General features: G+C 34.9%; 2 protein-coding genes across 2 annotated transcripts; both read right to left on the minus strand.

The window, feature by feature from the left end:
- Positions 1-831: 831 nt before the first annotated feature.
- LOC148822605 (carboxypeptidase Q-like) lies at positions 832-147,099 on the minus strand. Its single transcript, XM_088928639.1, has 8 exons — positions 147,053-147,099; positions 141,375-141,846; positions 127,220-127,427; positions 117,564-117,771; positions 46,879-46,990; positions 34,121-34,212; positions 23,462-23,663; positions 832-5,555 (listed from the first exon to the last, which is right to left on the minus strand). Exons 2-8 carry the CDS (start codon positions 141,811-141,813, stop codon positions 5,395-5,397), a joined length of 1,422 nt encoding a protein of 473 aa, XP_088784765.1. The 5' UTR covers positions 141,814-141,846; positions 147,053-147,099; the 3' UTR covers positions 832-5,394.
- Positions 147,100-160,670: 13,571 nt separating this feature from the next.
- sdc2 (syndecan 2) lies at positions 160,671-214,726 on the minus strand. Its single transcript, XM_088928640.1, has 5 exons — positions 214,216-214,726; positions 170,814-170,931; positions 164,730-164,875; positions 164,149-164,302; positions 160,671-162,702 (listed from the first exon to the last, which is right to left on the minus strand). Exons 1-5 carry the CDS (start codon positions 214,273-214,275, stop codon positions 162,539-162,541), a joined length of 642 nt encoding a protein of 213 aa, XP_088784766.1. The 5' UTR covers positions 214,276-214,726; the 3' UTR covers positions 160,671-162,538.
- Positions 214,727-224,236: the final 9,510 nt, after the last annotated feature.

Here is a 224,236-nt window from a genome sequence, read left to right on the forward strand (position 1 = left end):
GTACTACATACTGTATGTAGTCCTTCTTTTCAATTGGTCCTTATTATTACTTAGAGTCCATATCTTTATCCAGCTTTTAAGGTATCCATTAAATCAGTAATTTCCAAAGACTTGGAACAGCATGTCTGTGATCAGTTAAACAGGCAAATTGTTAATCTAAGTGATTTAGAGATCGTGTTAATCAAAAAGCAGAATGTCCTTCAGCCTCCAAGCACCAATGTTCTCTTAAACCTGTTGAACAAACAACAGGTAGTCTAGGGTAATATACTATATACAGTAAGACTAACTGGACTGGATCTCTCTATTAATACAATTGGAGTCCCTTGATTTTGATAATTACACATAACAGTGCCTGAGTCTTGTAAATGCATTTTGTACCAAAATGTTTCTTTATATTTTCTGTAGAATTAGAAGGTGGAACATATAAATTCTGTGCAGTTTTATAAACAGAACACAAAATACAGTATATGACAATAGGCATATAGTATACAGTAATGTAAAAAAGGCATTTTGCTTAATTTTACTGCTTTCAGTTTTTTTTGTAAGAGAATGGCAATCTTCTACTTAGCTCTTAGCCATTTATAATCAAGCAATCCACAATCCTAATATATCTGGATTTCTGCAGTACAAAAAGTAGACTTTTAGTTTTATGGATTTGGTAGAGAAGGAATATTAATTATGAGGGATGCCTAGCAACAAGTCAATTCAATCTGTGCTGAGTTGGATTAGAAACTGCAACTCTTCATATTATGTATACTGTTTAGCATCCTTTGATTAAGAAGCTGTATTATTAACCTTTACAGTTATTATAATAATAGAAAACACCAGTGGGTACTTTAATTAGTTTATTGATGCATGCACACATAACATACAACGTACCTTCTGATTACAGTATGTCTCAGATGCCTAAGTCTTTTGCATACAGTAGCAATGTATTTATTTTCATAAAAAACACTAACTACATGGCCACTGTCACAGGTCGTCTTTAGCAAAAGCATCAAGGTACAAAAGGTTTGTGGTTTTTATTACAGCTTGAGAGCTTGATAAATGGTGAGACTAGATTAATTATTTTCATTACAAATTCATTTAGAAAGTTACTTAAATTATGTATTACCATATATACATTTGATAGCTCATAAAAAGCATGTTAGTAAACTTGAAAATTCTTTCACTTACATCTTTGCTGTGCATTTACAGTAGTTATATTTTTTTCTGCCTGTCTTGCAACTGTATTAAATCCAGATCAAATTTGGGTAATTCGTTAAACTTTCTTGTTATTTATTTTCTTGTAAATTAAGTATACAGTATTTTTCATGTAATTTACTTTACAAGGTTTGCAGAATAACTAAAAATAATACTTTTGTAAGTATCTACTGTATATGCAAAATTAGTAGATATCATGTTTTGCCACCTATTCACAGATTGAATTCTGTGTTTAATGTGTTGTATTAGTTAAGGTTTGGATCTGTTTGGGAATTAAAGTGATATAATCTTGTTTGATTGATATTGAAAGAACATTTGAAGAGACTGCTACCACCAAAATTACTTCTTGGAAAAGACTGTTCCTGCTTTCATAAGGATTTCAACAGGATGCTGTTACTAGGTTACCAATCAACAGTCTGCGAAATCCTTCTTGTAATCCGCAAGCATAAGTCACTTCCAAATGGGTCAGATAGCCATCACTATGATTGTTCAATAAAGAACAAATCTGTTTTTTTAATGTATTTATACCTCCCATAAATGAAGAAATGCTATTATATGACAGTCTGAAGGGGATGTACTGTATGTCAAGGTGCAATACCAAAGCATTCGAAATGACAAGAAAACATTTTACAGATCTTTAACATTAGATCACTTAATGTGACATCAGATGTTACATTTTTATCATTCATTTATAGAAACCATTTCCCTCCTTGTGTTATTTCCAAAATCTTTACAAATGTAATGAACGTACAGGTTCAATATACTTATAGTAGATATCTGAAAACATTTATAGGCAGACATGTTATGTACCATCAGTGGTTCTTTCTACTGACATAATCCCTATTGGACTGATTACAGATGTTAAGAATGTTTGTTCCGTTTGTATCTGAAAAACATGCACTACTGATTGAATTAACCTTTGTTAGAGATTAATAAAAGTTCAATACACTTAGAAATACCACCCTTACATCCAGTATACAGTATGTGCTTTTCCTGAATCTCCATTAAAAACAACATCACTTCTCATACAAAATTGTACTGTACAGCAAGGATACATTTTCCAGTGTCCCAAGACAGTAGTAGTACAACCATGCTTTACTACTCACAAGATAGTGCAAGCATAGTGTACTGCTCCAAGTTATTGCCTTATGGGGCAGTTTATCTAGTGACTCATTTGCTGTGCAATCTAGGAAATCATAGCAACTGTCCCACCATTTAAATGTGGAACATGAGCCCTTTGAAGACCATTTGAATGTCCCCAGCACTGAATTTCAACTGAGGGTCATGACGAATTGAGTTTATATCAGTAACAGAGCATATCATAAATTTACTGTAATAATTATTATATTTAACAGCAATTGTCTAAGACAATGTATTACTAAATATGAACATTCAGTGATAAAGCTAGCTGTGCTGTTTTTGCGACTATAAATATCATGTGCCCAGAATATTATGTATTGTACCTATGGGAATATGTCCAATGTTAAATGATTATTTTCCTAGGGATGTGTATTTTAGAATGTATTCAGTAGTATGATACCCATAAATAAACTATTTGAATAGTACAGAGATATTTTTTTGAAGCAGAGAAGCTTGACATGGTGCATTGCTGTTGAAATCCATAACAGCTTTTCACATAAGCCACCATTTTACCTTCATGTGTTCTGCAGTGGGATTTGTCTCTTCTGTATGTGGATTTTGATTTTGTTTTCTGTGGTACACAAGCTTCATTCATGAACAATTCCTGAAAAATCTTTTGGAAAATAGATAATGAAAATTAATAGCTTTTTTTCTTGAATACAACAAAGGTAGACATGTCATCTATAAATATAATCCTATCTGCACACTGTCTCACAAAGGATTCACTAGAACATGAACACAAAGTAATGTTTAATACCTTCAATGGAAGTACCAAACTTTCTTCTTTTCAGAGCTATGGGCAGTAACTTTTTTTTCCTCTCTCTCTTGTCCCAAGGTCACCTCTCAGAGCACTGCTCTAATGAGCATCCAAGTATAAGAGGTCAAACAAGAGGTCTCATATGTCCTTAATAATAAACTACTGCCCACAGTATATTAATCTGGGAATGAATTTGGTCCTTTTTTCTTCCCACATGACTTTCTGTGTTTTGCTACCCAATTAAGCTCCCAGTGTTCTGCACTTGAGTGGCACTGGTACATAGTATCCAAAAATAGACCAACCAGTGTCATCGGAATACTTACGGTGGTACAAGTGCTGGGATCTAATTGGTCCAAGTTGCCTCTAATGTCTCATCTGTTAGAAGCTCTGCAGCTGCAGACGTATTAGAATTGGTGTTTTACATGCTATTGCTATTTTTCATTACGACTTAGAAACAACAGAAAAATATACTTTCATAGTATTCTTTAGATCTGATGTGCCAAATCCTGATCCTGGAGACCAGTGTACCAATAATTTTTTGCTCCTAATAAGCTTACGTAAACATTTGAACCCTTATTTGACTCAAAAAGAGGATGAATTTCATCTGCTTGACTATAATCAGCTCTTAAACAAACTGGAGATTGCCCTTTAACTACTGTGTTTTCTAAATATAATACATTTCCAAACCTTTGAGAAGACAATACAGTATAAATTTGCAGATATTCCAAACAAGCATCTCATTAGGTCCAACTAAGGCTTCAGTTAGCTAATTAAGCCGAGCTGGAATGAAAATCTGCAAGTGTATTCAAGTGTGTCCTTCAGCACAGGCTTGGGAACCCCTGCTCTAGACCACATATTGTAGATGGACAACTCCAGCCCAGAAAGGCTGTAGGGCCTTTTCATTTTTTTTCATTCCTCATACAATTTTAAACATTTAATTGAATAAGAAGTCAAATCACCTGTTTTATCTTATTTTAATCAATTGCTAATTGAAAAGGACCTGTAAACTCTTTACTTTAGTTGCCCATTTCCAATCGAGCCAAATCTTTAGCCTACACTGCAGAGGCAGAAACTTGTCATGTTATCTTTACAAGAGCTTCCCCCTTGACAGATTTTTAAAACTGGCAAAACAGACACTTAACCAGACATTTTTTTCCCCGCTTACTTTCATAAGACAATTTAACAACTGAATTACTCTCAAAAAGGAAAGCTATTATCTTTTAGTGTTACTGTGGGTTTTTGCAAAAGGTTGGAAGCCATAAACATCTGACCTCTTTTACAAAAATTATCTTGTCAGAACTGTCTGTCAGAAGTCACTAAAATAAAGAATTGCTACTTCAGTCATACGCAGATGTTATAGCAGTTTACTGAGCAACTTAAAAAAAAATTTCGTTTAACTTCATTCGACTTGGGAACTATTTTTGTACCCAGCTGAATAACATGTATTCCATTTTCTTTCACGTCTGAAAGCCAGTTCCTTTCTCTAACAATGAAGGTATATATAACAGCACACAAGAGGCCAGAACAGGTTTAGAAAAAAAAAACACTTTGACATCCTTTAATAGATAAAACTTTTGTTTTGCATATATACCTTTGAGGTTTGAGTGGAAGATTCCGTTTGCAGACAACATGGAAATAACATTTTGTTCCTGTCCAATTAATATTACAGTAGCCTGAGGCTTCACTGCAACTGGGAATAACTGCCTAGGAAAAAAATTCCAGTAACCTACATAAAACTAGAAAAGGTGATATTTCGAGCTCATACAGATCCTACTGGCAGAGGCTGCTGTAGGGAGTGTCTAAGCCACGTCACAATGTTTTCAAGTCTCGTCACAATGTTTTTTAAAAACAAACATAGATAAAATGGTCACCCTCTACAATAAAACAGTATTTTAGTTTAGCACATGAAATACAACCCCGGTATGTACTTTGTTAGAGGACTCATCAAGACACCTTTCTTGCACTCATTTTCTAAACTACCGAATATTTTAAGAAATCTCATACTTCAAATTTTCAGAATATTGTGTATAAGTACTGCACTCAGGGCAAAAAATAAAAATTAACAGTATATTATTTAGTGTAAGTATAGAGCTTAAAGATGTGATACTGTAAATGTCTGCAATGAACAAAAGGCTGATGTAGATATTCTTGCAACAAAAAGAATGAACAGTGATTCAGGGATGGAACACAAGGTTAAACAAAGACAATCCACAGCTGCAGCTCTGATGCTTCACTGATGACACAACTGAAGGCAGGGCAGGGCAGGGCAGATGAAACAACCAATCCTCCTTTAACTACCTTGGCAACATCTCCTCAAGATCAGCAACAACATAGGAAACAACCGCCCACACAGCAGAGCATAGGTTCATCTGTATAGGGTTTTGGACTGTCACTGTGTCTCCATCAGTGTGGTGGAAATAAAAATATCTACTGCCGTCCACATGAAGACTGGCACCTGAAAAACAGAAAAGAATGATTTTTGAAGATTCAAAGATTTGTTCTTTAACTATGTGGAAATGAATGATTCTCATGAACAGAGTGAATGAGTCAGCGGTAATGGCTACTGGCTGGAAAATAAATGGTCATTCTGGGTAAATCTATTATAAAGCATTGGACTTTGAAATTTAAATGTTATCGATTGTGTTTGACAAAGAGCACAACAAAACTGTTTCAGTACTTTGTATGAGAAGAAAAATATCCCAAAACTTTAAGAAAGAAAAAAAAATCAATAAGTGAATGCTCCATTTGTATTTTGTATTCTCTTACAAGCAAGAGATATGTTGCCCCAACCAAAGCCATATCTTTTTAGTGATTATTTCCTTTGGTCCTTAATTGATATGACAAAAAAAAACATTTTTCTATGAAAGCATGTATATTTTTATCAAAATAAACTATGTAGATTTTGGATACTGAATAATGTTTTTGGTGTAATTTAGTTTAATAGATTATTATTGACTTACATGTAGTGTACTTTCTCATGTTAACTTGACTATTGTACAGGTATTAAACCACCACATTAGTGAGAGAGTTAATTGGACTCAACTGATAAAGGTGGGTTAACACATTGAATGCAAAGCAATATTAAAATAAATAAAAACACATAAAAGAAACAAGATGCCCTGCTGAACTATAGTACTTTATAGCATGGCAACATGTTTTAGCCAAATACATTAATCTTGATCAGACACTCAAAAGTCATCTATCCTGAGCAAACACCCCTAAAAAATAAGAACTGATTTTGAGTTTACAGCCTAATTCCACTAGTGTTGCATGCACAATTATGTTTTTGTTTAACCAAATAATATAGAATACCATTTACAGTACCCCCTTAGGTCAATTCTAAACTAGCTCATAACAAACAGTTTAATGTAGGATAGAGGTACAACAGCAATGTGGTTGCAAGCAAGATGATATATTTGTCCAAACAAGAGACAAAAATATTTGTTTCATAGTGAAGATATCAAAATTATATTGTCAGATCATGAACCATTGAATGGTGTGTAATTAAAGCTAGTCCAGGGTTGTATTTAAAAACAAATGAAAGTGGTTTTGCGAGAAATAAATTTGTAATATTTTTTTCCTTTTCTGCGCAAAGTTTTGTTATTCTTCATACTTCACTTTCCAACTGAGCATCTGCTTGCAGTTAAGGCTGTTCATTTGGCTCAATAAAATCAGCTATACTTCCAAAGCTAAACAACACATTCTAGTGGCCCATCCACTACCAACTATTTCTTTGGCTGAAAACAAAAATCTTGTAGACGTTATTGATTTACAACTTTTACATTTTACCGGAGGGAGTCCTTGGTTCTGTAACTTTAGCTAACTTTTGATTTCTTAGTTAATAATTAAAAATCTAAAGTGCTATTGATGATAGGCCTCTGGGAAACTGTTTCTGCAGTGCAGATGTATCAAAGATGTAATGGAACGAAATAACAACATGGTACTGTATATATCTTGAAGAAAAACTAACAACGCACAAATACCCCTCTTGGTGGCACGGTGGTGTAGTGGCTAGCATTTCTGCTAGGATCTTGAGTTCAATTCCTGGGATGCTATCTAGGTGTGTCTTATGCGAGTTTATGTCAACAGTATGTGTGTCCTGTGCTGGACTGGTTTCTTGTCCAGGGTGTATCCTGCCTTGTGTCACTTACTGGCCAGGATAGACTCCTGCACCCCTGTGACCCAGTTGGAAACTGGACAGATGGATGGAAATTCTCCCTTGGCTGAAATAGTCATTATGATCCCCCAGTTTTAAAAGTATACATGATGTTCTAACAGCAGGTTCGATGATTTAGTATTTCTTGTCCCCTGTTCTACCCTTTTGCAGTCATACATGTAACATTGTATAACCCATTTGTTCATCACAGATCAATGCAGTAAATTACACTTTGCATGATCAACAACATATGTTTTATTTTTTTACCAAGCATTGCACATGCAAGTGATCTCAATATCCTCCTAATCCAACCATTAAATTTGTTTTCACAGAAGTTTTCAAAAAACAAAAAATACAGTACAGCACTGACTGCAGGAATAAGAAGTCCTACTAGATGTTTCAATCAAATTTTAGCAGCAGAATGAAACAGGGCAACTATGTATTTCAAATTCCCTATCTGGCAATTTCATATGACCAGTTTTCCTGATGCTGTATAATGATATTCTACTGTACAGTATATCCAAGTACCACAGACTGCTAATTTGTCACAAAAATATAATGGCAAAAGTAAAAACCTGCCAAAAATATTAAAAAAAACTCAAACCCCTTACTGCCAAGCTGTGAAGGGATTTTCCAAATATATCCAAACTGGAAATAAATCCAAATTAGAACACAGGCCAAAGGAAGAGATACGGGGTCCTGATGCAAAATTCAAAAGAAACACCCAGCTTTTTGGTCTGAAATTTTCTGCTGTGTTTAGTGAAACTACCTGTCACTCAGTAAGAATTTGACCATTTAGAGATTTAGGGGAGGTTTATAGGTGTCCAGAGTGAACACCAGAGTTTTTTTCTTTTGTCTGTCTGCCTGTCAATCAAGTGAAGATCAAACACACTGTTACTGTATATGTTTGGCTCTTAAAGCCTAGAAAGGTTAGTTTTGCAGCCATAATATCATAAAGAATCTAGCATTGCCTATAAAACCTCATGCAGAATTTTTGTTCTACCATCAGTTTCAGATTTTTATCCAAAATAGTAGCCATACTGTAGAAGCACGAAGAAAAAGAAGCACTAGAAAGAGTTCTGGGTTTCTATTGTACTAAAACTTGACTTTTGAAGAAAGAAAATGAACTGCATGTTTTGTTTTGTTTTTAGATATTTCTTTCTAGTTTGAGTACTGAATAAGACATATAAAAGATCTGTTGTTTCAAACTTGATTCCCAAAGGGTAACTTTGAATTCAAGCCCTCAACCAGGCCTGTACTGTCTACATTTTCCAAGATAATGCAAGATGTTTAAGGCCACATACAGTACTGTACTTTTAGGTGAAAATGGCCTCTGGAGGGCTCAGTCCCTAAGAGCACAGGATCAAGCTTCAGATTTTGTTTGTATGTGTTTTTTGTTTTATTCTTTTTGCCTAAAATAAATTCCCAAAGTACAGTGTCAATGAAAACAATGCCATATTTAGATGTACAGGTAGTTCTGGTTAACACGCTCCGTGAAATGGGGCAATAATGACATCATGTCTTGTGTGTAAAGTACATTGTAGAATTTATTGGCATTGTCACAATTATGCATTAGGTGTCAAAAACCCACTAATAAAGACTATTCATTAAGCTATTTCAGATCGTACATCAGGGCACCACAAGGACATGCCATTGAAGATAATTCATTAAGGTATTTCAGACTATACAGGTGATTATTTTTATTACATCATGCTTTACATCAAGTTTGTGACATCAGATTGTAAATTCACATTTGGGTATTATTGAACCAAGATAATACATTAATTTTTAGTTCAATGGAGCCTGTAGTTAAAATGAACAATGGATATTCAATCAAGAGACCCCGCATAACTTTATTAGAAGTCAGTCATTCTGAACTTGAATCTTGCCCTTTGAATACTTAGAAATAGTTTTACAGGTCTGACACTTGAAATATTGGATTCAATCATTTGACCCATCTTGTTCATTTAGTAGTTATCAGTTTATTGATTTATACCAAGATTTTGATTATACCTCATTAAGAAGGTACTTACTTTTATTCTCAATATAATCAGACCACCAACTGTATTAAGTCTTTTATTTTTATTCTACATCTGGTAGCAGTGGCATTGAAATAATTGTTTTTTGGTTAAGAATTAAGCCCACCCATATCTCACACAGCCTTTATTTATTGATTTATATAAAGTGTTTATAAATATGTAACAGATAGCTTAAGCGAGGAAGTAAAAGGGGAAAGTTCTTTTTATCGTGTTACATTAAGAATATTGAGCCAAAATTCAATTTTGTCAATGAAATGTATTGAGTTACACGTTGTAAATATGTGCCCTATCAATTCTGTTAGTTTTAAAAATATGCTGTGAATATTTAGCCTTTGTTGTCTTGTAGCAATGTTAAGTTTGTAACATTGCACTTCTTTCAGGCTGCCGTTCAATTTAGAAAAGGTCACAGATTCATTGCAGAATTATTTTAGGAATTCATCACAAAGTAATTGCTCTAAAATGCAAAAGGTTTAATTAAGAACACCAATTACACATTCTAACAGAAAACACTCATTCTTATACTCACATGGCAAAAGTCTTCAAGAACTAAAGCAGTATAATATCAAAGCTTACAATTGAGATGATCATTTCGACCATCTAGCTTGTTTATGTGCTAGTAGTTACAGGAGTCATAATGAATTTAATTGAGATTTTTTACCATTGATAAACACAAAACACTATAATGTCAAACTGAAGGGAAAATTCTACAGATCCTCCTAAATTAGATAGAGATAGATAAGACTTTATTGATCCCAAAGGGAAAATGATGAAATTTCCCTATATTTATAATTAATTATAAATTAATTATACATATAAAACAGAAAATAAAGGATAACTGTAATTGCCAGGGTATCTACTTGGCTGAGTAGCTTCCAAACTCTCAAAACACTTTTGTGTAAAAAAGCATCTCACAGCACTCTATTCTCAAGATCTTAATTTTTAAATATTTGGCCTTCAAACAACTGTATCAAATTTTGTCAGACTATGACATTCATTTCTATATGTCTGAAATTACTGTCACAGCATTGGAATCAAGCACAAAAATGTTAAACCACACAATCTAATAATTGACCATGAACACTTCATCTGATAGAGTTTAACTATTCTGGCCAGGAGTACAATCTTAAAGTTATATCCATCACTTTCTGTCTGAGGAAAGTAAGTTTTGTTGCTCTTTTTTCATTTATACTTGTTCAGAATCTGTATGTATTATGTATTGTGATACACAGTACTGCTCCCTCTTTTTCATTCCTGAGTATCTGAGTACATATCCACTGTGTATTCATTATTGTTGTATTTTTCACCATCTCAGTTAGTCATGTTTCTGTGATTCAAAAGATGTCATATTTGTGTGGTAGTGTCATAGCTTCTATTGCATGTATTTTTTTCTTATACACTTTGCATTTAGGTATAAGGTTATTTACAGTACATGGTTGTGTTGTTCCCTTGGCTTTTCTTTTGCCTTTACTATCTACTGTATATCTTTCTTTCCTTTGAATTCCTCCCCTTTCATTCTAGTTTCAATGCTTTTGTATTTCTATATGAATCAATCTAGATATAATCCATCTTGTGTGTAAAGACAGCCTTTCCCATAGAAAGGTGAAAGGTGACAAAATGATACTTTTGTCTGCAGACTACAGTATGTGTCTGCAGGGATAGTGAAATCTAGTAACACTTAAAATGGGGTGCTCACTTTCAATTTTCAAAGCAGACTGACTAAAATGTATTTATCTTCCTTTATTCCCTCTTCACTGATTGATGGTTTTCCTCCACAGCAATCACACTACAGCTGCAACTTTCAACTCTCCACACTGCATCACATATAGTAGAACACATAAAATCCTAACTTTACTCTCACCCACTAGGTTGTTTATCTTTCCTAGTATTTAAAAGCATAAGAAGCACTAATTTTTATTCACTTAATTGGGACTATGGCTATCCAGTACTACTTCTCCTCTCTTGATAAATACGTCTTAATGCTTTGTCTTATTTTAACATCACTTATTCCATTTTACTGTAACTCTGCAAAAATAAAGATCTGTTTTCTCTCCTTAATTCATATAGTTAATTTTATTATGAGATGTCCTATTTTCCGCTCCTGCAAAGCACAAATACCAATTGAAATCGCCTCCAAAGTTTTTTTAGAGTTGCACTTCTTAAACCAAACATTTTTGACTAAGAGGTCTAGTTTAGATAGAAGACAGATTCTGATAGATGACCAAAGTCCAAAGGAATCTAAACATCCAAAAGACCTTTAGATTACAGAACGTCTCACAGCTTCCCACAGTAACCCCTATGTACTGTGTAAGATTACACACATTAATTTATATAAACCGTGTTTGAATCCAAAGTTCAAACTTTCCCAGCATTTTTTAAATGCATGTTGCCTTGAATCCTAGAAAACATTACATTTTATGTACAGCAACATCTTGCAGTAGCAGTGCCAGCATTACCAGAATTAGGGGATTGTTTCTTTGAGTGTTTCTCACTTTTTTAGAAACAGGGAAAGAATTATGGAAGCAGACATAATTCAGTGGAGGCATGTGCTACCCTTTGCTTTCCTTTGGCATTGCCACTGGCCTGTTCTCGTGTTTGAAATTTCTGTGAAAATTCAAAGATGCTGTATTTAAAAGTCTGTAAAGTATAAACCGAATGATTCATTCAACCAACAAAGATTCAATACTGAAATGATGACCAAGGACAGACTGGATAGCGGAACCTGCAGTGCCTGATCTCTGAAGACAGAATAGGACTTAATTATAACATTAACAACCTCAGCATATTTTGAAACATTTTAACAGTGGTTATTACAAAGGCATATTCATTGTATATTATATTATTCCTGTGTGCAATGAGTTTACATTCATTTAAAATTAAGATGCTTTTTGGGCTGATAGCTCATTTAGTGGTATTTCTGTTGCCTTAAACAGACATTGGCAGAAGGTGTAGAAATATTTGGACATTCAGACAGTACTGATTTTTCATTACTTTAAACTTTTCAAACACAAGGTAACAAAGTAAGCAAAACAGAATTAAAAACTGTAAAAGAAGGGATCTAAATAAATGCAGTCCACACAAAATGAGGAAATATACTGGGGCTAGAAAACATGACTGCATTTTCAAATAGCACCTGTGTGTTCAGACTACCAAACCAAATTATACACAAGAGGAATAAAACAGTCTCTTTTTTTAATATCTTCTGCCTTGCAAAATAATGCAACTGTCATAAAGAAATTTAAGTAGGATAAACATTTCAACTACTGTTTCTGAGCAGTACACCTGCAATTTCATATGGAGAAATCGTAGTGTAGTGCAAGAGAAAAACAATCTTTTAAAAAAGATACTTTATGTTCACACTCAATGTCAGACAATAGATATTCACTGCATTTTAGCAAAGGTTACTTGAAATAATTCCAACAGAATAGTTGAGACTAAAATTCCACACTGCTGAGAAAAAATACAGGTAGAAACTAAAAGAAATTTCAAATTTTTGAATATGAGTAACAATGAAATCACATTAACAGAGCACAAAGATAAAGGGAGGCATATAAGTCCTAAACTAGAACAAAATGAAAAGCAAATCTCCAAAAATATATTTCAAGCATCTGATCACTTTTTTGATATCTCCGCTGACTTGTATTGAATATTAAACACAGTGAAATATCTTTCTTTGAGCTTTGTAATATAACAGAGTTAGTAGCCTTGGTGAAGCCAAAAGCAGTGAAAACAACCAAAAATAAAAGGTGTTGCTATGTTGCTAAATAAACAGTCAAACTGGCAATCACATTTTTAAATACATATTTATACTGTACATATAATTAAATGCCATTAAATTGATTCATTCTTAATTCCGACCATTCACAATATCATAAAACAAGCATAACAGATGCAAAATGTTTTGCACTGAAATTCCCCCAGTTATAAAGTTACATAATATCTAAGCATAAAATGTATCTAGAATGCAAATTCACCATTACACGGAGCTTACAGATGTTTTTCTCCCCATTATGCTGTACACATAACAACCTGATTTCACAGCTAAAGGTCAGAAAACAGCAGAGCAATTTTTTTTTGCAATGGATCTACGTAAGTCTTCCTAAGTGTTAGAAAGTCAGGAAGTCAATATAAGAAACCTGATGAAATTTGGAAACCTGTGTATACCATCGTTACCAACATGCAGAGCACTCATACTGAGAACATCTTGCACTGAACTGTAGTTGGAAAAATACATTTTGGGAATGTGTGCATAGCATTTTGAGATACTGCTAGATAGACTGAAATGCCCAGCATAACTGACAAGTATCATCTTAAATACTCTATGTATTTAATCGTTTTTGATGAGAAAACAATAAATAAGCATACAAATTGAATTGAACTATTATTTGTGCATGTTGTAAAAAAAAAACACTGACCTTAAAACTCTACAAAACCTGTACTGCTGCTCATTACAAATCTTTCTGGATTAACTAGTATAGAGCTATGTGGTAATTTAAATGAAAGAAAGATCATATTTCTTCAAGTTATGAGCATTCCACTTGAACCATAATTGTCCACAAGTCTTACCTCACTTGCAACTGCAAAGAAAAATGCTTAATGTCTAAACCATCCCCAGTTTTCTCTTTTTTTCTATTTTAATATGACTAGCCTCTCAGTTAAATTGTGGACTGGACTTTTTCCTAATTTTCACCCTGCTATATATATGAAAACAGGTAATTTAAATTTCTAAACTCTGCCAGACACATTCCCTATATTTATATCTAGCTATGCACCAAGTCTGTACTCTTTTGCTTTAAGGAATTTACCAGATCCTGTGACAGATGTTGGTATTTCGATACTTTCTTCATTCAGAATGAGGCCTGTTTGAAAACCTCTTACAAAATGATTGAAATCAACACTTATGCTTTGTGGAAGGTTACAAATGCTTAGTTAGGGACTCTTGTAGTCTCTAAATTAAATAGAAAATGACAGACAGACTTAAGACAGTCAAGCTAAACATCTAACCACTCTCAAACATGTTTGGAGAATTAATACAACTAATATGTTCTTGTACTGGTCACTCTCAAATGCTTTACCAGTGCAAGAGTGAATTAGTTGTGTTAAGATTAAAACAAAACACATTCTTAGTTCATATTGAAAGAATTAAGCACAATAAGGCTTTGCTCTCTAATTCTGTGCAGGTCAATAAGTTATTTTAGGGCAATCATCTTTATATTTCTGAAGCCAGCAAAGATAAGATCAAAATCAAGGAATTTAGACCTATTGTTACTGCCTCAATTGACTTTTAAACATGGTAATAAATGAGAGGTCAAAGTTGAAAGGTTCAAATGATAGAAACTCCATTGACTTTATACAAACTGAAGACTGCTCCTTAATCCATGCAAAGATAGAAAAGCCCTAACCTAGATAACATGCTACAAGAGCTGTTGCTGACAGTCTGGAATCAAGTTAGCCTTAATTGTGCTTCTTCTTTAAAAAAAGTAAGAAGGTACTTTCAAATAAATGGAACTACTGTATAGGTCGGACACGACTATGAACACTATGGTCACAAAGTGACATCTTTTCGATACCTAAGACCAAGACCAAGCTCTACAACTGCTCTCCAGGTTAATTCTTTCTTAATTGCAGAAAAGCCTTCAAGTAGAACAGAACTCAGAATCTCAAGTCTGAAGAACATTTCAGCATTTTCAGAACATTTTTATACAATACTCCCAATAATATAAGAGTGTTCAGATCTAATCAGTGATGTCCCCTCACAGTGTAAATCTACTGTACCAATTGAAGATTCCTATTATTACTTCTGTTGCTTTGGTAGTTGTTAACATCATTAGTAAAGCATTAGAAAGCATGTCAGTATGGCTATCAGTATATAGGTTTTGAAACAACATACAGTACTGTACTAGTTCAGGTGGGTAGCTGCGTCAGCATGCGTAGGCTGCAAAGGAACAAGTAATAGGTTTATTCCATGCTGAAAAAAAGAAGAAAGAGAACACAACGTTTCGGCCGTGGAGCCTTCTTCAGGTGTTGTACTGTACATCTCTTTACATTGATAATATTTGTTGGTATAAGATCTTTCCAGTTCATTGATGAAAGTCATTCCTTATTCTTCTAAACCCTGCTGCCAGAAAAGTTTCTTTGCTCCCTTATATTCCAATACACTCACAAGCTACATGCTTCACCTATGACAGCATCTGATATCACTTCTAATTTCAAGCAAATTTGTATCGAGAATAGTTCTGAACAGAGGAAGTATTTACCTTGAAAAACTGTAGTTCAATGTTTAAGAATGATTCATTTATTTCTGACTACTAGCATTTTATAAAAGTTAAATAATAAAATAATAAACCTTCCTGTAAGGTTTGAGTTAGGTCACACAGCTTTATTTAATCTTTTAAAAAAATTGGTTTGTGAAGCCATTAACAGAAAATCCCTTAAAGATAAATATCCATTATTATAGATACACAAGATACAAAACACAATAACTATTATGTACAATAGGAGTACTTTGTAAAAGTCCATCACCTAAAAGCTAATTGGCTCTCACTAGATCCCTAAGTTTTGACTTCCTCAATTCACCCAGGTATGGCTATAAATCTTTATAAAGATAAATAGGACTGTTTTTACAAAACTAATTAAAGAATCCTACACAAGCAAACTACCCCCTAAATGGAAGGAACAAAACCACATCCAAATAAACAATGATAATGACAAATTATGACTTTGGGATTTACAGAAGGAAACTTCAAAAGATTCTCAAATATGAAACTACACCTCTGTTCTCTAAATGTAATCCAAGTTCCTTCAATACTCAAATAAATTATAATTTTCAGTCAATCAAAGAGGAATCTGGAAGTGAAGGTGGGTTGTAGACTGTAACCCACTTGCTCCTGTCTTTTCCTCTACCCATGTCTGTATTACTTATACAGAATAAGCATTTCTGTCGATCTCTTTTCAAGTATTCTAAGGATAAAAAAATCTATCACTTATTACTCAATTAGTTTTAGTATGTTTATTAATTGTTCATTTACAATTAAGTGTTTATGACTGTTGCATAAAGACTAAATTCCCCCATTAGTGACAGAGTTGATTGAGTACATCCACCATGTGGGATATCACAAGTCATGTCTTCCCGCCAAGACTGATGATCTTGCTCCATCTTGATGATTGCTTTGTAGTGCTAGTTCTATTGCATCAGACAAGCCAGGTTGTTATAAACCCATATATTAACATTTTAGATGTGAAGAGGCAGTTAAAAAGTCACCATTTATAAGCTAGAAGGCCACACCTAGCTAACAGAGGCCTATTTACCAATGTTCATTAATGCTACAAAATGAGATACAATAGTTTGAGGAATACCTTTATGTAGACCTCTCTGAGGGACATCAGCAAGCAAGGAGCAGGTATACACAACGATAAGCTAATAGTAGTGTCCTATAGACCAGCTGATGGTTAGAATCACGAGTTATGCACAAGAGTATCCAATCATGGTAGAACTCAACTTTTGGTTTCTGATAGTGCTACACCGACCAAATCCTGCGACCTTACTTTTTAGTTGGTTCATCCTAACATCTAGATGCGTAATTACCAGACTTGAGCCCCACTGAACTTTTGTGTGACAAGCTGAGACAACCAATGACATCTAGGGCTAGAGACTTAACACAGACAGATACTGTTCATATTCATAACAAAGGATTTGTAAACTGGTCTCCAAAGCATGCATTGCACAATCTACAGTTTGTACTACTTACAGCAAACACCACATACTGTGTGACTTTCAAAGTATACACACATTTTTAATCTGTATCTGAATGCAATTAATTTGCAGCTCAAAAAAATGTAATTTTCTATTAAAATGATAGACATTTTCCTGATTTCCTAAAGTTATTTATCACATGGTTACATAAACAGCTCAACATCTTCTCGAAAGTTCTAGTCTGAGACATGCTGTAGTCATCTAATTTCAGTTCAGGTTGATAACTTGATACCTACTGTACAGTAGATAGAACTACAGATGTGAAAAGACCACATTACTCATTTGTGATGCAGATAAAGTCTTTTGTTCGAGGAATTGCTCTTTCTAAAATAAGGGGTACTAAATAGTAAAATTAGAAAACAGAAATTAGAAAATTAAAGCAGGTTTTTTTAGATAGTGCTCTGTACAGGTTGTACAGTATTAGACAGAATAATATCCATTATTACAATTAACATACTGATTCATATAAATCTTTCATGGATTCCTTTTCATTATTTAAAACATATTTCTTCCATTACACCTATATATTGTGGAGCAAGTGGCCAAGCGGGTTAGCTGGAAAACTTACAAGGTCCAAAATCTACAGTGGAATAGCTTTGTCTAATTATAAATATTACTGCTGGGCTTTTCATTTGTACTGCTTAGTAATGTAGAACATGATTTAATACTAATGCATCTGCCTCATGAAGCCCAATTAACTAAACCAATTAGGCATTAGTTCCCATTAATTTTTGCCCAAAACCCAACATAGTCTTACTTCAAAATGGGCCCAATTATTACTAATTTGCAGGACATTTTGAAAAAATACCCCCAAATTTACAGAAATGTTCTCCTATAAGTGACCATTTTCTTTGTTTTACTGGCTGAAAAACTTTAACCTTTTACCTACCCACCTTTGTCCTAAAGAAATGTTTATACTTTGTTGAGGTTTTTGAATTATTGGACTATGGACATAGTAGCACTTAAAACTTATTCACTTCTTTATTTTATTTTAGCCTAGGCTCATACAATAAAATGTATGATCTACTGTATCTGCCCTTTTAGTGGGTAATTGTCTAGTGGGTTAATTGTCTCAACATCAGCTACTAGAGGACTACCAGAGGACTAATGTTGTCTAAGGTACCTAAGGTCTGTTTCCTTTCAATCAACCTTATATGAGACAAAAATCTAGAAAAGACAACATTGCTGTCATTTATTTAAAAAAAATAAATGATTAGCTCACCAGCTAATCTTTTATACTGTATATTGGCACACAGAATTTACATGGCACTATATATTGTAGATAATTTTAGCTGAAAATATGTCCAGATCAATTTTGCCACAAATGTACTCAGGCTGTCATTTACAGTACCTTCATCCCTGCTGAACAAATATAAATATTGTTGTGCTGGAATTATTACATTGAAATAATTTTCCCTTGAATAATCTCTGAAAATGTTTTAAATAAAAATGTATTCTAGTTTCCCAGAATAAATAAAGTATAATATGTAATTTGTTGCTTATTTCACATTTGTTATTTGTTATTTCACATTTAACATTTCAAAAATAAATAGTTTTGTGAGGTATTATACCAATGCAAACATTGCTGAATAGAAGGGTGGACAGACAAATCAATATTTTCCTATCAGGGCCAAAGCCTTTATTCATTATCCAACCGACTTGACCTACTTGTAACTCAAACATCAATAATATTACAACAGCAGTCTGGCAAAACCATTGTAAAATCAAAGTGATAGGTTGTCATTATTCCCATTTACTCATCACCTAAAAAACCTAAACATGCAATCACCTAATGCCCAGTCTCCCACTGTTAGCATTTTTGTTCGTTTCTTAGGCCTTGAACAATACCAGCTATCAGCTGGCATATCTGTAACTCTAGAATCAGTGCATTCAAAGCATAATCAGCTTCATACACTCTTTACTGCTGCAACAGGGTGGTCATGCAGAAAAGATTAAACACTTGCAAACACAGCATGTACAGACGTCTTTTTATCATGGGACCACATTCCTGAACTTTATAAATGGAATCATCCTCATTCACTATTTCCAGTGGCTAAAGCTCTCAGGCCCAGAAAGTATTTCATAAACAGATTAAAATTGTACTTATCAATAAGGAATTTATACTGATAGCTAGATATTTTCCAAATATATAATTTTTCATTATACGAAACTTAAAACAGTACGACTGTCATGTGGCATCAATCCCAACAATCTAAAGTTACTTTCATTCTATATCATTGGTCAGACCAAGAGTCAGATCCAGAGCTTTCAATGACAACCAGACAGACCACCTCCTGAGTCTTACAGGCATCTGAAAGCATTTCTGCAGTTTAAAGCTTTTATATTTTCCCTAAGGCCTAATTATAGTGCCTGGATAGTGACTTAATGTTTTTTCCATACATGACAGCTACTTCCTGTATTATGTTCCCTAAATCTCCCGAAGAAAACAAACTGTTGATTGTGCAAGGAAAGATCCTTTCTTTGAAGAGTTTCTGAAATAACAGAATGGCTGAAATAACATTTTTAAAGATTCCTATGTAATGAATTTTCACACTTTTAGAACTGTTGGTTGTTAAAGACAATTACAAAACAAAATATTACTGATTAATAAATGTACTGTAATATCCATGTATGATTTACTATCTGCCCAGAAATAGAATTCAGCATATCTGAAGAATATCAAATAATCCAATGGCTTTTAAGGATTCCTTACTGAATCACTTACTAACACGCAAATGCTCTAGTGGAATGCAAAATTAATCCCCACTGACGAAAAAGATTAAATATTAATACCTGGATGTTAGATTCCACATTTGTTTATACTGTACCTCTAATGATACTTTTAGAAAAGATGTGTTTTGGGTTGTACAGTACAGTACCTTTACATTTTACCAATAAAACAATATCTGGAAATGATTGTAGCCAGTTGAGGCATAAGAATACCATAGTCTGCACCAAATATTATACACTTTTCCTGATTGCCTCCTTTGAGGGCTGAGCTGCTGTATACTAAAGGGAATGGGTGAAATCCCAGGTTTAATAATATATATATAGAGAGAGAGTAGTAGGAGTGTTCTTAATGAAAATGCTGGTACTGCTATCACTTTTTCCAAAGTTGCCTTCTATTTCTAGAATTGATGATAAATGTTGGTATTATCAGTTAACACACAGGGCAGAAATAAAGAATTTGGTAGAAATGTGCTCCATGTAGATGGAGGAAAAATATTTTGTACAGTGTATTGCAAAATTCTTAACCATGTTAGAAATGACTACATAACTGATGAGTTTACTGATGTTAAACTATCTCTTTTGTTGTTTTGTATTTATAATTGGTACTTAAAAAGAGATTATAACACATTTTATGTTATGCTGTCTGCATTTTAAGTGAAGACTTTTTATTTACATTTCTGGTTCTTTAACTTTGCTTTACCCAAAGTAGTATGAATGGACCCTTTAAAGTATTTTAAATTGTCTTGAATAAAAGCATCAGCTAAATGGTGGAATGTGATAATTGCTAAAGTTATTCAATTGGAATGTGGATAATTAGGGATTTTATTTAATCATGAATATTTTTAAATGTACTGTTAAATGAAACATTTCTGAGTGTACCAAAATGCAAAGATCCATAAATGGCAATTCACACATTTATTGCCTCACCTGATAAAGAAACAGTGAAAGACAAAAGTTACTGTAATTCCTTAAAAAATAAACACTGAATTTATCCATTGTTGTGGTAAAAAAATAATTATCTATCCATCCATTTTCTAACTGCTTTATCCAACATAGGATCATGGGGGAGGCAGAGCCTATCCCCGCAAGCAACGGGCACACCATGGGATATGCACTGGACATGACGCCAGATCAATTGCAGAAAAAAAAAATGAAAAGCCTAATTATAAATTTCATTACAGTCTCCTCCTATAATCAGGATAAAAATTCTAAAAATTTAAGCCTTGAGAAATCCACATAGTGTAGAGGAAATATAGAGTGCCGAGTGACAAAAAGTATAAATTGATTCTATTACGTCTCACCATCACTAACAAAAACAAGTTTTAGTTGTTTACACAAATGATAATAATATAGGAACAAGTAAAGGTTAGTTCCACACTGAAAAGTAGGAAAAGTAAACACATTTCAGCTGTAGACCCTTCTTAATGTGTTAGGGAGAGAGGGAAAGGTAGCCAGGATATACTGTATTGTAAAGCACAATCAATAGTAGGTGAGCATGGACACAGAACAGGAGAGAAAGAGTGTCCAAATGAAGGAAAAGCTGGTAGAGACATGTAAAAAGCAGAGGTCTGTAAAAGAAAATCTAAAAAACTCCAGTCTGTTTTATTGAGTGTGCAAGAAAGCAAAATGGCCTTATAATGTTCATTTTGAAATCTTTGAAATAAATGACTGAATTGATTTAAAGAACATAGCCATAAAATACAAACTACTCCCTGAGAACGGAACATACAGTACAGTACAGATGCAGCCATTTAAAGTGTGCAAAGTGCCGCAGTATACCAAACACCGTTTGGTTTCACTTTCTCTGCAAGCAATTATAACATCAGTAATATTATTTATTGTTTATATACACTGTTACTGTTACTTTGGGTGTCACTTGAAGAAGGCCCCAGAGCCAAAATGTTGTGTTTTTTTTCTTCTCTTTTCTGAATGGAATAAAACTTTATTCACAATAGATGCACACTAGATTAAATAAAGCTACTGTTTCACTAACATTTAATACACCACAAGTGCCACCTACTGTATCAATCTTTGTTTAGTGAAAAATAAATTCAGCATGTTGAATTGTACCATGGTATGCCACAGATAGCTTGCTGTGGACAAGAGTTTTGACATGCATTCCGAATGGCTGCATCTGTATGTAATAGAATATCAGTAACCAACAGAGTTACTGCTTGACATTATTTGAGAGTATTCAGGATGAAATGTGATCAGATTCCAAAAGGCATAACAAACATGCTGAATTATCCAATAATCTGTGAACCCCCAACCATTTAAGTACATGTAAATTCAGTCAAATTCAGAATTCAAGAAGCATTAACAAAATTTTAAAACTATTTCCACAAAACTGACTAGCTGAGAGAAATACTGTGACCCTCACTGCTAGACCAATGGAAAAAAAAAACAAGATTCTGCAGTTTTGAACCACACCAATTGTGAATTCAAGAGAATGAATGTTCCCCAGAGTGGCAGAGATAGATACAACATGAGCAAAGAAATTGGTTTTCACAGAGAACCTGAGGCAACTCGCTATAAAATCCTACAGAGAGAACATTAAAGGCAGTTCACCTTATGGGTCATCACAAAAGTAGGGCGTCTACATTTGGGTCTTGTGATGTAAGCAACTTCTTTCTAGGTTTTATCACTCATGATCTTAGAGGATACTGTAGATGCCCCTATAGGATAAAGGGCACTATAACATTTACATATCTAAAGAACAGTGTGACCCGGATGTGGTAAGATGTTATCTTAGTTGCAAGCAACAGGAAGTCCCATAAGAAAGGATTACTTAACCCTTACATCTCAGATTACTGGATTATAATTGTTGTCTTTGATGTAGACACCTCTGGATGTTTTAATCTATTAAATAGACCTTGATGACTACAGTACATAAATATCATTTTCAAATACCCATTCATTCAGGGAGCTATTTATATCACAAGCAGCACATCCCTTCCACAGTTCCTGCTGTGGACCCTGGATCAATCTTTACGTCTGCATTTCCATTAGGATCAGATTTCACTCCTGGAGCTTCTTTTCCTTTCAAACTCACACTTCAAACCTCTGCCTCACAGCTGTCTCCAAAATTGACCCCAAACCTTCTGTTATTCATTATTGTGGAGTATTGTAAAAAATTAGCAGGTGATGCTGAATTAAATAATCATTCTTACTTCCAGACTTTCTAGAAGAGTTGATGTAACAGTTAACACAGTTAAGTATAAATAATGAACATACTACTATAGACTATGCTCCTTTAAAAATGATACAGCTCAAGTTGATTCTCCCTATATAATTCAGTGAAACTTAATTCGATGATGTTTTAAAGACAAACCACCTCATGTACCTTTGGATCTTTATTTAGTAGATCATATTGCATGCAGAATGTGTGCCAGTCTTGAGCATATGGACAGTGGAGAAGCATTCTGTGTTAAGGTGTGTATATATTCATGCTAAGTATGCCTTTTTGACTAACACAACTTTTGTGGTAACACAGGAGGCAGTTCATGAGGTATAAGAAGCATTACGAAATGCCTATTCTTTAGAGCTATGCTTTAAGGAAACAGAATTTGTCTTTACTTTGCTTGCCAATACGAGTTCAGCAAGACATTTTGTCATCTTCCTCATCGTCCTAGCGGATATGTGGAATAGTCTGAACAACACTTTTTTTTTTAGTTATTCTGTCCTACCTGGTACACCAGCTTCCATCCACATGTTAATGTCAGTTCCCTCCCCGTCGTCAGCTAGTTCAGTGACGTTAATGGGCTGGAGCAGTTTCATGACCTCCTTCATGATTGTCCTGGATTCACTGTTACCAGTAAACTCAATTCCAAGGGGAGTAAAGGTGCCAGTGTCAGATTCCATTACTAGGTCAAAATTTGAGATGTTCACCTGCATACAAAAAGAAACAGACAAAATGACATCAAATATGAAAAATTCAGAAGGGATCTGAGCACAAGACTTTGCACTCTTCAATGAACTGTCCATTAAAGACAGGGTTTAAGTCAACTGTGGGACGTTACAGAAACAAAATTAAATTTAATGAACCAACATCTATGGCAATGTTGACAATGATTTGCTCGTGGCTGTGATGGAACTAAATCTTTCTTTGTTAACTGCCACTTATGCCTGTCTTTCAAAAGTAGTTTCCACACAAACTTTTGGTTTCAAAAGAGTTAACTCTACCTACTGTTAACTCCTGACAGTGGGGGTTTAAGGATATTTTTTTGAAAATGCATCTGTGTATTCTTAACACTTAGTTACCTACTGTATATCCCATTGAGAATTAAACATACAGTATAAGCATTTTGAATACAGAGCCAGGAGATTTTCCTAGTGCTTCAGTTCAAAAATTCAATTCAGCAACCAGTTGAAAATAGACACATTATAATTCTCCCTTCTGGGGACATTAACTCTGGCTGAAGCTGGCCCTTTGTAATTTCTGGTTTTCAGTTCATCTCTGAAGAGAGCATGACAGTTTCTTTTAATTCTGTCTAGACAAATATGAGATTGGGTTTAATCCCAGAACAGTTAGTGCCAAAATAGTAATGTTGACTGCTCTTGTTTGCTATGCATGTACATGGCCAACTATTTTTAAAAAAACAGACTTTAGGGCAGGAAAGAAACAATGGGCAGAGAGAAGGAAAAATGTTTCTTACAGTTTTCTCATAAATCTCTAGGTCCATTTTTAGTTGTGCCCTGTCACCCCTCTACTAAGAGCCTCCTTATAAAGAGGAATTTCTATAATGCTGTAAACAGCATAGAGCTGAATTTAAGTCATGCATTTGGTGGTGAAAACAGAGATTAATCTGCACATTTTAAATAAGAGATGGATGGAAAAAGACAGGGCAAACAAATACAGAATGTGGTTGTTAGATACGTGTAATAGCAATCTAATGATATATGCACTCACACTTTTTTTTCTTAAAAAAAAGTATTCTGTGAGCCAGTCCTCATTTAGCATTTTTAAGAAACATTCATATGCAGTATCACATTATGATCAAATATATGCTCTTTAACTGATTATTTTCAGATACTGAAGAGTGGTATAATTATAACTACCTACATGTGCCTCCTGAAGAGCTACTGTATCTGTTTAGACTATTCCTTTCAACTATATTATTTTATATTAAAGTAGGAGAAGGTAATTCAAAACTGGGCAATTCTTCATTTAAAGAGTTGTGAGTGTTGTGGGTGTGTGGATCAACCTACCCAGGAATGTTGCTGAATGTGAAACCTCTGCATGTTTCAAGAAACAACTGAATGACAAACTTAAAGGATCAAATTCAACAATTGGCTACTCAGTACCAAATAGGATTCATGGGCTGAATGTCCTCTTCTCATTTGTAATTATTCCTATGTTCTTGTTATACTTATTAGTTATCCTGTCCTTTACTGTATATTACTCATTATAACATCTGTCCAATGCACAGTATTCCTGTTGTTACCGTTACTGTACATTATTCTTTTAGAGACAATGATTCAATTTAATACATTCTGAACATAATTATTTTAACTACATTCATTGTTTTTACACCAATTACATAATGCATTTTGTACTTTTATACAGTTCACTAGTATGCATTTTTTACATCTGCAAAAATTAATAGTAAACTATATATATTAAGTAGTTCAGGTGAGTATCTGCGTCAGCACGCGTAGTGTGTGTTGACACACCCGAAGAAGGCTCCACAGTCGAAACATTGTGGTTCCTTTCTTTTTTTTTCAGCATAGAATAAACCTATTACTTGTCCCTTATTATTTATTCATACTAACAGCTGTAAAATGACAGATGAAAATTCTAACCTCCCAACAAGAGACAACAAAGACTTGTGCAAGATACAGAATGATCATGTTTTGGCACAGGAATTGTTTGGTTTTATAAATATGACTGCACTTTTTAAGAAGGCATTCAACTACTGTAGTTATATTAGTTAAAATACAGGCCAATGAACCATTTTTTTTTCTTAAGAAACTGAAAATACTTTTTTCACCTTGTTAGTGTGAAATACATACACTAATTATTGTGTAAAAGAGACCAATTGATGCAGAGGTCCAAGTGTAATGATATGGACAACACTGTCTTGTCAGTTATCCTGACATCACAATAATAATAATAACAATAGACTTATATAGCACTTTTCTGGACACTCCACTCAAAGCACTTTACAGGTAATGGAGACTCCCCTCCACCACCACCAGTGTGCAGCCCCACCTGAATGATGTGACGGCAGCCATAGTGCACCAGTACAGTCACCACACATCAGCTATCAGTGGGGAGGAGAGCAGTGTCATGAAGCCAATTCACAGATGAGGATTATTAGAAGGCCATGATTGGTAAAGGCCAACTGGAGTTTTGGCCAGGATGCCGGGGTAACACCCTTACTCTTTTCGAAAAACACCCTGGGATTTTTAATGACCACAGAGAGTCAGGACCTTGGTTTTACAACTCATCCAAGGGACAGCGCCTTTTAGAGTATAGCGTCCCTGTCACTATACTGGAGCATTAGGATCTATACAGACCCCAGGGAAAGAGCTGAAAGTGTAGAATTCAAATCAAGGCACATTATTTTAAAATTATACAATGCATTAGTGATAATTCACTTAGAATACCATATACTGTATACTGTAAATATGAACACCAAGATGCAACAAAGATGGTGCTCCTCTGGATCTTTGAACATGAACTGCAGCAATTGAAAAATACATTTTAAAGCAGTAATCTTTTTGTTCAAACGTGTACTGTATACCTGAATGTTACAGGGACTAATTCGAATGTTAGCTTTCTCATCAGTTTAAATGTTAAATTTGAATATAGCTAGCTTCCTTTCACAGGGCACTTTATTCTCAAGATTTATATGTGTTATTATTTATCTTTTTGCTGGTGGAATCTCAAGGTTCCCATTTATTTGGCTGGATAGAGTTCTGAACAAAAAGAACCTCTCAAAATGATAAACTGACCATGAACATTAATAAGGCTAGTTTTTCCAAACCAAATTACCAGACTAGGAGACTATCCTTTTACTTTATTCCACACTGACATAAATGTAATCTATAAAGACAAATATGTTTCAGTACTGTCCTTAAAATGTAAAACAGCTCAACAGAGCAAAAGTCCACATTTCATTTTTAATCAGTTGCATATTAAAAGGAAAGCACTACACTAAGACCTTGGAAAATGAAAAGTGTTTACATCCTATCATTATATTTCATTCTTATTACACAGTACATATCAAATACTGCATGTTGACCTTTAGAAAAAAATATTGTAGTCATACAGAAGCCACATCTGCATTCATACTATTTAAAGAAAAGAAAACATGGAAGCCCAGTGCAACAAACCTCAAGAGTCATAGGCTGAAAATGCCTTTTATTTATTTGAAAATAGAGTTTCTCAGAGAAGATAACATCTTATAGATCCTGGTAAGGTACAGTATTTCTGAAATCTCATCAAATCTGTTCGAAATACTAACAACACTCATATTTTTGTTGACAAGCATGATACACCAATGGAAAATAATAAAAAACACTTTAATTGAACTGCAGCCGTTCAGTATTAAATAAGCCTTTAAACGTTTTAAACAATTTTATGTGGTTCAGAGATTTTAGTGTATTGTAATAGGATATCATGTCACTTGTCAATAAATATGACTTAAATACTGTATATTTGTAACTGTACATCAAATCATTTTGGAATAAAGGAGGTACACATATTAACTAACATTTGACACCAAGTGGAAGTTACATTACTATTACTTGTTCAATTAGCTGACTGCTGATAGAGAAAAGGTTAAAAAACATTTGAATTCCTGTCCCTGGGAATGACAGCTATGGCATAATGAGTCTCTTTGAATAGGGGTATAGATGCCATGTGGTTGTAATATACAGGAAGACCACCGAAAAGGCTGAATGATTTTTCAGGACTCTTAGCCAAATGGTTTCAACTGCATTCTCCACAGCAGTGCAATATGGGCAGGTACACCAGCTGCCATCAAAATGACATCATTTTGTCACCAAGAATTTCAATTCTTGCAATTTAGGAGTGTTTAAGATTTTAAGAAGTCTTTGTAAGCTTATGATATCAGTCAATGGAGATGGATCACACAATAGCACACACAACATATCAATTTTTGTATATTTGAAGTATATGTATATTTTACACAATAGAAATATACTATAAAACCGCACTAGTCACTTAAGACTGGCATTCAAATTGACCTGGATGTTTTTTGGGCACGAATGTAAAGGTTTTGTGTATTTATGGTCATAGAGGGTGCGAGGCGCTTCACATTAAACTGGAACGAAGAGAGGAGGTTTTTGTGTAAATAAGGCTATTGCAAGGTTAAAGAGAGCGTCGTTGCTAAGTAGTTTCTGTTTTTTTGAGACAATGCTGTTTCAGAATGAATCACTGGAGTCCACAGTATTTGCCTGAAATCTTGGCAAGCTATGCACATCTTGTTTTCATGCTGGCAAAGATTTATTTTCCTACAGAACGTTCTCAGTGGTAAGTCAGCATGATAGTAAAATTTGACATACTGTAGGTTTGTCAATCAATGTACAATTGCACTTCTGATAATAGCACACACTAATGAATATAGTACTACCTTCTGTAATATTTTTTTTGCAGGGGGTGACTTAATCACTGACAATGCACACTATTGACACTAGGTGATTCACAATGTCTCTCAATATCATGACACTTGATCGTTTTAAATAAAAAAACCTAAACCTAAACCTAAAAAACCACATAATTGTGGCCTTGAGCTCAATATTTTTGGAACACTCCACAGGTCTCCTATGCCTGCAGTACCTACAGTAGTTACTGATTATTATTTTGGGAATCTGAAGAAAATGTAAAAAATATGACATTGTCGTAGTAAGCAGAATAAAGTAAATGATAAAACATGCTTTTAATTAAGCTTCTCCTTAACTTACCGGGCACCAAGGCATTACGGAGAACAATAATACAAATCAGCAAGTATAATAATTATGGTGAAAGTTTCTCCCAGAATTAGGAATTAGAAGTCCTAATGAAATCAACTTAACATCCTTTTGGGTTTGTATGAATGATAACTTATCCTAACTGATCCATTACAAAAAATAACCTAGAGGTCCTAGAACAGAATAATTTAACTACTATGCATCATACAGATAGATTTTTCTTGCCAAAAGATTGGATTAGTTTCCTTATTTTAAAAAAATATATATCACAAGATCATAAATCACTAATGGTTTTAATCCATTTTTGAGTATTGTGATCATATAGGTTAACAAAGAAAAAGCATACAGACTCCAGAAGGCATGAGGAGCAAAGTCCACCCATCCATTTTCAAACCACTTATTCCAGTTCAGGATTGTAGGGAACTTGCCTAACCTGGCAAGCAAGGAGTGCAAGATGTGGTTCACCCTAGATGTGATGGCAGTCCAACACAGGGCCACACACAGACACAAATACAGAGTCACACCCAGGGCCAATTTTCCCAGAAGCCACCTAACCTACCAGTACATTTTTTGGAATGTGGAAAGAACCAGAGCGCCTGGAGGAAACCCATGCAAATTTGGGGAGAACATAGAAACTCCAGACAGACAGCACTCCGGGGTCAGAATTGAACCCAAGGCCCCAGAGCTGCAAGGCACCACTGCTAACCACTGTGCAACTATACCCCCATGCCATTGAGGTGCAAAGTAACCAGTCCGGTATTAAAGAGGCTTCTCTGGTGTACAATACATATCGCAAAGAGAAAATGTGTATTATGTAGTATTTAAATACATAAAACAGTTAAAGCATCAATATTTGTGTTTTTATTTAAATCATTACCAGAACATGACATGGACAGCTGAGTATGTTTTACACAGGATAACCAGTTACAGATTTCCTTCACTTTCCAAACTCTAATATATAAACTTTTTACATCGGGCAGCAATTTCACCTTTAAGACTGTACTTGAGGCATTTAAAAATGTACACCAACATATGTAAAGTTGCATTTGTAAACAATTTAAAAATTGAATGTTTCTAAGAAAAAAGCATTCTTTTGTATTTTTGGTATTCTTGTTTTTTGTGAAGTAATTAGGAATGTTGGATACTATTTAAAAAATGTTTCTATAAAAAAAAAATCTGTATATTTACAAGCATGGTGGTTTGGATTGGTTTAATTTCCAAACACATTTCATGTGGTTTGGTAGACTCAGAGCTTTTCAATTACTTATTTCAAGCTTTGCTTTAACTAGAATTTTATCACTTCAAGGCAAAAATCTTCAGATGATTGAAATACATCTATATTACCCATGGAAGAAATAAAATACAAATTCAAAACCATGATGCCATTTTGTTCTTGATTTGAGATGTTTTTGTTGTTAGCGTGTATGATTTCTAGTAATTTTGTTGTCAGGGTCATGTTTAGCGTTATGATAGACTGCTGTCACAAAGTATTAACTCTGTGGTCTGGAAAAATTCAAACTGATTTGAATTGAAATAACTTGTCTAAGCTTTCTTCTTGATGAAGTTAATATTTACCAAATTAAATAAAAAGACTTACAGTATGATATATATGCTGAATTTGTTTTCAGCAAACTTTCTGATTACAGAACACATTAAAAGGTATTTAATTACATTACCAATGTATTTCAAAAGGTTTCAATGATACCCATGCACATTATCTAGTGCGTTTACTGAGCATTAAAAAAAGGCATCTATTATCCACAGGAATCAATCCTATGCATAAAAGACTTTGTGAAATATCAAAACATTTTAGACTGTGTAAAGAAGTAAATTAAAGTTAAATTAAGTGTTGCTGTTTTAATTTTTTGTACATCATATAAGAATTGAAAATAATAAATGTATGTGTACTGTAGTTATAAAATTAAAATTCATATTTGCACAATTTAATTGGGCTCTTTTTGTATTTCAACAAAGATCCACATACTGTACAGTATGTGCCTATGCATCAGTTCAAAAAACTATTTAAAATGCTGCTGAATAAGGACCAAACTATGGCTGTTACTTTTTCACGAACATCTTGATTGTGTTGTCAAGATGCTATTGTGTAAGTGATTGTTTCCTATTACTCCTCCTAATATGTAGAATAAATTATTTTAATTAACTCTTGCTTTCCTAAGCTACAGTATATGAAAAAAGGTGCAATGTTACTACTGTGTAATGGAGATGTTTGTACAGTATATAACTAAAAGCAAAAAATGGAAATGGTCCATAGACATTAAAGTCTATTGCAGTAAGAGAGATACTGTAATGAAAGACACAATAAAACATAACATCTCTCATCCTATATAAGAAGAGTGTTAGTATAGTATTTAGGGAAAGTTATTTTTAATAGTAATTCATTGTAGTTACAATTTACTTCTATATAATTGCCTAAGAATGAATATGAAAACAGAAGGCTCACTGGCCCATCTAGCACCTTTGGTAGTTAGTAGCTAATTAAACAGAAGCCTTCATCCAACCATTAAAAGGAATCAGGATATCTGCTTCACTAGTATGTCCAGTATGGCGTCTTATATTCCAAGAATGCTTTATGTGAAGAAGTGCCTCAGTTTTTCAGCTTTAAATGCACTCCCACTGAGTTTTCACTTCTGCCCTCTGATTTATGTTTCACTGCTTATTTTGAAGACAGTATTTTATAGGGTCAACTTTGTCAATATCTTTGATGCCTTTGATTTTGAATATTTGAATCAAGTACCCTCAATCTTTGTCACTCAAGACTAAAAAAGATATTTTAGCCTGTCAGTGTGTAGGACATTCTATTAAGCCAGGCGATGTATTGAGGAGTTCTTCTATGGAGTCATTCCAAAAAAGCAATATCTTTTTTGTAATGTGAAAACCAAAAGTGTACACACTATTCTAAATGAGATTTTACCTTGTACAATATTTTGTAAGGGATTACCTTTTTAAATTTTTCTTTTTAAAGAATTATTGTTTTTAAGTGACAGAGCATTCATTTGTACTGTAAAGTAACTAAAAGAACTACTTAGGTATTTATAACAGATGGAATTTAAAAAATATCTTCCCTCAACGTTTTGTTAAATTGTAACTGTAAAAGAGTAACTTTCTAACTTGTATTGATATTATAAAATCAAATAATCTAGGAACATCAAATATATCTCATCCTGTCAATCAAGGAATGCTAAGGTAAAAACCCAAATATATTTACAAATATTTCTTCGTTCTTCTTTAAATTGTTGAGTTCAAGGTGCTTTTAGAGTGAAATACTTTATCACATAAACTTCATTATAAACACTAATATACTCTACAGTATATTAAACACTTCTGGCTACTCAATAGCTAAAGTCCTGAAGCTTGCACTTTAAACCTTTACACCAATTTAGCAGTTATTTATTTATTCAGCAGAATAATTTAACTGTGATTGACATGTCACCTACTAAGGTAATCACATTTAACTTCGCTTCAGACAGAAATTCAATTATTTTAATTTTCACATTAGAAAAATATGTTTTATAGATTCCCCAGTCTACAGTACTGTAGTAACACAACAGCCAGAATTCTGGGCAGTAAGTAAAATAAAATCTTCACCTTCTTTCAAAATAAAAATAAAAGATTAACAGGTTATCTTTAAGAGGGTTGTTGCATTTTTTTTTCAGAAGTACAGTATATGCTATGTGAATATGTTCTGAAATTGATTAATGCTGCTTTAATGAAAAAAGGCTAGGAGAAACAATGACTAATCCATTGAAGGTGACACGCATCAATGTGCAAAACTTTTAAAGTCTGTCAAAGTGAAGTCACCTAAAAAAATCAGTAGAAATTCTCTCTGATATCATGCCATCGAGTGCCACAAATGCTCTCAGGTGCTAGAAAACAATATGAACTTTAAATTGTGTTTATTTCTTAGTGGCAAACATAGAGTAATCAATCTTCCATTTTGCCTTCTTCCAGCTTGCACAGTGACAAAACCCATTATTTGGCTGAATCATGGCACATTTCTTCTATTTAATATACTGCATATAAAATATTGCCCTCATTTGTCTTTGAAATGGCTATTATCGAAGTGCAGCGTGTTGGTTTTTCATAATCCAATATCCAGACACAGTTTCAATAAATCACCTAAAAGGCTATATACAGTATGTGCTAGGATTGAACACAATCAATTTAGTTGGTTCAGGCTGGTTATGATGTGTAATGAGGCTTTCACAGAGAAATGTTATAGGCTTCAGGCAGACATGTTTCAGTCATCTTCAAAAGAGTATAAAGAATTCATATTTACAAACTTCTTCATCTCAGGTTATTGGGACTCACAGTACAAAGAGACAGACATCTGTGATCCAGAAAGATGGCATTTCTAGTGTATCTCTAACCAAATTCCTAAATTTACAGTATATATTCAAACATTATCTAATCTTAATTGCGTTCAAACAGTATGTATCTTGACATGTTCTAATTTCATATACAGTAACCACAATGCCTTTTAAAAGTACAGTATGAAGACCCTTTATTAGTTTTCACATTTTGTTGCTTTAAAGCTTGCAGTCGTGACTGATGTACCAATTAATATGTGTTAGAAACTCAACTTACTCCACACGAACAAAGCAAAACACAAAAAAAAGAAAGAAAAGTGTAAAAGTCATACTTGAATAAGTATTCAAAACTAACTGTGGCAACCCTAAATTAATTTACATAAATTTCCTGTAATGGGCTACACAAAAGTGTCCCCTGTCTGCATGCAGTATTATGTTCACATAACTTCAACATACATTCACCAATCTCTGTAAGGTCCCTCAGCCAGGTAGTGGATTTCAAACAAAGATTGAACCGTAAGACAAAGGAGCTTTCAAAACAACTCAGGGATAAGATTGGACAAAGGGATAGATCAGGTGAAGGGTATAACATTTCAAACACTCATGTTAAGTGTGTCGCTGAGAGTGGTGAGGTCAATCATTGAGAAGTGGAAGGCACCAAGACACTACCTAGAACAGGTTTTACATCACAGCTGAGCATCTGGGTAGGAATGGTTAGGGATACCATTGTGAGGCCAGGGGCTGGTTGCAAAAAGTTCCAAAACACGATGGATGAGATGGAAGGACAATTTCGTAGGTCAATAACATCCTGGTCACTTCACAGAGAGAGTTTGTACGGAACTGGAAAAAATAATTGGAAAACTAGAAAAGGGATTCGAACCTTGGTGCTCTAGATAAATTCTAACTTTTAATCAGACCTATGTAAATTTCACCCTATTATTTAACTGTTTAACCCCACAGTTCTACCTGTACATGCAGAATGGATATTAACGGTTTGAGCACTTGTCTCCCTCTGTAGTCCTCCTAAAACACTTGGGATGAAAACTGGTATGATGTAGGGCGATGTCAAAATGAACTTGCCTTGTGAAGGTTGTAGTACTGATTCGCTCCAATGCCTCCCTGCTCTTCCCCAGTCCACATTACCACCCGCAGAGTTCTTTTTGGGCGAAGGCCTGATTGGGATTTAAACAAAAAAAAAACAGCATTAGCTCTAATAAATAAAAAAAGTTCATATTTCAATTAATTTTTCAAATATGTTAATATTTAAATAGTTTTGAATTCAAACAGTATTCACAAAGGAATGCTAAATAAAACCATTTTAATTTTTAATACTAGAGAGGGCTTTAAGGAATTTACTCCACTTCAGATAGTTCAACTCAGTGAAGTGCAGTGTTTCTTTCACAGTTTATTGACACAATAGCATTTTTCAGGTAAATTTATGCTCATGTGTTGCCCTGTCCTTCAGATGTTAGAGGTACTGTATATGTTACGTCCCTAACCTGACCATGAATTTACTTGTGAATTACAGTGGATGTGAATGAAACAGCTGAACTAATGCCATCAGGCAAGACAAAGTGCCATCCACATTTGTCCTCACCCTTGACAAGGTGCTCTACAAGGTGAAGGCAACAGAGGTGGTGAGCCAAACAAATAAATTAGACATCGGTATGTACTAAAATATTTTCATAGAAATATACAGAATTGTTACAAATTTAGCTTGTGGTTCGATCTTCTTTCTGAAAATCAGTTTTCAAGAGTTATGCCTTTACAAAAAAAGTTAACCTCATGCCAAAGGAATGTTTTTATCAAGATGGTAAAATTCAGTTATTAACACTTTACTTTTTTAAGCGCAGATAATAATAAGAAGAAGAATCATAATAACATGCTTTATAAAATACAGTATTACAGGAGGGACAAGTTACTGTACATACACAGCTGGGTATTTTACTATCATAGATATCTAGTGAAGTACTGTATGTAGCTCAAAGGTACCAAAGCAGTGTCTCCTCTGGGATTTGAACCCACATGTTCCAGTCATAAGTGTGGAACCCCAATCACTGTCCCATGCTGTTGCCCAGAGCAGTACTGTGTGACAGAACTATACTGGATATACAGGAGAGGAAATTAAATAAATAGTGAAAGTAAGGCGGTTGTCTGCTTGCTTGTAGCATCTGTTTATTTCACCATTTATTACATTCTATTTAAAAAGTGTGAAATCTATTCACAAATGATTCAGAGGAATTAGCCTATTGGAGTTGGATCCATTAAATGCTGTGAAAGTACTGCAGACACTTAAACCCACACTTACAGTATGTCTTCAGCTATCATAAAATGAATTGACAATGCCTGAGCCTTAAATAATCAAAAATAATTTTAATTTAAAAAGACAAAGACTTTTTTTTTGTATTTCAGCTTCTATATTGTATATCAAGAAATTATATGATTTAGATAACTTACAGTATTAAAAGCTTCTTAAAATGTAAATGTATTTTAAACCAAATTATTTTTATTTTACATTATTATTTTTACTGTTCTAACCTAACAAGGTGATATATACAGACCAATAAAAATACTAATACATATAAAATAAACCAAATAAAAATACATTTCTTGCTTTCATATATGAGCTTATACATTTGAAATATATTTTAAAAATTAACTGATATATTTACAAACACTTGATTAGAGTATTTCAAGTACCTCTTACTAGAAATGTTTGATAAATATAGATGCATCACTGAAAAATTTACCTCAGAGTGCAAACTGACAGTGTGAAGTGCTGTACATAGAAGTACTGAGAAGATGAACAGCATCTTAAGAACTGAGGAACAGCAGCTGAGGAGGTGAAAATTATATGTGATTTGTTGATAAATAATTAAACTAGATTTAATGAGAATAGACAAGATGACATTCTAGAGTAGCACCTCTCGATACAGAAGACATTACTTATGGGGTAGCCTGGTCCTTGCATTGAGGGGGGCCTATAAAAATAAAAACTATGACTTTATTCTAAAATGAGAATGACACAATAGCTCTGGCAGCAGTATGGTAAAACAACAGTAGCAGTAACATTAGGCTCCTGCAGTCACAGAGGAGAAAGAAGGATGATCACCAACAAACCAAATTTGGAAAACAGAGAAAAGTCATAACACAAATTTATCAAAAGGGCAACACTGGGCCCTTTATTCTTGTTTGGAGTAGATTAATTGGGAATAACAGAGGAATAACTACTCTAAACTGCTTTTTCTTTCACATTATTTGACTAACAAGATACAAAACAAAACCCAAAATGATTGTATACCATTGAAGTAATAAAACTTCAATCATGTTTGTTTTTAAAGGAAAAACTAAAACATACTAAAATACTAAAGCATACAGTATATGACCAGTTATATTTTAAAGGAGACATACAGTACAATATAAACTGCATATGTAGAGTGCGTATATTGAATTAAAATTTGTTTTACGAGTTATACTATGCTAGGTTGCACTGACTTTAATATTTTTAGCTCTGAAAAAAGGGTAGTACTTTTACAGACTGGAAGACCTTAGATATGATGAAAATTCATTTCTGGTGAAATTGTAACAGGGTAGGAATTACTGACTAAAATCATTATGTTGCTGTTTTATTTCATGATCTGTTGCTTAAATCTAGCAAACATAGCAACAATACTCTTACATGTATGTAAACAAACTGAAGATAAAAAAACCCAACTGCATATTTTACTCATCAGTTTCAAGAGCAAGGCAACCACAGAATTGCACACAGCCTCCACTCATTCAAGCAGATGGGGAATGAGGTCATTTGTTAAGCTAAAGGAGTAATCAAGCTGAGGTGCCAGAGGATTGGGCCCCTGAATGACCCCAACTATTTGACCTGAACAGTAAAGCTCCTCTAATCTGGAAACACCACAACCGCAAAGGAGATTTTGCAAAAGCTTCTTGAGCTGTAGAAAAAATATTTAACTCTTATTTTTTCCAACACTATAATGGAGAAGTAAGAAAGACTTACTTCTGACCAGTGGCTTGGCAGTGAGGCAGTGAAGTCTCATTCTTCTGATCAGATACCACATTGACAACCAGTGAGCAAGCAGTGAGCAAAGCTCAACACCAATGTGAATATCTGCAGTTTCAGTTTTTAGATATCTAGTGCAGCAGGGAAGAGGGTGTTAGATTTGAGCATGATTCATGTTGGAATATTTTATACAAAATATCCCATCCTTTGTTATACTGTTTTTAGACAATTGACAAGTTGGGAAAGCATACAAAAGAATATGTTTCGAAGGTGTTTTATGACAACCCAAACCAATTATTATCCTTCAGATTACAATGCTCTTACATTGTAGTTTATCACATGTGCTACAGTATATTTTAATCAGCCATATTGCTCCACGATGACATTGTGAAACTGGGGCCATAGGTTCAATTCCAGACCTGGGGTTCATTCTGCATGGAGTTTGTATGTTCTCCCCGTGTTCTTGTGGGTTTACATGTCCTTTATAACATACAGTAAGAAGTAGTCAGTAGTAATTTAAAATTCAACATTCTAATCAGTTGTTGGGAAATAGTAGAAAGATTAGAAATGCAAGTTTTATTGAGACATGGGCAGTTAATACATAAAGTAACTGAAGTGCTGTTAAAATTACATGAATTTAAAATCTAAGTATCAAATATAATATGGCATTTAATTGGATTTTACATTCAGATAACCGAATAAAATGTGAGCAGAATTAAAGGTTTTGGACAATATTTTCATTAAGAAATATCCATAAATATTATCTATGGAAAGCATAATACTTCTCATAATATGAACAAGCCATGGAAAATATCCATCCTTCTATCCATTTTCTAACTGTTTCATCCAGTTCAGGGATGTGCGAGGAGATGGAGCCCATCCCAGTAAGTACTCAGCGCAAGGCAGAATACACACTGGATGGGACACAAGTCCATTGCAGGGCACACACAAACACAAACCAATTTAAAAAAAAATTAACCTACAGTGCGTCTTTGGACGGTGGGAAGAAACTGGAGCATCCTGTGAGAACCCATCTGAACACGGGAAGAACTACAAATTCAACGCAGTTAGCACCCCGGGTCCGGAATTTAACCCAGTGCCCCAGCTAACCACTGCACCATAGTGCTGCCCCTGACGGGCGGGTGGTCATACTGTATGTGCAACACATGTAGAAAAACAGGGAACGATAGTAGTGAAAGGAGGAAGTAAACAGTGTTCAGAATAAGGAAGTAATCAGCCTTTTGGAAAAGTGAGAGGAAGAATATACAGAACAGTGGTGTCCACTGCCAAGGGAGTTCGGATGTACTGTTAGCTAGCTTAGCTAGCCAATGTGAGGACAGTGAGAGGTAGTGTGTTTGACTTTTACCAGAGATTGGTTTCCTCTGGTTTGCACAATAGCAATATGGATTTACATGAATCTTTTGAAAACCCCTTACCATTGGGACACAATGTGAATCTCTTCTCCTCCTCTGTTTATTCATATTGTGTTTTTTGTCTCCTTTCTGTTTTGTATACAGATATATCATTTTCATTAGTGTGACTTTAGTTTTCCCTGTGTGACATTTTATATAATGTGTTTCTCTGAGAAAGTTTTAATTACAGAAACATGTGCTGAAGAGATTTGTCTCTAAAATCTCTAAAGACCCCCACAATTATTGAAACACCACAACATGCTTCAGATTGGGTTAGTGTTTTCTTTCTGCTAAGGGACTCTTAGGTTATAAAGGGGCAGAAGGAGAGACTGTAACAGTCTGCAATTACAGTTTAAAAATAATTGTACTCCTAGGGAAAAACAGTACGCAAGTGAATCCTTTGAACATTTGAACAAAATCAACAGATACAGGTAGTTTTGATTTACACTCTTCAATCTGCATATTTTTCTTTTAATGTGCCTATATAATATAAACTACTACTTAATTTAGGACAAATCTGTTCTCACTTTAGCATGCCTGGTCTAGCCACTAACATGCAACTCAACAGGGTTTTCAAGGCAAAATTATCAAGGAAGAATAGTGTTGCTTGCGTGTCACACAGTCTGCTGTGTGATCTATCTCATTCTACTCCAGCCATCATTCATTTCCCAATAGTCTCACACTTACTACATTATTCTAAAAAAAACAGTATGTTTTAACATTTTTTTAAATATGTTTTTGACACCATTTGTTTATAATTGAATATAATTGAAAATAATATCAAAAAGCTGTAAATGTGTTTAAAACGGTACTGTATGAAAATATCAAAAGCAAACATCAGTGCTAAAAATGTGTAATTAAAAGGTTGTTTAAATAATTTAAAGAAAATGATCAACAAAGTAGTAAACCTTAACATTCACCAAATAAAATGCTTAAACAAAGCAGTCGACAACCAATAATAGTAGAAAATAAGTCTAAAAACTGTAATAATATTTACGAGACTTTAAAACAAATGACATTTAAAGTGCTCACAGAAAGTAAAAGGACCAAAAATAGTTGAGCAATTTACTTGTGGCTTTGGGCACATGACTTGTATTTTCCACACTATTCAGCAACCACCGCCACTATCAACAGTCACTCCTTTACATTTTTACATGAAAATGATAACAACATTTATCTATACAGTGCCTTGCGAAAGTATTCGGCCCCCTTGAACTTTTCAACCTTTTGCCACATTTCAGGCTTCAAACATAAAGATATAAATTTTTTATTTTATGTGAAGAATCACCAACAAGTGGGACACAATTGTGAAGTGGAACGAAATCTATTGGATTTTTGAAACTTTTTTAACTAATAAAAAAAATGAAAAGTGGGGCGTGCAAAATTATTCGGCCCCCTTGCGTTAATACTTTGTAGAGCCACCTTTTGCTGCGATTACAGCTGCAAGTCGCTTGGGGTATGTCTCTATCAGTTTTGCACATCGAGAGACTGAAATTCTTGCCCATTCTTCCTTGCAAAACAGCTCGAGCTCAGTGAGGTTGGATGGAGAGCGTTTGTGAACAGCAGTTTTCAGCTCTTTCCACAGATTCTCGATTGGATTCAGGTCTGGACTTTGACTTGGCCATTCAAACACCTGGATACGTTTATTTGTGAACCATTCCTTTGTAGATTTTGCTGTATGTTTGGGATCATTGTCTTGTTGGAAGATAAATCTCCGTCCCAGTTTCAGGTCTTTTGCAGACTCCAACAGGTTTTCATCCAGAATGGTCCTGTATTTGGCTGCATCCATCTTCCCCTCAATTTTAACCATCTTCCCTGTCCCTGCTGAAGAAAAGCAGGCCCAAACCATGATGCTGCCACCACCATGTTTGACAGTGGGGATGGTGTGTTGAGGGTGATGAGCTGTGTTGCTTTTACACCAAACATATCGTTTTGCATTGTGGCCAAAAAGTTCGATTTTGGTTTCATCTGACCAGAGCACCTTCTTCCACATGTTTGGGGTGTCTCCCAGGTGGCTTGTGGCAAACTTTAGACGAGACTTTTTATGGATATCTTTGAGAAATGGCTTTCTTCTTGCCACTCTTCCATAAAGGCCAGATTTGTGCAGTGTAAGACTGATTGTTGTCCTATGGACAGACTCTCCCACCTCAGCTGTAGTTCTCTGCAGTTCATCCAGAGTGATCATGGGCCTCTTGGCTGCATCTCTGATCAGTCTTCTCCTTGTCTGAGCTGAAAGTTTAGAGGGACGGCCAGGTCTTGGTAGATTTGCAGTGGTCTGATACTCCTTCCATTTCAAGATGATCGCTTGCACAGTGCTCCTTGGGATGTTTGAAGCTTGGGAAATCTTTTTGTATCCAAATCCGGCTTTAAACTTCTCCACAACAGTATTACGGACCTGCCTGGTGTGTTCCTTGGTCTTCATGATGCTCTCTGCGCTTTCAACAGAACCTTGAGACTATCACAGAGCAGGTGCATTTATACAGAGACTTGATTACACACAGGTGGATTCTATTTATCACCATCAGTCATTTAGGACAACATTGGATCATTCAGAGATCCTCGCTGAACTTCTGGAGTGAGTTTGCTGCACTGAAAGTAAAGGGGCCGAATAATTTTGCACGCCCCACTTTTCATTTTTTTATTAGTTAAAAAAGTTTCAAAAATCCAATAGATTTCGTTCCACTTCACAATTGTGTCCCACTTGTTGGTGATTCTTCACATAAAATAAAAAATTTATATCTTTATGTTTGAAGCCTGAAATGTGGCAAAAGGTTGAAAAGTTCAAGGGGGCCGAATACTTTCGCAAGGCACTGTATATACAAGATACATTCATCTATATAAACAAGTTACATCAATAAAAATGTGCATTATTTTTTATTTGGACTTCAACCTCTGGTAGGGAGTGGAGATGTTATGTTCCACCACCATGTACTGCACACGCATTCTTGAGGGACAACAAGTGTAATCCACAAATGTATTCTACTTGTGTATTACTGTATATATAAAATTGTCAGATGAAACCAAAGACTTCATATCAGAAACAAGGACAGCTACTGTATGTTTGGAGACAATAATACTTAATGAACAGTCACTCATCAATAGACTATTACATTACTTTGGTGACAGAATGGCTACAGTAGGTGCATCTATGATTTTCAAGTGCAGAGGAAATAATTCAATCTGATTATTCCCTTCTTCTTTGTCTTGTTTCAGTAAGAATATATGAGCATCAGATTATGTTTTAGATCACTTCAGCTATATTTAAAGTCATTTCACTATTTATGGCCTAAGTCTAAGGCCTACAGTACACTTGGCACTGTAGCAATGATAAAGTAATGCATTCCTCTTCTGGTACTTTTTCATATACCTAACAGAAAAAAAATCAAATGACCTCACCAATATTTCCATTTTTAATTTTCTGAACTGAACATGGCATTGCAGTTTATTTTTTTCTAAAGAAAACCTCTAGCTATAGCACACTTGTCAATTTACTTTAACAAATTCTCCTCGGAGACACCAAAATCTATTAGCCTTAAGGGCCAGATTATCCTGTTAAACTGTTAATTGAATATTTTCATTTTCATGCAAAATCAGCAATTCACTGGATCATTGCTTTTGTGAAATGTCTCACAGGAAATCATCCACAGAACAGTAGATGTCATTCCCAGGTTTTGTTTAAGCAGAAACTGTTTCATTGATTAAAGGTATCACTCATGGGACTAGTCAATATTAATAACAAATCTTAAGATACTCCCTTAGAGTTCATGTGAACAAGACTACATCAGTGTATAATCACAGGGAAAAGAAATTTCACATATTTTCACAATTTCAGCTATTACATTTTTATAATACGTCTATTGTTTATAAACCATCAAAAATCAGAAAACAAAACAACAATTTGTTTTTTATTGAGGTGTTATTTTTCAAGGGTTTTATCATTAGTTATCATAAATATGAATAATATCAATTATATATGAGAAATAGTTGAACTGAAATGATAATATCTTCTATCATTTTTACAGTTTTAGTTCTTCATTCTGAAACTCATCTGAAATTCAATTTCCAATTCCAACACATGCGTTCCTTCCTTTGATTTGAGACTCCACCCAATATACTCATATCATCGGCTTGTTGCCCGTTTCTCTTTTGATGCTCAATTCTCACAACAAATGTTTGTTTATATGCACAATTTATTTTTAATAATTATATACAGTGAAAGAAAATTAATAGTCCAAAAAGGATATGCCTAGCTTATTCAGCCATCAATCTATTTATTTCCTAACTGTTTTATATAATAGAGTCATGGGGGAGCCTGAGCCTATTTCAGCAAAAAATGAGCACAAGTTGAGATACACCCTCACTGACAAAATGTACAGTATGTGTTGGAGTTCAGGATTTCTCCTACCTTGACAAGGGTTCAAATATCTATGTACGTACAGTAAAACACCCCCGAAACGTAATAATAAAACAAAAGTCCCACCTCACAATATACACGTTTCTTTCAATATCTTCATATTTATATGCCAAACAAAATTTTACAGTAGGCCTATTCAAAATGCTAATTTTACCAGAAGAAATAGTTTAAATTGTCATTGAAATGACTTCAGGCAAGTTTGAGTTTCAGGTGACTTTGAATTGTAGTTTTCAACAACTGTTGCCTTTGGATTTTGGATGCCTCACAAACCCCTTGTTTCACAGCCTATGATGTAATTAAATTTCTTAATAATGCATGCTATAGAAGAATGTGTTAGATTTAACAACTTGTGAAGGTTAATAACCATTTGCTTTGCAATTTTCAGGGAGCTCTCAGTCTTTAACCTACTACTAACTTTCCTGTGCATTACCTCCTTTCAACTGCAGGGAATTGGGGGGCTTCCATTGCAATTCAAAATAGCAGAATGTTATTGGCGATTTGCTTTTGTTAAATTTTATTTAAAGAAATAAAACCTCATTCTGTTTCGTGATGTTTTGTTCCTATTTTATCAGGGGTGTGAAAGAATCTGGAGGGAACTGTACATAGAATTCATCCCACACAGAAAGTCCTGAGTGACTCCAATCAGGTGAGCAAAAGAATTGTTGGCTTGAAATATGAAGGGACTGTATTAATGTAACAGAAGGTGGAGCAAAGGTCACAAATTGTTCTCAACAAAAAAAAAACTAATTTAGTGATGGTATCATCAACAGCTACAAGCCAGCTCCTAAGACTGCCATTATGCCACCCAAAACTATAGTATTATCACCACCGAATAAAACACAGCACTGGAATTTATCAAAATCCAAGAGGGTGCTGGGAAAGTTGGCTTCAGACTGCATTTACTGTATACAGAGTGGTGATGTTTAGCCAAGATGGTAGCAATGTAAATGTGCCTGCATTGGATACAAGCAGCTCTGTGTAATCTGATGACTATTTTCCATTACACAAAATAGTATTAGCAGCTGTGAAGTGTTATTGTCAGAAGCCAACTAGGGTGGTCACTTCTGGGTCACTACACATGATTGACAGGTAATGGTGGAGAGACAGGGGCAAAACCCCCTATCAGCTTCAAGTTGTGATGCTCCTACCGGTAACATTTCCGAAGTGCATTCCCTGTCTCATCTTCACTGAGATGTGGCATTGTTTCTGTGTGATTACAACTGGAGAACATGTGTGTCTTTTAATGCTTAAAAGCACTACTTTTTCAAGTGGAAACATCTAAGCAGACAATTTTTTTAACATGTGTCATTTCATTCTCAGGAGGTAATGAGGTGTGCAGAATAAGGGTAGGAACTCTTACAGTTTCAACTTGCCTATCACATTCTCTTATTATTCTCAAGCTAAAAGATTGCTTACATTATATACTGTATTAGTGAGTGAAGTGCTACAGAAGTATTATACATACATTGAATGTACTGTATGAAACCATTTTTGTGGTTCTGTTAATACATAATGTTTATTGATGTACTGTACAAGCCATTTTAGATAATAATAATAACAGTTCAATAATATTCAAGTTCTAGCACATACAGTAGTTGTAGTTCTTCAAATAGATGTATAGTATTTTGTCAGCGAACAGTACAGTATATCACATTACCAACGAAATACACACATATAAGCAGATAAATGAAATGTTACTATGAGGACAGTTTACTCGCCTCATATAATCATTAAAATGCTACAAGGTGCAACTCAGTTTTCAGCGTTAAAGAGCTTCTTGCTGTGCTTTTATTTATTGGATAACAGCTGTCTCATGCAGTGCCAATTAAATTAAATCGCTATAGAGAGAAAAAATAAGTTTCCACTTACTACTAAATTTGACATCATGGTATATTGGATTTTCAAACTTCCTTATACAGTATCTAGAATATAATTGTAATATTTATATATTTTATTATTTTTGTTAAATAAGTATATTAATAATATCTTCAACCTGAAGAATCCTAAATAATTTTACAGGTAGAGAGACCCATTACATTTGTATCATACACACTGGAGTGTTAAACAACAGCCCTTTTGCAACTACAGCTCACTATAATAGATACTTTATTACCCTTATTATACCAAATACTATATTCAGCTAAAGTACAGAATTATTTAAACTTCACAGAGAAATTAAACTGGACCAGACTGTGAAACTGTTATGAAATGAATCTGAATTGTAATGTTCCAGGACATTAAATAGTGTATACTCATTAAATAAGTGTAAAGTCATTTCAATGATGTGGAAATTCATGTTCTTCTTTCCAATATAGTAAAGACTAATATATCAAGAAGCTTTGAATCCCATTTCAAAACTTTACACAAAGGGATTCTTCATATAAAAATTACTCAGTGCCAACCAGAACTAAAGGACTATTCTTTAGAAGCAATAATGCCTCACTATATCATCTGGGAGAATACTGACAGTGTGTATTTTGAACATGATACTAAATAAGCATTTCAAACAATCTAAACTTGAATTTTCTCTGAAATGTTTATGCCGCCTTGGCCTGTTTTCAAAGCCAAGAGGGCCTGGCCTATTTGTATGTAAGACATAAGAGAACTGGCTCTGATTCTGAAGACAAATGGACTGCAACTAAATCTACATGACTACAAGGGTCTTCCCGTAGCACATATGGAAACCATCTATGAAACAAACTGACATGTTTATGTTCTACAAAACAGCAAAGCAAAAATGTTTTAGATGAATCTCTTCACAAGAGGAGTAATGGGGTTCTTTTCTATATTACAAAAATAGATGTTAAGATCTAGTGTGTTTAGTTTAGAATCTTCTAACTTGATCACCATGTTATCTCTCTGTATTGTTGTAAAATAAGTATTGCTGTCGGTAGCAAGTACTCCTTCCATTTTACACATTTCAATGTGAAACCCCATGAACTGCACAATGCAGGAAAAAATGGATTTCAAATATCATGTAAAAGAAGCCATGGTACAGTATATAGCCAAATGTGTCATTTATACCTTTGGTCATATTTCTATACTGTAGCATTTGCTGATGGCACTGCGGTTAAATCATTTACTTTAACCTTTAAGTATTTTTTATTCATTGAGATTAAAATGTTTTAGAAACATATACAAAAATGACATGATATGTATATATAAAATCTAATTTTAATAAACTGAATAAAGTACTGCATTAGAGAGTAAAAGTCTTAGTAAAGATGTTCAACACTTAGATTTTTTGTGAATCTGTGAAATGAAATGGTTTATTTTTAATTAACATTAGTACTGCTTACAGTAAAAGGCAGAAATAAGTGTACATACATGCAAGAATGTTAAGACCTATTAACTTTTTTTTTTTAATATGGACTTATCTAACCAGTTTTGATTAAAGATATGAACTTAAAAGTATGTAATGCATACATCTTTATACTGTAGTTCAGCAAATGTTAAATCATTTGAATGGGGTGAATACTTTTGCAGGGCCCTGATCATGTGTATCTCTGTGCACTGTATGAGTATAAAAATCCAATAATACAATAAAAAGAATATTAAGCTATAGTACAAAACATAAGTAACTTCTGTTGCTCTTTTTATACATGCAATGCCTACAATATAATGCTTTTACATCTGGCATAAATATACTGGAGCTACTGCATTTAAGCAAAATGATTTTGATTTACAGTATGCAGTGCCTCTTGGGTTATTAAAGCCTTTGTTAATCTAAACTTGAATTTTCAGTGGCCCCCTCCCCATGCTCTTCAAGCTCTGTTACCAAATGGGTTACCTGCAAATGTGCAGGGGCAGAAACATTTAGAAATTAATATGAGAAAATCCTAGTCCTGGAGGACCAGTGTGTTTTTCTTTACAACACTAGTATCCAAAGAGCTGGAAGACCTTGAGCTGATTTAGGTTGTTACCAGCTAACATTTCCGAGTTAAAATGAAAACCTGCAGACATGCTAGTCCTCCGGGATCAAGTGTGGTGTACTCACCCAGGTCTTTGATAAGAGAAAGTGCCTCCCAAGAAATTAAAGCTCCTCCCCCATCATCCATGGCTCCTTGCCCAACATCCCAGCTGTCCAGATGTCCACTGATTAGCACCACCTAAAAACAGGAGCAAAGTTGTCTAAAATGAGGGGACTTCAATAATGAACTCTGCTAACTTTGAATTTCCCATACCTCAGACACTGTACAGTAGGTACCCCACCAGCATAGGTAAACAGGGTTACTCCCTTCCAAAACTGAATCTTTTTTTATGGCTGGTATGAACTTGTCCTTCTATGTGGACAATTTATAATATGGTCAACAAAAACAAATACAGTAGATAACCACTTGAGTATGAATTTCTTGTAAAATCAAGGTACCACAAACCTATTACACATACCTTACCTTTACCTTTTAAATAATATCATCAATTTTACTTATAAAATAATAGTGCATAATATCGCACATAACAGACAACAGTGGCAAAAAGAAACACAGCAAATTGGTGGTACCTGGGAGTCTTTTCCAGATTTTTTTTTAATACAGGGGTGATAGCAGCAGACTTTAAGTCTACAGAAGCAAGACCAGATTTCAGTGGCACATTAATGAAGTTAGTAAAAAACTGAAATGACTGACTAAATGAAAAGACCTGACAAGGATTGTAAGAAATGGAGTTCAAGATGCAAGTACAGTAACAGTCCTACTTTAGCTGCCAGCTCAATCATTCAGGCAGCATCAAGCACAGCAAAATAAGTGCTGATAAACACTCCTAAAAACAGACTGACTGCATAATGAGCATAACTCTTTAAATAATCTAGCTTTGCAGTTATCTGCTCATTTCTAGCATTTATATAAAAAGGGAAATAACCTTACAATGAAAAAGGAGAAGGAGAGAATCTGTTATTTAAATTGATTGATTGATGTTTCATATGCTACATTTAATGTAATGATTAGGGCATAACTTTCATTTTTCCTCTTTATTTCAGCATCTTCCATATTGCATTTGCAACCCATATAATATACAGTACATGTAATGTTTCTTTTTTTCCTGCTATCTCTATCTCTATCTCTCAGTAGAATGCCTATAATTAGATAGTATATTTACATATAAATATCACATAATGAAACTCTAATTACACCACATACGCCAAAAGACAAAGTCTGTGTCTGGGAAAAAAAGAAAGGAAAATATCTTGCTGTTCTGATTTTCTACATTAACTGGAATACTGAAATGATTGGGTCATGGGTTAATAATAGGAATAATACCGCAATGGTATGAGTGCTTCTGTATGGAATGTTCCATACAGAATTGTCTGCATTAAGCGGTAAGAATGGAATCTTTTACTTGCTGAAGAAACAAAATCTCACATGAATGTTAAACACATTGATGACTGGGAAAACAAGTCTTGCCTCCTTTATTTGTATTACTATACAAATGGTTAAAATTCAAAGTTGAATTAACTTTCATTTTCCAGTTACAAAAAGAAACATATCTTCCAGCTCTAATGCCAAGTCGTTTAAAGCCACATGTCAATTATATTTCATTAATAATTTGGTACTAGTGCTATAAATGAATACTACCAATTTACATAAATACATAAATACATTTTCTAAATAACATGGGTTACAGTTACAGGAAGGATAATTACCTAATTGATGTAATCAATTACTTAAGTATACATTATCCTTCAGAGTGCAAAGTAAATTGTCATTAAACTATCCAATCATATAACATTCTACAGTATATCCATATATTACTATACTATATATGTTTACTAATTACTATATACTGTATATCTTTAAAGACAGTTTAATTTTTAAGCTTTGAGCAGTTAATGTGCATCAGAAATAGAATTCCTACTGAAACTGTGAAAGTGGTGAAGGTGAGTGGGGGCTCTATTTAACACAAATATCCTGACATATCACTGACAGGGAGCCTGCAGTGGTCAGGAGACAGGAGATTGAATGAAGTGCAGATGCAAGCAAGCACACAGGCGAAAGTGAACTGGTATCACAGATACAGTATACTGTATCTGAGATATATATTTGTAGATGTTTTCCACATATACAGATTCAGAAAAAAACATTTAAATAGACATGAAAATTACAAAACTAGAAAGCAAAAATTCACTATAGGATTTCTGTATGACTTGCTGTGAAAATGAAAACATTACAAGGTAAGTATCAGGTATAACTTCCATGAGAATTAATGCAATCTTGATGTTGCTGTGAGATACAGTATTATAATGCTATTAAAAAGGTCACAAAAGTAGTGTAATGTTCTCGGGATATGTGTAACCAAAGTGGTTTAACATGACTTCAGATTAAATACATCTGTCTCCTTAAGTATAGACAGTAGCTTTATACTTAAGACCTACTGTATAGACAGTAAGTCTCAATACTGTATGTGAACCCTCTCGTGTAACAACTCCACCCTTATACTGTACCATTGCATAATGTATTACAGTAGTATCATTAAAAGGCATAAGTAATCCTCCTTTTAAGATAATTAATTTACTAATGAATTTGCTTTAAGATAATTTAAATAACATTGATCGTCTAAAAGAAACAAAAGTAATTAAAACTTACAATCAGTTAAACAACATGAAAGTCATGCTTCCAGCCTAGTAATGAAAAGGGCAATAGATCTATCAGTAAGCCTGTAAAGTCGTCATTAGCCTTTCATCCCCATGCTGCTGACAGAACCTGGAGTACTCATTGCATACAATACAATACTGTATTGTACTGTACTGCAACCCATACTGTTTGGATAAGTGGCACATACTGTAAGGACCCTTTACAGAAGAAAAGACTTAATTCCTAATGTCTTTAGACTTTAGAACTTAAATCTCTATGAACAACACCGCTGATATGTGGCCATGTGGCACAAAAGTTTGATGATCAGAAAAGACAAAAATTAAATTCACTGGTCTAAAACCCTGATGAAAGTCCAACACAACACATCACCCAGTAAGTACAGCCCCAAATGTCAAGCAAGGATAATGGCAGCATCTTGTTATGGGAATGATTCTCATCAGAAAGGAATGGGCAGGCTGGGACTGACTGAAAAAATGGATAGCACGAAGTACAGGTAAACCTTAGATATAAACATGCATATAGTGTCTGCATAAAGTGGTAAGATTAAAAAGAATAGAGTGATTTCTCTTCAAGTCTTGAATCTATTAAAAATGGTCTGGCTTGATGATGGCAGACTATTAACTATTCTTAATTAACATGTCATAAGTGCAACACTTTTGTGAGAAAGAATAAACAAAATTATACCATCACACTATTCAAAGCTCGTAGATACAGTACTTATTAGAAAGTATTACTAGCAATAATTCCTGCTAAGGATGTTTCTGTTATGTAACGATTCAAGAATACTTCTGAAATTAGTCATTTTCACTGTGTCAATATAAATGTATGGCTATAATTCATACTCCTTGTAACAGTGTTTAGTTTGCTTATTATAGTTTTGTGTAATGATGTAAACAAAAATTAATTTCAATGTACATTGTCCATTTGAAAAAAAATATAATTACCTGTAATTTATCTAAATTAGATCCCAATTATTGGCAGGGGTTTTATGGAAAACACTTTATTTTATGGATATATTAAAACACTTGATCAGGAGGAAACAATATGAAACAAGCTCATTGATCTTGTATGAGCCTATTAAAGACCTCAACTCACAGTAGTTTTAAATCCAAGCACTAAGATAAATTCTGTAAAGTACTATATTGAAAAAAAATATACAGTAATACAGTCAGGAAGGAATCTACCAACATCATTTAGAGCTAGTGTAGCTCAACTGCTATACTGTAGGCACACTGAATCACTGACTTTACATTAAGAGTTCATACCACAAAATCAAAATGTTATATAAATGGTCTCAGGGAACCTCTGTTTGAATGTGCTCGGAAAATAAAAATAGAAATCTGCATCTGTTAACATGCAGAAATCATCAAGTAATGATGTAATAGCTACAGATAAATCAGAGGCTTTTCCATGGAGAAAAAAGAAAATGCTACCTACTGTATAATCCAGTAGAGGTTACTGTAAGGTAGCTTCCCCACTTCCTACAATAAACCGATTATGGAAGCTTGTCAATTACTGTCTTTTAGAAAGGTTTATTTTACACATTGCTGTTAATGGAGAGATTATTATTATTTGGTTAGCAAATTCGCTTATTCAGGATGACTTACCAAATATGCATAATCCATAAAGTCAAAAATAAATTATTCAAATACAGCAGAAAAATAAAAATAACTAGAAAAAAACAAAAAAAAGTAAGGTAGCACATGCTCTTTAATTTAAGTGTATTTATTTAAATTTAAGAATTTAAGTGTAAAAACAAATTGAAAAAAAATAATGTCCATAGAGCAGTAAACAACATGTGGATAGTAGGATTCACTGAATAACTGTAAAGGACAGTCAAAAAACCAGAGTGCAGTAACAGTTAGTGGTAAGAGTTCATAGCAGTGTGAGACACATCATAAGAGCTGCCTATACACAAGAGTCTTGAAGGAGATGCTGAAAGGTTGTATATGCAATTTTGATTTCAATGGATGGTTCATTGCACCACTGCATAGCCAGGGATGAAAATGAACAGGCCTTGGAACTGAAGAAGTAAAGAGGAGGAACAGACAGTCTGGTGGAGTAGGAGTGGGAAAAGTCAATGGTACACGGAGAGATAAAGGATTGGACATGGACTGGCGCATACTGGTTAAGACAGTGGTAAGCAAAAATGAGTGTTTTGAAATAGATATGTTCAGCAAAAATAAACCAATGGAAGAACTGGAGTAATGGTGTGGCATCAGAGTAACAACAGAAAAAATGTCAGGCCAGGGGGAGGGGAAGAACTAGGATGGATAAATGAAGGTCTTCTGAATGAAGACAATATTAAAAAATATTATATTCCGTACATGTTAAGATGGTAAAAGGCTTTTTTCACTAATACATTTGTTACCTACAGTATAAGAAGTAACCTTTGGTACTGAAACACGCTGACAGGAGGAAGGATTAAGAGAAAATCTCTGTGGAGTAGTTTGGCCTTTTTTTAATCAAAAGTCAAAAATGTTACCATTTTACACTTCTCTTCAGTTTTCATCAGCTCTGTACAGTATCTTTTGTTATTTTTGGAGGTTACTTACAGTAACAGAGATAGGATATTGAATGTGTGCACTGCACTTTTTTTGGTTTTGTGTATGATTTCAGTGATGGAAAAAGGAATGATTGCATCACCCTCATTTGGGCAGTTACTGACTGATAGCTCAAGGCTTTGCCAGATAGTGTGGTAATCCATTTCCAGGGGTAGCATGAGGAGTGGAATGTTTAGATTTTGTTTAGGGCACTAAAAATACTGCATGATGAATAATATCATTAGACAAAAGCAGGATAGACAGGACCATCTGAGATCAGAGTGGAAAAGAAGATAAATACAACTTCCAAGATGACTCTTACAGATAGTACAGGGGTAGAAAATGTTTAACAAGTCTTATGTTATGATTCCTTGTTGACACTGCTGAAGTTCCCTCAAAAAGTCAGCCTCAACCCACTATCTAATCACAGGATTAAATTAATATGTAAATGTATGCCAATAACTACCAGAACCACTAAATCAAACATCTTTTCAAACTATTATTTTGTAGCTGTATTTTTCAGTTGTAGGTGTTCAACAACCAACAACAATGAATGATCATTTCCATTCCTCAATTACTGACAATATGTAAAGATGTCCGATGTTTACATAGTGATATAAATCAGTATTGTACTAAGTTTTATAACAACTTTACAATTTTTTATTAAATTTATCTAGATGTTCCTTGTGATTTACAAATCAGATTAAAGGGGTCAATTAGAGACATAAAGTTGTTAATCTCAATTAATGTCACCAACATGTAAAAGAGATTTAGTTTAAAACACATCTCTGCACACTGGTAGTCCCATGACACTGTACAACACCAGAAAACAATGGGTATAATTCTTCACATCATATGTGAAAAGCAAATGAATCATTGCTATTGTCAGAGCTCAAGATTGTGTGTAATCACATACATTGCAATTAAAATATGTTTTTTTATTTTCTTATGTGTCACAAAACTGTAGTGATTTACCAGTGTAGTGATCTGATTGTCAATTAAATTAGTTTTCAGAATGTCTTACTTCAAGACTTTAAGTAGATAATTCTACTATGACTAAAAATATACAGTATATCATTGAGAGGAATATTCACTTGAAAGGCTCAAACAGACAATGGTAGGATTTGGGAAAACATGACGGCTTGTTAATCAATACCTCAAATCGACAATTTTCTCGTGTACAGTATTTTATGCACTGCTTCAATCAGAAGTCAAAGAGGTGATAACTTGGAAACACAAGATTTTAACACTGACATTGATAGCACAGCATTTAGAAATTATCAGTCAGTCAGTGGCTTGAACCTATCCACTTTGATCCCCAAATGTTGTCCAGTAAACCTTCCCAACTGCTTATTATGCTTATTGACCACAGGACGATTACTGCTTGTGTATAAAGAGGATCATTACAAAAGGATACCAGTATACTTGTCTGTGAGGAAGTGACACCAATTAACTCTAAGAAATCCAATGTTCCCAATAGGATTTAAAACCGTTGAAATGATAATATTCTGTTTTATTTTAACTGACACTTTTGGAAAGCTCAAAATCACTCAATTTAAGACGATATAAAGTTACAAAGAAATAATTGTTAGTATAAATCGGACATTGAGAAGGTTTAGGTTCTTTTCAATAATTAATGTACATATTTAACATATTCTGAATGAGATTATGCTTGTTATCTTTACCAAAATGAATGTCTGCCACCACATTTTCCAACCCATCAGACATATGTTTGTCACGAACACTTGGTTAATGAAGCTTTCAGTTGTAATTTTATTTGCTCTTATTTATGGACCTTATTTTCATCTGATGCTTGTGAAGTGGGCAAATCCCTCTTTCACATGATAATTTACATATGCAACAAAATTCCTTAAGCTTTGATAATTGCTTCCTGTCAGTCTGAGGAAAGAGGAATGGCATTCTTACTCAAAAACTTAAATCACCACTTGAAAGCCCCCAGAGTTGTTTTATTTTATATGCTTTCAGAAAAAAAAAGTTAAAGTACAAAAAAAAACATTAGATGGGCCAATTCAAATATTATTTCCAAGCACTTTCCAGTGCTTGTTTTTTTTATTGCCACAAAAATAAATTATTCCAAAAATGGGAAAAAAGACATACAGAGCTCAACATTTCTTCAAAAAGTGGCCTATCTCTTATAGCCATCTACTTACCACAAATAGGTCTATGCTAATACACGTCATGCTGGCTGGCACTGTAGCTTCCTATATTATAGACATGGTTTTTCTCTGTCACACAGGAAACCAGAGACGCTATTCAAAAAATATAGAGAAGAGAGCAGCAGAGAGATGCAGACTGACTGACTTTGACTTTGAATCTGACTTTGAAACAACTGACTTTGCAAAAAATATTAATACTAATTTTACAGTTTGTATGGTGTTTTTTTTTTACTTTATCTGCAGCACAATTGGTGTTGTCCATCATTTTAATGTTATCTATCTATTAACTGAAGAGTGAATGCTTTTCAGTTAATGGATATTATTTAAATGACAGACTTACAGACTTGCTTTCTATGTAAATATAGAATTTGAACAGCATACAGCAAGGTGTTTCTGTTTTACAAACTGTTTTCTGGTCCACCATGAAAATGAACAAAAACCTAGGGCTTACTCCGGGTATAAGACAAAGCAAATTTCAGTGGGTAACGTTGCATTTGTGAAAAGAACGTCATTCTCTTAGGATTCAATATAATGTCCCATCTTATTTTTCTTTCACTGATTTTTCTCTCTCCAATTCTGTCTTCAATAGCACAATTCAATTTTCAGTTGGCAACACTCTTGCAAGATTTATTATTACTACTACTACTATTGGGCTTTTTAGAATTTTAGAGAAATGTAATTTGTCTAGACAGTCATTGGCATGACTGCTGATGTCTCCCTCAGTACAATTTTTTGCTTTTCTTCTATTCTATACCTGTTTTACCTCTATACCTGTATTTGCCTCTACAAAATTTTACAGTTTCTGTGAAAAGCCATGCTTTGATGCTGATTTTTTATTTTAGTGTTTTTTTTTTAATATAACCTATTTAGTATGCCTCAATTCAACCTACAGTAACGTTCAAATATTCAGTAATTAAGAAATCTTACAAACTTTAAATGTGCAGCAATCACAAGAATATTGTTTATTCATTAGGTTCCTCACACACACCACCTTCATCTATTATAACTAAGTTGTATTTCCAAATAAGAGCATTTACAGTACATTTAGCAATATTTCAGTAATTGAACAAAACTAAAGCCACCCAGTTTTCCATTTGTGTCTGTCCATGTTTGTCATTTAAGAGTCTGAAAACTGTAAGAAGTAACACATTTCATGTTACTAAATTTTTTTGTAATTTCAAGAAGATATTTTGCCATGTGTCTTTGTCTAAATTTACTCCTAGTACTGATACAAAAAAAGATGACACAAACATGTTAGATTTTGTTTATTTAGAATTACGACATGCGTGCTTCGTCTGAAATATTAAGGCTTTTAAACTGACACAAGGAAAGCAGTAATCGCTTTTTATTTTAATATTTCCCAAGAAATAATGAATGGCACAGTATACATTTTCTTATGCCTAGTATTGAATGATGGCTGACTCAGAAACACAACACACAACTTAAAGGCAAACAGATGCAGGAGCCATGAGGTGGTAACTGGCAAACTCCATCTTATAAAATGGAAAAAAAAGCAAAAAACTTTTCCAAAGCCTCAAAACTAAGAGGCTGTGAAAACCCCCACCCCACTACCACCACCACTTCATCCCCTTTCACAAGCCCTACCTTTAATCGTGCCTACAAGGTTATTTCGTCCAGATCATAATCTTCTTTCAGCTCCTTCCTCTGGGATAACACTTTAAATCGATCTTTTCAAGAACCACCCGCTTCAACCTCATTTTCTTTCCCACTGCCATACGAACTTTCGACTCTCTGCCTTCAGCTACTGTATTTAGCCTCTCCTGAGCTTCTCTTTTACAATCCCGTTTGCCAAATGGAAGGTTAATGTTTGCATGCAGTATGCACGTGATTGTGTTTTGCCTGTCTCTTCATTTCAATTTGTATTTGCTTTTTAATTTAGTGTTGAATGTCTGCTTCTGCAGTCTGCTCTTGCTGTACCGAAAGCAAACTGCACCAACTATTGTTGTGTGGCAATAAAGAATAATCCAATTAAATTAAATAAAAATATTTTCTGAACAAGCAACAACATTAAAGGATATAAACAGAGTATATGATTCACCGTGTTTAAGAAATATTTTGGTCAAGTTCCTCATTACAGATTAATTATTAAACTGTGGGTGGCATAAATTCAAGGTAATGCATCTTCATAAAAATCAATACAAATAAGAGGTGAACTGTAATTTGTGGAGTACCACAGGATTGTGTATTACAATCTACCTATCAGTCAAATTTGCAGATAATACCAAAGAAGGAAGATTCCACTTTATAGATGCTGTGAAGGAAATTCAAAAACAGTTGCACAAAATTCAGACACCTGTAAGATGATGTGCATATTTATTACGTAGATATACTGTACATGCAGAGTGTTGTAAGAACACTGAGTTGCAAATGTAGAATTAAACAGGGATGCTATTTCAAAGCTATATAATGAACTATTAAGGTCTTACTTAGAATATTATGTAAAATATCGTTCATTTTGATCATCATTCTACAAATGAGATATTGCTGTTCTGGAATCACTTCAAAGAATGACCTGATACATAAATAAAGTAAAGTCCTACTCTGAGGAGAAAAGAAAGTGATAATTTGTTGTCTTGATTAGAGAAAGCTGCCATTGGATCTGATTCAAATATTTTAAAATTTGAAAGTTATTAACAAAGTAATTGGAGTACTTCAGGATAAAAAGAAAAACACTAACCAGAAGATACAAGGGTTAACTATGATTTTAAACTGCATTTAAAATAGAGTTCAGGAATCACATTCTCGCACAGAGCATTTTAGGCATCCTTAATTAGTTACCCAACCTCGTTGTCGACAAAACCTGGTTTTGTTCATGCAACAGCTGAATGAGATCCTTGGCAACAAATTACAACTAGCAATAGATGAGCTACCTGAACCAAATAGCTTCTGTACCTCTGTAGTCACATTTCTTATTATCATAACTTAGCATGGTACAAGAGCTTTTCTTCCCATGTTAATTAAAAAAATTATAATAAACATATTTTCATGTGAGAGAATTATGCTCATATTGCCATATCATCCTTGAAAACACTGAACATGTTTGGAAAGCAAGGGCTATAATTCTTGCATTTATGCCAAGGTTTTATCTGCAACACCACTGCAGAAAATCACGTTATACAGTAAACTATGCATGTCCTGCGTTGTGTGAAAGGTCATTTTTTGTTTTATTTCCCACACAATTCGTATAATCTTTTTTGGCTGGAGCGTTTTCCATTTTAAATGTGTTTTAATATTATTTATTTTCATTTTTCAGTGAACATGAAAGGTGAGGATTATTTGTAAGGGACACACATTCCCCAGATATGAAGGCCATATCTGTATTGTGCTTAGCTGAGCAGCGAACTGTAAAACCCAACGATCTGATGCAAAGACAGAAAAATATGGCTCAGGATGTACAGTACCTGAGCGCTTTGATGAGCTCAAAGGGTTCTACACTTTATGCAGTTACTGTCTCAATAAGAGTATGAAACTAAATATTGAATTTTACATTCTGAATGTAAAGGTGTCAATAGTTACTGTCACTTGAAATCACAGCTTTGATAAAAAAAAATAATAATTTTGTTCCAGTATGAATGTATGTAAAAAAGTATGTATTGAATTACCGAGAAATAAAATACTGTATGCTGTACATCGTATTGTACTAAACAGTGTGCACAAACTTAACTTAACAAGACACATAATTAGTTAAAAGACCTCTGCCTGTGTGATTTACGTGATTTCACAAAACATCCATGTACAGAACAGTATATCTGTAAGGTCCCTCAGTCAATTAATGAATTTCAAGCACAGCTTCAATCATGAAGACGAAGGAGGCTTTAAAACAATTCAGGTATAAAGTTGTATAAAGGCATAAGAGAAGTGTACTGTCTGTATACATTTCAGAGACCTTTAGTATCCTTTTGAGCACAGTGAAGTCACTCATTAAGAAGTGGAAGGACCCTGACACTACAGGCTGTCCCTCCAAACCAAAAAGCCGAGCAAGGAGGAAACTGGTTCAGGATGCCACCCCTAGTCAAAGGAAGAATTTTAAAGAATTAGAGTTCCATTAGAAGTGGCAAAGTACTGGCAAATCCTAGAGCAAAACCTGCTTCAGACCTAAAACCATGCTTTAAGGAGGACAATGATCCAAAGCACAAGGCCAAAGTTATACTGTAGTAGCTTTAGTATAGGAAAGTTAATGTCGTTGAGTGGCAGTCATAATCCTGACTTGAATCCCACTGAGAATCCGTGGAAACACTCACAAACTTCTGTCTATAAGCAATCCCCATCAATATATGAGATCTTGAGAAAGTACTCAAAAAAACAATGAGCGAAAAGTGCACCAAGCCAGTGTATAGCCAGAGACGTACCAAAAAACATTTGTGTCTGTAATTTCTCTCAAAGGTGCTTCCAACAATAATTCAACTCACAGATTTGAATACTTTCTATACACAATACAAACTGTATTCCTGTTTTTTTCTGTAAAATTTCTACTTACATTTTCTGTAACCAAACCAGCCCTTATAAGTCTTAAGTGTAAGTATTCAGGTTTGAAATGAAATATTACATTTAAAAAATGTTGGATGATTTTAAAGTTTCACAAAATGTGAAGGCACTGTATCAACTTCTAGTACAATCCAGGGATGGGACATTATCATAAAAACCACTGTGTCCATCAAGTCTCTGTTCCGTCTATTTTATCTAAGCAAGAGGAGGCAGCAATCCTCCTGAAGTTTTTCTTTTTTATTGTTCACCTTGACTGGAAGCCAGTCTGACATCACAATATGAATGTAAGTATTCTTGTGCATCTGTAGATTCATGATCAAGGTAATGAGTCTGTAGGTCCTGTAGAACAAAGAACAGCATTGATTCTTGCCACAAGGAGAGAATCACACCCCCTTTTATTTTTACTAGTATAGTTTTCTTTGCTTTTCACCTTAAAACTAAGGTTTTTAATGCTTTTTAGTACTACTAAGGATTCAAAGGATTTGCCTCAAAGGACTACAGATTGCTGGTGATATGCAATTTAAATTTATTTCCATCTATCTAAGCCTCTTTTAATGGCTGACTGACAACACCTCCAAAGCACCACACACCACACAGGACTTTTTTCCACAGTTTTGCTCACAGTTTTATATAGCTCTGTCAAGTGGAACACTTTAACACTCCTGATTATTTCCACTGTGTCTGATAACGCCTGCCAGAATTTCTTTCTGTACATAGTGCACGTGCATATTATGCAAAAAGTACATGTGCTTTCCTAATAAAGTCAATAGGCCGTCTGGCCTAAATATTTATTTGACTGCTGGATACATTAAACATCATTCTTAACTCTTAACATCTGGTTTTCCCAAAAAATGTTATTCCTTTTTTTGCATTTCAACAAATTTTGAAAAAAAAACACAAAATCAAGCTGAAGTTTTGGTGCAATACTCTGAAAACATTATTGTACTAAATCAGTTTTATGATTTTTTAGATCCAAAAACATTTAAAGGAGTGTTTTTACATAACATTTTCACTTATTACATTTATTCTATGTGACAACAGGATATTCTTTAATGTTTATATTACAATAGTTTGTATATATAATAAATGAAATGTATACATTTTTTATTTAACCAAGTTAAATACATTCATGTCCAATTTGTCATGAACAGAAATCTGTACACATTGTACTGTTTTGCACTGAAGTCTCCTTGCCTCCCACCACTGGGCATCAAATCATTCATACATAATCAAAAAGCTGCTTACTCCTGGATATGAGTCACAGTAACATGGAACTTATCTCAAACTCATAGGGAGTAAAGTAGGACTAAACTGTTAAAGTAACTGTTTGTGTTAAGGTATAGGTAATTTTGATGCACTACTGCTAGGTCATAAGAGAAAACCACTGTTTTCCAGACTAATCACAGGAAAAACCGCCACATCAAGGCACTGTTGATATTTATTTTCAACTACACATTTGTTGTTGTTGCATTAAGTACAATAGGTAGAAAACGAAGGAAACAGTATATTACACTGACAGATCAGGTCTATTATATTCAAAGAACTGCAGTGTACTGTATAAATTGTTCTTGTGAACAGCTCCTGGAAAGTGTAACTGATTTTTTACTTTATTTTCAACAGCATAATGTACAGGAACACAAATAAAGACAAGTACAAAATCACAGAAGCATAAATAATAATTATTCAAGAAAAGAAACATTTTAGATAATTATATATTGCAGAGCTTGGAAAATAATGTTTCTGGCTGCAAAATGTAAAGACAGCTTTTAACGCTGAGAGATGTACCCAAAGCTGTTTCAGACTGAATCAGTATCTAAACTTTTCATAAATTCCACAGTTACACATGCGCATGCTACTGTGGATGGGAATTCCAATGAAACAGTTGATTTGTTGAAGACTGATACAGTATGTAACAATTCCACTCACATGGCCTTAACAAGCATATACAGCTTCCCATTTTTCCCTACCACATGTTCCGGACTTTGCTTACCATACTCTTGTGGAGCCATATGTCTTATGCTCTCTGTTTATATAAGTGCATGAAAGCTCTCCCAGTGGCTATGCAGGTCTTATAGTGAAAGGCATTCAGAATTGTCAGTCACCACCAAAAAAAAGCACAGCATGTTTTATGTCATAAAGAGGTTTCATGAAAATCTAGAGAATAATGGTGTATTATTTCTAGGATATTATTTCAATGACACAATAATAACTCATTTGAAATATAAAAAGAGGATATGAAATATTCCAAAATGCTTGACAACATTCAAAACAATTTTACAGTAAACATACTTAACATCAATTCCTGTTGAAATAATTTAAGTAAGGCATCCCTCACAGCAGTTGTGTTCCATAATCATCTTATCCGTGGGTTCTAGTACGGCTGATCTACTGTACCAATCTACTGTAGCAGAGATGGGCTCTGCTGCAGTCTGAGCACGTGTACAGTACTGTATATGAGCATGCTGCAGTTTCAGCATGAGTATGTGCATAGCATGACTGGTTCTCAGTTGTTGAGCTGGTCTAGAACAATGCTGTTTCACCTGTTTCTTACCTCTAGATCTACTGCTGTCACTGTATACTGGATTTCTTTGTACAGTAAGTGCTGGGTTGCTTGCAGAAAGGTCTTCCTACATATAAGGAAGTCTTGGGCAATAGTCTCCCACAAGGTGGAGTCAATGTTTCACATCTTCACGTTCGCCTTTAAAATAGCTTTGATATGCTTTCTCTGCCCTTCTGAGCTCAGAGAAAAAGTATGGAGCTGAACATCTCAAGAAAGGAGTCGATTTCAGATGACCGTCGACTTAATGCCAATTGTGATGACTTGTAGAGGACACTATTATTAGTTTGTTTGTCTAATGGACTGGCATCTCATCCAGGGTGTACCCCTCCTCACAACCATTGCTTGTCAAGATAGGCTCCAGCTGCCCCATCACCCTGAATTGGATGAAGCACTTAGAAAATGGATGGATGTTTACACACCATTAGTAATTCAACAAGATGGGACATCATTGGAAGTGTCAATTGTTTTTGCAGGCGCTATATATGATCATATTTAATTTCTTCCCCCTGTACTCTCTGCCTCTGGTCTCTTGATGCTTGTTCAAAAGAACCAGCAGTGGACTGTGCTACCAATTAGCAACTGGCTCATCTCAGATTTTCATAAAACCTTTGTGTCTCAATTGAGTCTGAAAGCTATCCTTAGCCTTCCAAATGTACACACAATCCAACCTGTAGGTTCATTTGAGTAAATGAGGTAAATTAGAAGCATAACACCTATTATATTTTTCTGTACAAATGCACACTAATCTTTAGTATAAGTGAATGATTTAAAGTATTTTCTCCTCCTGTTAGGAGTTAGGTAAAATCTCCATAATTGGAGATGTGAATAGCCCCATAATTTTGAATACCAATTTAAATAAAGAAATACATTCCATGTCATTAGCGCTGGAAATGCAGATCAGCCTTTTCACTCTTTTTTCTTGTAACATAGTACATGGGAAATACAAATAATGAAGCTAATCACAGAAAAATGCCTATTAAATGCAATCAGCCTTTTAAAAATGGTATGCTTGTGGAACAGAGATTGTGAGATAGTGTAGCTATGGCTTCTGAACAGTCTAATGTGAACAAGATAATATATATATACTGCATGGAAATAAATGACAGCAAAAATACAGGACACTTGGGCTGCATTTTCCTAGTTTCTCTCTATATACTGTATGTACTTTACTGGATCTACAGGATTCAGACAGACTCTAGACGGTGTGGCTCTGTAGTTGCAGAGAATACCAGAAGAACAAAATAATATAAGCAAGGATAAGAAGAAGAGGATGACATTAGACACATAATGTGGTTGAGAAGAAGTTATTGATCCAAGCAGCTCATCAAAGATGTTCATAGAAAGATCCCAGGTAATTAACATCCACAACATGGATTTGTAGTTAACCAGTTATTAACGCAAGTGATTGTATTATCAATAGAATATTAATACCATTTAATTGTTTTCTTCCTTACTTCAAAGTTTAAAACATATTGTAAAGCAGATTATATTGTTTAATCCACATTGAAACGGGGAGAACATACAAACTCCACATAGATAGCACTCCAGGTCTGGAATTGGACCCAGGGCCCAAGCAATGCTAACCACTGCGCCACCATGCCACCCACGCTAGAAATGGAATTTTAAAATACTGTATGAAGAATGCAATTAGCAACGGTTCTGCTAAATTATCCAAACTATCAAAACACAAGGAAGTAATTTCCTTTTCCCCCAAAAAATCCATGCCTAGTTAACATTGTTGTATTCTTGATTGCCTGTTTATTGAAAATCTGATATAACCATCTGAAACTTTGATTTTTTCTATTATTTTAAGTGGATATAATGAATGGCTCAAATGAATTCAGTATGTTAGACTTTAATTTGCCACAGACTGTTTTACAGATAATATGCTGTAGTTTTGATATTTTTTTTAAAGACACTTGAGAAAAGTAACATTGAGGAGATGGTTTCACCTTTTAATATTTTGAAGTCTTTTTAGAAAAGCTGCTAGACAATAAATGAACTCATGACATATGTTTGGCTTAGATATGACTGCTGTTGTGGATAGATTTGAGAAGCTTAAGAGCTACAGAGCAATTGAGTAGAAAATTGCCTCCTCATCTGTCCATTCCTCCACCCACTAAGTTATCAAAGCAGTTAATGTTTCCAGTCTCATGACTGAAGATCATTCTTGCATCAGCTGGACAAAATGTCGTTTTATAATTAGAAGAAAAAAACTGTATCAAACTCGATTTACTTTACTGTATGTTTGTGTTTAGTTAAAAATAAAGGTTCCATTTACACTGGGATCTACTACTTTCCAATAATTAATCTCTAAGCATTGAGCTTAGTCCAGTAATTTTTTCAATTTTTGTATTCCACAAGAAATTAAGCTTGCGATGTTCAATAATGCCTATACTAAGATACTAATCTATTTGCTATCTTAGGAATGTCATGTACAGTATAAGTGATTAAATACTTGTCATCAAATGCCCATGAAAAGCAGTATCAGACTATGAAAGAAGAAAGTATACCTTTATATGAACAGATCATGAATAAGACATTCTCTGCACTTTGGATCCAGGAGAATTGGTTTTTAAATAAACAAACGTGACCCATAAGATTAATATCCCCATTCACAATAAACTTTCACACAAACTTATAAAATATTGTCAATAGCTTAAAAAATATTAAACAAAGAGATATGCTTTACTGTACACCCACATTATAGTTCTTCATAGATTTTTGCTTCATACAATACAAGTGAATTGCAGCACTTCAGATTTTTCTCAAGAAAAATTAAGAACAAATAAGGATTCTAACAGTTATATAACATCTCAAGCACAAAAGCACATCTCAATCAGGAAAATGAAGTCTAAAAAATATTTTATGAATTACTGTATACTCATAAAGCATTAAAGTATTGAAGATGTAGTTTAGGCTGTTTTTTGAAGGGGGCAGGTTACACGTGAAATACACAGCATGAATGATTTAACCTTTCTGGCTATTATACAGTAAATTCAATAACATTAAAAAAGCACCATATTTCCCCATATTCTTTTAAACGTTAACTTGTATGATTTGATGAAAGCTTATGATAAATCTGATGATGAAAAGGTAAGAAATCATGTCCCTTTGTTGCACACTGTCTTACGTCATGAGTAGGATTTTCATGATAAATAGTGAGACAGAAAATGTACTGTATAGTAAAAAAAAATGTACACTTGTAGGTTTGCAAGCACAAATAGCTCACCAGATTTAATAACAATTCATGCACAGCTCATTAAAGAGTACACTTGGAATCCTGATGCCAGGGTATGCTGGTTCCATTAATCCACCACTACTAGATTCCACCAAAAAACTACCAGTTGACAGGAGCTAAAAGTAGTAGCAACAAATGGACAACCAGAAGACTGTAAAACTCAATTACTGTTTATTCCAGGTACCCATATAATGGAAAAAATCAGAACTCAGTTTTAACTGGGCTGTTCAACAGCAGTGTAAACATCAACATCATATGATGACTGGATGTTGGAAAAGATTGTTTTCTGATAAATCCTAATTCTGTGTTGAATCTTGCGGTAGAAAATAATATTCACTGAGATCTCTGTAACAGAACTGTGTTGTTTTGGTGGAAGTAACATAAAACTATTGGAGGCTGTTAATGATAATCTTACTGTGCACCATTACACTGATAACATTTTTAGACTGGTGCTCTACAGTTTGCTACAGCTACACCAGTATCAGCATAACCACTTTTGAGCACAGCATAGCTCATTCCCACACAGCAAGAATTTTCACTCAAGGCTTTCGGTTTCAGTCCAGAATCAATGTCATGCTGTATCAATCAGAATCAATTTATAATGCTTTAGCGAGTACCTTGGTTGCAAAGAATGAATCAATGTCATAGCCAAAACCTACATTAAAAAGTTAATGTAACTCTATGCCACTTAATGTCTGTCTTGAATGGCTGTGTTTCTGAAGTATTTCAGCGTACAATAATTACAGGTTTGAATTTTGACACCTCAGAAAATGAAATTTACACAAAATATTATTGTTGTTTCATGATGACCATTTTTAAACCCCAAATCTCATAAAACCTCCTGATTTCACATCAATAAGTGCTGATAAGAGTCATCCATCATATGTTTCTACAGCCAAAAAAACATACTGTAGGCCCCTAGAATATACGGACCTCAGTAATTTTGTTTACAAGGTTTTACAACAAGTGCAAAGCTGTAGACCAAATATAATCACCCATTTGTTTTTTTGCCATGAGTCCTATTCAAAACTTTACCAGCTCCTCTTACAAAATGTGTACTGTAATCAAAAAGAATGAAGTTCCTTCCTCACAAATTATAAGTTGCAGAATTCAACTAAATGCATAGTTCAATGAAATGCCTGTTTGGCATCTTTTCATGGAAACTCCTGGTTTGCTTTTCAACTAAAAACAACTTGGTTGGTGGCAACGGTATAATTTCTCGCAGATGCTGGGTTTAAGTTGTAAATATTTTGATATTTACTGTACTTACCAGAGCCTTGGGAACAGAGGTGTTCTGATGAAAATGTAAAAATAACTTTAAGGCCAAGTTGTAAAACAGGTAGCTTCTATGTTGGTTACCACTTCAGATTATGAGAGAATCTATAAGGTAGCCATGAGTTAAGTGACTGTTTGTATGAAAGATAGAGAAGCTTTTTTCCCCTCACAGTAGCCTTTTAAATATTCATTCATAAACTCCTGGAACGGTTAACCGCATCAAACATAGCTTTCAGCAGAAAAACAGCACTTTACTTTTAATTTAGGCTCAGCAGCTGCTCCCATTGCCTTTTAAAAAGCACTATTCACAGCTAACATATAAATGCCATGTTTTATTTTGTTTATTTTTTAAGTGCTGACAATTGATATGAAAATATTATGAGGACATTAAACTGAAAAGCCTGGTATGCATTTGATCACAATTTACAAGAAAAAAAAACTTTGAAATAAAGAGAAAATAAAATTAAATGCTTAAGATGTTGAACTTTCTGCTCTTACAGGTTTGCGTGTACAGTACAAGTACAGATAAAAGTACCACATTAACAATGAAAGTGCATGAAAACGTCAGAATGCTACAATTGAAATGCTTTGTTTTAAAACTTGTTAAGATTTCTAAAAGAGATTTTTTATGGACCTCAGTGACTAAAACCTGAAATGGTCAAACACAAAAGTTGAAAAAATGTGTTCTGTATATAGAGCTTTGCAATTAATGATTACTCATTCTAATTGACATTTTGTTCCCTAAGGAGGTATGCAGACCTTATGTGTGAAACTGCATTGGCAATTGTTGCTGCAGCTTCATCTGCAAAGAGATTTAATAAATTGCTCAGAATCAGCAGAAGACCCAAGACATGAACTGTGAACCTGGTAATAGAAATGTCTTCCATTTAACTGGACCACCTAGCCCACTTTTAGCATTTAAAGATTAAACGAGTTAGTGATTTTCTTTATAAAACACCCCCTCAAATTTGTAACCTTAACAACTTGACTCATAACCACAACCCACATACCACTGAAAGTGAGACAAAGACATACTCTATATGCATTGTCTGAAATATGCACTGTCAAGCCATCTGCTGCTTTCTTCAAACTGAAAAACCATGGCACAAACGGTTGAAATACAGCATTAGAAAGAGGACTGACGTAGCCTTCACTATTGACAATATTGCAATTACAGAGGAACACACGCTACCCATATGTGTCACTATTCTCTAACATGAACATTCTGGCCAACTTCAAACTTCAGCCTGGACATTGGGTATGCCAACTCTTAAGAATGAAGCAAAGAAAGCTGAATAAAATGCTTCTGCTGTGGGTGTCGGGTTTGCATTGCTGTGCAGTGTCAGGGAACACCAGAGATTATGTTCTGGAATTACACTCAATGAGGCAATGCAAATCAGAAAAGAATTATTGCTGAGGATTCTAATGATGTTTCTCTATGGTGAACCTCATTGTACAGTAGTTCTCAAGACAGTTGCAAATCCTTCACAATCAGAAATTACAGAATGTTGAGAAAAAGCAATCCATAATGGGTTGCTAACTACAGAAATATATAATGTATACAGTATGTAGGATGAGAAGAAGATTAGGATCTAACCTTCCCCCTGAGTTTCTGTTTTAAACTGTGTATTTAAATAAATTCAAATGTTAAATAGGCAGATGTCTCCTGGTGACCAGGTAATTCTATTACTTTGCCCAAAATTGTAGACATTGTTGATGACAAAATCAGACACAGTACATAGTATAACAAACTATTCTGATAGTCATTTCAAGATTTTGACAGACGTTGTTTTAGCATGCTTGGACAGTTATCCTTCTTTAGATGTTAAAAAAACAGACCTGAAATCAAGGTTTAGAATTGCTAATTGCAGTCAAAAGGAGCCGTGGCAGCTCAGACGGCAAGGGCATCTAGCTTCTGACCAGAAGGTCTCGGGTTCAATCCTAGGTAGGGGCAAGTGATGGAGCTTGCTCTAATTCCTTCCAGATGGCTCCCAGGTCCACTCAGCCTGCTTTCCAAATGAGTACAGTACCAGTAGTTAATCCTTCCGGTGGTAATAGGCTGGCCGGAGCGTGATGCTGACCACATCACCTCCACTTCCAGTGTCAGTTGAGAAAAATGACTCATTAGAAAAGACTTCTGTGATAATTTACTATAAACTCTAATGTTAATATTTTATTTTTTTCTCTTGTTTTACTTTCTACATTTTTTTATGTTGAAATGCTGAAAATGTATACAGATCTCATGCATGACAGTGATTTACATAAAGGACCCCATTTTTAATAGCAAGATCTAGTGATGTGGAGAACTCTGGCAAAGCAACAAACACAGGCTCCAAGAGCTGTCTAAATAGATAATAGCTTATGGGTTTCAGCCAGGAAGCCTGCAAAAAATGAAATGCATCCACTGGCTGTGCCGAACACCATTAAGCTGAAATATTAACAACTTACTGTCAAAGCTTTCCGTAGAGTTGAATGACATCTGATAGTAACAAGTCCCACAAAACACAAGAGATTCACTGTTCATGTTTATTCAATGTGCCTCAACTGTGCTATTATTCATGAGTGATATTAAAAAATAAGAAGGTTAGAAAAAAAATGTGTGACAAAATGCATCCCTTCTGGAAAAAGGGATTAGGGATATCTTCACACAAATGACAGTGCAAGAAATCAAAAGGCAAGAGTGTATATCCCATATGACTAACAATTGAACTATTTTTTTCTGTTCCAGTGCTTTTCTTGTTTGAAAGCAAGACATTAAATATGCCATGATTTTGGATAAAAATTCCCTTCTAATGTATTTTCTGGAATTATGAATGATGACGCAACAAGGATGCGTCACCCTGTCCCATGCTCAATTTATTTCTTAAATCCACAAAATATTGACTGTGTGATTAAACATGATTTATGTGCGGAGTTCTATTGCATAGAAAACAACATAAACTTTGTCAGTCACTTACACCTGTACTTTGTGAATGTCTGTAGCGTCTAAGCTTCTGACCTGTTTTCTTTTCAAAGTATCCAAAGAATTATGAGAGAATTATTTCCCATTTTAAATCCTTTGAATCCTTATAAACCAGTATGAAAGCCAAATTCAAGGTTTATCATTTTCATCTCATGTTACCAAGAGTAATACAGACCATCAACTAGAGATCTATAAGGGAAACCCTTAACATTGAATATAAAGATGTTACTGTATGTACTGTTTTCATGCTTCTGGTTACCAGCTGCCAGTTTGTACTTATGGGTTGTTTGTCTGATATATAGTAGCACTTGCAATCACGGTGCTCCAATGTTGCCTTTTCTTTTTAGAGTTTACATGTTGCCTCTTGGTGAGATAATTCTTATTCATTGATGCTATGCTGATATCATTCAAATTTCCTTACAAAACAATCACACACTACTCTTGTAGTTTCTGCACATCATACAGTAGATGTCTGTCTCAAATTGAGATATGAATACAAGAAAACTTATGCTAACCTGTGAAAAGACTGAAGATATGCTTATAGGCTCCCAACATCATTTTTGCAAACTTAGCGACTTCAGTACTGAAATCAAATCCTTGGTGGAAGTTACTGTATAAAGCTGTTACTTTTGAACCGGTGTTATAGAAATATCACAAGAGTGTCCACCTGCGTAGATTTACTCATTTCAAATCCCTCTTATTGTATCTAATGCTGATATGGCTGATACATATGTACTTCATAGACTACTGTCAATGCTTTACTTACTAGGGTATCTTCGAAGGTACTAATTAAGCCTCAGTATGTCCAGAAGTCTGTGGCTCCTGTACTAACTAAAAGCACTCTGCATCAATCTATAACTTCTGTGCTCAGTCTCTCTACAACACTTAGAAACAGACTTTAAGGTTCTCTTGCTCATATTTTAAACACTTAATGGTCTACCTCCAGGATATACAGTATTAAGGACTTCTTCCATGATTACAGTCCAGCTCCCTATTTGAAATTATTGGCTTATTTAGGCCAAAGATAAGGGATACACAATGAAATACAGAAGTCTTGTGTATGTCTGTGGAACCTATTGGCCAAATCCAACTCTACTACTGTTGATATTTTTAAAAGTCACTTAAGGACCAATCTTTTCACTAAACATTTGTATAATTATAATTGTACTTGTTACTATGTAAAGATACAGTATAGTTTAATTTTCCCCTTTTGTTCAATGAGCTAAAATGCTTTTCCTTTTTTTTCTCTTTGCAAGATATTACAATTTTATTTATTTCATTTACCAATTGGAAATTACATTTTTTTAATGTCATTTGTATAATAAACATCATCTGCCATCCCATTTCAGTTTTTAGTATTGCAGAAACCGGTGAAGAATTGGTCTTTCTCCATGTTTACCATCTAAAGTACCTTTCTGGCAAAGGACTTTCACAGAAAAAAAAATACATATGAAGTCACACTGTTTCTGCTGGCAGTGGAAATGGAGAAATTGTCAGACAAAACAGCCAATTTAATGTTTTCAATTGCCAGTCAGTTGTTATCACTTTGCATCTGAATATTTTTAGAAACTTTATAGTTGTGAAATTCAGGGGAAAAAAAACATTTTATTAATATTGTTAATGTTGACATTTTATCATCTGATTTTTACTGTGTGCACAATATTTATTTTCAATCCATCATATTTCTGCACTCAGTCAAATTGTGGCATCTGTCCCGACAAGCTTATCTATGACCCCCTGAATTAGATTAGACAGCCTATGTCACTCCACAAACACTAATGGAGACGTACTGAAAGACATTCAAATCCATTATGCTCATCTTTTTAGCTTTATTCTGTTGAACCACTGAACAGAAAAAAATGTTTTTTTAATTCACTTGGTAGTGACCTAAGGGACTTTTGCTGAAACCATTCTAGCCTGATGGCCTGGAAAGGTGACATTAACTGATACACTGAAGCAGTTGCACATCCTGCAGGGACATCTGCACTGCCAATTTCCAAAGAGCTGCATTTGTGTAATCATTTTGACCCACCATAACAAGGGTAATAGTTTCTTTGTAGCTTTACCATTCTTGTGTGTACAGACCAAGGGAAGAAGTAATGACATGTTTTTTGGTGCCTTGTTGAAATCTGGTACTATTACATCTATTCTAGGCATCATAAATACTGTGAATTGCATAGATACTATTTGTAGTGGTATATTTTAGTATATTCACATACAGAATATAAATAAAGAATGATAATATTTTAGGTAAGGGATGAATTTTAATATCTACTAATAACTACAAGCCTAGCAAGAGACAATGAAGTTATAGGGGGAAAAAATCACTCATTTACAGTAGGACATTTTAGCAGAAGTTTGTTTTGAGTCAGAATAATTGAAGTACTTTTTTTTTCAATGAAGCCAAAAGGTATTGGGCTAATGTGACAAGTATGGCTAGCTTTTTCATCAAAACATTATTTATGATAACTTAAACTTTGTAAAACATTACAATTTTGTGCAGTACTTCAAGCATTTAAATTGCGAAACAATCAAGAACTAGAAACTAACCATTCTGTCGTGTGCCTGTTGCTTGCCAGGATAGGTTCTGGCTCTCCTGTGACACTGTATTGGATAAAGCACTTAGAAAATGAATAGATGAATGGATTTACAAAACATAAAGTAGGCTGTAAAGGCAATACATTTGATAAAGATATTTTTGGTCATTCTTAGCTAAGACACCAAGCACAAGAAGCAATATCACCACCTCCTAGTCTGATCTCAGAAGCTAAGCATTTTGTGGCTTGTAAATTACTGAGATACTATAGGAGATTAAAGAGAAAGTCTATCGTAAGTGGTGCTGCAATTCCAAACAATTTTCCCAGCATGATGACTAGGGAAACTGTGCTATAGGAGATGGGTCGCAATGGATTAGAGAATAAACCAAGGTCCTGATTACCTGTGGAAACTTAAGATCTATTAACCATTAACTTAAGAACCTCTGGAACTGTTTAAAAGAGCAGAGGTGTGGACTTCGCCTATATTTTCCTCTAATTTCAGTTGGTGGTATAATTTCTCAGTACTCCACCTGTTCTATTGTGTGGTAGGCTTGCATTTTCCAGGTGAGTGCTTCATCCACATTAAGAGGTAAATGAAGTGGGTGTCCTCCTACAGTACATACAGTGTGAAGTGATTTGTGATTATTCATGACGGAAAATACTATACAAATGCAGGGAATATCACTAAAAAAAGTGCACTGTCTTAGCAAATATTTTGTCAGTAGGTTCAACAATATCCAGGACCTAAACTCAACTAGAAGGTCAGCAGGTCGTGTGCAAATATCCATAGTATATAACTGCCTTTTATAATCGACTGTCTCTGAAAGACAAACAGAAAATTTAATCATTTTTGGACATACAGGACCAAATAATTACCATAGATTCACTCTTAGAAAATGCTATTTTTTTTCTGGTACTGCATTTTAAAACAACTAGACTGTATTACTCACTCAAAAACACTCCTGTGTTAAGGTCAGCTACAGTATGTGGATAAAAATATTGAATTTCATGTTTTAAACATTGCTATAATCTAGTGTCCTGTCTATGGTGTAATCCTTTGTTTCTGGAAGAGACTTAGAGATACAGTACTCTGTTGTTTTTTCTTGAGGTATTGTAAAATATATTTTAATTAATTTAACTTAATACAGAAATATAGCCCCCAATGCATGTTTTTTTAATATCCACTTTAACAGCCATATTACATATTCTGATAACATCTTTAAGATTAAGATAAGTGTAGAACAAACAACTTAAAATATTTAACCAGTTACTTTTACATTTTGCTCACTTTTGCTGCACCCATCAAAGTTCCCGTGTGTATACTGCAATTACCAAAGTAAACTGCCTTCAGTAGTAACCAGAATGAACAATAGGTTTTGAAGCTTCAAGCATGTCCTAATTGCTGGTAAATATGGACTAGGAGATGATCTTGTATCAGATCTATCATGGTAATTGGGTGTTCGAAGCTAATATCATTGACACTGATTAATTAAAGTGTTCAGAAATCACATTTTAATTGGTAATGCATTTCAATTTCTCACTTTACTGAACTGCTGTGTAATGAGGCTGCTGGCACATAATGGCTTCAAGGTGACACAGAGTTGGGTGCTTCACTTGTGTAAGGTAAATGAAGTTGGACCCTTGAACTCTATATGTTTTGAAATCCTTTGGGATGAAAAATGCAACATAAACACAAATACAACTACTACACATAAGTGTTGGTGTTGTTGTCGTTGTTGTTATACCATCATATGGAAAATGTGTTCTGTAATGTTAAAATGTACTGCTACTGCTATTAATATGATATTGTATGCCTTCAGATGACACCTAGAAAATAGTTGATATTAATGCAACACATAACAGCAAGCCTCAAAGGTTTTTTTTTAAATGAAGACTTAAACACAAAATAAGAAACCAATAGCATCAATGCAGTTTGTATCTTACATTTGTAACAGTAATACTAACATTATTTAGAGCTAGTGTGTTAGAAAGATCTCTACAGGATTGTCATCTACAGTATCAGACAAGATAAACGAGACACTCAGAGATAATCAAAGTCACTCTTCACCTTAATCATTCTCTTTCAGGTCATTACAATGACCTTGTTCTTTTATAGACTTTATTTAAATGTGGCACTTTGTGATTGCCTTCATGCAGCCAAAAGTAGTGTATTATTTCATTAGATGATTACCATTGTTAATTTTATTTTTGAATACCAAATGGAAAGCTATAGCATTACTTGCATTTCAAGCCAACTTTTCTGTGTTTTCTATTCCTGTTCATACTGTATATCCTATGATGTTAGTTGTAAAAATGTCATCTTAAATCTGGAATGACTGATCTTTTAAAAAGGATACATCAGAGCTACATGATTGTTTTACTGTATATTCGGGCTGACCAGGACTTTTACTACATTTGCCTTTGCACAGATTTAACAAAGAACATAATACAGGAATAAAGCAAGGATGTGAGTTTGCTAAACCATTACAAATAAAACTTCACATTCCTGCAGGCCAGTATTAAGGTAATTTATACATCTACAGTATCTAAGACAGAAACAAATACTCAGCACAGAAAATGTACAGTGAAAAATATTGTGGTTTTATCACACATTTACATATACGGATGCTTATAAAAAGTATGGATGCATCTGTATATAGCATATTTCAATAAAGTATGCATGTCGTGCTGTACATGCAAAAAAAGATTAAATGAATGCTACATATGCATCATGCATTAAGTATAATTTTCTAGTGCAAAGCTTGAGATAGATCTTAATATACAATTCCTTGCAAAAGTATTTACCCCCTCCCAATGATATCCCATTTTGTTGAATTACATTTTTTCAAGTAAATGTTTTTTAATCAACACTATAATACATTTTATTGATGACAGAAGTTAAATGTGAGCATCATTTGCACATAAAAATCAGAAAATATAATATTGATTGCTTAAGTATTCACCTCCTGAGTCAATAACTGGCAGTAATATGGTAATATTTGGCAGTAATTACATCTGCAAGACTTTTTTGATAAATCTCTGCCAGCGTTGGGATTACATCAGAATGCTGTAATTTTTGCAGACTTGCTCAAGATCTGTCAAGTTGCTGATGGTCAGCAATTTTCTTGTCATAGATTTGCTATTGGATTTAAGTCAGAACTTTGACTGGGCTGTTAAAATGAACACATAATGCATCATAATGACTCATCACTCAAATGATATTTTACAAAGGACAGCACTCTACGAAAGGGAAGTTTTTTTTTTTACTTTAACAGTATATCCAGACAAACTGGGAGCCTGGTACATAAGTAACAGTACTTAACGTTTTCTGTTTAGATGATCATAATGTTAGAAGATTTCTTCCAGGCACAAAAACCATTAACTGTCAGTTAAACATATGAAATATGTTTGTAAAGTATGTGCATTTTATTTCATTCAAACTGAACAAATAACTAACCCCACTTTGATTTCACATTTTTGCATAAATCAAATCAAAGAAACACCAACAAATGTAGTCAAATATTTCACTTGACAGATTTTTCAGTATCCTATAAATTTGGAAAATTATTATATCCAGGTATAAGGTTTCAGCACATTTAATGTAATCCTTTGAGATTGCCACAGAATTACAGTCTTCTAGCTTGGTTACTTTTCTCACCCCACAAGGCTAATTAAATTGTTTATAAGTCCAGATGGGAGAGACAAGGTTTCATTCTGTGTTAAGGCTCCAGTCTGGAAGAAGAGAGTGAGAGCTCTAGTGTGGGAGTCCTCATTAGTGATGAACTGGGCTGGCTACAGGCCTGAGGAATTCAGCGACTCAGAAAGGCTTAAGGAAGATACAACTTAGATGTACAGAGGGGTGTCACAGGTGGGCTGCAAGGTAGTCTGTTAGCCTGGACCAACGGGGATGAAGAGTCCTGCTAAGAGACAGGGTTGACCTTCTGAACCAGGGCTGATGAGAGGTTTTAACACCTGATGAGAGTCCTGACTACTCCCTGTACCTCAGTACAGTATCTGCCAATCAATGAGTAGTCTGAGAGAAAGTGTAAGGAAACAAAAAACTAAGAATTACAGAATCTAAAGTGGATCACTGGCACTATTCAGTGGGCTTTCTGTTCTAGTCAGAAACATTCAAGGAAACCACCTTCTTTCAGTTTGTGTTACTGTATTAGTCAAAGCTGTAAATGTGTTAGTCCCTGCTGAGGTACAACAAATACAGTGTATATTTATAGAAGCTGTAGTTATGGTTATACTACTAGAGGTTGCACAGCTCCATATGACATACAGTTAGTCCTATTTTTACCTGGTTTGTTTTTTTTATTGCAGATATTAATTTTCTTTGCTAAGAATAGTCAGAAACCTTTCATTATGATGTTATGACCATTCACTTGCAGTTTGTTAACATATTAAAATGTCCTCAGGATATACTGTACATTCCGAAGCATATTAGGTACCTTAAAAGTAAATTTTGAATCCTATTAATAAGCACTGTGATGAAAAATGCAATGATATACTGAGACAAAAAGAATAAAACAAGAACCTTTTCTGCGATTCTCTCACCCTTCAGCTGTAAATGAGCTACTGTATGTGGAGGCAGTGTGGCAAATGGTTGAAATCAGTGTAGTGGTTATTATCCTCACTCTTTCCACACCTCCATCAGTACCGCAGTACCGAACTCATATACAGGAGATTACAAACATCATTTCATCTACAAACTTCTGCAAGCCATTTATTTGTGGAGATTCCCACACATCTCAGTCAGATAAATGACTTCTGTAAAGGTAAGGGTGACTGCAGTTGCTCATTTCAAGAGGCACATCTGTGCCAAAACTTCGTAACAGAAAAAATATGTTTTTGTCTTCATTATTTGCTTTTTTTCAGTATTTAAAGAATTCTGATAATTGATTTATATATTGATATACAGTATGTATCTACATTTGTTTTATTAGAGTTTCCTTTTTGCCCAATAGTGCTGGTTTAATTATTAATCAATGCCAAGCGTCATTAATGCCAGTAATGGAGTTGAACAGTCTTACAGGTTATATACAGTCTCTTCTTTAAAAAACTGTGGCTGTTTTAGATCCAGGAAAGAGGCCAGTCTGGGTCAGTATAAGCTTTAAGCCAACCTAATTATTCGGAGACATAACTTGAATGACAAGGAGAAAATCTGTTGTGACCCTGAAGAACCAGAGCCGAAGACCCTTTTTTCACTAGACTTTGTGACTGCTGAAATTTGGTCCCACAGCTGAGGAAAAGTCTCCTTCCCTTCAGCCAGCTTTAGCTGTGACATGACTATACCACCCACCCTGTGATATTAATGCTTAGAGACTTGCTTTGCCAGAGGGAAAAAGAGAACTGGAGCACTTATTTTATTAGTTTGCTTTTTTCTCAGACTTTTTTCCATATGTCTTTTGTTTATAATGCTCAGAAAGTACATTTTCAAAACAAGAACAATGGGCCAGACATTTTAAAGACTTAAAGACAGTTGTAATGATACCCTTATAAATCTGTCTTGCATTTATCCATCCATTTTCTAACCGCTTTATCCAATACAGGGAAGCAAGAGAGCCAGATCCTATTCTGGCAATTAATTTGAGCAAGGCAGGATACACCCTGGATGGGATACCAGTCTATTGCAGGACACACACAGACACAAACACATACATTCACACCAGGGCTAATTTTCCCAGAAGACAATTAATTAACCAGTATGTCTGTGGATAGTGGAGGAAAACCGGAGCACCTGAAGGAAACCTACTCAACGGCACCCCAGGACGTGAACCCAAGGCCCCAGCACTGCAAGACAACAATGTTAACCACTGGCCACCATGCCTAACAAAATCAGAAATACAAATTATAAATTAGGAATAAGAAAATTAGGAACTAGAATATGGCATACAGACTATATAAGACATTAAGGACGATGATATTATTTTAATTTTCAGTTTTAAATGTTTAGAAATCATAATCACAAATCACATTTAACATCTAACATTGTATATCAGATCTCGTATGTTAAATGCAAATGAGCTGCATTGTGTATGTATGAGCTATTACAGCATAAACACTGCCCAAGTGTCCCAGCAAATCTACAAACATACAGTACAATATATGTAACAGGGCTCCGTGGGACAAAATACTCCGACCAATGACATCCCCCCCCCCTTTGATTACAGACCGTATAGAATACTTTCCTGCCAGAAGACCTAGTGTTTTAACATATCAGAGTTCACCACTGCCCAAGGAGTAGTGCTGTGTATTCTCAGAGCCTGGGAGCAGTCATGTTTAGATCCTGACACAGGCAGAGCCAAAGTGCTACTGTCACATCGGACGTGTGACCTGGGGATTTAATAGGTTGACGTCTATCACTCGCTAAGGTTGCTGTGGAGAAGAAGGAGATGTTTAGAGGTGTAGGGTCTAATATATATTAGTGGCACCAAACATGTCACAAAAGCAACGTCACCCCCTAGAAACCTAGGCAGTGTAGAATTCTCCCATGTAGGAGGATAGTCTTTTGGCACAGCAGAGTTCGCCACAGTCCTGGGCATAGCACTGAACTCATGAGTAAGTGCGAATCCCTTGAATCCCAGAAGGTCCAAGAGGACAGCTGCACCCATCACATTAACATGTTGACATCTAAGACACTCTTTATACTGAAAAACAAATAAGCCATCTGTTGCTTATTAAGAAAAGCTTAATAGTTTCTTCTTTTTTACAGCCAGCGTCAACTGTATTACTAACTTACAGCAGTGAAACAGCTGTATTTCACACACATTGACAGATATTCAAACATACGTAAAATTACAGGCCATTTACAGGAAATGTAAACTAATTTCGACAAAGTCTCCTCCTTTTCACCTGCATTCTTATTCATCTCTTTTACTGCCACTCTTTTTCCCCAAGATGTTCCTAGTACACAACTGCAAAAATAAAATACAGTACTGAAGACTTACAAAATGTGAAGAGTGAAAATATTGAACAATACGAAAAATTATGACTCATAAGAGTAAACATCTCATATGAGTGCCATTGAAGAAGGCACTGTATGCCTAAACAAAGGTGAACATCTGTAATATACAATATACAGTACATTATATAAAACATTTAGGTCACTGACAGGTTAAAGTAAGTTGAGAGGACAATAATATTGTTCTCCAACTGGCACAAGTTCATAACAGGTTCATAAAACATATTTGGAACACAAAGTAATACAAAGTGTGCTATTGGAAATAACTTTTTTAAAATAGTCTCTAAGGCAGACAAGTGCTTACAACCGGATTGTGACTTGTGTCAACAAGGCTTTGATTTATCTAACTTGACAAAAAGTATTCCTGGAAAAACTACATCCAATCCAGGAGGAAACCGCAAAAGAAAGGATACCCTGTGTAAGTTGTTGCTGGAAACAGCTGTTCATTTTCATTGATTCAATTCCTGCTGTAGTGACCCACACGGGTTTCATTTTTCATTAATAAATACAGCAGGGGAAAGACATTCCAAACATGTGACAACTTCAGCTTTTGAGAGCTTCTTTTAGACTAACTAAAGAGGAAGCAGGAGAGTGTGTGTGGTAGGGGAATGGGGGCAGGGAGGTAATTTGTGCACTCTTTTTCAAATACCTCACTGCCACACATCTTCAAATCCTTAGTCTGCCAATTGTTAGACTGAAAGATAGCTTATTAAAAAGCCACAGTGAAAAGACAGATGAACTCAAACATAGCTGCAACACGTGAGTAGTTGGTTTCCATTCAGAGAGCTTTCACTCCAATTAACGAGAGTGCTAGACATGTTTGCTGCAGAATTGACTGGGCCAAGTTTCGATTCCAGGATATTTCAAAAACAGTTTTGTTACTCATTAGTCCACCATACCCTTGCAATAAGTTAATGTTTTATACAGCTAAATCTGTAGGACAGTCATCTGCAAAAAAGTCATATAAAAGGAACTGTCAGTCTAATGGAAAAAGCCTGTGTTAAAATCTTATTTTAGAGAAAGAATTTAATTTAAAGTCCACAACACAGGCAAGCTTTGACAGTTTGCATTTAAAAAATGGGAATTTTTTAATTAATTATAATTTTTAATTATGAAAGCTGAAGATCACAGAACTAACTGTCCCACGAGAAATGCAAATTGTAGGAAAAGTTATCAAGTGACTGGTAGGGCAATAAGCTAAAGGATCTTTTAAATCACAATACTGTGATTCACCAAATTTAAGAGTACATGCCTGAATTACAACCCCATACTGTGTACAGAACTTCAGTTGGCTGCCAGTTCAGACACATTAAATAATCTGTAAGACTCCTTTGACTTTATAAGTCTGTCCAAATTATTTAGACCAGGAAATGTGTCACTAAACCTGTCAATTAAATGTTTAGCATCATTGCACAACACTGCTCACCTTCAAACTCAGGCATTTGCTGCTCACCAAAATTTCAAAACAGCTGTAAATGAAATGTCTATAAATACTGCAGCTGGGAGAAGCAGACACAGAGCTAGACAGAGTTCACAGAAGGAATCTGCTACAATAACTGAAAAATACAGCTATAAAAATACACACCAGCTTTCTCAAGACTGTGATGTGGTTCCATAAACCAGTTACGACCAGCACATATAAACTACTTGTTTAATCACTCTATTTTTTTTTTGGTTAACCAACCATTTTACTTTTGTTGATGCCAACATGCAGAATGACAGCTGATGTGCACATCCTGTAATCACAGAGGGTGACCACCTGTTAGGTACTAAAATAAGGATCAGATTTACCAGCTGTGTATGAGACTGTGTGTGTGGCAGTGGTCAGATCAAGGTTAAACACAAATAAATGGGAAAACACAGAGCAGATAATAGTGAAAAATAAAATAGCACAATAGAATATTAGTAATATTAGTGATCTCATGTCAACAACTAAAGAAAGAGCTGTTCCACTACATACTGTATAATATCTTATTTAACTTAAAAAAAAAGGAATCTCTAAAATTTAATCAGGAACTTTTCTTACCTTGTATAGGATTAATGACTCTGCAAACACAAACACTGATATTCACTATTGTTCTCAATTCAGGATTTTTGACCACTGCAAAATGGAGACCCTCATATTAAACGGTACCCACAACTGTGTCCCCCAACTATTACTTTATCATGGAGAGATTGAAAAGATTAACATATATCCCTAATGTATTCAAGAGACACTGTTCACAAAGAGTTAGTTTTTCAAGTAATACTACAGTCTAATTCTACCCAAACACTTGCTGTCTGCTAGTGCAGTCTGTTTCAGTTTTGTCATATGTGTAAAATAACCAAAACACATTTTTTTCATCATGTCATATTTTTCTACTCTACATTCCTTCAAAATTAAGGAATACAGTGAGTAAGTGTAACATCAGTTATCTTGGATTTCAGCACACTTGCCAATATACTGTATTTACCATACAGTCTATCAGTATTTCCATGTGAATATCACACCACATATTTTCGCAATGTGCTGTACATGCTGTACATGCATGATCTGCCCACAAAGACACATAACAACACCTTTGCAATAGCACAAAATCAGTATGAGATGGCATTCTAACAAAGTGTTACTGTAAAAGGTAACAAAGGCAATAAATGCAACTTAAGCACGGCAAGAGCAAAGCAGTCAGTATTTTTAGAAGACCATCAACTCTCAGATAGTAGCAGATGTTACGGTATATTCCATCAGCAATTAAGCTAATACATAAAATATTTTGAATGATGTTTGCAGAAAATGTTGACGTGCTCTCAAAACATATCTTGGTACTGTATGTATATAAAATATATTGTATATAAGTACACATATTGTGCTTTTTAGCACAAATATTAATATTGTATTCCAAATATTTAAGTTCTAGACTTCACTTGATCAAAATATTACCTCACCAATAATTAATCTTGAAGATTTATTCTGATTATCAATCTATAACAACCACTTATTAGCAGCAGTGTGTGATCTTAATGTGGCACTTTAATTAAAAAGTGTTAGAAATCTTCTGTGTGCTCATTACTCAGTAATTCTCTATGAGGGTACACATTCTTTTCAATAATTTTAACATATGTAACAGAAAAGCTGTTGTGAACTCTCTTGTTATGTATCTTTTTAGTTACTTCTACCAAACCTACATATCTCAACAATGAAGCCAGTTACACTAACATGCAACCAGACACTAAACAGCAAGATAGGATAACCTGACTCAAGTTGATCGTTTTTTTTTTTGACAATGAGGTCATCAAAGACACAACCTTCACATTACTGAAAAAATACATCACTGCATTTACCATCACCATTTACTCAGCTTTAAAAATAATGTATAGTATATTGAATTTCTGTAGACTTTTAAGCTCATAACTTAAAAAGTTTCAATACAGTAAGGCTATGTAACTCATGTAGGGTTTAAGTGTAAGAATTAAAAAATAACATTACTTTGCAGTACATTTTAATATACTGTATATGTATCAAATAACCATTATAATATTTTTGCTAGGTTAAAGTGGAATAGAGTGCCTCCTGTTCTCATTATCTTTGAGGAATCTGATTACTTGGATCAAGTCCCCTTGCTGTCTGTTTTGTTCAAAACTAAAGATATCCTGTTCTAGTCAGCTGGAGCTAAAATTGTAGTCCTTTTTTGGACCGAGTATTGTGAATAAATGTCCTTTTAGAACCCAAATTTGACAGAATTCTAAATTAAATCTTCCAAGTTTTGTATTTTTCACATAGCTTGCCTTGAAGTTTCCAAAAGATAATGTTTGCATTTCCTTGGATGTTTTCTAGCTTTGCCACATTATTAGGATGAGATCAAGGAGGAGTCCTTTTTGAGACTGCAATCCCAGTTTGAACTTTTTTTTTTTAACTGAGAGTCTACATCCTGTTGTTCAGAAATTAGAAAATGTTAGTCTACTGCTTTAAAAAATGGCTTTCATTGGCAGAATCCTCTCCAGTAGTTCACAACTGGAATTTGTTACAATTCTTGGAAACTTCCAACAGATGGTTTATAGTGTAATGTTTTTTTTCCAAATTTGTCATCAAACATGGCACAGGATGATCAGATGACATTTTATATCATAGCAGCATGACCATGTAATCACATATAACTGATTTTGCCAATTAGATTTAATTACAGACCTCTTGAAGCTCTCAATAAAACTATTGCCATACTAAAGTGGCTACCAAGGCTTAATACTGTAACAGTGTAACAGTCTGCTACTGTATTAATTTTATTGCACTGCTCAAATTATGATTCCATGGCAGGACACAGATCTTTATGCATAACATGTATGCTAAAATTAAACATGGGACAAGTATGGGACAAGAAAAAAAATTAAACCAATTGCCCACTGTCAATATTTGACTAATTTTTCTGATGTCTATAAAGCTACAGTACATGTTAGCAAATTTCAGTGTATATTCCCAAATGCTCTGTTCGCATGCCCAAACTATCCCCCATCAGCTGATCAGGTTTGAAATGATCTACTGTATTTACTTTTGCCTGTATTAATACACTTGATTGTCTTTCTGCTGTCGGATGTTGTGTTAATCTACTGCTGTGAATACCTAATAGTAGTAAAAACTGGTTTCAACAGCTACTTTGCTAATTGTATTAAAATTAAGGGGAAATTATAAAAAAATTCATAACCTTCATCTGTGCTACTTTTAAATCCAAGACATATCTAATTCGGTATAATAATGCTTTTTATAAATATCATATACTGTATTAATAACATTGTTTCAGAAAGTTAGATAACAATGGTGCCTTACACAGAAAACATAATACATTTACTCATGTGTTTCAAGGAGGCTCAGGCTAAAAGGACACTGCAAATGTAATTTACTGTAACATGTAATGTACAGTAACATTTACTGCATGATAAAATCACAATACTGTATGTCACTAGTGTAGTGTGTCACATCCAGTGCACCTCAATAAGAGCCATCAGTCTTAAATCACATTAAACTGGTGGTGTGTATAAATCGTATCGTTTAGCTTTTCTGTGAACATAAGATGCAATTGGCTTTAAAAATGAAAAGTGAGAGAACAAATATTGAAAAGAAGCAGAAAGAACTAAACTAATTAAAACTTTACTTTGCAGATGGAAATCTATCAAAGGCTCTCAAAACATCTGTAAATTAAACTCTGTCAGATAGTATTACAGATTCAGTCACAGTCACATCCTAAACACTTTAAAAGCTTAAATCTCCCCTGTACTGGGTCTTTTCCACCTGCTCCACATTCTGCCAGGCTAAAGATACAGTAAATGTATTGCCTCTGAAGGTATAAATTAATTTCAGATAATGCATTTATGAAACAACCGGCATATCATTTGTATTTTACCTAAGAATTATGCTGAGTTTTACCCGATTAAAACCACAAAGATTAAAGTCTTTTATTGCAATTAAAATTTGTAGTCAAAGAGCATGTATGAAGAATTGTTCTTTTATTGTATATATATGGAGACTTCACAATACCTATCGGAAACAGAACAGTATTACAGAAACACACATCATTATATACTGTATATATATCTTGTGGAACAGAGGCAATGAGAGAATGAGGCCAAGGAAAACACTAGTATTTTAATGTGTGCATTCTGGCAGTGATAAAACAAAAGGTGAACTTCTTCATTCCATGATTTAACCTATTTTGGAACTTACATTATAGTGTAACATTGAAACAGTAAATCAGTTTTATTTGATCATGGTTAGAATGAGAAATGTATTTTGCTGCATCATAATAATGTGCTACTAAAAACGTCTGATTTTTTCACTCACATTTTTAACTTGTGTACTGTATTTCCTTAAACAAAATGTAAAGATAGCCATCATTTCTATAATTCTACATTATATGGATAAAAAGATTATGAAGCCTTGATATTAACACCCTTATCACACATCGTAATTTTTTAAGCCATATGAAGATGACCAGTTGTGACCATCTCAGCACTGATCATGCCAAAGGTGATTTTTCTAATTTGCTTCAGACACGTTATCTGTCTTTTCCACAACCTCCTCTCTTAGAATAACAATTTATGAGTAGGAGAATTTCAGAATTTTTTTCCAGTTTGTATAATTAGAATTCTACCAGTCATACCCAGAGCACACTTTACTGTCTGCTCCCACTGTCAAACAAAGAGGTTCATTTGCATACTGAATTTTATAGGATGTTTGACACAAGCCAGTGATTTTCCATCACGTTCAGCCTGCCAATACAGCATAATACTTATTCTGATGGTGATTTTATAAATGAAGTTTAAAAGATGTCACAGAGTCTATTTTTCTGAATAATCTCCATTTTATTTTTCCTAGGTTCTTATTTCATAATCAAATGAAAATCTAACTGAAGTGTCCAGTGTGCTTTGCAACCAATTGATGCTTTGAAGTAGTAATTAACATTTGTTTTATATACAATATACTTCACAGACTCAAGGCAAAAAAAAAATGCACACTGGAATTAATATTCAAGAAAAATAAAAAAAAAAATACGATGACCTAAGTATTCAAAATTAATTTAGGTGCACAGAATTATGTTTAACTCCACAATAATAGTGGTTTACATAATTTCAGATCATTTTAATTCACTCAGTGTAGTAGTGAATTTCAACCAAAGCTTCAGCTGTGTAGGCCAAGGAGCTTTCAAAACAACTCAGGGATAAATTTGTATTTGTAAAGACACAGATCAGATAAGGTTATCACAACATTTCAAAGACCCTTATTATTATCTTGTCGAGCATGGTGAAGTCAATCATTAAGAAGTGGCCAGCAGACTTGGATGGAAACAGCTAAGAGCTCAGTTACTGTGATGGAAGAAAAGGTCCATGTGTCAGCAACATTCCAGTTCCTCCAAAACCTGGTTTGTGCGGCAGAGTGGAATAATTATCTCATATCCCACACACAGTTGGCAACAAAGCATTTAAGTAGTATTGCAAACCTATTGTGGTCAGATATGACAACATTGCATTTTTGCTCTAAATACAAAGTGTTACATTTGATGCAAGCTCATCATAGCGCTTCATGCTGTTAACAACATCCCTAATGACAAGCAGGGCTGAGGCAGAATTACAGTATGTTACAGATCTACTTCTCATCAGTGCGAACTACAAAGCTTGTCAAAACCAATGGGAACATATATAAAGCAAGGTAGAAGGACAAAACATTTATCTTTCAGTAAGATAATGAACCAAACCACAAACCCAAAGCTATATTGGAACAGCTTAAGAATAAAAAAAGGAATGTCCTTGAGTAGCTCAGTCAAATCCTGTCTTTAATCCGATTGTGAATCTCTAGAAAGATGTGAAAACTGCTGTCCATTAGTGATCCCCAAGCAACAGAGACCTCAAGCAAATCTGACAAGATGAATGGGCAAAAGCTGTACCAAGCCAGTTTGCAAAGAGAAATGGTAGAAACTTACCCAAAAACAGTTGAAGTTGTAATTGCTGTCAAAGGTGATTCCATGTTCACGGGTAAGAATACTTTTGCAGTCAGTATATTTCAGTGTTTTTCTGTAGCTTTTGGCATTTGCTAATTATTTTACACTTAGCAGTCCTTAGTACTTATTTGAACATTTAAAAAAAGGAAAATGTGTATGCATCATTTTCTAATTTCACAAAATGGGACTACATTTTATTTTAGAATACTTGTTCTTTACATTTAACATCATAAAGCTACTTTAAAAATGTCAACCTTAGTTACCCTTTAGCATCCCACTGGCTATCACACTTAAAAAGTTTCACAAACAGCAAGTATTAAATACAGCTTATGTTGATTATTCATCCTGTTTTCTTTTCAATTCTAATCTCTCTGCAAATTACCTGTCAAAAAGAGCCTAGTTCCTTCCTGTTCAAGTGCAAATTAGATTTAATTGCTCCGTCAGCTTTCAAAATGTTTCAAAATATTTTTTCAGCTTGCCTCATCACCTGTCAACAACAAACAGCTTCACACAAAAAACAAAAATGCTAACCCAATTCAACAAAATCTAAGACATATGAAATCAAATTAATGAAAGACTTGGTTACATAAGTATGCCATTTTAAAACCTTCTCTTAGGCAAAACCTACTTCTTAATCCAACAAAAAAAATAGAACTGTTAAATTTGTCTGACAAACCACACTCATTTTGCTTCCTAAAATGAACAAGACATTGTGTCTGTTGGCAGACAGTATACTGCAGAAAAAATATGGTAGGAAGATTTTCCCTTGGTAGTTTATTAGTAAATTGATAATCTAGCTGTGAATTATTTTAAATGATATGCTGTCATAACTGTCATTTCCTTCCTCGTGTGAAGAAATTATAGGTAATGGAGTTTAACAGAATATAAGTCTATAACTGTGTCTGTAACTTTTAACTTCCTAAGACAAAATACAATAATTGTATCATTACCAAACCTCCTCATTTATAGAGATTTTTAAAAGTAAAACAAAAGCAAATATTTGATCTATTCAACATAACTTTGAGCTTTTGGCCTAACCCCAGTAGTAAGGAATTAAGAGTGTGAGCAGTTGAGATATTGATTTGGTTATATTTGCACTTGATTTAAGGAAATCTGGCAATAAGAATTCCAGAAACACAAAGCAGGTCCCCGTCTCACTAATGAGGATGTTTATAAGTGTTATATAACTATATAACTAAATTAACTATTCTACATAGACACAAATTTCGGAATTTAATTGAGTATAGTTCATTCAGTCATTTGTATTGTTTAATTTAAAAAACAAAAAAAGAAAAGCACTCATTATTGGCTATGAAAAAAAATATATATTTAATCATACTCAGATTACAGACTCAGGTAATGCACCAATGACTATGGAATCAATCAAGACACCAACTGGAATAAGACGCCCGTGATTGGGTCCACTTTAGAACACCTGATGATGCTGTGGCCAAGTACTGTATGACTGGTAAAGAAGATAGTGGCCAAGAAAATTAGTTTTACAACAATGCACAGCATATACAGTATATTGCGAAATATCAATTAAAGATTATGGATCAGATTGTAAGGCTGGGTCAGGATGCCGATAGGAGGCCTATGCCCTCAAGCCACGGACGTAGGGCGACTTGGTGGTAGGCTGGCCTCTGGGTGTCCGTCTTCCAATGCAGAGCCGGCAATAGCATGAGCGCCCGCCTTAAATAAGGAGGGGCAGGATTGGCGGCAGGTGCACTTGAACTAAAATGTGAAAGAGCCGGAGCGCCCTTAAGAGGAGGGATTACGATCGTGACACAGATATTCCTGGACAGAAATCTGGATTGAATCACTGATGCCACTGATCTAGTTGAACTTTAGATTTTCTTCTCTGAGGAGCAGTAAAAGCATCTGGATTACACCAGGAGCTCACATCCATTTATTTTACATTTTATAGCTTTTAAGAAGGCTATTGAAGATTTATATTTGCATTGGGATATAGTATATTGGTGGAGGTCACAACCAATAAGGGTCCACGTGTGATTGTCAAAACTAATGGCTTCATGGGGAGTTTAAAGAAGTACACCATTGGGGATCTAAATGTACTGCTCAACCACTACCAGTGCATAATACATCTGAGTTACCATTTGCTAAACTGAACCTTAAGAAAATTATGGAAGTTTATTGGATCTAAGTTGACTTTATTGGAACACTGTATTAACACTGTATTATCACCGTATTATTACCATAAATTTCAGTCTTTTAGTGTGCACCAGTACCTGTCATGACACCTCTTCTTTCACACTGCAGTGAGATCGCTTATCTGTGGTAGTGTCTTTTGCACTGCAAAATTATATTAAAAGTCGTACGGTTTTCATTTGAAAGATTCCAACCTGAAGTTACAGGGAAGCCAGTATCTCTTTCTTTATTTGCATGAGGGAGTGAATACACAGTATTTTAAATGAAATTAGAGCTAATCACGAGCAATTCTGGGAAAGGGCATCTGAAATTTAACAGTAAATTTGAGCAGTTCACGAGTGAGCACACCTCTGTTACAACCCTTGTAGACTGCTTCTCCATTGATCCAGAAAATATACTTGATGATCTCCATTTTTCAGCTACTGAAATGCAATGTTCCACTTCACTGAGGAACAAATACACAATATGCATACTAGAATTCTATCAATCAATGCACCACAACCAGCTCAAATTTAGAGAAGTTTCAAATTAACCTGTTTGGAAGCATTTACATCTGTGAGAAAAGTGCTTTCCATTTTTGCAAAGCTAAACAAGTCACACCTGAGAACAATTTGTTAATAACCTGCATGGAGTTCTTCATTAGAATACTCTTCAGCTGGTGTGCGAGATGCCAAATGATATCCCCATTTCTTTTTTATTAGAATCTGTCCGACTGCAAATCATAGTTAAAACGGTGGTGTTGAATAATTGTATATTTAAATATACATGTATAGAGAGAGTTGTTTACATTCCCCATTGTCTGTTTTTTGCTTGGCTCACTAAGCAGAGTCCTCCCACACATCCACCTTCAAGCCATTTGTCTTTTAACATATTGGTGGCAACACAGCCTCGTTCTAGAGCTTCAGAGGAAGTTGGAAGGCTGGCGTGTCTCTTGCCATCAGTACCACAAGCCTACAAGCACTACGCAGGTTGTAGGGCCTTCTGTGTTCACCCTCCTCTTGGCAGGGCTCTTGCAATTGTGTGCCGGCACTTGGGAGAATCGTGGTCACACTCGGTTAGCAACTCGACTCAAACTCATGACTTCTGAATCATAAAGCTCAACCTGCACACGGGTGAGAGCCTCTATTGTTTTAGTCATTTGGGAGGTCCTCAACATACTACTTGAAACTCTCTAAGACAGGAAAACAAAGCCAGTATTCGCAAGTTACAATTCAAAGCAGTTTTACATACTGATCAATTTAATGGAAAAGCAATAGGCAGAAGAGGTAAATCAATACCAGATGTGGTGACAAGTGATGATACTGAAAGCAATGTAAATGTAAAGTCTTATAAAAAAAACTTAAATAATAAGCTCATCCCAGAAATTAATCGCACACTTTACTGTAATGACCAAATAGTAAGGAGATAATAGGGCAATTTGGCAAGTACAGGAACAGCATAATTCCACAAGGCTTTGCCCTTTGTTTCTCTGACCAAGTCCTAAAACTATTTAAAGCTGTTTTGTCTTTTGAGCTGAAGCCTTTGTTTTGTTTCATGATCAGAAACAATATAAATAATCATTTTGTATTTTATAGATATGTTCTGGTGACATTGAAGTGGAAGAGTGCTCATTCCCCTGACATAGGTAACTATCTCAGTCAAGTGGGTTTATTCCTCAGTTATCCAAAATGGGACACTGTTCTCAGTTTTTACTATCAATTTTTATTGACACAACAACACACTCATGCACTAAATTAACACTGATGAACAAAATTATTGCCAGACACTAATACATCAATCACATCAAAATGGAACAAAAACCATTAAAAACGTCCCATTAAGAGACCTGTAATGTTACCAGCAGTCGAATACTATATATTTCCATGCTGGAAAAAAAAATACAAAGGCATCCTATTCTTATTCATCTTTTTCAGTGTATGCAAATAATGGAAAAGGAGTGCTATGACAGCACTGACTTAAGAAAATGCACCTACCGTGCCAGTAAATCCTGTTTCTGAAATGGAAAAAAGTATGAAGACACCTTAAATAGCCTTTACTGCCATGGTACTCATACAGTGAAGTGTAGGTTTTATGAATAACCCCATTATTTTAATACATGTCTAAACATTTTTACTTACTAATATTAAAGTGGCTAATATTAATTAACCCTTCCAGTCTTGTTTTACTTGGCAGATTTGCTGCTTTTTGCTAAACTGTTATGATACTGTATGTCTGTCTTCTCAACTCCAAAAAAAAAATACAATGTCTCACAATACATGGATGGTCACAATGCTCCTTTTATTTATTCTTCAGATCAGGGTTTAAGACATTTACTTCACTAGTTAGTATTCACTAGCCAGAAGCAACGTGCGGATTTTCCTCCATTACACCCCCAAAAAAAGCATAAGAGAATGCATATATTATAATTAAATCAAATATATTTCAAAACCCTGCATATTATTACAATATTTAAATAAGACTATATTAAGACAATGTAGCCCACCACAAAACAAAAACAGACTTTTAGACATCATTTCTACCAGATATTCATGTGCATAGATTGTTTCCTGTAAGCAGCAGAACTTTTTGTCATCTACTGTGGCAGGCACAATCTGCTTTATTGTAGATTTTAAAACATCAAGTTTAATTTCTCTGACTAACTTCTCTCCCTAAATAAGCAGTATCTGAAAATCTAAGTCAACAAATTGCCCAAAACCACTCCTATTCAGTGTGACGTGGTAACAATAACATCACATTATCAAAGTTGGGAGGCACGGTGGTGCAATTTTTAGCATTGTTGCCTCACATCACTGGGACCCAGGTTTCAATCCCAGACCCGGGGTGCTACCTGGGTGGAGTTTACATGTTCTCCCTGTGTTTCTGTGGGTTTCCTCCCACAGTCCAAAATCTTACCAGTAGGTTAATTGAATACCCAGATTTCAGCAGTGTGTGGGTAGTACAGTACATTACACTTTCTATTGGTTAATAAGGAACATTCTCATGCTTAAAGGGATAATCTCTGTCTTTGAAAATTTCATATTCCCATCTAATCTGTACCTTCCTGTTCTTCATGGTTGAAACTTTGTTTGAAATTCAATACCTGACTAAGTGACCTTACAGACACAGATGTATGTAGTGTATTCTATTTATAGTTGAAACAATATTATTGCACACAGACAGAAGCCATTTTACTCATTTTAAATCTTGACTCATAAGTAATTTCAGGCACCTCCACAAGTATACAGTAATTTTGTCAGAGGGGGTGAATCAACATATTTTAGTTTTAAGTTTTCTTTGCAGTTTGTATTTAACTTCTTTCACTTAAAAGTGATGAGACTGAGCATTCAAGTGCTGATTAAAATATTAACTTTGAAAAATGTGCATACTGTACCTCATTTGTAACACAACAAAATGTGACATTCTTGGAAACTACTAATCTGCCAGTGAGTACAGAGCCACCTGACCCTTGGTGACTAATCTCCCAGTGAGTACAGAGCCACCTGACACCTGACTACTGATCTGCCAGTCAGTACACTGCCATCTGACCCTTGGATACAAGCCACAATTACTGTGCAAATGTAGGTTAACTGGAGATAAATGTAAATCCTACTTATAAAATTATGCACAAGTTTTGCAGCGCAGAATAAACTTTTAACAAGATATAATTGAACACAACCAACCAATAAAAACAATATAGTATACAGTCAATTAAATCCAAAGATTAAAGTGTTCAACGTGATAGTGTATTATACTAGCCACTAATTTAGGCAGAACTGCATACATTTATTCACCAGCCTCATTACTTTAATAGTTTTGATGCAAACTGTTAAATCAGAAACAAATTGGAAATTTTATGACTCCGTTATATATAATAACAGGCTCAATTTACTTACAACAGCTAGTTTGAGGGAGGAAACAGTTAAAGACAGAGTTTTACAGAAGTGTTGCATTCATAATGTTTAAACAATGGACTAAAACTAAAAACTACAGCATTTTATTCCACCTTTTTGTAGCACGCTGGAAAAATATGCCTGGTCAGAATTTCATTATCCAAGGAGATAAAGGAAAATCCATTCCCAAAAAACATCTATGGTCTTTTTTTTACAGAATAGCCCATTGTGATCATAAAGAGTGCATGTGTGTAATAACGACCATGTGCAAACACAATGGAATCCATTTAGACATACTGTAATATTGAACTTTCCAAAACTCAATATTAACATTTGTCTTGTTTACAAAAAATACAGATCTGTAGAAGAAGTCCTATTTACTTATTTATAACATTTCACCTTATTGCTTTATTACCATTCTTATGCACCAGCATATCTGAACAATAATCTGAACATACATATGTTCATACAGCACTTATTGAATGACCTTTCATACAGTTTAATTTTTTTTTAAGATGTAAGAAATTCTACTGACTGTGATACATGTAGTACTGTTGTAAATGCCAGGATTTTTATTTTGGTGCCCATTTAAAAAAGACTACCCTTTCAACTATCTTAATATACAGGACATGCATGGTCAAGACATCATACTCCATACTTCAGTTATTTCATATGCTTAATCAAATCAGCATTTCACAGGAAAGGTGTAAATTACTTAGTAATCTTTTGAATAAACTGGTATGAGACAGAGACATTTTTTGTGTTTCTGGCTAATTAAGTCATAACAATGTTTTGCTCATTTATGACATTTTACATTCCTAAGATTCCATGCAATTGTCACATTGACCCGGAAACAAAATATAATAATTAATACAAAAACAGTGTTAATCATTTAATAATAATAATAATAATAGAGAATTATACTTGAATGCTAATGAAGCTGTATTTCTTTAAGTTCATTCTTGTGTATTAAATTTAAAAACCAAGGCAACTAAACTTATTTAATGGGGAAGGTTTTATTTTTATTCATGACATCTCTTAAGCAAATTAAAACAGGTTGCAGAAGGTGTGAAAGCAAAGATTTAACTGCAAAAAGCCAGAACCTGGCTGGGCCAGGCTTTCAAACTGAATATGCAAGAAGGATACCGCTGTTCTGGAAAGAGTTCAGAGAGCACTAATCAGAATATATTTCTGTGGGTGTTTAAGAATTTTTAAATCCAAACATGAAGACAGGTTAAAAGAGTCTCTTTAGTCTGAGTAGAGTAGATTAGAAAAGGATTTCTTTCAAGTATTCAAAGCCTTGAAAGTGACAAAGTAAAAAAGTAAAACTTATATTGCTAGCAGTAACTCTAGAATTACAAAAAACTGAGAGCAAGAAAAGCACCCCTTTTCTATTTTTCACAAATTTAAAAAATGACAATTAGTTTTAATTTGTATCCTACCCATCAATTCAACGCTTCCACTCACATAGGATAGATTCACCATGGCAGCCCACTGTGCCCCCTGAGTTAGGTCATGAGAGGGTGAAAAGCTTCAGGTCTCATTGCTAATATTCAAAATCACACAATCATAAATACTACTCCTGAGCAGTGAGCTGAAGATATATTGGCTGCAATGAAACACACCCAACTGCACTGGTACTCACCATTCAGCTTGTGGTAATGTGTGTATAAAACATCACCATAAGAAAAAATGATATCTGGACAAAAGGACCAGATCTTTACACCCAACAGGCATCTTTACTGAGCAAAAACATCAGCAAAGGACTACTACAGTATATGTATGGGTTTGTGAAGTAAATTATGCAAGCTTTCATAATGGAACAATAAAAGAAACAAGACCGGCCAAAATACATATTCCTATAAAGTTTAGTGAAAAGAAATGTTTCTAAGGAATATTTTAAAATATCAATTGTGACAGAGTATCTAATGTATTCTTCCTTTGAGGTTCACAGGCACTGTGCAGTGTCCTGTGCAGACACTGAAAGAGACCAGAAGTCTGATACAATGCCTCTCAAAGATTACCTGGAACTAGAGCATTCAATGAGAGTATAATATGAGTAGGAGAACTTTATGATCCACTCTGAATTTTACACTGAGCAATTCACAGAGAACATGAGTTACAGTATGTGCTGATGGATATAACAAAAATGATATGATGCCATTCAACCCATGTAGCTTATTTGGGTGCTAATATATAATCATCTCATCCAGTTATTCTTTTTTAAAGAAACAGTGTCTCAACTTCAACAAGAAACAGTAGTGACAGATACTAAGTGACAATACAGATACTAATAATGGTTGACTGGACATATAGTGGTGATGTAATTAGTGGATTACAGGTACAGTATATGCCACGTTGTATGACCCTGCTGTGCATGGATTCATTATAGCTTAAATGTATTAATTAATTTTACAATTTTACAATTAATTTTACAAATACAATTTTAAAAATCATTACAATACCGTCAGTGAAATGTTAAAACCAAAACACAACATTCGCCTTGCTCAGATTGGTGCCATAGCAGTTTAAAAATATTCAATGATGTTCAGTAACAAAACAAATATCCACAGTGGATCAAAAATCAAACAAAGCAGGAAAGCTTTCCTAAAAAGCATTCCGATTCACACCCCGTCCCCAATGGTAGCTTCTGTTTAGATTCATTACCTTAGTTTTAATAATCATTCAATTAAAAAAAAAAAAAGTGTTTACATTACACTATGTTGCATGGTGTAATGGAATTGTTGACTGTTATGAAGAAAGTCTGTGTAACCATAAAAATCATATATTGAAATAGGAGGATTTGCAAACATTGTAGCATCTACTACATGTAGATGTGGAACATGCTCAAACTAAGAAACAATTCGCCACATTCAGTATGTTGGATAAAGTTAAAGAAGACACTTTAACGAAACCCATCTTCATAGATTGATCTGAACAAACATCCACCACAGCTATAGCTGCCTGCACAGCTTATAAAGACTTAAATGGCATAAACCCATTTATGGCTTTTAACACAAAATCAGAAGTGAGAAATTTAATGAGTTTGATATTTATTTTACATTCCAATGGTGCATACGTTAATCATTCAACAACACATTTCCTCAGAAATACAGTAGTACAATACACTCCTAAAAGCCTTGATCATGTTACACACCTGGTTGTACACCTGCTACAGCAGAATCCTGCACTGTCTATGTTTCAAAGGGTTGATGTCATTTCTGTCGAGGTACTGACCCCTCTGAAGTGTACAAACATAGCCATGCACACAGCTGGAAAGCCTGTTTATAAAAAAATATACTTCTTAAATAATGTGATTAAAGCATGTGACTGTATACTTTAGTTCTACATGTTCAGTCATAATAAATATAATGCCATATAATAATGCTGCTTAGCTAAAATACTGTATACATCTCTTGGAATCAAAATACCTTTAATACCTTATTGGCAAAAATGCAGTTTTTTCCATCAAGAAGCGATTTGCTCTGCTTACATAAAATTCATTTCAAAATATACTTGAACCACTCAAAGTCTCAGAGAAATCTATTTCATTATGTGAGTCATCAATCCAACAGATTAGTTGAGGTCTGGAAATCTGAAAAACAGCTCTGCACTTCAAAAGTGTACTTTTTTTAAAAAAAAGCTATTAAACAGTGTGTGCCTGAAGTATAGACACTTAAAGGAAAGCAAAATTGCATTTCCTCCTAGACATTTTTTGTGTCACAATAATGAATTTTGACACTATTCTTCATGATTAATGAGATCAAACTCATAATATAATTTTGCAGTTGAGTTAAGGTTGGTGAAATTTAATCCTGATAAATCCCTCTTGCCTTCACTTTTAAACATTTAAGCTACTTCCTGGAATGCTTATGCAATCCCTTTTTGCTCTAACAATATCCTCCACCCTAAAACAATACCAGTTTCTACCATTTTTACCATAATCCTAAAAATAACACACAGTTCTATTTGTGTTGCAAAAGAATATGCTTAGATCCAGACAAACTAAATCCTTCCTTGTGATTAAGTGGGATATTTTTTTCATTTTATACAGACAGATGCCCTATCTGGTTTCTCCAAAAATGTAAGCATGTAGTGTTTTCAGAATAAGATCAAAGCTATCTAGGGAAATCATTCTCAAACTACAGTACTTATCTGCGGGGGTTACTTACAGAAAAAATAAATAAATGTTCCGCACCTAGCATAAGGTCCAGAAGAACAACGTCATAATAAAACACTTATCTAAATTAATGGACAATGCAAAATCTTTTTCATAATCATTATTTTTTTATCAAATCTATTTACTATGCTCTTTTTAAATATAAAGCTTGTAAGTGCCTATCATGAACAATGAGCATGTTTTATTTCAAAACTATGAAGAGATGCATAGTAACAAACATGCAATATTAAGAAAATATTTTGACTGTGGAACTTTTTAATTTTTACTGTCCTCAGTTTCTTTTTGATTTCAAAGGTATTTTTTAACACACAAAACACTTCACAGATTGCCAACATCTACTTTTTTCTGAGAAACTTTACAGCCATGCCTTGTCTTCCATTCTCAGCACGCAAGACTTCAGAATATTCCTGAAAGCAGCCAATGGCAAGTGATTTACTTTTCAAACTCCCAGTAGAAACCAACTCCCTTGTTAAATTAGAGTACTTTTTTTTAAATTCCAGCTCAAGACTTTAAGGCATTCTGAGTTGTATGTCTGGCAATGGGCAACACCATGGCAAAGCTATGAGACACTGATTTTGATATTGGCCCCTTGAAAGTTCATGTCAGTGATCTTCAAAGGAACTGAAACATATACTGATGCGCAATGAAAAGGAAACACTCTACATCTGAGTTAAAATTGCCAGAAGTTAAAATTGACATATCGATTAAGAAACTGTAAGATCATTTCAATAAGACAGTACTTAATTAACTCAGGAAAAATACACTGCTTAATCACTTGACTGCTACCGGCATAATTAAAGGTGGAGCGTTTACGAGGGAAGTTGCCCAGAGAACAAGATGCTCTGCTTCAACAATCACATCACAACAAATCCAATTCATCTGCATACAGTAATTAGAGTCGCACCACGAAAACTTCAGGAAGAAATTACCATTACCTGTGCATCTGCAGAATGACTATTGTTCAACACTTGCATAAAAAATATCTGCATGCTCAGAAGCTGTTCAGGGGTAATATGTTGACAGATAATAGATCAAATCATCTTCTGTGCATCAGAGAACATCTGCATTAGAAATATATAACAGGGGTATTTTATCCATTAATGAATGCAATTTTGCCCAGGGAAGTCCTAAACAGAGACAATGTGTCTGGAGGTGGAGTGCCACACATTATGCTGACAGCAGCATTACTGAAGCTAATTGGTGAGGTGATGTTCCTTTGATTTGTATTTTGTTGACACGTTCTGTGATTTTACCCTGACATGTACAGTATGTACAAAATATTTGATAAAATCCTTTAGATCTGAGTATGGCATTTCCTACAGTATGTCTGCTGATGTGGTTTGAACTTCACATTTCTCCAAGAGAGACTAAGCTAACTTTGCTTTTAGGAAATATGGAGCTCCAACTAACAATTCTTATACAATATATAAAAGAAACTCTGCTTTATGTTGCTCCTACTTTTTAGTAGGACAGAAAAGCTGAAACACTGTGCAGAATTACTGATCTAACCACACAGTGTAAATGCACAGAGGAGTTGCATAACCCAGAGAGTGATATGACAAGGTACAGTATACTTCCACTCATAGATTGCCAATTCCTTATGTATAGTTCTGGGATAAACAAATGTTATTTCCAAACTTGATCATGTCTATTTTTAAATCTAGCATGTTTAAGATGACAAGACACTGAGAGACAAAGATACTCATTCAACTGCATATTTTTCCTTTTTTATAATTCCCGAGGGTATTGCAACACTGGACTCTATAAACCATCAAATATTTGAAATGATTTGAGATAGACAAATAATGTAATGTACTCTATAATGACTATAATTTCTATAATTGAATGAAATCATCCAAGACTTTATCCAAGTCTGCAGTGAAAAATGGTTGATATTAAAGTCTACTGTATGTTTTTTCATGGACCAGTCCAGCTACAAAGAAACAGTGTTGCATTAATAAAACAGAACTGAATGACTTGCTTGCCAGAATGACAATTTACTGCTATAATTTCAGATGCCATCTTAGCTTGCTTAAAGATAAAAGCACAGTTTTCACATTATCTAACATCTCCACTTTTCAATTGTAATATCTCTAAATGTAATAAAACAGTTCCTTGCTAGCAAATTCCCTTTACATTTGACAACAGTACAGCTCATCATTTTCTTCTAAATTAGGGCCCATGGAAAGCACAAGTGCATGCATGTCAAAATGAGAAAAATGTAGACAGACAGACAATTAGTTTCTTCACTTTAAGAACATAAATCAAGTTGTGACAGTAATACAGTCTATGGCCTCATTTAACTCAAGAGTCTGGCCTGCAGTAAAATACTGATTGAGACATTGTTCAGACACCACTTCAGTATCACTAGCTGCTTGACTTCCCCAAATGTAAAAAAAATGATTATTTATTGCAACACATGATGGTTAGCATAATTCATAAAGAAAAGAAAATGGGGTTGTACATATCAGGAAAATGAAGTATGATACCAATGAAGATATTTGTTAAAATCACTATTTGCGCTTTTATGAGACATCAAAGTGTAATCAGCTGGATGTGAAGGAGAACTGGGACTCATTACCTGTACCACTGCATGCAAGCATCTCACTTTGCAAAAAGGAAAACAAACTCTTAGGAACAGTTCACAAAGTGTGCATGTGGCACTGAATCTTTGAAGTAAAATGTGACCACCATTGCTTCAGAATATTTTTCTCAAACAGGTTTGTAGTGGTAAATTAGCACAAGGAGTGCTGCTGATGCTAATCAAATTCAACAAGATCAAATTTGAGCTAATCTCTTAAGAAAACAGATTAATTACATTTACAGTAGCATCTAGTGCTGCCAAGCGCTAACAAACATACAAATCATGCACACTACAATATGCCACAAAAGGGTTCTGTGTATGAGCATTAATAGTTGTGTCAATATTTTGAAGTGCAATACAATACAATCTGCCCTTTTCTATTTGCAAAATATGTTTATTGTAAAAGTTGTCTGTGTCAATAGCAACTACAGTATGTGGCCTGTGAATTAATTAGTAGGATGGAGACTAAAGTATGAGAGTGCTATATTAATCTAATAATTCAAATGTGACCAGCATCACCAAAACCCATCCTCAAAGTGTTTTAATTTATCATATTAAGAAATACAATAATATAAACTGTTTAAATGGATTTGTGATGCATGTATGATTTCAGTTTCCACTGTAGTAATATGAAAAGACTGCATCTAAAAACTGTATAAGTCCTATCAAAGCAGAATGGTAATGAATATTATTTTTTTAATTGAATAAACAATGCTTTATTTTCAGTTTTAATGGGAAAATAAATTACTTTGACTTACCTCTTTTCTTTATCCCTCTCTAAACCAAAACAGTCTTTAATTATAAATCGGATAAATAAAACCGCTGCAAACTAAAGTAGACTATTCTTACAGTATTTAATACATATGTATTGTATTTTTTTACAAATGCTGATTGCAAAATATTTATCAGACCAGGATTGTTGATGATAATGACATTTCACACGGAATAACATCATCCAAGAATCAAATACTTTGTGAATATTTATTGAGTATATAAGTATAATTAGAATTAATTTTGGCTTAACCCACTTGATTAAGGGGTATCCTCCTGGCTATAGGACAAGGAGCCTCAGAACCCCATTTCGAAAGAGACGTTAACCAAGGGGTTAACCAAAAGTGGAGATGGGGTGGAGATGGGATCCATGCATCGAAATGTGAAGAGGTTTTTATTAGATGTATATACTGTACAACTAAAGTTGGTAGTGATTGTGATTTAAAACAGCTGCGTGTAATTGACTTTGTGTGTCATTATCCTTTCTGAACTTCAGTTAAGAACTTAAGAAGTTAAGATAATACAAAAGGATTAAAAAGATTTTTGTTACTTCAACAGCAATAGCAAATACAGATATATACAGTACTCTATTATTCAGAACACTCTCAAAATCACAAATATAATCTATTATATTGAAACATTTTAGAATGAAAACATTCTAAAAATTACGAATATCCTACATTATAAAAAAGTATCTTATAACTTAAACAATAACTTAAATTGTATTTTCTCATACATTACCTCATATGACTGAATGCATTTGATGCCTCTTCTTAAAGTAGCCCAGTCATTTGTAATACTCTAATATAATTTCCCACAATCCATGACATTGTATAAAACTTGCTTCTAAAATATATGTACTAACCACAAATTGCTACTTTTTGAAGAGGCTGCAATAAACGGTGAACAGTTCTTTCAAACATGCCATTATACCGATTCACATAAGTATGGTATTATTACTGGATTTTGCCCAATTTACGTGGTATTCTTTTTTTGTGTAAAGACCAGACTCCACATAGATGTGTTTATAATAAGCTAGAAATAGGCTGTTTTTTAAAGTGATGGAAACTGCACAGAACCCAACACAGGAAATGTACTAGAAGTGGGCAGAATTCAGTCTGTGTGTGGCCATTCTAATATACTGTATATTTTACAGTCAGTAATAGATGCTATCAAAGAAGATGTTCCTTATCATGAGACTTAAATGAGCTCTTTGAGAAGAAGGTTTTCTTGACATCTTTGTTTGGTTAAGTGATAATGTGCCTTTTTGATTTCATCAGAGCTCTTTAGGCAATATCAGATACTCGCTTCTCGTTGCAGCTTCTCTACACTTCTTTAATATCCTGGGTATGTAATGTTGCCCTTTAGGCTTAATAATCCTACAGGATATAGAGATACCCTTAAGTCACCAAATTAAAAAAAAATGTTTAGTATGTCTAATAAATCAAATAATAAAGTCACTCCTGAAACTGAGAACTCAAGTTTAATAAAACTCTATAACCTTGTAAAAGCCCTTAGGACTGAACTTGGAAACCCCACTCTATGTAATACTTCATGCTGTGAAAGAAGAAGTCATGTATCATGATATCCACTTCTGGTTTAAAGAAATTAAATAGCATGTATGATGTAATATAAAAATGTGATTTATAGAGACGTAAAATGCTTGTCCACCATCTCTTGGTTTTGTATTTGTGTAAAAAGTATATGGTATACTGTCAAATGCAGTCATATTTAGTCATGGCATATTACCTTACATTATTTAATAAGCTAATAAGGAGACCTGTCATGTTTAGTGGAGTTACCTACTAGACCCTGAATGGAAAGGAGCAATAGATACTGTACTGTTAAAAAACAGACAAATTCCAGTGTGTGTACTAATGTACAAGTACACAATGCCTAAGGTTACCCAGACAATGAAATCAGGTCTATGAGTATAGTAAAATGCCACACGGGTTTTTTTTTAACTCTAAGTCTAACCCTAACCCTAGGGAAACAAAACTTACAGCAGCATGTATAATATTTTAAAAATGAATTTGCCCTGTAAGTGTGGAGTGGGTTAAATTCCATTTTCATTAGTGTGATGTTTTATTATATTTTTGATTTTCATATTTCCACTTGTTTAAGAGTGTTCTGAACAGAAATTGAATAATGCCACATTTAAATTACCCCTGGACACATTTTCATTTTAATATATTGTAACCTAATTACTTGCTCACCTCAGTACAAAAATAAGTACTCAAATTTGGTGTTACATTCAAAGAGGTGAGTGGTTATTCCTTTTGATGTCTACAGCATCTATCTTTTCAAGTTTCTTAAGTGGGGAATTGATTAATTTTTTAATAACATTTTTCCCTACTCCAATTTTGGATTTGCTAAAATGTTAAAAAGCTTGATTTTCCCAATAATACCCTCGTACCAGTATGCAAGGGGATGAATGCCATCAATGTTTCCCTCTGAAAAATGTACTGTCAGGGCCATATGGTTTGGCAATTTTCAGATAGTTAAGGCCCAGAGTACCCTCAACTACTTGAACATGGATTGGAAGAGTTATGCAGCTCTCATAGACAACACCACAAGCTTACAGGTACCTGGCAAGACACAGGGGTCACTGCTTTAAAGCAAAATGAGGTTAAGCTGGAAGACAAGCCTACGCAAACCACCTGCCACTTGGAAAATTGTGAATTGCTCCTTAAAGAATCTCAGTAATGGCAGAACCCTTGAAACCTGGAAAATAGAGCTCTAGACCTCCCTGAACAAGAGCCTAAAATGAACAGCTTACTAATCTGTTAACCTTTTTCGTGTATCTACTTTAATAGATGTCCCCAAATATACATTATAGTTGTATAGCAATTACTGTTACTTTATCTAAACTGGACAAATAATGTTGCAGTTATTAAACATATGTCATAAAACACATATCCACACAAAAGTACATAAAGGGAATTTGCAATTTGCAAAACAATTGTAGGTATAAAAGTGTTAACTAAAAGCAAAAAAAACTGTAAAGTTTACAGTGCACAAACACATCAGATATGTACTGACTGTAGGGCAAAATGCATAGCTAATGTGCTTCAGAGCACTCAGTAACATCACACTCCTTTGCAAGTAGCTTTGAAACGTCTCTTCAGAAGCTGATGTTTCAGACAAAAAGGTAGCTCATGTTCAAGAATCTGAGTAGAAATAACCTGAATGAATCATTAGGATGGCATACAATACAGAAGAAGTAACACACTTTATTAAAATATGGTACATTTCTGCTTTAAAATAATTGTATTTACGTATTCACTGTCTGTGTGCACAGCCGAACTGCTCATAAGCATTTGAAATTATAAAGAAAGCCCATTCTGGCAGGAATCACCTGAAATGCATGTAAATGCAAATGCATGTAGAGAAAGGGAGGATGGAAAGGGAAGGCCTTGCTTCAAAGTGAAGGTTTCTTTCTTGTTTAAGGAAATATCTGATGAACGTCTGTAGCAAAAAAATGAAATGTGTTGCTTTGATCTGTCTCCTGTTTTTCTTTCCCCTCCTCGTCTTTATCTTTTCCTTGTCTCTATTCAGTATCATTAACCTAGGTTACAGGATATCTTTGGGTTTGAATTAATGGAGCTACTTGTTCCCTGTGGGTGGTGTCCTGTCAGCTTCACATTTCAAATTCTAGTAACATGTTTCAAAATAATCAAGCTAAACGTTAGTAGTTTGGTTGTAGAGTCAAGCATGACCACTGCATAGATAAATCAATTGCAATTTGCCACCCTTAATTGCAGATTATATTACCACAAGTATGTTTTCTCACGCACTCCTTCCCCATAACTCTTTTTCTTCTAGAACAAAATTGAGATCAGTTTGATAAAGCTTTCTTTTGACCGGTGTTCTGCTGTTAGCTGACACCTACAGAAGCTCAACAGCCATAACATTATGTTTTTTTCTACTTCTTGCAATGGAAAACACACCTCTGCGTTTTTCAGTTCATGGAAAGTAATACATTCAGCTCATCAGTCAAATTTATGTAACATTTGTAAACCAAGACTCCCAAACCTAGCCCACATTAAGTCTACTCCGCCACAGCTCTTTGTAATATATCTGTTTTTAATTTTTTTCTCTTTTCCTGTCTTTTTGTGCCAGGTATGTTTGAATATATTTGAATATTATTTTTACTGACAGTCTCTAGGATCATTAGAAGAGCCACAGCAAACATTATTATATCATTAACTCTCTTGGTATGTATTTACAAAGTTAGAATTTTAGCAAGACGTAATTATGGGGAGCAATCATTTTGTTCATACTTCAGGTTACGTAAAAAAAAATTCAACCCACTTTGGACTTTTGGCTCTGCAGCCAAAATGTTGGGTTTTTTTCTTTTATCCCTCTCCGTATGGAATTAACCTCTACTTGTGCAAGCGACAAAGCTCCCACATTACCTACCTGGAATACCTCTAACCTGTCCATTATACAGTATGCTATCACCTACAGGTAGTCTATATTCAGCAGAGCCTTAACACATGAGGCCTGAATGAATATCCTTTCATTGTATTTCACACACTTTTTTATACCTCTGCAAAGAAATAAAACGTTACAAATTAGAGACTGCTGTTTTGCCCACATAATTGATTATGTTGCTTGTTGTGAATCGATTCCAGGATTTCATCCAGGATCCCAAAAAGTCAAATTCATCAACATGGGTCAGAAAAGCTTGACTCTCGGAACTCGCTAAACAATTTATTTCAATTGATTTCTTTAAAAGTTTGAGAAAGAAATAAAGTTTTTTTTTCTATTTTTGTTTACCACAGGGATAGGACTGAGATTCATCAGAAAGGTTTTGAACTTCTGAAATTTGCAAAAGCCCCTGAAAACTTACTCTGACATTAGTAAAGGACATTCCAATCCTCAAAATGGTTTTAAGTCAGGCACTGTGGAGTCTGCAATATGTCAAATGATGAATGGCTCTACAGGTGGACATGTCAAAGAAGCATGTCTGCATGCCTCATTCTCTCCAGTGGGTCCTGGAGATGTTGTCAGACATCGAGTCTTAATAAATAATTGGTGATTGAAAATTGGGCAGATATATAATACAGCATGATTGTCTGTTTTCATTTAACATTAATGTACAGAAAAAAATGTGAATGAATGTAGGCTCGGTTAAAAATTGAAAACTGGAAGTAAAGGGATAAGAAGGCACAGGACAGAAATTCACCAGAAGTCTGGTCTTCTGTCCAACAAAGAAGACAGCCTGACACTACACAATAGAAGTGGGAAACCGCATAACTTTGCCTGTCAGGTTTCTGGAACTAGTTTCTGCACAGCTGTCTAAGGCCGCCATACCAGATGTACAGTATGTCATGGATTCAAAGCTAAGGATGAGAATATAAACCTTTCAGCAGGTCAAACACTGTAATATTTTTAAATTATTATTTTTCTTGAGAAACTTTTAGTGATTTTTTTTGCCAGAAATGTCAAATAATAACGTCCAATTTTCCTCTACTTGTAATCAAAGTGATATTGATATTTTGGGGATTGGCCAGTCGTGGTTAAGTAACAGAGTATGGCAGTATAAAAAGTGCAGATGGTTAAAAGATTATACAGCTTGCAGTGGAATCAGATACAGTTTTTTTCTGAACTACAGCAAATTCTTAACTCACAGTAACCACACCCTGTGCTGTTTCACTCCAGAAAATAGCTCTTAGTGGTTCCTTTGCATTTCTTAATAGTTTTTTTTCTTGGACAGGGAAAGGCTTTGTTGTTTCCATAATGTGCAGACACTCATAATTGCTTTAAAGATATAGTTCCAACCCTGAAATGACTCATCTTTGACATGCAGCACATTGAACTCTTCCTATATCCTTATCCCTCTAAGGCTGCTTTACTTCACATACTGTACACATCTAACAGCAATAACAGCTATAGAAAGAGACTACCATTAAGAAATGGCATGCAGCTTTTTGTGATTTATTATTTTTTTACAAAGTGCTCCCTATTTTAATATGCAAAGGAGAAAATAAGAGGAGATTTTAAGATGTCATTAAACAACAGCTAAAAGAAACCAACAGAAACTTGTGTTGGTACTCTCTCATCCTAGCGTTAATCCCGCATCAGCAGGGTCCGCTTGTCGGCACGCCCGTCTCCATTTGGTGGTTTGAACCAAATCTTTGAGCTGACGTTGCCATTAAATGCGACCGAGAATACTCCAACCGGCGCGTCGCCCCGCCTGCCGTCGGAGTGGGGGGGGGGGAGGTGGTGGAGGAGAACAAAGTAATGTAGCCAATTCATAGTGGGGGATTATTAGGAGGCATAGGAAATTTGGCCAGGACGCCGGGGTTATACCGGGGTTATGTTACTCTTTTCGAGAAACACCCTGGGATTTTTAATGACCACAGAGAGTCAGGACCTCGGTTTTAAGTCTCATCCGAAAGACGGCGCTTTTTTACAGTACAGTGTCCCCGTCACTATACTGGGGCATTAGGACCCACATGGACCTCAGGGTGAGCGCCCCCTGCTGGCCTCAGAAACTTGCGTTTATACATAATTTAATATTTCCAATGTTACAAGGCTCAAGTAGCTTCACAGTTCATTGTCTTTTTTTCTCATGTCATATGCTGCAGAAATAATACATATATTTTGTGAGTGGCACATTGGAGCTTTATTCTTTGATATGTACTCCATGACTCCATGTTTTTGTAGTTTGTTTACATTTTGTATTTTTTTGTAAATTTGTACTTTGTACAATTTTACAAAAGCTTTTGTAATTTGTACAACAGCAATAAAACAACCCTTATGTACCCAATACAGATTTAATGGACAAAAGTACCGTTATGCTGTTACCCAATTTTGAAGCTTACCAGAGAAACTGACTTTCAAAGCACTGTAAAAGACACAAGAATATATGACTGACCTTTTCAGAACAGGATCGATTTCAACACTTTATAAATGCATAATTACGCAGGTCATAGTTATCATCCCAATATGTGTAGATGCGTAAAAGAATTTTGCAATCTACAAAGGTATTTCGTTTCAAGTTGATGATTTCACAGTAGTTGAAAAACAGTTCATTTTTGACACAACACTTATGGACTGGAAAGCACAACTACTGTATACACTAAGTCACATGTGTCATTTATAATGAGAGGCATTAAAATGCAACACATGAGTTTAGCAGAAAGTTTTACTACACAAGAACAAAAATAGACTTTTTATATTTTAAACAAAAAACAGCATGAATAATGCTGGGGCACAAATGACAGAATATTCAAACCGATTATGAATTCAGAGGCAGTCAATTATTAAAGGACGGTTAAATATTCCATGAATGAGTTCAATATCTTATACTGTATGTCCTACTTTTTCTGCTAAGATGCTCACACGAGACATCATATTGACATTAAAAGAGCATTAATTTACCTCACTGAAATCCTATTCAACTTGGCAAAAAGTACTGCACACAGCTTAACTAATGTACTGTACATGGTCATGGAACCTGACAATGCACATACAAATCTAGTGCATCCCAGAGGTGCTCTAATGAGTCCACTGAGTTGCTAGTCAATAAAATGTACATTGTTTCATGCCAGCACAGTCAAATGTCACAGCATATGGAGTGAGAACATTTTCTCTACAGCATTACTCAGTCAAAGCATCTTCAATAAACACTGTGAGCTCCATCTATACTGTAATGCAGTGCACACCATCACACTGCCACCTCCAAACCAGCCTGCTTGTGCAACACTAAGTGGATGGTACCTCTATGACACTGATATGGTACCTTAGAGGTCTATGGTACTGATGAAACTATGACATGTACTTGTAATGCAACATTGTGCTGAACTGTATTTGGCCACTTTACATTGGAATGTCTTTGTGCCCAAATGCGAAGCTCTAGGCAGTTTATTCAGTACAAAGGTAATGTGTATGGTACAGTAGATTCTGATGCTTTCATACTAGAGCCACCATCTTACTTTACAAGGAAAGAGCCAACTGCAGCACCATCGAGGTGTTGATATGACTGTTTAGGATGCACAATAATGTTGATCCCAGAGATACCTCAACCAAATGTGCTGATTTGGTACAGGTGTGGTGACACGTTTGCTGTCAGTCAAGAGTTGTACTGGTCTGAATTTCTTGTAACTGCAGCCATGATATTGTCAGCTGGTGCACACCAAAACCTATGAAGATCCTAAAATTTAAAATTACTGCTCTCAGCATCCTAACGCCCTCTTCACGTCTACCTGGTGCCAATCATGGTACATGTACTGTATGTTGGTTTAGCCATGATTAGTGAATGTATTCCCTGGCTTTTTTAGCTAGTCACAGATGCAATAAAACTTAAACATTGACATCATCAGATCAATACTGGCATATCTGCAAACCATTCTTTTGTATACTGTACATGTAAATGTGTCAGAAATCTATAGGTAACCAAGACTGGGATTTCACCTTATTTAATTAATCAGAAACTAAACTACTGTAATGATTTTCATTGATTCATTACATGATTTATAATTTACACTGATTCACATTGTGAATATGCAGTTCTTGATAAGTACAGGAACCAAAATCATTTGTTGCAAAAACAAAACCTGATTTTATATATACAAAGTATGAAACAGAATATTAGTACATAATATATCTAAACATAATTTAATAGGTGCATTATTCTAATATCAACTCATGGAAAATGTGAAGTACCAGAAAAGTAAGGTATTTCTACAGTATTGCAATTTTATTTAAAAGCACACTGTTCACAAAAGGATGAAAACAAATGTCCTAATGGTATTCCACAGGAGCTGTTTGAATTATCTGTCAAATCCTGAAGGTCTTTAATCTCCCAGTAAAATGATCTAATGTGAAGTGGACAGATTTTTGGCTGATGTGCTTTGGCCTTTATCCCAGTACTTCCCTCCTGGCAAATATACCTCCTAGCATTTGACATATATGCAAAAGATAAAATGGGGAAACATGTTTGAAACTATCCCAAAATATTCAGCTTGTTCTTGGTCACTAAAGGAAAAAAAAACATGTTTTAAATAGTTATAAAAGGCTCAGCTATCTGTTGAAATCTCAAATGTCTTGTTATGGTAATGCATGAGTATGATCTGTCACCTTTGGTCATCTACATTATGAAATTTAAATGTAAATTAATCTTGCAAGAAACTAAATATGATCCTGCCTCACAGATTCTAGTCTAACTCTGGCTATGGAAAGATGGCGTCAGAAGTTATCAATCATATCACTATACTTAATATATATGCACGTAGAATCAAACAAATCCCATCATTTTAAATATGTGGTGCAAACTGAAACATGAATTCAGGGCAATTAGCTGCCTGGTAGTTAGTTTCAGGTGGGTAACTGTCATACGTCTGAAGGCAGATCAGGATCACCAGGTGATTAAAATGAAATGGAAAACTGAATGCCTCATCAAGCATGTAAAATGAATTGACACTGATTTCATTCAATTTAAGCCTACAGATCAAATGTAAGTTGTACAGGCTTCAGAAAATGTCAGAGACCAAGAATCTCTCCTCTCCAACAATCAAATTAATGTTTAAAAGGACAATATGTGGGTTTGTAGTAAGAACATTACAGCCTTAATCACACAGAAGACAAGTCAATATGTACTAGTTTTCTGTTTTTGTTTCATGCAAGATTATGTGACAAAACACATTAAAACTCTTTTGTTTACCATCCTTTACTAATGTAAAGAATTATGAGCTTCTTCTATTTAAGATCTGAGCACGAGAACATAAACTAAGAATATCTTTTTGACAAAGCTGGGAGAAGATAAACCCACTACCATGAAAAAGCAGTTTGACAGCTGCTGGCCTGTGAGTAATGTCTTGGGGAATAGTTCAGATCTAAAGTTCTGTTCAGTATCACACCATCAGTGACAAAAGGCATTTTATGCCAAAACATCTAAACTATTTGCCAATAGTTTAGCTATTACAAAATCTGTGTGATTTGCTCAAGGCCAGCTGGTGATTGCAGTGTTTAATAAAACATTTCAGTAGTGGACTAGCTTTGGGGAAATTAGAATAATTAGAAGACTGTGCTACTGCACATTTCAAAGCTGTGCACTTTTGAAATCACCACATAAAAAATAATGTACAGGTACATGTATGTACTGTACATGTATCAGTATTTGATGGATCTACACTTATCGTGTTTTATTTAATTTTAACAGAGAAGGGTTTACACATCAAAAACATAAATGTATCTACAAGTATGTGTTAATCCTTTCTGTTTACTTTCATTGACAATAATGACATGATAAAATATTATTTTTTATTCACATTCCATAAAAATGACAAGACGTTATCCTACCAGGTTAGATCAGTTTAGAATAATCTTGCCATGTTTTGAATAATCAACTTCTGATCTCGATAAAACTGGAATTTTTTAGCCATTTACATAGAAATCTGCCAATCTTATGGTGTTACTGCATCAGCCAATAATAAACCAGACAAACAACTGTTCAATATGGCTTTAGTGCTGTTGTGCTTTGCCAGTCTGGGAGAAATGACATTTCACATGCTTATCCTCCAAGACAAGAGCAATATCACTCTGTGGCCCAAAAACACAAACAGTAGAATTACTATTTCAACAAGGGAAACATCTACAGCCTGTATTGATGACACTTAGTCCAGCAACTGCCCAGATAATGATCACAGTCACTGATGTAAAATAAACTGAGAATACCCTCAGTTAGCTCCACTCCCAGCATTTGCAATACAGAGCCAAGTGCCACTGAGTGTTTCTGGCCACAGCAGACAAATGTTGAATGATATGGCCTGAGAAATGCAGACTTCAGAAGGCTAGATTCAGTGAACCACAGGCTTGTGTGTGTTCATCTGCCAGAACAGAGGCCTCTCTGCTTTCTTGAGTGCCACAGCTACAAACTACAGTTTGTGAATTAAGACAGGACCAGCAACATCGAAGAAGGTCCCCCAAGTGTGGCAATCCATTTGTTCGACTGTTATTTCCATCTGTTGCTTCAGTTCCATCTGTGATTGTATGCAGTTACCATTCCAGTTCACAGGACATAAGTCTATCGCGTACCTGATGTTCATAACAGAGATCATAAGGAAACAATTTTCTGTCTCTCCTTCTTTCACTCTTTCCAAAACTAACATCTGAAAAGGGTGTGGTAAAGAAAAAAAAATGATGACATAATGTCCTTCTGCCAAATATTTAGGTCTACCAGACTACTATATTTATGTTTTCTCAGTTCTTTTCACTGGACAGCAGCTGGACAAGAACAGTTTCATTACACAAACATTATTGTATGTTGATAAAATCTATATACACTTAGATTCAACATTTCAACACTCTCCTATGGTCACACAGATGGGAAAGGGGTAAACAGTAATACTAACACATTAATTATCACATTTTCTCTTATATGCTGTGTTGTGGATTTTTAAAGGTAGTTTAAAGTTTCTAAACATGCAAGTACTGTATATATACTTTATATATTTAGGAAAACTAATGAAGCCTGTTACACTGCATCTTTTTTGCGAACAAATTTTACTTTTTCAGAAATGAAAAACAACACGATAAGGCAAGGCAAGAATTCCGTTCCTATTTTCCACTGCGTTCCCCCTCTGTCTCCCTATCCCATCATCCCTAAGTTGGATGAACAATGTTAAGAAAAGAAGGTGTGCACTGCTGCCAAGGAAAAGAATGCAGAGCCACCATGCTCATAGTGGTTGCAGTGCAAACCAGCTAAATCCACCGTATTTTGCGCAGATGAGGGTCAATAGAGAACAAGACTTTTTTTTCCCTCAGAATAGAAAAAAAGAACAATAAATATGCCACCATGTGAAAAAGTTGGCCTAAGGCCCAAGAATGAAAATGAGTACAATTCGGAGTCCCATCTATGTAAAAACTAAAATGGCTGATGTACAGGGCTTTTAGAAACCAACTTAGTATCCTAGGAAATGGTTTCATTTACAGTAGGTATGTTGCTGTGTTCCTAACAACACTGATTACTGGATGTTTACATGAGTATCTCAAAAAGTGAGTACAGAGCAATGATTATTATTATATTTTATGAAAACAGCTTTATATTTTCCCAAACAGAAGAATGGAAGGTTATATGTACAGTACTGTGTTGGGCTCTAGACTTTGTTTGGATTGTAAATATTAGTTTGTGTTTTGTTGAACATTTGTAAAAGAAATGTTTTTTTTTTTACTTCCCACCACCAAATAGTTTATATAATTTTAAATAAGCCATGAGGCACTGCTGGGTGTTCCATGCTCATTTGGGGTGTTTTATTATTAGTACATTTCTGAGTCACAAGCCATCTGTACATACATTACATGGGACAAAAGCACTTTTTTCCTTTACCCATAAGGCCTGGTTTCCAAAATTTTAATCCTCCCCCATATGCAAGTAAGTATATTTAAATAAAGTTACTGCGGTTTTAAAAACAAAACTGTAATACTGTATCAAGGTCTGCATTAGCTAGTTATAGTAGGTAATGCAATTAACCGCAGTGAGAAAAGAAGCTGGGTTTGAACCCCTGACTTCCAGCCCGGAAAGCACACACCTAAGCCATTACGCCACAGACGCAATCACATGGGAAGGAGTGAAATGGATGCAGACATTTCCAAAGAAAGTGTACTACTGTGATAATTTGAGCTACAGTTCAGTATATTAATATAATTATATCGTTATTAATTTATTTAGATATGTGATTCCATATTATATTCCCTATTAATCAAATTCTAAAAAGTGCGCTTTTATTTACTGCGATAACGGGCATATTCGCAGAAAAGGTTAAAACATTATACCTTTTTACAAAGTATATAAACTTAATATAGTCAGAAGGAGCATGTAAAAACTTTTCCAAAATAACCACATGTAACTGAATGGAAGACTTTGATGCTTAAAATGTTTAGGAAAAAAGTGGAATACTTTCTGTGTATTGGTGTGTATTTTTTATTTAAACTACCAATACCAGCCCTATATAGTTTACATAATATGTTTATGTTCCTAAATTAATATCGTTTATGACCTTCAGACGTGTTATGCTCCTCTTCTTTTTATGCTCAGCTACTAAAATTTCCCTTTAGTTGTAAAACTCCATATAATTATTCAATACTAAGTGGATAAAACATGCACAGTAAAGAGATGAAATGATTAGATCGTTTCACTAACAACCAATGCACCATGAGTGCCCCTGTCTGTCATTTTGGCCAGCCAAATCACGTACCGCGAATGATACAAAGTGAGAGAAGTATATATGCAGTAATATACTATCTGTTCAGCATGGAATAAACTTTTAAGAGTCTTTTAAGAGAGTAATGGTTCATCCCAACTATCCTCCAATAACAACCATTCCCATTCAATCCTTTCCTGATGGTTGAGGTATGAACACTGACATTAGCTGCATAAAAACAGGCCTGCGGATCCTTAGAAGTTACCCTGGGGTTCACTGTGACTTCCTACATGATTTTCCCTCTGCTCTTGAGAGGATCTTGCCAGGATGACCAGTCTTGATTACAATTACCATGGTCTTGAATATTTTTTATTTGTATGCTGTTTGACAGTGAATAGATGGAATATTTAGAAATGGTTTTGCAACCATCTCTTGACCTCAAGAACATAACCACCTCAACTACTAATATTCTGAGATTAATAAAAAGCAAAATACTGTTTTATATACTGTACATATATTAAATCAGCAGTGAAGAGAATCTCAGAAGACAAAAGGAATATTCCATTTCCTCTAGTGGAAATTAAATACAATTTATTTTTCTGCATGGTATTGACTTGAAGGAGGATGTTTTTATGTCTTTTTAAAATACTGTACCTAAATATCTTCAGGCACACAGATGAAATGAGTGGTGAGTATAATAATGAAGTGTTACCAAGTCATTTTTAGCAAACGTTTTAGCATTTTTTTTAGTCTGCAAAATTAAAATAAATAAAACTAAGTAATAAAACGGGAACATGAATAACACTAAGCAAGTGTTACATATGAAAGCTTCCAATTGCAATCAAAACATTTGTATTAATTAATATTATGAACTATGCAGATGCAGACAAGGCAAGCAGAGAAAGTGGAATTTATATAAAACTGACATCTACAGAAAACATTAACTTGAACAAAAAAAGACAAGCTAAATATTGTCTGATCACAACTGCATTTTTTGAAACACCTGGGATGGAAAGAATTGCATGGCATTATACACTATTATGGCTCTTCTTCTTCACATTCCAAAGACTGTGAAGCCATTTGATACTCAAATGGCATGTACTTTATAGAGGTCACACTCTCCTCAAAATTGAATTTTGCAATCCTATTTTGTGCTCACTCTGAACTTCAATTCACAGGGGAGTACAGTAACTGACATGATGCATTTAAGTCCTCTGTAATGATTTCCACTTTACTTACCCCATTATGTTATAAAATGATATTCATTGAATACCCTTATTTAACTGCAAAATACTATTAAAACTAGACAGTTTCAGACATAGTTGTTGCAAAATATATTTGGGATATGAAGAAAAGCCAGAAGTCTGCTGTGGCAATTTAAGGTCCACAGTACGGCACACACGCCTTACTTAAAACTTGGTATCATGTGTGTGATGTACCATTCTAAGACTTTGTAAATACATAGTTGCCATCAATCAGAATATTTAATTTCTGTATTTCATTTCATACTATATTGCCCAATCATAAGAATCTGGCAAATTCATTTATTCAGAGCACTACTGCACTGGATTGGCATGGCCACATCATTAAAAAGAATTGTCGCAATTCCAGACCCTTTTCTTTAGCATTTTTTCATATTGTTCTGTATCTCCTACACTCCAGAAAGGCTTTGAGGTCTAAACCAGGTATCCTGTTTACATGCTTAGTGGTTATGATTGCAATAACAAAAGTTGTGTTGGGTTATTTGTCACAACGATTACATTTTATTTATGAGTGCTTATCCAGCCTTTAAAAATGTTGAACCTTTGTATATTTACTATGATGTTAAAATAGTGGGCTTTGAATTGTACCGCCTATGATCTGCTGGCTCAAAAAATATTTTTTTCAGAGCACTGTCATCTGCTTGATATATCCTCCTGCTATTGCACTTGCACTGTGTCCCAACCATGAGAACAGCCTTTATAAAATAACGTTTGCGAAAATAAGAATGTTAAAATAAATAAGAGCAAATAAGTTTCCCATATTTTTCATGGGATACATAGAGAATGGTTTTGTTTAAGTGCATGTTTGGCCCTCCATTTGGGATGTTTGGTGGTCCCTCTTTTTAATAAAATTTATGCCAATGTCAATGTCTGTCCCACACTTGGTGGAATACTGAAAGAGAACTGTAGTTTTTTTTTATTTTATATTAATCTACATTTCCCTATTATTATTTTGAGATATACTGCCCACCCCTTAGAAATGTGTTTATAATGGAACACTACAATTTTTGTTCATGCTCTACACCACACACCCAGTTAAGACGATACTCCAAGAATAAAAATAAATAAACCTTGACCAAAATGGGGCAACACTGAGATATACAGTACATCATGGTAAAAATACAGCAATACATTTTTTCAGGTATATTGCCCACCCCTTTATACTGTATAATGTAAAACTTGAATTTTTCTAATTAATCCTGTATGTTGAAGTTTTTATACATGAACTGCTTGGGTTGAGTATGTGGTATTTTACTTTCACATGAAGCTTACGGTGAACATCAAAAATCTCTAACGGGTGACTAATTAGATCTTGCAAAATTGCTGTTCTTGCATGGTTTGATACACTTTTATATTTCAACATCTCAACTTAGTGAAGTCCTTCTAGCCCTGACATGAGTGTCATTGGTCTTCTCTGAACTCTGATCTAAAGGTTCAGTATGAAGTATAGTAGACCAAAACTGTGCTCTATAATTGCTCCTCGAGGGGTTTAGCACAGGCTTTGAATAATCTCCTGAGATATATACATATGTCAAGTAATTATAAAGTTGGCCTCTTCATATTTCTGTATGAACACAGGCAATTAACTGGAGATGCCTGGTGCAGCTGTTTGGAATATAATTCCTCACATTGGGATTTAAAGGTCTTAAGGCTATCCCCTCACTTCCCCAAAATTTAAATACCATTACATAGACCCATTTATACCAAAACTTCAATCCATCTGCCAGCTGTAGTTTACAAACCAGAGGCCAGAGGCTTCTTCTTCTAACCAATGAAAGGCCATCATCATATACCGGGTCTGTAACTGTTTTTGGCAGGTGATAAAAAGTTCTGATTTTACAGTATCTGGGCATTAGAGTGTTAGGCATCATACATCTGTTTTTCTTATATAATCACATAACCCATTTAACTTAAAAAAAAAACATTAATGTGTCTGTCTGTGTCTGTTTAAATGTCACCTGGGCAGTCCGAGTTAATATTACTTTTATATTTCCCCCACTTTACATCTGGAAAAGACAAGTTCTGAAGTGACTTAAAATAACCCAACTTCTGTACATCTTGAAAAGATAAGTTGTACGAGCCATTTGCACAGTGGCTCAATTTGCGTATTTATTTGCAAAAAACATTTAAAATGGCGTTGTCAAACAGATAAAAGTAAAGAAATGAAATGGGAAAAGTAAAAAGAGGAAAACTTAAATCTATTTCAGAGAAATTCATAGGATGTTTTTTGTTCCAAAGAGTCAGTTGAACCACTCATATGACCCTGCTCAGACAGTGTCTTTACAAATGTTTCGATTTTACGGTATTTTAATGAGCGTGTCTGGTGAATTACTGCAGCTATTCTATTGTCAAGTTTAAGGGAAGGAATTCTCTAGGCTAGGACATAGTTATTCCTTCTTTTTTTTCTTGGACATTTACACAAGGATATCAATATAGATTTTTTTTTCATTTCATTGTTTCACTATACATTCAAGAAACTGATCTTATAATGATTACAATATGGTACTTTACACCACATAAATGAAGGAATAAATCAGACGTATATGTATGATTTATGTTATATCAGACAAAGTGAAATGAGATTCACAGATCTAATTCTGTACTTGAACAAAAAAATATTGTGAAAATAAGTCACAACATTAAACTGAAGAAAACATGTCTCACAGCTGCTGACTGAAGAGACAATTCATCTGTTTAGAACAATGTTGAGAAGAATATAAAGGGTAATTAAATGTCTGTCTATAAAGATTAAAAATATTTACTTCACACCTTTTCATTTCCTCAAAACATAATATCGGGTTTACAAAGATTGCTTATTACAAGCTATAAGATAAAAGAATCATTAATATTGAGTTTGAATCTGAAAAGATGTAGTAATGCACACAATAAGAATGTCGTCTTCCCTCTTTTTTTTGAAGTCCAGAATGGCTCCCTGGATATTAATCTCAAGGACAGATAACATCAGAGCAGCAAGTTAACAGCACTCCTATGAAACAGTTATTCACAAGAGTTTATTATTCACTAAAAACAGTAGAAGTGTCGTAGACAATACACTATGAAGCTTCAGGAAGGAAGATTCTCCATATAAGATTGAGAGAAAGTATCTCAATATATACAGTACTTGTATACCAACACTATGACTCTTCACACTTTAAAAACAGAATACAGGAGCAAAGTGGATCTTTTGAAGTAACATAAAAAGAGAGGTTAATTAATGTGAGGAAGCAATTAAAAAGACCAACATAATGATAGGATATGTAGCTCAAAGCATATATTCTAAATAAAGAATTACTACAATTTTAGCAATATCTTATTTACAACATTGTGTGCAGTTTTTGTCACCATGTCATAGAAAAGATACTGTGGCTCTGGAATCAGTCCAGCCAGGAGCAACCAGATGCATTCTGGGGCTAAAGTGAATGTCTTACACTGGCAGGCTGAAGGAACTGAAACATTTTAGTCTTGAACAAAGCAGACTAGAAGGGGACCTGATGTAAGTATTCAATATCCTCAAAGGCACTGACATTGCCAATCTAATGGACTTCTTTAGTAAAGTGTAAGATAAGCCAGAGGGCACCAATCAATGTATAAATGCAAATTAAACCAAGAACTGGAGGAACTTCTTTACCCAAAGGGCTATGAGAGTACAGAATAAGCTACTGTATGTAGCCATGTTGTTAAAGCCAATAGTCTGACTTCTTTCAATAAGAATAATATATTTCATCCACCCTTAAATCTCATAGATTAATCACTAACTACCAGATGAGCTACCTGAGCTGTATGGTCTTTCACTTATAACATTTATTATGTTCTTATAAATACTATATATTCTTATCAATATTGAGGAGTTTACAAAAATCCTCAAAAAAACTGCCTACCTGTTCCGGGTATTTGCTTCCAATAATCTCCGCCACTGTGTTGAATGAGTCAGCATCTGGGAAGGTCTTGGCAGCCATCTCGAGATGGATCACTATTTTCTTCCCACGACGGGCCATTCGTGCCATCATCTCAGCGTCTTCAATCGTGATGCAGGCCGTGGGGATCTTAGGCACATTGGGCTGGTAATCTTGCCATCCTGTGTGCGGACTACAGAACAAAGCCACCAGCTATATTTCATTTCATAATGTACATAAATATAACATACCATTCAAGTATAATAAAATGCACTGTGAGGGGGTGGCTCGGTGGTGCAGCGGTTAGCATTACTGCCTCGCAGCACTGGGGCTCTGGGTCCAAGTTTCAGACCTTGGGGGCTATCTGCATGGAGTTTGTTCAGCCTAGATTCACGCGAGTTTCTTTCAGCTACTCCAATTTCCTCCTACAGTCCAAAAATATACTGGTAGGTTAATTGGTTTCTGGAAGATTTGGCCCTATGTGTGTTTGTGTCCGTGTGTGATGAACTGGTCTACCCTGTCTTGCACTCATTGCCTGCCAGCATAGACTCCGGCTCTCCCACAATCTGGTTTGGAAGAAGCAGTTCAAAAACTGGATGGATGGATGCATTCTGTTGTCAAACATTTGAAAATGTTAAGCGTCACCACAGCCTTCATTATGCGGAAAATAAGGAGTGAACAGTGGAAATACTGGCTCGAACTTACAGGAATTTCTGCTACTTTCACAAATTGTGTTTATCCTTTTGTGTTCTATCCTCTTCCATCTACACACACAAGCACAGGCCAGGTCTTATGCATGGTTACTTTCACAGGATTGTCATGATGCTTATGCCCATTTGGAAAATGTGTAATCTGTGACCAAAATAAACACCCGAAAGAACAGGGCAGATTGTTTTTACAGCATATGTAGAGTTTGAAGAGTCTGAATGTCAACCAGAAAATCAGTATCAATTTTCACAAAGAAAGACCAATTTAATGTGAAAATGTTAATCATCTTGTGCAATTTGCTTATGTCATAGTATGAAACAAGACAATTTAAATGTCCAGTAACATGTGCCTAAACTTCATCTTCGCTACTGTATTGTATATATTGACAATAGATCCTCAAAGAATGAGGATGAGGGGGAGGTCAAGGAGTTCAAGCTTATTTGCCAGGAGAAGTTTTCAGCTAATAACTCATATCAATGGAGTTTTTCTATTTTTGTTCTTTGAGTGAAGTGTTCAGAAAAGCACTATACAAGTGTAAGGAATTATTATTATTAGGAGCACATTACTTTGTCATGCTGAATAGCCCTGACAAGTACATAACTGCTATCCATGTTTGGCAAGATTAACTATATACTATAAATGCAGCCTATACAAAAGCCAGAATTAAACATTGTAAACGTATCCTGTTTCCAAAGTGTTATGATATGGAAAGAACAAATTAATATTAACACCTACAATTCAGAATGACTGCATGCTTTTAAAAAGCCACCATAACTCTTGAGAGTGCTCTTTATAAGTGTATTTGTGGCTGCAACATTTCTAACCACAATAAAACAAAGATGCCAAAACATTTAAGGAAAGAATGAAGTCAGAAATTAACTCCAAAATTCAAGTATCATTTTATTGCAAATATGCAAAGAGAAATTAAACACACCTCACCCAATATGCTTTACAATACTGTAAGTACACTAGTATGAAGCATCAAAGTGGCATATAATAAAGACTATGAATTGTTCACCTGATGATTTTTCAGATTAAAACAATAAGAACAATAAGAGCAGCGACAGCAAAAGATAAAGCAATAACACAAATTATGGTGAGGTATGAAGTGTCTAAAATAACATTATTTTTCTCTACTTTGACCTTAAATGAGTTCTAACTGGCTTTGAACCAAATAATCTAAAAATAATACAAGAAGACCTTCTCTCTATCACATAACATAACCCCTAAGGTTTATAATTTTACCTATTATTGGTTTATGTATAATTCTGATTAAACCATTTATCATTGAGCAACCGAGCCTTTCATCTCATATACATTTTTACTGAAAACTGTAAACAAAAGTCCCATTCTTTTACGTTAGTCTGCAGTGAGACTACACAAACATAACATTTTATATAAAGCATCATTATTGTTCCGAGCGAGACTATATAGTTAAATGGTCTTTAATTTACAGCACATCTTTTGAGCTTGAATTGTTATATACTGAAAAGCAGTCTTGGATTCATGTGGCTAAATGTGAATGAGAAAAGTTATTTCTGTGCTTTCACAGAAATCCAGTATTTCTTCCATGTATCTCTGAGTATCACTGGGTAACATTCCTTCAGGACTCTTTTAAGACTTTTATGGTTTTCAAGAAGACATAACTGTAGAATATCATTTTAATTAAAAAAATAACTATTATAGTAACTAGTTATTGTAGTAACTTTCTGAATACAGTTTAAACAATAAATAAGATACTTTAGGTCTGCAACGTTAATACAAAACTGTAAAAAAGACTGGATTCCAACAAATTCCATTCTAAATATGGTTTTGTTTAGTCTTTTTTCCTGTTAACAAAAGAGGTTAATTTTGTAATGTAAAACTAAATAGACTAATCACAATCCAGAATTTTCAATGTCATTTAAACCATCAGTTTTCAAGCATTTATTAAGAGAGGTGCCACATTTATTACATATCTATGATTACATATCTACTGTATGTCAAATTACAAATTCCAATGGACAAAAAAAGTCCAGGAGTGGACAACAGCTTTTCAATAAGTGTTGTTTTCCTGCCATGAAAAGATAAATATCCCACACTGAATTAAACCAGAAATGCACAATCGCATTGTGAATGAGAATAATACTATTTACGATTACGATTACGAATACGATTTCCCTTCGGGATTAATAGTCTTATCTATCTATTTTGGGTTTCAATCTAAAAAACTGACAGTCAGAAATTTATATTGTACATATTGCAATATTACCTATTATTTTCAAAATTCACAAGTATCCTTTTAAACCTTGCTTTATATCAAGTACACTTCATAAGCACATTTGTATCCTTTTTAAAAGTGATCTGAGAATCAGGTTGTCCATTACTCATGAAGTTTGATAGCCTTTGCTACTTATTATTACTTGTTTTCACTAGAGATCACCTTATTTAAAAGGAAAAGACTGCATTTCCATTTTGCGTCAGCAAAGCCACTAGTTTACATTTTAAAGTTCATCTGTGGTTTGATGTACTTAGTTTGAAAGCCACAATAATGCAGCTTTTCCTCTAACCACTCTATAGCCTTATCTGTTTCCGCTATTCTGGGTGACACATCATGTGCACTCATGCATTTAGTCAAGGAGAGAGATTTTTCATTTGTGATGAAGCAACTTATAATCCAGAGTTTTTAACATTCACAACTTTTTAATGGTTGATCCTATAGGTAAGAAGCAGGTTAGTAATACGATCTATACATTATGAAAAATGAATTACAAATTATTACAAAGTGCTTGAAAAGCTCAAATGAAAACACAAAAGGTTGGCTTAATGTCATTTTCATTGTAATGTGTTCCTTGACTAACTCTGTTTTATTTTGTATGCAAAAAAAAATTAAAAAGAAACAAAAACATGATCAACTAGCAGATTTCTAAAGGTCGTATTGCCACCAGCACCCCAAAAATGTTTCTCTAATATCATATTGTTACCAATGGCAGGGGTTATGGAAATAAAGAAAATAAGGAAATGACCAAGCAGATAAATCCATAAGTAAAATAAATCATAACCACCAACCTGTAAGAATGTTGCCAAATATATGCTGTACCTGAGTAGTTGGTATAGTTAGAAATAAATGGAAACTTGTCTCCCTATTCTAAAATGCACTCATTAGGCAGGAGAGGCTGTTTTTAACTAAGGGATTTTTCATCCAGGAAATCCAAGTTCCCTAAAAACTACAGAATAGTGCAACTGTCTTAGTAGGGTTCAAATACTCAGCTCCAGTCATGTCTTTTTGGATGATCTGGAACAAATACCTCTAGCCTGCAACCTGTTTCCTCTCTCTTGCGGTCTGTTCTTTTCCTTTTAGCTCTGTTCTGTCTTGATCTGAACTTATGTGGTGTCTTTATGGACTATCGATTGACATTTACTCATTTACCCAGAACTTAAACTTTGCTTTGATTAATGAATCTGGACCCCTTGCATCTCAGCAAACAGTTCCTTTGCTTTAAAGCTGGAAATGTTGGCACTAGCTAGGCATTACCCATTGTTTAAAGCTTTTTCTGAGACACATATTTTATTTTTTTATTACCCATGCAAATATGCATTGAAAAATACAATAATCTGTACATCATGAGAACTGCATACTGAGCAGTATCACTACTACAAGACATCAGATGGACTCTGTCACTTCTGCTGTGAATATCTGCTATTTAACTACTGTACATTGCTCATTTGACACACTGGCAAAGGCTGATATGATGCCAGGCCAGCAGTTCTAATAGCATCTCCCAGTGACACCATTATGCAGCTCCTGACTACTGTATTCAGACACATGTCTATTCATAATTCAGACAACAGTGCATCCCAAAAAAACTCAACTTTGCAAAAGCTGAACAATGAAAAAGAAAGTAATATTATTTATTTTATATGTCTGGGTTTGAGGGTTTGGCAGACATCACTTTCAGTATCAGTTTCTTAAGTATTACTTTCCTGGACACTGTTGCTTTTCTTCTACTTGTTACTGTTCTTTTATAAAATCAATTAGCAAATTGATTGGCTTATCCCTCTGGTGAGTAGTTAAAAAATCAGAAAGTACTAAGCCTTTTAGTAATCAAGCACTAATTTTACCACTACATTTTACAAAACAGCTAAATATGCCTATAATATCTACTTCTGTGTAGCCTTTGCTTTCTTATATTAGGCAAATTCTAATTCCCTTAGGTGTTAAATCTTTCTGTAAATCTCTATGGAATGGACATAGGAAAATGTACACTTGAGAGGAAGCCAATGGGTTCGTTTACTGTAGCTCTTTTGGTTGTTAATAGGTGATTCAAAACAAAATGAATGTGCTGCAGAGCAAAACCCAGCCGTCTTTAAGTAGTCATATTTAAAAGAAAAGAAAACTTCCAACCCTCAAGCACCATCACAACTCTTTGGAGATGAAATCGGGGCACACAAGACATAATGGCACTTTAAAAGAAATGTGTACATTCTTTATACATTCTATTCCCATGATTGTGAAAACTGCTTTAAACTCAATTTGCTCTGCTATGACCTATGCTTCATTGCGAAGGATTATTCCATGTAAATATTTCAATTACTGGCTCGAGGCCTCCCAATAGCTATTTCAAGCTTAACAGTGAACTGCAAAGGAGCAAAGCAATTACGCTTGAAATTAAGCAATTAAAGCTTAATTTCATATTCATAATTTCATAATATTTTCTTGAACAAACAGGCTATTATTTCTTAGTACACAGTTATTTATAAATGATAGTGTCACTAAGTTTACTGAATATGACTTCATCCTACTGTATAAAGCAGTTGTACAGACTACACTTGGATTTCATGGACCCAGACAGTGGTGCTGATTGTACCAACATCTGGAACTCCATAGATTTCTACAGATTTGGTCAACTGCATGTAAGCTCATAATGTTCTCTAAAGTCTGTTGGTTTTTCTTACAATCTTTTTTCATAGACTTTTGTCCTCTGTAGTAAATGTCTTTAAAGCTCAGTATACAACATATTTAATCTCAACTGATGTATGGAAATCTATAATAGTAATAGCTTCTGCTGATTCCGAGATGCTTCAGGCTAAAAAAATAAGCTTTGCCATGCCTTATTTACTTCATGACATTTCCAAGAACTAATTCAGCATTGATCTTTATGATTTTAAACCATTAGAGCAAAGCCTATATTGAAAACGCATAAAGTGCAGGAAACGGCAACATTGACAAATGAATTTGTATTAAACATAATCACTTTAAAATGCACTGTCAAGATTCATCCTTAGCAGTTGATAATCATCAAACCTGGTAAATCAACATTACAAATGAGAGTAGGCGATTTGGCCCATCTAACACGTTTAGTTGCAAGTACTGTATCTTATTGATCTGAGCATCTCATCCAGCTGTCTCTTAAAGGCAGCCAGGGTATGATCTTTAAGAATGTCTAGGTAGCTTGCTTAAGACTCCTACCACCCCTGTGTAAAAAATAAAAGTGCATCCTGTTTCAAATTAAAAGTTTTAAAAGCTTTTCATTCTAGTTTAAATGCTATCCACTGGTTTGCATTTCAATGTTGATCTTGAGGAAGTTCATTGAGATGACTTTTTCAGTCTTTGAATCAGATTCCTACATAGTCTTCTCTGTGCATAGACTAAAAGGTTTTAGTTTTTTGGTCTGTCACTATAAGACATTCCTGAGCTTAAAGGAATATATCAGGTTCTTCTTCTTTGGAAAGATTCCAGAGCAGCAATTCATTTTTGTAACTTTGACCAAAAAATGGTATATTACAGCAGGAGGGTGTGAGCTCCCCAGCAGGAATACCCTGTTCTGTAGGTTCAAAACAGTGGGTATTGCCTTGGTGTATACAGTACACGGAGCTGTGCTTGAACCTTGAAGGCAGTAAACATGGTAGAAGATACAGATGATCAAAACACTAATAGTTGACTCAGGTTAAACAAACTCACTGTTAAATCTTTACTTCAGCCATATTAGAACAGTGACATTGACAGGGCCATTTCTAGTGATTCCTAGTGAGATTGAAATGTGAGACAATTTCCCCTTTTCCATCAGATTTTAAATCAGATTCACTCCAGGTAATCCAAACAGTAGAAGAAAGCTGTACTCTCCATAAAAAGAGTCTTCTGTCTTCATATTTGTGGATTTTCTGATTTTCTATATTATGGAATACTTGGGTTAAAACGTCTTCCACTTTTATTTGTGAGCATTTAGAGAAGGAAAGAAGGAGATTTAGTCCTATGGAGCATCCTTTTTTTAAAGGATGAAGGGTTTCTCGTAATATAATAAATATACAGTATGTAAATACTCTGGAACCTGCAGAATTATAAATATCTGTATAATAATAGTAGTAATATAACCATTCTGTGCTGTGTATTTATCTTATTTATTGAAATAGATATTTATTTGTCCTGCCTTGCTGCCTGTTCATTACTCTGTTATCAAGTAGTGCTAGATAATAAGAAAATCAAGTGCTATGCAATACTCAGTATCCCCTTACTTCAGGAGGTAAATTCTCATTAATCTTTATAATTTACTTGGATAGCAAGGTGGTGTCAGGGCCTGATTTTTATTTGATCCAATAACTCTTTACTCTATAATTTTATACCCCCTTAACACATCACACAATATTTTAAATGAAGTTTTAATGGTGTGTTTTGATTACAATTCTACACTTAACCAAGTATCTTAACAGGCTGCTTGCTTTTTTTATTAAGTTGCCCACACAGTTTAGAAAACAAATTTGTCAGCAAACATCAACCCAAGTCAAGCATGTAACACCCTACCCTGGTCATCTGCCAGGTTCTTATTCCATTTTTTTATTCACTTTTTTTAATTTTTTCTAAAACTTTTAGAAATCTCATCTACAGACACGTCCACAGTATTTTCTAATCTTCTTATTTTGGTATCAGCTGTCAAGCTGATGAACAATTGCAGGGGTAATGGAAATTTCCACAGAAATATGTTCCACTGTACACGTGGTACTTTAAACTAGTACAGATAGTTCCCCTCTCTTTTCAGGTTCTCTGAAAAAAGATCATACCCAGTTCAAAGTTTGACTTGATATTCAACTAATTATCTACACCAAATAATAAATCACTATTTCAGTGACCTGGTAATTAAAGAGAACTTTAAGAGAAGACCTTGGCAGATCTACCCAACTTATGCCCTCAGAAAATGAAGAATACAACACTGTTCATGAACTAATTTGAATAAATTCACCTTCTTTTACCACAAGAATGTCTCTCAAAATCTCATGTTCAATTCCTATTCCATCCATCCAGCGTCTTTTATTAATAATAACAATAATACATTTACTGATAGCTTAAGGGGGAGCCTGAAAACTCAATCTGGAAACTGATTATTTACAGTAGGATGTTTACTCGACAGAGACAGTTCACAAGTACAAACAAATTATATAAGGCATAGAATCTTTTAGTAATGCAAGAAATAACACATGAAATCTACCATAAATTGCACTGCTAAGTTGCACCTGTCCATAACAGCTTTCTGTGGTGACAGTGATGCAGCTGTGCAGGAGATAAAGAGACCAGCTTCTCAACAAGTGACAACGCATCTACTAGCTATGCTGGGGGAATTCAGCATGAAGCAGGTTAAAGAATGACAGCAGTCTCATGGCATTTTTTCCATCAGAGTAGATTTTCCTCTTTCCAAAAAACAGGGTTACAGCTGTTTGAAATGGAATTAACTACTGCCTCCCAATCAGAAAAAAATCCAATTTGAGAGCCTGATTAATATTTTACTGACAGAAAATGTGACACTTTAGCCAACTCAAAAGCTCTATTGTTAGAGTCAGTAATATTAAATACTGATGAAGTATGACTTCATTAGTATTTAATGTACATCCAATGATTTCACATCCTTGAAATTAGGAAATCCAGAGCAGGGAATTTTCAATTGTATTTTTAACTTACTCAGATCTCAGAAATTATGATACTGTATATGAGTAATTGAGATTCTAAACAAATTACATTACTTCTCAAACACTATCTCACTGTGTGACATCTCTCCCAAGAAAGAATCCTCCTAATTTGGTATCATCTACAGACCGGTCTATTCCTACTATACCAGTTTATTACTATACCAGAATCTTGATCATTGACATCAATTAGAAAGAGCAGTGGACTCAATTCAGAGTATTTAGAAACTCTAGGGTTTCTAAATAACCAATTCTCAATCCAAGCTCACATTTCCTTGAATGCCTACAACTTGTAAATTGAGACTTAATCTTTTATCTTTTATAAGGAACACTACCAAAAGCCTTCTAAAAACCTAAAGACACATTACATGCACTGTGTTTATCCATTATTGTTGTCACTTGTTCAAAATACTGTAACAAGTTGTCAAGAACTACATTTTCAAATTCCAAGCTGACTATTCCCTAGAACTGGGTTTTCATAAAAGGTTATCCCTCTTATTTAGATCTAATAATTATTACATGCAGATGCAATCAGACTTATTGTTCTATAATTTCATGGGTGGGTTTTCTCAAACTAATTATGGGTGGTCACTATATTAGCAATTGTCCAGTCTCTGGGTATTACCCCTATCTTGAGTGACTGTTGAAAAAGTCACTTGTTTCCTTGAATACAATTGGTAAGATAACATTGGGCCCTGGGGATTTATTAATCTTCAGTACTTTTAGCACAGGACAAACTTCTGCCTCTTATTATGTACAGTATTAGTTTTAGTACATACGACTATGACATTGTGCTAAAACTAATTTAATGCACTATAATACAGTGCTAAACATACTGTACTTGGATCAAAGGCAATAATTACCCTTAGATTTCAAGGTTTTGCTGAAATATTCTTGGCATTTACCAAAGATAAATGGTAACTTGGTGTAAATATCATAACTTGTTTGTTATAAAGTATAACATGAATCTACAAATACTGTAACATTTGCGTCTGTTTTACCTGTTAATGGAAAAGGGAGTGATGGACCTTATGAGTGATGCCACAGCTCCAACCTTCGCTGCTTCAGAAGCACCAAGCTCTCTGTACTTGACTGTCTCGCCATAGCTGACAAATGGTTGGTTGAACACAACTATCTTCCCTTTAGCTTCTCTAGCTCTTTTGTGTAGCTCATCAAATGAATGTACAACAAGCACTCCTGCTGTGATACCTGCAGTAAAGAAGAGAGACAAGATCAATCAATCATTTACATACACGTCAACCAGACACAGTAGCTAGAGTATATTCTACAGGACTTCTTTATACCATATAAGAAAAACTATCAAAAACCTTAGGCAGTACAACTGGATGATTTTCATTTTCTACATTTTTTTCCATTCGATTAAGAATAAATAAAACAGACTTTTATTCTACATTGTAAATCTTCACAATATGCACCATTAAACTCTGAAGCACCTACAACACATGTATTGATTGTATCTTCGGTCTCCTTCTTTCAGATGGCAAAATAAAGATTTTGTATTGAGAGCTGCAATGAATGGGTACTGTTAATATATCTATGTACTGTAAACTGCAAAACAATTTGAAAGCTGCTTTAATGTTTTAAAGATTAAGCCAAAGTATATTTTCACATAAAGTTAGCTAGTTGGAAAAAAGATAACTCAGAATGCAATACTATATATTCATCAAAAATAAAAATGACATTCCCTTAAAAGGAAATGGAAAGGATATGTGATTTTTTTCTGAATCCAAGTACAGAATTAAAGAATTTTGATGTGACCATAGGCTACCTCTCATTGGAAGTTTAAACATCCAGTATATGTGTTAATATAGTATTGTCTGTATATATAGTTCTTATATGAACTGCAAAACAATCAAACTTTTGGTGAATTATAACAAGCTCACACTTTCACAAATATTTCAACAACAGTATCAAGACAATTCTTTGAGAGTCATGGTTGGTTTGGTTTTCTGGCTTATGCTGTTCAATTGAATGATTGTCTCCAATGTCTATCAACTAGTTCAGTTTAAAATATTCAGTTTAAAATAAGATCTTTTCAATCCACTTCAAACCTGATGACAGAGTGTCAAGGTTCCATTATCTCCGAAACATTAAGAGCCTAACAGTATTAAATCTATCAAATAATTTCTCCTTTTAGAAAAAGAAGTTAATGGACAGGGGTGATTTGAACTATAAAACACAACTTTTTTTTTCATTCTGTACTCACTTTATTTTTTGTAAAATTAAAACTGTTTAAATTTGCTCATAAAAAACAAAAATTAGTTTGTTGGAAAAACTAAAAAAAAAAGGAAAACTCTCTGGTCTGCAGGAACAATGATTTAAGCTAGCAGTTACAGTATACAGTACCTCCCTTCAAGGGATATAGTACTGCTACATCTTGCTTTATACCACTGAAATTATTACATGCAGCTCCATTCTTTTATGTTCATTCAGCATGAAATGTAACGACAAAGAATATTATTTCAGTTCTCTTGACTTAAATCTGCCCTGTAATAGAAGAAGTATCACAAAAAGTCTAGACATGCTCTAAATATTTGGAAGATAGTTATCTGAAAACCCAGCCAGAAAATAACAGGAAAAAAGATTGTAATGTTTCGGGTCATAACCATCAGTAGGAAGGCCTTGAGCATTATTATGACACCCTTGCTGAGACAGTCTTTGCATTAAAATTGCTTGGACAAATAAAGAGCTGACAAATGACTGCCTCCACAGGGAAAGCAAGAAATGCCTTAGATATTTGGTGAAGTAAGTATTGTTCTCATTCATTCAGCACCTTGAACCAGCAGGAGGGCTCTAACACTTTTGGAAACCAACTATAGGAAAGCTAGAAAGGGGATCTGTCTCTTCTTACATTTAAAAAATGAAGTAACACATACAGTACTTTAAATAGAAAACACAGGCAAATTATGTAGAAATATTATCAGTAGTATTGTCAGTTTAAACAATAGAACACCTCTTTTATAGGGTCCATCTGATACTTGTTATATCTGTTATGCAATAAATCTTTTCTTATTTGATGTTATCATAATAATAACCTACACTTATATAGCCCTTTTCTGGACACTCTACTCAAAGAGCTTTACAGGTAATGGGGACTCTACTCCACCACCACCGCCAATGTGCAACATCCATCTGGATGATGCGACGGCAGCCATAGTGCGCCAGATCGCTCACCACATATCAGCAGCTATCAGTGGGGCGGAGAGCAGAGTAATGAATCCAATTCATAGATGGGAATTATTAGGAGGCCATGAATGAAACATTAGCAAACTATTGATTTACCCTGTTTCTCCTTGATCTCCTTAATCAGTGTTCAGTGGGTAGTGAACTGATTATTTGACAGTTTTCAAATACTGATGAAGACTTCTTGTCAGGTAACAATTCATACATTCTATGCAGGATAAAAAGTCAGATTTTAAGAATCATTGACAAATTTTACAATGTATAATTTAATTGTTACAAAGAAAAAAAGAAGATAGTATATTTAAATTTATTCGGTTTACAGAATGCAGGATCAGAACATCTTTTCCTTACACAGTTATTGGAAATAGGTTGCTGAAAGTACCGAGTAATACACGTAAATCTGGAATAATATCACTAGTCGCACTTTTTTTGCAAAGATGTTAAAAAACCTGACATCATTTTCTATATTAAGCTCTTTGTTTTCTGTAATGATACATTATCTTGACCTAATATAGCAATATTTTGCATCACAGCACAAATTTCAGTCTATAAAAGTTAAAGAATGTTTGAAACAAACATTCGAGGTTTGTTAGTATTTGACGTTTCCTGTTTTATTTCGAGATGTTAACAAACGGTAGAGAAGGGCAAGGTGAAAATCATACACAAAATGCTGTCTAATCATATTTCTGTGTATATATCTTGGAGTAAATTGTTTCAAGACAAGGACAGCAAAAGCCCTTCTCAGCGTAAACACCTTTTAACACATTTTCTCTGAAGCTTTGCTTTAGTGAAGAATAGTTTTCTTCAGTGTGATTGACCTTTATGGCAATAATTTGTCACACTACTGTATCCATGCTGTAAAGCAGTACTTCATCAAGTTTTCCTCCCTGTTTTTTTTTTTTAATTATAGTTGCAACGTTCTGTAAGTGTTTCAACAGGCAAAGGCCTCATTTGGGTTCCCAAGCTAGTCACAGCAGTACTGTTAGTTTAGTTCTGGGTTATATAATTGGCTGACCATGACCAGGATTCCTTCTTAGATGGAATGCAATTGGCTGAACACTGCCAGGGTCTTTTCACCTAAGAACTACACTGGTTGTTCATCTGATGCCATAGTGCTGCTGCTGGTTCTGGTAGCCTTACAATGTGAAAATAAAGTACAGTAGGTGCCCAAGCAGTGTGCATACAGTATGAGGGCTGTAATGTTATATGAACTGTTAAAGAACTGGAGATTCCAGATTTAAGGGTGTAGGTTGAAAAAAATCAAACTTAAAACAAAAATATATAACGTATGAGAAAGAGAACTACTGTATACTTCCTTTGGTGAATAATGTCTATGTTTCTGAGTTAATGCCAAAAAAGAATATCAATAGTGGTACTCAGTTTTCATATACAGTACATTATCATCTACTATTCCTCTAGATTTTATATAAAAGTATCTGACAACTGAAAAACAGGAACTAATAAAAATATAAGAAAGGTAATAGTTATATGTACTGATAAAGTTATACAGTAAGCAGCTGTAGGAAAAAGAATGTTTATGAAGGGTAGCCATCAACCACAACAAACACTAGTCAAAAACAACCACCAGCATCTGTACCACTTGGTTCAATTCAAATGTATGCATGATAGTATACCTGTTGCTTTGAAAGAGTCCAGAACACAGAAGTTCAATGTTATATAAATTTATATACACATTGATTTTGTCATTCAAATTTCAGAAGCATGCATCTCTGCTACAGTATTCTACAAATATCATATATTATTTTTTGAAAATTTGTCTGGATTTCAGGACTAAACAGAAGCCACTTAATTGAAGAAAGACCTGCAGCTATTTTTTTTTAAACAAATTGTTTGAAAAAAAATTATGAAACACGATGGGTTTATCCAACATTTCCCTCCAATATTAGAAAACTACAGAATCAATTCATGTGCTACAGTAAGTATAATTGCTTTGCACAAAACCTCTGAGGTACTGCATTTTATTGCTGTAAGTGGACAACGGGATATTTTCCACTACATTAAATGAATGGACTTTATATTAAAATAAAAATAAGCAGTAAAGAAGCTGCAGAATACAGGTTCTCAACTAAAATAAATGTCATGAATTAAGAATAATAAGTGGGTAAAAGATTTTTGTATTTTGGAAAAGACACTGGGTACTTGTAACTTTCTTCAGAACATTATATTTTGTGAAAAAATGTATTATTTTATTTCTATTTATTTGTATAACTTAGCTTTTAGAAAACAGAATGAGCACATGTACTGTATAAAAGTGGGACGGAGTGCATCTTAATAAAGAAGAAAACAGGGTCATAGCAGTTCAAAGGGATACTCCATGTGGGTTTGATGATACACATTCCACAAGATTAAGAGAAGTTCAATACCTGAGTAGGAAAGAAGCAAAAAGAAATGCACAACCTTTCTTTTTGTATAAAGAGTGGAAAACTGACCTTGCCTTTTACTACTTTAAACTACAGTATAAGCACACAATACAATGTGCATGATGTTAAAGAGGGCAGCACAGTGATGCAGTGGTTACAATTTCTGCCTCGTTGTACTGGGGCCCTGGGTTTTCCACCAGATGCTCCGGTTTCCTCCCACAGTCCAAACCGTACTGGTAGGTTAATTGGTTTCTGGGAAAATGGCCCTGGTGTGAGTTTACAGTATGTGTGTCTGTGTTTGTGTCTGTGATGGATTGGTATCGCACCCAGGCTAACTGTCTCGTGCCCGTTGCTTGCTGGGATAGGTTTGTGCACTTCCCAGGCAACCCTGAATTCGGTGAAGAGCTTAGAAATTAGATAGATGGATGATGTTATAATTATCTTAATGATCTTGTTCCTCACTACAAACAAGCATTTCTGAAATCCTGGATTACCCATTTACTTTCATTATGGTAGAATTGTGCCTTATCCAGATTTTAAAAACCGTAAACTTTTAATTTCGTAAGAAAATCACTGAAATTAGTCTGCTTTAGCATCCTCAGTGACAGTGTATTGTGTTTCCTCATTCACAAAAACGAGTCCCACAGGTGAAACCGAACAAGAAATGGAGACATTTCTTAAAGGATAAAATGGCGACAAAATGGAAAATGCTCAGCAGCTGCAACAATCTAGACATGTGCTATACCCTCTCCTTATAGTGAAGCACTTCTTTCTAGGTTGAAGAAAAGATAAAAAAAATACGATATGCAAATTCGACCATTAAAGAACTACAAACAAATGCGTCACTACCGACAGACATCAAAACACTTAGCACCACTACTGATGTAGCTGTCAGTGCCTCAGTGACTAGATTACAGATAGTTCTGCACCACCCCTGGCTCAGGGAGAACACAGGCTTTCTGCTGATGTCTCTCAGTAGCAAAGTGTTTGACAGCACATTTGTTGTGAAAACAGATGCATTTGCATATCTATAAACCATTTAATCATGCAACACAGAACAAAATCCTCTGAAAAAGCAACAGGGAAAACAATACTGCACAGAGAATGATGTTTATTCATATTTACATTTTCTTGTGTAGCTGTTTGACCCTACTGTATACAGTAAGTAATTCTACAAGCCATCAAAAAATAGAACGAGTATTATCTACAGAAATGCCAAAGGACAGCTAACAGTAACTTTAGGATTTATGTTTAGCCCTAAAATCACTCATTTATAGACCTACAGTACATCATTATTTATTTATGATCAGTATAAGATCACTGATTATTTTCTGATATTTTCCAACTAACTGCTTTCTAGTTCTAACTTCTAACTGCTAGCTTCCCGTCTAGCGTGTTTCTTGTCCTGAACATTAAGATAAATACAGTACCATTTTCAGAACTAAACAGAATTGTCTTTGGGTTTTAAATTTTCAGATTTCAAAGAACATTTTCCAAGCCTAATATGTTGAAGCCTTTAAGGTTTACTAACAAACCTGCAGTTATAATGAAACTAACCTTCCTGGGGTCATTCTGTAATATTAAACCAATTCAGAAGGCTTCTACTCCAAGGGATGGCTACTAAGAAATGTTTACCAAGACTTATATATTTCAAAAGACTAAAAATCTTTTGGTGGTTACAAAATGTCTCTACTTCTATTTGCCTTTAACATCAGTTAAATTCAGATCATTAAGTGTATGTATCAGTATACACACATATAATTTTCATTTTCTCATATATTTTTAATAATTTTTATATTAAACACCTCAACATTTTTTCTTAAACGAGCACATCACTTTTAAGATTATTATTATTTATAAAAAGATGTTGATCTTCTTTCCAAGGCTAGCCAATATGATCATAAAACTTTTTCCTTCCATTTCCGTAGAATTGAGAACTTTTCTTCCTAATAAGATACAGTCAATGGGACCTTGAACGTCTGGTGAACTTCCTGTAACAGTAGACTAGTTTAGATCAGTTTTGACTCAAAGGGCAAGCTACTAAGAAATGTTTACCTAAAATATTGTACTTGAGAAGACTGATACTGTATACTTTTGTAACTAATAAAATGTCTACAGCATGTTTCACAATATTAATGGCTGTACATTTAAGCATATCAGCTGCCCTGCCCAGGAAGTTGTATCTTTTTATAAACATCAACACATCAATAGTTTTAAATATTATTTCACAGTCTCAATCATTTTCATGTTTAACGAAATATTATAAAACATAATGTACATTTAAAGCCTAGCATTAAGCAGTGTTTGTCAGACACTCTTACACCTTTATAATGTTATGCACCTAACCATTCAAAATGCACATATAACTTTGTCAGCAACATGAAAATATCATAGTAAATGAAAAATGCAGTACTTTGGTCTCAAATAATTTAAAATGTAGAGTCAAACAAAAAGAAATAAGATGTTATATAAACCACTTGCAATTAATTATTTTTGTTAGCTTATTTAACAGAGGACTTTTTGTCAAAATATATATAAAAATGTGAAAATCCTGTATATAACTTGGCATGAACAAAGAAATTAAAGAACCTGAAATAGTGTCTACAAGACCAAGCAAATATCACTCTAAACTCTGATGGTAAATAATACTGACCGTGGATACCAGAGCACAATTTAAAGAAACACAATGTGTCTTGTTTTGGAAAAAAGATCCCTTTTAAACGAACACTTTGACAGAGAAATCAATTTTAGGAACTTAATGTGAACATTCAAAATTCTATATCAATTCTTACTTAATGATGCCTGTGGTCCAACAGTACACTTGCTGTTGAACCTGCATTTCTAGAAACGACCAGCTTAAGAGACAAAAGTGGAAATGCCTGAAATTTAATATCTAAAGCTACAGCAAATCAAAAACAGCATACTGCAAGGATATAAGTTCACATATTTCTTTAAGTAAAAATAATATCAAATAATTCAGACAGCTACAGCAAAAAGGTTAGGGTATCTGTTTTAGAAAGAAACAAACATAGATACAAATGAGGGCTGCACTATAAGTTATGAACAGTGTCTTTTTGAGGTAATTAGATGAATTCCTACATTAACTGTGTACTTTTTTTGTTATTTACCTGAATTGTTAGTTGGTGATTCATCTGAATTTTAAATAATAAAAAAAACAATATGAACTCAGACACATTTTTTAATGATACTGTATATCCTTGATCTCCAGCTGGAAAACGTTAAATAGAAAAATATTGCTCTTTGAAAATAGCAGAAAACCAGGGGCTCCCCCAGATGTTATGCTTCTTCAAAGAAAGGCCGATATCCAGATCAAGCACTGCTCAGATTCTTGCCTAGCAAGTGAAAATATTTCTCCTCAAAGGGATGTTATAAAATTATTAATATTAAATACTAAAATTAAATAACTATACCCACTTGTCAAGATCCTCATATAATAGAATGTGTCAGTCATTGTCCATAAATGAGCATTTAAAAGGGGGAGCTGTAAGTGATGTACTGTATACTGTACATACAGTATAAGCATGTGCCTGTTGTTTTGAAGGCACAATGCACTGGCTTTGGCTATGGCAAGAAGTTGTACCATAGTAGTCCAACCCCCACAAGGGGGTCAGAATCTTGAGCCCAAAACAGTGACTGGAATCTCAGTTGCATTTTACATTAAGCTTTATTAAGGTTTAATATTCTATTAATCATCAATATAAACTGAGGTTATGCAGAAACCAAATAAAACTATATCTGAATGCTGATGGGTCTACTGTATGTTAAGATTAGAATGGACACTACTGTGCATCTATACATGAGTTATTAACATTCTACAGAACCTCAATTTATAGTAAATTGATTTATTCAACTCTAAATTGTACCCTTCAATCTAACGTATAAACCAAATACCTAATTTGACAATTTTAGATAACACAAAATAGTCATAATAGTACTCTATATTTCATATTATGATTGGGAAACTAATTCCCTCAAAAGACATAAAAGGCCAGCTCATTTTAAAGATGATATCCTGCACAAAAAGGAAAGTAAACAAGAGACAGACATAACACAGAGGCAACTGTCAACAGCATTCTCCAACTCTTCTGAAATGTGTTTTCTTGGAGTTGATGATGCAAAACTAACAAGGTGAGAGAAATTACAATCCAGAGATTCTAATTAAATATTTTTTTTTGCGCTAAGGCAATCAGTATTATAAATACAAATGGGTCAAAATATTTCAAAATTATGGCACACATAAATCGCTGTCCAGAAATATAATCATCTCGCCAGTGAACCTGGTCTTTGGATATTTTGAAAAGCTAGATTTACAGAACAGGGAGCCAGCAATTCAGCAAAGACTGCCTTTGTATAAGTACAGTAGGGTAAACAGTGTTCAGGCACAACTGGTAAAGGACCTGTTTAGATCACAGTTCAAAACCTGAGACCAGAAACTAGTAACATCAGTCTGTAAAAGTAATACGTCAATTGAATTGAGATGGGATTCTTCAAGTAGAGGTGTGACATTGGTTTCAGTTGGCTTGAGTCAACTTGAGTATCCATAGGTTTTAGCGCAACAACAAACCTGCCGACTTGCTGGGAACCTCTGAGTTTGAGCTGTTGCCAAGAGTTCCACAGTATGTCTAGAGCACAAGACTGTGGGCATATCATACTGACACCAGTTTGTAGTAGTCATCCTACAGTAGCTACTTGACAACTCCTGACTGCAAATTGGATGAGGGCTTGGAGAGCAGGGTACAGATCAAAACAGTGTGTTCACATTAAAAAAAAAATAAACAAAACTGTGTTGTATAAAAATTTACAATATAAGTGCTTATGTGCTTAAGACAAAGATTTCTGAATGACGTAGTAATCTGAAGTTTTAATAAAAATAACAAATTAGGAGGCGCAGTTTTAAGTAACAATCTTTAAAGTATGAGAAACTGGTCAGTTCCAACATATACTGAGTGGTGAGTGATCAGAGGATCACAAGTGACATTTCTTATGGGAAACAATAGCAGAGGTAACAAGTGAGTCATGGGTTTCTTTTGCCATATCTTTTTGCCAAAAGATGCCATATCTTTTGAGGTAAATGATCAGAATCTCTCCGATATGTTTAAAATTAATTCTTTTGATTTGTAATTCTGAACTTTAAAAGTAAACTATACTAACAAAGACTAGTACAGTATATTACTCATTCTGCCTAAACTAGACTTTTTAAGATTAAATATTTCTCAGTTTAAAACACCACATTGCTTTCCCAGGAACCATATGAAAATTCTGAGGCTGAGAATTAAAACTGTGAATTTTGTGCTAGCCCTTTAAAAGGTAAACACAGGTGCATTGTTCATTTTATTTTTAGAGGGTTGTTTTCAAGCTTTTCCACAGTATGGTCTGCAACTTAAAGCACATTAAATATACCAGTACTAAAACTTAACTTTTACCTAGCTTTCAATCCAAAAACAAAGTTACAAAGCAACTCTCAGCAGGAATACGATTAAGAAAAATAAATCAATAGTAGTCAGAGGACATTCTGCAAAATCAAAGTGCAGTGCACAGTTTAATTTCTTTAAAATGGGGCTTCATATTAAGTTATTAACCCTTGACAATTTTTTTCAAAGATTAGCTTTAGATGATTCAGAGCCAGTACTTTTACTTGTATTTCTTTTGCAGATATGGCCTTACACACTCAGGATATTTGCTGGAACTTCTCCAGAATCCAGATCTTGAGAATGGGTCTTAAGAGCTTTGTTTTGTGGAGAGGTGATCTCATAATATGCGTGCCAAGACCCTTTAATAAAAGTACAATCCATCATGAACAGATTGATTTACTGGTTTCAGAGATCCCAAAGATTATTTACCTCATTTCCTACAACAATGGATTTTAATATACTGGCAAAAGGAAACAATTAAATTAGTTCTGGGTCCCAAAGAGGACCCTTTTCTGCTTTGTTTTTTTTCCCCATCAAATACCAGGCAACATGGTGAGGTAGTGGTTAGCATTGCCTCAGAGCCCTGGGGTCCTGGATTCAATTGTGGACCAGGGCTTGGTGCTGAGGTGTTAGGAATTTGTGTAGTCTCTGTATTCACTTGGGTTTGGTCCAGGTACTCTGGTTTCCTTGCAAAGTCTAAACATTTAGGAATGTAATTGGCTTCTTGGAAAACTGGGCCTGGTGTGAGTGTGAGTGTCTGTGTGTACTCTGCAATGGACCATCCCGTTTGTCCACCCTTGTGCCTGATGCTTGCCAGGATAGGTTCTAGCTCCCCAACAACTGAATTTGATAAAACAGTTAGAAAATGGATGGATTATCAAGTACCCCACAGATTATTATAGAAGTGTATTAATCCATAAGATTAAATATAGTTATATTCCACTTCCTTTTAACGTGCAATTGGACACTGATTTGCTAAACCTATCAAAACATTCTATATGCACACTGAATTTAAGTAAAATGCTATCAATGACATTTAGTACTACCCAGGAGGCCAAGTCTGCTGTTAGTTCCTTCCCTGTAATATTTCCTTCTAACAGATGTCATTGTTATAAAGAGATTAGATGACTTCCTTAACTTTGCAGAAACCCATGATTCACACAACTCCAATGATGGTTTCTAAGTTTACATGAAATTAGCATCTAAGCAAACTGTCAGGAAGATTATAGCAAATATGCTGGTCTGGTCGAACATGATAAAATCAAAGGAGAGTTTTCTTTAGAGAAGAGAAAACCTTTTATTGAAAGCATGCAATTTGAAAAGTTAAAAGAAAAGTACTCACCAGAAAAACCTAAAACAGGTAAGGTTTGACATTTAAGAACCAAGCTTGCTTTAAGGTGGAAAGTAATAGTCTTCATCATAAAATAACTGTGTATATCATAACAGGACTAAGTGACAAAGAATAGGCCAAAGTCCAGCTAAAAAGTTATTATGTAATGTAAGAACTTGCACAGAAATGGGTCTGGGTCAAGGCTTCGTAGGGGAATGGCAGGCTAGAAACAGGCAAAAAAGTGCACACAGAAAGGCCAGAAGTTTGAAATGTTCAAAGTTACTTCAAAGTAACTAAGCCATGTTCATTGTACAAGTACAGGAAACATGTGCACACTGTGCATGCACACTCCAAAACAATGATGTAATCAAATTGTGAGTCACACAATACTTTACACAGTGTTAGTGCGTCTTGCATGAAATGGTGACAACATGACAACACAGGCATCCAGCATGCCTGAGAGAGTACCAGCTGCACTAAGCCAGTTTTGCACCATTGCTTTGATCCTAATCACAGTCAGCTGATACAGTGCAAGTGAAGTCAAGTAATTCCTGGATTAGAGGGACACATCTGTTATATTAGTGGTGTTTCTTCCTAGTTTAGCCACTTGGAAGCTCCTTGAACATTTTTTTAAGAACATATCTCTCTGAAGCAGCACAGTGCATCACTCTAACTCCAGCATGTACTGTATACCCTTCTGTCAGAGCAGAGGCTATAACACATATTAAACGATGAATAACCATCCTCCATTAAATACAGCATGGTATACAATACCTGTGGTGGTTTGATAAATGTTACCCTTATTTTAAGAAAACTAAAAATGTTCTTGAAAAGTAACTTAAAATCCTTTAAAGGGCTTTATGGCGACACACTTGATTTCAGCATTAACGAACACCACATCAATAACACTTTGTGCTAAATACTTAATAAATATGACATTTCAGGCTTACAAGTTACAAAACTCTATTTTTTTTGTTTATGATTCATGCATTAAAAAAGCGTTTCACTATTCAAGGAATGAAAGTAAAACGGAAAAAGAAACAGGTGATTTAATTTTCTCTCCAAGATGTCACCAATAATTGCCTTTGAGAAGAAAAAATACATTTAAAATTGTATGCAGCATCACCTGGGACTACATGGGGACAAACTTACAGAGCGTTTAATAGAATTGGTAATGCTTTACAAATGGGTTACAGCATTCTTACCTCAACAGAGCTCTTTCTTGATTTAGGATATGAAAGAACAGACAAAATGTCTGCCCTGCTATTCAATTTCTTAAAATTGAAGAATGTTAATCAAAATAAATACATAGAAAACACAGAACTGATTAAATTAAAATGAATACAAAAGTGTTTTACATGTAAAGAATGTAGAACTCACTTTACCTATCATTTTACCTGTTCTTCTCTTAAAAATGTCCATTTCTACTCGTTCATTTTACAACCAAATGATCAGACGTAAAAAAAATATCAAAATCTTTTAAATAAAACTATTAGGATTTTCTTCAACCTAAGGCACTCCATGAAACTATGTTGTGCAATCAGTCTGACCAGTTATTCAAGAATAACACAAGTCAGTAAGTAGATGAACTGCATTCCATCTAAAAATCTCCCTAACAATACTGCTGTAAATGTGTTTGAGCTAATTTCCTCCTTGAATGATCACTGTAGTAATTTTCATTTTAAGCATCCATTAATCTACTAATCATAAATTTGTTGTTGCGTCATGTCAGAAATCTTCAATGCACATGAAAGAACACTGATACTGATTGGTAATTCTTCATGCAGCAGAAAAAAAACAAGGATTCAGTCTCTATTTGCACATTCTCTAAGTTATAAAAGCTATTATAATTCATCATAAATATGTACTATCCACAACCTTGCCAAAACACAAAATTAAATAAATAAGTGATAATTAGTAGTTTATCAGTTATTAAATTATTTAAAAAAACAATTCACAAATTATCAGTTAACAATTAACAACAAAGAAATGTGATGTACTTGTACTTGGCCCAGTTTTCGTTCCTACAGTAGCTATAAGAGTACGTTTCACCTGATATTTTAATTTTTGGTACTTTTACCCAACACCCAAGAACAAACCTCTTCTAATTCATTACGGGTGGAGCGGTGGCACTGTGGCTAGGGATCCGCGCCTGTGGCTGGAAGGTTGCCGGTCAATATCCCGCGGCCGGAAGAGGAATCCTACTCTGTTGGGCCCCTGAGCAAGGCCCTTAACCCCCAACTGCTCCAGGGGTGCTGTATAAATGGCTGACCCTGCGCTCTGACCCCCAGCTTCTCTCCCTGTCTGTGAGCAAGCTTGGGTATGCGAAAAGAAATTCCTAATGCAAGAAATTGTATATGGCCAATTAAAGTGATCTGAAAAATCTTATCTCTTACAATCATTTTCTTTACTTTTTGTGTACACTTTACTTTAAATGTTTGCCCCATATTTGCAACCTTATTACTTTTTCAGATGTGTTCACACATTTCTCACATATAGTAATAGTAACTTATACAGTAAACACCAATCATTAAAAAAAAAACTGGCATTTGTGTTTACCGAGATCACTGTGACTTTTTAACAGAAGACATTTCAACTATTAAAAACTTTGTGAAATGAGTCTATCTAAAAAGGGAAACACAACGTAAATTGAGAACATTCTTGTGGCACACATTTTTCTAGTTACAGTATGTGCAATTTTTCCTTCATTTTAAATTACATTCATCCATTTATTTTCAGTCAGCTTGTCTTGGTGAAGGGTGGAGCAATTTTAAATTTGAGTAGAAAGAATAACAAACTATCATTTTACCTTCTTTTGGAGTCCCAATGCTACTCCCCAACCCAAGAATGGAGAGTGTGTGATTTCTTGGTTCCAGCATCATGGCAAACTCCTCTCCTCGAACCCAATGAGGTATTTTCACTGGTTCCAAATGAACATTCTCCAGACCATCTTGTTTTAAGGCATTGTACATGTATTGGATGGCTGAATCAAGATTTTTGGAGCCACTCAGGCGGTTTCCTACAGTATCTGTGAAATCTGTGAGTCTTTCGTAGGATCGATTTTGGGCTTTCCCATTGACTACCAGATCAATGATTTTCTGTGCAACATCCGAATACCCAGCTACCTCTTTTGCTATTTTCTCAAATGTATCCATATGGAAGTCTTGGAGACCATTGTTAATTGGACAGCCATTCAATGGAAAGCCACCAATAAAACAGATTAAAGCAAGGAGAACAATTACAGCCATTGTGATTCCTTCACTTGCTTCGTTTTGAGTCACCTGAAAAGAAACAGAATCATGTTAATGGTTAAAACATTTTGCTTGTGGCTATACCAAAGCAGATTGCAAAAAGATCTGAACCAAATGAAAAGTATTTAAAAGCACGGTGACCATATAGTTAGAAATACATTAGCCTTTTTGCTTTATAGTGAAGCAGTTTGTACTGTAAGTGTGATTATAATGAGTACAATATAATACACATTTTATTTGGGGGTAAATCAATGTACAGTATATTTGATATAACAAAAATACTACTGGTTCAACCTAGAGATTTCAAATGACTATAAGTATTGGGACACATTCACTTTAAGTAAATTTTCTAGGCATGAAGTCAAGAGCCCTGGACATTTAATGTGACTGAACTGTAACAGAACATTTGCAACCTGACTTTATATAGTATGTGAGATACTGTATATTGGTTGTTAAATTCTGACAATGCAAGACAACTTTTAATTGGCATCAATGGTTATTTATATGTACCACTTTATAAAAGCAAATATTGGGCACATTAGAAAATCTATAGGAATTTACAAACACAACCTAAGAAAAAAGAAAACGTTGACATGATTTTTTTTTTTTTTTAATCAGGTAATATGGTAATATAGTTCTGCTGCAGCCAAGTAGCCTTTCAAAGGCATAGCTATTGGAATTGCACCTACAGCCATCTTTCACCATTTTGGCTAGTCAATATATCAAACTCCTGTAGGTAATGAAATGGCACAGTTATCTGCTTGGGAACATGATCCAAACCCATAATGCAGAGCCCTTTTTCTTTCTGCACCTGGGAAGGACATGGCTGATGCACAATCAAAACTTGGTTCAAATAACATTCATTAAAACCTAGCCTGGAGACTAAATCCCATTACCCAACTGAGCACCACTCTGTAAAAAAAATAAGAAATGCCTAGATACAAGATCTCTGAAACTATCCGATAAGCACTGTTATTTACTTGGAACAAACCGTTTGCCATTGAGAATGGTGAAAAACGGAAACGACACCCTCACACTTTGATTTTGTGTTTGCTTTGACATGTTATTTATTAAGTAGTAAAATGAACTGTGGATCACTGAGAGTTAAGCACAGAAAATTAAACTGCAGAAAATGTAACACACAGTATCTGCTTTAAAGGCTCTGAAAGGGTAAGAGCTTACTCACCATGGACAATTCTCACTCTCACACCTACGGTTCACTCAATTTTTTAATAGCCCACACAGCAGATTGTGAGAAGTGTGAAATCATAAACCAGTGCCTGGTTAAACTTTTAAGAAACAGTCTGTGCAGCTAGGGACAAGCTATTATTTCAAATCACTTAATTTGCATAACAAAGAGGTGAGCTACGAAATACAGAAATGAATTCATACTATGAAGCATTCTCATAAAACCGCCAGATTATGTTTACACCTGTTCTTTTTTTTCTTCCAAGAAGAAAACAATACACAGAAACTATAAAACACTGAAGAAATCATCTGAAATGTTAGAAATGTTAACCACTGTAGCCGTATTGTTTTTTGTAGGTAACTCCAGCTGTGAAAAAAATAGCAGAATGTATATGAAAGCATGTGTTATTATGGAACATAATTCATGAATATGCCCCCTGTGAAATGCTGACCCTTAAACCTTTGTGAACAGGGTCAATTTTTGTTCTTCAACTAATTACATCACAATTGTAATGTAGAGCAGGGTGTGCCAATCTTTGCATTTTTTATACCTCTTTAAAATGCTGTGAGATAAAAGGTATTGCTTAAAGGATGCAAGAAAAGATTTCTCCTCTTTTCTCTCAACTACAGTCTTTGCATTTTTAGTACCAGCAATTGCTATTGAGGAATGATCTTTAATGTAATCCAAATTACACCCAATTCACTGTCATTTGTACAATTTTTTAACTCTGTAGTCTTAACCGCTATAGATAAAGCAATATGTTTTAATAAGGGAGATTAAAACATATTTAAAAATCAAATACAATTTCAGTAGTATTCATCCAGATTTTAGGTAGTTTATTGTAAGTAATGATATATTCAGACACTGAAAATAAAGAAAAAAAATTGAATCTTAATACAACGTTACTTTTAAGAGGTTCACTTCTGTTTTAAAGATACATGCTGGTTACCATTACTCACAAATGAAAGAGAAAAACCACTTTTTAGAACCTCTGCCACATCATATCATGATGCATGATTAGAGTCTACAACATCGGAACACCCCAAGAGTAGAGACTAGCAGGCAGCTGATTAGGGGAAAATTTATCATGTGCCGAGAAGAGATCTATCAGTATCACCCACAAAAGAAGTTTCAATTTCACAAAGGAAAACCATTGCTATTTAAATCTTTTCAAGTAAATTGAAACTATTCTTATTCTAATCTTAGGTGATACTACCACAATAAAGCAATCAAAGGTGCTTCCTGGTTCCATACAGAGAGTCAAAATGTTCAGAACTGTACACCAATGAATGATTCAAACATATTCTAAGATTTTGCATGAAAAAAAATTTAAGCCATTTATCATTTTATAAAATGGAAAGTAAAAAACTGTTCATACGCTAGAGAAATTGAATACTATTGTTTATTCTGTATCCATAATCAACTATTTCTGAGACAGCCACATTAGAGATAACTCAGTGAAGGGGATTAGGGTTAAACCTGTTATCTACTACATTCTTCACATTAGATTCTTGAAATTCAGATAAAATGTCTGTAAAATTCACACTTGTGGATGCTTCATTTAAAAGAGATGTACTATAATAGTGTTGTATTTATTTTATTCAAGCTTCATGAAATGTCTGATATGAAGATTCTTTTTCACTGTTGGTTTCATTTATTATTGATCAAACTTATTATCTTTCACAGATCTATATAAAGGTTGACAAAGCACAGCCAACTGCATCAAAGGACATGTTTTACAATTCCAGTAACATTTTCAATAAACCAACAACCTATGAATTAATCTCAAAATGCAATTAATCTGAATTGCACAATGGGACTTTAAATGTTCACAGTTATGGGTATATGACTATAACCTTGTTCACTGTTCATCTAAAGTATTCTCTTACATTGCTGTTTTTGTCCAAGCATCACAACTATCACAGAGGGCAAGTTCTGTAGAGGTCTGAGTGGAGAGCTGCAACAATGAATGTGATGCAAAAATTACTGTACTGTGAAACACCTGACTTTTTTCTTTTTGCTTTTCACCATGAACCAGTTGAATATCATGGAATCTGTTTATATCTGGCTTTTATGGCCTATTTGTCTGCAAATAACAAGATTTGATCATTCCTGTTGCTTCTGTTTTACTTGATAGCAAGCCTGCCTCACTCTGTAAGAGACCCTTCTTCTCTCACCAACTAAAAATCCACCAGTTTATGCCAAGAAAAGAAAAACAAAAACTCAAATCTGAGACTTCACTTCTTTTGTAGTTACGGGATTAGCACTGAGAAAGTAAGATTATGCAAATACCCTAAATTCTGGAAACATTTCACAGATGCAACACACACTAACCCCTGGTTTTGGATTACATTTAAAATGAAATCTGAAGCATTTATTTGCCTGTTTGAGAATGAGATTATGAGAGATTAAAGTTCTCAGAACCCTGTGGCATCAAACGCGTGTCTGTGAAATTTGCATAAGCAAAGGTGGCAGTCAAACACAAAATACAATCATATCTGTCAGGTTTATTATCAAACTAGGGCAGCACAGTGGCACGGTGGTTAGCATTACTGTCTTGCAGCACTGGAGTTCTGGGTTCAATTCTAGACCTGGAGTGCTATCTGTGTGGAGTGTCCTCAAATTCATGTTGGCTTGCTCCAGGTGCTCTGGTTTCCTCCCATAGCCCAAATACCTACTGGTAGAATAATTGGCTTCTGGGAAAACTGTCCCTAGTGTGAGTTTGTACTGTACGCGTTTGTGTCTGTGTGCGCCCTGCAATGTCTGACGTCCCATCCACGGTGTATCCTGCCATGCGCCTGTTGCTTGCTGGGATAGGCTCCAGCTCCCCCGCGACCCTTTGTAATGCACGTAGAAAATGAATGGATGGATTAGTCAAACTGCAATCATTTCCTGCTCAATGTAAACATTCTCTCAAAAATATGGACATAGTCCATCTCTTCGCCCATCCTAATACTACCAACAGTGTTACCAACTAAGAAGAAGCACCCATGAAAAGACACACCTAGCCTAGCATATGAAACACGATCTTTAGATCCGAAAGGTACCAAGTAAACATTTGCTTATAACAGAACGACAATTATAGCATCTAAAACAAACTGACAACATGGAACTTCCATAAATTTATCTACAGTCATGTGACTGGAGTAATGATCCTCTCATACTGGCAAACAATGTTTTGAGGAATTCTAGGGTTCTTTTTCATTTGGCCATGATAGAATATACAGGATTAATCATGAAATCTGTATGTTGTGGGTCCTTAGCTTAAATCAACTTTAGACATTTGGGACTGGAATTGTTAGTTACAGTGACCCCCTTTCTACCTAATCTTAAACTAATGTAGCACCAGTGAAACTAGTTCCACAGATGTCAATATCACCCCACAGCCACAGATGACAACTGCTTACCTGACAGTTGTGGCTTATGGTCCCTGTATAGTACACTCCATTTGCAGATCTTTGTGAAACGCTAATGGTGAACACACCAGGTATTGATCAGCAGCACAGAGTGGGATCCCTGACTCAAATACCTCTTGCCACACGATCTGCTGTGAGCTATCTTGGGACAAACATATTTACAAATGACAGAATTATTTTATGATCAATTTCTTTTGCTGTTTATGACTTGCTACTGATGAAGTTATAATGACGCCGTACCTTATCACTAGCACAGTATTTAGAAACAGAAACCATTCTTGTAACAAGAAACAACGTCCCCCGCGCTTCTCAGTTCGAAACCTTTTTATAGTATATATTAAATATTATGTTTTAAATACAATAAGGTGTTTTATTTATTGCCTAATACTTTACTTTGTATAGACTCGGTTACAGACTCCTTAACAGTATCTGTCATACATTTTGTTGGACCCTGTTTCAGCATTGTATTATTTAAAATGTGACTAGTGACATTTCACTTTATCCAACTTTCGATTTTTCAATCGACAAAACATGCCTTAAATGCAATTTGAGAAAGATCCAGATATCAACAATCACAAAGCAAACTTTCATTCGAAACGCATTGTTTAAAAAACAATAACAAATAACAAACCTTATTCTCGAAGTACTTGGTGTGACACCGTAACTTCTGACCGTCTACAATCAGTACATCGTGCTATATGGCAGAGCGTGAGGTTCCAACAGCACCAAATTCATACAGTAGTGTTTCGTCCTGTTCTCTGGGACATAAGATAAGTTGCTACCAGGATATAAAGCACAAGTTCAAAAAGAGAACGAACTATATGAAAACCAAACTAAATAAATACAATTTAGTGTGACAAATTAGTGTCCTACATTGATAGGTTCAAATTAATTTAACCCTTTAAATTAATAGTAATAGTAACAGTAATAGTAAGACGTTAAATCGTCAAAGGCATGGACAATCCGTCGTATTAACGACGTTTTTTACAATGCAAATGAAATATGAACCAGAGTGAATATTACGTGGACGTGCATTTAAAACAGAGTTGGTTAATTCTCATTATGTTACGTAATGTTTATGCCACTGTCAAAGTCACTTAAATCATGACCAGTCTTTAATGCTTAATGAATCAAAATGGCATCAGAAAGTACAATTAATATCAAGAATCCTTAGACTTTATTTAAAAATAATTATTTACATTAAGTAAGTGCTGCAGCGCATTGAAAAGGTATTCCAACACATGTACAGCTTTCACATTCTGTTACTTAAAATCTTGCAGTCATGACACTTCAAAGTAGCAATTAGTATTTTTATATACATGTATACACACACAATCTTCTCTATGGGTTGAAATAAAAAAACAAAACAAAAAGAAGTCATTAACTATAACATATGAAAGAAAAAGTAGTGACTGCATAAGCACTTAAGCCCTTTAATGTAATAAACCTAAATTAATTAAGATGCATAAAATTATCTTAACAAACCTGCAAATTAGTTGAGAAACCTCTGTGTGCAATAATAGTGCCCCACATGATTTCAGAAAAAAATACATCTCTTTATCAGATTGTGAATTTCAAGTGAATTTCAAGAAAACAATGAATACCAATACACTTTCAGGAGGATAAAACATTTCAACGACTTTTAATATTTCTTTTAGCATGCTGATGTCTATCATTAAGAAGTGTAAAGATCCAGAAACCATTTAGATCATGCTGTACTTTCAAACTGAACAGCAGTACAAGGAGGAAACTGGCTAGAGGCACCAAGAGCGATTTTGAAAGAGTTACAGAGCTCAGTGGCTAAGATGGGAAAAATGTTCATGGGACAAGGATCTTGTATGGAACTTAACTTCCAAAACGACAAAGCATCTAATTGAAAGACCGTAAATGGTTTTGTGGTCAGTCAAGACAAATTGGAACTTTCTTGTCTAAATGCAAAGCATTTTTCTAAGGCATTAAATCTAATGCAACCCCAGAATAGTGCATCACTCAGTCATCACTTATTTACAGTACATACTGTAGACTATCCCCACTATCAAGCCTGGTAGTGGCAGGGTTACTGTATGTTACAGTTTTGCTTCTCATCAGCATAGTGGGAAGCTTGTCAAGATTTGTGGGAACATAGATGGAGCAAAGTACCAAGTACTTTGAGGAAACTTTCACGCTCTCACATATTCAATTCGGATAAACGCCGGCGCATTCCCACGATCCCTGTCAATCAGACATCAGCCCGATCCAATTCCCGAAAATGACAACGCACAAGCTAATCATCCTATCATGTCTCTCGTTTCCCACCGCACCTGCTATTTAAACCTCCTAAACCTGCACTTCACTGCTTTGTATTAAATATTCTTCTGTTTTCCCAGCTCTTATCTTTAAAGTCTTTCGATTAACTTTTTTTTCTTCAAACCTCCTGGAAACGAAACTGATTGCATACCCGACTACGTCTTTGTCTCACCCTCTGGATTTGTCGCCCTCTCTTACTGCTTCTTGGATACGACCCGACTTCGTCTTCGCCTTGCCCTACAGGATTCGTTCGCTACCCGACCTGCATAGGGTTCTTCACACCGCTCATGACAGAAACGCGCTCCAGACCTAAAACTGGACAAAAAGGCACCTTTTAAGCAGCACAAGGACAAAGCTACACTGGAGTGTTTTAAGATTTTAAGAAAATGAATTTCCTTCAGTCGTCCAGTCAAAGTCGTGATCTGAATTCTACTGGGAATTAGTAGAAATATTTGGAGGCTGCTGCCCATAACTGAGCCTCCCAAACAACTTGAGAGAGCTTGAGCAAACTGTCCAAAAAGAATGGGCAAACATTTGCACCAAGCTGGTGTTCAGTTAGTTAAGATTTATCCAAAAGAATTGAGGCTGTAATTGCTGAGAAAAGTGCTTCCACCAAATTGTAGGCTCACAGGTCTACAACTGACATGCCATTGACATTTCTATTTTTTCTTTAGTATTTGCTGACATTTACTGTAATCTATCTTACCCTTAGAAGTCTTCAGTTTGAACATTCAGGTTTTGGGGGGGAAATATTTTGAAAAATGTGTGGATTGCAATTTCACAAAATGGAAGAGGAAGGGTCCCAATACCTTTACAAGGCACTATTTGTGCTCAACATAAATAATAAAACAATGCTTATACTGTATAACATCAGAGAACTACCTACAGTATACAGCATGTAGTGAAAATGAATCAGTACAAGTAGTCCAACAACTAAAGTGGAGTAAATATTTAAGTATTTTGAGCACTGACTATCCTTAATGCCATCATTTGGGAATAAGGGATGAAAATAGGCAGTTGCTGTAAAGAGTAAGGTTTAGTGAAACTGTGTGAGGCGACAGTCACTGTTGATCAAAGATACAGTACTGAAAAGAGAGAGTATGTAGTGCATATACTGTAAATTGCATATTATAAATTCCTATCTTTTTTGCAAACTTATTAAATGCAGTTTTATACTGATAAGAATTGGTCGATTGGTCATGGTACATGTAAAAGTACTATTGTGCACTATGAATTAGCTTTGATGAACTGTAGGAAGTGCTACAAGAGAACTTGGTAATTCTCTTCGTAATACACAATACATACTGTATGTGTTTAAACCTATTTCCATAGACACATTATTATTATGTACCTTCTGCTACATTTGTTTCCACAATTATTCATTGTGTAAATCTAATTGTGATAGTGGAAATCTATTTGTTCCAGTTTACTTTTAGTTCTCACATGGGGATATGCACCAAGGTTCCATCCACACAAAGGATATGAGAAGGTTCTAGTGCCCACTTCTGAGACAACAAATGATAATCCTAATTGTCTGGTCTACAGTAAATTTCTTCATCCACAAAAAATGTATCCTATGCCCTTTCAGAGCTATTTCTGTACCTGTTTATGCAGAATCAGAATCCCTGCTATATTCCATCTAAGAGGTTTGTAGGTGGTTTGTGTACATGAGTTGTGGTGACACAAATAACCTCTTAGTTGTTTTTCTTCTGCTTCAAAATTATATCCTTAAAAATGACAAAGGATATGTATTGTCCAAAGTACCTGCTTAGATTGAATGGAACAAATAATTGCCATTTCGCTGAATTTTCTAGACTACATAACAGCAAATAAGAGATTGATATCCACCAAAATTAGTTATTTCCAATACAAATAAAGCAAAAAAAAAAACACTTTAAAATAATCAGTGCAATACCTGGCTTGAACAAAATACATGCTGTAATTCCAAAGTCTAAGATCTTAAACCCACGTAATAACATATTGAATGGGTGCCTCTTAAAAATATAATGTGTGCCTTCTGAAATTATTAACCCCTTTGAACAATTGTGTGAAATGCAATTATTTCTATATTATAATCAAAGGCTTTAATGCATTAAGGATTAAGGATGCAACAATTAAATTATTTGGAACAAAAATATATTTAAAATGGAAATACCTTGTTTACAGAAGGTTTCACCCCTCTGATTCAACATACTTCGTAGAAACAGCTTTTATCTGTCAAATTGTATGAGGAGTGTCAGTGAACTGCAATCTTCAAGTCATTCCATAGAGTCTCAATGGGTTTCAAGTCTGGATTATGCTGAGCCACTCCAATGTCATTCACCTAAATGTTATGAAGCCACTCCAGTGTCATTTTGGCTGTATGTTTGTGGTCATTGTGTTCTTGTAACATGAATCTTTGCCCCAGTCTAAGGTATTATGCTGATTTAAGGTTCTCCTCAGGGATTTGCCTGTATTTAGGTCCATTCTTTGTGCACTCTATCCACACAAGTGTCCCAGTATCTGTGCCAAAAAGCATCCCCTTAAGATGATACTGCCACCACCACTGCCATGCTGCACAGTAGAGATTGTGTTATATGTGCTTTGTATTCAGGCCAAAGAATTCAGTTCTGGTTTCATCAGACTAGAGAATCCTTTATCATAAGGTCTCAAGGTTTGCCATGTACTATCTTGCAAACTCCAGACATGATATGGGCTTCTTTCTCTCTATCCGCTCTCCCATAGAGGCTAAATCTGTGTAGTGCAGCTGAAGTTATTGTCCTTGGATAGGTTCTCCAGTCCCAGCCAAGGAACTCTATCATTCTGTGATGGTGGTCATTGGATTCTTGATCATTTCTCTGACTAAGATCCTTCTTACCCAGTTGCTCAGTTTGGGAGAACAGCCTGTTGTAGGAAGATGCTACGTACCGTAGTTCCATATTCTTTCATTTCCTAATGATGGACTTGACCTTGCATCCCTGGGTACTTTCAACACAATATACTGTATATGGTTTTAAACTCCTTACCTGATCTGTGTCTCCTCTCAATTCTATCACAGAGGTGTACAGACATCTCCTTGGTCTTTATGGTAAAAATTCTGATGTCAGCTCTTATATAGACGGATGTATTTCTTCTGAAATCATATTAACCAAATGACCTGAGCATAGGTAGACTTCATTCACATTTTAGAGTGATGTCACGAGGAAATTAAATGCAATAGGGCTGAATTTTAGTGTCATAGCTAAGGGGTGTGGGTATTTATAAAATTCAGACATTTGTTCTGCTTTCATAAATTATAATTATAATTTATGTGGATATGTGGATAAATCCAACATAATAGATATATTTCTATGAGTTTTCAACAAAACAAATTGTAAAAAAAAATAGTTTCTGAAGGCAATGTATGCAGGAACCAGAAAGAATAGACCAAACTCTAAAAAACATAATCATTATTACAGTATATATCATTATTATTCTGGACATTATAAATAAGATCATTGTCTGTCCTGAAATTTTTTGTTAAGATGAGTTCTTTAACCTGCACAGTTAGCCAAGGGTCAGACTTGGGAAAACTAAGTTTTTAATAGTTTTTAATCATTTTAATTTAAGATTGATGACTGTTGAAATGTTGTTTGTACTTGTTCAAGGAAGTAAGGACTTCTGGAACCCACTTTACAGGGAACTGGCTTCTCAACTCATAAGAGAGACTCACCTTGAAAAGCCTCATAGATATAAAACCATGAAACTCTAAAGGAGGCTTTTCAATAGTGAGCATGGGTTGGTGCGTAAGGGAACTTTAAGTACTGAAGGGAAAGGGACGTGGTTGGATAATTGGTCCAGGAGTGAGAAGCTGTGGAATCTGGTGTCTGTGAGAATGTGATGGGTTCAGTTAGGAATGAGATCGTGAAACAGTGGGTTTGGGAATGTAAGGGCGTTTGCGAGGGAGAGTGCGGGGCATGACAGGAGGGGTGTTTGATGGGTATAACGAAACTATATTATACAAGTCTCTGGTTCCAACTATCATTGGGTCTGTCTGTTTTGTGCCTGTTGAGCTTACCTTTTCATTTTGTTTGCTGTGAAACAAAGCAGGCACCTTGCACTAACACTGTAACAATAACTTCATAAGTTAATAATTAAATCTCAGAATTTTCATCAAATGCTAATCTGTCTTACAGTTTTTATCATTATCATTATATTTTGACTCAAAACGTATATGCTGTGCGCAGCCTGCTGATAGTGGTTTCACTTGATAGAAGCAATTTCCTTTTACTAGTCTTTGAATATTTGTATATTTCTCTTAATCATTAACAAACTATCTCCAGAACACAGTACAGCAAAAATGATAGGATATGTATATTAATAAGGAAACTGACCTGTTTGTTTTAATATTGAAAGTTTTATGACACAGGGCTCATTGGTCTTGTGTTTCTGCACAGTTTGGGACTAAGGAAAGAATTCTCAACTTATACAGTATGTGGTTGGAATCCTTTCTTTTGCTCCTGTTAATAAAACATACTGCAACGATATTGAGATTTACTGAAAGTGTACATGAAAAAGACAGCCATTTTAATATGCTGAGCCCTGGCATAGACATTTTTAAGAGAAACAAAATTAAGGGGTCTTATACTTCGTGTTGTCAGATACTATAGCCAGCAGTCATATTGCCCTGCAACTCACAACAAGGAACCCACTGAAGCTAAGGAGGTGTGAGCCTGTCAAGTACCTGGATGGGAGACCTCCTGGGAAAAACTAAGGTTGCAGCTGGAGGAGGTGTTAGTGGGGCCAGCAGAGGGTGCTCCCCCTCTGGTCTGTGTGGGTCCTAATGCCCCACTATAGTGACAGGGACACTATACTGTGAAAAGGTGCCATCCTTTGCAACATAAAACAGATGTCCCAACTCTCTGTGGTCATTAAAAATCCCAGGGTGTTTCTCAAAAAGAGTAGGGGTGTTACCTTGGTATCTTGGCTGAATTTCCCATTGACCTTTATCAATCATGACCTCCTAATAATCCCCATCTATGAATTGGCTTCATCACTCTGTTCTCCTCCCCACTGATAGCTGGTGTGTGGTGCATGTACTGTTGTACCATTGCTGCTGTTGCATCCTCCAGCTGGGAAAGCAACAGCAGTCACAGCTAAGGAATTATTATTATTAATTATATACATAATTACTGTATAACATAACCATGTACAGTGGACCGTTACACAGATACTCCCAGAAGGGTGATATTTATATTATGGCAGGACTTTGTGTAGTTAAGCACAAATGTACACCACCATACAAATGAGAGGTTCTTTTACTATTGTAAAAGGGCAGCAAATGCTGTACATTATGCTAACTTCCACTCTTCTCTCAGTGATGTGACATTCACTTATTCTGTTAGCACGGGCTGCTTTTCTTTTTAATCTTGGTGACGCTGATGCTAATGCACACTGACTCAGGCAGGCCAGGTCTGTTAACTTGCTGACTGTTTGAAAAGCACCGGCCTAGTATCCCTGCAGTTAGCCCCATTATGAAATGTGCTTTGAGGATGACATTCTCACTCTCATCATTTACACTTTCCACCATGTCAGTCTGTACAAGTGTGCTACATTATTCGTGCCTGTTCCTGTACATCTTAGGCCTCTTTGTAGCTGAATAAAGAGTTTTGCAGACAGCTCTTAATCAGAAATGTAGTTTATGTATACTTTTTAATGTTAATCAATCCAATCCAAGTTATTTTGATCCTGAAGCTTGTTTTCGTGAAGTGATGATTTCTTTATCAACAAAAAATAACACTCTTCAGTAGACTGCATTGAATTTATAGACCAAAAAAAATAAAAAGAAATACAGTACATTCCTGAAATCATCCAAGAATTAAAAGATTCAGAAAACTGTTGTGTTGTTAATTCATAGAGTCATATCTTAGTTCACTATACAATACTTACATTTACTTTTTAATTGAGGATTACACTGACAGCCTAGAGAAAAAAGATTGAGATCATAGCAAACACTCAATCCCAGTCCCCCTAATAAATCCAAGGCAGCTGTATTAGGGGACTTGCTAATAAGATATGTAGATAGTGCAATATGAACAAATGAGGGATTCTTGATGTGCTGTCTGCCTGGAGTTAGGTTCCAGACCTCCCTGAGTGACTGGAGAAGCTATTGACCACGGGTAGATGTATTTATCACAGTCCTTGTTGTAATAAACATTATAGGCTGGCAATACTGCAAGACAAAAATAAGGATTTAGATGAAACCTAAGGGAAAAACATCTATGGTAGTCTCCTAAGGAATGATACAAGTAACATAAGCATTACTTTAACATCTAAAAGATTTAACATCTAAAAAAGGTGAACATATTATAATTATATGTGAATCTAATTACATTTACAAATATACTGTATGGTTATTTAAATTCATGGAAGGGTTCAGTGTGACAGCCAAGGGTCAGACTTTGGAACCTTCAAAAAACTCAAGACACAGCAATATAAACAGAAAAGACATGAATTTCCCAAATAACTAATTAAATCACATGTCAGGTGGGGCAAATTGATGTGGTTAAATAAATAGTAAATAGTTCGTATAGTTCCACCAGCAGAATAACTAGTGCAAAAAATTAAAGTTCATCTGCGATGGACTGGCATCCTGTCCAGGATGTATAGTTTGCTGCCTTGTGCCCATTGCTTGTCGGGATAGGCTCCAGCTCCCCTATGACCCTGTTTTGGATAAAGTGTTTAGAAAAATTGATAGAATCAAGGTTAATGTTGAAAAACAAGGCCATCACTTCTGTGAAGAGGTGAAATGGATGTGTTTTGCTTAGAGGCTGTTTCACATCCCTAGGTCTATGTGTTCTTGTGAGAACTGTGGACAGTTGGATGCCAAAATTTACCACAATACCATCTTTCAGCAGAGGGTTATCAAAAGTTTGAGTAATCAGAATACATGGAGGCCACATACAGTAGATTCAGGAAGTGAATGGGGAAGTGGGATTGTTTTCCAGAATGCTGGTGTTCATAGACTCGTTTCTAAAAAAAACTGGGGCAGAAGCACAAATCCTTTTCCTAATTATGCAGATAGCCTATTCAGAGCTGACTGGAGCCCCTGTTCACAGTGGCATGCATCTTTGTGGTAGCTCATCACAGCACAGCTCTGACAAACCTGGTAGACACAAGGAACCCAACTGGCAAAACAGTTTTCGGCAATACACAGAAAACATTTGTTTTTCTTATTTCTTCATTTTATTACATGCCCTGTATTTTATTACATGCTTCAAGGTGAGTAGGGAAGCCTGGAATAAGCTTTGTAATGACAGTTCAGTTAAACGACAATTAACACCTGATGTGATCAAACATGAAAAATACATCAGAAAATACATATGAATCTTGCTATCATAAGCCACTTCTGTTTTTTAAAATAAAAAAGGCTGTAGGGAAAACATTTTTGTTTTATTCTAGTGTTTAAGAACCAGGTCAGATTGTCTGTGGTAAAATCTGGAGATAATTTGTAACAATCTAAGACATTTGCTGATAAAAACAGCAATGTTCTAAAACAGGTGTTATTAATGCAGCCATGTTATAAGAGACCAGGCTGGACTGTTGGCTCTTCAACAAAAAATGTTTTGCCAGTTTACAGATTCTTGGCTTATTTCAGAGTCCAACACATTAAGTGAAGGAAGATCAAATATATGATAAAGCAAAGTACAATGTCAACACAACATGGAAGAAATAACCAAGAGCAGTTGTTATCTTGTGAAGCAGGAATTTTAAAAGCTTTGATGCTCAATGTTTGTCATTGTAAATACAGTACATGTTTCATGATAAGAAAGTATTGAATTTTCTGTGCATAACATAAACATATTTGATGATTATCAGATGAAAACTAGCAACGTTAGAAGTATCATATTGTAGTACTGTTTCTTTTTCTGTATAAATTGCACTGTGGCCTAGAATCCAGTTAACAACATTTTATGCCTAACTTTACTGTATACAGTAGCTCAACCAAAGTAAATAATAACACAATCACAGTTATGTTTCTGACAGAAAATGACAAAATTATATTTTTTAAAAATGGTAACTTTTCAGAGCCTTCTAATGTACAGTATAGCAGGCTAAAATCTGAAGGACTTCCTTTATGTTTTTCACAATGTTTATATTTTTGTTTCATAAACTTAGCAATGCTGAAATGAAAACTCTTGCACATGTACAGTACAGTAAGTCACTGTGTGGAAGCTTTAGGCTGGACCTGTTTTCAGTAGTAGTTATTATGAGGCCCACCAATGTTTACTTTGGGAGACATGTTCTTGAAATTTCTGCATGATTTAGCACTGACTAAGAGTGATGGTTGGTTGCTTTATTGAATTAGTTCTGTCTCAAAGAAGGGAACCCAGTTGCTTTTGTTCATTGCTTATACAAGTATGACACTTGAAAGAGCTTATGAATTCAATAAAAAAACATCTGAATCCTCAGCCATAGGTCTAGTTTGTTCAATATACAGCAAGTTTCATACAAATTTGCTCACAATCATTGTTTATGTTTCCAGCAGAGGAAGTCTGTGTAATAAAATGTTCTACCAGGCAATGTTTGTTCCAGTACAGATCACACTACCGCAAGTCCTACTTTCTAATACAGTAATGCATCAAGCTGCATCACAGGAGTACAAACAACTCCTTGTTAAACAAATAACAGCCTTAGTTCATGCAAATATTTGTGTACATAAAGGCAGAAAACACGTACCCCACTAATGTGAGTGCTGATTTTTGTTTTTCAATATTCCATATTTAATTTATTTTGAAGGAAAGAATCTTTATTCAGCCTGCTTTCATGGTGATGGCATCCTTCATTCAAGTTTGTGTGTGGTATAAATGTATATACCGTACACTGTGTCCATATTTCAATGAAAGCATATAAACCAGTACTTGATTACACCATAATTCAATGCCTGTGGGTTTCCTTGACATCATGAATGAATTCTACAACACACACAGCTAACCCAGCTGGACTTGTGGCAGCTACAGTATGTTTATCGCAGTCAAACCATTTATATTCAAGCTTCATGTCCTGGAGAGCTGCAGTGACTGATGGTCTTTATTCCACCTCTGCTCTTAATCACCTAATTGAGATAATAATTAGCTTAATTGGACCAATTTAGCATTTGTCTTCAGATGTAAGTGATTTAAAGACACCTTGCTCAATTCTGGCTCTCAGAGGTTGTCCACGTACAGTATAGATAAAAGTTAATATTGTGAAATCTCAATGTTAATCTTGGATCTTAGATAGAGGCTTATACAGTATAGAGGTGTATACAATATTTTCCTCCTTTAATAAAGAGAGTATGATAATTTATTGATAACTAGTACCTTTTCAGTTACAACTTTATCCTTGCAGTTATGGTTATGGATATTTTAACAATACTGATATTACTATATTAAATAACTCTTTACAGAAAAAAAATAGTATAAGAAATATTTTTGAGATTAGGTAGGGGAATGATTCTGGGATCTCTAAATTAAGGAAATGTTCAATCTAGTTATCTAATGTTACATTGTGTGTCTGACAAAGGAAAAAAGGTTTTAATTGAAAATATTTTACTTTCTATTACAAATACTGATTTAATGGTGTTACTAAGCTTAGAATCTAGACTTTTTTAACATTTAAAAGAGTTGAACTCCCATTCAAACTGTTTAGGTCTTTTGCTCAACTGTTTTACATTTACACAGAAACAGGACCAATGACTTATTACTTGCAATAACCTCCCACTGATTTTTCATTTGTCACCACAAGGCAAGTACATCACAACATGAACCAGACAGCATGTTTCAAAGGCAGCTTTCCCTCTTTCATTAAAGTACCAATCACAGGTGTGTCACTATAGGTGTTCGGCGTCATTAACATTAATAAGGTTAAAGGACATTTCATTTTAATTGCTATTGTTTCTAGGCATGCTGTTATTTGGACTCAAGTTTCTCACAAGGGAAGCTAATTATAGCTACATTACAAGAACACGTGACCAGACGATGTGACAGACTGCTAAGTGAAAAGTAGTCCCTTAATTAAATATCTAGCTGTGATGTTATTACACTGTCAAAGCCTTAAGATGAGGGTGGCAACACAGTTTGAAAGAGACAATTGCTTTCCAATCTAAGCCTCAATCCCTGTCTCCTTTCACCATAAAATGTATCATTGGACAACAGAATTTTACTTTCACCAAGTAAGCACTCTGTGGATAACCTTAGTATTTGACATCATTGGTGAAAACCATCAGACAATAATCGTAAAAGTATAAATATTAGCTGGGGACACGGTGACCTTTTTTGCTTCACAGTCAAGCAATTTATATTTGTGGTCATGTGATTAAAGCAAGTACAATACAATACATATTTTGTGTTGGGGTAATTCAACGTGCGGATTTGATTATATTAGAACAAAAACGTACACTGTGTTCAATTTAATGATCCCCAGCAACTCTAAGTATTGGAACACATCCACTTTAAGTAAGTTTTGGTTTGTACAGTATGTCAGTAATTGGTTGCATACCCCTTTGTGGTAATAACTGCATGAAGCCTGCAACCCATTGTGTAATCACTGGGCCTCTACATGAATGGGAGCCTCTGGAACAGACTCATTCGTCTTTATTGATGATGTAACTGATGATGAATAAACGCTTACAGTATATAGAAGATAATGTTTTCATACTTAACTTTCATACATACTTAAGGCAACCAAGGAGTTCAGCCTCAAAACAAAAGTAAAAAATCTTAGACTGACCAAGTCATGATCCAGATTTAAATACAGTTTAGCATTTATATGCTTTAGAAATAGTCAGAACACCGCAAGTACTCAAAGTGGATACAGAGAAGGCTTGGCAAATGATCAGAGATAATTGAGCTCAAATGGCTGCAAACCTCATGCAGTCTCCAAAGCAAAATTAAGTTAAGACTTTGCTGTCCCACAATACCTGTAAACCAAGAACTTCATCTGAGAACTTAACCACCCGCAAAGTGGCACTGTGCCCACAGAATCACCCCAATGCGCATGCTGACCTCATGTTTCCACTTGTCACCACTCATGAACTGAACTCCTTCATAGCAGCTATCCCCTCATCTGCAGAGAGCAACCTACTTTTCCCCAAGAGAAAACCATGATCCCGGATTTTGAAGCTGTGGGTACAATCAACATAATCATATTTTCTTTACATGACTTTTGCGCTTACTGTCCAGAAGAGCACAAGACTTTAAGTGCACGCTGAGCCTCTGCAATGAGAGGAGACATCTAAAGTGGTTCAGTCACCTAGTGAGCATGTTCCCTGGAAGGCTTTCATTACCGAGGCTCCCAAATCCCAAATCAGACGCAGGGCATGCTAGAGTATATCTATTTCTTAGCCGGCCCCGAGAACTTTTGGAAATCTCAAAGGGGGAGATGAAAGTTGTTGTAGTGGAAAAATAGGTCTGGGTCTTCCCTACTAAAGATGCTGCAGCCATGACCCTCACTTAGACAACTGAATTGAAAATGGATGAACTTACCATGGTTTAAAGGGTCTCAGCTAGAAGGGCTTTGATGTGGTTCCAAGCTGGAATCAATTATAAATTGAGCACAAATTTGGGTATATCGCCCTTGAACTTATTATTCCAATGTCCTGATACAATCTCGTTTGCTTTAGCAGAGAGGCCATCTACTGACTGCTTCTCAAAGTCTTTTTACTGCTTTGCACCTCCTTAAAACTGGTTCAATTTGTCCAGTTAATAATATCAAATTATATAAAATTAAATAATTTAAGAAAATTCCATGTCCCTAAAGACCTAGAGTTAGAAACACCTGCCCTAGCAAGGGATAAAAGCCATTATCGTTTTCTACCTAAAAGTATAGATATGGCATGGTTTATACAATAAACTCACTGTGAGTATGTTCATGGTAAAGTGGTAATGAGTATTCTTGCATACAAAAGGAATGACAGAGAAACCTTAAGGGTGGAAAACAAGAAAATAAATCTCAACAGGTGTTCATTTCAATTTTAGGCCACAATGTTTATTCAGTAGTGTGTTTGAAATTATAGATACAATACTGTCTGCTTCATAAGACTAAAAAAAAAAGGTACCATTACAGTTGCCTGTGCTTATAAAATACCAGCTTACACCGTAATACAGAAATCTTCCATTCCAGACAGGTACAAGCACAACTCAGAATGGTAGGCACTTCAAAGGCTTAAACATTTTGTGAATATATATTTCTTACATATACTATTAAGCAGTTGGATTCAAAATGGTCTGATCTCTAATCAAAAACCTCCGAATGGGGGGAAAAAGAACCGTGGCCATAGTAATCTGCAGCAACTTCGAGAATACTGTTAAAAAGTCTTTGGGTTTGCTTAGGTTTGTCAGTAGCTTCTATCAGACCCTCCACTGAAAAGATTAGTGTATCATGGACAACTATTTAACTATTCAGTTAAAGGCAGAAACTGCAGGAGACAAAAAAATATATTTTTCAATCCACAGTGTGATGAATGTTTTCATGTTCTAGTTTGCCTATCCAATTTCCTAAGCTCAGTTTCAAAGACTCTATATATTCAGGCATGTCTCATGTGTATTACATTTTTACAACAGCAGTAGGATTCCATCACTGGTTTAACTGTAATACATTAGCTTACAAAGAACGGTATGACTGCAGTTCTACACGTAAAGTCACAGATGTAAGTGTTGGCACCCTCCAAGGTTATTCACTAACTTACTAAGTGTACTGAGCAGTATATTAAGCTTTTATTTAAAAAAAAATAAATATTTGTCTAGTTCCTGAATTACTCATTCATCCGAACAAGAGGTTTTCTACTCAGTTAAATTGATGATAAAGGGTGTGAATACTTATTTCTGCAACTCTAATGAAGTGTACGATGTAGTTGAAATAAATGTGAAAGTGCCCATGGTAATTCTGAATTCTACAGCAGCAATTAAATTTTGTGCACTGGTGCAATTTCTCATGTTCATATTTTACTTATTTGCAAGAAACCAAAGCTAGCTCATTAAAATGAAATGTGTGGCTAGCTCTACAATAAAACAAGTCTTATTAGTAAAAGTGAGTTTTTTTAAAAGGGTCTTCCAATTTTTTAATGTTCTGGACATTGACAAACAATGGTCAGTGAATCCACACCAGGAGAGACCCCTGTTGTATTAAAAAATTAAAATTTAAAAACATTGTAAATATGAAGAATTGGAACAAAAAGTATATGAGAAGACAATTTAACTTTTTGATCATGCACTTCTACCTTTAACACCAAATTCTTTGTACAAAGATGCTGCTTTTACAACTTTCTGAAGCTACATTAAGAAACAAAATCTCCAACTTGTTCTAAGTTTTATATGAATGAAAAAGACAATACATTAAACTTCATAACCTGAAGGATAACAAATTTACATTTACCATTATCTGAATTAATATGAAGACAAAATTGCACCGTGAAAACTATAGAAAGGCAATTTTAACATTTGAAACAGATAAATTAATGAAATACATCTTGTAAGATCAACCTCAGACATGCTATGACAAATTTAAAAAGAAAATAGTAAAGATAAAGGACAAATATTTCCACGTATTATTTTTACAAATACGTTCTGCTGCAATTAAAAACTAGTCAGTGATATGAAATGGCATCTTTAAAAGATGTCATTTGTTTCTCACCTCCACAAACTAAAAGTGTTTTTTTTTCTATCAGCCTTTTCAATGAATACAAGAAATGTTTAAATACATTGGGATTTGCCAGAAAATAGCCTTGGCTGGCTTTCCTTAAAAGAAAAAAAGAGGTCTTCAATACTCTATGCAAAAGCTTTTTTTATTTCTTTAAAAAGTTCGTTATCTCCATCAGAGATGCTTTTTTTAAGGTTTATGCATAAAACTCCTTTGTTGGTGCCTTCTGGTAAGCAGCACTCGATGGCTTGCGCTCTCCAAGATCATAGCTGCCCTCGTCCTTCTTCCTCATGCGGTACACCAGAAGTAAAATCAGGAAAATTGCAAATAGAAATCCAATGACTCCACCAGCAATTACAGCTGCACAGGGAAAAAAAAATCAATATTCAGATTAGTGATACTCTGCATCTTCTGTTTACCCTGAGTATTAACATACACGGAGGTTACCACTACACACAAGCTGGCTCTGCATGTCTGCTTAGGACAATCTACTTTCACATAAGCTACTGATAAGGGTTTATTATTTTTAAAAGGTGTAATGCATGAAACCGGTGTTAAAAATGTACTTTAAAATGAGAAAATGCAGTTTCCTTCCTACTATCGAAAACAAAAGGCCCCTTTTTCTAAAGGTGTATTTTACTTCACAGTGTTAAGTCCTTAAAGCTTTGTGCATTAAAAATTTAAATGTTAACATGACATTTAGGAATATCAGATTTCATACAGCACCTTTTGGGAACCTCACTGACAGTAATTTTCACTATTTTATTTTCAAAGAAATAAAATTCAACAGAACATAAATGTACATGGTATAATTAACTCGGAATGCTTCTACTGGGTACGTGAATATAGACAGAAGTATTCACAAGAGGTTTTATGCAGTATTCGTTGCCGCAGAACAAAAATGGAAATAAGCCCCCTGTGGATATTTAAAGTGTCACATGATTATACTTTACCTTGGGAAAAGTGGTAAAGGATGTCAAAGGCTTTATACCGGAAACATGAAAGGCTGTACTGTCTCACAAAAACCAAAAAATGTAATTCACCACCCACTGCTTTTAACTGCTTAGTCGCTTAGTCCCTACTGCCATTTTTTAAAGAGCTGAGGGACTCTCCAACCATAATTACAGTATTGTAATGTTAAGTCGTTATCATTCATCTGATGTGTAAACGATACAGCACTATATACTTTATGGAAAGAAAAGTAGCTGAATTAAAAATCTTGTGCATGTGTATAACTGCTTGGTTGGAAGATGGGTGAAAATACAGAAAAAGAAACATTTTACAGGAAGCATGAAAAACTGTGGCTCTTCTGAAAGCAATCAAAGAAGATTAAACAGATTAACACAGATGAACAGAAAAATGTTTTCATATAATATATTTTGGGAGAACAAATCAATTGCAGTTTTATGTCATTTCATATAACATCTGTGAAGTCTACTGCCATGTTCTTACAATGTTGTTAGATCAAAGGTTTACAGTATTAATATCCTGAAAGCAACAAAGTTAATGATCCAGGATGATGTCAGGGTGGCTCACTGTAAAGAGTGCAGCAAAGTAGTGATTTTCCACGGACACAATAACAGAAAGGCTTTTTAGGAATTTAAGCAGGAAGAACTTATGTTTATGAGGGATATTCTGGCAATCAAGAAATGTCTTTCTATTTGATGGAGCTGGAAATCAGAAACTAAATGAAGATGTTACAGCTAAACTGCAACTGAAATTAAGATCCACGGTCCTTTAACAAATAAACTGATAGCCCAAGGGATTTGCCATAGTCCAAGGATGCAAATGTATTCATATACACACCTGCCAATACTTCTGTTCTCTGGAAGAGGTTTTCTGAGCGTATCTCTGCTGATACATCTGCATTCGACCCTCTGCTGGGTTTCTTTGGAGGTCCACTAGTTGTGCTGGTTAAATCACTTGTGTTCTCTTCTCCTTCAGAGAAAACAGCTGTGGACTGTAAGGAAAGAGATTGCAAATAAGTTGAGCTCTTTGCTCTGATGAAGTTTGAAAAACGATGAGCTTCTTCAATGTCCAACTTTGTGAATTCAGTTTTTCAAGCAGTGATTTTTTTGGCTTTTGGTATACAACTTGGAAACTGCTTATGTGATATATAGCATGTAGCAGTGGACAACACTGAGCCCTCATTGAGGTTGCTCCATAACCATTTCTACAAAACGTCAAAAACACTGAGTAGTGCACTAACACAATTCCATCATCACTGCATATAATTTCTGGGATGTAGCAGCTTTAGAAGACTAGCCTTTCATGAAATTATTAAAAAATCTGTGGTAGATCAATTTTTGATCATGTAAGTAATTATGAGGCGAGGAATTTAATCTAAGTTGTTAAAGGAGGTGGTGATAAACAACGAAAAGGTTTACCTCTGTCCTTGCAGGCTTTTTGGGAATAATTCTGGATGTTGATGTTTCAACTTTTGGTGTAAACTCTTTAGTTGAGTCCCTGGTTGGCTCTGCATTTGGAACAACGTAAAGTGTTTTCACAGTGATGGTTTCCTCTGGTACATCACCTAGTCCCAGGACAAAAATGAAACATTAAAAACAAATGAATTCTCAAGCACTACAATAAAGTAAATCCAAAATAACAAACAGTCATTAGTACTGGAATACACACTTTACCTCTGGCATATTAAGATGAAGGCTATTGTACATGGCAAAATGGTGGGATTGTTGCAACTTTCCCTCAGCTCTGTTCTGTATCCTTTATAAAGAATGTTTGTGTGATTGACAAAGCCCAGCCACCCCTTGCAGATGTACTGCACTTACACCATCGTCTTCATTTTGTGTTTGGTGTTGATTTTATTACGTACGGCTCATTGGCAGCTACTGTTATAATTGCTATGTTGTTGTCAACTGAGACAAACTCTCTGCAACTAACTCTTTCCTTTGTTGTATAACAATATAATCATACATATATTCCATGTTGGATGAATTGTCTCCCTTCTTATATGTAAAGCACTGTATAAACACAAGGGAAAATTCAAGAATACGAGAAATAATCATTACTTTAAGTCTCTATGTATGCCTTATATTACTTTAAAAATTCTACTTGGTTTAATGATATACAGTAGCAGTTGGGCAGTGGGAGAGTAGAAGCAACAGGGAGCTCAACTTCAAAAAATAATCCATTCATGGAGGCCAATTTTTGATAAACTCATGTTTAAAAAAGTTGAAGTAAAAAATTATATCTTATCGTCTTCAACCATGTCATTCCTTAACTGATAATTCTTTTTATAATATAATCCCCTTATGCTTTGAGGGGATAAAAGCTACATATCAAATAACTCCAATTAAAAACTGAACCACAAACAGTGTTTCTGGGATGCTTAATCTCTCAAATTCTTGGCACTGTCTGGAAAAGAATGAGAAACTCGCTACAGCTGTTACCATGGACACCACAGTTGCAGCATTCTGAGATCACGAGTTAAAAGGAACCTGAACAGCTCAGGAACTTCTTGAGATCTGTGGGGATCCTGCGGGCTGTTTACTGGATCAAAATGTAAAAACGTGCATTAATGTGAAAGCATGTACCAACTTCTCTACGTTCACTTCTAAAATATACCAAAAGAAACCTGTCGCTTCCAGTGGCAACTTTAAATAGCAGGAAAATTACAGTCTTTTCTGTAGTATGTATACAGACATATGGTTGGCACAGTGGTATGCTTAGCACTGCTGCCTCAAAGCTCTCTTTCGGTCGGAGGCACCTTGTGTGTAGAGTTTATCTGTTCTCCCTTCCAACACATGGCCGCAGGAGTTTTCTTCCACAGTCCATGGACATGGACATCCCTGGATGCACATATGATTGTGTATATGTGCGCCCTGTGATGGATTAGCATCTCATCCCAGGTGATCCTGCCTTGTACCCACTGGTTTCCCTGTTAGGCTCTTGCACAACCCTGCATTAGACTAAGCTGTGTGAATGTACTGATATTTTTTAACAAACATGAAGGTCACAGGCTAGTACTGTGCAGCCATTCTTGGAAACAAGGCAAACTGTAAATCTGTGACACATTCTTTGCATGCAAATGCCATCTTGTAGGACTCTATCCATTACTCTTCTAGAGCCTGGACAAGCATGCTTGTTCACGGATCTCTGAGCCCTACATTCCAATGTTAATTCAGCACACTCCAAAATATTAAATGGTTCTGGCATCAAGTCTGGCACTAGTGGCCATCCAGTGTGATACAAGAAAGCTGTTTTTGGACAAGGAGAAGGAGGATGGTACTGTCCTGATGGAATATAGACACATCCGGATGTGCCCAAAGAAAAAGAATAGAAAATGTGATCCAGGAGGTTTGGCAATTTAGCATTGTGCAGTAAGACTGTCATCAATGATTACAAGTAGAATTAGAGACTAGAGACTTGACAATTCTGCCTAAACCATTACACTTGAACCCTGTAAAACATTCACTTCATGATCCATACACAATCTAACCTCACTGACCAAGTTCTTCAGTGTTTACGCAATAAAGCCACTCAAGAGTGTCATGGTTAATCATGAACAAATCAATTAATCAATATGATGCTTCCTCCACTACCTCTCATTTGTTGACTTATTATTAAATTCTAGAGAGAAAAGAAGACATTTATAAGTCATGTAAGGAACAAGCAAATGTTAATACCATGCTAAAAAGTAGAAAAAAAATCAATGTGTCATTATTTTGTGTTAATTATTGTTGGAATATAACTGTTCCTATGACATACAGCACATGCTTTCTCCACTCTTTTTTCACTTGCAGGATTTACTGAAATGCTAGGATGAATCAGTGTGTTAAATAAAATTTTAAATGTTTATGGATAAATAACTATATTTAAATAAACAACATGTTAAAGTAGTCTACATGAATAAATAAAGAACAATGTTTTTTTTTTTATAAAGTCTGCCAACATTTCCAAGACTATATTAGGCTGGTTTGGACTTGACACTGAACCCCCCTTCATTCATACCATGATGTATGAGAATTTATTTTATATTTAAGGCCTAAAATGTAGACCTTTCTGCTCAGTTTCCCCTGATGTGCCACCCAAGCCCTGCCTTCGCATTACACGAATACAAAACGTTTTATACAATCTGTATCAAGCTACGAGTTTGCTCTAACAATCTAGTAGAGTGTCAAACAACCCCAGCTCCCTCTCCAATATGGCACTTTGTTAGGCATAACATAAAGACAACAGATGAGACAAGGCCATTCTGCCCACCAAACTCATCTGGTTATATTCCTCTATAGTCCCATACCAAGTAGTAGAAAATAAATCCCCAACCAAGTCTGGAAGCTGAAGCATGTGGCAAAAATATTGCAAACTTAGGGCGAGCATGCAACTCCACACAGAGAGGCCTCCCTGCTTGGAAATGGAGCCAGAACCCTGTGACAACCGTGCAGACCAACACGTTATCATTCTTTCTGTGTTGATTTAGAAGCCTTAAGCATGCTTGAAACAGGTTTTCTGGGGCATTATGTGTGATAATATAGGGCTCCTCTGTTGCCTACTATTTTATATGCTACACTACTTTATATACTGCTTTGTATATACTTATATACTATTTTGAAACTACACCTTTCTGAAGCTCCTGATCTGCAAAAAAAAGTTTTGATATTTATTTTTTATAGTAGCATCGTTAGTTTATTTAAACCACAAATCAACAGTAAAATGTGGTTCAAGTTACAATTTAATTTGACAATGTAACTACTGTTTATTTTGGCCTGTTTTATCTCAGTCCTTTGTAATCTAGATATGGACTTTGCACAGACTCTTCTCTTTTATAACTCCTCCCCCCCCCCCCAAACCATTTTTAAGTTTTGATTTTTTTTGGTTAGAATTCCTTTCTTTACAACAGCTTTATTTCTACATAGCTAACTAGAAGTCTGTAACCAGGTGAATTTATTTCATCTAAAAATAAACTGAATGAGAAGGGATTTAGTGGCTTGTCTCTCATTATAGTTAGGGTGACACAGTCTTTGTCACAGTCTGCTGTGCTCATTTATAACCCTTACGTTAGGCCCTGTTGCTCTTCCCAGATAGACCAGACATGAGCCCTCAAACTTAAAGGAATAGAAACACTCATTTGATACCCATATCCACAGAATAAAGCTAATAAACCGTGTATCTAAGTCCTCTACCACATTACAACTAGAGAAAAGTCAACATGTTCTTGATCAGATATTATTCTGTATTAATTTGTTACAGGTCACACAATGAAAAAGTAAACACTTTGGATATTAAAAGAATAACTTATTAAATTACTCAACTTTGTGAGGGCACTTTTGAATTAATCATGTGTGTCTTTCAAATCCACAGACTGTGGATTAATTAAAAGTCTGGAACAGAAAGCTGGACTCAAGCCAGCATACTGTATGCGTACATACTGTAGTATATTTAATTACAAAGCACATAATATACTTTTTGTTGGAAGTCAGTAAATTATAACTTTATACAGAGGAATTCAACAGTAAAAAGTGTCTAAATATATAAAAGTGTAAGGACCTTTAATTTACTAAGGAATGTTCTAAGAAAGAATTGTAATGTTTTAGTTAGGGGTATTGTCTCTCACAACAAAACAGCTTTAGGTCATCACACTTCAATCACAATACATAATTCCTGAGTTCATAATTCATTATTTCAAGAAATATCAAGCAGCATAACTGTTCCAGCTCTGCTACTGGAACGCTGGAAGACTCACATCTGAATGGAAATTCTGCAAAGTCCAGCTTTCTATTTTGATCTCAGGGGAAAAAAAAAATCTTGGATACTACGAGTTTAGGTGCTGAGCCCGAGTTGGAATAACTAAGAAAAAAAGACTATCATGTTTTACTTTTTCTTTCCACTGAGTAACAGCTTTCAGCCTGCTGTATGACATATCTTAGTCATTGTGAAAAACTCAAGCACTTTTTTCTATAAAAGATACCAGACTAAAGCAGGTTCTACAGTAATCATTGTTACTGCCTGATATACTGTCTAGTGCCTGATATATTGGCATGGAAGAGCACCCACCAAACATGGCTTGCAAAAGTATTCAGACCCTTTCCCTCCCATTTTGTGAAATTATAAAATCATGCATACACTTAATATTTTATCTTAATATTTCATTTCAAACCTGAATGCCAAAACTTAAGACGTCTACAGCTTAAATAAGTCAGAGTAAATGTCAAGAAAAACAAATGAGAAAAAATAACAGAAAAATGTAGATTGCCTAAGTATTCAAACCTGTGAATTAAATATTAGATGGAAGCACCTTTGACAGCAATTGTAGATGCAATTTGCTTGGTGCAATTTTTGCCTATTTGTCTTGGTAGATTTGCTCAAGCTCTCAAGCTTGAAGATCGCTCCTAAATATGAATCAAGTTAGGACTGCTCCTTTAGTCTTGACAAGCTTCCCAATTCCTGCTGATGTGCAGAACTATAACACAATTCTGCCTCCACTAGCTTGACAGTAGGAATGGTGTTGACTGAGTGATATACTATGTTGGGTTTGCAACAGATGTAAATATTTATATTTAGACCTCAAAAGCTCCAATTTTGTCTTGTCTGACCACAAAAACATTAGTCACGTTAGCGGTATCACTTTGGTGCTTTGTTCAAATGGATTTGAGATTATTTTTTTTTGGTTCCATACAAATCCCCTAAATGCAAGATATTACAGACTCACGGACATTTTCTTCCATCTCAGCCACTGAACTCTGTAACTCTTTCAGTGTCACTGTTGGCAACACTGGTATCACCAAATGTGTACTAAACTGTTTAGTTCCACAAAAATCAGAAAATTGTCTTGTTGTGATAGCTTGTATGTTTTATATAAAAGAGTTTTAAAACAAGTTTTGGTTACCCTAATTAACTAAAATTAAATTATATTTGCCACAACAAAGGGTTTGGATACACATGTAATTATGACTTTTCTATTTTTATTTCACTCTGATTAACCATTTACTTTGTTTTTGTTTTTTGCTTTTAAAGTGTGATTTAAAGGATTTAAAGTAACAAAATGTGAAAAAAATTCAAACTACTTTGCAGAGCAATGTATGACAAAATGACACTCTTCCTTGTATAGTCATGTCTTCTATACTCCACTATTGAAAATTTGAGCATCCTCTTCAAGAAAAAGACTTCCATAAAAGTGTATTTATCTTCCATCCAGCAAGACCTGCTGTGAATATCGATAGAACGATGTGTCACTAAGGTTTAAATCTGTAACCTGGCGACTAGAGTAGGCCAAACATGAGTTTGGCTTTCAAGAGCTCAACTGCAAATAGCCTTGCATGAAAACAAGGGCACTCAATATTTTTGTGAAAACAAAGGACACTTCTACCTTGAATCAATCATCAGCAGTACAATAAATCATTAAAGGACCAGTGTTAATTAAACTAGCGAAAAAAATCCAGGAAAAGGGTTAACAATCTTGACTTCAGAAAAAAAAAGTTCAAAATCAAAAAGAAGGAAATTTGACAACTTACCTGAGCCTGATCCAGAATTAAAATCGTCATCATCTACAGGATAATCTCCTGACATGCCATCATCAAGGTACAAATCTTTATCATCTGCTGTTTTGACTTCTTGTGCTGAAGCCAATATCTGTAAATAAAAGAAAAAAAACATAAATTGTGAATCATTTAAAACAGAAAACAACATAAGGAGGAATAAATGGATTTCAATTTTCATTTTGACTGTTTTGTAGCAACTACTATATTCCTTCTTTTTAAGATGATCCCTACAATAATGATTTGAATGCTGACGTAGTAGGTTGTGACAAGGCAGAAGTCAAGCAGCATACCTGATAATGTCTTTTACAGGTGCATACGAAAATGGGGAGAACACTCTGCATACACAATTTACCAGTTCAATTGCTAAAAATACACTTGTCTGTCAGTCTTCCTAAGTCCCAAACTAACTAGCAAATTATTAAAGCAGATACAAAATAAAGGTTAAACTTTGTAGCTTTTACTCTATTGCCAGAGAAAGCACCTATAAATTAGAAATGGTTATTATTAAATTATTAAATGCCAATAGTTAATTAAGATATTAAGTTGAAATGTGTTATTTCTTAATACATTTCTTACACATCCTAAACTCCAAAGTATGGAATATTCCATATATTAAATTATAAAAACATGTCAACACTGTATACGGTTCGTTATTATGTACAGAATTAACCAAGCAATGATGTATCTAAAGGAGAATGTACATGTATGGCAACACGCCCTACTATAAATCAGTGGAACACTTTTCTGATCTAACAGAACATGGGCAGAAACACCTGGCTTTATTCCACCCACAACAGTTCCCTTGGTAACTTGAAAAAATGCAGAAACATTTGTCTTGTTATTGGGGTGTCCAAATGAAAAATGTAAAAGCCAACTACTTAACAACGTTCTCCCCTGTGTTCTGTGGATTCTAGCCGAATGATTAAAGGTACATGGGAAAACACTGAAAAAAGTGTGTCAATAACTCATCACTCAGTAGACGTCTCTTGCCTACAGCTCCAGGCTCTCTGGAAGCTCAGTGGCATGGCTTTAGCTGGCCAAAATAGCATGGCAGCCCCCATGGAAACGTCATTTGAAGCTGTTCAAGCTCATCCTAGCGGATGATGTTTTTAATACAGATTGTGCTTTTGAAATCTGTACAAATGTGCCTGTAATCAATCAGACAGATAGAGAGAGGGGGGTGGGGTGTGGACAGTGTTAAAAACCTGCTTCAGTCAATGGGCTGTATTGATTCTTTTTCCAGTTCGTGTACTTAGCAGATAACATTGATGCTAAGAAGCCAGATTCAATTTTCCAGTCATTGCTTACAAATAAAAAGGGATCTTAGGGGGAAAAAAAAGACAAGACACTTTCTTTAAAGAAACTAGTGCAAGGAGAATAGAAGTCCAGGTACTGTATGTGGTCCACAAAGCTCTTAAGGGCATGATGATTAAAATGGCACAATTCTTCAGTAAGCTGAAAGGAACAGTGACTTTCTAAATAAAGGCATTCATGTTACAGTTCTTTGATCAAAGGAGGAATTTGTTCAAAACCACAGCAACTTTATTTTATCCTTTTCTATTGCTTTTTCCTGTTTTTGTTGATTTTCCTAGCAACATCATTTCACTTTTAGCCAAAGAGTGTTTTTTTAGATATAAGATTCAAGACGTCATCCTTATTGTACTGATAAATAGAATCACATTCATATAAGTGTAGGTAATAAAAGTGTCCCTTCATGAAACATTATGTGAAAGCTCTTATAGTAAACTCATCCAAATGATAAAGTACTTACAGCATATACAGTCATACCTAGATTTACAAGCTTAACTCATACACTGAGAGCTTTCAGGAAGGTGAAAATTCGTAAACAGAAAACAGAACTCCCATAGGATCCCATGTTAAATTTTCTAACTTGTATAAGACCAACCTAGAGCATTAGCCAGCACTCTCCAATCATTAGAACAGGAAACCAGAATATCAAGCATTGGATTCACCTCAAAAGAACTCACTGGCACATTAACAAACCTAAACAACATATACTGTGCAAAGCACTAAATAAGCTGTAAAATCATATTAACCAATCAGGCCTTCCAACAACAAGTAAAACAACCAGCATCACAATCACATCTACAATTGCATAAAAGAAACATTCTTTCAAACTCCAATTCCCCAAAATGTGGAAATAATAAATGTCTTGCTTTTGCAAAGTGATGCAGTTTCACAGCACCAACCCCAGATTCTGCCATGCTCTTTATCTTGTCCTTTTGCAAAAAGATTGCATGGACTGTTGAAGCTGCCATAGCAACACAAATGTCTTTTGATCACTGATCCTCATCCAATTGCTTAATTATTTAGAAACAATTAATTAAAATATTTAATTTATTATTTCATGCTTTCTTCACTTTCTCAGAACCACCCTGATATTTATGGACCCAAGATGGATATTTCTTGCAAAGGCAATTTACTGTACGCTAAAATAAAATGAAAAGAGCATACACACACTGCAACACAACAAGCACAAATCTAAACAGTAGACCAAAAAGACCTAAGACTCAAGCTTCAGCATGTACACCCTTGTGTACAATACGTTCGCCATCTATAACGGGGTTTTCTTCTTTGTAGCAAAAACAGGTATATATTTATTGGCTTTTGTTATTGTGAAAACTAAAAACTAGAACATTGTGAAAGTGGCCCATAGACACAGTTTAGAAGCAGAGATATTCAAGATAATCACAGCAAATTAACAGTTTACACTGAAGATCGTGGAAAGGTAAGACAGCTAATACAAAGGAAATTCAGAATTAGTTTAGTCAATTAAATCAAAATCAAGTGAAAATTAGTATTTTAAATGGTTTTCAATTTGAGGAGGACCAATATAAATAAAACAAATTAGGTTTGTGATAAGAGCTGCCTTCCTCTTATCAGGTGAATAAGATTATTTCCATGGTGCTGATTAATCAATACATGTCTTTAAGGCTGTTCTTCAATGTTATCCACATGACCTTATAAACATTTTTGAAGATGACTTTAAAAGAATGAATTTAAGTACATTAAAACCTGACAATTTAAATTCACATCTTCATGATCTTTCAGATCCATAAGTAGTTACACTGCCCTATAAATAAGGCAAGATATCATGCAGCTCTTTCTCATTAAACTTATGTGGAAAACCTGTTTTCCTTATATTGTTAAGTTCAAAATTCACCTTTTGAAAGCTTCTTTTGCATTTCCTTTAAATTCTAACACCTTAGATAATTCACTTTTCACAATTCACTTACATATAAAAGGATTGTTTTATGTAATATGGTTATACCATACATTCCATTTGTTTGTTAATGGGTAGTCCAGCAAAACAGTACTAATGACCAAGGGCCTTATTTTCACAGAGCTCTGGCTGTCATCTAAATTTAGATGCAACACAGTATGTGCTGTTAGGCCACTTTAGTCAATTTAGTTGCACAAAACTGCAGCTCTACAATAGTGAGGCCAACAGGTATGAAAAGTTTACACACTGAAGGCTGAGCAAGCAAAACCACAGACAATGGAATAAGTAGGACAATCTGAAAAAAAAAATCATTCCACAGAAGCAACCAACAAAACCCAAGCAACCACAAAGTCAAGTAGCCACTTCTTTTTACAACAGAGTAGTTTAATATTAAGTGAGCAACTGTGAACCAGAAAGAACTTCACAGAGAAGAACGAAGGCAGTGAGATACAAATGGATTGTCTGCAATCATACTATAGACTGCAAACAGTAAGGTGGGTCAGAATAAGTAGGGAATGATCTGAAACACCCAATTCAAGGAGACAACCTTGCAATACAGTCACAAGAGTATTATTTCACTGCAGAGATGGCTCTGAAAATGGAAAGCAGCTGCAATTACCAGCAGCCATATCACTCTGCAATTCACCACTGCCAGCCCACTGAAGCTAAGCAGGTGTGAGCGTGGTCAGTACCTGGATGGGAGACCTCCTGGGAAAAACTAAGGTTGCTGCTGGAAGAGGTGTTAGTGGGGCCAGCAGGGGACGCTCACCCTGAGGTCCATGTGGGTCCTAATGCCCCAGTATGGTGACGGGGACACTATACTGTAAACAGGCACCGTCCTTCGAATGAGACCGAGGTCCTGACTCTCTGTGGTCATTAAAAATCCCAGGGCGTTTCTCAAAAAGTAGGGGTGTAACCCCGGCGTCCTGGCCAAATTTCCCATTGGCCCTTACCAATCATGGCCTCCTTATAATCCCCATCTATGAACTGGCTTCATTACTCTGCTCTCCTCCCCACTGATAGCTGATGTGTGGTGAGCGTTCTGGTACAGTATGGCTTCCGCTGCATCATCCAGGTGGATGCTACACATTGGTGGTAGAGTGGAGTGTCCAGAAAAGCACTATATAAGTGTAAGCAATTATTAAATTATTATTATTAATTATTTCAGACTAAATCTGTGATTTGCATTTCCTTTGAAAATAAAGCCCCTGATTTTTAGTACTTTATGCTTGCTGTTGATTACATAAAGAAGACTTTGTTATAGCCATTCAAGATGTGTGACATCGACATCTCCCTTAAACAAAACACCACAAAAAAGACTGCACAGCACTTTACATGAAAAACTTTTCATGGTGTACAGTATATATTATGCATACTGTATAAGCAACGTACTATACATTTTTCATAATGCACATTTAGGAATTAGTGAAAAGAACTGTTCTTGTACCTTTTGTTTTACAACAGACACTTCAAGGAAAATGCATCTTTTTTGCTGAAGCCTCAAAACTGTGGTTTTATACACAAAAGCAAGCATAACCTCTGTTCTGTATCACTCCCTCCTGACAGGCCTTAAGCCAAAAACATATATGCATAATGGTTTTAAATTTTTATACAATAGAGATGCTTCCTAGGCCGAGACTGTCAATAACAAGTATTTGGCCCAGGCTTTTAATTTATACAGAAAATTGCAATATTAGAGAAGAAGGAGGTGATTTGACTCACTGAAACCAATGAAAACTCCTACATAAGCACAAAGTGTTTCTTTGCACCATTTGACTGCCTTTTTTCCATGTAGGCTGAAGACATGAGCTGGTGCATGGCGGACTGTAAATAGACTCATTAAAGAATGTTATGAAGTAGGCTTTAACTGACCTACAGCAAAAATGAAAAGTTTTGAGACTGTTTAACACTACAAGGATACGAAAACCAGGAGCATGTCAACGACAGCACAATTCAAACAGTGCTCTCTTAAATTAAAAAGTGCCAAAACTACAGTGAAGCTTTTCAATCAGCTACTGTAATTCTTGAAGTCTGGGTTGTCCGGCTTTTCCTAGCACGATTGCATTATTTCACACAGTGTTGCTGTTTTCCCTGCAATACTCTGCAAATCTCTCCTGTCCAGTACTTTGTGGCGTATTTCAGATTCATGAAGCAGAATTGAAAAATGTTACAGGAACTGAATCTGCCTTAAAAGTTTCAAGTTAATAGACGGAGCTGTGAGCTGTTCCAAACAATTTTGATATTGCCAATTTTCCACATCACGTCCATTGTAAAAATACCAGCCTTCTGCAAAAACACCAGCTGATCAGGCTTTAAATGAATAATACTTCCATACAACATTTAAGTATTGTTTTTTGTCTTCAGTTTCATTTAATAAGTCACATACTGTACAAATAATCTCTGTGTTAAGTTTGCTATTGTTACTACTCATCTGTACATCTACATTCCTCCATAAATACAAAGGCCTTATAAAATGCCAAAAAATTATTGAAAGTACAAACTTTCCTAACCTGAAGAAAACATTCCAAATGGAACCTCCCTGTTTAGTTTGCTTTCACAATTCATCCAGAAAAAACATAAGCTACACACTTACGGCCTTCCAGATGTCAGACCGATCGTTTAAAGTCTGCCATTTGTAAAGGACCACACACTTAACAGCAGACTTTGGCAACATCACAATCTTGGCTGAGCTAAGAAAAGAGTCACCATCTTTCATCAGCTTCACCAAATCTGCAGAGTTTGTAAGTCTTGGGAGTTTTAATGACCTGGAAAAAATATATTTTAAAAGGCACCAGACTACACCCTTTTGAGCCATACCACAGTAACAGTGGAAGAACTAAATTAATACGGACTACAAACAATTAAATAATTTATTCTGAAAGATCCTAGCACCCCAAGTGAAAACTTGATTTTTTTCCATTCATGTACGAAGCTTTTCATCTGAAAATCTTAGCAAGACTACTATCTTTCAGGAGACAAACAGAATACGATTCAGGCTTAATTTGAATGTCCTTGTTTCGGTTTCAGAACATATCCTGAACGTCCTAAAGAGAAACTATTTAACTAAAGATAAAATGTTACCATCAGGCTGCCTTCCATACTAACAAAAAACTTGCAATAGTTACAGCACATAAATTAAATCTTACTAGAAATATGTTGCATTTTCTTTTTGACAAGCTGAACGGCCCAGTGGAGTATGTTTCGGATACCTCTGTAACTACTTTTTCTACAAGACACATTTTGTGATATGACATAAAATATCTACTGGAAAAAATCTGCTATTACTGGTTGATGAATAACTAGTCGGAGTTCACTTTTTAAAGTCTCTAAGGAGATGCTACAGCTCAAGAAATGGTAGGAGAGAAAAGGCGAAAGATTCCTACACAAACAAGCTCATGCCTGCAAGTCACTTTATTAAAATGTGGACAAGACCACAAATCCACTACTTCTCACAGCTTAGTTGTTGTTTTTGGGAACAAAGGTTGGGAGAAGAGACTTCCTGGGTCTTCTTCTAGCTCTTTATCTGTAAAATTATGCTCTTACTAGCTCAGCAAAAAAGGGCTGACTTGTCCATACCATACGTCTATGAGCAAATGACCTGAAAGGGCTTGCTGTTATTCTTCCTTCTCCTTCAAAACAGTTTTAAAGAATTCTTACAAAAAGCTACAGAAACAGCTGTAAAAACTCGACATTGTATACAGTCTTGAAATGTAACGATGGAATGCAACCTCCATACTATCAACTTTAGACTAAAAAAAATTGTTAATTTTTTTTTCTACATTTTCAGTTCAGTCAAATTGTGAGATTACTGACAGCACTCTGGGCCTTCATCAATTTAGCTTTTTGGCTTAGGTTCCCCCTCGTGTGTCTCAATTACAAAATTCCTCTAATTGGTATGCATTTTGGAATACAACCTATATGACGTGCGCTGAGGTATCACTTAAAAAAAGCTATTCACAGACATATTCACGGAATAGAAGTATAGCTTTATTATGCTTTAGTATGTATAAAAGTATACAGAGAAAATGCAAAAGTGTACATTACATTTTACACTGTGATGTCTATTTTTGCCAACACAATCTCCTGCTTGGGTTTCCATTGAATACATTTAACTAATGAAAAAAAACAAATCAAGGAATCCACAAAAAACAAACCCTTAAGGCTGATTACAGATCAAGTGCATCTAAATGCACAGAACTGAGAAGGATAAAGACTAGAAGTCAATGTTGTAGCAGTAACACCTATTACTAAGATTAAAAATTAGTGTTTTTTTTTTATTTTTCATTAGCCTCAAATGGACAATAATCCCATCACATCTTATCTCTTCTGCGTTTTGCCTTACAACTGTGTCTGAGATGGGGCGCTTAAATGAACAGCATATTTGAACACAACCCAGGCCATATAAATTGGTTCCATTTTAACACCTCCAGTGATGAAGTGCCTAACCCTCAGTGGGTCTTTGTCTGCAACCCCAAAAGGGAACACCCATCCAGAGTGTTACCCTTACGAGGTCTACTTACCCTACACTAGCTCAATCATTCAAGGATGACCAATCCATGAGGATGCCGTTGGGTGGAGAACGATACTGAAGACATCACAACCAATCACCAGCCATGATTACTGGACTTAAAAGTTGATGCACAGCACTGACAATTTTCTCAAAGGGTGCCAACTTCACGTGCTAATCATCCATGTGGCCGCAACCACTACTATCTGCGCTACAAAGAAATTCACTTAATTACAGGTAACACAAGGATGAGAGAGAGAGTAAGTACATAAACAGAATTCCACCTAAGAGTTAATCTTAGATTAGCTACCAATTGTAATTTCACCTGATCAACGAAATATGGTTGGACTTTTGTTGAAAAGCGCAAAACATCAAATGTGTATTCAACAGTAGCAACTCAAATCAGTACGACTCAAACAGGCCCAACTGCATCTCGCTCGCAGACTGGACGTGGACCTGGCATGCACATACTATAGAAGAAAAGCTGAGCTCAATGCAATGCTAGCAAGGTATTCTTTCCCATTTCAAGGGCCAACAGTTCACGTTATGGCACTTAGCCGGCAGAAGAAGAATGGCCACAACAATAACAAGTCCAGATTTAGCTCCGTTTCCCTGCATGACTTTCAACTCTCTCCAGGATGGCCTGGCCAGTGTTGCTTCAGGTAAGAATAAATTCAATATTCACATTACAAAACGTGAGAAGTAAATTATTATTCCAAACATTTGATAATGGGTAGTTGACACTAGCAGCTAAATATTTACTTGTCTTCAAGCGTATGAATAAAGATATCAGATTGATTTAATTTAGGGTGTTGACAATAAGTGTTACAGTCTATGTATTTTAACTCTGATGTTACTGGTCTCTTTGTAATCCCTAAGAGAGTAATCAGCCATTTGTACAAGTGCTGATTAATTCATGTATTGTTGCACTCTTGTTGGCTTGTTAAAGCCGTTTTGTTGTTGTATTAATAAAACTGTATATGGTATACCTCAAATCTGTGTACATATATTGCTTTTTTGTTGTGTCCAATTGTTTCTTAGTAGTCATACTGTATTAGCATTATCACAAATTACCTTGTGTATTTTTATCTATATAATTGCAAACTGTCCTTCTACTCACTTTGCACCATCTGTCGTATATCCTGCCCAAAAAAAACAACAAAGACGAAAATCAAATCGTAGATTTTAAATTCTAAATCCTCAAAGGCAAATTACATATTACCACCCTGTTTCAAACTCACAACAGTTATAAAGTAAGTCAAAATGAGCTCTGGTAAAAAAAACGGCAAGTGGAAGATGACATTTGCCTTTCACGTTGTATGATATCTCACAAAATTCAACAAGGGCCTATTTATTGCATTTGTCATAATCTGTGCCCTGATTTATGCATGCAGAGATGCAATATTATAGAATTTGGTAGGGCTGAGGTTAGGAAGAGTCTAAAGCAGAGCTCTATGTCTTGTGTAGTTTGTGCATTTGGAATGATTTTTTGTCATTATATTCCACACATCCTGCACAAAATTGTTGTAAAAAGGTGCTATGCATCATACTGTCAAGATGTTTCTTTTACATTGGTACATTTAAGATCAAGTACTTTAATATACTATAATCTACTTTTAAATTTAACAGCCTCTACTAATGCAACGGATCCGTTTGTGTTTTGGGTAAGATGCTTTTCATTTAAGAGAATTAAGGCCCTTACTACAGGCAGTGGACAAAAAATGGAAATGCCTGGGTAAATGAAGTACACCAAGTTTACTGAAAGTAAAGAACTTCCACACACGTGTGGCTCATTTGCTAATTAAGCAAACAGCATCCCAGCATGCTAAGGGTTATGTATAAAACTGCTAGACAGGCCTGGTTGCCTGCAATTACAGTATGGATACAATGGTTGCAAGAAAAGATCTTAGTGACTTTGGAAGAGTGGTAATTGGATAGTAGGAGCTTTAGTGACCAGGACCACTCAAACTGCTGGCATTTCTCAACCAGCAGCGTCTAACACAATTTCAGTATAGGATCGTGAGGGAAAGACAGTGGCAGCAACAGGCAGAAGTGCATGCTCCAGGATCCCAATATCCATGCATTCGTTTGAAATTCAAAACAAACCCAGCAACCGCAGATCAAATGACAGTAAATTTCAACCTAGGGCACGGGCAGCCCACTTCATCCGAAACAGTATGCTGAGAAATCCAAAGAGTGGAATATCAGGGTCGGGTTTCAGAGCAAAAAACACTCATCACACCTGGCAATGTATGTTTGCAAGCCCAGTGGTATGAAGTGCATAGGCAAACTGACAAACGTGATATGGTCAGAGGAATCACCTTTCATCATGTTCTCGACAAATGCTTCAGTTCCTAAGTAGTGCTATACTACAGACCTCGACAGTCCTGAGTGCTTGATTTTAACAGTGCAGGGGTCTGGTGGTTCTACGGTGTTGTGGGCCGCATTATTATGGGATGGTTTGGGTGCATCCATTCCTTTACAAGGCACAGTCAATGCTAACCTCTACCCAATGGCAATGAGTGATCATCTTCACTCCATGTTACACCACTTCCTTCCTGTTGGGAGGGATATTTTCCTGGATGATAATGTAAAACCTCATACACTTTGGAACTGTAATTTGAGATAAGAAGAAATTTTGCTTCCTATTTTAAATTTTACTATTCCTATACGTTATGTTACTTTAAAAACAGATTACTATCGGTACAACATGGAATTTCTCTTGGATTGTTAAAGATTAATTTAGCTGGGTGCATCACCCCTTGTTAAATATTTTTACAATTCCCACCATTCTGTATTTGTTGAAATTCAGTTTAGCTTTGATTAAGAAAAACAGACAGGAAGATCTCGAACTGCTTCCACACGGAATACTCTATGCAGTATGTTGCTGCATTTAGTTACTGCAGCCAGTGATTTTTTTTTAAGATTACATACAAAACTGATCAGGTAACTGGGATTTTGCCAAATTACTCTAACAGTGACTTTGTTTAAGCTTTCCAACCCACTGGCTTTTGTCGAATACAGTAAAAATAGCTTACTATTTCTTAGTTTTCTACACTTTGTTTTAGCTATTCATACTGTATGTTTGTTTTATATTTGGTACTATTTATGTGATGGCGAGGTGGCAAGTGGTATGACAGAGGTAAGCCACCTTCTGTCCTCTGTAGCATGTGACATGGTGCAAACTGATGCATGAAATAGTGATTTTGGGACACAAAAGAATGAAATACATGGTAGAGTTAGAGTAATGGCTACTTTTGAACACAAACCAGAACACTTACAAACGAGAAAAAGACATGATCATTGACCTCTCACAAAGGGGCACTTGCAAAATATTCTTATAACGCCTTCTTATAACAGTTTGCACAGGATCACAGGCGTGATGGAATATATACAAGAAACCAATTATGCTGTTAATGTCCTTGCCATCATATCTTCTAATGGTCACCTGCAAAACTGCACACACTCCCTAGAGGGTGCATACAGTCATAGTTATTGTGGAACACATACTGTGCAGGAATCCATAAATGTGTGTCCAAAAATAACCTTAGTCCTGACCTTTAATTGTTCCTTAAGGTGAAATGCAAATGATCTGCTTAGGAACTGCAGATTTCAAAATTCTTCTGGAAGGAAACTGTAGGTCTATGTGGTCTACCAAACACTGCTATTCTTATAATAATTGATACCAAGTATTTTATCACCTCTACATCTTTGCTTTTTAAGCATTATTGACAAATTTAAATATTTTGTTTCATTGGACTCAGAAAAACACAACTTTTTAATGCAACTGCAATTCAAAGTCTGGTTAGTTTCATAATTAACAGAACTTTTAGAAATTAAAGTGCATTTCTTGTGGAGGATTTTAATTGATTGAAGATTAGGTTCTAATTGAGTAATTGTCTCCGTATATTTTAAGCAATTAAAGTACATTCAATTAATACAGTGTCAATCAAACCTGATATAATTGAATTTTACAGGTTGGTGGAGAGCTCAAAAATGTATGACAACGTGAAGAGTTTTTTTCCCTTATGTTAGTACTTCAAGTTAATCCTACCCTGTCAAACTGTTATTATTAAATGTCCTGTTAATCATTTTTCATCTTTAATAAAGTATTTGAATAAAACTGACAAATGTTTCATTATCTGCTTTGATGAGGGTTCTTTTAATAACTTTCTTGTAGTATTTATGGACTGCTGTATGATGCCATACAGCTATCTCAGCACAGATCTACGGATACTCTACAGTAAAGTGAAGCTTGTAAAAGTAGCTGCTGTAGTAACCGTACTGAATTTTATGCTAACTTGGTAAAATCCCTACAAACATTTGAATTTTCCTGTCATAAATAAAGTTGAGATGGTTTCATTGTTAATTGGTTGACTAATGCATTATATTTTGGAAAAAGTCTTTCCTAAGTGGCCTTCGTGAAAGATGTTTTTATTTTCTTATTTGGAAGCACTCTTCATTGAGGTCAACAGTAACAATGACTAACTTTATCATGTATTCCATTCTTCTCTGTGCAATTGTGTATTTATTCTGAGCAATGAGTTTAAGCTGTAGCACAAAAATCCTGAAATCACTACTTCATATATTCGCTTGTAACATGGAAAAAGTCCTTTTTCCAATAGGGTATAAGGAATTGGCACAGCAATGCCTGTGTTACAAGAATGTGCCATTTACCTGCATCACTTTGTATACCTTCTAGCATAATTAACTGATTTTGTGGAGCTCTTTTTATTCCAATGGGAAGGCAGGAATTCACTTCATTCACTGAAGCACAGCATGCACCATGGTGATGCATGGCAGCCATTATGTTAGAGAAGTGAGAAAGTAGTTTTACCAGCTGAGTGCAGGTGGGTTTTTTATGCAGGCAAAATGGAGAAAACTCAGACTGGAATTTAACCAAGATCTGGTTAACTAACACCTCCTACTCTTACAGATAGTGGCATGGAATCTTCAATTACTTTGATAAAGTAGTCAGGACCTCATTACTCCTCCAAAAATGTGTCTTTTTATCAATTAATCGTCCATGGGAAAATTAATAAATCAATGCACTATCAGAACACACAAAGGAAACTGAGATACCAGAAAATTACATGACTAGGCTTGATGCTATGATATATTCACTCAATGTATAGCAAATGTCAAGCAACAACAGCCTGAATGTTCTGTTCTTAACCTTGTTTATGTTTCTATAAAAAGAATACCATGAAAAAAACTGTAATACAGAAACTGGGTTAACATCAGATTTATTCAATAAGCAGCTCCCTTCTAATGATGACTCTTCCTTTACTGTGACAACCCATGAAAGAGAGTGTATATCCGATCTTAACAGGATAAGAAATACAAATCACCTCACTTTAAAGTTCTTGTTTTGTACATTTCATACGTATATAGTGCCCTCTATAAGTATTTGGAGAGTGAAGTCAAAATCGCTATTTGTGCTGTTAACTCAAGCAGTTCAGATTTGAGATGAAAAGATGAATGAGGCAAAAGCACAGAATGTCACCTTTTATTTCTGGGTCATTCGGTGCTTATATGTTGTAAAACTTTTTGTGTACTGTCCTCCCATTTCAGGTAGCATAAGCAGTGGGACAATTGAGTGCTAGGTGTTTCTTATTGGCCATGTGTTTCCTGTTGCATTGTTTGTGCACATGTTAAAGAAGTGTAAATGTGTAGCATTGGATTTAACCTTTGTTCTTCACTTTGGTTTGTGCATTTGGAGTCAGTATGTGTAAACCATCATGAAGCCTAGAGAACAGTCTTGAAAGAACAGCAAGCCATTTGGGTGCTGAAAGAAAAGAAGAATTCGATCAGAACCACAGCACAGAACCTGGGTACAGCAAAATCAGCAATCGGGAATATCTTGAAAAAGAAAGAAACCATTGGTGTACTTAGTAATCGGCAGCAACCAGCTTGCCCGAGAAAAACAACTGCAGTTGACATTACAAGGGTAAAGTTATCACAATCTACTGTTTGAAGAAGGCTTTGACAGCAGAATTAGAAAAGCTAAACTGCAAGATGGAAAACCTCTGACCTGCACCAAAAAGGTCAGACTATAATTTGCTAAGAAGTACAGAGATGTGTCAGTAGAGTTCTGGAACAACGCGTTATGAACCAATGAGACAAAGATAAAACCCTACCAAAGCGATGGCAAGGCGAAAGTGTGGAGAAAGGAATGAACTGCAGACGATCCAAAGTGTACCAATTCTGTGAAACATGGTGGGGGTAGTATCATGGCTTGGGCATGCATGGCTGCCTCTGGAACTGGCTCACTCATCTTTATTGAAGATGTAGCTAATGATTATAGCAGCACAATGACTTCAGAAGTGCCCAGAAACATCTTGTTAGCCTGTGTACAAGAAAATGCCTCCAGTCTTACTGGCCAGCACTTCATCATGCAGCAAGACACAAAGACCCAAAACACACTGCTAGCACAACCAACGAGCTCACTGGGGGGGGAGGGGGGGGAAGTGGAATGTCTTAGACTGCCCAAGTCAATCTTCTGATTTAAATCCAATCGAGTATGCATTTCACTTGCTGAAAAGGAGACTGACGTTCGAAACCCCCCAAAACAAATGGCAACTGAAGATGGCTGCAGCAAAGGCTTGGCACAGCATCTCTCATCTCTCATCTAAGTTTTATTCTGCTTTACTTTTAGTTAATTTGTCCTAATACTAACGCTTACCTAAAACAGGGGAACACAAAAAGTTGTATTATTTCAAAATGTTAAAGCACATATGGACAGAAATAGCCAGAAATAAAAGGGGATCTTCTCCATTTTTACCCCATATTCATCTTTTTAACTCAAATCTGATCGTTTGAGTATACAGTAAAAAACTATTTTGACTTCACTATCTTAGTACTTATAGATGAGAACTGTATATATAGTACAGTACATTTATTTTCTAAACCACTTTACATATATATTTATGTAGTTCAGGTGGGTAGCTGCTTTGTGTTTTCTCTCTTCTCTTTTCAGCATGGAATAAACCTATTACTTGTTCCTTTGCATATATACTTATGTGTTGCACATTACTAGTTTTTCAAAATTCAGCAAAAAGCCAAGTCACTTTTCAGATTATTAGAATATTTACATTGGTTTTCTTAGTTGGAATTTCATCTTAACAGAAATGTAAGGTATGAAAAGTATAAAGCAGAACCCATTAAAAACTGAAATGCACAGCATTTGAACTCCAAAATATTTATACATTTCAACTTCATAAAAGTTGATTACTATTAAAGTCTACACACCAAAAAGGTCAAATTTATACTTTGGGCAAGAGGGATTTCACTTCTGTAATAATTTATTTGATGTCTATATTTGTATTTGTATGCAAAGTGCTTTCTTGACGTGTGTTAATTGCCAATGTGTTTCTACAAATAAAGAAGAAACCATTTTTCAGGCTCCCAAAATGTATTATACATCTCCAAAAATGGGGAAAAAATCCAGTTGAGAATTGCAAAGCATACTTTAAGGCAAAGATGTCTGGCAGCAGTCAAGACTATTTTGAATAATTCACAAGAAACACTATGCAATAGCCTACTGTGCCCCACATTCCATTGGAAAACATTTATGTAAACACATATTTTTAGAAGTATTGTAAAGATTTTTTTAACTGAACATAACATGGACCTGCTAGGCCAATATTTTAAGACGGTTTAATGTCGACAACTGTTACTAAATAATACATTCCCTTTAGTTTTTCACAGGCGGACTGAAATTAATCTAAACAAGGCCTTTGCAATGAAGGATCTTGCTTTTTTGCCTGCTTGTAACAATCATCGTACTTACAGAATTTCAGACAACCACCAACTGTCCTATCTAGACCCTAAAACACAAAATAATGTGTCTACACTACGTTGATTTTCCATTAATAAACTGGTAATACATTTTCCAACAGAAATGGTTCATTGCCCATTTCTTTAGTCTATATTTATCTTTAATATGTATTCTTTTTAAACAAAACTATGCTAATTCATTAAATAAGGCTTCAAACTCTTCTTTAAATATCAATAAAATGACGTAGGCTATTTAAGCAATGATAAATCTGGAAAACTATCTGATGACAACTACTAAGCATTCCAAAGTTGTGTGTTCCTATCATCTTAGTTTACATTTCAGCTAGGCATAGTAAAACCTATTTGAAAGCTGTGATCTGTAGTGGTTCTTTTTAATCCATTAGACAGTAACTGGTCCTAAAGGGATTGTTTTTAGCCATGCCCTGGGGTTTCTTAACAAGGAACTAATTAATTGTCAACCAACAAGAGCTCTGAAAGCCTTATTCTTTGTGCAAGCTGACTTCAAAACAGACCACATTACAAAGTACTTGGCATTTCATCTCATATAAAGACAGAAGCAACTAAACAATTACTGAGAATTAAAGGGAATGCAATATTTCTCAAATTTAATAATTTTAATGACTAGATATTTATTTTAAAGCAGTGTTTTCCATTGAACATTAAAAACGCAAGCTGCTTTTAGCGCTAATGTATCATGTGAAAATAAAAAAAATAGTTAAATGCCCTTTTCAAATAATTCAATGAAACAAAAAGTAAAGTGACAGGAACTATCCTCTAAAGAGGAAACAAGGTTATATATGATGGATATTAATTACACATGATAGGTATTAGTCATCGGTAAGTACTTACAGAACTGTTGAGCTTTATCATGCTCAACAATCAAGTGTTTCATATACAAGTAAATAAATACCTTCTGTCCAGAGTAACAAAACTAACAGCAACAATTAAAACCTGCCCTTTGTGTACTGCAAGATATGTTCATATACAGTACCTCTTAATGTAAAAAAAAATTAACAGCCAAGAAATGAGTACTTATGTCAGCAAGACAAATATCAAGCTTACTTGTGTCATACAATCACTTCTGAAACAGGCATAGAAAATTACAGTAATTCATTATGAAATAAAAAGAAACTGAGCCAAACTAAGCTTTGCTTTGAATTAAGTCGTTATGTTTTTGTCTACAAGACAGCATTACATGATTTCCCACATCAAGGTCCAGTAGTTATAATATTGGACGCATTCTCACAACATAGCATCCTTTCCTCAGTCACAGCACAGAAGTCTCATTTTAAACCAGAATGGCCAATAGGGATTAGCATTCCTTGTTCAATCACCAAGTAAATCAAACCTCCAGGAAGACAGTCATCATTCAGTACTTACAGAACTGCAAGCCTAAATCCTTTTACCCTCTCACTTGTTCAGCAGTTAATCCCAAAACAGATGTACTTCAAAACAGTTTTCCATGCACACATAGTCCATTCCAGATGAACAAAATGAACTTTTTGGTGAAAGAGAAAGTTGAGGGCATACTGTATTAAAAAGGATATTCTCCAGTTTAAATCAGAGTAATCAAATTTAAATTAATGTACTTTCTCGGGTAGCACTGAAGGTGGTAAAAAACCAGCAATAGACGAGCTGTCTTTTTGCCGAGCATACAAAATACTTTATACTTGAGTTGTGCCAACTACTTTCTCCTTGCCCAAGATAACTCTGTCATAAAATAATGCATAATGTCAAAAGTACTGCGAAGCACATTTTAGTCCATTTTAAAAAAAAAGTCCAGTGCTTTTGCTATTTCTGTTAAATAACAGCCACAACCCATATACAAAGGGGTCAGGATGACCTAGATAAGATATGATATCTCAAGCTTGAATGCAACTACTATACATGTGAAGCTTCAGTATAGTACTAAAAATAAAATTGGGTAAATGGATTCTACTGCCACTTGTGACATTTTGCACAGGATATACCAACAAACCGATTTTTTCCCGAATCAGGAATGACTTCCTTTAACATACATACCTGTATATAACTTGAAAAATCTATATTTTCATATCAACTTTTAAATTCATAAACCAAATGTGAAAGTCCTGGGTAGGAAAGAGAATGTTATAGCGCTTGTGATTTTGGTAAAATCTCACATGTAGTTTAACCTTTTCATTCAAGTTTATATTAATGGGAGGTTTAATATTAATGGAATATTTTTTCATAAGAGGAAATGATAAAGAAAATGTCAGGAGACTATGACATGTGCCACTGTACTGTTGTAAAGTATTTTCACTATAAAAGATATATCACTTTATAAAATGTTAGGGACATAGTATGTAACCTTACTCAAAAAGAGATTAAATATTATCTGAACATTCTCTAACACTCTGTGTGTTGTCAAATAAATAAATAAAGCAGTCTGTAGCTTTAACTATTTTTAAAAATAGATGTGGAAACTTATAGTAGCTGTGATTTCCAAAGTATGAAATGCAGTGCCCAGTTTAGCACAATATCTCTGACCTTGGCCTCATTTCGACAGCAGTCATTGTACATATAGAAATACTCAGGCACATCCAGATTTTCTCCAAGATCTACTGTATGGAAGTGTCATGGCAAAGTACAAATAGCTGCCTTAATCCCAGGTTTGTGTCTGAGGTTTGCAGTTGAAGTTAAGTGAATGGTTAAACTTTGAAAGAGTACAGGTCTAAATCAGCCCACACCCTTCACGCACAACATTTGTCATGTTTAATTTTAGTGCTCCTTTAAACATCTGAATGTGACAAAACCAATACAACCCGTATAAAACTTGACATTTTACTGAACATATAAATACGTATGCTATTTATGGGGGGGGAAACATGGTGGAAAATATAGTACTTGGCAAAAGAAAATAACCTCAGCTATTGAAAATGGACAAAACATCCAAAGCTGCAGAAAAGCCACTTTTTCGTCATCGTATAAGTCACCTTTCATCCTCCCCTCTCGTTAAAAAAAATATTATGGCATGGTCTGGACCCACAGGCCAAAATCATGTGTGCTTGCACAGTATGATAAATATCATCTCGGATTCCAAAACAAACTGCTGTCTGACATTTTTAAGACGGGTGCCACATTCCTAAGCCCCACTGCCTCACAAGAGGTCTATTGTGCTCGGGTCTTAGGCCAGACCTCTCAGGGTCTGCCAGGATTAAAGTCCAACAGGAAATACCACTTCAGTTCCTTCCTGTTTAATATCCCAAACACACTTCACAAAGATGGTCTTCTTTCTCTATCATTTTTTAGCAGCTGCTAACCAGTGTAAACAGTTTTACAGCAACTGGTAGAAACCAACCAGAGGAAGAAAAATAAATAACACTGCTTGCTTGCTGTCCTTAACTAAACACAGTGAGGCCCCTCGTTTCAATTACTTCTGAAAACCTTAAAAAAGTTAATTAAAAATCATTACACGACTCACATTTAAATCTAAAAGTCTGACAAATCTTTATGGCTTAATTTGTGCTGAAATGTAATTTAATGTAGTTTTTCTTGTTACAGAACTACTAATTATTTTAAAGAAAGTTGCTGTAGTTGTGATAATTTGCGTTTCAATACATCAAATGAATCAGCAATATTCATAGGATAAATTATCAAAGGATTTCCTGCTTCACATAAACAGAATATGTATAAGGTAGGGACTAGGAATTCCTTGCATTTTACGATAAAGGTTATTACTTTAAGTCTGCATCAAGAAAAAATGCTTACTAATATGAGAACGAAAACTAATTACATAGAACAAAATATTTCTGGTTATTAAAGGCTCTCCTTCCATCACATATACATAATGTACCTTTAATTTGGATGTTTATTTCCCAATAACAGCGGCTATAATAATACAGATGTTTTTGTATGTTTATGACAGTGTATTTTCATTTGAATCAATTCTCTTCATGTTGTTCAGTGATAATGTGGGTAATCTAAATTGCCTGGTCTTTAAATACCATTTTAAACATGGCCTCAAAAGCCAAAGGAAAAAAAATGAGCATTGTTTTATTGTTTTTTGAAGATAATTATATCGACTCTGGTCCTGGTTTTTACTATTGTTTACAACAATGGACCACCAAAATCATGGAGACAACCATGATGTGGAGCGCTAGGTTAATCCTAGCACCTAGCATATTAACATAGGCCAGTCTTGCAATCGGCAATCATTTTTGAAATAATCAAAAGGCTTTTCTCATTATAAAATTTACAGGAAAGACAATAGAAAAGAGCCAAAACAACTGCCTGACAGTCTGTCATTTGGCACACTCAATACACAATAATTGATAATGTAGGATCATGATGCACAGCATGCTTAAAATTGTAAAGAAAATACATTAAGAATCTTTAAGCAGTAACAACTGTTAACAACATGCTCAGAACTATAATGAGAACTTAATGAAATGTGCCCTGTGTAAATCGACGTTTACCAAACGCTCCAGGGAAAAAGTTTTTTTAAATCACATCTTCTAAATTCAGTGACGACAGCAGTTACGGGAGCCCCGCCTCTGATCATGTCACAGAAAGTTTTGCTTGTGTAGAACCACAGCCAACGCGCATAAATGGTTTTCCAGAGTTCTTCCAACAAGACACGCCATTCCCCCTCTATAATTTCCTCTCTTCAATATTGCTTCCTGAGAGGGCGTTCAGTGGAAGAATGTCAGTTTTATGGTTTCCAGTAATAACAACATTTATGAACTGACACATTGGCAAAAATCATGAGAACGTTTAAGGCGAGTAATTTGCTATGTATTTTTCTGCTGTCTCTTAACTTCAAATGGCAGCCAATTGAGCTCTGGATTCTAAGTCAAGTCGTACAGAGAAAACACCAAACTCAAGCAAAAAGCTTTTTCCTTAAAATCTGAGTTAACACTGATGAGTTGTCGTGCTTTGCATTACTTCAGCTCTGGCTACAATATGAGAGCAGCACTGGGACTGACGTTTTGAATACACAAAGGTCAGAGCAAACATAATGCAAAGCACTTCACTTATGTCTATTATATGTTAATAAAACAGTCATAAAACAGATGTCTTCACATATTTATAAATTCTTGGAACTACGTCTTGCAACAGTAAATTACAAAATAGATAAAATATAAACAAAATGTAAAATCACATGTTAGCATTGATATTTATTTTTTTTCTACTTGGTAACCAATTGACCGTTCATACAACTGTACTTAATTTTAAGAATCTGAACAAGTATGCTGTTGGTGAAAAACAAATCTGGATCTATGCCTAAATTTCATGCTCTTAGAAATATCAGTAGTACAATTTCATTGGTGGCTGTTATATTGCTACACAATGGAAATATTCTGATAATACAACTTTAGCTAGAAATATATACAGGTAGGTGAAAATCCGTTTTATCACATGTATTTTCACCACGATCATTATGTTTCTGAAGCAATAACAATGTCTAAGGGTGGATGTGTGCTGTTACCTTTCTATAACAGCCTAGAAGCCTAAATTACATTTCATACATTCAAATAATTTGGTTCCATCTGACCTGGGAGTTAATCCAGTTGGAAAATTCTTGTATTTTCTTTTCATGTTGTCACAGAACTTTGTTCATAAGGTCAACCTCAAATGGTAGTCTTGGATATGCAGTGTCCTGCTGATGCCAGAGGTCTCTGAAAATTTCCATTAATTCCCTTTGGGTGTGAGTTAGCCTCCCAAACCACTTTACTGACCACACATTTGGCTAAGCCATTCTTGTATCCTCTTAGCTTTAATTTTCTGGATGAAGCTAGATGTTCTGATTTTTTTTACATCTGTCACCAGAGTTGCCAATGTCGATCATCTTTTACCTCAGATCTCTGGACAATACTGGATTTTCTCCGTGATGTAGTTCTAGGTATACTGCTAATATATTCAGCTCTCTTGAACCCCCAGAGGTAATCTTGACTATTAGATTACCTATAAACTTTGAGTTTTTTAAATCAGATGGGTAAAAACACTGTGTATATAGAACAATATGCCAATATGCAATAATCTGGGCATATGTATTTGTGATGTACAGAAACCACAATCTTAAAACCGTTTCTCATTTATTTACTGAAAGTACACTTGCATTTTTTTTTGCTTCAACCAATTTTCAGTTACACTGCAGCAAGAAACCTGCTATGTGTATGTATACATTTGTGAGGATGGGTTAATACACACTGTAGTAACATTTATTGAATATTTGACACTACAGTGTGCTTAAAAAGTTATCAGACAAATTTAAATAAAGAAAAACATTTCCACAGGCTTACAACTGCTGCTCATAAAAATGGGGAACATACTCTCATCAGAAGCAATAGCAATCGTACTCATCAGATGGCCCTCGTATTCGTTTTGTTCACCAGAGCAAACATGTAAGCCATCATGGACACAAATAGTAGTAGTAAACAACCAAGTTGTATTGTTGTATTTTCAGAATTGGCAGGTTGATTAAATAAGACAATTATGGAATGTCAATTATCTATCCATCCATCTAGCCTCTTTATTCAATACAGGGTTGGGGGGACCCTGAGCCTATTCTAGCAAGCAACAGGCACAAGGCAGGATACACCTGTGTGGGACGCCAGTCCACTAAAGATCACACACAGTGAGAGACACAGACACGCAGACGCTCACAGAAGGACCAGTTTTCCCATAAGCCAATTAGCCTACAAGTTTGTCTTTGGACTGTGGGAGGAAACCGGAGCCCCTGGCAAAAACGCATGTAAACAAGGGTAGAACACACAAACTCCACGCGGATACAACCCCAGTTTCTGACCTGAACCCAGGGACCCAGCACTGCAAGGCAATGGTGCTAACCACTGTGCCACTGGGGTGATTATAAACCTTGATTTCAGCTGCTGCTGCTGCTGCTGTCATTGCAGACCTGTTCATTCTCAACACTTTTTGATGTTATCATAAGCTTAATTTCCTCTTATGGTACCTTCTTTTTATTAGGTAGACATAGATTCTTCTAGAGTCTAAAGCTTCATTTCAGCATTTATCAGCTTCTGGTCCATGATTAAACTCCAGGAGGTTGTGCTCTAGCAACTCCCAGAATCTGACTGCTTTAGTATATATATATATCCATTTTAACTGGGTTATTTATAGCTAACAAACATAAACAGCTTTAAACCACATTACGTTTCCCAGATTATATACAGGCCTATGCATTTTTCTTCTTTATATGTACATTTTAGGTTACAACATATAGATCTCTCCAATGCAATTAAAACAGTCTTCACTGAAACAGAATTCCAATGTGAAACAAATAACATGGACCATTAGCAGGTATATTCCACATGGTGAAGACAAACATGCTTAAAATATTTTTAAGCAGGAATTATTAAAAATAAAAGGAATATATTATAAATGTCTTGCTTTCTATTCAGAGCACTCACACTCTGCTCAGTTTTGTAACAACCTCCACAGTACAGAATCTTGATAGCATCTCCCATTTATAAATATTCAATTAACACATATAATAAAATAGCAAAAACAGTAATAAATATTATAGAACTACAAAGGGATTATACATACAACAGGATAATGACTAAATGTCTCTCAATCAATATTAACCTAGAGTAAAAGCAAAGTTTCTCACTGCAACCTGTTCCTTGGTAGAAAGTGTGCTTTAAAACAGAACTAAAAATTTTCTAGGAGCTATAATAAAGTTATAGGAGAGTAATAAGGAGAAACCTAGGGTAATTATCGTTTGCAAAATTAAAGTACTCCAAATAAGCCTAAAAATAAACTCAAATTCTCAGCAGTCAAAAATGATCAAATTAGGGCAACTCATGTCAGTTATTTCTCGTAAAATAATATTCATTACAAAGCTTTATTTTGTTTCTAAAGTGTATTGTTTAATCATTGTTTCCATCCTCCTACACAAAACCACATGCAGACAGAATGACAGTCCTGACTGCCAAAACAACGTGCTTTTGTACAGGTGTGTTTTTATTAGTAATTCTGTTAGGTGCCAATTGTGAATAAGTAGCACAGAGAAAGAAATACAAAATGTGGTCAGTAAACAAAGTCTAAAACAGTAGAGCAAAACAGAAATGAGCTATAGCAAGGTACGTCTGACCTCCTTTTTGGAAATTACTGTCATTTTTTTAACCTGCACAAAAATAGAATAAAAAAACTGCATTTGGTAATACTTAAAATTAAAAAAATGAAACACTACTTTTAGTACACATACTGCACAGTAGGAATAAATGACTTTTTAAAAGCTGTTTAAATATGTGTGCCAAATGATCTGTGGGAAAAATCCACACATGGTGGTACCCATGTTGAATGTTGCCTTAAAAGAAGGTCATCGCTAATGCACAGTAATGAATCAGAAGCAAAGCTAAGCAGACAAGCATCAGAAATTATCCTTTCTTAGAATTCAATAAGCATGAGTTAATTTTGGCATTGGATTCATCTTGCGATAACAGAGAGGGATGGCAGTAATGTTGGTGGTGAGCTTCAGAATAATTGAAGAACAAGAGTTTGGCTAAAATAAGTGCCATGGAATTTTGTCACATTTGACAGGTCCCTGTGAGATTTTTCTATTGGCCTGCTGTTACATATCAAATTCTTAGAAACAAATTCTTCATGAGAATTTAAAATTCACCTTGTTCTCATACAGGAATTAAATTACTCCTGTAAACGTCAAACAGACTTATATATCAAGCCCAGGTGGTGAATATCTACAGTCACATAGCATCCGACACAGAGTTCAGCAATTATAAAAGCTGCCAGAATGTCTCAAATAATTCAGAAAATATTTCCTATGGTCTCCCTCTTAGATGTCTAAAATTAACCAAGTGCTATGTCATTTCTTTAATTTTTCAGCACTCTGGTATACATCTCCTCCCACGAACCCATTGAACACACTGAAAGAACCATGTTTGCTGTACTTTGTGACAGCACAATATAAACACCAACTTTATACAAAAAATTTAAAAACCTCAGATAAAAAATGTAACACTAATATTCAGCATTGAATGCACAGTAGGTCTTTTTGACCTCAACACGTGGCTCAATAATAATGGGAACCTCACAAATATGTTTTACACTTACCTCATTTATTTCAGTTCATTATTAAAATTCATCATTATCTCCAATGAAACTCAAACTCCTACATTTGTGGCCTTCAACATCATCTTGATTCCTAGTTTTGTTAAAGGTGAGTTTATGAAATACGCTTACTTCTTGTGAGCACTCACTCATTGTGCTGCTTAGAACAACCTGACTTTCTCCATCATAGGGCTCAAAGTTTTTTTGCAATCTTGTACAGTATTGGGACATACCACAAATGGCTAAATCTTTTGATACGGAGTGAAACTTTAAACCCTTTGTCAGTTAAGAAACATTATATGCTGGGAAATAGGTTTAATATGAATGAGGATCACCATCAGGAAACATGCAATGTGTCACACACTGATAAATTCCAAAAGAAATCTTATCTTCATGTAAATGCAAAACACATCTGAATGTCTTCCATGAGGAATTCTTTACTTAGCAAAAAAGCTATCATTCAGCCACAGTTCCAAAAGAGTCGGACAGCAACAATATATGCATGTTTTTTTACAAGACGTGGAACTGCTAAAGAACAACTTAGATTTTTTTGTTCTCCCTTTAAGACTATATAATTAGCTTCCCTTCTGAAAACATCATAACTTAAAAGCACACCAAGATGCAAGCAAAACGTGGCTTATTTTGTGCCAATAAATTAGAAAAGCCTCTTACTTAGAACTGCAATTAAAAAAAAACATTCTACTCTTTTAAAAATAGAATAGTTCAAGGACATACTCATGGAAGCAACTACGTACACACTCCAAGTCTAAATATGTAAAAAGTTTCCTCGATAAACTAACATAGAACAGTGTGTTAAAAGTATTCAGTCTACTAAAATATTTAAGACTAAAATATTTATAACAGAGACGTTATAACTCAAACACCATAAGACTCACATGTGGCTGTTATGCAAATTACATCATTTAGTTTCAAAATAATGAATATAAGGCAAGGCTGCACTACGAGTTGACCAATCACATATTCCTGAATGACAGGTGCCGTTATCATAGCTGCAGTAATTAAGTTTTTGCAGGAAAAAAAACAAGTATCTTTCTTAAGTTTAAAATGTCAAAATGACAAAAAAAAACTTTATATATAGTAGAAACATTTACTGCACAATTCAAAAACTTAACTTGGAACAATTATCAACAGTTATGAATAGTGTTGATTATGAGTGTATTACAGAAAAAAATAGATTAACAGACTGCCTACAGCTTTTGACGTTATAGATCAGCTAAGTGTAACCCAGAAAAATCAGCATCCCTTGCAGATGTTGGCATTGCTACAAGTGTAGCATTAATGGCTACAAATTAAGGTAAAAATCTAGAATGTGTAGTAACCCAACCTGTTACATTGAAAATACAGAGATAACCTTTCCAGTAGAGCTGGAATATACTTGCCCATCCCTATACACCACACCCAGTGTAAAACCTAGAAGTGGCAGCACAAGGCCACAAGGGTTGGTCTGGAGCAAAATAAAGTTTGTAGTTTCAAAGAAGACCTATGGGTGAAGAACTCCTGTCAAATTTAAGACATTTCCAAGAACATGTAAGATTAAAACATCTCCAGTACACTGAATGCTCATTCTCATTTTTCACATCCATTCCTGTAACACTAATTAAAAAAAAACGACTAGGTGAACTGAATACTGTACTATATATGATCTTTGAATCTGTTCTAAAAATTCACTGCAGCAGTTATTGTTCTCATTTTCTCTTTGACTGCATTTGTCTCACTGTAAACAAAAGGCCTCTGTATAAACTATTTTTTTTTACAAATGTGCTGCTTTCATGGTTTTCTGAGAAGCAGGCTGTAATTGAGGTAATACAACAACATAGTGTATCTTTAGTGTATCTTATATATTACGCATGTAATAGGGATAGTAATTTTGCAGTAGGTCATACTACTTCAAATATATGTTCGCTATATATATTCTCATATGGGAATGCACCTTTTTTAATTTAAAATGCTAAGAAAAACAACTTGGAATATGTCTAAATGTGGTTGAAATACACAATCCTAGTTAGACGTAAATGTAGAAATAAATTACATTCAAGGTGTTTGTTTTGCAAGGGTTTGCACTAATCATGTGAAGATCGAAACGAAATCATACTTAATCCAAGCGATATCTTTGTTATATTGCCAAATTAATGATGCCTGAGAGTGGGATTATTGAAGAGTCAACTAGCCTGGCCAACAAGAAAGTCCCCAGACTCATTCACGAGTTGTTTCAAGAACCTAATTTTCACACTGAAAGCCTGTTAACTGCTTTCATTCTGCATCTTGTTTTATAAGATCACTTATTTTATCAATAAATGAGATTGAAAAAAAGAAATGTGAAAAGACAAGCAGTCAAAAACGTGGAGTAACTGAAATGATGAGCAATTTAACATCCTGGATCACACAGTTAAAATGTAGGCCTATTTTTCTTTAAAGGACACAAACATATCCAATTTACTACTTAACAGTGCAGCCCATTAAGAATAATTACCAAAATATATCATAAAGCTATTATTATAGTATAATTTGAGCTTTCAATTAATTGTTATTGAACCTCTGATTACAATGGCTTTTACAGAAACCTCTTTTGTAAAAACAGGAAGGAATCACAGATGGGTTCTTATGCACTTAATCATGGTGAAAATGGAAGGCCTGGAGCTCAGCTTAATGTGATTATGGAATTCACCACTTTTTTTTCCAGAACATTACATAGGGATTTTAGGTGCCTGATGCTGTTCCAACCCCTAAATGTCATTGATCTTAAATCTCATCTGGCATAATTTTAAAGCAGCACGTGGGTGGCTATTTTTGTTGTCATTGGTTATTCTTAGTATTTGATTCTTTTCCAGTCATTTGTTTTTTTGTTTCTTGCACCATTGACTTTTTTTTAAAAAAGTATCTGAGAATCTACAAATACTAACAAGACAGCATTCTTCAGTTCAGGTACACATGAAAAAAACATCTAGCCTAACCTGTTAAAAAAATTCCAAACATTTTAAAGCTGCTTTTCTGCCCATTCCTTAGTTTTGTTTTTCAGAAATAGAATTTTATTATCATGCAAATCCAAACTGGCTTCAGTGGAGTATCTGAATCAGATTTCCTTTTATTGTTTGCTGTCAAGGCCAAAACACACATATTACAAATGAAGTGCTAAACTTGATCAACTTTAGATACCCAGAACTAAGGAAAAAACAGAACAGATTTACTACTACTTACGATTACACTACTAATTAAGATTAACTACAGATTTACTACTTCATACTACTGAATGAAGAGAACTTTAATATTTAAGAAGACAACTTCTCATGTTATATTATATTGTTTTATACAACATCAACATCTACATATGCTACAGGCAGAAAACTGACTGCTGGAAAATGGAGTGAAAATGAAGTTTGACCATGTTACATGCAAAAATGTTATTCCTTCGTAAAATATTAACTATGCTGTTTAAGAACATCCTGTTTCAATTTGTAATAGTTTATAATCCAACATTTTCTGCAACTGTGTGCCTTTTATGTCATTTCTATATTACACTTTCACCAAGGAGACTACAAGTGATGCATTGTCACTTACCAGCTTTAACTAGTGGTCAAACATTCATCTGCATTCAAACACTTTGCATATGTGCAGATACAGGTAGTGGACAAAAAATGGAAATACCAATATAAAGTCACTTAATAAGGCACTGGGCAACCACCTGGGGCCAGTTCAGCCTGAATGAACTATGGCATAGAATTTACAAGTGTCTGGAATTCTGCAGGAATGATAACAGTAAAATAATAAAATTACATTTTAATCACAAACAAATTTGAATTATTTTTCTACCAACATTAGACAGTACAACTTATTTAAAGAGGATCATAGTTTTTGTAGTGTACTTTCTCTGCATCGACTAAATCAAAACAGACTTTTGAGACTCAAAGGTAGCAGGCAATAAAAGATTTTAAATTCATTAAACAGAGAAATCGTATGCAAGATTTACCATTTAAGACCTTATGCTTGTTTTCTACATCTATTTCCAGGTCATCTATAGGAGTTACGTTATCCACTAGAATTGATTACATCTTAAGATAATCACAGATAATCATAACTTTTCTCCATAAATATCCACTGCAGTTTTACAAGCAGATTTTTTGTTTCAGGTTGTTCTACAGATTAATTTCAGACTCCTTCTTTGGCAATGTATTCAAAAAGCAGCAACTTATATTGACTTCCAGAAAAGCATTCAGCTCAGAACGCATGAAACATATAAAAAAGAAACATATACAAAGGTAGCTTCATTGATTTCCCTGCAAAAATGTAAAGCAGCTTGGCAGTGAAATTTCATTCTAAAATCACAATCCAGCAAAGACAAAGCAAAAGAAAGTAAAATTCTCAGGTCACAAGCCTTATAAATGTGTATTCAGTAGTTTGCAGTTGTAATTTTTAAGTGACTCAAAGGATACAACACTATTACAAATACAGTAGGTATGTGGAGCATGCATGCCAGATCACACGACAGCATCTTCTCTGGCTGTTGACGTCAGTGCCCCAAAGGTATAGGAAAACAAAACTCACCCACACAGTGATATCGCGTCATACGGAACATAAATGCATTCTACTGCACAGAGGCAAAAGACAGCAGATCCAATGATGTAAAGGCTCAAGTGGTATTCCTGCAATTTCTTGATAGACACAGGTGCTGCACTTGGGGCTGAAGACCGGAACCTGGCATGTTAAAAGAACATCGGCTTCTTGTTGCGATTTCAAATACTTAGCTGTCCCCACCTCTAATGGTAGCTCTGAAGATTTCCACTACTCTTGAAATTCCACTTTGCTTTTGAATAATAGCTAGACTATCATTGTGCAAATTTACATGAAATTCTCTAGTTTTGGCTTTCTGTAAGGACAGTAATTCATCGGCAGCCTACCTTAACACAAAAAAAGCAGTGTTATTAGAAATAGCAGGACATAAATCTTGTTTTTGGGCACAGCAAGTGCAAGTAATTACTATGTTTTTATATCAATTTTCTTCTGAATAGCAAAAACACCTGATCTGTATTTGTGGGTGAATATAAATAAAACCAAAATTTAGAAACAAAAAAGCAGATAATTAGTAAATGTTTAAGCACCCAACAGTTATATCATTTTACTTTGTATGAACAACAGTTAGAGGGGCTTATAAAGAGAAGCTTTTCAAATAATTGTCATTACCATGTTGGATTAGGTCCATGGTACATGTCTGAAATGGACAATTTCACATAGAATCTTACTTACAAAAAAATCTCACAATGAATACAACATCCATGATTGACATTACATTTACTTGTCTGCATTAAATATGTACCTTAGATAGCAATACATATTGGAGTTCAGTATGGAAGTGAGTAATATCATTGCATTATTAAGTTGTTCCTATACCTGAACTCAAAGAGGAAGAAAACAAAATAATTTTAACTCCATATCATAGCATAGAGATAAATTACTTTTAATTTTTACATCAGTATTTTTCTCATCATTGGAGCATTTTATTATGTTTGATACACTTGCTTTCTACATTCAGTGATGTTATCATGCATCACAGTACTGGCATGTCTACGGTGTAATGCAGTAATATTCAGAAACGTAACGTTTGAAGTGCCAGAACTCATAGCACACTACAGCGGAGTTTGCCTGCCAGAGGAGGATTTATAAAATGCTAACTACAGGGTGTGAAAAAATGTGAGCCTGTGATTCCTGAAATATATATATATGACCAGTATGACTTTGCTCTCTGCACAGTGATAAAGATGACTGGATAACATTTTTTGAATTGTTATAGCAACAAAACATTATACAATCTGTTATTTGATGTTTATTTTTCCTCTTTCTCAGATTTCATCAGTATGAATAAATTTGGAGAGCACTGTACTGACCAAATTGATAACAGACCACTGGCCAGGTTTATACCATCAGACTTTTGTGGGTTGTTTTTTTAAAGAACTGTGCCCCTAATTCCCATTCATTAACTTCATCATTACCAGATTAGCCAAGGAAAGAATCTGAAAGAGAACAGGGGGCAACAGACATATAATACGGTGATTAACACAAATCAATGGCTCAAGAGAGCTCAGGCTTACTAAACTAAACTGCCCCACAACAAAATGCCCTGCCCCCGATTCCAGATCCATACATGGGCTCCTTCCCCGTCACATAAAACCGGGAGAAAATAATTTTATCGGTTCAGTGGATGATCTATTTCAATCCTCGCTGTGCAGCAATTGAATTCACATCCCCCCCATAAGAGGATTTGCGCTTGGGGACTTCCAGTGCCAAGATGCCGCTCAGAGAGAGGGAGTGAGCTAGGATATCCATGTTTTCATCTAAACACAAAGTGACAGCTAGTGGAAAGGAGAAATTCCGACCTCGGGCAAGAGCAGCAGGTGGGAACCTTTTATCCCATTACGCAAAACTAATGCAGCATACATGCAGGCCTGTTTTCCCCACTTTTCATTCCTGCTTGTTTTTCTAATGTTCCTGAGCAGGCCATCCCGGAGAATAGATTTGTATGAAATAAACACGCGGGATTTCTTCCAACCCATCATACATTTTTACAGCATTTTCCTTTTCCCGTTGAAGAAAACAGCAGGCGACTGGTGAGGAACAAACAAACCTCCTTTAAAATTAGAACCAGGAGACAGTGACAAAGGGGCTGCCGCGTGTGATTACTGAAGAGTGTGACAATTTTCATTAGCTGCAGGAAACAAATACGAAAAGATTAATCGCGCACCGTGAGGCGAGATTTCTAAAAAAGATTAACAACATTGCTTGGGTTCAGAAGTGAAGAGAAAAAAAAATCAACGCTTAGAACAAACCTAATAACAAGAACTCAAGACCTGCCATTCGTTTCACAAATTCAAGTTCACTACCAGCCAAAGACTACAACTGGAATATAAAATTTGCACATACATTTACATCATGATAATTGGCAGCCTGCACTATATTGATCAAATTATTCGTTTCTGTTGCTTTTGGTGAATTTAATCTGTAACCAACACCAAGTGGGTCAGTGGACTTCATCTTTGCTTCACAAAGCAAACATACTACAGCAAAGACATCACTTGATTTTTTGAATAATTCCAAATAGCACAATGATCCACTGGCATCCCTGAAGTCTGTTCAGTCCATAATCTTCCAAACACAATCACTAAGCAATTATAAGAATTATACCATCCTATTATTTCTTTGTGATGTCCTGTAAAGACTAAACCTATTTTTATAAGGCTTTTACTCAAAAGATGTCCAAACACACAAAGCATTTGTGAAGTACTGTAGTGTTTCGAAAGGTTACTAGTACAACATCAATCATTAAAACTTAACAATAAAGTTTAGATTGCTGACTATGGACTAACTACATTAACTAATTGCAATGCAACAGTATACATTTTACAAGTAAGAATATCTGGTTGAATTCTTGCATTTGTAGCCAATTTAATGCGACAGATTTTAAGTTTTCACAGAAGAATACTATGAATATGAAAACAGCCATAACAACAAAAATTACTTTGCAAATATCAAAAGGCTACTTCAGTAATGAAATAATAATCACAGTAGAAACCAGACACTGTTTACACCATATTGTTAAGAAAGACTTAAGACAGAAACATTCATGTACAGCTGGAAAAACAACTTCTAAAACAACAGTGAAGGCTGCAACATTATGCCCATGCTTTTCCACACTTGTAAGGATAACCTTAAAACTTATACCAATGCAGAGACTGTTGAGTCCAATCCCTTAAAGGCTGGAGTTCTGTAGGTTGTACAGGCTTAAAAGGTAGATCGGTAGTTTATCTGCAATATAGTCTATTACTTTAGGTGTCTCTTGATTTAATTTTCCTGCTTATTAATGCTTATTTTCCTACATTTACTATGCAGTTCTCTATCATTATACACAAAAGCCAAACCATAAACGTTGAAGCTAGCAGACTTCAAGAAAACACCTCTTGGTGTTAAATGGTGAGGTTTTATTATAATCTAAAGTATGAAAACAAACTAGCTACATTTTTAACACACTTTATAATACACCACTTTTTTGTTGTATCCCATGTGATTTGAAGCATTTCTGTTTTAACTGAACTTCTAGAGTTATTTCTCCAATGTTTAGGAGGATATCACCATAATAAGGGCATGTTTGTCATATGCTAAAAGAATAGCTTATAACAGGAAATGCAAAGTCTGTTTTTTTAAAAAAGCTCCTTTAAACCCTGTGCCCCAGAAGGTCCATTTATGTTGAGCTGTGAAAGTGCTTTACAGTAAAAACCTTGTGTAAATGGTTTAAAGCAATGATCCAGGGACCAAAGGTGATTCAGGAGCCTAGAACCAATATTTGTGTGCTCAGTGCAGTCAGATGTTGAAATCTGTTCCCCGTTTTTGAAAAAGTCCCACTGCATGCTGTTCCCTTTACATACAACAAGAATCTAGGAACCCCTAGGAGATATCAACTGCAAAGTGACATGACTGAGAGCCTCTCGAGTCCTGCAGATACAGGGTGCCTCATAATTTTAATGAAATCAAATGTGTATGTGTAAAACTGAAGCTGACCTAACAACCATCCCCTTTTCTGCAGAGCTTGTTTAATTGTACTGTTTCAGCACATCAGTTTCCCCCCCCCCCCCCACCAACTATCCAGAGGAGCTATAAATATTTTAAATAAATACACACAGTATTGCTCATAAGGTCTGCTATTTGAGGTCCAGTTATTTAGATGCATATATCTTATTTTATCTCAGCTTTTCAGCTGAGATACACAGATCATACATAAACAATGCAGTAAAAAAATGTCTCATCAAAAAACATGAAAAAAATTGCTTTAACAAAGCCATATGGAAGGAAGTGAAGCAGGATGGGGGACAGAGAAAGTGATTGATGGGCCCAAATTTTCAATGCAGATATAATGCTATTACTTGGCTTTGATAACATAATGAGACTGTCAACTTCTGGTTATAATTTTGTAAATCATCCTGTAACTGACTTGTCTGTAAACTGTGAGCTATCATGCCATACAGTATATGACAGCTTTATAGATCTGAACAGAGTGGTCGGTATACATTAATCAGTTGTCATGCATATGGAAATTTCTTCTTTATATCAACACACAAATCATAGTTCCCATTGGACAATAGCATATCTGGGTGCACTGCAGTGCCCAGGACTCAATGATCTAGAATTCAATTCCTGATCTTAGTCTTCTATTTATTTAATTTCCAGATAAGCTTAAAGATGCACTTCATCATCTCTTAGCTTGTTCAAGATACTGGGCAATGTCCAAATATCCTAGTATCATTTAACACACTATACGGTTTTCAGTAGCCCCTACTTCGAAATAAATGTTCATTGTAAGTCTATGTAAAGACCGGCGATGTAGATGTTGTAATAGAAGTGTGTAGCCTAAATTCGGCTCTGGGAGTGTAACATTTTATTGAAAAGTGAGGGGGAAAACTGACAAAATATGAACATCCTTTACAGTAGGTCTATATGTTTTAGAGGACATTATGTTTTTAATATAGTAAAATTTAGTAATTTAGTAAATTAAAATTCTAATTACTTTCCCTAAGAATCCGAATTTTGCCCAAGCTTGCTTGTTTCTTAAAAATACTTCCTAAAACAAATTTTCAAAATGATATATTGAAATGGTAAAGCAGCTGTTGTTAAATCCTAAACATTTCCTTTAGTTCCAGCTCCCTCTACAAACCAATCCCCATTTCCAATTCCAAAAATTGGAAAGTGAACCTGGAAATATGATCTGATTAGCTAAGATTTAACTTTGCTCCATAGAACTGTGAGGCAGCAGCACCCACCAACTGCTATACTAGCAGGCTACCCACATTGTAACAGTTCGTATTACAAATTTAGAACAGCTTTGCTTACACAATACTGAGCTCATTTTAAATGTGGAAAGAAGTCTCTGTTCCTCTGCCAAAAGTGAGCAAATATTTTAAAAGGTACAAACCACCTATAATATTTAATTTCAGCAAAACCCAGACAACATAATGAAAGCATAATAACCAAATAGTGAATTAAACTGCAGGTATTACCTCAAATTTAATCCAAACACTCCAAAGTGCAATGCAAATGTTAATGTAGTTTTTGCAAGTAATCTTCAATTCTCCAGAAATCAACATTCCACTTGCACTCGACTGGTCCGTGATATGGATTATCTACTAAACATATTTTAATTGATACTCAAAAAGCTTTGAATGTAACTTAATTACTAACCTTTGCACATTTCCAGATGGGTTCTTCCAGCTCAATTCAATCCTATAGAAGAGATGGCCCATCTGTAAAATCTAATATCTTCAAAGGCATTTCTGATCTTATTTTGGTAGAAAACGACTTCTTCAGAACCTTCATTGGCAGAATTTGATAGCAAGAAAGATGATAAAAAAGTTTAGAAAAAATTATAATTATGGATTAATGATTCAGTTCAAATTAGATTAACAAATGACAAAACTCAAGTATTTAATCATTGGGTATAACAGTTTCCCATTTAGGCCTATAAAAAACACTACCTTCTACCTTGTGAATACCAGTACTTCCTAATTGTCTAAGGTTTTATTTCTTAAGAGCATGACATTAAAAACTGCTCAACTTTACAGCTGCATGTTTGCTTGCAGCATTCCAATACCTCTCAAGCAGTGAAAACAAATAACCTGCTGCAAAGCTGCTTATTATGGAGAAAAATATGTCAGTTACATTCCCAGATCATAATCATTAGCTTTCCCAGCTGCAAATAACTACAGGTGCAAAGAGACAATGTTCAGACACTCAAAACAACCTGCTGAAACATGAAACCAAGGAATTGTCTTCAGAGATGTTTATTGTCTGGCATACCTCAGGATAACACAACACCTTCCATACAGCCAGAACTATACGGTGCACTGAGAAGAGAGCTAATATAAAAAAAAAAATCATTTTCAGACCACCATGACAGCAGAACATGAACCCTGTACTGTTTACTTAATACTTGAAGATAACGATTTGTGTGACAAACAAATTAACAAAGTCCCGATGATTTCACATAAAATGATAACACTATTTTTTTTAATAACCTCTGTAGGCCACATATAATTTTTGAACCCCTTCTTATGTCACGATAGGAAAGGAAATTCAAAGGAGGTTTATCTCTTCAATTTTTCAAGTACGAATACTACAGAAAACGGGATAATAATATGTGCTTTTTAATGTGACTGTGTGCTATTAACCTTAGCTAAAGCATGAAAATTAACCTCAAACTCACTTTTCTGGTACTTATTGAAAAACTAATTCCTTAGAATACTTAAAGCAAGGTCTTCAAAATAAACTCCTAAGTACTAAATTACACACTAACATGACAGTTTAATTTTCATTTTAAAATTCTGAGCCCTCTTTACAGTCTGGTGTTAATAAAGAGTCCATTAGCATAGATTAATTCCAGGCTTTTAGGCTATTACAGAAATTTGACTAAATGCAGTAAATTCTACATTAGGTCATGAAAGGGCAATACCTTTAAAGTCATTAAAGATAATGGATATTATAAACAACTCTCTCATCCTTTCAATTCTTGCTTCAGATCAGGTCCCTAACATTGAAAGCTTTTGTCATTCATTTTTCTTTTGTTAAAAAGTGAGAACATCTGCCAACAGAACAGAGACAACTGCAGTGCAGACAGGAACAAACCATCTGGTTCACGATGATTCAGTGTAATGACTTGGTTTTCTTCATATAAATGTAGGAACTTGCTTTCCCTTAGATACAATGACCTGTTCTCATAGCAGTTGTTCAGCATCCTTGATTGTAAACTCCACTTGCCTGTTAAGTAAATATGGTTGTTTTAGTTTATTTTCACAACACCCGCAGTATAAACGCTCAGGAATCCGGATGGGGAAATGGGCCATTATGCCCTTTGTTTTCTTTATGTCAACATGATATTGCACTCAAGTCTTTCGGTTGTACATTATTAGGAATACAGACAAGACCCAAATGATACATTACTTCGACAGAACTCCAAACGCAAAGAGCTACTGTAAATGAGAATTAATTTGCGTATCTGTTAGGGAGACTAAATTAAAATGAGTGAACTTAGGCAAAAGTTTCCCAAGGCAAAGGTGCAAAAAAAAAATATTCTGCAAAAATACAACAACAGCCTTTTGTAAAGTAGTTCCATTCACTTCAGGATAAGACTAAATGTTTAGGAAATTGGTACATGGAGGATTTGGGGAAGTTGGCCACTTATATATGCACAGAGACCTTTGCTAAAATGACTAAACTCTTTTACCTTCTGAACCAAGAAGAATTTTGACACTAGTCAAAAGATTGCTTTCATCTGAAAGGGGTCAATTCCATGTGTGCAGAGTAACATCTACTTTCAAAGCTAGAGAGAGGAAACTACGCAAAACCTTATTTGCAACTTCTTCTAAAATAGTAACAAACTAACATATTATGAGCTCACACCTGAAGAAGGCTCCACGACCGAAACGTTGTGTTTTCTTTCTTCTCTTTTCAGCATGGAATAAACCTATTACTTGCTCCTTTGCAGCCTACGCATGCTGACGCAGCTACTCACCTGAACTACAAACCAACATGTTGTTCACTTGTTACATCTTATGTTTAGCAATGGAAGCACTTCAGGAAAAAAAAAATATACATTTGATGTTCCCAAGAGATCCAAATAAACTCAATTTAAGAGTTATAAATTCAGGAGATGGGCGTGCATATATAGTCCATATAAAGTAGTAACTAAAGGGACTGTGAATACAGAAGCCTGAAGTTGATTTAAGCAATGTCAGATAAGATATTTATGTTTCACTAGTGAGCCGCACAAGCATATTGACTTCTAAAGTCTACACTGGATTTTCTGTACATCAAGGAGCCTTGCACAAGTTTTAGCACTATGAATTCACATTCGCATGAGCTTTGAAAAAAATATTCTGGTGCAGAGGTAAGAGATTTTACACAGACATGACAGAGGTGCAGGGAAAAAAACAAGACTTCACAATATTGCTCCTTGTGGGACTTCAAGATATTCAGAACCATTAGTTATTATAAAGAAATAGCCTAAATGATGGGCAACATAAAAAGTGTAGTGTTTTGTTTCCTGTTTCAATAGCATCTTGTGCTATAGTGACTTAGTAACTCTTTTAAGCTGCTTCTGGATAATGAAGATGCACTTCTCACAAGTGCTAACAATCAAATTGTGCCTTTTGAAGCTCCACTACAAAGATGAAAGGGTGCTCTGCAAGTGTTTGATCTCCCCATCTGACATTAAAATAAAAGTAAAAGGCCTCTTTGTTTGCAATCAGTTGCAAACTATTTTTAGATGTACTAACACACCAGTCAGTCAGATCAAACTACATACATGTCACCATTTCCATTATATTGCAAGTCAATATAAGAGTCAAACAATGTAATCAATAATTAATACAGATGTCAAGCAATGTACAGTACTAGCTTTATATTCTTCATGAACATGAAGAATGTTAATTTATTATGTTAAAGGGATATAACTATCAATAACTGATATATTACTATAACTTTGATATAAACCCATCTACATCCTACTCAGACTGCAGATATCACCACACCCACAGATGAGCTGCCATCAATTTGAAAAGTGACAAACTTCTTACCAACTGCTCAGATTTTACACAGGTGAACAGAACAGGTTCCCTTTCAGCCACATTGGTAACTTAAAGAAACAGGACAGTAAGTAGAGAGCAGATCAACATCTTAACAGTACAGTGTAACCTTAGCTCGGTACAGCTCCCTAATACTTAAGAGATTAAGCCTGGTTAAATTTAACATATTCATCAAAACCTCATTATCCAATGACATCTCCCTTAAAGATAAACAAAAGTCTCATTAATACTAAGGTTGTCAAAGTGTAGTCGACAGCCCTGCAGCAAGTCAGTATAAGCATATGGCTTTGTGATCACCATCCTTTCCATAATATGCTGACTGCTCACATATTTTACAGCAATAAAGGACAAATGAAAACAGAGAAATCAAACAGAATTTGCCACCACAGAAATTAGGGTTTGGCAGAAAAGCAAAAACGCAAAAAACAGACTGTGTAACAAAATGGCTTACTTTTCAGTGCTCCCATTTTCAAACCTCAGTCCCAAAGTTTCCATTTGCTAAGCTAATTAAGAACAAAAAAGACAGGAAAGGTGCACGGTTTTAAACTCCTTTCTGATTTTTCACAAATTCATATGGCTAACTGTAACTACAATTAGCCTACACATTCTGTTTACACAGATATATGAAACCAAGGCTTTCAATTCTATTCTCAGCATACTGGATTTTGTCAAGTTAAAGGAGATGCCTAGTACTATTCTTATTATTTACAGCATTGTATTAACTCGTTGTGTGTTTTCAATTACATTCGTCCCTTTTATTTGATGCAGAGCTTATCCTTATCCTTGTGTGTTTGATCAAAACCCACACTGGAATGTGTAATTGAGCTCTCTCCCAGAAACTTAAAGGGACTTTAAGGGCCATTTCCAACCAGAAATATTACTCTACTTTCAAAAACCCACCATAACTCTAATGGCTAAATATAGACTCAAAATGCATCCCTGTCCATACGACTCAGTTTACAAACCACACAGGGGAGTGAGCCTATGTTTTGTTATTTTTCTTCAAGGAATAACCATAGCACTACCCACTTTATGTCGTATATCTAAGGACCACATAAAAACCTCTTCATTCAAAGGGCAGCCCAAGTAATTATAAAACACATGTAGTATATAAAACAAGAGCTTGAAGTAGTTTTCTCTGGGGAAGGGAAAGAACTGATGTCGGCAGTTTTTTTTAAAAGATTACATAATACATTTGGTAGAGACAGGAATATAAAATACCGGTAAACTACTGGCACTGGGGCATTTATGCATTTCATGCCAAGGATGGAACCATCCTCATTATTAATTAATATTATTGATTAATATCAATACAAAACCAAGTTATTATATTATTTATTATAACTATAACATTGTTAAAAAAATAGTTAAATTCATATTGTGGTGAATATGAATAAAATTTAATTTAATTTAAAAGTCACGCCAGAGCCACCCACTTTTGTGTTAACCCAAAACTGTATTCATGGACACAAACAACTATAACAATATTTTTCTGCCATATGAGGACTTTAATAGGAGTGTCTATAAGTACAACAGCCTCACTAGTCCAAGGTAGAGGCAGTGCAGTTTTTCATTAGGAGGATTTATTCAGGTAGAAGAATCAGATGGAATCACTGAGAAAATTGAAGATAAAGCCTGGAGCAAAAACTGCATTTGATGTTCCTCGGAATGCTTGACTCCTTTTCACAGTCTTGTCTTTCTTTTAAAGAAGACTGTAGGGCAAGAAGAGGATTAACTGCAAAAAAAATAAATAAATGCGCTAAAGCTAATGCTAACTTTGTTCTTTTGCTCTCAGAGAGGGAAATAAAACAGATTTTAAATCTGATGTGAAGATGCATCTGTGGTCTTTCATGAAACAATACTATTTCTCTATATCAAAAAGCAAAAAAGTCCAAGTTGTGAAATTATTTCACAAGCAACAACTAGAAGAAAAAAACTTGAAGCTTTATTGTGAACCTAAGGCTACTTTGTAAAGTTCTGCTCAGTTTCCCAATACTTGGTTCAGCTGTGATTTTTATTGGCTATAATCCTTATTTCTAGATGAAAACCACAGAAATAAGAGATCATCCTGCATGAAACAACTGTGCTTTCATATTAGAGTCTCACTCCTGAGAAGCTCCAGAAGCAAAAAACCCATTGATTTTAACAGAAAAAATATCAGAAGTGTGTTTTCCAAAAATATTAACATTGGACTGACGCAGCTTTGAGTAAAATGTTGAGTGTGCGACTAGTTTCATACACTCAGTTCTTTCTTTTCTTCAAAGGTCAGCATGTGAAAGCATGAGTCCAGCCCAGTATTCGCAACTCCAATTTTACAGAGGTGAGTACTGCCATATCCACCCACTTTTTTTCTTTCTTTCAACAGAGCATGAACTTAACCAGACTGATACAAAAACCTACTGTAGAACTAAAACATTTAAATCTACCCCTCCAACTCAAAGATCAAATTTTGTGAATGTGTTTACGTGTTTTTTTTAATACTGAATCACATTCAACATCACGGGAAAAAAAATAAAAGTGACTTAAATTAAACAATTCTGTGACTCTACAAAATATTGCAGGTACATTTTTATGAATGTATAATGTTAAGTGAAAGAGGGATCTAAGTCTTTTGTTTTTGTTATTTTAATGCATTTTATTACACTACATTAAATAACAGTTGCATGCATAATAAACAAATCATTTTGGAGCATTTTCAACATTTGACAGCGATTAATCTGTAATGTAAAATTAATTTTAAAAATATAGGTACTTAAAATATTTTACTCCCATTTCTTTCAGGTTTGAAAAAAATGATCCCATATGAATGCTGCTTTATCAAAAAGCATGAGAACTGAAAAGAAGTTTGATAGGTGTCCTTAATCTTTACCTGTCATAGCTGTAATGTTTCATTATGTTCCATAGAGAGAGGGCCCAGAAACTGGGGCCTTAAAAATCCATTACTTAACGTCATTCTTCATCACTAAACACACTAAACTAAACACTCTCTGGGTGTTGCTTCAAACAGGTTTTAGTCAGCAGCACATACAATCTTTCATCAGAATGTAACATTCCAAAATGAGTTACAATTACCAAGATATAGTCTTTTAAATAATTTAATTGGCTGACAAATTAATTCATTATTTGATAATTTATACTTCTTTATTCAGTTGTGTATTTTTGGCTGAAATACCTACAGCAGGAGTTTCTCATCTGGGATTTGAACCCACAGGCTTCCAATTAGGAGTCCAGGGTTGCTAACCACTTCTCCCACAGTTACCTTCCATGTTGCCATTTAACTAGTAGTAAACTGTCATTTAAAAAACACTAAACCCACGCATCAACACCTGCAATGAGTTCATAATTTACATAACTGGACAAAAGCAATCAAATCTAGACTAGCACAGACACCACCACTATCTCACACCTCCTATTCCTGTATGTGTGAGGTCACCAAGCCCTAACCCTTCCCCCCCCATCTCAATTTAAACTTTATTTTATTCATAGGTTTAAATTAGTCTCCAAAAGAATCAAAGGACACTTGGTTACAAAAAGCACAGCTCTCCAAAAATCATTCTATTAAAATTCCAATGTAAAATACTGACTCTTTAGACACCGAATTCTTGCATTAGCTAACCACGTATCTGCAGTTCACTACAAGATAAATCAAAGTAATGTACAATTAAACTTACACAAGGGCTATGTTTACAAGTTTCAGAGGAAAGGGATGAAGGAAAGTTTCAAAGCAATGCCTTTTAAAACTATTATAGATGCTAAATGTTATTCTGCAAATGCTTAGAATTACCTCTTCTACTAAATTTAGGTCGACAAAGTCTATAACTGATCGGTATTATTTAGGTAATATTACTTCAAAAACGTTTTCTAGCAACATTTCATTGAGAGCTTATTTTTTATTAAAACAATCCTAAACAACTAATGTGTTATACTTTGCTGAAACCGTTACCCATAATACTGTAACTTACAGTATATTTTCATGAAAAAAATCATGAAAAAAAATGTAATTAAAGGATTCAAGGCAGACGGGTACATAAAGTTGCTTATTACTTCATACTGTAGCCTATGGTGCACTCATTTCTAGAAAACTGGTATAGATATTAATGTAAATAAAACTGATGCTTCAGCAGACAATGGAACAGTGAACCAGAATAACTACTGAAGTTGCTTCTTCTATGTACAGTAGGCACGTATCCTATCCAAGTAAAATTACATCACTGTGCTGTTGTCCAGATTTGCAATGTCTTTGATGAATCTCCTATTACCGTACACTGTAGTACTTGTTACGTGTCCTTCGTTCATTCAAAACACACATTTGCTAGTTTCATTATGGACTCAAAGCATTAATCATTTCAGAACTAAGACAAAAAAAAGTAGGTGAAGTGCTGGGAATTAGTAGCTTAACGTCTATGGATGTACATGATCACAGATATTCCAGCTCTTATTATTATCAGTAAATAGGATATAGTGAAATGGATCATCATACTTGTAAATATAGACATCTTTAAGCTACAGTATATGATACCTTTTAAGTTAACGTTAAAATCAGAAGCTTCCCCTTTTACTGTAATCCTTAATTTAAAATGAGGTCGAAAGGCATTCCAGAGATAGCATGGATCTTTGTAAAAAGGATATTTGAAAGGAAGCAAGCAAAAAAGCGTTTTTCGTCTGTTCTTTCACGAACATAAATACCATCTTACATTCTAAAGGGAGCAGAATAAAACATCTATTCGCTGCAACAGACAGTAAAAGAACCAAGAACCCCACCAACATAATTAAAGTTTGACATTCAAAGCGTCCAAACTAACAACATACAGTATAACTTGATATTTAAGATATCTTCTGTAACCAGTAAAAGACGTTCAAATTAAGTTGATAACATATCTGCGACGTCTTATCATGTTTAAACATATGTTATCTCCGGGTTGTTTGCGGTTGTTTTTATTTTTGCAACACTGTAATAATGTAACGCTGATAATAATAATATTATTATTATTAAATACGAGTAGTAACAGTCTTTCACTTATTGTGGCATAAACTGAACGGCTCGGCTCTTCATGTTACGCGAATCACCCAAGCAACAGTAAAAACTTTCCCCCTTAAAGGAGACTTAAATAGCCATGTTGAGCTATTAAAACTTACCCTTTCCCCCGTAATAAAGGACGCCAGGACGACAGAAAAGATTATCCAAACGTTCCTCATAATTCCTTTTGACAAATGAGCGCTGCTGGAAACAAAACAAAAACAAAATCTATCTCCTGTACAATTCCTCCAAGCACGGCGATTCGTGTACTTCTGCTCCCCACTTGTTTGTTCCTCTCTCTCCCACTATTCTCTCTCTCTCTTTCTGGAATCCCACCGGATACGTGTTGCTTTTTTTATTCCTCCGCGCACTTTTTTTTTTTCTGCTAAAGCCGCACACTGAGCATCAGTTTAGGGATATGAAACAAGCCCTAGTCATTCTCACTTTCTCACAGAGCATCGAAAAGTTTTCTGAGCATGAGCTTTTTTCCTTTGGTGGTGGTGGTGATGGGGGTGGTTGTTTCTTTGTGACAATAAGTCCATTAAGCTAACATGTGCAAAGCCATACCACGCAGTGTGTTGCTGAGCTCGGAATGCGACGCCTACAGCAGAAAGAACAGAAGAAAAGGAGATCTTCTCAGTGATTGACAGATGCCCTGACCAGATGCATGCATCACGCATCGGGGAGAGACGGTTTTTAAAACTTGTAAATACTAAACTGCTACTAATAAACAGCGAGAAAGCTGAGCTGCAGCTTGCCTCACTTCAGTGTTTCCTCTAATGTGTCGCTTAGTCGTGATATTGGCTTTTTAGAATTCAGGCTGAAGCACTTAATTTTTTTATTTTTCTGTATAAAGGCTCTTAAAATAATGTACATGTAGTTCATCATATCGCAACCAAAAAAGTCGCCCCAACAACAAAGACGTAATTTAATCATAACACCCTGCCAAGTGGCGAGGTATGATTTTTTGTGTGTTTTTGCATAAAGGTTTAAACGATTAACGTGTCGGTGTCGAGATTTTTTTTGTATGGTTTGGTTAATAATGTAGTTTGTAAATCCATATTTACCAAACAAGGGATAGCTGGAAAGCCTGCTGTTAGCGAGGGCAAACCCGATGTTGAAAGAAGTTGTTACTCTACAAAACCTTTTTCGTTTAAAGCAACAGGTGAGGTCATCTGCCTTTATGAAATATCATCCCGCAAAGGATATTTTATTCTTAAATTCAGGTTTGGAAATGTTAAAATTATAAAAAATATTGTTTTTTTGTTCTTGTTTGTACTGTTCAACACAAACTAAATTCAGATGAGTAATAGTATTAAGCATCCTGAGCATTCTAATCTTATTTGGTTATCAGATTTTGTCTCCACCTAGTGGTTACTGGAAGTTAGAGCCTACAGTGAGCGTGGAAAATCAGATAAAAATAATTGGAATCCACTTTCTTATCGCTCGTGTTATGACAATGTAAATGATAGGCTGATGATTTAAGATATCTGACCCGTCGTCAGTAAATGCACATAGGTTAGGGTTTGGAAGGAACAACGGTTCTAACTTTTAAAACCAAACCAAAAAAACCCATAAGCATAAACATCAGATGAATTACTAGCCAACTATACATGAAGTTTGTACTTTTAAGTTATTTTCCCTTTTCAAGGCAGCAATACACGTAAATATTAAGTGAGTAAATTAATAGTCCCAGTTCTCATGTTTTCCATCCTATTTCTAACACCGAAGTTGTAAAAGAGAGTCCGGGGAATTGAGGGGGTTACTGGCGTTTTCGAACAGGTCAGTTGAAGATAACTCCACATGTACATGTGGAATTTCTATCAAGGCAGGCCTGTGATGCCCTGAATGTCAGTGGCAGGGGGTGTGATGGGAGTCCCAGCAGGTAGTATGTGAGGGAGCTGTAACACCTCACTCCTGTCTAACAAGATTTTACTTGGATGGTGCCCCAGATCATTCTGTGTTCAAAGCAAAGGTGCAAAGTGGAGTCAAAGCATCATATCTCTGATGTACCTTCTAGCCCACATCACCTTCCCACAGGTAGAAAGCTGATATAGCCTATGATAACAAGGAAATAAGTGTATCTAACATTGCTTTTAGCGTGTCGAACAGCCCGTCGCGTGTCTGCTGCCAGCTCTTAGGATAGATCAGATTGGAAAAGAAACAGAACTGGAGGAAGGGATCTGAGGAGCAGTGGGAGTGGGCATCTGTTCATCTGTGCTGTGTTCCAGTCACCACCTTCATTGAAAATGAGAAGCTGGGCAACGGAAGGGACATGTATTCAGATTTGAATTGGGTAATAAGTAATAAGGGAATGGGGAGGAATCACCTGCTTGGAACATGTCCATAATGAATTCTGGTCCCACAAACATGATGTGTAAACAGCAACAATAGGAACTGGGCATACACAGGAAGTGAATACTGAAAAACATACGTTTTATTTATTTTTTAATGTATGCCTTAAATAATAGCATTGTTGGCATTTTGATTATAAAATGCCATAATGTTTAGAATATATACATGTATTTCTTGACTGAATCATTTATAGACCAGTTTTGATACATCATTATACCAGTGTGTATTCTTTCTGAAAGCTGCTTTACAAGATATTCATACCAATTGCTCGCTGACCTTAATTCTTGAATATTTGTGGGGGGGTTCCCTGAATGAAATGAATTGAATGTCTTTGATTTTCCTTTCTCCCTTTTTTCTTTTTTAACAGAAAAAATATGTACTGTATGATCAGTTACTGTATATCTGGTTACATAAGTAATATTAACAGATATACTGTATTGCATCCTAGAAGAGGTCTTTATTAATGTAATATTTATTTAATGAAGTACCATGACTTCATTGTCAGGCTTAATAATGTATAATTCCTAGAAATATAAACAATAACTACTGTCTATCAAATACAGATCCAGATTAAGTAATAGTATTCTAAACAGTCCAGTCCAATATATTATAATGCATGGAAACTATGTAGTTCATTTCACCCAAAACTGCAGTGGTCTTTGTAAACATGGTGCATTAGTACAATATACAGTAAGCCTGTCCAAGGTAAGCACTGTTTTCAATTTAATTAATCCTTTTTTCAAATTTTTAAAATATATTATTCAGTGTTGTTCACACACTCTGTTTCTTTTTTACTCATGGTACTGTACCACGTTTTTTTGTAATTTACTGAATGCTTGTTACCATGCTTTTAAAACAAGACAGATGTTTTTGAAGATGCTGAATTACTCTTTTTTTCAAGATAAGAATGAACATTTCCACTTTTAAAACTTTAATTGTATGTTTATAGTTTTTTTCCTCACATTTATGTTTCTTAAAACAGATCCGAAAGTATTTTGTTCATCTATTCTGTACATATGTACAAAGCGAAAACACTGAACATCCCTGATGCTAATAATGCCGAAAAAACAGCATTCGTGTAGTTTTTGTTATAAAAACAATTAATCTCATACTCTTTTGTTATTTATTCAAACATATGATGTTCAGAAAGTAATCTCATTTAAAAAATACAAATTTATATAGCCTAAAGTTTCTCAATGCCTGTGAGAAATAATGACCAATGATTTTATACGCCTGTCTTTGTAGCATTATTTTCCAAAGGCTGGTCACCCTGACATTCTTTTTGGTCTGTGATGCTAAGTTCCTTGATTTTCCTCCCAAGCTAATTTGGCTTTCAGACAATGGCTAGAGCTCCACCACACAGTCAAATGGCACTTTCTAGCTAATGCCTCACAGATTGCTTTCTTGTTATTCTTTGTACTCTCCTCTGTCACCTCCCTCCATCTGTCTGGCCAGCTGCTTGAAAAGCAAGGGGTAAAAAGATGCACATACTGGTTTTATGCAAGTCTCTCTGTTGTTGTTCCATTCTAAACAGGAGCCAGAAACAATAATAGTTGCCTATTAGCTAGAAATATTCTTCAAATGATTTTGTTGTAATTATGCCATAAGTATTGCTGCATATTCCTAACTGGATTAACCTACTTGTCACTTAATTTATTGATTGGCTATCACCAGTGTTAATTTACTGTATAGTTAATTCTCCATTTATTTGCTCAAACACTGTATCAGTATTATATGTTCTCAAAACTCACAGGGACAAAATGTATTTTCTCTGTTCTCAAGTAAAACTGTTCACAGCAAGAAGCACACAGGGTATAAGAAGCAAAAGTAACATAATCAAGCTTTTAATTAAGTGGAGCTTTGGGGAGTTTCCCTAATCTCTTAGCTAACATGATTTAAAGTCACTTCAGAAAATCCAGGACAATCTGATAGCCCTTTACTCTGCATGTAAAATGTGATACTTAAGGTACCAAAATGGCACATTATTAAAAATAAATCCAGACTCTTATCTGATGTAAGAAATAGTATTCATGCATGAGATTAAGTAAATGACATAAGCAGACATTTTCTAACACATGGAAGTATTAATCTGGGCTAGATTCGTAGTCCCTTACATTATATATTGCTTATTCTCATGTTTCTTTGTTTTTCTTACCACTAAAGATCCCAATTTAGGAATAAGGGTGAAATCTGTACGCATTTTGATCAAAAAAATACCTTAGGTTTAGCATGGTAGTGTAATCAACAAACATCTTGGAAAAATTACGTCGAAGGAAAAGCAGTTTATTTTATTGCATTGAAATGCATTTATTCCTGAAAACTGGCACCAAACAGGTTTTTTTCTTGCCGCTAATGGTGTTCACAGTCATCGGCTTTGGTCCTTGCACGCAATTAGCTTCAAAGAGCAATCTGTAATAAATATTATCTAGTAGAAAGAGATTTTTTCAAAAAGATACATAATATTTTGGAATTAAACACAGATTTTGCCCTGCAATTATTTTTATGTGGATCATGATGTAAATATGAATTTCAATATTCAGTTTCTTTATGTACTCGATTAGTATTGCTCTTTATACCTTCCACAAAAACTGTTTTCTGGGATAGCTACCAGATTCATTACTGCTACATTTTCAACCTTTAATTCTTCCCTATTCACCCTTAATACCTATTTAAATCTGACTGCATGGCCTTTAACATTGACCAGTTTCACGGAGTGTCCGGATTAGCACACAGAATACAATAACAGATGCCCGTTACCACTGCTGGTTAAATCCCTTCTTCCAGTTTCAGTCTTTTTTCCAATCTGATCTAACTTAAGAACCGGCAACAGGCGATCTCCAGTCTGTTCGGCACGCTAAGCAACTCCTTCAACCTCCCAGATTAGGTGGCCAATTAGGGTGAGAGCGAAGTCTCTACTTCTTGTCTTCAGTCTCTGCCCCAGCTTCACTAACCTTCTGCCTCCTTTTCTCTTTCTTCCTTGTGCCTACCAGGCTTTACATTTGCTAGAGTCTGAGGAAGGCACAGTTTTCTTTTCATTTCACACCATCCTGCTTTCCTTGTTTGTGGCTGACATCCTGCTGTGTCTTTTATGAGTGATCGAGCTGCCAGAACAAGCCCATAAAAAATACATATTGTATATGTTAGCAGAAAGGTGAAGGGGCCCAAGTGGGAAAGTGAATTTCTGTTGTGTGGGGATTATTTGATATGGAGAGGACATGCCTTTTTTTGTTGTTTTGCTTCTTGTTGCCAAGAACCTTAATAAATTTTTCAAAACACAGATCGCTTGTGAGCAGACCAAACCTCAGGGTTGACCCGTTCAGGTAACAGTGTGTCAAAGGCAACTTGTGTGTGTAAAAATTATAATTTTGAAGCTTATTTCTCAGTTGAACAACATTCGTAAAAGGTCACTAATGTGAATATGGCAGTATTCCCTGGGGTTATGACTTTTTGTTTCTTTTGCCAACTTCGCCATTTCTTTCTCCACTGACATTGCAACAGATATTGACTTTACTTATAAGAGGCTAGTTATACTTCAGTATTCAGTAATTTAGTAATTCATTGACAGGATATTGAACTGGTACGGCTGCATTATTTCAGTTTCACTGTTGTATACAAAGCTCTGGAGAACAAGCCTATTTCATTCTGACAGAAAAAAAAGTATGAATAACAGCTATAACATGGTGATAAAATGGGGTTGACACGTATTAATTTTTCAAAGATTGAAAAATCCATACATTTTAAATATTTTGCTTTTAGATTTTTTCCAAAAAAGGAATGTGACAGAACCAAGTCACTTAGTTATTAAAAATGCCACAGACCGATGTTTTAGTACACTTCATTTTTTGTGAACACTTTTTTATTTAAAAAATAGCAAACCAAATTCAGAATAAGGAACATCATTTGCTTTAGCATACAAAACCCCCTCTTATTCCACACCCCTCCATCAGATTGCCTCCTTCAAATCACCAGCCTAAGGAACTCAAAAGGGAAATCATACAAACGTGGAAGAAACACAGTGCAGCGAAGCCCTCATTAGTAGCAGTAGTCAATGTGTCTCCACTGCCCCTGCTTCTGGCAACACCAAGCTGGGCAGCAGAAATCTGGATCTAAATGATATTAAGAAAGGCCGGGTTTCAGTTATGCTAGATAAAGGATTGTGGAGGCTCTCAGCTAAACATCAACATGTTTTTAGCTCTGGTCAAGCTAGTCAACAAGATCCACTTCGTCAGTTGTGAAAGACCAAGACTGGAGACACCATTTGACGAGAGTACCAGATACAAACAAGAAATACCCTGAAGAAAAAACCTGCCTCCAAAATGTAGCCATATGTGGACACTCTCAAAAGTCGTTTAAGAAAGTACCTATAACACCCCACGGGCAGAGTGTAAAAGTGTGACTAGGGACAAGTTTCATATGATACCATCTATGAAACAGCATGTACATTTATACTCTAAAACATTGTGAATTTCTGAATGTTAGGAAGACAAACCTAAGTTATCCCAGACATTAAAATGCAAGAAATGTCATCTTCTACAGTATTCCAATAAATATTCCACATGATAACAGCTGTTAATGGTTTGTTCGCAGCCTCTTAAGTAACAGATGAAACCAATCACTTTTTTGCCTGTAAAACCTAGCAGATCATGTATTGCATATGTGGACAATCTTCTCCTACAAGTGATCCCATAGGTACGCATTACAGAACAGGGGCGTAAAATAAAAAAAAAATAAATTGAAAGCTCTGTTTGCAAAAACATTATCTACCACTTGATCCATATGAAAATATTTTGTAAACCGTGCCTAATTATCAAAGATGGATTTTCAAGGTTTATTGAATACTTCTTCATTCCAGAAAGTAAGTTATAGTTATTTCTGAAGTTCCACAAATATGTTTTTATTTAATCCATATGTTTTCACTATGGCAATGTGGCATCATTTGTAAACAAGTTTCTGACAAAACTACAGAATTCCAATGGGGACACATGATGCTGTCAAGTCTTGTACAACTACATAAATCATTCATACTTTTTTGTCTTCTGTTAGCATGAAAGCAGAGTGGGATAAACTGGTAGACAAGTTGAACACAGACCACAGGCATGATCTATTCAATTGGTAAAGAAACTGTCAGATCAACAACATCCTTTGGCAGTAGTGGATTAATAAAACTCTCACCTTTTCACACCTCTGGTCCACCTATTAGAGATCATTTAACAGCAGACCTTGGCTAAGCAGTAGTCTTCACATGCCCAGAGTTCAAAGACTGAGTTCAGAGAAACCTTCCCAGGGTATTTACTGCCTTGGCATACTAAGCTACCCACTTAATACTTTACTGCACACTGATTATATCTGGTCAGGCTTGTGAATGTTTTTAATTTGACATTGTAGTCATGAATGACTTGTTTTCCTGGTTAGACTGAATTATAAATGTTCTTTAAACAGTACTTTCTCTGTTTAAAAAGATCATAAAATCATAAGAATGGACACAGATGACACAGCTGTCTTGCTCATCTGGTTTCTAGTAGCTAATTGACCTGAGGATCTCATCTTTTTTTTTTTTTGAAAGAAGCAAGAGCATTGGCTTCAATAAATGGAATTTGAACAAAAGTAGACTCGTTACTTTCCCTTTATGCCTGTTCTTGCAAATCAACTCTAGAATTCTTTAAGAACATAACCTGTGCGACACATAAATAGTTTTTTTTTTACAATTGCATTTTGAAAATTTTTAGTTTGTCAATGATTATGTAATTGCTGTTCAATTACTGTCAAGTCCTGAATTGATATTTAATGCAACAAAACATAATGAAAAGCCAACAGTGTTATAAGAATTATTGTAGAAAAGATGCAGCTTTGATGGACAGTGATATGCATATTATTTTATAATAGACAGATTAATTTGTGTATTATAGAAATCAATGTATGACTTTTTTAACATTACATTAAATGATTTAAAAAAATCTTTATTACGCTAAGGTCCCATGATACATTCTACCGGAAAAGCAATGTACCAAAGAGCATTGTGTCAATCTTGACACATCACCCTCCCTAAATGCCTGTTCTTTACGAGCAACTCCAAAATTCTGTGGAAAATTGCACTGTGGTCTTTGTATGTCAGTTGAAACCAGAGGAATATACGTGTAATACTACTGGTGGGAAAACTGAGACCATGTTATATCAGCTTCTTTGCTGAGGCATGCTCAGAAAAGCCTGACTATTTATTAAACATATATTTTTAAATGCCCTTTTCTTTGCTTCTGAAATACAGTCATTTCCGTATCGAATTACAGAAAAGAGCTTTCTAACAGCTAACTGCTGGTGTTTTTTCCATAGTCACATTTTGTTCTTGTCTACAAAAAGCGTGTTTGGATCGATTTATACAGATAACGCAATTCTCAGACTCAATTCTGTTGCAATTTTTCAAAGGTTAATGCTGTCCATCAAACCTTGAACTCGTACAGGGAAAGTCAGGTTACAATATCTGGGGTGGATATAGTGCATTACATGTCCAGAATACTTAAGCACAACATGATTCCATTGAATATTAATTATAATTGTACTTAAATATATTCTGTTTTAATAAAACCATCCCTTAATATGAAACTAAGGACTTTAATTTTGCCTCTGCTGTTCAGAATTTTTATAATCATTTTGGCTTTTGTTAGTGAGAGTGGTAACAGATGTAGTATTAATAGACATGAAGTGTTGTAATGTTACATTACATATGTTACATACTGTATTATAGTATTACAGTAATGTTGTCAGTTATGCTTTATGTAAATATTTATACATGTATTGCTAAATACATTAAATAATCAATTAATTTTATTTATTTGATACAGAAGACAGTTAATATCCAAGAAGGAAAAAATGAAAGTATTTATTAATGTATTCCTTATTTTATTAAGGCAGGAAAACATAAAGACTTTTTATATCCCAAATATTTTCCCTAACAGTAAGAATGATGATAGCAAATTGGCAATGAATGCTGTTAATTCATTAAGAAAACATGTTCCACATGTCCATTTGATACAGTGTATTGATGAACAGCTAAACAATCAGTTACTGTAGGAACTGATGTCCATGTGATTTGAAGTGTTTTAATCCTGGGTACAGAGTGGGTACAAGTATTTGCATAGATGCAACTTATTTGATCTTGTTTCATGCAACTATTTTGAAATCCCTTTTCGGCTAAATTTGTCATACTGTACTTCTGTTCAATATTGCAATAATGCATCAGGCTTCTGCCAAAAAGAAAACAGTAAGAAGCTCACTTGTATGACTTTTTAAAAAAACTATGAAGATTAAAAACAACACTATATTATCTACAGATTAGCTTTCTGTTACCTTTCATCTTGTACAAAATAATGTAGTTCCTCAGTATAATATATTCCTGTACAGTCATGATACTGTAATACTATTTTGGTACCAATATTAAACTAATATTGCTCTTTACAACCAATTTCATTTAACATATTTAGTATAATTATTTCACTTGGAAGCATGACTTTACTATCAAACAGAGATATAGCTGTTTGGATTCACGGCATAAATCAACACTATATCTATTCTATTAACACACAAATCTTGCCAGGAAGGTAAAGACTTTATAGAGCACCATTGTATTCTTAAATGAGATGATATACAAAATATCTCAACTTTACTTAGAGCACAGATGAGTAATTTAGAACACAGATCTCTGAGTAATTTATTAATTTTGTTCATAAATCTTAAAAATAAATGTACATTGTAAAATTATGCAAAGGAACAAGTAATACTGTAGGTTTATTC

This window comes from Atractosteus spatula, chromosome 12 (assembly GCF_055471065.1).
Source record: "Atractosteus spatula isolate fAtrSpa1 chromosome 12, fAtrSpa1.hap1, whole genome shotgun sequence".
NCBI lineage: Eukaryota > Metazoa > Chordata > Actinopteri > Semionotiformes > Lepisosteidae > Atractosteus > Atractosteus spatula.

What these genes read in the sequence shown, in the direction of transcription:
- LOC148822605 (XM_088928639.1), bottom strand. Translation starts at nt 141,813, where the DNA reads ATGGCTGTAATTGTTCTCCTTGCTTTAATCTGTTTTATTGGTGGCTTT. An exon ending in CATTGGGACTCCAAAAGAAG is followed by an intron (nt 127,428 to 141,374) that starts GTAAAATGATAG and finishes TCTTTACTGCAG; the next exon opens with GTATCACAGCAGGAGTGCTT. An exon ending in GAAGCAAATACCCGGAACAG is followed by an intron (nt 46,991 to 117,563) that starts GTAGGCAGTTTT and finishes TCCTGTTTTTAG; the next exon opens with GTGGTGCTAATCAGTGGACA.
- sdc2 (XM_088928640.1), bottom strand. Translation starts at nt 214,275, where the DNA reads ATGAGGAACGTTTGGATAATCTTTTCTGTCGTCCTGGCGTCCTTTATT. An exon ending in TAATTCTGGATCAGGCTCAG is followed by an intron (nt 164,876 to 170,813) that starts GTAAGTTGTCAA and finishes TCCTGGGACTAG; the next exon opens with GTGATGTACCAGAGGAAACC. An exon ending in GAGAACAGAAGTATTGGCAG is followed by an intron (nt 162,703 to 164,148) that starts GTGTGTATATGA and finishes TTCCCTGTGCAG; the next exon opens with CTGTAATTGCTGGTGGAGTC.